This window comes from Quercus robur, chromosome 1 (genome assembly GCF_932294415.1).
Source record: "Quercus robur chromosome 1, dhQueRobu3.1, whole genome shotgun sequence".
In the NCBI taxonomy this organism is placed as follows: Eukaryota; Viridiplantae; Streptophyta; class Magnoliopsida; order Fagales; family Fagaceae; genus Quercus; species Quercus robur.
In genome coordinates, this window is record NC_065534.1 from 19,526,072 (window position 1) to 19,810,926 (window position 284,855).

Below are 284,855 nucleotides of genomic sequence, written 5' to 3' on the forward strand. Positions count from 1 at the left end.
AAGCTTTTGAGCTTCAGTGGACATTCTTGCGACTGTATCGCGACTGTCACGCTACTTCCTAACCTGCTAAAAATGCGTGTTTTCAATTTTATAAGGCAGATGTGATAGGTTTTCAAAACACTCTCATTTCCCTCGCTTAGACTCTCTCAAACCCCCTTCAACCCAAAACCATTTTTCACTCAAACCTCCTCATTTTCAAGCACAAATCTCTGCAAAATCACTTCAAGGTATGTTTTCCTAAACATTTTCTTCATGTTTTTTTGAGATTATGCAAAAATTTAAGTTAGGGTTCAAAAATTGGGGATTTTCGAAAATTGGGGATTTTCGAAAATTGGGTTGGGGTTCTTAGTTTTTGTAAAAAAATTTCGAAATCTTTGATTGGGCTGAGTCCCATTTGATGTTTGTGTATCTATGTTGGCTCCTTGAGGCATTCTAAGCTTGTATTAAGGCAAATTTCTCCATGTTCGTGCATTGTTCATAGTTAGAATTCACTGTTGCATGCTAGGTGTTTGACAGAATGTCCTTGTGACATTCTTGTGTTGAATTGGACTCGACTGAGTTCCAAGGCTTGGTTTTGATCTTAATTGATCATGTTTATCATGTTTTGGTCAGTGTTTGTGTGTTTTACACACTATGTCCATTTTGTGCCTCAATGCCATGCCATGCACACTCTAGGCACACCTCATGCATCCCATGTTGTATCCCTATGCATCACATGCTACACACACATGCACAGTGATTCACTTTATGCATTTTGCTTTTGTTTACGTGGTTAAACACTTATAGCATGTTGTTTTGTGTATGTTTGCTCTGTTTTGAGTTGTTTTTGCTCTGTTTTTAAGTTGTTTTACTTTTGTTTTGAACTAACTTGAATCTAATCAAGTTTTGTGTTTTGTCTTTGTGTTTGTGCACTTGTTTTTTGTTTCTTGTTCTCTATGATATTTGTTCAGATGTCTCCTACCAAACATTCTGCGACCAAGAAATCCACAAAACGTTCTCGCATTGATTCTGACAATTTCAAGTCTACTGAGGCTGATATGAAATACAATGACTGCTACAAAAGAGCAACCATTATTATGGAGAAGGTGGTCCAGCTAGAAACCCTTGAGGACACCTTCATCCCTGAGGTGTTCAAAGAAAAGACTTGGACCAAGCTGTTGAACCCGGTTGGGGTTGTCTATTCAGAGATCATAAGAGAATTTTTCTCAAATGCTACTGTGGAAGGAGACGATATAGACTGCTAGGTGAGGCACAAAGAATTTGTGATTACAAAGGATAGCATTCAAGAATTTTTGGAAATTCGTCCTCCTTCTCAACCAATCTCAGTCCAAGATGAAGACAGATTAGGATCAATTGAGGAGATGGTGGAAATACTTGGTGGTACATCAAAGAAGTCATCCATGAATACAATCCCATTTTCACCGGAGATAAGGGCTTTGGCATATGTGATGATCCATAACTTGTATCCGATCACCAACCTCACTACACTGTTAGCTCCAAGGACAAAGTTTTTGTACGATCTCTTTACTCACAAGGAGATTGATATATGTGGACACATCTTCCATCTATTGAAAAAAAGCATTGAGAAGCAAAATTCCAGAACAGTTTTGCCTTTTCCTTCACTGATTATGGGCCTAATTGCGAAAACAAGGCTCAAACTCCCGAGTGGTCTGATAGTAGTTCAGAGAGACTATCCCATTGGTGCACACATAGTGACTAGGAGCATAGCTCACATCAAGGGTTCCAAAACAGGTGTGCATACGATACCACAGGATCGTGTTAAAGGCGAGGGTGGAGATACAGAGGAGGAGATTGACAGATTCACTTCTGCTCCAAAGACTTTAGCACAACCATCCTCTTCTACACCAGCACGAGGACTCGACAGACTCAATCGCCTCTTGGATAGAGTGGACCAGATGTTTACAATACTTACCTCCCATGTACAGCACACCGCGGACCAGTTTGCATACTTTCAGGGACAGAGCACTGCATTGTCTTCACAGATCGATGACTTGTCCATGGCGCAGAGATCAAATTCAGAGTCTAATCAGTTCTAGCCTCTTTGGCCATTCCGATCAAAAAGGGGGACAAAATTTTGAGGGGGAGCTTCTATATTCTGTACATTTGAGGGGAAGCATAGCATAGACCATAGCCTAGGCATAGAATCTTTGGTTCATATAGGCAGTTTAGCTTTATATATGTTTTGGTTTAAACTATTTCAGTTTTTATAACTCTTGGATAGTTGTGTTTTCTGCTTTCATTTAAAGCTTTAGTACTCTGTTTTTAATTTTAGTTTATATTCAGTATGTTGTGTTTACATTATTGCTTTGTAGCATTTTTTTGTACTCTTAAGATATTGCCAATATGTCTTGAGTACCTCACTCTTGTGTCCTTAGTAGGATTTTGTATCCTAGATGCAAAAACTTCGTGTATTTTGCATTGGTTGAGTGTTAGACATGCAATTGATCCGTGGGATTGCTCTTAATTGCATTGCCAATTGCTCTTAATTGCATTGCATTGTAAAGTTGTAATTTACAACTATGTGTTTTATTGGCTTTAATTCCATGCCAAATTTGATTGTAATTTTATTCAATCTTTTGTACCCTATATTTATTGTGGGATTTGATTGTAAGGGTTGTGTGATAGAGAGAGAGTGTGTGAAGACTCAAGCAATTGAATATTGAAGAGTTTTCGCGGGTATCTCGTGACTAAGCATCCTGCGAAGTGACCCATGTGACTTACACATGCTGGAATGCGAAGAGTCAGGATAGGATGGAGACAGTTGTGTCTCGCGAATATCTCGCGAGTAAGGCCTTCCCGCGAGACACCCGCGAGACATTCTGTTTTGCCAGACTGTCAATTCTGATACACACTTTTCTGTGCCTACACTATTTATACCCACATTACCCACAAATGTTGAGGAGTGCTTCTGAGAGAAAGCCCTAGCCAAACACCTTGAGAGTTAGAAATTGTTATACCCACAATCCTCTACATAATTTCTTATGGATTTTCCTCAACTCCTACCTCTCAATTTCCATACTATTGAGAGGTTGATAGCCCAAACACTTACCACACCCTTTCAGAGTGTCAAGTGAGATTTTGGTGCTGCTGGGAAGTATTGGAAGAAGCCAAGGATGGCAGATGCAACATGGAGCTTGTTGCGGGATCCGGAGAGCTAGACAAGACACGGTTCCGAGAAGCCTTGTTGGAGTAGGAGCTTGGAGGGCTTAAGTACATCGGGTAGATTAGGCTTGGAGGGTCTCTTGCTAACCCATGTATCCCAACTGATTTTCTAGTGGATCGATTACCGCTGGGTGAGCAGCGGAAAGGTTTTTCGCCGGGTTCTTCGGTTTCCTTTTCGATAGCACATCAGCGTGTTATCTTGTGTTTGCATCTCTCTTCCCTACTCTTTTACATTCCTTTTTACTACTGTGTTTGTTTATCCGCTCGCATTTACACTATTCCGCACTTAGAATTAAGTTAGTGTAAAATCTATCAAGCCATAACTTTAATTTGTGGGTCTAAACAGCTCTTGTGTTTTTAACACATTTTCGATCTTTCAGTAACAATTTCAATCTAGTGTATTATCAATCAATTCATGCTTTCATACTCCATGACACATAAGAATTTAACAAACATTCGCCCAGAAGGCACAAGCCTCTTCTTTGACCTTTGATAGAATACATTTGTTGCTGGCTACGACTGTGAAAGTGTGAATGATGATATTGTTTTTTTATGCAAGTGCTCTGATTACGGAAGATTGAAGAATGCGCAGGTGGCTAGGGCTTGATCTCTTCAAAATTATATTTACGCTTTTTTTATAAGATGATTGTTGGCGAGAATTTTTTTTTTTTTTTTTTCCCTTCAATTAATGATGGGTTTTTAAATAAAAAAAGAAAGAGAAATTTTTCATAGGTTTTGTTGGAAGGTTATGGTCCTTATGGAGAATGGGAAAGTTTTTTAATGAGTAGTCAGACAAACGAATAAGAGAGAAAACAGATAGTGAATTTTCTAATTTGGAAAGGAAAAAAAAATAAAAATTTCTTGAGGCTTGGGGACTTCATTTTCAAGTATTAGACACTGAATTTATCCTTAAAAAAAATATTACGAAAAAAAATCCCTAAGAAAAATCGGACAAATGAGGGGGTGGGAAACACAATGCCAATAGGGAAATAAAAGTGCCAAATCGGCATTTTGAGAGTTATCAATTAAATAAAAATCTTTCTTAGGAAAATGAGATTTACAAGGAAAGTGTTAATATATATATATATATATATATATATATTTTTTTTTTTTTTTTCTTATAATGTGAGTAGGGATTGCAATGGGACAAGTGTCAGATTAGGGGTTTTCCATCCCATTTTCAGAGCGGGAAAAACGTAGGCAGCACAAGAGTGAGGTAAGCTGGGCTTAGAGTGGGTTGGAGATACTTTGTCATCCCTAATGACATAAAGATGAAAGAAAGAGAAGGCAGGTGGTTGCGAGAGTGTTAAAAGAGAGAAAAAACAAGTATTTTGGGAATAGTCATAGAATAGGTATAAAACAAAAAATAATTATAAATAGGATATATATATATACATATAATATTAAATTATATATATGGTGGTTTTGAGAGTGTTAAAAGAGCGAAAAAACAAATATTTTGGGAATAGTCATAGAATAGGTATAAAACAAAAAAATAATTATAAATAGGATACATATAAAAAATATTAAATTATATATATATATATATATATATATATGTTGGAGATACTTTGTCATCCCTAATGACATAGAGATGAAAGAAAGAGATGGCAAGTGGTCACAAGAGTGTTAAAAGAGAAAAAACAAGTATGTTGGGAATAGTCATAGAATAGGTATAAAACAAAAAATAATTATAAAAAGGATATATATAAAAAAGATTAAAATTATATATATATACACACACATATTCAAGGGGGTGAGTCGAGGTGAGAAAAACCAATTCCCACCCCCATCATCTCTTTGTGGAGAGAAAAATCTATGCAAGCATAATGAGGTAAATTTGGATAGGGAATTTTTGTCATTCCTATACAAGAAGTTGGAACTTTTAAGGCTTTTTAGTCATTGAAATAAAGAAAGAGAGCAGGACAGTTTTAACCATATTTTTTCATAAAATATGGAAACTGAATTTGGAGAGAGAGATAGAGAGATTTTCACAATTAAGGAATCTAATAAGCTGTAATATTTTACCACAAGTATCAACAATTTCAAGAAAATTTGTATAGAAAAAGTTTGGTTTTAAATAGGTTTAGAGATATTTTCTTTCAATCCATTATGTGGTGATTAAAGAGAATATTTATATGTAATCTTAGTCACATGACTTTTTTTATTAGTTATGTGACATGTTTAAGTAATACACATGAACTGATGAATAGCCTTACAAATTAGGATGTAGTGGGTTGGAATAAGTTCTTCTAAATTAGTTTGGAGCTAATCTTTGTCCAAGATGCGTAGTGTTATATTATGTATTGAATATGGTACATATCGGGTACTTAGGTTGCATTACATTGTAGATTATAGTCATTATACCCATTCAAACTCTGTTTGTGTCAGCCATGCATGTTCAACTTACCTTTAAAAAAGAAAAATTAGAAATTTCATTCATTAAGATAGAGTCAACATAGAATATCTGAGATAAATTCTCCCACAAAATATACTAACGGACAGTTTAGAAAAGTGATAGTTTTTAGACCCCTTAAAACACAATTGGATTAACCTAGTAACTTAGCCAAGTGATTACTTAGTCCAAATTCTAAATCTAGGTTATCACAATCAAACAATCATATCATGCAAAGCAGCGGAAAGATAAATAAGACAATGATATGATCACCCAGGAAACCAAACCGGTAAAAACCTGGGGAGGATTTAACCTAGCTATCCTCAAGGTAAACCTGAATTCACTATGAAAAAATCGAAGTTTTACAATAGGACTTAGACCACTAACATCCTATTGCTACCCACCAGTAGAAACTTACTAACACAAGCACATGCAAGCTCCGAGACCACAGACTCCTTCTTTCTTGGATTCTCCAGCAAGTACAAACACACCTGCTTGTGTTTCTTTAAGTTCTTATGGCAGCAACTGAATGATCATCAAGTTCTTGAACGAATCTCCTTCTTGATAATCCTAAGTTTGTGTAAATGAAAGCTCCTCACAGATCTCACAAGAGATTTACACAAACAGCAATATGAGCAACACTAAAACATGGCTAGGGTTTGCCTTGTATACCTAGGGCAAAAACCTAAAACCCTAAACGTTTTAAATGAACTAGGGCTGATTTGGAATTCGGCAGAAAAACGCATTCTGCCCGGATTTCGATTGATCAAGCCTAAGCTTCAATCGATCGAACCAGGCCGAAATGCTTTATTAAATCTGCATCAACTTAAATCCAACTTTACATAAATGACACAACTTTGAGCAAGTCTAAACAGGACTAAACATTTTGTTTTGATCATGGTTTGCCAACAATACACATTAGAGTTCTAAATACATAAGATCCTAAGTCTTTAGAACCTAACAAAGAGAATTCCACATGTCAAACCAAAAAATTTCCACAAGTAGCTATATTTTCACACTTATCAGTGACTGCCATATATACCTGTGAATCTGTGATAATCGTTTCATGAAGTAAACTGTCACCAGAACCATTTGCAACAATCCCCAAAAACGTGATGATGCGATTTGCCCTAATTAATAAGAAAGTATATATAATTTTTACCATGTTCCCTTGGTATGAATATGTTTGTTATTTAATCCTCTGTAAACTCAAATTGTTTAACCTAATTTATCAATCAAGTAGTTACTTAGGTGTATAATTAATATGTTAGTTATTAGCGCTATGAATATGTTAGTTATTTAAGCCCCTATAAACTCAAATTGCAACACGCGGGTCTACGACTAGTGTGTATAATATTTGTCACTTTTTGTGTGTCTACAATGTAAATTTACATTGTAAGTACAATATAAACATATAAAGGTCCACAATATTTAACCCCTTAAGTATTATATTTTTCTCCGTTGTATAATTTTTTCCATGTTACCTCAGTATGAATACATAGTGTTGTAGAAGCTCAATACTCTTACCATTTTAAGACCCAAAAATGTTGCTTCAATGGAATGTTTGACATAGAATAGGTGCTAGTTAATTGCTCTACCTTTCCTATGACATAGTGACTCGCACAAGAAAAAAAATCATAACAAATCATTTTATTTGATAATAATTATTTCCATGGCATTACATCAAGGGAAACAATGCAAACTTTATTCAAACTATATATTGGTTTATTATTTCTGTAGGGTTATTGGGCCTAGGAGCACATTACCTATGTATATATTGGGCCTAAGGCCCAATTCCGGGACGTGAAGTCATTCGAGGAGGAGTAACATTGCCAAGGGAGTCCATGTTGGTAAATGAAGAAGTTAGTTTTGGTCATAAAAACCCATAAGGGTGGTTCAAGGATGAATGCCTCCTCGACTAACCAAAGCCAAAGTTCAAAGTGGTGGTCTGCCGTCTAAGGGAACGTTCTAGGAAACTCTATTGATACAAATAAACATTATAGAAACATAGGACAAGGGGAAGTCTTAAAATATCTAAGGAGAAAGCTGCTACCACCACATTGAATGCTCTGCAGCTAACCTTCTGGCCACATTAATGTGGAGGTGATACCTAAACAGTGGTTTTATCCCTTGCAGCTACTACATATAGACTTCAGGAAGGTGCTAATGGGACAAGTATCAACACCAACCATCTGGCCTGCACGTGGAGGGTAGAGATGAAAGGGGAAGGGAGTATAAAAGGAGAGAGAGGCATTGAGAGAAGAGGATCGAGAAAAAATAGAGAAACACTATAGCAATCAGGAACCAAAGTTGTAATCAAACATTTGAGAAATATATAAGAATTGATCTCCTCGAACTGTGCCGAGGATGATTTTCTTTACTTTAAATCAATAAATCTTCTTGTTCTTGTCATTTGAGCCTACTTTATTTGTTGTCCAACTCATTTTAGCCCAGTTTTCCAACCTACTCTCTACAAATTCATTGTTTTCGACTTGTAGGGCTTGAGTCCATCCATCTTTTGGGCACATAACTTAATTCGGTCCATACAATTTCTATTACAAATATTTTTGCAAATTGCGGTTGACTTAGAATTGTTTTTTAACATAATCAACTACATTCTTGTCCAACTAGAAGGCCTTAGCAAGAACATCAGGATTGATTGGAGGATTAGATCCAAAGACCGTGTTTGCTATGGTGATCAACGTAAGATTTTGATTCCTGAGACTAGCAAAGGCAAAAGCGTTGGTCTGCCCTATGTTGGATTGGAAGTGAATGAGACCAATTGGGAATACAAAGAATTCTCCCTTGCTTAGAACTTTGGTGAAGATTTTTTTTGGGTTTGATGTGACAAATCCAACAAAGAGAGTTCCCTCCATGACTACCAAAAGCTCAGTGCCACGAGGGTGAGTGTGAGGAGGATTTAGGCCATGTGGTGCAAAGTCGAGACGAGCCAAAGATATACCTAGAGTGTAATTGAGACCTGGTAATTTATCGATGTTCACAAGATTGGCATGTCAAGTGTACACTTGATTCGAGTTTACTTGCAGCTGTGTTTCTAGGAACATTGAGTCTAGGAAAGAAAAAATCGTTGGCTGTGACAGTTGCTGGGTCCTTGGAAAATTTTCCATTCACAAATACTATGCAAAGAAAAGTTTGTTATTGTCACAAATAAGACAATTCTATAACAACGGACAATAGGATGTCATGTAGGGAAAAAAAAATCTAATGTAGATGGTATAAGATATAACCGTCGAATTTCACAAATAAAAGGTATTACTTCTTTCCCTAATTACCCGTAGGAATGTTCTTCAACATAGGTAAGTGCTACTAAGCCCTCAATTTGGCCATGTTGTAAAATTGAAATAAAATTTCTATCTTTAATACAATTTTTTGTCTGTTTAGTAATGCACTAATTGCTCTACATTGGCTTGGACACAATGGCACATAAAAAAAATCATAAGGTAATTTTATTTGATTATAATTATTTTTATGGCATTACATATAAAAAATCAAGGAAAACTTTCTTCAAACTCTGGTTTCTAATTGTTCATCATTCCTATTACATTTATATTTCCAAATTGTGGTTTGACTAGAATTGTTTCTGAAGATAATCAACTACATTCTTGTCAACTTGGAAGGCTTTGATGAGAACATCCGAATTGATGGGAGGATTAGATCCAAAGACCGCTTTTGCAATGGTGATCACCCCGGGATTTTGGCTATCAAGACCAGCATAAGCAATAGCATTGGTCTGCCCTATGTTGAATTGGAAGTGAACGAGACAAATTGGGAATGTAAAGACATCTCCCTTGTTTAAAACTTTGGTGAAGAGTTTGTTTGGGTTGGATGTGACAAATCCAAATAACAAAGTACCCTCTACAACTACTAGAATCTCAGAGGCAAGAGGGTGAGTGTGTGGAGGATCCAAGCCATATGGTGCAAAGTCAAGACGGGCCAAAGATATGTCTAGAGTGTTCAACCTGGTAGCATATCAACGTTCACAAGAGTGACATTGAATCCGACTTTATTTGCAATGTTTGTAGGAATATTGAGTCCGGAGAAGAAAAAATCATCGGCTGTGACAATTGCTAGATCCTTACTAAATTTTCCATTCACAAATACTACACAAAGAGAAGTTTTTCATTGTCAAAAAAAATAAGAGAGAGAGAAACTTCTGTAACAATGGACAATAACAAGTCAAAAAAAAAAAAAAAACAAACTGACATAGATGATGATACAACCATAAGGCATGTTTTCATTAATTTTTTTTTTTTTTTAATTGAAGGCATAATTTCATTAATGTGTAAAACTTCTAATGATTTCAAATGAACTTGATGAAAATTACTACTACTGCAAATAATAATGAGTATGTACATATATACCAGCAGAATTGGTGTTGTTGATTGCGACACAAAAGTCTTGCAAAGGACTAGGGTCATAGGCAAAAACAAGAGAGGATGCCAATACCAAAAGGGCCACAGTTATAAGGTAAGTAACACCTTTAATCATTGTTAGGTTCTAATGACTTAGGATCTTATGTATTTAAAACTCTAATGTGTATTATTGGCAAACCATGATCAAAACAAGATGTTTAATCGTGTTTAGACTTGCTCAAATTTGGTTCATGTATGTAAAGTTGGAATTAAGTTGATGCAGAGTTAATAGTGCATTTCGACCTGATTCGATCGATCGAAGCTTAGGCTCAATCAATCGAAAATCGGGAAGAATGCATTTTCTGCAGAATTCCAACTCAGCCCTAGTTTATTTAAAACGTTTAGGGTTTTATGTTTTTGCCCTAGGTATATAAGGCAAACCCTAGCCACGTTTTAGTGTTGCTCAGATTGCTATTTGTGTAAATCTCTTGTGAGATCTGTGAGAAGCTTTCCTTTACACAAGCTTAGGATTATCAAGAAGGAGATTTGTTCAAGAACTTGATGATCATTCAGTTGCTGCCATAAGAACTTAAAGAAACACAAGCGGGTGTGCTTGTACTTGCTGCAGAATCTAAGAAAGAAGGAGTTCGTGGTTTCGGAGTTTGCACATGGTCGTGTCAGTAAGTTTCTACTGGTGGGTAGCAATAGGATGTTAGTGGTCTAAGTCCTGTTGAACAACTCCGTTTCTTTCATAGTGGATTCAGGTTTACCTTGAGGATAGCTAGGTTAAATCTTCCCCAGGTTTTTACCGGTTTGGTTTCCTAGGTGATCATATCATTGTGTAATTTATTGTTCCGTTGCTTTGCATGATATGATTGTTTGATTATGATAACCTAGATTTGGAATTTGGACTAAGTGACAACTTGGCTAATTACCTAGGTTAATCCAATTATGTTTTTAAGGGGTCTAAAAACTATCAAGTGGTATCAGAGCAGGTAGATTTGGAATTTGGACTAAGTGACAACTTGGCTAATTACCTAGGTTAATCCAATTGTGTTTTTAAGGGGTCAAAAAACTATCAAGTGGTATCAGAGCAGGTAACTCTTCTGTTTTAGATCTTTTGATCTAAGACCTGATCCTTGACCCTTGTTGTCATGGATAATTTGAAGTGTCCTTTTGATCATGTTTCTACTCATGCTTCTGTTGATTTTATTGATGCCTATGAAACTCTTCGTAAGGAATTATTGAAATCTATGAAAATTGCTAAGAAATTCAAGAAAGAGTTAAAATTGGTTAATCTTGAAAAAGAGGAATTGGTTGTTAGATTAGATGAATCTAATAAAAAGAATGAATTTTTGAGAAATCAAATTTCCTCTCAAGATGAGAAGATGAAAAGTTTGGAACAAGAGTTAGTTGAATCTAAAGTTAAAATTGAAAATTTGACTAGTACCAAGCCTGCTGTTGATAACAAAAGTGTTTTTATTTCTCTTAAGCCTAAAACTGAGAAAGTTTATTCCCTCCTTTTAAGAGGAATAATAAAGAAAATGTTTATTTTACTAGATTAGACAAAGGTAAAAGTTCTGATGTAAACGCTGAAGTTTCTAAACCTATGTCTAAACCTACTGTTAGAGAGCATAATAAATCTATTTTTATGCCTATTTGTCACATTTGTGGTGTTGTTGGTCATATTAGACCAAATTGTTCTTTGTTGAGGCAAGAACCAAAGCCTGTGACCGGAAAACCCACTAGAAATACTGATGTTCCTAAATTTATTCCTGTTTGCCACATTTGTGGTGTCCATGGTCACATTCATCCTAATTGTCATAAATTGAAATTTAAGCATTCAGTGTTTCATTCTAGGATATGTGATGATATTTCTCCTGCCATAAGTCCATATAAATTATTTCATATTATTTTGAAAAATTTAAGCTTGTTGGCTTGTGAAATGAATTTGCAGGATTTCAGTCTTTCTCAGAAGATTGGTATAATCCCTCAAATACACTCTGTTTCACATAGATTTTCACCTACAAAGCCGAAGACTCGTGCTAGATGGGTGAGAAAAGATTCTCTAAGGTGAGTGTTGCTGACTTGTCCCTGATTTAATTCTTTCAATTATTTGTGGACATGTTTTGTTTTTGTTTTTGGTTGTTTTATTTTTCTTGAGGATCACATGAATTATGATATCTCTCTCTTGATTTAGAACATGCTTGACATTCTGGAGAAACTTGAATAGCATGTGTTATATATGTGCTAAGCTATTTTTGGTTTTGTATGAGTATGTACTAGTTTGTACATGTACTCATGGGTTAATTAAGAAATTGATATTTCTTGTTTGTGTATTTTCTATAGCTTATTTAAGCACTGTCATGCACTGTATTTGCATTGTTCATTTAGCATAATGTGTGCTTTTTGTTTTTGGTCATAAATTCTTTTAAAACCAAAAAGATTTTTGTGTTTTGTATTTCACATCTTGGATTTATAATCAAGGATTGGCCATATTATCTTTACATAACAAGTTTATGTACCTTGTTTAGCTTGAATGAGCTTATTTTATTGCACTTTACTAGTCTGAGCTTTGTAGTGCATGTTGTGTAGGAGATGTTTATAGTTTTTAATCACTTTGTATTGATCTTGAAATCACATGTCTTTGACTGTCGGACTTGAACCTTTTGAGAAATGAATATATAACTATCTCACCACTGTTTACTAGCCAATCATGAACATCTTAGTGCATATCATAAGATTTTGTGCTCGAGAAAGTGTAGCACATGCACAAAAAGAACATAAGGTGTAGCCTCGGTTTAAATGTTAAAATTGGTGTGTACATTATTGGATTTAATAAGTTTCTGATCAAATAAAAATTGGTGTGTACAATATGAGGCAAATCAAGAAACTTACATGATTGCAAGTTTGTTTTCTAGGAAATGTGGGAGTTATATGATGTAACTCTTTTGGTGATAATCTCTTTCAAATTCTATGTGATGAATTTTGTAGAAATTGTGATTGATTTCTATTTACATATCACCTCACATGTTTTTCAAGCTTTTGCTAGTTGCACACACTACACAAGTTACTCTTTGTTAAACTTGGTACATTATATTGTGTGTGATCTTGTTGTGGCCATCCAAGTTTACATGTTCCTGGATTTTGATGCAAAATGTATTTAATGTTTGAGTTTTGGAGACAAATTGGTTGAAAAACTTGTTTTTGGAAGATCTAAGTTGAATTTAAGTGTTTTTGAAAAACTTTTAATCTCATACTCATGCATTTCATTCATAAAATATTGTGCTTTGAGGAGTTTCTGCATTAAATTGCTCTATTTTTCAAAAAAATTGATTTTTCCAAATTTTCAATCGATCAAATCTGTCTCTCGACCGATTGAAATTGCGATAAAATTTTTGGTTTGAATTTGCCTGACTCGATTGGTATTCAATCGATCGAGCATCGATCGAAACTGAAAAATTTTCAGTTTTTAAGTATTTGACCAATCTATTTTTTCATGCATCATTTATGTTTAGGATTCACATGCATTGCATTGTTTTTTGTATCCATCTTGTAGTTTTACAGTCATACTCTCATTGTTTTCACACATAACATGCATACACTTTGCTAAATTGGGTACTCAACATGATTTAAAAATTGATTAATTAATTTTTGAGTCCTTTGTACATTTTAGTATATGCTATTTTTTATGTGTGCACTACAGAAAATATTTTTTTCTTAAGAGATATGATGGATAATCAATGTGCAAATATTTTCTCTACTCATACAACTGTTTATGGGTCACATAGTGTCAAGTTTGCATTTATTGAAAGAGAGAATATTTTTCTTCATGTGTATCCTCAACTTATTTTTTTAAGTTAGGTTTGTGTGTTTTTCTTTTCCCCACCTCCTAAATTTTCCCCAAACCTGTTTTTCCCAAAACTTGTTTTGTTTTTCCTATTTTTATAGGGTGAGAAGCTTGTTTTTAACCCTTGTTGTTCATAGGGGGAGTTGTTGCTCTTCATAGGGGGAGTTGCCTCTATTTTCTATAGAGTTGAATTGTTTTGCGTTCCCTTGATTTTTTTTTTTTTTTTTTCTTATCCTTTATTGTGTATGTTTACTCTTTATTGAGTTGTCTTTGTCAATACGTGACAAAAAGGGAGAGATTTTGATGAAATATGGGAATATGTGTGGAAAATACAAGAATGTTCTATTTAGGGGGAGTTAACATTGTTTTTGATGTATCTAACTTAGGGGGAGAGTTAGTTTGCATATTTGTTGATTTACTGTTTTTCTGTCACACATGCGGTTATGCATTTTGTTTTAGTGTTTCAGGAAATATACAGGTTGATTCAATTGAGCTACTGTCTACACTTGCAACTGATGGATAGTAGTTAGGATTGGATTTGTTTTATTGAGCATTTTTTTGTAAAGGGCTTTTCTTGTAAACTTTGAGCTTTTAAGTTGTGTTTTGTCACGGATTGTCAAATGGGGAGTTTGTTAGGTTCTAAAAACTTAGGATCTTATATATTTAGAACTCTAATGTGTATTGTTGACAAACCATGATCAAAACAAGATGTTTAGTTGTGTTTAGACTTGCTCAAAGTTGGTTCATATATGTAAAGTTGGAATTAAGTTGATGGAGAGTTAATAGTGCATTTCGGCCTGGTTCGATTGATCGAAGCTTAGGCTTGATCAATCGAAAATCAGGCAGAATGTGTTTTCTGTAGAATTCCAACTCAACCCTAGTTTATTTAAAACGTTTAGGGTTTTATGTTTTTGCCCTAGGTATATAAGGCAAACCCTAGCCACGTTTTAGTGTTACTAAGATTGCTGTTTGTGTAAATCTCTTATGAGATCTGTGAAGAGCTTTCCTTTACACAAGCTTAGAATTATCAAGAAGGAGATTTGTTCAAGAACTTGATGATCATTCAGTTGCTGCCATAAGAATTTAAAGAAACACAAGTGGGTGTGCTTGTGCTTGTACTTGCTAGAGAATCCTAGAAAGAAGAAGTCCGTGGTTTCGAAGCTTGCACATGGTCGTGTCAGTAAGTTTCTATCGGTGGGTAGCAATAGGATGTTAGTGGTCTAAGTCCTGTTAAACAACTTCGATTCTTTCATAGTGGATTCAGGTTTACCTTTAGGATAGCTAGGTTAAATCCTCCCTAGGTTTTTACCAATTTGGTTTCGTGGGTGATCATATCCTTGTGTTATTTATTTTTCTGCTGCTTTGCATGATATAATTGTTTGATTGTGATAACCTAGATTTGGAATTTGGACTAAGTGACAACTTGGCTCTAGGTTAATCCAATTGTGTTTTTAAGGGGTCTAAAAACTATCAATCATGTTTGAGGTTTTGTTATCTCTATCTTCCAAGTATTCTTTGCTTGGATGAGGGATGAGAATTTAGCATATGTGGAAATGTCTATTTATAGAGAGGAGTCAGTGAACCGGTCCATGTTTTTCACACAAAAAAAGAAGCATATAAATTATTTGAATTTATATCATTTTTTAGCTTATGGGGTGAACCATTCTTGCTTGGTACTTCCGAAACCTTTATCAATTTTTAATTTATGAAGTGAACCATTCTTTAACCATGTCTGCACGTATTTAAAAACCAATGAAACCTGACCACTTCAATGCTATTGTATAGTTTTCATACTGTTTTTTGGCCAACCAAATAATGCTCCTTATATATGTTGATGGTATATTTAAAAATGAAATGACTGAAGCTTCCATGCATGTTGACTGTGTCCTCATTGCAATGCGTGGCGTAAACTCTGTAAGTCGAATTTTTTAAACTTACTATCTTATTTTCTAATCTTGCATCATTTTATTGACTTTATCTTGATTGATGGGTACTAAATACTTCTTAATGGTTTAGTTAGATTTTTAATGTTTTTATATTGTTGTCGTTTACCTTTTTTGTTCTCTCTTTATGTTGACCCTATATTTTTGGTGCATTTCGTTTAAAATCGAAGATTTTTAGCAGAATATTACAGACGAATTCTCATTGCTTACATCTTACAAAATAATTTTTTGAAAGAGATAGAAAGTGAAATTTGTTGGACTAGAACAACATTTCAGGATTAATCTATTATCTATAGATGTAAAGTAAACAAGAAGTACTGAATGACACAACCATGTTTGATGCTACGTGTTAATGACACAAATTAAAAGATCAGAACAACCTTATTATGACTTCGGATTTCCGAACATTTATCTTTCTGTGAAAGGATCAGCCATTTTCAACTTCTGTGGCAAACACCGCAAGGAAGAGCTGGCATTTAAGAGTTGGGATCAACGTTAAATAGTTAGATTCGGAAAGTATCAAATATTCAGAAATTATCAAGTAATTTCTGTACGTTTTTAAACCCCTTGAAACACAAGTTGATTAACGTAGTTATTTAACCAAGTGATTACTTAAGTAAATTATTCAAATCTAGATTAATACAAATAAATCATATCATGTAAACAATGCGGAAAATAAAGAACACAATGATATGATAACTCAGGAAAACCAAACCGGTAAAAAACCCGGGGAGGATTAACCTAGCTATCCTCAATATAAAATAGATCCACTATGAATGAGTTTTACAATATCGACTTAGACCACTAACATCCTATTGTTACCTCAAATAGAAACTTACTACCACGACTACGTGACAGCTCCGAGTTCATGGACTACTTCTTTCTTTGATTCATAGCAACCTCAAGTACTCCCACTAGTGTTTTTCTTTAAACTCTTTGTGAAACAACTGAAGTGATCACCAAGATCTCAACATCAATCTTGATCTAGATAACCCTAAGTGTGTATGAAGGCAAACACCTCTAGATCTCACAAGAGATTCACACACACAGCATAAACAACAACCTGAGAACGTGGTTAGGGTTTTTCCTTTTATACTTAAGGCAAAACATAAAACCCTACATGTCATATGGGCTTGGGCTGGGTTTGAAAATTCTGCAGAAAAACATTCTGCATGAGCTTCAATCGATCGACTCTAATTTTCGATCAATCGAGCCTTGCAAAAAGTGAATAGTAATTTTCTGTAATTACTCGATTCCAACTTCACAAAACATACTTTGTGCAGCCTAAATCTAGACTCTAAGTTTTGATCATGGTTTGCCAACATTACATATTGAAGTTCTAAAACATTTAGATCCTAAATCCTTAGAACCTAAAAATTTCACATGTCAAAAAACAAATGCAGATCTTTCTTACAATAAATTAAATTAATAACGTACTTGATACACAAAGCTCTCACATTTACGGTGTTTAAGAGAAGTGTTTGGTAGATAGTATTTTTTGAGTCCCACATTGTTCTAAGGAGTTAGATCATTTTTTTTTTTTTATAAACAATTGTAAGTCACCATTGATATGCTAAAAAAGTGGGCTTAGTGAGGACTAAGGTTTTATCTATATCACATTCATGTGTGCCATCCAATAGCATCTCGTGCATGTGAGGTCCATGTGGTGATTAAAGAGATTATCTATGTGTAATTTTAATCACATGACTTTTTTTAATTAGTCATATGACATGTTTAAATAATACACATAAATAATCCAATAATTTGCAACGTAATGGGTTGAACTAAGGTCTAGTTGCTGTTGTGGCAAAATATAGGATAGAAGTGTCCACAAGTCGGGTTGGGCGTGCAGGTGGAGGACAATATTTTTAACCAACCCGCCAATAGCCTATCGGGAAAATTCTAATTCTCTACCAACCCATCAATCTATAAATTTGACAAGTCGGTTAAAAATCTTAATGGTTTCAACTCAACAAGTTGAGTGGGTTGGTAAATTTAGTTGACTAAATGAAATTATTTCAATAAAATTGGATAATTGTTTGCTCACTCAAATAAAATTCTTTAAAAAAAAAAAAATAAAGGAAACACTGCAAATTATTTTATTAAAAATAATAACAAATACTACATTGCTATGTTATAAGAATGACTTAAAATAAAAAGACACATGACAAAGTATATCTATATATGGGGGCAGGTAGGCGGGTCGTGGGTATTTTTTGCACAGGCCTAATATAGGATCCGGTGTCAACTATCAATATGTGATGTCATATGGTTTTTCGTTTTTTTCTTTTGTTTCTAAACAATTTGCTTGTATGAGACTTGACCTATCAATGGAGTCTTCGTTCACTTATGTGTAATGTGTGTGGCACTTTGTTTAACAACCCGTGCGTTTTGCAACCCCTATGATTCACATCAACTTGTTTACTTGACTAGCTGATCAATAACTATATATACAAAGGCACAGGGTTCAATTCCTGCAAGGAGAATGTCATGAGTGACACGTATTTGGGTATTCAAATATTCAGGTTCTACTTCAAATGCAGCAAAAGCTCTAGTGTTCTCATCTTGCTTTGTTTTGCTAGCACGTACAGCCAATAAAGCAGAATAGTTGTGCGATGTAGGTGTATGGCACATTATCGCTTGCTGAGGTGAACATGTCAGCCGGTGCCAAAGTTGTTGGCGGTGCCTGTAGTGATGAACTCGTTGGCTCGTTGGCTCGTTCAGACTCGGTTTCAATTCTCACAACAAAAACGAACATAACAAAGAGAAACAATCAAACAATCTTCTTCTCAAACATTCAAACACAACCCATTTCCAAAAACTCTTCTTCTCCAACAATCAAACACAACAACCAAAGAGAAACAACAAAATTAACAAACCCAAGACCCACCTGGGGTTTTGCTCAAATCAGATCGCACAGGTTTTGCTGGAGTTGTTGGGATTGGATCAGAGTTTCTGGAGTTGATTGGATCGGATCGGTGGTTGTCTCTCACTTTGTCTTGTTCCATATCTCTCGTTCAATGACAGCTCTAGGATTTTTTCTTGAGGGGTCAGTAATGACAGAGATAAGAATTTGTCATTTGTCATGAGGGGCAAGTAAAAAAATTAAATGATTAATCTTTTTTTCTATAGATATAACTTCCATATTGTATACAATAATCTAAAATAATATTCTAAATACAATTTAGTATACAATACAACTATATTATACAATAGTCTAAAACCATTATAAAATAGGAAAGACAACATCTATTGAATACATAAACTAATATAATTAAATTACTAATCATACATTTTTGTCAAATTAATAATAACTTATTATATTTATATGTAATATCAAATATATAAAAATATATGATAAAGAAGGAGAGGACTAGTAACACACTTAGGAGTAGGACTAGGAGTAAATGTGAAACTAAGAAAAAAATAGTAACTCATATAAGTTTTTGCTTTTGAAGTGGATGACTTCTTAACCATAAACATAGGCATAGTCACTCTCTTAGAATTAGAGATAAAAAGAAAAACTTAGAAAAAAATAGATGGGAGAAACAGAGATAGAAAGAATGAGGAAAAAATTATAGATATGGATACAGATTGTTGGTTATAACAGTGATGTAATTTTTTTGATAATGAATGAGAAAAGTGAAAGGAAAAACAACTTCATTTCATTGTCAACTGCAAAGTAAGCTAGAATCCTAGAAAGAATATATATATATATATATATATATATATATATATTTTAATGAATGAGCAAAATTTTTGGAACTGACACAATACTTTCAAAAAACTTCCACAACAAAATCTAGGTAACTAATTGTTAAATGTAGATAAAAAAAATCTTGTTAGTTGTGGGTCCAGATAAAAAGTAGTTACATCTTGCCACATATTATTGTAAAAATAATGTGAAATTAAAATTAAGATGATCATAATCTAACTTCAAGCTTATTTCAACTAGGATTAAACAAAATTTAGGATTAGGGTGTTTAAATTTTTATTTTACGGGGTCAAAATGAAAAAATTAACAAAAATTATATATAAAAATTTTGTTTGGGCCAGGCAGGGGGTTCATTTGAACCCCCTGGCCTTAATGTAACACCGCCCATGCTTTCGTTCCCCACTAAAGATCACCTAGGTTTTGCTTAGATCGAATCAGACCTGGGTTTTTTTGGAGTTGAGTTTTGCTGGAACAATGAAATCGAGTCCAATAGGCTCGAGCTCTATGTTGAAATCGACTTCAACGTGCTCAATTAATTAGAACACCGAAATCGAGTTTATTGCACTCAAGATGTTAGTTTCCTAAATAGTTTTGAAAACGTGCTAACTAACAAAATTGTTTGAAAATCAGTATTATTTAAAAAAAAAAATCCCTAATATCAGTTAAAAGTTGTTGAGTGCTTGAAGGAAAGGAAAGAGAAAAGAGAAAAGAAAGCGCAAAAGCAGGATCTTAAATTGATTCATATGTCCACTGCAGAAACTCTTTTGTTAGGGTTTTAGACCCTAGTTGAGTTAGACTCAATCAGATTTCTAATCAATTAATTAAAGTGATTAAACATGCAATTAGATTTGACTTAAAACAAACATCACACAATCACAAATCACAAGAATACCAAGAATGATGACTTAGGAAAACTTTTGAAACAGTGGTTTCAAAGTAAAAACCTAGGGAGAATTTAACCTAAACAATCCTCAAGGCAACATTTCACTAATAGAATGGAGGTTTATACAATAGACTTAACCCTAAATCTACTGCTACGTCACGTAATACTTACTCACATGACCACACACAGCTTCGAATCCACAGACTCTTCTATTGTGTAACTGTTGCACATAAACACTATTGTATGTGACTTTGAGACTCCACTCAAAGGTTAAGATCATCAACTGTGGTTGATTTGATTGCAACAACTTTACTCTATAGCCAGATCTGTTATTTGCACAAGGTTTCCAGTCGTAGCTTCAAAAGGGTTTGGAAGAACTCCAATTTTGTGCACTGCCCTTCTCTTGAATATGTAAAAACGTGCTCTAGGATTTGTATTTATATATCCTTAAGATCCATCAAAACCCTAGATCCAATGGCTGAGAAAGAAAGTGAGAATTCAAATCTGCACGAATCACAATCAGTCATGATGTGCATCTCGATCGGTCGAGATAAGTGAGACTATTTCTTCACTTATCTTTTCCTACTTTCTTGAGTCTTCAATTGTGCAGAACTTCATTTGTCTTGTTTCTGAATATTTCCAGAGTAAACACTTAGACAAAAACTAAGTTCTAAAGATTACAATTTGTTCATGGTTGCCAACCTAAAAATATGGACTTTACATCCTAACTATTAGACTCTTGTGTTTGCAATGAACAAAAGTATGGTTTATATATTAGAAAACTACTCTAAGTTAGCCCTAAACTAACTCATAATTTGTTTGTTTGTTCTACAAGCACATAGACCATATATCTTTAACAATATTTAAACCCTTAAGTATTCTGTTTTTCTTTCTCTTATAATTTTTTCATGTTACAACGGTATCAATACATAGTGTTGTAGAAGCTCAATACATTTGCTATTTCAACACCCAAAAAATGTTGCTTCAATCTTACATGCAGAAATGTTTGACATAGAGTAGATGCTACTAAGCCCTAATTAAATTTGACCTCCCATTGGCATAAACGAAAACAAATTCTCTGTCTATTTTAAATACAATTTGGATCTTTTTATATTTAATAGTTAGGTGCCAGTAATTTCAAACATTGTGGATCCAAGGTGTAATCAAGATTTATTCGTGAACTGATTGCTTTGCCTTTTCTATTACAAAATGACTTGCTTTTCATTTCCTAGTACACAATGACTTGCACTGAAAAAAAATAAATAATAACAAATCATTTAATTTGATAATAATTATCAATGGAATTACATCAAGGGAAACAATGTAAACTTTATTCAAACTATATAGTGGTTCATCATTCCTATTACAAATATTTTTCCAAATTGTAGTTGACTTAAAATTGTTTCTGAAGATAATCAACTACATTCTTGTCCAACTGGAAGGCCTTGGCAAGAACATCAGGATTGATTGGAGGATTAGATCCAAAGACCGCGTTTGCTATGGTGATCAACCCAGGATTTTGACTGCTAAGACCAGCAAAGGCAACAGCATTGGTTTGCCCTATGTTGAATTGGAAGTGAATGAGACCAATTGGAAAGACAAACACATCTCCCTTGTTTAGAACTTTGGTGAAGAGCTTGTTTGGGTTGGATGTGACAAATCCAACCAAGAGAGTACCCTCCATGACTACCAAAAGCTCAGTGCCGCGAGGGTGAATGTGAGGAGGATTCAGGCCATATGGGGCAAAGTCGAGACGAGCCAAAGATATGCCTAGAGTGTTGAGACCAGGTAATTTATTGACATTCACAAGATTGACACTTGATCCAAGTTTACTTGCAGCTGTGTTTCCAGGAATATTGAGTCCGGGAAAGAAAAAATCGTTGGCTGTGACAGTTGCTGGGTCCTTGCAAAATTTTCCATTCACAAATACTACACAAAGAAAAGTTTGTTATTGTCACAAATAAGAATGTTCTGTAACAATGGACAATAGCATGTCTTGTTGGGGGAAAAAAAATCCAATGTAGATGATATAACGTAGGTGATGACAATAATTTCATTAATGTGTTGAACTTCATGAAAATGATCTCGAAAGAACGTAGGTGATTATGACACTACTACGTTCTGCTAATAATGAGCAGGCATGTATATTTGCAGTTCGTCAAAAAAAAAAAAAAAAAAAAAAAAAAAAGGAGGGAGCATTTACATACCAGCAGAATCGGTGTTGTTAATTGCGACACAAAAGTCTTGCAAAGGACTAGGATCATAAGCTGAAACAAGGGCGGTTGCCAAAGCCAAAATGGCCACAGTAAAAAGGTAAGGAACACCTTTCATCATATTTGAGGTTATGCTATCTCTATCTTATGGTATAACTAGTACTCTAGGTATTCTTGCTTGGGTTAGGGATGGGAACAAAGCATATGGGGATATGTCTACTTATAGAGAGGAGTCAGTGAACATGTCATATTTTTTCACAAACGGTGCATATAAGACTTGGTAGTACTTCAACCGTTCTCAAATTCTTATTTTAATGCCTATCAAAAAAAAAAAAATATTTAATAATGGCTGAACCATTCTTTAACCACTACTACTATATACACATTTGAAAAGCAATCAAATTGGACCACTTCAATGCCATTGTGCAGTTTTCGTGTTGCTTTGGCCGAACCACAAATTAACCTTACATTCGTAGTATATTTAACATTGAAATAATTGAAGAACCCATGCATATATCCTGACTCTATGCTCATTAGGGAATGTTTAATTGTCAACGGTGTGACCCACATAATTAAGTATGCTTTTGTTGAACTAATATTATTGACCTCATCTTATCTGGCGGGTACTATTACTAAATATGTTTTAGTTGTTTTTTTAGATTTGATGGTTTTCTAGAACCAATAACTACCATGGCATTTGACTACCAAGGCATGAGATATATATACTCTTGTCGGTCCCTTTTTGTTGTTCTCATTTCATGCTATGGTGTTCTATGATGTAATTCTTATGAATGTTTGGTCAACACCATAGTTAAATCATATTTGTTACAATTCATGGCATGATCTCTTCCATCGAAACGCTTATTGAAGTTGTTGCATGAGAAGTAAAGTAAAAAACATTATTAAAAATAAAAAATAAAAATAAAAATAAAATAAAATAAAAAGTTAGACATAAACCACAATGAATTCAAAAAAATAATTATATGAAATTATTCCGTGCATAACACGGAACCGCGACTAGTTTAGATTTATAATATTCAAGCAAAAACTTGAAATGGATCCATTTTAAATGACGTCATATTATGTATCCTGTTGGGAAATTTAGACCCCGATTGATAGAATTAACAAGTTTTAAATCCAAGTTATTAATTAGATTTATTATGAATAAAACTTGTTAAAACAAACAAACATCAATATCATGTCAAAATCATGCACCGGAAAAATAAATATGACAAGATATGATGACCCAAGAAAACCAATGAAACAAACTAGTTTCACAATAAAAAAAAGCCTGGGGGGAAACCTTCCCGAAAAGCAATCCACTATAGTAAAGAGAAGTTTCAGATCTAGTACAAAACTTTTGTCCCTAAACTCTACAATCCCCGTAAATGAACTCACAGCAGAAACCTTCTACCGCTTCAAAACCTCTGAACTCTTCAATATATGAATGCCACCCTTTTGCACGGATCCCAATACGTGACTAACCAATGATGCACGACTCCTAGTACGTGATTAACACACCAACTAGAAGAAAATGTTGGCTGTAAAGTTCTTCACTTCATCAACAATGAAGATCAAGAAGCACTTGGTTACAAAACCCTAAGGCGCAAAGACATAGTAGCTTCTTTTAGAGAAAATAAGGCATCGGTCACCTTTTCCATATGTTCTCCTTGTATTCTCTTTTATGACAACCTCTAAAATAAGCCTTATATAGGTCTAGGGTTGTGAGAAAAGAAACCCTACACAAATACAAAAACTTGGGCCGAAAATCAGATCTGGAAATCTGAATTCCCATAACCTCAATTGATCAAGAGGTGTCAAGGAGGTGTCGAGCTTTAAACTTCAACAGATATAGCTATCGAGGAGCTGTCAAGGAAACAGGAGCTTTCTCGATCGATCCACCAACTGTCGAGGAGCTATCGAGATTGCGATAAGAAATAGCTTAAGAGCTCGACAGATATCCTAGCTATCGAGAGGTGTCGAGCAGCTATCGAGCTTTAAAAAATCAGCACTTCTTCACTTGTTTCTTGGACAGATTTGCATGGCTTCAGTACTAGACTTGAACTCTTGTTCCTTGAAGTATTAAATACATCCTAGATCTACCCAATTACAAGTAAAGTGTGTTTTCTCAAAGGATTAGCCAATTACACAAAATATGTCCTTAACATATCCCTTTAATTGAACCATGAAATTGTTCCAGTTAGGGTCACATTTTATGTAATTGGCATGTCTTTTGACAAAACGCATTTTACTTCTATTTGGATATTTGTTCTAGTGTGTTCAAGAACATCATAAACATGATGATGTACTTTTACAAGTGGTAACAAGTGATATTATTGAAGACATAAAAAATACTCAAGAAACAATACATGAAAAGATGGAACAAAAGATCTCAATACCTAGCTTAATACCTTCAATCTATTAAGATTAAATGAACCTCGATACATCTCGATCTATCGAGATTCTTGAATTTTAAAATTCTAGATCTGTTTTCGGTCCCATGATAACTAGGCTTTTCTCGGGTTTTCGGCTCTAGGTTTCTAGGGGATATAAAATCAATATTTTATAGCCTTTTTCAGAGACACAGAGACTCATATTGAGATACACACTTTATAAGATCTATTGCAACTTTTTGTGCCCATTAGGTTTATGTAACAAGCTGCTTCCAGATCAATAAGTTTGGATATTGAAGAACTCTGCATCAAACAACAACAATCAAGTTGTTGTTTTGTTAGTCACGTACTAGGATCCATGCAAAGGAAAGTCTCTACAAGAACAAGTCTAGTTGGGTTTGGAGCTAATACTGGTATAGGTCAATAGGTTCGACTATAGGTTGGTATTTTGGATAGACTAGTGGGGTAAGATTCGTTTTACTTGTAAGTTGTAACAGCTCATTTTTTTATTAGTGGATTTTTTGAGAGTGGTGACCTAAAATTCAATCGGTGAGGTTTTTTTTTTTTAAAGATTTTCCTCATCATGATCAAAACTATTTTCCATTGCATCTAATTTAGTTTGGTTGATTTGATTGTGCCTCCACATTATTTGCATGAAATTTAAATAACTAATCAACTTTGATAATTGAAATAATTAACCAAAGTCAATTTATAACCTAACAGGTCCATTTCAAATAAAGATAATTATTTTCTTATTTATTAGGAGCTCTTAGGAAAACATGAATTTTTTAGATTAGTCAACTCAACAATAAAAATCCTCTAAAAAATAAAATAAAAATAAAAAAACTCAACAATAAAAAATACAAGCTTATGTGAATAAATGCTAACAATTTATATATATATATATATATATATATACATATATAATATGCCATTTAAGCTGTCCATATTGTACCCAGGAGTTTTTGTAGATCAATTCACATTTCTTAGTGTTTCCAACGGAGATGTTTAGAGTTCAAATTCCCACTCCCCTATTGTAGCTATTGATTTTTTTATTTTTATTTTTTTCGAAAAAAGGTTGTCAATAGAAAAAAGGTTGTCAATGCGGTTAATGTTCCATATCTTTGTTTTCTCTAGATGGTTATATATTCTATTTCTATTTTGCATAAGTCCACTATAAATAACTCCACTGTCCACACAACAAATTGATATCAAATTTTCTATTATCTTAACAGGTAATTGTTAGATTTAGACCTCTGAACAAAAAGTGTTTAACCAATTTTAAGTCCAAGTTGTTAATTAGATTAATTATACGAGCCTTAGGTTAAAGAAATAATCAAATATATCATGCACAATGAAAAAATAAATAACAAAAGATATGATGACCCAAGAAACCTTATAAAATAACCTTTTCCAAAGGAAAAACCTGGGGGGACTAATCCCAAGAAGAACAATCCACTATTAGATAGAGATTTACAGTCAAAAAATCAATTCACAGTAAACCAAAATAAAGTTAACAAACTTAGCTTTGAATCCCACAAACTTCTCTGATATAGATCTGTTCCAACATGAACCTCCAATTCACGCTTTAGATCTCATGTACACTTGATTGCTGAAGCTTGGGTTGCTACTTGATTCCACCAGTACTAAGTGTGTGAGTGTGATCTCTAGTAGAAGCTTAAAATAATAGAAGGTACAGAACCCTTCAAATCTCAAAAGAGTAGCTCTCTAAGTCCTGAAAACATGTATTAGGGTTTCCCTTAAGTATTAATTGAAACTGGACTGAAAACCTAATCACAGCTTCGATTGGTCGAAACTGCCATATTTTGATTCCTTGAATCTGTAGTTTCATGTTCTTGAACACTATCTTGGCAATTTCTTGAGCATTGTCTAATCCATCTTATAGACATTATGATCTATACATAGAAAAGTTTGTGGTCACATGTTTACCAATTATCGTATACACATATAGAACCTAACAGTAATTTCATTTCATATGTGTGTCTTTGTGTTAGAAGTACTTTGAACCCTCTACCTTATGTGTGTTTGTTTGTTTCTCCAAAAAAAAAAAAAAAGTGTTTTTCCAGAGTAATCAACTATCAATAAAGCTTAAATTTAGGCGCAATTTCTTCTCCATTACTGTCACAAACTGATCATGCAAGGTAGAAATGTGAAGGATATAACGCTTTTTCGCAATGAATTGTTGAACTTTCAACTTTTTTTTTAAGCGAAAACACTATTTTGGTCCCTATATTTTGGGGTCATAATCAATTTAGTCCCAACATTTTTATAGCAATCAATTTGGTTTCTATTATTTTCAGTTTGCAGTCAATTTAGTCCTTGTCGTTATCTCACTAACAAAATATGCCTACATGGCAAAGGGATTGTAAAAATGAATTAATTAAATTTTAAAAATAATTTTAATTAATTAATTTTTCAATTTTAAAGAAAGAAAAAATTTTGTAAAAATGTTCCCAACTTTTCTGGCATTTTTGTAGCAACCAAACACACCAACACCAAAACACAAAAATCATATTCACCAATCACCAACTCTCCTAAACACAAAAATAACCCAGAAATCCAAGCGCAACATCATTTTTGTAAAAACATGTTCTGTGTTCTCTCTCTCTCTCTCTCTCTCTCTCTCTCTCTCTCTCTCTCTCTCTCTCTCTCTCTCTCTCTCTCTCTCTCTCTCTCTCTCTCTCTCTCTTTGGATTCACCCATACCCACTTAGAGCAAAACAAAACCTTTGCCTTGGAAGCCAACTCACCAAATTGAACCATACACTAGGAAGAAGAAAACCATTTGATGCAATGTTTTGAATCCCTCCATCCATCAGATTGATCAAACCTTACCTTTTTGTTGTTGTTAATTTATGAGATGGGAAAGCACAGGTCCACAAAGTTAAGCAAATAAACTCAATTATGTCAAAGATGCATCACTTTGCTACATGCTGTGGGTATTTTGTTCTGATTTGGGTTTTCTTGCTTTGGTTTTGCTTAAAATTTTACTTCTTTCATCGATTGCAAATATTTCTTTTTGAAAATCAACCATTTCCACTGAAATTTGTGGACCCACTTGAGCAATCTAACTTGTGCTCTCTTCGATTTTTACCGTTTCTTCAGATTTCCTTTTTGGATAATTTTGCTTTTTTCCTTCTTATTTTTTCAATCACAACAGTTAGCAAAGTCAATCCAAGAAGCTATGAGTTACCAGCAAACCCAATAAAGTTGGTACTTTCTGACCTCAAATCTTCAATTCTAATTTTAATTTTAATTTAAGAAATTAATTTTTCTAGGTTCATTGTTCTTTTGGGTTCAAGTTCTTCTGTTCTTTTTTTTTTTTTTTTTGTGATTTTTTTTATATGGAATATGATTTTTCTTTTTTGTTCAAATTTTCTTTTCTTTTCTCCTTTAAAATTAAGAAATTAATTTTTTTTTTAATTTAAATGGTGACATGGCATTATTTAAATGTGATATAAATTTGTTTAGTATTATTTTATTTGCCATGTAAACTTAAGTGTGTCAAGTGTACAATTCGTTTGCCATGTAGGCATATTTCGTTTGTGAGATAACGGTAAAGACAAAATTGACTACTACAAGTGTTGAAAATAATAAGGACCAAATCAATTGCTACAAAAATATAGGGACTAAATTGACTGTGACCCCAAAATATAAAGACCAAAATAGTGTTTTTGCCTCTTTTTTTTAAAGTAGCTATTAATACAATTTTTGTCAGTTTTAATAGGTGCTTGTGATTTTAATCATTGTGGATCCAATGTACATTCAAGATTTAGTAATCCACTAATTCCTCAGCATTTACGTGGACACCATGACACATAAAAAATAAAAATAAATAATAATAAAATAAAATAAAAAGAATCATAAGACAATTTTATTTGATACTAATTATTTTTATGAAATTACATATAAGGAATCAAGGTAAACTTTATTCAAACTCTGCTTTGTAATGGTCATCATTCCTGTTACAAATAATTTACCAATGGCTGTTTGACTAGAATTGTTTTTGAAGATAATCAACAACATTCTTGTCCAACTGGAAGGCCTTAGCAAGAACATCTATGTTGATTGGAGGATTAGATCCAAAGACCGCATTTGCTATGGTGATCAACCCAGGATTTTGACTGCTGAGACCGGCAATTGCAACGGCATTACTTTGCCCTATGTTGAATTGGAAGTGAATGAGACCAATTGGGAATACAAAGACATCTCCCTTGTTTAGAACTTTGGTAAAGAGTTTGTTTGGGTTGGATGTGACAAATCCAACCAAGAGAGTACCCTCCATGACTACCAAAAGCTCAGTGCCACGTGGGTGAATGTGAGGAGGATTTAGGCCATATGGGGCAAAGTCGAGACGAGCCAAAGATATGCCAAGAGTGTTGAGACCTGGTAATTTATCAACGTTCACAAGATTGACACTTGATCCAAGTTTATTTGCAGCTGTGTTTCCAGGAATATTGAGTCCGGGAAAGAAAAAATCGTTTGCTGTGACATATGCTGGGTCCTTGCAAAATTTTCCATTCACAAATACTACACAAAGAAAACTTTGTTATTGTCGCAAAGAATACAGTTCAATAACATGTCATGTAGGGAAAAAAATCTAATTTTGATATAATGTAGGTGATGATAATAATTTCATCAATGTGTAGAACTTCATTAAAATGATCTCAAAAAAAAGTAGGTGATAATAACACTACTACGTACAGCTAATAATGAGCGGCATGTAGATTTGCAGTTCATCAAAAAAAAAAAAACCGAAGAGAGCATGTACGTACCAGCAGAATCGGTGTTGTTAATTGCGACACAAAAGTCTTGCAAAGGACTAGGGTCATAAGCAGAAGCAAGAGAAAATGCCAAAGCCAAAATGGCCATAGTAACAAGGTAAGGAACACCTTTCATCATTTTTTGAGGTTATGTTATCTCTATCTTATGGTATAACTAGTACTCTGTGTATTCTTGCTTGGGTGAGGGATGGGAATATAGCATAGGGGGATATGTCTATTTATGGATAGGAGTCAGTGAACTGGTCTTTGTTTTTCACAAATGGAGCATATAAGACTTGGAAATTCTTCAGCCATTCTCAATTTCTTGCGTAATGGATGAACTATTCTACCACTACTAGTCTGTACACATTAGAAAAGCAATCAAATTGGACCATTTCAATACCATTGTGCAGTTTTCGTGTTGCACAAATTATCCTTACGTTGAAATAATTGGTTTCTCAATAATAATAAAAAAAAACATTGAAATAATTGAAGCACCCATTACCCATGCATATATCTTGACTTTGTCCTCATTAGGGAATGTTTAAGATATAGTCAATGGTGTGACCTATATAATTAAGTATATATACTTGGGTTGAAATAATCTTATTGGTTTTCTAGAACCAATAACTTCGAAGGCATCTGACTACCGAGGCATGTGGTACATTATTCTTGTCGGTCTCTTTTAGTTGTTCTCACTTCATGCTATGGTGTTCTATCTATGATGTAATTTTTTTTTTTTTTTTTTTTTTTGACTTATATGATATGTATTTCTTAAGAATGTTTGGTCAATACCATAGTTAACTCATATTTGTTACAATTCATGCATGGCAAGAATTCTTACATTGAAACGCTTGTTGAAATTGTTGTTTAGAATTGGTCAATAATACGCTAATTTTTAGCTAGTTCTACTTTACTTTCCTTTCCTTTCCTCCACCTCAGTCCAAACAGATCATTAGTATCACATTCTCATGTGTGATAGAAACATGAAGTATATAATGCTTTTTCATAATGATTTGTTCAACTTTCAACCTTTTTTTAAGTAGCTTTCGATTCAATTAAACCATTAGTGTAGTATATACAAAATAAAAAAGGGAAAATTAGATAAAAATTGATGAGGGTATTTAATCTAACAGAATTTACCATGTTTCATTTTAGATCTAAAGTTTTTAATTTAACCAATTAAAGACCAAAAGTTTTTAATTTATTCAATTAAAGACCAAAAGTTTTTAATTGTTTCAATTTAAGGGGCCAAATTCAATCTCCGTTATTCATTTTTGAAATTCTGAGCAATAACAGAACATATAAAAGCACAAAACTATTGATTAAAGTTAAACTCTATGTTTCACCTGAGGCATTGTTATAAATCGATTTTTTCTATCATTGAACAAAGAGAAAACGCTTTGTTTAGATTGAGAAAATTTCATTTAAAGGGAGAATATGATTGCTAGAATATCAAAATTGATTAAAATAAATAAATAAATTTCAACAATTTTCAATTTTTTACTACTCTATTACTATCTAGAATAACATAAATGAATAACAGGGATGGGCAGGGGGATTCAAATTGAAGAAAAAAAAATGCTCTATAAGTTTGGAACTTTAATTGACATAATTAGAAACTTAAATCTTGTTAGGATCAATAGATTGACTGTTGGCAAACTATGAACGAAGCTTTGAATCTTGAATAGTTATGATGTGTTTTTTTTTTTTTTTTTAATTCCAAGATAGAGACCCAAAATCAGTTGTAGGAAAAGAAATTTCTTGAATCTCGACACCAAGCTTGATAACTTTTTGATCAGTTGAAACAAGCTCAAATGAAAGACTTAGAGTAGTCAGTCGATCAAGAATTGCAAATTTAGTTTTTTTGTGATGTGTTGTTGCAATAGTGCATATCAAGTTTGAAGCCACAAAGCCTATATAGTCAACTTGTTCTGAAGAATTTTCAAGATGGTACTTGAAGTCGCCGACTGGATTGTTCATGTGAAGGAATTCAAAATAAGAGTCTAATCAAGTTCAAGCTACATGTGGTGACATGAGTAAATTACTAATGAAGGTAGCAATCAGGAACATGGGTTTGTTTCAATTAATTGTAAGTTTCTCAATTCTATTAGTGGATTTCTTCTTAGGGTTTCGCGATCTCACAGTGGTTTTTCCTTCAGAATAATTTTTCCATCAATTTTTCATTGCATCACCATATGATGTGCTATTTTTTTGTTTATTGTTTTCCAAATGGTCTATGTTACTACTATGGTAACTAACCTAGAAATCAAAATGGCTTCAAAACTAGTTAATTTAACAAGTTGATTAATTTTGCGGTAAAATGATCAATCAAGGGTCTAAATTTTCCAAACATACCTAATTTGAAATAGGAGATAAACTTTGGGACTTTTGTGAAATTTCACAAATAATCATATATAACCACTTAAGTATTACATTTCTCACCAAGAGCTTTATGGCTCAATTGGTTGTCACTTTCTAGTGTTTCCAGCGAAAACATCTAAGGTTCGAATCTCTCCACCCATAAAGTCAAATTATCCAAAATAAAAAGATAAAAAAGTATTATGTTTCTCAACTTCTTCCCCTAATTACCTATAGGACTTTTTTTTCAACATAGCTTAGTGTTATTGAGCCCACAATTTAATTTAGCCATCTTTTTCTTTTTTTCTTTTTTAATACAAGATAGAAATTCTATTCTAGCCTAATCTAAGTGTATATGTGTGTGAAACTCCCTCCTAAAGACTTGAACTCTAGCCCTTAGCCCCCACACCCTACAAGTACTTATACTTGTGAAGTGACCATCACACCCAGGGTGTACGGTGGTTAGTTATCTATTTTTAATATAACTTTTGTATTAGGTGCTTGTGATTTCAATCATTGTGGATCCAACATGTAATCAAGATTCAATAATCCACTAATTGCACTGCATTTACTTGGACACCATGACACATAAAAAAAAAATCATATGAAAATTTTATTTGATAATAATTATTTTTAAGGCATTACATATAAGGAATCATGGCATACTTTGTTCAAACTCTGCTTTGTAATGGTTCATCATTCCTGTTACAAATATTTTTACTAATTGTGGTTTGACTAGAATTGTTTCTGAAGATAATCAACTACATTCTTGTCCAACTGTAAGGCCTTGGCGAGAACATCAGGATTGATTGGAGGATTAGATCCAAAAACTGCATTTGCTATAGTGATCAACCCAGGAGTTTGACTGCTGAGACCGGCAAATGCAACCGCATTGGTTTGTCCTATGTTGAATTGGAAGTGAATGAGACCAATTGGGAATACAAAGACATCTCCCTTATTTAGAACTTTGGTAAAGAGTTTGTTTGGGTTGGATGTGACAAATCCAACCAATAGAGTACCCTCCATAACTACCAAAAGCTCAGTGCCACGTGGGTGAATGTGGGGAGGATTCAGGCCATATGGTGCAAAGTCAAGACGAGCCAAAGATATGCCTAGAGTGTTGAGACCTGGTAATTTATCGATGTTCACAAGATTGACACTTGACCCGAGTTTACTTGCAGCTGTGTTTCCAGGAATATTGAGTCCGGGAAAGAAAAAATCACTAGCTGTGATAGTTGCTGGGTCCTTGCAAAATTTTCCATTCACAAATACTACACAAAGAAAAGTTTGTTATTAATTGTCAAAAAGAAGACAGTTCTGTAATAATGGAAAATAATTTGTCATGTAGGAGAAAAAAAAAATCTATTGTGGATGATATAACGTAGGTGATGATAATAATTTCATTAATGTGTAGAACTTCATTATAATGATCTCGAAAGAACGTAAGTGATGATAACACTACTACGTACTGCTAATAATGACAGAGCATGTAGATTTGCAGTTTCATCAAAATTAAAATAAAGAAAGGAGAGAGCATGTACATACCAGCAGAATCGGTGTTGTTAATTGCAACACAGAAATCTTGCAAAGGACTAGGGTCATAGGCTGAAGCAAGGGTAAATGCCAAAGCCAAAATGGCAACTGTAACGAGGTAAGGAACACCTTTCATCGTGTTTGAGGTTATGTTATCTCTATCGTATGGTATAGTACTCTTCGTATTCTTGCTTGGGTGAGGGATGGGAACAAAGTATACGGTGATATGCCTATTTATAGAGCGGAGTCAGTGAACCTGTCTAAGTTTTTCGCAAACGGAGCATATAAGACTTGGTAATTCTTCCACAGTTCTGAATTTCTTGTTTAATGGCTGAAACATTCTTTAACCAGTACTTGTCTGTACACATTTGAAAAGCAATCAAATTGGACCACTTCAATGCCATTGTGCAGTTTTCGTGTTGGGCCGAACCACAAAATAACCTTACTTTCATAGTATATTTAACATTGAAATAATTGAAGAACCCATGCATATATCTTGACTCTGTCCTCATTAGGGAATGTTTAAGATATAGTCAACGGTGTGACCCATATAAGAATTCTTGGGCTGTACTAATCTTATGGACCCCATCTTATCTTGACTCTGTATTCTAGAACCAATAACTACGTAGGCAACTGACCACCAAGGCATGTGTTATATTATTCTTGTCGATCCCTTTTTGTTGTTCTCACTTCATGCTATGGTGTTCTATCTATGATGTAATTTTTATGAATGTTTTGTCAATACCATAGTTAACTCATATTTGTTACAATTCATGGCAAGATCTCTTACATCGAAACGATTATTGAAGTTGTTGTATGAGAACTAGAGAAGTAAAGTTAAAAACATTTTACAAAAATAAAAAATAAAAGAAACAAGTTAGATATTGACCATAGTGAATTCAAAAAAATAATTATATGAAATTCTTCCATGCTATGCATGGATCCACAACTAGTTTAGGTTTATAACTTTTAAACTGAAACATGAAATGCCTCCATTTTAAATAAAATCATATTATGTACCACTTTAATTGAACCGTGAAATTGGTCCATTTCAAAAGGAGAGAATTATTTTCTTAGTTATTAGGGGCTCCTAGGAAAACATGAGTTGTTTAGATTAGTCAACTAAACAATAGAAAAGAAAACTTTATTTAGAATAAATGCTAGGGAAGTGTAAAAACTATAAGTTTTTGTTTTATTTTATACATATATAATCATATTATGCCATTTAAGCTGTCCATATCATACTATACAAATTTTTTCGTTCAGTTGACATTTTTTAGTATTTCCAACCAAAACATTTGTAGTTCAAAGTTCAAACTCCTCTCCCATTGTAGCTAATGAATATATATATATATATATATATATATATATATATATATATAATTTTCCAAGTTGTAAATATACCATATATCTTTGTATTCTTTATATGATTAATTTATACACAAAACCAAAACAAATAAGTAGTAGTAGTAGTAATCTAATCCATGTACATAACAAACACAATTAATATTTAATACCCATTACTCTCTCCCATCCACCAGGAACAGCTTTAACTTATGGGATTCTCTCCTAGAGTGCAATTTGTTCCTCAGCATCTTTACCAAAAAAAGCCACTAATGGTGTCCAGGCAGAAAATAACAACTTGCTCTGCTTGACTAGCCATCACACCACACCACAACCCACGTCGCAACTCACTCTGCAACCCACAAGTCCAAACCCAAATTGCATTGAAAAAAACCCAAACCAACCGCCGATATAACAAACCAACAGCAAGTATCAACCATTCCATGAAAAGTTGGATGGAAAAAGTTTAGTTTTATATCGGTTTGGAGCTATCTTCCACCAATTTATGTGGTGATTGAAGAGATCATACAATTTTAATTTTAATCACTTGACTTTTAAATAATAACATAAATAGTCATATAAATTTTGACGTAGTGGGTTGGACAGACGTATGGCTGTTGATGTGGCAATATATAGGATCATGTGTCAACTATCAACGCATAGCATAGCTTGACATGGTAGATATGTGGTCGGGACTAACACGGTAGCACCTTGTGATGCCATATATATGGCATTTCGTTTTTTTTTTTTTTTAACAACCCGTGTGTTTCGCAACCCCCTATGGTTCAATTCCGGCAAGGAGAATGTCAAGGGTGACACGTATTTGGGTATTCAAATATTCAGGTTCTACTTCAGATGCAACACATGCTCGGGTGTTCTCACCTTGTTTTGTTTTGCTAGCACGTACAGGTAATGAAGCAGTATAGTAGACCGGTGTAGGTGTACGGCACATTATTGAGAGGTGCCACATGAAGAACAGCGTGCTTGCAGAGGTGAACAAAGTTGCTGGCGGTGGCTATAGGTGATGAACTTGGCGGCTGTGATCAGAGGCAATCTTGCAGCCTTGCATGCTGCCGGCTAGTGATGGCATCGCTAAGAAGGTTGTGAGATTTCAAAATTTTGGGTTGTGTATTTTGGTATATCACGGCTTGGTCAAGATCAAATTTGACTGAAAAACAACAATATAGAAAAAGGAAAGAGCAAAAGCAATATTTTAACCTGAGATCTTCACCATTAAACTCTTGTATTAATTTACAATTGATCAAAAGTAGGGTACGTTTATGTACTAGAGAACTACTCTAGGTTAGCCCTAGACTAACTCACAATTAGTTTGTTTGTTCTACAAACACATGAACTTACAATGGTTTGGACTTCTTGGACCATGCATCTTTAACAATATTTGAGAAATTCTTATTTTACATTGTCCGGTACAATATAAATTTACCTTGCACAGATACAAAAAGTAGCAAATATTGTACGCATTTGCAAAAAGTACACAATATTTACCACTTTTAGCAAATGTGTACAACATTTGCCACTTTTTGTGTGTCTACAATGTAAATTTACATAAGAAGTATAATATAAATATATAAAGGTCCACAATATTTAACCCTTTAAGTATTTTTTTTTTCTCAATTGTATAATTTTTTCCAAAAAAAAAAAAAAATCTGTTTATATATAATAGTTAGGTGCTAGTAATTTGAAACATTGTGGATCCAAGGAAGAATCAAGATTTATTCGTGCACTAATTGCTATGCCATTCCTACTATACAATGGCTTGCACTAAAAAAATTAAATAATCATAAATCATTTTATTTGAAAATAATTATTTCTATGGCATTACATCAAGGGAAACAATGTAAACTTTATTCAAACTATATAGCGGTAAATTATTCCTATTACAAATATTTTCTTAAATTGTAGTTGACTTAGAATTGTTTTTGAAGATAATCAACTACATTCTTGTCCAACTGGAAGGCTTTGGCGAGAACATCAGGATTGATTGGAGGACTAGACCCAAAGACTGCGTTTGCTATGGTGATCAACCCAGGATTTTGACTGCTGAGACCAGCAAAGGCAACAGCACTGGTCTGCCTAATGTTGAATTGGAAGTGAATAAGACCAATTGGGAATACAAAGACGTCTCCCTTGTTTAGAACTTTGGTGAAGAGTTTGTTTGGGTTGGATGTGACAAATCCAACTAAGAGAGTACCCTCCATGACTACCAAAAGCTCAGTGCCACGAGGGTGAGTGTGAGGAGGATTCAGGCCATATGGTGCAAAGTCGAGACGAGCCAAAGATATGCCTAGAGTGTTGAGACCTGGTAATTTATCGACATTCACAAGATTGACACTTGATCCGAGTTTACTTGCAGCTGTGTTTTTAGGAATATTGAGTCCAGGAAAGAAAAAATCGTTGGCTGTGACAGTCGCTGGGTCCTTACAAAATTTTCCATTCACAAATACTACACAAAGAAAAGTTTGTTATTGTCACAAAGTAGATAGTTCTGTAACAATGGACAATAACATGTCATGCAGGAGAAAAAAAATCTAATGTAGATGATATAACGTAGGTGATGATAATAATTTCATTAATGTGTAGAACTTCACTATAATGATCTCGAAAGAACGTAGGTGACGATAACATTACTATGTACTGCTAATAATGAGAGAGCATGTAGATTTGCAGTTCATCAAAATAAAAATTAAAAAGGAGAGAGCATGTGCATACCAGCGAAATCGGTGTTGTTAATTGCGACACAAAAGTCTTGCAATGGACTAGGGTCATAAGCTGAAACAAGGGTGGTTGCCAAAGCCAAAATGGCCACAATTACAACTTTCATCATATTTTTTTATGTTCTTTATCTTATTGTGTAGTATTTTTCTTGCTTAGGTGAGGGATGGGGATATAGCATATGGGGAATATATCTATTTATAGAGAGCAGTCAGTGAACCTGTCTAAGTTTTTCGCAAACAGAGCATATAAGACTTGGTCATTCTTCAACCGCTCTCAATTTCTTGTTTAATGGCTAAACCTTTCTTTAAACACTAATAGTCTGTACACAATTTCAAAAGCAATCAAATTGGACCACTTCAATGCCATTGTGCAGTTTTTGTGTTGCTTTTTCCAAGCCCCAAATTAACCTTACGTTCATAGTATGTATATTTAACATTGAAATGATTGAAGGACCCATGTATATATCTTGACTCTGTCCTCATTAGGGAATGTTTAATAGTCAACGGTGTGACCCATATAACTAAGTATGCTTGGGTTGAACTAATCTTTTGACCTCATCTTATCTAGTGGGTATTAATTACTAAATATTTTTTAGTTGTTTGTTAGATTTAATGGTTTTCTAGATTTTAGGTTCTAAGATTTTAGGAACTAAATGTATTTGCAATCGATCAAACCTCGTCCAGATTAATTTTCTACAAATTTTTCCAACTCAGCCCAAGCCCGGTTTGACATGTAAGGTTTTATATTTTACTCCAAGTATAAAAGGAAAAACCCTAGCCACGTTATAGATATTGTGGATATGCTATGTGTTGAATCTCTTGTGAGATCTAAAGGTGTTTACCTTCATACACAATTAGGGTTATCAAGATTCATGTCAAGAACTTGGTGATCGCGTCAATTGCTGCATAAAGAATTTAAAGGAGATCTGAAACCTTTGAGTGGAGTCTCAAAGTCCCAAGTAGGAGTACTTGTGGTTGCAATGGATCAAGGAAAGAAGTAGTCCGTGGACTCAGAGCTATCACATGGTTGTGGTAGTAAGTTTTCTACTCGAGGCAGCAATAGGATGTTAGTGGTCTAAGTCTTATTGTAAAAAACTTCAATTCTTTCATAATGGATCTCTTTTACCTTGTGGATAGCTAGGTTAAATCCTCCACAGGTTTTTTACCGGTTTAGTTTTCCTAGGTTATCATATTGTTGTGTTATTTACTTTTCCGCATTATTTACATGATATAATTTGAATGTGTTAACCTAGATCTGAATAATTTATCTAAGTAATCACTTGGCTAAATAACTAGATTAAACTACTTGTATTTTAAGGGGTCTAAAAACGTACAAGGGTCATAGGCAGAAGCAAAGGAAAATGCCAAAGCCAAAATGGCCACAGTAACAAGGTAAGGAACACCTTTCATCATATTTGAGGTTATGTTATCTCTATCATATCTTATACTCTGCGTATTCTTGCTTGGGTGAGAAATGGGAACAAAGTATATGGGAATATGTCTATTTATAAGGAGGAGTCAGTGAACCCGTCTAAGTTTTTCAAAAATGGAGCATATAAGACTCAGTAATTCTTCAACCGTTCTCAATTTCTTATTTAATGGCTGAACCTTTCTTTAAACGCTAATAGTCTATACACAATTTGAAAAGCAATCAAATTGGACCACTTCAATGCCATTGTGTAGTTTTTGTGTTGCTTTTTCCAAGCCACAAATTAACCTTACGTTCATAGTACATATATTTAACATTGAAATGATTGAAGGACCCATGTATATATCTTGACTCTGTCCTCATTAGGAAATTTTTAATAGTCAACGGTGTGACCCATATAATTAAGTATGCTTGGGTTGAACTAATGTTATTGACCTCATCTTATCTGGTCGGTACTAATTTCTAAATATTTTTTAGTTGTTTATTAGATCTAAGTGTTTTCTAGAGCCAATAACTACAAAGGCATCTGACTACTACTAAGGTATGTGGTATATTATTCTTGTCAGTCTCTTTTTGTTGTTCTCACTTCATCCTATGGGGTTGGGGTTCTATCTATGATTTGATTCTTATGAATGTTTTGTCAATACCATATTCAACTTATATTTGTTACAATTCATCGCTAGATCTCTTACATCGAAACGCTTATTGAAGTTGTTGTATGAGAAATTGAGAAGTAAAGTTTAAAACATTTTTCAGGAAAAAAAAAAAAAAAAAAAGAAACAAGCTAGATATAAACCACTGTGAATTCAAAAACATAATTATATGAAATTTGTTAGGTTCATATTTTTATGTAATTGGCATATCCTATGATAAAATGCATTTTACTTGTATTTGGGTAAATCTAAGTAGATTCAAGATGATTATTACAAGTAGTTACATTGAAGACATGAAAATTACTCAAGAACTGCTCAAGAAAAGCTTAATCTGCAGATCCGAATACCTCCTCAATACCTATCGATCTATCAAAATTTATTAAAACTCAATAACTGTCTCGATACCTCTCGATCTATCGAGCTTAAGTTATTTTTGATATAGCCTGCAACATTTTAATTCTAAAAGGCTAGTTGTTTATGAGTTTTTATAATCCTTATAGGACTAGGAAAGACCGTGGTTTGTGTAAACCTAATTGGAATAAGAGAGCCTATTTATAAGGCCCATTAAGCTCCTATTTAAATAAGGAGGTGGAGAAAGAAAACCCTAACCCTAGAAAGAGTTCTTGCTGCATTTCATGTACGCCTTTAGGTTCTACAACCAAGCAAATTTCTAGCACCAACATTGAAGATTTTATTGGTGTTTCTATGTAAAGCTATTGCATATCAACTACAACAATAAAAGGGTTGCTATGGAGTTAGTCATATATTGGGATCCGTGCAAAGGAGTTAGTCACAGATTGGAGATTTGTGCATCGAAGGAAAAAAGGCTACTACAAGATCAAGTCCAATTGGGTATTAGAGATAGTTCAACTATAGGTTGGTATTTTGGGATAGGCTAGGATAGTGGTAAGATTCCTCATACTTGTAACCGCTTGATTATTGATTAATAGATTCTTGGGAGTGGTGACCTTAAATTCACCCAGTAGGATTTTTGCCTTGTGAGAAGTTTTTCCCATTTGTCAACGAATCACCATGTCAATTTAATTTCCGCTACGTTAAGTTTAATTGGTGATTTGTTGGTGCCTCCACGTTTTGCATGTAATTTAACCTAATTAATCAACTTAGGTAATTGAATTAATTAATTGGGGTCAAGCTATCTTAACCCAACAAAATTCTTCTATGCTATGCATGGACCTGTAACTAGTTGTGGTTTATAATATTTAAATTGAAATATGAAATGCATCCATTTTAAATTAATGATGTCATATAATGATTAATTTATACACAAAACCAAAACAAATAATTAGTAATAGTTTATAGTTTTTAGACCCCTTAAAAACACAATTGGATTAACTTAGGTAATTAGCCAAGTTGTTTCTTAGTCAAAATTCCAAATCTAGGTTATCACAATCAAACAATCATATCATGCAAAGAAGTGGAAAGATAAATAATACAATGATATGATTACCCAAGAAAACCAAACCGGTAAAAAACCTGGGGAGGATTTAAACTAGCTATCCTTAAGGTAAATCTAAATCTACTATGAAAGAATCGAAGTTGTTCAACAAGACTTAGACCACTAACATCCTATTGCTACCCACCAGTAGAAACTTACTGACACGACCACGTGCAAACTCCGAAACCGCGGACTCCTTCTTTCTTGGATTCTCCAGCAAGTACCAGCACACCCGCTTGTGTTTCTTTAAGTTCTTATGGCACCAACTAAATGATCATCAAGCTCTTGAAGAAATCTCCTTCTTGATAATCCTAAGTTTGTGTAAAGGAAAGCTCCTCACAGATCTCCCAAGAGATTTACACAAACAGCAATATGAGCAACAATAAAACGTGGCTAAGGTTTTCCTTATATACCTAGGGCAAATTACAAAACCCTAAACGTTTTAAAAACAAACTAAGGTTGAGTTGGAATTCTGCAGAAAATGCATCTGACCCAATTTTCGATTGATTGAGCCTAAGCTTCGATCGATCGAACTAAGCCGAGAAGCAATAATAATTTCTGCATTAGCTTGTTCCAACTTTACATAAATGAACCAACTTTGAGCAAGTCTAAACACGACTAAACATCTTGTTTTGATCATGGTTTGCCAGCAATACACATTAGAGTTCTAAATACATAAAATCCTAAGTATTTAGAACCTAACAAACTCCCCCTTTGGCAATCCGTGACAAAACACAACTAAAAACTCAAAGTTTACAAAAAGTCCTTTACAAAAATAATGCTCATAAAAACAAATACAATCCTAACTACTATCCATTAGTTGCAAGTGTAGACAGCAGCTCAATTGAATCAACCTGTATATTTCCTAAAACACTCAAACAAAATGCATCATGTGTGACAAAAAAACAAAAACAGTAAATCAACAAATATGCAAACTAACTCTCCCCCTAAGTTAGATACATCAAAAACTATGCTAACTCCCCTAAACAAAACATTCTTGTATTTTCCACACATATGTATTTTCCACACATATTCCCACATTTCATCTAAATCTCCCCCTTTTTGTCACGAATTGACAAAGATAACTCAAATAAAGAGTAACAAAGGTCAAGAGAAAATAGAATATCAAGGGAACACAAAACAATTCAACTCTATAGAAAATAGAGACAACTCCCCCTACGAAGAGCAACAACTCCCCATGTGAACAACAAGGGTTAAAAACAAGCTTCTCTCCTTATAAAAATAGGAAAAACAAAACAAGATTTGGGAAAAACAGTTTTGGGGAAAAATTTAGGAGGTGGGGATAAATAAAAAGACACAAACCAAACTAAAAAAATGACAATTCACTTGAAGAAAAATATTCTCTCTTTCAATATATGCAAACTTGACACTATGTGACCCATAAACAGTTACATGAGTAGAGAAAATTTTTGCACATTGATCATCCATCAAATCTCTTAAAAAAAATATTTTCTACAATTCACACATAAAAATAGCATATACTAAAAAGTACATAACTCAAAAATTAATCAATGAATTTCTAAATCAAGTTGAGTACCCAATTTAGCAAAGTGTATGCATGTTATGTGTGAAAACAATGAGAGATATGACTGCAAAACTGCAAGATGGATACAAAAAAATCAATACAATGCATGTGAATCTTAAACATAAATGTTGCATGAAAAAATAGATTGGTCAAATACTTAAAAACTGAAAAAATTTCAGTTTCGATCGGTCGAGAAACAGGTTCGATCGATCAAAAATTTGGAAAAGTGAAATTTTGAAAAACAGTGCAAGTTAATACAGAAACTCCTCAAAGCACATTGTGTTATGAATAAAATGCATGAGTATGAGATGAAAAGTTTTTCAAAAACACTTAAATTCAACCCAGATCTTCCAAAAACAAGATTTTCAATCAATTTGACCTTAAATTCTCAAGCTTTAAACACATTTTGCATTAAAATCAAGGAACTTTTAATCTTGGATGGCCACAACAAGATCACACACAATATAATGTACCAAGTTTAGCAAAGAGTAAATTGTGTAGTGTGTGCAACTAGCAAAAACTTGAAAAACATGTGAGGTGATATGTAAATAGAAATCAATCACAATTTCTACAAAATTCATCACATAGAATTTGAAAGAGACTATCGCCTAAAGAGTTACATCATATAACTCCCACATCTCCTAGAAAACAAGCTTGCAATCATGTAAATTTCTTGATTTGCCTCATAATATACACACCAATTTTATTTGATCAGAAACTTATTAAAATAGCCGGGATAATGTACACACCAACTTTATTTGATTGATTTAACATTAAGTCCAATAATCTACACACCAATTTTAACATTTAAACCGAGGCTACACCTTATATTCTTTTTGTGCATGTGCTATACTTTCTCGAGCACAAAATCTTACGATATGCACTAAGGTGTTCATGATTGGCTAGTGAACAGTGGTAAGATGGTTATTTATGCCTTTCTCTAAAGGTTCAAGTCCGACAATCAAAGACATGTGACTTCAAGATCAAGACAAAGTGATCAAAACCATAAACATCTTTCCCACACAACATGCACTACAAAGCTTCAACTAGTAAAGTGCAATAAGTAAGCTCATCAAAGCTAAACAAGGTACATAAACTTGTCATGTAAAGATAATGTGGCCAATTCTTGATTATAAATCCAAGATGTGAAATACAAAACACAAAAATATTTTTGGTTTAAAAAAATTTATGGCCAAAAACAAAAATCATACATTATGCTAAATGAACAATGCAAAAGCAATGCATGACAGTGCATAACTAAGCTATAGAGGGTACACAAATAAGAAATATCAATTTCTTAATTAACCCTTGAGTACATGTACAAACTAGTACATACTCACACAAAATCAGAAATAGCTTAGCACTTATATAACACATATTATCCAAGTTTCTCCACAATGTCAAGCATGTTCTAAATCAAGAGAGAGATATCATAATTCATGTAATCCTCAAGAAAAATAAAACAAGACTCAAAATAAAATATTTTGTCTTTTTGAAAATTTTTCAATGTTTTTGGATTTTTTTTTTATTTAAAAAAACTATAAAAAAAAAAAATAAAAAAAAAAAAAAAAAAAAAACAACCAAAAACAAAAACAAAACATGTCCACAAACAATTGAAAGAATTAAATCAGGGACAAGTCAGCAACACTCACCTTAGAGAATCTTTTCTCACCCATCTAGCACGAGTCTTCAGCTTTGTAGGTGAAAAACCATGAGAAGCAGAGTATATTTGAGGAATTACACCAATCTTCTGAGAAAGACTGAAATCCTGCAAATTCCTTTCACAAGCCAACAAGCTCAAATTTTTAAAAGAACATGAAACAATTTATATGGACTTATGGCAGGAGAAATATCATCACAAATCTCATACTGAAATACAGAATGCTTAAATTTCAATTTATGACAATTAGGACGAATGTGACTGGAGACACCATAAAAGTGACAAACAGGAACAAATTTAGGAACATCAGTATTCCTAACAACAAATCTAGTCTCAGATTTTGGTTTTTGCCTCAACAAAAAACAATTTGGTCTAATATGACCAACAACACCACAAAGGTGATAAGTATGCACAAAAACAGATTTATTATGCTCTCTAACAGTAGGTTTAGACATAGGTTTAGAAACTTCAGCATCAACATCAGAACTTTTACCTTTGTCTAACCTAGCAAAATAAGTATTTTCTTTATTATTCATCTTGAAAGGAGGGATATAAACTTTTTCAGCTTTATGCTTAAAAGAAACAGAAACACTTCTGTTATCAACAGCATGCTTGGTACTAGTCAAATTTTCAATTTTAGCTTTAGATTCAACTAAATCTTGTTCCAAGCTTTTCATCTTCTCATCTTGAGAGGAAATTTGATTTCTCAAAAATTCATTCTTTTTATTAGATTCATCTAATCTAACAATCAATTCATCTTTTTCAAGATTAGCCAATTTTAACTCCTCCTTGAATTTCTTAGCAATTTTCATAGATTTCAATAATTCCTTACGAAGAGTTTCACAGGCATCAATAAAATCAACAGAAGCATGAGCAGAAACATGATCAGAAAGACACTTCAAATTATCCATGACAACAGGGGTCAAGGATCAGCTCTTAGATCAAAAGATCTAAAACAAAAGAGCTACCCACTCTGATACCACTTGATAGTTTTTAGACACCTTAAAAACACAATTGGATTAACTTAGGTAATTAGCCAAGTTGTTTCTTAGTCCAAATTCCAAATCTAGGTTATCACTATCAAACAATCATATCATGCAAAGCAGTAGAAAGATAAATAACACAATGATATGATCACCTAGGAAAACCAAACTGGTAAAAAACCTGGGAAGTTTTTAACCTAACTATCCTCAAGATAAACCTAAATCCACTATGAAAGAATCGAAGTTGTTCAACAGGATTTAGACCACTAACATCCTATTACTACCCACTAGTAGAAACTTACTGACACGACCACGTGCAAGCTCCAAAACTACGGACTCCTTCTTTCTTGGATTCTCCAACAAGTACAAGCACACCCGCTTGTGTTTCTTTAAGTTCTTATAGCAGCAACTGAATAATCATCAAGCTCTTGAAGAAATCTCCTTCTTGATAATCCTAAACTTGTGTAAAGGAAAGTTCCTCACAGATCTCACAAGAGATTTACACAAATAGCAATATGAGCAACAATAAAACGTGACTAGGATTTGCCTTATATACCTAGGAAAAATTACAAAACCCTAAACGTTTTAAAAACAAACTAGGGCTGAGTTGGAATTCTGCAGAAAATACATCTGACCTGATTTTCGATTGATCGAGCCTAAGCTTCGATCGATCGAACCAGGTCGAGAAGCAATAATAATTTCTGCATTAGCTTGTTCCAACTTTACATAAATGAACCAACTTTGAGCAAGTCTAAACACGACTAAACATCTTGTTTTGATCATGGTTTGCCAACAATACACATTAGAGTTCTAAATACATAAAATCCTAAGTCTTTAGAACCTAACAATAGTAATCTAATCCATCTACATAACAAACACAATTAACTAATACCCATAACTCTCTCCTATCCATCAGCAACAACTTTATCATATAGGGTTCTCTCCTAGAGTGCACTGTTCCTCAGCATCTTCAGCAAAAAAGCCACCAATGGTGCCCAATCAGAAAACAAAAACAACTTGCTTTGCTTGACTAGCCATCACACCACACCACAACCCACAAACGCTGCAACTCACACTGCAACCCATAAGTCCAAACCCAAATAGTATCGAAAAAAACCCAAACGAACCGCCAATATAACAAACCAACAAGTGTCAACCATTCCATGAAAAGTTGGATGGAAAAAGTTTAGATTTATATCACTTTGGAGTTATCTTCCACCAATTTATGTGGCAATTGAAGAGATCATTCAAGTGTAATTTTAGTCATGTGATTTTTTTTAATTAATCATATGACATGTTTAAATAATAACATAAATAGTCATATAAATTGCGACGTAGTAGGTTGGACTTACATATGGCTGCTGATGTGGCAATATAGGATCCTGTGTCAACTATCAACATGTAGCATAGCTTGACATGGTAGATGTGTGGCCGGGGCTAACATGGTACGTAGCACCTTGTGATGCCATTGGCTTTTCATTTGTTTTTGCTTTTTAAAAACCCGTGTGTTTTGCAACCCCCTATGGTTCACATCAACTTGATTACTTGACTACGGAAGGACTAGCTGATCAAGAACTATATATACTAAGGCACAAGGTTCAATTCCCACAAGGAGAATGTCAAGGGTGACACGTATTTGGGTATTCAAATATATTCAGGTTCTACTTCAAATGCAATACATGCTCTGGTGTTCTCACCTCACTTTGTTTTGCTAGCACATATATGTAATTGTTAGAGATATATTAGCCTATTAGCATAGGCCCAATGTTAAATATTAGCATTGATACACCATGTTGAATATGCTAGTATGGATGCGGAAGCGAAAGCATAAAGTATAGAACATAATAACACACGAGGGATACATGGTTCAGCCTAACGGCCTACATCCACGGAGGAAACCCTAAAGGGCTACATCAATAATATATTAGAGTGTAGTACAAATCCTGTGTTACGATGAATCATAACATGTGTATATATAATAGACTAAACCCTAGACTAATAGACTTCTAGTACAAGTAGGAGACTTGGCTTGCACACAAAGTAGAATTAGGCTTGGGCCTATTTAAATGGGCTAATATATCTCTAACACCCCCTCTCAAACTCAAGATGGAAGCTTGATGAAATCCTGAGATTTGATAAGGTTGAGAAGATCTCTTGAATGAAGTTTGGTTCTGTGACGGTAGTTTGAGAAAGGCAATGGTCTTGCAATGTTAATGAGACTTCTAACAGTGGCTTGACTATACCGGAGAGTTTTGACGGCAACAGTGGGAAGCCAAAGAAGATGAACGCAGCGAAAAAAAAAACACCGAGGAAGATAAAGATTGCTCTTAAATATACCGTAAGGACAAAAACCATGGCCACAGGAAAGTGGCTCTGATACTATGTTAAATATTAGCATTGATACACCATGTTGAATATGCTAGTATGGATGCGAAAGCGAAAGCATAAACTATAGAACATAATAACACACGAGGGATACGTAGTTCAGCCTAACGGCCTACATCCACGGAGAAAACCCTAAAGGGCTACATCAATAATATATTAGAGTGTAGTACAAATCCTGTATTACGATGAATCATAACATGTGTATATATATAATAGACTAAACCCTAGACTAATAGACTTCTAGTACAAGTAGGAGACTTGGCTTGCACACAAAGTAGAATTAGGCTTGGGCCTATGCTAGTGGGCTAATATATCTCTAACACCCCCTCTCAAACTCAAGATGGAAGCTTGATGAAATCCTAAGATTTGATAAGGTTGAGAAGATCTCTTGAATGAAGTTTGGTTCTGTGACGGTAGTTTGAGGAAGGCAATAGTCTTGCAGTGTTAATGCGACTTCTAACAGTGGCTTGACTATACCGGAGAGTTTTGACGGCAGCAGTGGGAAGCCAAAGAAGATGAACGCAGCGAAAAAAAAAACACCAAGGAAGATAAAGATTGCTCTTAAATATACCGTAAGGACAAAAACCATGGCCACAGGAAGGTGGCTCTGATACCATGTTAAATATTAGCATTGATACACCATGTTGAATATGCTAGTATGGATGCGAAAGCGAAAGCATAAAGTATAAAACATAATAACACACAAGGGATACATGGTTCAGCCTAACGGCCTACATCCACGGAGGAAACCCTAAAGGGCTACATCAATAATATATTAGAGTGTAGTACAAATCATGTGTTACAATGAATCATAACATGTGTATATATAATAGACTAAACCCTAGACTAATAGACTTCTAGTACAAGTAAGAGACTTGGCTTGCACACAAAGTAGAATTAGGCTTGGGCCTATGCTAATGGTCTAATATATCTCTAACAGTAATAAAGCAGTATAGTTGAGCGGTGTAGATGTATGGCACATTATTGAGAGGTTCCACATGAATAATAGCGCGCTTGCTGAGGTTAATGGGTCAGCCGATGCAGAGGAGAACAAAGTTGTTGATGGTGGCTGCAGGTGATGAACTTGGCAACAATGATCAAAGGCAATCTTGCCGCCTTGCATGTTGAGGGCTAGTTGATGGCAGTGGCTAAGAAGGCTGTGAGATTTTAAAATTTTGGGTTGTGGTATTTGGTATATCACGGCTTGGTCAAGATCAAATTTGATTGAAAAAGAACAGTATATGTTTGATTTTAGAACCCTATAAAACACAATATGTTTAGAGCAAGACTTAGGTACAGTACTTAGGTGTTGTTCTTTAGGTTCTCCTTTTAAAATTCTGTCATGTAGATTTTTTCTCATAGGATGAAAGTATATTTTTTAGTTAAGTAGCCACATGGCTTATTCTTAAGATGAAAACCTAAGGAACAGCACCTAAGGTACTATACCTAAGTTGTCCATATGTTTAACCTAATATATTAATAAAGTTGTTACTTAGGTTTATTAATCAGATCTTGGTTAACCATGTATCAATTATATCATAAACAACAGAAAAGTAAAGAATACAACGATATGATGACCCACAAAAACCAATGAAACAATCTAGTTTCAAGGTAAAAAACCTAGGGAGGATTTAACCTAAACAATCCACAAGGCAACAATTCACTAATAGAATGGAAGTTTTAAGTTAGACTTAACTCTAAATCTACAACTACCTCATGTATTACTTACTCACATGACCACTTGTAGCTCCGAATCCACGGACTCTTCAATTATGAATTTGTTGCGCACAAACACTCCAGTTTGTGCCTTTAAGACCACCTTTGAAGGTTTAGATCTCTAGCACCTTAAATGACTAGTAATGACAGCAACTTCTACAACACTAGATCTTGAGTTTCTTCAAAGAATATTACTGGTAGAAGATTTGAGAGAGCTTTGGGCACAAAAACCTTAAATCTACTATAGGAGGCACAAGAAGCACTCTTCTCTCTCTATTTAAAACATGCCTTAGGGTTTCCTTTAAATACTATGTGAATTAGATTTGAAACCCTAATCACTTAATGGATTTAATGGGCTGATGGGCTTAATTAAAATTCTGCAAATCTGTGTCTCGATCTGTTGAGCCTTCTTCTCGATCAACTGAACCTAGCATGTTTCGAATTCCTAAACTTACAACTTCCTTATTCTTTTATTCTAACTTGCAACACCTTGAGCATTGTCTAATCATACCTATAGACTTAGGAATCTATGTCTAGACAAGTTTATACTCATGATTTGCCAATCGTTCTAAACTTTTAGAACCTAACAGTATAGAAAAAGAAAAGAGCAAAAGCAAAATTTTAACCTAACATCTTTACTATTTGTTAAGTTAAGATAACTTGACACCGATTAATTAATTAAATTAACCAAGTTGATTAATTAGGTTAAATTACATGCAAATCATGGAAGCACCAACAAATCACCAAAAGTACTTAATGCAGTAGAAAATAAATTTAACACGGTGATTTGTTAACAAATGGAAAAACCCCTCGCAAGGCAAAAACCCTATCGAGTGATTTTAAGGTCACCACTCCCAAGAATCCACTAATTAACAATCAAGCGGTTACAAGTACAAGGAATCTTACCATTACCCTGACCTATCCCAAAATACTAACCTACAGTTCAACATTCACTTCAATACCCAATTGATAACTAACTCTAGCAACTCAAATGATGTTGTTGACTGCAAAGTTCTTCACTTCATCAACAATGAAGATCAGGAAGCACTTAGTTATAAAATTTTATGGAGTACAAACACAGTAGCTTCTCGTAGAGAAAATAAATCCCTTGGTCTTTGTATCCGTGTGAGACGGCTCTTAAAATAAGTCTTATATATGTCTAGGGTTGTGAGAAAAGAAACCCTAAACAAACACATAAGCTTAGGCCGAATTTCAGACCTGCAAATTCTGAAATCGTAATTCTTAATAGATCAAGCTGGTGTCGAGCTATCTATTGAGCATCATATTAAGTCTCAATAGCAAGCATCTGTCGAGCAATTTGTCGAAACTTAATGAACATCTTTTCTTTACTTGTTTCTTGGACCAATCTTCATGTCTTTTAATACGAACACTTGATATGCTTGAATAACATATTTCTTGATATATTAAACCCATGTTATATCTACCCAATTACAAGTAAAATGCATTTTGTCAAAGGATTAGCCAATTACATATAATATGACCCTAACACTATTAAACTCCTATATATACAAAGATCAATAGTAGGATTTATATACTAGAGAACTACTCTAGGTTAACCCTAAACTAAGTCACGATTAGTTTGTTTGTTCTACAAGCACATGAACGGACAATGGTTTGGGCTTCTTGGACCATGTATCTTTAACAATATTTTGAGAATTTCTTATTTTACATTGTCTGGTACAATATAAATTTACATTGTAGAGATAATAAAGGTGGTAAGCATTGTACATATTTGCAAAAAAATGTATAATATTTACCACTTTTAGCAAATGTGTACAACATTTGCCACTTTCTATTCGTCAACTATGTAAATTTATATTGTAAGTACAATATAAACATATAAAGGTTCACAATATTTAACCCCTTAAGTATCATGTTTTTCTCACTTGTATAATGTTTTCCTTGTTACCTCAGTAATAATGCATAGTGTTGTAGAAGCTCAATACTCTTACTATTTCAACACCCAAAAATGTTGCTTCAATGTTACCTTGACAAATGCTTGACATAGAAGAGATGCTACTAAGCCCTAAAATTGGCCTCCCACTTGTATAAATGAAAAAAAAAATATTGACTATATATAAAATTTAAAAAAATTAAATCTATTTATATTTAAGAGTTAGGTGCTACCACTGCACACCCTTGGTACAATGATCACTCTACAAGTATAAGTGCTTGTGAAGTGTGGAGGGCAATGATCAGGGTCAAGTCTCTAAGAGGGAGCTTCATATACATATACACTTAGATTAAGCTACAGCAGAATTTATATCGTGTATCAAAAAAAAAATAGTTAGGTGCTAGTAATTGCAAACATTGTGGATCCAAGGTGTGATCAAGATTTATTCGTGCACTAATTGTTTTGCCTTTAGTTGGATCCAAGGTTTAAAAAGGTTTTGTTGCACACTAGTAAGCAGCAATTGCTACATAATGGGTTATATGACAGCAAAAAGAAAGCAACATGTGTCCAAGGGCCTACCTAATCATGTGCTTTACACATAACCCATGGACAAAAATACAGTCAACCCACAAGGCCAAAACACCACCAACCCTCTTCAAACCCAAAAATAACCTTCTTACACATGAATCCATCAGACCCAAGCATTTTAACAAAACCCAGCACCCAAGCCCAAATTTGAGCCCTTGAAGACTCAAAAACCAATCCAGCACACCTCCATTCCATGATATACGTGTAAGTGTGTAACATGTTATATTAAGTTTGAATTATTATATATATATTTAGAATTGTAGCATTTTTTTTTTCTTTCCTACTATAAGTATAATCTGTATATTATTGAAACTTGAATTTTAATGTAATTTTGTGAATATTAAATTATTTATCATGTTTATTCCTTTCTTATGGTCCATTCCTCTAATTTCTAATGCCTATTTTGTTTGTATTTTTTAGCCCAAATTAAAGAGTTAGCCATAAAATCTCAAACTTTTCAACCCAAATATTTAGAAAAAATATGAATTATTGTGCCCAAAACTAAATAGGCAACCTACAAAAAGAATCAATTTAAGGCCCAATTATTCCAAAATGGACGGAAGTGGTCCTAATTAGACCGAATGGTCCAAAAGAGACTAAATGGACTGAATGTGTCACGCCCCAAACCTCGAAGGGTCCAAAGCATGAGAAATACATCTCAAGGTACCTGTAGATTTTTTTTTTTCTTCCTTTTTTGGCAAATCAAACTATAGGAAATCTTTATTTTCTTTTCTTTTCCACAGGATAAGAATATAAAACCATACTAAAATCTCCACATAACAAGTTAGAGCTCTATAACACACTTACAAACAATAACTAAAAATCATGTGCCTCCACATAATACATGAATATATTACAAAACTCTGATTAAATTACACAAAGTGACAATCTTATCAAGAATAAGGACCTTAACATCAAGTCTAGGCCTACCACGCCAAAGGCTAACAAACTTCAAGCGACCAACCTCCAATACAATTAATTAAGGCATCATTGAACTTAGCAAGATTAAGTCACCAACCATTTACAGCAAAAGTCTCCAAATTTAACATAGCACTCCAATCATCACCAATGATGTATGCTCCATACCCAAGGTATAGCTAATAAATCTGAAAAACTGTTAAAGGGTGGGATGAGCTAATGCCTAGTAAGTAGCATAATTAATGGGGGTGGGGCAAATGCAAGTTTCATCTTCAATAATAATAATATGATATGACAAGAATGATTGAATAATGAAACACAAAGTTTCTCAAAGTAAATACCTTGAAACTATATACTATAATCTGTGAGCACCAACAATATAATTTCCAAAGCCATAAAATCTAACTTACGGTAATTTATCACAAATATACCATACTACCACATAGACCAGTCAGGGAATCCACCCATTCACAACTGGCATGATATTGTCCTCTCTGGTATGCAGACTCTTGGTCCCATGGATAGCAACCTCACTCATACCCTCAAGGTTTTTCTCTCCCCCCATAGGCAACAGAGAGAGCGCGTCAAATAGGACCTCTCTTGCATGTGGTCTCTTGGCCCCATGGGCAATAGCCTCACCCACACACAATCAAGGAACCTCTTCCCCCCTATGGGCAGCAGGGAAGAACGCGTCATCCAAAGTGAAAGGGCACTGACCTACATTTGATTTCGTTATCACAAAGACTACGAAAACCAAATCGAGTAATCACCGGGAAATCACACATGGCATAGGGCTAAAACAACATAAAGCTCACAGGTTACATATATTTTGAAACACATAGTTTATATCCAGGTAGTTTCAAAAAACCTTAAATAATCTAACTACTACAAAGTTTGTAAGGTTTTCAACTTCATTCTTGTCAAGAGATTTTCTATCAATTTCCCACATAATAAGATAAGATAAGCATCTTTAAATTTTATAATATACCATAAATTCCAAGATTTCCTTATCAAAGATTAAATAAAATATGCTCATTTTTTAGTATCCACAATTCATGTATTTCCCCAAATGCAATACCAAATATGATGCATTTTCATATATATATATATATATATATATATATGTGTGTGTGTGTGTGTGTGTGTGTGTATGTATGTATATATATTAAGGTTACGACACAATAGTTTTTAGGAAAATATAGTTTCCATAAGTAGTTTCCAAAAGCGTGTCTAACCTAAAAACAACATTTATACAACATGGTTATTTTTCAAAATCCCATTAAAAAGCTACTTACCTTGCAACCCGCAAAAAGCCTAATTCTCCAAGCTCCAAAGGAGATTAGCTAGAACCTCAACAATATCAAGCAAACCTAACACTAAGTATAAAGCTTAAAATTGTATTTAGCTACAATTTAGGAATTGCCAAATATGCACTTAATTAGGCAAACCTAGTATTTAACCTCATCAATAATAATATATCTCACATCCAAAGTTTCTCAACAATTTGATTCACAAGGCATAAACTCCAATTTATAAAGTTAACCCATTTAATATCATCTCCAACATTATGACTAGCTTCCAAAAATTTACACTACATCATTAAGAGACCCATGAAAGCAAAATCAAAATATCCTCCAAGACAAAGAATTTAGAACTTCAACTAACTCCAAATAAATCCAATGGCAATGGAAAAATTAAATTTACCAACCACCACATGTTATAACTTAAAACTCCTAAACTTTCCACTATACATAAACCTTAAGTAGTCATCATAGCACAAATTATATACCCACTCATCAAATAATTCCACCAATACAAAACCCATACATAAAAACATATAAATATCAATTCCAATGCTCATAAATCACATGGGTATCATTATTAAAGCTTAGATAAAAATAAAAGATGAAGATGCTTACAGGTTCCTAAGGATTTTCCGGTGACATTGCCGGAAAAATGATGGTGGAGATGGTGGTATGGAGGTATCGGTGAGAGAGGATAAGAGAGTGAAGAGGAGTGCTAGGCAGAAAAATGAAAAAGAAAAAAATAAATAAAGGAGAGGTGAGGAGCTTGGCCGGTCAAAGAGATAGAGATGAGATGAGAGGAAATGAGTGGTGGGGAATGGGTGAGGTAGGTGGGGTAGTTGGGAGGCACGTGTGAACTCAAAAATCTTTTCTTTTTTTTCTTTTTTTTTTTGGGTTGACTGAGACGTTTTAGAATGGACCAAAGTTAATCAAAATGCTAAGCTGATGTGACATAATAGGAGCGTAACAATAAGAAATTCTAAGTTTCAGCTTTTAGATATTATATAGATTTCCTTTCTTTTAATAATTTTAATGACAATATGCTAATGCCCTCAAAATAATTGTTTCCATTTGAAATTGATCGAAATGCAAAAATGTTGCTTCAATATTACCTCTAGGAATGTTTGACATAGAATAAGTGCTACTGAACCCTAAATTTGTCCTCCCATTTGTGTAAATGAAACTAAAATTTCTATCTATTTTTAAATAAAATTTAAATTTGCTTATATTTAATAGTTAGATGCTTGTAATTTCAAACCTTCTGGATCCAAGGTGTAATCAAGATTTATTCAAGCACTAATTGCACTACCTTTGCCATGACACAATGACACGCACAAAAGAATAATAGTAATAATAAGAAACCATTTTATTTGAAATATATATATATATATATATATATATATATATATATATTTAAGGCATTACAGTAAGGGAAACCAGGCAAACTTTATTCAAACTATCTAGCGGTTTGCCATTGTTGTTACATATACTTTTTTCCAAATTGTAGAATGACTAGAATTGTTTTTGAAGATAATCTACTACACTCTTCTCCAACTGGAAGGCCTTGATGAGAACATCAGGATTGATGGGAGGATTTGATCCGAAGACTGCGTTTGCTATGGTGATTACCCCAGGATTTTGACTGCTAAGACCAGAAAAGGCCAAAGCATTGGTCTCCCCTATGTTGAATTGGAAGTGAATGAGACCAATTGGGAATACAAAGACGTCTCCCTTGTTTAGAACTTTGGTGAAGAGTTTGTTTGGGTTGGATGTGACAAATCCAACTAAGAGAGTACCCTCTATGACTACCAAAAGCTCAGTACCGCGAGGGTGAGTGTGAGGAGGATTCAGGCCATATGGTGCAAAGTCAATGCGAGCCAAAGATATGCCTAGAGTGTTGAGACCTGGAAATTTGTTCACGTCCACAAGATTGACACTTGATCCAAGTTTACTTGCAGCTGTGTTTCCAGGAATATTGAGTCCACAGAAGAAAAAATCATTGGCTGTGACAATTGCTGGGTCCTTGCAAAATTTTCCATTCACAAATACTACACAAAGAAAAGCTTGTTATTGTCACAAATAAGACGGTTCTGTAACAATGGACAATAGCATGTCATGTAGGGGAAAAAAAAAAAGAAATCAAATGCAGATGATATAGCCGTTAGGCATAATTTCATTAATGTGTAGAACTTCATTATAATGATCTCGAAAGAACTTGTAGATGGTGATAATACTACTACGTACTGCCAATAATAAGGAGAGTGCATGCATGTACATACCAGCAGAATCGGTGTTGTTAATTGCGACACAAAAGTCTTGCAGAGGACTAGGGTCATAAGCTGAAACAAGGGCGGTTGCCAAAGCCAAAATGGCCACAATTACAACTTTCATCATATTTGAAGTTCTTTCTTTTGCTGTAGTATTTTGCGTATTCTTGCTGTGGTGAGGGATGGGAAACATTGCATATGGGAATGTCTATTTATTGAGAGGAGTCACTGAAGCAGTCCATGTTTTTCCACTAACGAAGCATATAACTTGGTAATTCTTCAACTACTACCATATTTTTTTATTTAATGGATGAACCATTCTTTAACCACTAATTGTCGTGCACTACATAGTTTGAAAACCAATCAAATGGGACCTCTTCAATGCCATTGTGCAGTTTTAATGTTGCTTTGGTCTAATCCACAAATAAACCTGAATTAATGTTGACTCTGTCCGGATCATTGGTGAAATGTTCAGCAGTTGGGGATATGCAATTTACCGATGCTTGGCTTATCTTCTCTGAGTCGAATGGTTCGAAATCATATTGTTGACAATATCTTAATTGGTGGGTACTAAATACTTTTAATGGTTAATTATTAGATTTTATGGTTTTGTAGAACCAACAACTACCAAGGCATGTGGGATAATATTCTTGCCGTTTCCCCCGTTTTAATTTTTCTTCATGTATTGGTGTATTTGGTATGGAGTTAAAAAGGTTTTTCACTGTTTAGACATGAAGTCAATTAGCTTACAACTTACCAAATATTTTTTAGAAAACAAAATTATGTTGGAAAAGAACAATATTTCAGGATTAATTTATCTGTCAACCAAACAAGAAGCAGACAACCATTTTTACGACAAAATTAAAATTATCATACACCTTATTATGACTTCCGTTTTTATAACTTTTATCTTTACGTAGAAGAACTTACGTAACCATTTCCAAATTCTGTGGCAGACACCTTAAAGATGAGCTGCATTGAAGCATGTAACCAAAACTTGATTCTTCTTGAATTAGTTTTTTTTTTTTACACAAAACACATCGTTTTATCAATGCCTAGACCAAATTCAATTTAACTCATTTAGGGCCAGCCCTAGATATTTTAGGGCCTAAAATGAGAACTAAAAATGATGCCTTTTTTATATTTATATATTAATTAAATTAATTTTTATTTAATATTTTTATATTATAATATAATTCATTTAAAATCTATTTTTGTTGTCTTTTGAGATGCAAATTGACTAATTAAATTTTTCTTCTTTTTCTAAGTTTTTCATATCTAGATGCATATTTTCTAGTAGACATTTCTAATCAAACAATATATTTATAAAGACTTAAGTAAAAAATAACTTTCAAGTGTAGAGCAAATGAGAAATAGAACATAATTTATATAAAAAGTATTGTTGTAGTTTCATCAAACAATAATAAGTTTTTAGCAATCTCAACCTGCATAAATAAAGACTTATTCAATATACTACCACTAAAAAAAAAAAAACTGATACAGTGATGAGCCAGCCAAAAAACGCGGGCTTAAAAAAAATAAAAATAAAACAAAACAAAATACTTGAAGGCCAAAAGCAAACCAAACGTGAAATGTCCAGCCATGAGCCAACCACAACTAAATTCAATATAAACAAAACACAAAACAGGCCCAAAATAAGGATAACAAATAAAATGAAAAGAAAGCCTAGCGCCCAAGCCTTTATTCTTTATACCTGATACGGTGATACTTTGATACCCAAAACTCAAAACCTGCAGATGCAAAATCAATCAAAACGCAAATACAGGCCCAAAATACAGATGATTTAGATCAAAGGAAGCTTCAAGCATGAGCAATTGAGCCACTAAGCCAAGCAGCCAGCAACAGTGGAGAGAATCAGAGAAAGAATGAGAGAGGCGGAGAGCAAAGAGAAAGAAGCAAAGGGAAAGGTAAAAATTTTAAGGATTTGAGGTTTTTAATTTGTTTTGATTTGTGATTGTTTCGTGGTTAATCTCTTAGACCGGATTTGTAGTTTATCTTGTTGATTTTTGGTTTGTCTAGAGGATAATAATGTTATTTTTGGACAATTGATTTTGTTTAGAACCAATGTTTAACTAGATCTACCAAAATTTTTGTTTTTTGGTTAAAAGGATATGCCAGATATTTTTAATTCATCTGAAACTAAATTTTTTTTTTCCAATTTTGGGGCCCCTTCCACTTGGGGGCCTTAGGCAATTGCCTAATTGGCCTGGTAGAAGGGCCGGCTTGAAGTCATTCATAGAATACCCTTATGGAAAATTCAATATAATTAATTGTTAAAAATATAATGGAAAATTTTTAAGTTAAATAGTGCATGCATGTGTTATTTAAAAGTAATTTCTATTTTTATAAATTTTATGTAACTGGACATAAAATATATCTTGCATTCAACAACAATACATACATATATACATGTGTGTGTGTGTGAAAAATGTAATTAAATAAAAAGATTTAAATTACACAATTATAATATTGTTTCATATAAATTGAGAAAATGTTATTAAAATTACTTTTTTTAATATATCATAATTGGTTGATTAATTTGCACATACAAAATAATGTACACTCTCATTCCATGGAACATATTTGAATTTTAAGGTAATTTTGTGAATATTTATCATTTTTATTACTTTTTTAGGGTTCATATCTCCAATTTCTAATGCTTATTTTATTTGTATTTTTAGCCCAAAACTAAAGTGTTTGACCAAAATAAAATCAAATTTCATATTTTTTTTGACTCAAAAATTAGGAAAAAAAATGAATTTTTGCGCCAAAAACTGAAAAGACAACCTACAAAAGGAAACAATTTAAGGCCCATGATTAGTCGAAAATGGATCGAATGGACCAAACTGGACCAAATCGACTGAAGTGAACCAAATGAACTGAAATGGACTGAAGTGGGCCGAATAGACCGAATGGACCAAAGTGGACTGAAATTATAATTTTCATGACACTATACCTTCTAAATAATGGAGGGTGACTCACTGGAAGTGATACAAGCACTATTGGAAAGAATAGAGACATTAACACCTACGGGTTTACTGCTTGAGGATGTCAGAAGTTTGTCCCAAAATTTTGATTTATTGCTATATTCTCATACAAAAAGAGATGGCAATGCTGTAGCTCATAGTCTGGCCAAATATGCTCTACGCATACCAGATTTTTTAGCTTGGATGGAGGATGTTCCATCACACATTCAATCTATTGTACAAGCTGATTTGGCTCTTTTACATTAATAAAGTTTCAGCTATTTTCCCCCTCAAAAAAAAAAAAAAATAATGTCTCCATTTGAAATTGATCTATTTCATGGTTCATATTATATTTTAAAATTTTAAAGATGAATAAACCGACATGTCATTTAAAATTTTAAATAGTATGCAGTTTGTACACTGTTGGATACATAAAATAAAAGCTTAATCGTAGATTAGATGAATTAGAGAAGACTTAAAATAGAGAGAATCATGTTGCTTGAATAATGCTATGAGTAACCAAATCAATGGCTGTATTTGGAAGTTAAAGATTCACGACAGATTGAAAATGTACCTATGGAGAATTCCCTCTGACATTTTTCCCAAAAAAAAAAAAAAAAAAAAAAAGGTGCTATGTCCTGGTTTGTTTCAAATATTCATGTAAAATTCCCTTTGTGTGGTTGCGAACCTGAATCAACTATACATTTGTTTCAAAGGTGTCAAGTAGCACAAGTGTTGTGGTTTCGGAGCTGTAGGGGGCTAAAAGTCATGGAACTTCCTTTCTCTATTCCACATCAGTTAGTTAATATTTTTGTTAATCTTCCCAAAGACCTGATGGGAGACAAACAGCGGCAAGATATATGTTTATAATTTATGTCGCTCTTATATTAGAGTTTTTATGGCAATTGAGAAGCATAGTCCATGAAGGAATTAAGCCAACAGGTGAAGATCTGGAAAGAGCTTATCAAAAAAATTTCCATGAGCACTGGATGATTATGTCCAAGAATCATTGCAGACCACCTTCCTCTCCAGTTTCAGTCACTCATTGGAATAATCCAAAAGGGAGAGAACAAAGATAAATTCTGAAGCTGTTGTTGGAAAATTTGACTCAGTTATTGCCATGATTGCCCGGGATTGGAGAGGGAATTTGGTGTTTGCTTATTCCATCAAAGTGAACACCAACGTCCTTGTCCAAGCTAAGGCTGAGGCACTCAGATGGGCAATTTCTACTACCATGAAGCAAAATCTTATCAATGAAAGTTTTGAAAGTGATTGTCAAGTTTGCATCCAAGGTCTTACTTCCTCTACTAATTCTATTCCATGGAGAATTAATAATATTTTTCAAGAAACTAAGTATTTAGCAAGTTTAGTTCCATCCAGGAATAGATCCTAGCACATGACTAACTCCAGCAACTTGAATGATGTTGTTGACAACAAAGTTCTTCACTTCATCGAAAATGAAGATTAGGAAGCACTTAGTTACAAAATCCTATAGCGTACAAACGCAGTAGCTTCTCACAGAGAAAATAAATCTCTTGCACTTTGTATCCATGTGAGACGGCTCTTAAAATAAGCCTTATATATGTCTAGGGTTGTGAGAAAAGAAACCCTAAACAAATACATAAGCTTACGCCGAATTTCAAACTTGCAAATTCTGAAATTGTAATTCTCGATAGATTAAGCTAGTGTCGAGCTATCTATCGAGCTTCATATTAGGACTTGATATCAGGCATCTATCAAGCTATCTGTCGAAACTTAATGAACAACTTTTCTTTACTTGTTTCCTGGACCAATCTTCATGTCTTTTAATACGAACACTTGATGTGCTTGAAGAACATATTTCTTAATGTATTACACCCATCTTAGATCTACCCAATTACAAGTAAAGTGTATTTTGTCAAATGATTAGCCAATTATATATAATATGAATTGAACACTATTAAAATCTTGTAATTAGAATGATCAAAAGTAGGATTTATATACTAGAGTTGTGAGAAAAGAAACCCTAAACAAATACATAAGTTTATGCCGAATTTCAAACTTGCAAATTCTGAAATCGTAATTCTAAATAAATCAAGCTGGTGTCGAGCTATCTATCAAGCTTCATATTAGGACTCGATAGCAGGCATCTGTCGAGCTATCTGTCGAAACTTAATGAACAACTTTTCTTTACTTGTTTCTTGGACCAATCTTCATGTCTTTTAATACGAACACTTGATGTGCTTGAATAACATATTTCTTGATGTATTACACCCATCTTAGATCTACCTAATTACAAGAAAGTGCATTTTGTCAAAGGATTAGCCAATTACATATAATATTGTAAATAGAATGATCAAAAGTAGGATTTATATACTAGAGAACTACTCTAGGTTAGCCCTAAACTAAGTCACGATTAATTTGTTTGTTCTACAAGCACATGAACCTACAATGGTTTGGGCTTCTTGGACCGTGTAACTCTAACAATATTTGAGAATTTTTTTATATTACATTGTCTGGTACAATATAAATTTACATTGTTGAGATAATAAGGGTGGCAAACGTTGTTCATATTTGCAAAAAATGTACAATATTTACCACTTTTAGCAAATGTGTACAACATTTGCCACTTTTTGTTTGTCTACAATGTAAATTTATATTGTAAGTACAATATAAACATATAAAGGTTCACAATATTTAACCCCTTAAGTATCATGTTTTTCTCACTAGTATAATTTTTTCCCTGTTACCTTAGTTTAAATGCATAGTGTTATAGAAGCTCAATACTCTTACTATTTCAACACCCAAAAATGTTGCTTCAACGTTACCTCAAGGAATGTTTGACATAGAAGACGTGCTACAGAGCCCTAAATTTGGCCTCCCAATTTTATAAATAAGAAATAAATATATATATTGTCTATATTTTAAATAAAAAAAATTAGATCTGTTTATAAGGTGCTACTAGTGCACACCCTTGGTGCAATGGTTACTCTACAAGTATAAGTGCTTGTAGGATATGGAGGGCAAGGGTCAGAGTTTAAGTCCCCAGGAGGGAGCTTCACACAGGTATACACTTAGATTAGGCTAGAGTAGAATTTATATCTTGTATCAAAAAACCAAAAAAAAAAAAAAAATTTGTTAAGTGTTAGTAATTGCAAATATTGTGGATCCAAGGTGTGATCAAGATTTATTCGTGCGCTAATTGCTCTGCCTTTTGTTGGATCCGAGGTTTAAAATGGTTTTGTTGCACACTAGTATGCAGCAATTGCAACATAATGGGTTATGTGACAGCAAAAAGAAAGCAACATGTGTCCAAGGGCCCACCTGATCATGTGCTTTACACATAACCCTTGGACAAAAATACAGTCAACCCGCAAGGCCAAAACACCACCAACCCTCTTCAAACCCAAAAATAACCTTCTTACACGTGAAACCATCAGACCCAAGCATTTTAACAAAACCCAGCACGTAGGCCCAAATTTGAGCCCCTGAAGACTCAAAAATCAATCTAGCACACCTCCATTCCATGGTACACGTGTAAGTGTGTAACATTTTATATTGAGTTTGAATTATTATATAAACTAGTCGGAAACCCATGCAACGCACGGGAATTTACCTATTTATAATAGACTAAAATAATTTTATAAAATTTTAAATTAATTATGAAACTATACTATTGCGTGAATTGCTCCTATCTTTTTGAGTTACAATTTGATGAATAAGCCAAATTTAGACATTGAAAAAAAAAATATCTAAAAAGTTCTGATGTTAAAACGTTCGAAAGGGGAAAAAAAATAAGAAAATTTACTGGCACTGCCTAGAAATTATTGAAACAAAACAAAATATATATGACTACCAAATAGAGAAATATAAGAGAAAGATAGGTTACCTTCAAGAGAAAAATCCATAGTTATAACAGTTGAAATTTGCTAAACTGTTTCAAATATTGCAAAAAATTGAACCCAAAAATTTAGATGGTCAAACTTTCAAAAGACAATAAAATTAAAAATCAAAACATTCAGAACCTACAAATTATAAAAACAAAACAAAAAAAAAGTCATTATTGCGAGACAATTTCAGTAAGGATGGAAAGCTTCTCTAAGTTTTTTTAATCCAAGCCTTCCTAATTGATGAAAAATTTGGTTCAAACATTGTCGAACACTTTGAAGGTGCAAATAATATAGGCTTCCAACATAATCTTTAATTAATAAACAAAGAAGCATGACACCATAAGAGAAAACATAAGATAACATATAGTGCATATACCTTACTCCACAGCTGTGAGAAAATATCCACACAAAAGGAATTGAAAACTTGTACATACGTCTCCATAAGGTAAAGCTTAAGGTTATATAATCTAAAATAATATAGAATATAGCATCTTTGAATCACACAAAAAGTTAGCAAACTTACTACAATACTTGTAGTTATACTATATATTGTAAAGCACTACTCTATACAAAACAAAAGCAAAAAAAACTAATTCACAAAAAAGAGATAAAGCAATAGCAAGCGTACCAAAGAAATTGAAGCTTAGGGTTTTCTCTCTTAGTGGAGACGGATAGAGGAGATTGCTTTAGGATTTTCAAAAATTTTGTCTCTTATATATATATATATATATATAAAAGAGACTCATGTTAGGACTCTCTCACTATTTAGTTTTAAAAATTAAAATTTTTTTAAATTAAAATGATGATGTGGAAAATTGTGGGAGTTTCAAAAGCTTCGATTTTATATATATATATAGATTTGGAATTGTAGCATTTTTTTTTTCCAAATATAAGTATAATCTATATATTATTGAAACTTGAATTTTAATGTAATTTTGTGAATATTTAATTATTATCGTGTTTATTCCTTTCTTAAGGTCGATTTCTCTAATTTCTAATGCCTTTTTTTTGTATTTTTTAGTCCAAATTAAGGAGTTAGCCCAAGTAAAATAAAATTTCAAACTTTTCAACCCAAAAATTTAGAAAAAAATATGAATTATTGTGCCCAAAACTAAATCGGCAACCTACAAAAAGAATCAATTTGAGGCCCAATTATTCCAAAATGGATGAAAATGGTCCTAATTAGACCAAATGGTCCAAAATAGACTAAATGGACTGAATAGACCAAAGTGGACCAAATGAACTGAAACAGATCGAATGGACCAAAGTTAATCAAAATGCTAAGCTAATGTGACTTAACAGGAGCGTAACAACAAGAAATTTTAAGCTTCAACGTTTAGATATTATATGGATGTCCTTTCTTTTAATAATTTCAATGACAATATGCTAATGCCCTCTAAATAATTGTTTCCATTTGAAATTGATCGAAATGCAAAAATGTTTCTTCAATGTTACCACTAGGAATGTTTGACATAGAATAAGTGCTACTGAACCCTAAATTTGTCCTCCCATTTGTATAAATGAAACTAAAATTTCTATCTATTTTTAAATCAATTTTAAATTTGCTTATATTTAATAGTTAGATGCTTGTACTTTCAAACTTTATGGATCCAAGGTGTAATCAAGATTTATTCAAGCACTAATCGCACTACCTTTGCCATGACACAATGACACGCACAAAAGAATAATAGTAATAATAAGAAACCATTTTATTTGAAATATAAATATATATATATATATATATATATATATATATATATTTAAGGCATTACAGTAAGGGAAACCACGCAAACTTTATTCAAACTATCTAGCGGTTTGCCATCGTTGTTACATATACTTTTTTCCAAATTGTAGAATGACTAGAATTGTTTTTGAAGATAATCAACTACACTCTTCTCCAACTGGAAGGCCTTGATGAGAACATCAGGATTGATGGGAGGATTTGATCCGAAGACTGCGTTTGCTATGGTGATTACCCCAGGATTTTGACTGCTGAGACCAGAAAAGGCCAAAGCATTGGTCTCCCCTATGTTGAATTGGAAGTGAATGAGACCAATTGGGAATACAAAGACGTCTCCCTTGTTTAGAACTTTGGTGAAGAGTTTGTTTGGGTTGGATGTGACAAATCCAACTAAGAGAGTACCCTCTATGACTACCAAAAGCTCAGTACCGCGAGGGTGAGTGTGAGGAGGATTCAGGCCATATGGTGCAAAGTCAATGCGAGCCAAAGATATGCCTAGAGTGTTGAGACCTGGAAATTTGTTTACGTCCACAAGATTGACACTTGATCCAAGTTTACTTGCAGCTATGTTTCAGGAATATTGAGACCGCAGAAGAAAAAATCATTGGCTGTGACAGTTGCTGGGTCCTTGCAAAATTTTCCATTCACAAATACTACGCAAAGGAAAGCTTGTTATTGTCACAAATAAGACGGTTCTGTAACAATGGACAATAGCATGTCATGTAGGGGAAAAAAAAAAAAGAAATCTAATGCAGATGATATAGCCGTTAGGCATAATTTCATTAATGTGTAGAACTTCATTATAATGATCTCGAAAGAACTTGTAGATGGTGATAATACTACTACGTACTGCCAATAATAAGGAGAGTGCATGCATGTACATACCAGCAGAATCGGTGTTGTTAATTGCGACACAAAAGTCTTGCAGAGGACTAGGGTCATAAGCTGAAACAAGGGCGGTTGCCAAAATGGCCACAATTACAACTTTCATCATATTTGAAGTTCTTTCTTTCGCTGTGTAGTATTTTGCGTATTCTTGCTATGGTGAGGGATGGGAAACATTGCATATGGGAATGTCTATTTATTGAGAGGAGTCACTGAAGCAGTCCATGTTTTTCCACTAACGAAGCATATAACTTGGTAATTCTTCAACTACTACCATATTTTTTTATTTAATGGATGAACCATTCTTTAACCACTACTTGTCGTGCACTACATAGTTTGAAACCCAATCAAATGGGACCTCTTCAATGCCATTGTGCAGTTTTAATGTTGCTTTGGTCTAATCCACAAATAAACCTGAATTAATGTTGACTCTGTCCGGATCGTTGGTGAAATGTTCAGCAGTTGGGGATGTAAGGTTGAATTTAATCAACCATGTGTTGGCTTTATTCCATGACAAATTTGCTTGTAATATAGCACTTAGAAACCTTGTATTTAGGTGGGAATCATGTAAGGGTAGTATGCGAGAGAGTGTGAAGAAATGCTCAAGACAGTGCAGTGAAGCAGAGACTCGCGGCTAGGACTCGCGGGTGGCTCGCGGCTTGCAAGCCGCCAAAAGTTGCTCACGTGCAGAGCATGCAGGGGAGCTGAACAGTCACGCCACCTGGAGCACTACACAACAAAAATCCAGACTGGCCATTAAGTTAGCTCGCGACTTGAACTCGCGACTCAGTCAAGTCGCGAGGTCAAGTCGCCAGCCAGCCCTGTTTTTGGAAAAACTGACTCTTCGTATTCCATTCTCACACCAGTATAAATACCCCTCATTCCCACAAGATATGTGTGGCCATTCAGAAAGAAAAACCCTAAGAGAGGTTTCTTCAAAACACCCACCCAATTAGAGAGAGCTACTCATTCCTAGAGAAATCTTTGTAGTCTCTTCTCATTCCCTCTCTCATTGTCATACCTATTGAGAGGAGATTCCTATCCAAACACTACCCACACCCATTCAGAGTGTTGAGTGTTTTTGGAGCTTTGGGAAGCATTGGAAGATGCCAAGGATGGCGGATGCTACGGTCTAGTAGCGGAATCCGGTAAGCTAGAAAAGAAAAAGGTTCGGCGCAACCTCGTTGAAGCAAGAAGCTTAGAGGGCTTAGGTACATCGGGTAGATTAGGCTTGGAGGGTCTATTGCTGTTCATGTATCCCAACTACATTTTCTAGTGGATTATTGACCGCTTGGAGGGCGGCGGAGAGGTTTTACGCTGAGGGCTTCGGTTTCCTCTTCGATAACACATCGTGTGTTGTCCTTGTGTTTGCATCTCTCTTCCCTTTATCTTTGCCTTTTATTTTCTGCTGTGGATGTGATTTATAATTGGCTTAGATTGATTTCCAATTCTGTTTATAGCTTATGTTCATTTTCCGCACACTAGTTGTTTGTCATAAAGCTTGAATTGGTTATTTTGTATTTGGGGGTCTAAACGTTCAAGGGTGTTTATACACATATTTGAACTTTCATTTGGTATCAGAGCGGGTACACTTGTTGTGGTTTAAATACCTAAGTGTGATCCTTGACCCCTTGTGTTTATTTGCCATGGATTGTGCTTTGTATGCCTCTTTGCATGATTTGGTTGGTGATGAATGTAACATGCCACGTGTTTGTGAAAATGCCTCTATGAGTGTTAATCCTCATAAATGTGATGACATGTTATTTGAATCTATGGGTGTTGTTGACAAACTCTTGAAGAAAAATGCTAAGAAGTTTCAAAAGAATTTAAGCAAGTGATTTTGTGAAAAGGATGATTTGATTGCTAAGCTCAATGAATCCAACAAATTGGTTGTGAAATATAAAAAACTTGCTGAAAATTCTCTTGAAAAGCTAAAAGAGTTTGAATGTTTGAATATGGACTTGGATGCTAAACTTGTTTTGTCTAACAAACTTGTTGATGAGTTAAAATGTGAAAATGAATCTCTTAAGATGCATGCCAAGTGTTTGATTGCTGAACTCATTGATAAAATGGATGATAATATGTGTTGCAATCATGTTGTGGTACCCGATCTTGTGCCTAATGTGTATTCTACCTCTAAGGACAAATCGGTGTACGTTCCTCCACACAAAAGAAATCAAAATGTGGAGAGAAAAGCTGTTAAGTCAAAGCCTTCGTTTAGGTCTCAACCTAAGGTTTTGAATGGATCTAAGTTTGTTCCAACTTGCCACCATTGCGGTGTGATTGGTCATATAAGACCTCAATATCATAAGTTGAAGAGGGAACAAAACCATGTTGCTAGATCCCTTACCAAAAAGGCTAGTGGACCTAAACACATTGTTTGTCACCATTGTGGTGCCTTTGGTCATCTAAGACCTCAATGCTCTAAGTTTCAAGCTCTTAAGAGAATCAAAAGAAAAAAGAAACTTGAGCTTTTTGGAAGTTGTGCTAAAAAGAGTAAACCGGTTTTGAGTGAAAATAGCATGTTGTTAAAAAAAATGTTTAATGCTCTTAACTCCTTGACTATGTGCATCTCCGGTTCTCATTCTTCCAACCCTCGTCTCGCTTCTCTTAAGACACTCATTCCAAACAATCGTTCCGTTTGGATGAGGAAGGGTTCATATGGTTGAGCTTGTGCTCTTTTTGGTCCTTGATCTAATTCTTTCGATCTTTGCAGGACCCTTCATGCATTTAATGTCATATCATCATGCATTTTGTGCATCTTGCATTTATTTGTATGCATTGTTTTGTTCTTGATCTTACTTTTATGTTTCTGCTTTGTGTGAGTAAAAAATCCAAAACCACATAAAAAGTGAAAATTTCAAAAAGTTTGATCGTATATGTTTGAGCACATATCACATGTGAGTTTGGCCTTGTACCTTTGTACAAATGGCTTTGTGCATTTACGAGCTTAGCTTGTTATTTTTGCACTTATATCTTTGTGGGAAAAATCTTGACATCTTTGTGTGATTGTTGTAAATCGATCTTCAAGCTTGTCATGAATGATTAGTCAATAGTCATGTTGGTTTTGATACATGCGTAGACTTGTGCTTATATCTCTTCCCACTCTTTTATTTTTATTGCTTAAAGAGCTCAATAAATGTAAATCTCAAAATGAAAAGAGATAATGAGCTGCAAAAGCCGTCGCACATACTAGTATTTGACTAGGAAAAAGGGAAAGCGACTTAAATGAAATTGTATGATGCCCAAAAAGCCAAATGCTTGTTCATCAAATTGAAATATCACAAATTTCAGGCATCGATCTCAAAATGAGATGTTTTGATTCAAAATGATCAAATGTTATGAATTGTAAAGAAGCCAAATGAAAAGTTTCATCATATGTAATCATTTTCTTGTGGGAGGTTATATATGTTCATTTCTATAATTGAGATAGACCACTTGACTTAGCACTAGTTGTGTATGACTTGATTGAATTGATCATTGAAACTTCACTCTAGACTAAGGACTATTCCACATTTGATACACACACACAACACACATGCCTAATGTTCAATGAATGTCTTATTCATTTGTTAGATTGTACTTGTCTAAATGTGATGTGTGTGTGCTCAATCATATATGGTTCAATTTAAAAAGATTTTTGATCATTTTATATGTTTTTGGAAGTGATTTTTATCACTCTTTGTGTTCATGTTTAGTGTTTACTTTGTTTTTCATTGTTTAAACATGTTTTGTTTCGAAAAACAGGTGTCTGAGTTTTTTCGCGGCTCAGCTGGCGACTCGCCAGTCGCGAAACCCCAGTCGCGAGCTCATCCAGAAGCTTTTGGCGACTCACTCGCGGCTTGCTCGTGGCTCACTCGCGGCTCGCGAAAATTTTCGCGGCTGAAACTCGCGGCTCGCGGCTTGCTCGCGACTGAACCTCACGACTCGCCCAGTCGCGAATCGCCCAGAAATAGCTTTTTAATGGGCTTTTTGTGGGAAACTTGTTTTAAACCTCTCCCATCCTCTCTAAAACCCCTCTTTCAATATTTTTACATCAAAATCCAACCAATTTGAATGGTTTTTCATTCCATTAACATTTCTAAGGTAATTATAAATTCTTTTCATTATTTTTGATCCTTGGATTATGTTTTGGAGAGTTTTGTGCTCTTGGTTGGGATTTTTATCATTGGGGTTGGGAAAACTTAATTTTTGTCAAATTTCTTTATGGGATTGGTTTCTTTTGTTGATATGCATTGGATGTTGGCCCCTTGTGGCAGAAAGAACATGTATTAAGGGTGGATTTCATGATGTTCATGCATTGTTTCACATTATTGTTCATAGTGTGCATGCTAGGTGTTTGATAAAATGCTTCTTAGACATTTTCTCGCTTGTTTGGACTCCGATGAGTACCAAACTTTGGGGTTTCTCATGTTTCCTCATTAGGAACATGTTTGGTTCATTAGTTGTGTATTTTGCACACTTTGCCCCACATGTGCATTTTTCATGCATTGGTCATGCATTGCACTTAGCCACCTCTTGCACACACTTTTGTTACCCTTGTCATGCCTTGGTCTTTACCTTATTTCTTCATCCTAGCATGTCATGCTTACCTTATGCTTTGTAGCATGTTACTTTGTCTTAGGTTTGAGCTTCATTTTCTCATTCATCTTGCACCCTTCATGCATCATTAGCATTGTTCATACCTTCATCTCTTGCCCTCGTTTCTTCTTGACCCTTTGTCTATTCCTGACAAAAAGGGGGAGAGTATACTCTAGAGTATGTTTCGGAGTATTTTGTCATTTCTATATGACTCTTGTGCACATCCTTAGGGGGAGAAATTCTATTTCTCATGCACATTTGTAGGGGGAGAGATATTCCATAGGGGAGATGCATATACCAAGGGGGAGAAGACATTGTGTTAACTAGAAAACCTTGTTCTGTTTGTTTTCTTGTTGGCTTTATGGTGCTTTGTGTTATGCTTTGGTGTTCTCATTGCATCATGTTTGTGCTTTGGACATGCATATATCCCTATGCTATTGTGCTTCTTTGAATGCATGTTCAGATGATCTTTTGCTTTGCTATGAGATCATTGTAGTCATTTCTATATGACTATTTTGGTGTATGATCAAGTTGCTCACATGTTTCACATCATGTTTACTTGATCGCAATTTACTTGTTACATTATACTTGTCCTTTTATTACTTGCTTTACCTTGAGGGTCTAATGTGTTTTGTGCAAGTGTTTCAGGTTACAAAAATATATGTTCCAAGTGCATCACAGCTTCTCATCATTTTGAAGGGGAGAAACTTTAAGCACTTTTAGTTTATATTGTTTAAGTTTTTATTCAATATAATGTGTTTGTACCCATGTGCTTTTGTAAGCTTTTAGAGTTAATGTTTTATGCATAGTTTGTAGGCTTTATGGTATGTACCTTGCTTAATGCAGCCTTTATGCTATGTTGAAATCAATACTTTAATCTAAATGTTCTACATTTTGGTTTATGTACTGTCACTCTTGTGCCCTTGTAGGATTGTTCCTAGATGCATATACCTTGTGTGTTATGCATTGGTTGAGTGTTGAGCATACAAGTGTCTTGCCTTGTGCTTGTTAACTTGTATGTCCTTGTGTTCATTCCAAGTGTGAATGAGTACTGTGATCACTACCTTGTGGTGTTCACTTGGTTGATCAAGCCATGGTTTGTTTCTTAACTCCATCTTTGTTTGATCACATATTGCCTGTTTCATATGCATTTATAATTTTCTGCTTACAATGATCATGGTGTATTGTTGTGTTTCAGGAGACTCATGTTCATATGATTCAAGAGCTGCACAGTTTCTAAATTTAGGTGTGAGTGAGTTTTGCCATTGTTCCCAAACTCACGTTTAAGTCTAGAGTCTGTTTTAGGGTGTTTTGTCATGGAATAGCCAAAGGGGGAGATTGTAAGGTTGAATTTAATCAACCATGTGTTGGCTTTATTCCATGACAAATTTGCTTGTAATATAACACTTAGAAACCTTGTATTTAGGTGGGAATCATGTAAGGGTAGTGTGTGAGAGAGTGTGAAGAAATGCTCAAGACAGTGCAGTGAAGCAGAGACTCGCGGCTAGGACTCGCGGGTGACTCGCGGCTTGCAAGCCGCCAAAAGTTGCTCACGTGCAGAGCATGTAGGGGAGCTGAACAGTCACGCCACCTGGAGCACTACACGACAAAAATCCAGACTGGCCATTAAGTTAGCTCGCGACTTGAACTCGCGACTCAGTCAAGTCGCGAGGTCAAGTCGCCAGCCAGCCCTGTTTTTGGAAAAACTGACTCTTCGTATTCCATTCTCACACCAGTATAAATACCCCTCATTCCCACAAGATATGTGTGGCCATTCAGAAAGAAAAACCCTAAGAGAGGTTTCTTCAAAACACCCACCCAATTAGAGAGAGCTACTCATTCCTAGAGAAATCTTTGTAGTCTCTTCTCATTCCCTCTCTCATTGTCATACCTATTGAGAGGAGATTTCTATCCAAACACTACCCACACCCATTCAGAGTGTTGAGTGTTTTTGGAGCTTTGGGAAGCATTGGAAGATGCCAAGGATGGCGGATGCTACGGTCTAGTAGCGGAATCCGGTAAGCTAGAAAAGAAAAAGGTTCAGCGCAACCTCGTTGGAGCAAGAAGCTTGGAGGGCTTAGGTACATCGGGTAGATTAGGCTTGGAGGGTCTATTGCTGTTCATGTATCCCAACTACATTTTCTAGTGGATTATTGACCGCTTGGAGGGCGGCGGAGAGGTTTTACGCCGAGGGCTTCGGTTTCCTCTTCGATAACACATCGTGTGTTGTCCTTGTGTTTGCATCTCTCTTCCCTTTATCTTTGCCTTTTATTTTCTGCTGTGGATGTGATTTATAATTGGCTTAGATTGATTTCCAATTCTGTTTATAGCTTATGTTCATTTTCCGCACACTAGTTGTTTGTCATAAAGCTTGAATTGGTTATTTTGTATTTGGGGGTCTAAACGTTCAAGGGTGTTTATACACATATTTGAACTTTCAGGGGATATGCAATTTACCAATGCTTGGCTTATGTTCTCTGAGTCGAATGGTTCGAAATCATATTGTTGACATTATCTTAATTGGTGGGTACTAAATACTTTTAATGGTTAATTATTAGATTTTATGGTTTTGTAGAACCAACAACTACCGAGGCATGTGGGATAATATTCTTGCCGTTTCCCCCGTTTTAATTTTTCTTCATGTATTGGTGTGTTTGGTTTGGAGTTAAAAGGTTTTTCACCGTTTTTTTTTTTTTTTTTTTTTGAGAAACAAGTTTTTCACTGTTTAGACATGAAGTCAATTAGCTTACAACTTACCAAATATATTTTAGAAAACAAAATTATGTTGGAAAAGAACAATATTTCAGGATTAATCTATCTGTCAACCGAACAAGAAGGAGACAAACATTTTTACGACAAAATTAAAGATTAGCTGCATTGAAGCATGTAACCGAAACTTGATTCTTCTTGAATTTGTTTTTTATTTTTTTATTTTTTCACAAAACACATCGTTTTATCAGTGCCTGAAACAAATTCAGTTTAAGTCATTCATAGAATACCCTTATGGAAAATTCAATATAATTATTTGTAAAAAATATAAAGGAAAATTTTTAAGTTAAATAGTGCATGTGTTATTTAAAAGTAATTTATATTTTTATAAATTTTATGTAATGGAACATATAATATATCTTGCATTCAACAACAATACATACATACATACATATATGTGTTTGTGTGTGTGTGTGAAAAATGTATTTAAATAAAAAGATTTAAATTACACAATTATAATATTGTTTCATATAAATTGAGAAAATGTTATTAAAATTACTTTTTTTTAAATATATCATAATTGGTTGATTAATTTGCACATATACAATATAATGTACACTCTCATTCCATGGAACACATTTGAATTTTAAGGTGATTTTGTGAATATTTATCATTTTTATTACTTTTTAAGGGTTCATATCTCTAATTTCTAATGCTTATTTTGTTTGTATTTTTAGCCCAAAACTAAAGTATTTGACCCAAATAAAATCAAATTTTATATTTTTCTACTCAAAAATTAGGAAAAAAATGAATTTATGCACCAAAAAAAAAAAAAAAAGAAAAGAAAGAAAGATACAATTTAAGGCCCAATTAGTCGAAAAAGGATCGAATGGACCAAACTGGACCAAATTGACTAAAGTGAACCAAAATGGACTGAATGGACCGAATGGACCAAAGTAGACCAAAATTATAATTTTCATGACACCATGCTCTCTAAATATTGTCTCCATTTGAAATTGATCTATTTCATGGTTCATATTTTATTTTACAAATTTTAAGATGAATAAATCGACATGTCATTTAAAATTTTAAATAGTATGCAGTCTGTACACTATTGGATACATAAAATAAAAGCTTAATCATAAATTAGATGAATTACAGAAGACTCTCTACACTGTTGGTACATAAAATAAAAGCTTAATTGTAAATTAGATGAATTAGAGAAGACTGGAAATAGAGAGAATCATGTTCCTTGAATAATGCTATGAGTAACCAAATCTATGGGGGATTTGGAACTTAAAGATTCACGACAGATTGAAAATGCACCTTTGGAGTATTCTCACTAACATTTTTCCCCCAAAAAAAAAAGGGTGCCATGTCCTGGAACCAATCAATGCATGCTTCTCACTTTTGAGTATTATACCTTGTTTGTGTTGTGTTATGCATTTCATACTCATGGTAAAATGTCTCATAGACATTTCCTTTGTTACTATGGACTTCATGGTATACAATGTTTGTAGGGATGAGCTTGCTTCAATGATTATGAATTTTTGTTTGGTTATATGTTTTTCACTATGCCCTAGGTTGTACATGGTATTAATTGTTAACACAACACACACTGTGGTATGTTTGTGGACTTAATGCCAAGACTCTGTTGTGCTTTGATGATTTGTGCCCTCTCATGTCTTGTTGCTATTGAACTATGCTTTAGTTTAATCTTTGGCCTTATCCTTAGTCCATTTTATTGCTACTAACTTGTTACCAATCTTTGGTGTTTCCATATGTTGTGCCTTGTGTTGTGGTCTTTGCTACTATGTTTTTGCAGATGACTCCAAAGAAGAAGACTACGACACATCGTGCTAACAAAAGGAAGAAAATGGACAATACTCGATTCCACTCTATCCAACACTTTGAAAGATACAATCAGTTCTACGCGAAGGGTCCAATCTTTGGTGTTTCCATATGTTGTGCCTTGTGTTGTGGTCTTTGCTACTATGTTTTTGCAAATGACTCCAAAGAAGAAGACTACGACACATCGTGCTAACAAAAGGAAGAAAATGGATAATACTCGATTCCACTCTATCCAACACTTTGAAAGATACAATCAGTTCTACACGAAGGGTCCAATCATCCCAGAGCGTTTTGTGGACTTGACTGATTTGAAGGATTACTTTATCCCAAGTTGTTTTCAAGATAGAGGTTGGGACAAGCTCCTTGGTGATCTCCCTGGGGTGTGTGAATCCTTGATTCGTGAGTTTTATGCCAATGCCATTCTACGAGAGGATGAAATCAACTGTTGGATTAGAGGCCATGAGTTCACGATTGACTTGGAAGATATTGATGATGTTCTTGGTTTTAAGGATTTAAAGCATGATTTCACTCACTACAAGGACAGAATGCTATCCATTGAAATGGTTCAATCCCATATCAGTGGTGTTCGAGAAGGCAGATGTCTCAACACTACGGCTTTTCCACTAGATCTTCGATGTCTTACATACATTATGATGTTCAACCTGTACCTGATGAAGAAGATGACCACCATCAGTAATGCTAAAGCCATTTTTCTCATGGAGCTTCAGGAGAATACTTACATTGATATTAGTGCTCATGTCTACTCCATAATTGCTGATGAAACAAGGACAACTTCAAGGGCAAAGCTGATTTTTCCAAGTCTTCTTATGAGGTTCTTTCGAGCAAAAGGTGTGGAAATTCCTCAAGACATCAATCTCATGCCTACTCCTTCAGCTATCAATGCTCTAACAATTGCACGAATCAAAGTTCGTCTTCCGAGTGATGAAAAGGAGGATGATCAAGCACAAGGAGAACCTATTGACACTAAGACAAAAGCGGAAGGACAACCCTCAAGCTCACGAAGTCGTGCTAAAAGGAGCCGAGCTTTATCATCTTCTACAGTACCTCTAAATGCATTTTAGATCATCCTTGAAAGGATTGATGGACTGCGAGATGTCCAAAATGAGCAATCTAACAGGCTGACTGCTATCCAAGACCAAATTAACTTGCTTTCAGCAAAGTTTGACGGCTTCACTGCATAGCCCTAACCATTTGGTCATTCCGGTCAAAAAGGGGGAGATAGTAGCTCTTGAGGGGGAGCATCATTTTGAGGGGGAGAAATTTTAAGCACTTTTAGTTTATATGGTTTATGGTGTTTATGTTTGGATTTTGTGTCAATTAAGTACTTTGGTTTGAACTCTATAACTCTGGTACTTGGTTTTCTACTACTTGACTATGATGTGTTATGAATACTTGAATACTTAGCTATTTGAATTTTTTTTTTTTTTGTACCTTTGCTTTGTAGCTTAGTACTTTTAGTTAATGTTATGCATTTTCTTTAGTACATCACTCTTGTGCCCTTGTTGGATTTTATATCCTTGATGCAATTACTTTGTGTTTTTGTATCGGTTGAGTGTTAGACATACAAATGATACTTTGCATTAAGCTTATTAGCTTGCATGTCTGGATGTTCATTCCTTGTGTGAATGATCATAGTGATCACTATTTATAATGATTGTTCTTGTTTGGTCAAACCATACTTTATTGCTTTAATCTTTACTACTTGATCGCATTGTGCTTGCTCCATATGCATTTCAAGATTTCTGCTTACAATGATCGTCTTGTGTTTTTGTTTCCCGGAAATACTTGTTCGTATGGTTCAAGAGCTTCATAGTTTCTAGAATTAGGATGTGAGTGAGTTTTGGCAACTGTTCCCAACTCACATATTAAGTCTAAAGTCTGTTTTAGGGTTTTGTCACGGAATAGTCAAAGGGAGAGATTGTAAGGTTGAATTTATTTAATCATATGTTGGCTTTATTCTATGCCAAATTTGCTTGTAATTTAGCAATTAGATACCCTATATTTAGGTGGGAATTAAATAAGGGTAATGTGTATGAGAGTGTGAAAAAATCTCAAGAAATGTGCGATTCAAGGGAGTCTCGCAACTAGATCTTACGATTGGCAAGTCGCCAGAATGGCACATGTGTGAAGCATGTAGGGGGAGCTGAAGGGTCATGCCAACTGTAGCACTACAAGACAAAACTTCCAATCTGGCCAGGCAGTTAGCTCGCGACTTAAACTCGCGACTCATTCCAGTCGCAAGGTCGAGTCGTCAAAATGCCCTGTTTGGTTGTAAGTGACTCTTCGCATTCCTTATACACCCTACTATAAATACCCTTATACTCACAAAATGTAGAGAGCTTCCAGAGAGAATTTTGAGAGAGAAACCCTAGAGAAAAACATGATTGACTCATCCACAATCTCCATCTTTTGATTCTCCAAATTCCTCTACTCTCACCCTCTCCATTGACATATCCTTGAGAGGTATATTAGCCAAATCCTTATCTCACCATACCCATATCAGTGAGGAGGTATTTTAGTGCTTGGGAAGTAGTTCAGAAGGGACCAATTCATTTTGTTTGATGCAGTGGGCTATTGCAGGATCCGATAAGCTAAAGAAGACAAGGTTCGGCGTAACCTTGTTGGAGCAAGAAGCTTGGAGGGCTTAGGTGCACTGGGTAGATTAGGCTTGGAGGGTCTTCTGCTATTCATGTATCCCAACTTCATTCTCTAGTGGATAATTAATCGTTTAGAGGGCGGCGGAGAGGTTTTTCACCGAGTACTTTTATAACACATCGTCATGTTATCTTTGTGTTTGCATCTTTCTTCCCTTTCTCTTTACCTTTTAATTACTGTCGTGATTGTGATTAATTATGGTTTAGAGTGTGTTACCTATTTGGTTATAGCTCATATTTCATATTCCGCACATATATTGTTTGATTATAAGCTTGTGTTGGTAGTTTTGTTTTTGGGGGTCTAAACGTTCATAGGTGTTTTACACACTATTTGAACCTTCAGAGTAGCAAAGTAATCCATGAAGGAATTAAACCAATAGGTGAAGATCTGGAAAGAGCTTTTCAAAAAAAATTCCATGAGCACTGGATGACTATGTCCAAGAATCATTGCAGACCATCTTCCTCTCTAGTTTCGGTCACTCGTTGGAATAATCCAAAAGGGAGAGAACAAAGATAAATTATGAAGCTATTGTTGGAAAATTTGACTCAGTTATTTCCATGATTTCCTGGGATTAGAGAGGGAATTTGGTGTTTGCTTGTTCCATCAAAGTGAACACCAATGTCCCTGTCCAAGCTGAGGCTAAGGCACTCAGATGGATAATTTCTACTGCCATGAAGCAAAAACTTATCAATGTATGTTTTGAAAGTGACTGTCAAGTTTGCGTCCAAGGTCTAACTTTCTCTACCGATTCTATTCCATGGAGAAATAATAATATTTTTCAAGAAACTAAGTATTTTGCTAGTTTAGTTCCATCCAGGAACGGAGGCATACATTGACCATGGGGCCAATGCCTTGACAATTAAAAATCGTTGGCTGTGACAGTTGTTGGGTCCTTGCAAAATATTAATTCACAAATACTACACACAAAAAAGTTTGTTATTGTCAGAAATAAGACAGTTATGTAACAATGGACAATAGCATGTCATGTATGGAAAAAATCTAATGCAGATGATAATACTACTACGTACTGCTAATAATAATAAGCAGAGAGCATGCATGTACATACCAGCAGAATAGGTGTTGTTAATGGCGACACAAAAGTCTTGCAAAGGACTAGGGTCATAGGCTGAAGCAAAGGAAAATGCCAAAGCCAAAATGGCAAAAGTAACAAGGTAAAGAATAACTTTCACGATATTTTGGGGTTATGTTATAGTATAGTACTCTGCGTATTATTGCTTGGATGAGGGATGAGAATATAGCATACGGGGATATGTCTATTATAGAGAGGAGTCAGTGAACTGGTCTATTGTATTTCACAAACGGAGTAATATAAGAGACTTGGCAACCATTACTTCAAATTGGACCTCTTCAACGTCATTGTGAAGTTTTATCCTTGCATTGGCAAAACCCACAAAGAAACCCATAATATGTTGAAATGACTGAAGTTCCCATATATTGACTCTATCCTTATTAGTGAAATGTTCCACCGTATTAGGCAGCTGATGGGGAAATAGTAACGTCATACTACTTCCATCAATCATATACTACTTCCAAAGCACAAAAACTGCCAAAAATTGAAATTGTTTAGGCAGGTGAAACACAAAGTCTTGTCATCAATTTTCTATTTTTCTCTACTCTATTACCGCCTAGAAATAGAATATTGTAAATGAATAACGAATATGGGCATGTGCTTTAAATTGGAAAAAGGTTTCACAAGTCTAGGACTTTAACTAGCAAAGTTAAAAACTTGAGACATAATTTTAAACGGAATATAAACTTTGGCCATGTATGTAATTTCCCCAAATAATTATCTTTAATCGCTTAAGTATTACATTTTTTCCCGCTCAAAAAAAAAAAAAAAAAAAAAAAAAAAAAAAAAAGAAGAAAGAAAGAAGTGTTACATTATTTTCCCTTGTATTATGTTAAATATTGCCACAAATTCCTAATTAGTTTGGGTTTCTTTGGTGTGAAGATAAGGATTCTCTTTTGTTAAAGATCAGAAATGAAAAACAGAGTATCACAATCAAGCAAAATATCAAAGAAACTATGAGAATCTTCAACAACGAAGAGAGAAAATTTTTTGAATGAGAGAGAGATTTTATTGCTCTGAATTGTGATTACAAAGATTGAAATGAATTACAATGTATACCTTTACATTTATACTACAAATCACTACTGTACCAGAAGATGAAAAGAGTGGGAAATCTAATAACCTCCTCTAACTACCTATAACAACTTAGCAAATTATACTCCTCCAATAATCTTTAGCCATTTGTCCACTAACAACTCCACAAATACTCCCATGTGCATCTCTCGTGCTTAACTTACTCCTTTTAATACTGCAAGTAGCTTTCTCAGTAATATACTAATGCTACTGTCGTTTACTCCTTTATTCATCACTGCTTCAGGTTTATTCTTTTGGTTGATCTTCTTAACAGCCCCCCTCAAGACCAGAGCTGCTTCTACTGTGGAAATAGCTTCTAAGTCTTGCCATGGTTGTGGATAAGTAATATTGGGACTGAAAATGTTGAGTAATCCTAATCTACTAATCAAATCCAGGAATGCAGGTGCACCAAGTGCTTTAGTAAACACATCAGCTAGTTGTAAATTGGTCCTGACATGGAAAGTCTTAATCATACCTGCCTGTATTTTTTCCCTGACTAAATGACAATCTACTTCTATATGTTTTGTTCTCTCATGGAACACTGGGTTTGCAGCTATGTGCAAGGCTGCCTTGTTGTCACAGTAGAGTAGTGTAGCCTTGGAGTGCTCAATCTTGAAGTCTTCAAGTAGATATAGCAGCCAAGTGATTTCACAGTATGTTGAAGCCATTGATCTGTACTCAGCCTCTGCTGAGGATCTTGATACAGTGTTTTGTTTCTTGGACCTCCAAGATATCAAAGTCTCACCAAGGAAAATGCAATATCCTGTCAAAGATCTCCTAGTGTCAGGGCATCCTGCCCAGTCCGCATCACAAAATGCTTTCAATTGAAAATCTGAGTTGGCTGAGAAAAACAACCCCTGCCCTGGAGCACCCTTGATGTATTGTAAAACCCTTAGTGCTGCCATCATGTGAGGATGCCTAGGCTTGCTCAAAAATTGACTTAGCCTATTCACTGCATAACAAATGTCTGGTCTTGTCAAGATTAAATACATCAACCTGCCTATAAGCCTTCTATACTGTGAAGGATCATCAATTAACTCTCCTTCATCCTTTGACAATCTAAGGTGCTGCTCCATAGGAGTTTTCATAGGCTTGAAACCTATCATACCTGAATCTGTCAACACTTCTAAGGCATATTTTCTCTGATTAAGAGTAATGCCCTTGTCACTCCTTGCCACTTCTAACCCCAGAAAATACTTCAAGGTTCCTAAGTCTTTTATCCCAAACTTAGCATCCAAGAGTTCTTTTAAATCTGCTACACATTGAGCATCATTACCTGTGATCAATATGTCATCTACATAGAACAAAAGGGCAGTAAAATTAGAGCCTTTTGAATGTACAAATAGGGCATAATCAGATTTTGATTGAACAAAACCCATTTCAGTGATTGTTGTGGATAGTTTAGCATGCCACTGCCTGCTGGCCTGCTTCAATCCATAAAGTGACTTTCTCAACTTGCATACAAGAGGTCTAGCATCTGTTGAACAGCCCCCCTTGCTGTGATAGCCCTTTGGTAAGGACATGTACACTTCCTCCTCTAAATCACCATGGAGGAAGTCATCATTAACATCCAACTGATGTAAAGGCCAACCCTTGATAGCAGCAATACATAGCAACACCCTCACAGACACTGATTTGGCAACTGGTGAGAATGTCTCAGAGTAGCCCAGCCCCTCCTGCTGTGTATACCCTTTAGCTACTAATCTGGCTTTGTATCTCTCCACAGAGCCATCCGGATTATATTTAATCCTATAAACCCACTTGCAACCTATTGGAAACTTCCCATGAGGTAAAGGAACTACATCCCAAGTATGATTAAGTTCCAAAGCACCAATCTCCTTGTCCATTGCTCCCTGCCAAGCCTTTGAAAGCACAGCCTGATGGTAATACTCAGGTTCAACTTCAGCACTAGCAGCAAGAGCAAAAACTTGATAGGAAGAACTAAGGTTAGCATAAGAAAGATGATTATGGATATCATAGGGACTACCTGGTGAAGGTTTGGTGGTAAGCAAGGAACAAGAGTAATCTTGTAAATAGGTAGGTAGTCTATGAGTCCTAGTAGACTTCCTAATTTGAGGTGGAGAAGTATGAGGTAAGGCTGTAACAGTGACAATGTCAAATGCAAGAGATGAAAAGCTAGAAGTATCAATGGAACAATCCAATGGAACACATTCTGCAGTAACAGAAGTGCTTGCTGCATAATCTGGAAAGTCAGGCAGAATAGGTTCATTTGAGATAGTAGGCAAGGGAATAGGGTTTAAAGGAACAGGTGAGGACAAAGTGTTGGAATCAAAGGGATCAAGATATTGAGGAAGATCAGAAGATTGAAAAGGAAATAGTGACTCATAGAAGTGCACATCTCTTGAAATAAAAACTGAATGTGTGGTTAAATCCATCACTTTGTAACCTTTAACACCAAATGGGTAACCAAGAAACACACATTTAGTAGCTCTAGGTAAAAACTTATGCCTGTTATGTGCAAGTGTGGATGCATAACATAAACAACCAAACACTCTAAGATGTGAAAAAGTAGGCAACTTACCAAAAAGGACCTCATAGGGTGTTTTATTGTTAATAGCAGAATTAGGCAACCTATTGATGAGGTACACAGCTGTGAGCACACAATCTCCCCAAAAATTCAAAGGAACATTGGATTGGAACTTAAGTGCTCTAGCTTCATTTAGAATATGTTGATGTTTTCTTTCCACAATTGAGTTTTGTTGAGGGGTTTCAACACAACTCAATTGATGGATAATGCCTTTGGACTTGAAAAAATCTTTTAACAAAAATTCAGTGCCATTATCAGTTCTAATGCACTTGATTTTCTTGTTAAACTGAGTTTCAACATAAACATAGAACTGTGGCAAAAGAACTTGAGTTTCTGATTTAGCCTTTAACAAATAAATCCATGTACATCTAGAAAAATCATCAACAATTGTAAGGAAATACTTGTAACCATCAATAGTAGGAATGGAAAAGGGACCCCACAAATCACAATGTACCAAATCAAAAGGATGATCAGAAATATGAGTACTAGCTGAAAATGGCAATCTTTTTTGCTTTGCTATTAGACAAATGTCACAATGAGTGGTTTTATTACACTGTACAAAAGGCACGATCTTATTCACAAGTTCAAGTTTACCACTTGAAGGGTGCCCTAATCTAGCATGCCAGAAATCAAAATGAGAAGCAACATAATTACAATAGGTAGAGGCTGGAGTAGAAGACAAATCCTGGTATTTGTTATCCAGCAGATACAATCCATTTTGTTCTCTACCCAGACCAATCGTGCTCCAATGAGCAAGATCCTGAATAAAGCAAAATGATCCAAGAAATATAAGACAACAGCATTGTGATTTGTTCAATTTACTGACAGAAATGAGGTTGAAAGTAAAGGAAGGAACACACAACACATTAGTAAGAATTAAAGTGTCATTGATTTGCACAGTTCCTATGTGAGTCACTAAGACCTTTTCACCATTGGGTAAGTAGACATACGAATTAGAAACACAAGTAAAAGAATCTAAAACAGATTCAGAATGGACCATATGATCAGTAGCACCTGTATCAATGATCCAATCTATTTTAATGTAAGCTGATTTGTTTACTGTTTTAGCTGAAAAAACAGTTGAATGTGGAATAGGATTTGGAATGGTAAACGAGGAATGACCAAAAATTTTACCTGAGAAGTTGTTGATGTAATTGGAAGTAGATGCACTTAATGCCAAAGGCTGAGAAGTGCTAGTTCCTCCTGTGTTCAAGCAAGCTAACTGCTGTGAAGTTGAGGGCTGAGCTATTTCTCCAACTGACTGTGAATTCAGAAAGGCTAAAAGCTATTCACATTGAGATTTAGAGATTGGACACTGTGGAGTTGAAATCACAAACTACTCAACAGACTGATTAGGATTGGTAGTTCCAAAACCAGCTACTTGATTGGCCATGGACTTGTTCTTGAATTTGAACCCTGGAGGAAATCCATGTAACCTGTAGCATTTATTCACTGTATGCCCTGTCTTCCCACAATGAGTACAAATAGGTCCTTCCCTTTTGAAATTTCCTTTGTTATTGTGGTTGTGTTTGAAGCCAGAACCAGCATTTGAGTACAATGCTGTGGCTTCAATTGGATGTGTGGAACCAGTGAATTCACCATTCTTGAAACTCCTTTGCTTTTCTTCTTGCAATATCAAGGAAAGAACTCGATTGATATCAAGTAGAGGTTCATACAGCAAGATTTGACCTCTGATAGTTGAATATGAGTCATTCAGTCCCATCAGGAATCACATCACTTGATCACGATCATATAAGTCTGAAGTGGTTCTTTGAGCTCCACAATTACAGGGACATTTACACACAGGCACAGTTTGATAGTTAGCCAATTCATCAACCAAGGCTTTGAACTTCGTGTAATAATCTTCCACAAACAATTGCCCCTGAACAAGGTAAGCTGATTCCTTCTGAAGTTCAAAAATTCTAGGGCCACTTTTCTGAGAAAACCTATGGCGAAGATCCAGCCAAATTGTTCTAGCATTGTCAGTGTACATAATGCTAGAAGCAATGTTTGGTGATACTGAATTAATAATCCAACTGAGCACTGTCATATTACACCGAGTCCACAAAATGAATTGTGGTGAATCTGGACTTGGCTCTGCTATGGTGCCATCGACAAAGCCAGTCTTGTGCCTAGAATTGAGTGCGATGACCATTGATCTCGCCCATGGAAAGTAATTTCTACCTCCAATCAACTTCTGAGAAACGAGTTGAACAGTGTTGTTATCACTACTGCTGAGATAGAATGGATTTACAAAATCACCATTCGCAGCTGTGGTAGTTTGATTGTTGCTTGATGAATGATTGTTTGAAGTTTCTTCAGCGGTCGCCATTGTTGGAGCTTCGAACCTTGAAGAAGATTAGATGAATTCTCAGAGAATCCAAAAGAAAAATAACCAAAAACAACAAAAAGAAACGATCTGATCCTGATTATCGCCCTGATACCATGTTAAAGATCAGAAATGAAAAACAAAGTATCACAATCAAGCAAAATATCAAAGAAACTATGAGAATCTTCAACAACGAAGAGAGAAAATTTTCTGAATGAGAGAGAGATTTTATTGCTCTGAATTGTGATTACAAAGATTGAAATGAATTACAATGTATACCTTTACATTTATACTACAAATCACTACTGTACCAGAAGATGAAAAGAGTGGGAAATCTAATAACCTCCTCTAACTACCTATAACAACTTCCCAAATTATACTCCTCCAATAATCTTTAGCCATCTGTCCACTAACAGCTCCACAGATACTCCCATGTGCATCTCTCGTGCTTAACTTACTCCTTTTAATGCTACAAGTAGCTTTCTCAGTAATATACTAATGCTATTGTCGTTTAATCCCCTTTTCTTCTTTTGTTCTTTAGTCTTTCTTACACGAGTCAGTCTTCCTTTATTCATCACTGCTTCAGGTTTATTCTTTTGGTTGATCTTCTTAACATCTTTGATATAAAAGAAAAAAAAGAATTTGTGTTGAAAAAGTAATTAGGTATTCCTTGTAAATCAAGAAGTAGAATTGAAGCCTTATATATATAAGCATTGTTGCAATGGGTTTGGTGAGTTTTTCCCAAAGGTCCTTCCACGTGGGAAAAGAAGAAAGCTCTTAGAAGAACATGGGATGGGTTTATTCAAAGAGTAGTTTGATAGATTTCTTTGGGTTGAAAGGTATATATGGTTGTGTGTTGAGAGTGAGTTTGTTTTGAGAGTACGAAAGAGTCATTGGAGTGTATTGGGGCTTTGGGTTTGTGAAAATCATGCCCTGAACCCAACCGTTAAGATAGGCTCATTATAATCACCAACAAAAGCCTACAAGTGTGTACGTAAATACTCAATCATGGTGAATAAGCTTGGTGACTATCTTGGTGAAATGCCCAAAATCACCAAGACTGAGTATTTAATATTTATCGTATTATACTGATGATCACCAAGCTTATTCACCAAGATAATCACTAGCTTTATTTAGTCGATAATGATGAAAGAAGAGTCTATGTTCAATCAAAGAAAATATGTCCCCTGAGTACGGCCAGTTGGAAAGCAAAATAGCAAATCTAGAAAAGAAATCCGTTCATTCCAAGCGATTAGCTCCTACAAAAATGTGCAATTTGCTATCCTATCATAGGTCTCATATATTAAGGTTCCCTACAAGTTTAAAACCATCAAAGTTTGAGACATAATGGTAGGAAGATGTCACATGAATATGATCCAGGGAACTATCCAATTTGTTGGGTTATAGATTGACCTCAATTAATTAATTTAATAACCAAAGTTGATTAATTAGGTCAAATTACATGCAAAATCGTGGAGGCATAAACAAATCATCAAATAATCTAAAGTGTAGGTGGAAATTAAATTTGACACAATGATTTGTTGACTAATAGGGAAAAATCTCTCATAAGGCAAAAACTCCGTCGGTAACTTTTCAAATCATCGCTCCCAAGTCACTACTTAAAATCAAGATATTACAAGTATAAGAAATCTTACTTCAAACTTGGTTTATCCCAAAGTACTTACTTACAGTAAAATCATTACGCCAATCCCCACTTGGTCTGGATTTTGTAGAGACTTCCTCCCTTTGTATAGATTCCAATACATGACTAACTCCCAGCAACTTGAAGCTTGTTGTTGGATGCAAAATTTTTCAATACACCTGAAGAGAAATAAGCACTTGATCACAAAACTTTAAATGCATAAGAATGCAGTAACTTCACAATAAGTGCATAAATTCTCTAATTGAGTCTCTGTGTATGATGACGGCTACAAAATAATCATTTTATATCCCCTAAAAGTTTAATGAACGAAACCCTAAAAGTCCAAGACATCATGGGCCGAAAAACAAATCAAGAATTTCAGGATTTGCGAAGTTCATAGATCAAGAAGTATCAAGGTCTATTAAGTCTCGATAGAAGCTTGTATTGAGCTTGTGTCAAGGTCCACTTTTTTCAACTTTTCACACTTGTTTCTTTGTGCAGTACTCTTCAATAATATCACTTGTTTTGTTTGTAAGACATACTTCATGATATTCCAAAATCCACTTAGAACTGCCCAAATAAAAATAAAATATGTTTTGTCAAAGGATATATATGCCAACTAATGAAAAATATGACCCTGACACACTCCTCATCTAGTGGTAGTATGGTATCTCAAATTGGAAAGTCTCTCAATGGAAGGAATTGGTGGATGCATTCCTAGCACAATACCGATTTACTTCAAAAGTTACAAAGTAATGAAAAATATTTGGGAAGTACGCACAAAGATGGAGAGAAAAACTTAGGCCGAGTTACAAATGATTGAGAAAGAAATGGTTGGATATTTGTCGATAACTTGAAGCCACCAGACTATGAAAACAATATTGAGACCTAAGCACAATTTATCACTGACTTGATACCTACTAATGAACGCATAGAATATGGAATAAAGAGTAAGAATATCCTTGACATGTCTCCCATTCTCTCTCTGATGGAGTAATAGGCTTAAGAGGTACTGCCCAAAAGCAACAGGGAAGAAGAGGTTCAAATGATCACCATTAAGGGTGTCAAAGAACGTGTAAAAACCTGATCCAATTGGTTGATCAAGACCAACTCACAACCTCATGGTTGATTCCTTCAATTGACCTTGGGTTTCATGCTGTGAAACCCCGACCTTCATATATAGGTCAAATAGTAGTGGCAAACCAAATATCAACTGATTACTTGAATAAATTGATTCTTCGCCAAATATCCACTATCACCTATAAGTACCAAATCTGGTTGTGAAAGGCTGTAATCTTCACTGAAAAATTAGTTATGACCGTAACAAGACTAGATCTGTCCTTTGGAGGCTACAATCTTAGCCTCTCTCCCTCTCTTGCTATCATCCTTTTGTCTCTATTGTCAACACATCACACCATCAAAATCGATCGAATTTGATCGGGCATTACTCATTGGAGAGGTGCAAACCTGTTTGAATAATCAAAACTCAATGGTCAATAATAGGTTCTCACTTCTCCCACCCAAATGTAGTTTGTTGGGGGACAAGTGAGTAGAAACTTGTCCTATGGACACCTCTGAATCTCTGATCACCCTAATAAAATATAATTCATACATGCAAGCTCATTTTAAGATTGCTTCTTTGTATGACCTTTAATTAGAACATAGATTTCATCTCACAAAAAATGGGATTTTCATGATTATGAAATGGATTGGATTGTCTATAATAATAACATCTATTGGTTTGGGCTCATTACTTGTCAACAACCCAATTTTCGGAAAAATAAGTCTAGTAACACAATTTAATAAAATTGTCAATTATGAGTTGTAGAAAAGAAAAAGAAAAAAAGTGATGGATTTATAGAAAAATGATTGTTCATTACTCATAGAAGTTGTGTACATAAATTTTGGGTAATGGAAATTTACAGTAAAATTTCAAAGTGTGTGAGCAGCTTAGGAAATAAATCGATTATCAACCTTTGTATGGAATGGACAAAATTGCCCCAAGTTTTTTTTTTTTTTTTTTTTTTTTTGCATTCATAATAAAAATGCCCCAAAAAAATTTTAAAATTTTTGAAAGTGGGATTGCTGGGTCGGATCCAAATTCAACACTTTATTGTGCCGGAACAAACGGTTCGTTTTTCGGTCCATTTTGTTTTTTTAAAACGTTAGGCGGGTCGATTGAAGTGACTGCGCTGCGAATCGGACTGAAACAACTAAAAAAGTAAAGCAGAAGACAAGAGAAGAGCTTTGCTAGTACAATTTACAAAGCTGAAAAAACAAGGTATCAGATTTCGACAATCATCTAAAAATGGCGGTGGATGCGAATTTGGCTTCGTTGTTTGAGAACCTCAAGGTCGAAGATCCATGGCTTCCTCCCAGGTCTTGGGAATCCATCCCTTCCGAAAGCGGACGCCCTCCACCAATCTCCTCTTCCTCTCACCCTCCTCCTCTCTTCCACGCCTCCACCGTCTCCGTAAGCACATTTCTCTCTCATAGTGTTGTTACTTTAGGGTTTCTACTATCGTTTCCTTTTTCTTTTAAATTTCACTGATTTTTTTCAACTGGGATCTTAATTTTTTGTGTGAACTGATGGATGGATAGGAGGAAAGTTTGGTGAGGTTGGCAATGTATGCAATGCAAGGCGTAGAATCGGCACTTATTAGTATCGAAAAGCTTTCTGCTGCCTTTGTTTCTGAACCGGCTGATAGGACATTCCATCGAATTCCAAGCCTGTGGACTCGGGCTTCCAGCACTCACGCTCTTGGAAACATTCTGAGCTCCATAGGCTGCTCGGGTTCTCAGGTTTTTCTTCTCCTTAAATTTGTAGATTATTTTACCACTTTTAGATCGTGTGAAAACTCGGCTAGCAAAGATGACAGTGAATTGCAAGACGAAAAACGCCCTTCCTACAGCCTTGTTAATCAGGCATTTGCTGTTGCTGTTGGGAAGGTTTTGGAAGGGTACATGTGTGCTCTCGACACGTTGTATGCATCAGTAGGTTTCAGGCGAATATCAAGGAATGATGGCGCGCCATCTTCCTTGTTAGGGTGTTTGACAAGTGTAGTGCATTCTGAAATTACATTGTTGGAGCTGTACCTGCACACTAAGGACTTGAGGACTCAAATTGAAGCTGTTGCAAATATTTGCAACCTACATGATGTAAAACTTTCCCTCTCGGTATCTTCTGTTGAAGATTCAATCGCTAAAGCAGCATTAGAGTTTCGTAACTTCCATAGAGGAGGGGATCTTCTCACTTATTTATATAAACAACTGCAGGTCAGTTTAGATATAAAATTCCTTGTTTCCATATTTTTTCAGCTGAAAATGTTCATTTGAAGTAATTTCACTCGTTTTATTCACTGGCCTTAATACTATGAAATCCTTTTATATTGTTTTTTGTTGTCTACATACAAAAGCTTTTGTAAAAATATTAAATTTCTGACTAGGTTGAAAATTTGTATTGTTGTCTCTGTGAAGGGGCACACTATGGTATTGGCAATTGAGCTCCTGATTTTTTGTGGATGTCGCTTGTTCTTTTTCTAATTATTGAATGGTTCTTGCATCATTTTTATAGTTTTGCTAATGATTGTTTGGGGAATTTTGTATTTTCCTTTTAGGTTGCTGATAATTCCCACCGTGCTCTACTCAAGTTTCTCTTTCTTCGGTCATGTGAACCATATTGTGGGTTTATCAGGTCATGGATATTCAAAGCTGAGATTAGTGATCCTTATAAGGAGTTTATAGTAGAATATTCTAACAATCTACCACCTAATCAACATGGTAAAGTAGGCATATCTGTTGACTTCACGTTGCCAAGTATCAGGGTATTGTTCTCTATTGTAACTTTGAAACATTGGACTCAGAAGTTTTTTCTTATGTGCTCATGCTTTTAGCATTCCTTCCTAATGTTAATTATCATGGTTGGGAACTGTTAACCTCAGGAGCAAGATGGAGTTGCTGTTCCTTGTTTTCTAAAGAACTTCTTGGTTCCACTTGTCAGAGCTGGTCAGCAGCTTCAAGTGCTGACAAAATTGCTTGAAATGTATATTTATGTTGCCACTGGGGACCATACTCATGAGGATTTTCTTCCGTGCTGGAGTGGGTTTTCAAACAGTTCTCCGTCTTATGCATCTCCAGTGACTTTCAGAAAAGTAAATATAGAAGCCATGGTACTGGCAAGAGACAGTTACTACAAAATGATGGAGGAAAAACTTGAATATCTTTTGTCAAATTTGAAGTTTAGACATGAACAGGTAGGTAACCAAGCTATGGTGGTTCAGATTTTTTTAGTGATTTGTGTTTTTTCTGCTACATAGTATTAATGGATGGTAAAATATGCAGAAACAATTATGAATTATCTGATATAAATATATATATATATATATATATATATATATCCTTTATCTTGTTTTCATATGTTTTTTGTTTGCTGTCAAGAGCCTTGTAGCTCAACTGACACTTCATGGTGCTTCCAAAGGAGACATTTAGGGTTCAAATCCCCCACCCCCAACTATTGAATTATCAAAAATATGTTTTTTGTCTGCAACATGCTATGGTACAAAAACCTATTTGTTAGTTGTAACTATCAAAACTATGGTGTGTGCTGTCTTGGCTTTTCATGGTTCAAGCTTGCTTTAGATCGTAATCCTCCTGTTTACAATTGTATTCGCAAGTGATTATGATTCTTTAGTTTTTTCCTTGTCCAAAATATTTAAATCTTATGATCTTATTCATCACTCTTTGTTTACCATGATTACTATGATGCATGCTCTCTTTATTATTCCTAACTCCAAGCTGTCAGGAAAGTATAATTTTCCAGCCTGTTATATTCATAAAAAAATGTCCAGCCAATTTCCATGTTTTCCACTGAATATAATGCTTTACCTGATTTATGCAGTGCAAGCAATGAATCCTAAATATCCCCCTAGCAATAGACTATTATTCACCTTTTTTTTTTTTTTCAAGTGTCAATAATATGTTCAACATATACTTTTCCATTGCCAGTCTTTAGGCATTCTGATTCTGCTAAAATGCTATGGTGTGGTCTGCTGTAGTCTGTGAACAAACTATAGTTCTAGACTTCTAGTATTTTTTTCCTTCAATTCTTAATTTAATTTTCTCTTCATATATTTGTATGTAAATTTTCTTTTTAACTAAATAATAAGTGAAACAAGCTTCTGGTTAAGTCATTTAAGTTTTTGTCAATCCTGTTAGTAGATGCTCTATGTATTGTGAACCTAAAGGAAACTGTTAATCCGTCATTTTCAATACTATTCTCTTCATCATTGCTACTGATCTCTAGCTCAAATGGCACCACTATAAGAGCAAGGTGAAGGGTAAGGTTGTTGGTTGTGCATGTGTAATTACTAGTAAAAAAATTATTCTCTTCAGCATGAACCTGGTTGGCCATGTTCACTTATCAAAAAAAAAGAGCCTGGTTGGCCATGTAGAAAATAAACAATTGTTTCATCTCAATATGTGACTGACATGTCTACCCGCATGCTGATTTTGATTCACTGCTGCTTCTGATTACCTAGTTACATTCTTATATTGAATTTTTTTCATTTTGCAGGTAGCTCCCTGTTGCCCTGAAACAATGTACTTTGCCAATGGTGGAAGGAGTTCAAACAATTCAGTTTCATGCACATTGGATGACACTTCAATTGCTCCTTCAACAGCAGATAAAAGAAGCTCAAATGTGTAATCTCTCTCTCTCTCTCTCTCTCTCTCTCTTTGTGTGCACATGTAACAACATCAGGAGAGTCTGGGAATATACAAGTCATTATTATTTATGTTGACGATAATTTATGCGTGTGCACTGTATGTCAGCTGATGAATATATTTCTCTCCAGTTCATGAGCACTACTCTTTCATTCCATTTACAAACTTCTGTATTTGTCACTTTTCTTTCAAATTTTTTTAATGCTTTATTGATGGTTTGATTTCTATAATTCTCAGTGCTATTAATGTGGACTGTGATTCAATGGATGAGTTGTCTTTTGTGATGGATACAGACGATTCGTCTGAATGTTCGTCCTCGAACAGCTCTGAAGAGCAAATCGAGTCTGAGCAGCTAATTGAGCCTCCAAATCACACTAAGTATTTATCTGCTTTAAGCTTCTCCCTGAGTACGTCCATGGATATTTCTTTGCAAAAGCCTCATGAATTTAAAAATTCATGTCATATAGAAAATGATTCACGTGGAATTTGTGAAGTAACAGACAGCCTCGGTCATGATGTGCATTCTCATAATAACGGTATGTTTTTAAGTCACTTACCTGAGCTGCTCGAGCCAGAGGAGTCTAACCAGTCATGCACATCTGATATTCAACATACAGATTCTCTAGCTGATAAAGTCTTTTCACTAGGACACCCTCAGAAAGACTCTGACCTAAATCCGAGGAAAGCAAATGTGGGAGTAATAATGGAAGGTACATCATATTTTCACAAAATTCAGGCCGTGTTAGATGCTTCGATTGGGGAAGCCACTGGCAAGGGCCAACTTGAAAATTCCACACACACTCCGTATTTATATACGTTGCAAAGGTGTAAGTCTTACTACCAAAGCAATTTTATGAGTGTGAATCCAATGTTGACAAGTTATGCTTTCCTTCACTCAATAAGCAAGCCAGGAGAGAGATGCAATGCAGACTATGGCCGATCTTTACCTTACTTTGACTTTACCTCTGTAGAAGACCCTTGTAAGTTATGCGTGGAACAGTCAGCAACTGGTTCTGTGCATGAATTTGGAACTGAGCCTCGATTACTCATGCATTCTCATGCTTCTTCTACCAGAAGTAAAAGTGATCGTCATAGTAAACAAGGCTATGACGGAGACCATGTTTTAATTGATAATACTGAAGTGCCTTATGTTTGTTCACCATCATACTTGAAGGACCACAACCAAGAAGTTATAAAAAATGTTTCTGGTGGGAGTAGTTGGGAGAGTTTGCTTGGTGGTTCCAGTATCACCATTGATAATAGTGTTGGAGATACCTATCAAAAAAAAGATAATAGTGTTGGAGATCAGAGGCAGAGTTTGTCAGCCATGTTTGAGATACCACTTGATTTCATCATTGAAAAATGCTTACTGCAGGAAATCATTCTTCAGTATCCTTTTCTTTATGCTAGTTTTCAAACAAATATTAATCAAACTATGTTGTGTGGTTTGTTCATTTTTTCTTTATGTTTTTCTTTAGTAATTCTTGGTATTGGGCCCAACCAGAAATGTGATGTATACACTTTCTGATTTGTGTGCTTGCCTTTGATGAGTTTATCTTCGCTGTTGTTTTTTTTTTTTTTTTATGTTTTGTTTCTGCTGAGTATATTTTTTTTCTTTTAGTAAACAATTTCTGCCTAAACATTAGATTACTATATAATACTAAAGACAGAGAATGAATGTCATAACATATATATATTCATTGTTCACCAGGAAATCCTATTTGGAATCTAATTTTGGGTTTCCAATATATAAAATTCTAATGAATATTAGAAGTGGGCATTGATAGTAGTACCAACACTCTAACATGTGATGCAGATTAGGTATTCAATTTTGGTTGTTTGATGCTTAAGTTACTGGTAGTGAGGGACATTGAGCTACCAAGGTTGTAACAGAGGAAGGTAAGACTGAGATGATGTTGTCTATAGAATCTGGTCAGGGTGGATGAAATTTAGAATTGTTTTGTTCTTATAAACCCACTTCTAAAAATCATCTATGTCTTGCCTTGGGATGTTGGGGACTGATGAATGACAAAACTGGGAAAAAAATGTGAATTTAATGTATCCATATGAAGGTTAGATCAGTTGTGCTGCCACAATTGTAATGTTGGGTGGTGAGGCTGAAGATGCTGTTTGTAGAATTCACACTGGATAGGAGAAGTCTACAACTAATTTTGAGTGACCTTTTCTTTTGAATCTAATTTTTAGGAACACAACATCATAGTTTCATAGTATGGTTTTGTGGAGCATAAATTCCCACAAAATAATATGTGGTCTCTTGCAATGTTGGAGATTGATGAGTGAAAAGAGTGGAAAAGATGTGAATGTATTGCCCATTTTTAAGAGGGGTCAAATCATTATATTAGAAGATTGTATTGTGAACATTTCCTTATGTATTTAATAAATAATCAAAGAACTATGGAATTCTTCGGAAGCCATTTAAAAGCCTCACAGTTGAAGATCACATGAAAACATGCTTCAAGTATTTCATCTTTCACTTCATGTGAATAAAGTTGTCAATTAGACTCAAAGGGAAAAAGAACATTATCAGGTGCAGGTTGTGCAATAGAAGATTAATGTTTGAATTCTTTAATCTCCATTTTCTCTCATTGCAATATGTTTTAGAAGCATTATTATTAATATAAAAATCCATCAGTGATAGGAAAGAGAAGCACAGATGAAAAGATTACCTTAAATACTACTTCACTTTACCCAAATCAAGTTGCAAATGCTACTTATAACCCTTATGAAATAGGATGCTTGTATAAATTCTCTAATCTTTTTAAAGAGGAGCACATGATTCACTGTCAATTTTCTAATATTCCTCGATTGATCTATTTCTCATTTTCTTTTTTGTATCATAGTAAAATCTTCATTACTAAAATGAGTCATCATGTTCAAATTGTTTCTGTTGGAACAGAGATCACTTTATATTATGCTCTTCCTTAAGAATGCTAGATATAAGTATGTCAGCAAGTTAACTATCAAGTTGCTTGAGGAAGGATTTGATTTGCAAGAACATTTGCTGGCACTGCGGCGTTACCATTTCATGGAATTAGCAGATTGGACAGATTTGTTTATCAAGTCACTTTGGCAACATGTATTCTTGTCAACTGATCACTTTAATGCATACTATTTTATAATGATACGGTTTATATGACCAAAAACCTTCTGATTTTATTCCTTATTTCCCCCCCCCCCCCTGAAGCCGCATAAGTGGTGTGTTGCTGAGCCAGATCAGAGACTTTCAGAAATTCAAGGTTTCCTTGAGTTGTCAGTTCAGAGGTCTTCATGCGGGCGAGACCGTTATAAGGATAGGTTATTTGTGTACATGAAAGGACACAAGACTATGCCTCTTTCAACATCTATGAATGGTATTTTTACGCTTATTATTTGGGTACTTCTTTATTTTACTGTTTGTTTAATTATTCCCTTTCAAGTTTCAAATTAAATTAAAATTTTCATCTTAATGTACCTTGATTCTGTTTGTTTCTTTTTATTGCAGGAGTGCATTCCTTTGATTTTTTAGGACTGGGTTACCGCGTGGATTGGCCACTTAGTATTGTTTTGACTCCTGATGCTTTGCAAATATATGCTGAAATATTCAGTTTTTTGGTAAAAGTGAAGCTTGCCGTATTTGCATTGACTGATGTATGGCGTTCATTGAAGGTATGGATTCCTAGGCATTGGTTTACTACTTTACTTTCCTACATTTATCAAATTGCAATAGTAGGCTGCACACTTATTGTTTGATCATATGAAAATAGTTATGTAGTAGGCTCCGCCTGTCCCCCAGCCCCTTTCACAAAACCCTACCCTCCCCAATACTGACCTCACTTTTTTTAGATGGGATCGAGCCATAGAGGTACCACTTGGCTATAAAAGTTGGGTTCTGTGGCCATTATTGTTTTCTCTGTATAAATGATTTTGAGATTGTAATGTGTGATTTTCTGTATCATTTTCAAGAATATGTGGTAGATGCATTTACCTATCAAAAAAAAAAAACATGGTAGATGCATTGATGCATGCTGTTCTTTCTTCAAAAGTGGAATGTAGGAGCATTTGGCTATCAACAGCTCCAACTCCTGCAGCTTCTAGACTAGATATCTATGTTGATTAAACTCTCAGTTTATAACTAATTAATGGATTACATAGACATAAATCATGGTTTAATCTCACATGATGTTATACTACTTTACCTCCTTTTTTTATCACACCATTCTTAGAGATATAGATCTTCTTGTTTGCTAAAACATGAATTTTATATTTAGTGTCTGCAGAAATGGATTCAATTTCTAGTAAGTCTAAATTTGGACATCAACATTAGTTTTAACTTTTAAGTCATAATGCATTTCTTCAAATTTACATTTGATAAAACATCCTGCAAATTCAAGTGGCTTTTGATCATGCTAATGTATTGAACAAGATGTCGATTTTGGTAAACAGGAGTTGGTGCACTTGATTAAATTGAATCGTCATTCTGAAAATCATGAAAGTGAAGTAGGCCATTTTAATATATTGACAAAGCTAAGGTACGCTGAATAATTGATTGTTTTATTTGGATCCTTTTGTTATGCTTATTTTCTGTGGCTCATAAAGCTAGCATTTACATTTGCTTTGCTACTATGTTTATTGTTTTTTTTACATGGAAACACCACCCTATTGTACCAATGTTTACACAACATGGAATGTGTAAGAAATGGCTAATGGACACTTCAAAAATGTGAGAAATTTTTACAAAACTTACAAATCCGATTACATGTGGTACACTTTCTTTGGATTGAACAAAAGTTCTCTTTATAGTAGAGAGAGATGAAGATAAAAGAACGGTGAAGAATCAGTGTGTTAAACATTTTACGATGATGGGGGTGTGGGGTGAACTTTTTATTTGTCTTTTTAATTACACATACGCAAACTCACACTCCACCTCTTCTTATGGGGGGTGGGGGGGAGAAGAGGTGCTGTTTGAGCTAGAGCTCATTTGTTGAGGAGGGGGAGGGGGGGAGGAGGGTGGGTGTTGTGGGGTGGAGTTGAGGGGATACACTCTTTGTTTATGAAACTAGGACGTAATAAATCATTATTTATCTGGGTTTTCTTTTTTCATTTTAAAACACTGATATTGTATATCTGTTAAGCACTTGGCTTAGGTTCTTTAGGTGATTGTGATTAATATTTTATTGTTTTTCTTTTATGGCCATAGTATGCATTGATAAGTCTCACTGGTGGAAGATGATTGATGTCTTTGAGCCCAATCTGTTGGGATCAAGGCTTAGTTCAATTGAGCACTGGAAAAAAAAAAAAAAAACCCTTTTCCTAGATAAAAGCAAAGAACTAAAATGATGCCAATCAAGTAGAGTAAGTGGACAGCCTAATAATTTGTCTCTTTATTATGTATCACCTCATCAGATAACCCTTATTTTACGCTAATTGAAAAGGTGTCAATCAAGTAGAGTGTGGATTGCCTAATACAGTCTCTTTATTTGTATCTTCTCATCAGTTATGTGTGTTGCATGGCACAATGCACTTCTCTGAGAGACACACCTATAAGATATGCATCAAAAGGAATAAAAAGATAATTGTATTTTGCCTATTAAGTTTTCAACTACTATGCCATAGATGGATCAATTTTTGTGGTAAAATAGAAATACATGCAACCTGGGTTTAGGGTCAATTGAAGAACTTTAATACTGTCTTCATTGAGAAGGAAAGGATGGGTTGTTTAGGGATAAGCTATAGGGTTCGAGTATTCCTTATAAGGAGCGTACAATGACCCAAAAATGAAAGAACAAAATGTAAACATCTTGTGAAATCTATTCCTTAGACTACTAAATGTTATGGTTCCAGTAAAAATTACAAAACAAATGAGATTGGAGTGTACCTTTGAGAGGCTCTACTTAGCAATGTTTGGGCTTTGGTACTATGGATTGCTATTATTTTGATCAAGAAATTTTCCATTCAATGATTTGCAGTATCTATCCAATGCCCAAAAAGTAATCAGAAAGATCGTGTAGTGTCCATTTGGCATCAATTTATTTGGCTTTTTACTGAAAATGGACTAAAATATACTTCTACTTTGAAAAAGTGAGGTTTTAAAAAAGCTAAACATAAACAAAATAAGCTAAAAGCTAAACCAAAAAGCCGATGGCAAACAAACTTTTTGTAATTTTGGATTAGCTTTTTAGCTTATTTGGTTATGCACCTATCAAAAAAAAGCTTATTTGCTTATGTAGGCTTTTTGAAGTCTCACTTTTTCTTAGTGCAACTGTACTTTTGCCAACTTCTAGCAAATAAGTTTTCCACAATAAGCTAATCCAAATGCACACGTAATCTTAAAACCTTATGTTACTAGGTTATTAGTATTTTAATTTGGAAGAAAAGTTATTTTTGTAATAAGCCAATCAGGGTTTCCTAGCCAATTAGAACTAGGGTTTAGCGATCCTTTATAAGCAACTCCTTGAGGAGTTAGTTGATATTTTGATGAATAAAAAAAATGGCCGTTTGATCTCTTTGGTCTGGTGTTGACTCCAGGTCACCCTAGGTGCTAACTCCTAGTGATTTCGCAGCTTGATGCTAACTCCAAGCCAATCTTAGGTGCTAACTCTTAGGTCATATCCCTTTATTTTTCCGTTGTTTAGTTTTGTTTTGGTTGTCCTGCATCAATATATGTAGCTTAGAATAAAAACTTAGAAAGGGAAGTCAATGATCATCATCTCAATTAGTTCTAACTTTCATTGGAGTTTCCAATTTCAGCATGAAATTTTTTTTTTTTGTAAGTAATCATTCTCTCTCTATTTGTCCCATGTCAGGCATCAGGTCAATCATTTTGTATCTACATTACAACAATACGTGGAGTCACAATTATCTCATGTATCATGGTGCAGGTTTCTTAACTCCCTTCAGAATAAGGTTTGAAGAAAACTATTTTTATTTTTGATCATTTATTTTCTTCTGTCGATAGTATATTCCTTTACTAGTTTTCTTTGTATTTTTTCTTAGGTAAGTTGGGTCAAACGTTTTCTAACTTGGTATCATAAGTAGAACGTGTTATGAAACCTTGTCTTACCAACTTTAATACTCATATCACCAAGAACCACTTGAAACACCATATATCTGAAACCCTAAAGATCTCAAACACCCAAACCCTAGCATTTCTTACCCAAGGCCCTACTTGAACTATCTAAAACCTAACCCTAACCAAGATCCTTACATAACACTCCCCCTCAAACCGTGACATATATATTATATAATATTAGCTTGTTACATAGAAAATCCAATATTGTTTTGCAGAAAGGTTTAGTAAACATATCCGCAATTTGAGCTCTTGTAGAAACATATTGGGTAGCAATAACTCTACTCTCCACTTTTTCCTGAACAAGATGACAATCCACCTTTATCTACTTAGTCTACTTATGGAACACAAGATACAAAACAATAAGTACTCATAATACATAGTCAAAGGTAACTGCACATTGAGCCTTAATTCCTCAAGTAGATGCTTAATCCACATAAGCTCACATGACTTATTGAGTCATGGTATACTCAGCTTCTACACTAACCAGGAGATGACACTTTGCCTTTTACTTTGTCAAGTAATCTAGTTTCCCTTAGAAAGCTACAATATCCAGTTGTTGATCTTCTTTCCAAATGCATCTACTGTAAATGACCATTAGCCCTGTATTAAAGTCCACGACCAGGATGTGCTTTCAGATACTTCATAATCTGAAGAATTGATTCCTAATCTGGGTAACGAGGATCTGCTCTATACTGACTCAACAGTCACTGCAAAGGATATATTTGGACGAGTAGTGGTGAGATAGTTAACTTGCCAAGTAGGTAACAATATCTCCTAGGATTATATAACAACACCCCTTAATGCAGGTACAGCTTAAATTGGGATCCATAAGTCTGGAGGTTTAGAGTCTAACAGTCCAGTTTCTCCCAAAATATCCAACATGTCTCTCCTCTGTGACAAACTAATTCCCTCTTTTGACCAGGCTACCTCAATCCCCAAGAAATAATGCAGTTTTCCTAGATCCTTAGTTTGAAATGAACTTTGCAGGAACTCCTCAATCCCCTCATCACCAATGATAATTATAGCCTCAACATAGATTATTAATAAGATGTTCCCTCTCTCAGAAGTGGAAGAGACTGAATGATCAGGTTGTAGAGTGATCACCCTTCCGATGACATACTTGGGTTTGCCCCTTTGTTCTTTTATCAAGGACAATATGTGATGGAGTGGTCAAGAGGATGGACAAAATGCCAGCTAGTTGGAAAATCTCTACTTACATGAAGGGGGAAGGCTTAATTTCTAGTCTTCCAACTTTCTCTCTTTTTCACCTATGCATGTTGGTATGGTTAATAAGGTTGAGAGTTTCACATTGTTAATTGGAAGATACAAAGATAGCATGTTTCTCCTATTCAGTTTGGGGTGTTGGCTATCATAAAGCTTTTGGTTTTTAATCAAGTTGTGTTAGGTAAGTGGTCTTGGCATTTTAGATGAATAATATGGGTTGCATGAAGTCTGAGCTTATGAAAGAACATTAGGGGTGATAAGGGTGTATAAATCTATCAGATTTAATGTGGAAAGCGATAGACTTTTAGTGTGATATGTGGTGTGGCAGAGTGCATTGAAAGCCTTGGTTCCTGCCCTGGACTATTTCAAATTTTTGGTTATATAGATGTTACAATGGCAGATTATGTGGGCTGTTCACGCAGTGGTTATTGAAATCCAAGCTTCAACCACTAGGGTACAACAATAAGGGATTGAATCCTTTCTTTTCTCCTGAAGTTCCAATGGAATCAATGCTGTCTTCAAGTGTTTTAACTCAACCAGAATTGTCTCCACTGAAACCATGCCTTGTTGGTAGTTATTTTGTTCATTTTTCTTCTTCCTTGTCTTCTTCAATGGTTTCAGATCCACAATTTGTTGCTTTTCACTCCAAGAGTTGTCTAAAGACAGGCCAAAATCATCCCCTGTTATCTGGTAGAATGAGTACCATTTGCCTATGTTGCACTCTTTAGTAGCTCCACCGTTTGATCCTTCTTTTTTTGGGTCCTTTCTTCCATGGGCTCTTTATTTGTACTATAGTCACAATTACTGGGCTTATGTCATAACATTGTAAATTTGGGCTCAAGTCATAGCATGTGCATACTGCATAATCAAGTAAGTAATAGTGTTTGGGCTTTGGATATTTGGATTGAATCTTGACATTTGGGGTTATGTATTTTTTAATGATCTTTGGTCAAGGTGGCCGTATCCTCAAATAGAGCCAGACAGAATCAAAGGACTAACTTGGAGGGTGTAAAGTACACCCTCCAAGTACACTTTACCTTGATTTTAAAATACAAAAGCGTGTATTTAGAAGAAAAGCACCATTGATAGACATCTATCATCATAATATTTTCTTTTTCTTTTTTATAATGATTAATTGTCTATAATATGCCATTTCTTTTCTAATTTTTATAAGTAGATATCATTGTTTTTACTCAATTTTTGTGGTGTCCTTGATCTTGAATATGCACATACCCACCAAAAAAAAATCTTGAATTTGCTTGTGGTCTATGTAGGTCAAAGATATGTTGGATCTTGATTCGGTGCATATGGCTTATTTAATGGATTCGTTACACATGTAAGTTCTTTTTTTTTTTTTTTTTTTTTTTGGGGGTTGGGGGGGGGGGGGGGGGGGGGGGGGGGGGGGGGGGGGGGTTAGTCTTTTAAAACTTGAAATATCATTTACATGAACAATTATTGCTGCATAGAGTTGCAAAGCTGGCTGTTAATGAAACCAACCTGGATCTTACCTCACCCTTTACCTCCTCTGAGAACAAGGTTATGATATCTATACTTCTGTAGTATGCCATGTTTATCTTTTCAAAATGAAAATGACCTATTTAGGGGCCAGGATGCAGGATCTCTGGTAAATGATTAGATCATATAATTCAACTATGATTATACCAAGATAATATATATATAGTCTTAGCCATTCCATTTCCTATAGCAACATATCTTTCTTAGATTGTTTTGTTGAAATTGCTCGTGCTAGTTGCAAAGTTATTGTGGAGTTTTTGGGCTATGTGTTAGATGCAAGTCTTTGGAATAGTCAGTATGTGAAATGAGGTAGACAGTAATACTCCCCTCAAGCTTGTCATAGGTTTTAGGTCTCCTTCATGGAGTGTTGATTTACTTCAATGTCAATATGTAGTGTCTTTCTTATGACGAAAACTCACTAACTAATCGCATTCATTTTACCTGCCACTATCCTCAATGCTTTTAGCACATCTTATAGCTACCAAGGGATGCTCTTTAGTCATGGTGTCTAAATTCCTCACAGCACAGAGTATTTAAGTCTGTTTCCAAACCCAATTTGCATTAGTGCATGCCTTCACTGTTATGTTCCCATGATGTTGATTGTTACCTTCTTTTTAGCATATTTCAAATGTTCAAAGATTTGATGTAGAATCACAAGCTTTGCAGTCCTTTGGCAGATACAGATTGATGTTGCTCATAAAAAATTTAGCACTTGATTAGGAGAGGGTTAAAAAAATATGGGTTTCAATTAATTTTGATATTGATGTAAATCCTGTCCTCCACAAGTTGCCACCGTAAATGCTATTCTATCATTCACCTTGAACAATTAGCTTATATGCAGGATTAACTCTGTCCTGTCCGGTACTTCTAAAAAGATTCAGTCTTCTTCATCTACAAAAATAACTCTGGCCTTGGATTGGCCACCTCAATCCCCTAATGATATTTGGGTCCACCCAAGTTTTTAATATCAAGCTCCTGTAGAGAAATGCTTTCAGCATATAAATCATGATTGGATTATAACTTGTGAGATATGTCACCTGCCAAGAGCCTTATAGCTCAGCAGTAGTGACTGGTCTCCTTTATTAGAACCAAGATTGAAATCCCCCTTCCCCACTTGTTGTAACAATTTATCAAAACTTGTGATATCTATCACCCACAAACACAATGGGTGCTGCTATACTTTCTCTAGTATGCTTTAGGAATGAGTTGCAATATGCCCAACTCTACTTGTAAATGTCCAATTTTGAACCCACAACTGTTGAAACAATGCTTGAGTTACTACTTACTACACTCCTCTTAAGGTTACAACTGCTGTTACCTTTTGATGAAGTCATGGAAGATTAATATTGCCTATTCAATAATTATTTTATTGGGTCCTTGTGCTCCTATAAATTAGTCTAAAAATATGTATTATTCGCTCTTGTCTATTAAATTCCATATTCCAAAGGTAGTAGATTAAGAAAAAACCTTATGCAATTCATTTTGGAAGAGATTTAGAACTAAAACTTCATATTTCTCACTAAAATCTTATTAAATTACTCTTGCTGTGAACCTTTCATAATCTATTACACTTATGATTTGAAAGTTAATAAACGTGCTTAGCCTCTTATGACAGTTAAAGTAGCAGTGGTGATTTATAAAAAAATTATATGGGGGACAAATCCTTGTACGTAAGTGGGTCATAACTGGTCCAGACATGAAAGAAGCTGACCATGTTCTAGGAACACTGACTAGGGGATTCAGGATAATTTCTTGCTTATGTGTCACCCTAGGATGAAGGATTAAGTTCAACACTGAGGGCTGCTCTTAGTTTATTTGGGCATATTTCTGCGTCGGGCAGAGGTTGAGTTCCTAGGGATGGGCCTTAGGGATGCAAAATGCTTCAAATCTGGGGTCCCATCTATTTGTTATAGGGAAATCTTTATCAATGCTTTTTATAATTACGTTCTTTGACTTCAGTCTCATCTATTTGTTATGGTAACTTTAACCAGTTCCTATTAAGAACTTTCATGAGGAAATATAGCTGTTTGTTCTTTAGGGAACTCTTCATTGTTGCTTCTTATAAATATGCTCTTTGGCTTCGGTCTCATCTATTTGTTATAGTAATTTTAATCAGTTACTACTAAGCACTTTAATGGGGAAATACAACTTTTTATTCTTTTCTACTGCAATTAATATATATATTTGGGAAGAGGAGAGGGGGGGTTTATGTATTGAAGTTTCTTAAACTTGATATCACTAAACAGTGTACATAAATAACCTTTGCAGATGTTTCCTCTCTCATGAAACGCGGCATGTAGCAAGCATTGTTGAAAACATATTACAATGTGCACTAGACTTCCGGTCTTGCCTTACTGGAGGCATATGGAATGTTGGCATGGATCGAAGAGATTTGATGGGTAAATTTTCAAGAATCAATATATCCCAGGTGATCCTCGCATCTCTATTATTAATGATGCATGTACAACTCGAATTGTACTCTGTTTTGTTTTGTCTGGAAAGATGTACATGGAAATACTCTGATTGTTTGGGTTATTAAATACCCAGCTTGAGATCTCACAATGATTAAGAAAATATAAATTGAAATCATTAATAACAGGATATGTACATGAAGGGAAGCCATTTACTTCATGCCTGTGGATGGCAGGTTTTAATTTTATCTATTTTCATAATGCACTATTACATGGTACATCACCCAGCTCCCATGCTTGACAGGGAAACCCTTCTGGTCTTAAATCATTTTAGTGACATATCTATTCCCATTTCAATTTTGCAATATATGCATGTTTGTAGAAACCAAGTTTTGTAGGTCTACGTTTGATACATATCTGCCTAAACACATCTCAATCATTTCCATTTTGATATAATGCATCTGTGTGCAGTGGTCTTCATTATATTCGTTATGAATTTCAGAATACCTGCTTTAGTGTTTTGAAATCACAGCTTGGATGAGAAAACAGTAATTTGACCTTTCAATTGCATCTGTTTGCAGGTGCTTGCCATAAAGCGAACATTTGACAAAAATCTGAAAGAATTGCACCTTTGCTATCTGAAGTCACCTAAACATGGGGAGTACGGGCTTTCCCGTTTTTGGGCGTCTCTCAATTATAATGAGTATTACTCAGATGTTGGTAATGGCATGGACTATTATGCTTTCTCGGTGTAAGGCTATCTATAATGCCAATTAGGACAAGCTTTTTGGGTGTTTTTGTGTTTTGTTTGTGAAGAAAATGATGAGCGTGTTATTGTGAAAGGTAAAAAGTAATAATTACTAATAGTATAGTCGTTTTTCTTTTTCTTTTTCTTTCTCTTGGATAGGAAGTAGTATGGCAGTTTGTCTGTATGTATGGATGTGTGAGTTGTATAGTAGAAAAAGATTATTGTCACTAAATTTTTTTATGTATTAAAAAAAAAAATTTTGAGGGTGAGGTGTACGTGTCCCTAACAGTATATACTGACTAGTAAAGTTTTTATCCTTACCCAGCAGGAAAATTTGTAAGTTCTTATTTAATAATAATATAATAGAAAATCTGTGATTTCCGTACATTTGCCATATCAACGGAGGGTTGTATCTGTAATGCAGATGACAAATCCAAATCCAAATTAGTTCTTTCTTTATTTTTTTCATTTTAATTGAATGATACACTAACTAATGCTGCTGATTAGATTCTTTTTTTCTGCAACTTGAACCTAATTTAGAAAAATATATTTTATTGTACCCACTAGTCACTACTAAATTTGAACTTATTCATAAGGCAGTATCTACATATAATAATTATATTTATATTTATATTTATAATAGATAGATTATATTAACTAATGCTGTTGGTTAGATTCTTTTTACAGCAAGGTGAACCTAAATAAGAAAAATATATTTTATTATAATCACTAGTCACTACTAAATTTGAACTCATTCGATGTATTGTCTACATATAATATTTATAATAGATGGTGGTATACTAATGATGTTGGTTAGTTTTCTTTTTCGGCATGGTGAATCAAAATAAGAAAAATATATTTTATTGTAATCACTAGCAAGGGCCGAACTAGAATTTTACGAATGAGGTCAAAATAAAATATAAAATTGAACCAATTCAATAGTGTCATGCAAGAAATATGAAAATTTTGGGGTTTAACCATTTTTCTTTTATAATTTTTAGGTAAATTTAGGGGTAAAAGTCTAATATTTAAGAAGTTTGGGATCTACTATATATCTTTTGAAAATTTAAAAAAATAAATAAATAATTAAGGGTCTTTTTCTGATGTTTGAGAAGTCATCTCCCCCCAACCCCACTTCTCTAAGTGGTTCTGCCCTTTACTCACAAGTCATTATTAAATTTGAACTCATTCATAAGGCATCGTCTACATCCAATATTTATAATAGATAGATAAATGGTGATATATTAATATTTATTGGTTAGTTTCTTTTTTGGGCATGGTCAACTAAAATAAATAAATATATTTTATTGTACTCACTAGTCACTACCAAGTTTGAACTCATTCATAAGGTATTGTCTAGACATAAAACTTATAAAATTAAAATAGATAGATACTAGATAAATGGTTATGGTGATCTCAAAATAATTGATAATAATCGTTATCAAAAAATTTGTATTAGTAATCAACATAAAAGAAGTATTTATTATTTTGGTATTTTTTAAACAAAAATTAAAATTTGTAGCATCTTCTTCAACAATTTTCGCACAAATATTACCAAGAAAAGTTTCATTTGAAAAGCTCAACCACGACAAATCGTAGAATGGCCAAGGGAGTTTGAACAGTGTGATTAAAGTGCACTTATCTGTTGAGAAGTCAATGCCTAGGGAGTTTGAACAGTGTGAAACATCACAGGCATTAAGTCAGGTGGGTTTTAGCAGTAGGCTGAGCCCCATCAATATCTTAATAGCACCAACTCATGGGGAATCTTGAGTAATAAATCAGCATCAACCCCCCAAGGTTTGAATCAAAATGTAGTCCCCATTGTAATATGTGCATCATATCTTGAAGAGATCCATAAGAGCATATTTTTGTGTTTTCATCACATGACAATTTTTTCCATAGTAATTATACGAGTTAGAGAAAGAATGGATGAGAACCTTTGAACTCCCAACACCATCTAAAAAAGAGTCACAGACACCCACACTTCTTCATTCATTCTCTTTTTTTATTTTTTTTTTTTAATCTGTTTGGAATATATCAGTTGGATTTTAATTAAATTTTTTGGCCAATCACTTAGCGATATATATAATCTTTTCGAGAAAAAAATAAAATAAAACAAAACAAAACCAAAATAAATAATTGTATTGTGCACCATATGTCTTGCCAACGTATAAATACCAAGAATGCAAACTAAAGTATTGTCTAGCATGTTTCTCAAAAAATAAAAATAAAAAGTATTGTCTAGTGTATATTATCCCAAATTTCCAACTAATAATTTTATTCCATGCGTTATATGTCAAGTTTTGTAATAGCCTAAATTTTTGCCATGTGGTGCATTCCTTGAGAATGAAATAGAATACTTATCATTTAACCTTCCACCTCAACACAACTTGTAATCATTTGTTTAATTATTATTAGGATTAGTATTCTTTTCTATTTGGCAAAAAGCAATAGTGTTTGAAAAATGTTTGGATCCAAACATGTTTAGAGTAATCTTGCTTTAATCTACTATGTGACATTTGAAGAGATCATTTATAAGTAAAAAATAAGTCATGTGGCTTATTTAAATAATACACATGAATAATCTTATAATTTACTACATAATGCGTAGGAAAAGATAGCTCAAAACAAGTTTTGAGCCCAACTTTGTCCACAGTGATCTTTTACAAATATATATTAATTTATTATCATGTGTTTAATGGGAGTACATTTAATAAATGAATAAATGTCATTTAATATTCATAAATGAATAAAAATGTCATTTATTCATAAATTAATAAATGAATATTAAATTTTTTTTTATAAATGATTCACTATTTTCTTATATACAAAATAGAATTTCTACTCTATTCTAATCTAAGTATATAAAAGAGAATTTACTTTTTTATTTTCTCACAATAAGTTGGGAGGGAGGATTTAAAATTTTGGGTTTTTCTAGGCAATGCTACTAATAGGCAACTTATATGATTATTTTTCTAAAACTTACAATAAAAACAGCTGATTTGAAATGTGGCATTTTTGATCAAGTTGCTTTAGCAATAATTGAAACACAAACTAGCAAATCACAATATATATATATATATATATATATATATATGAAATAATTATGCAGTTATATTAATAAAAATAATTAAATATTTTTGAGTTCATACAAAAAAATATGTTCATATACTTAACTTAACTATATCAATTATAACGTTTTAAAAAAAAAACTATATCAATTATAATATTTATGTTTTTCTGTATTTTTAATAACATGTAATATAACCAATTCTCAATAATTTTACTTTTTTTTTTTTTTTTTATAAGGAATAATTTAGGTAAAATTATTGTCACTTATTATAACAATAATTTTACCTAATAAGTATCATACATCAACTATAAATACAATATTTTACAGAATATTTTTGTAAAATGAACTTATAAATTATAATGTATCGCAAGTTTCAATAAATCACTCTGCTCCCGTTAATAGAATCTGCATGTGAGTGTGATGCCCATGTGACAACTGACAAGGTCCCATTTTTGTAAGATCTATTTGCATGGATTTTGGGGTTAGCTATTTTAGTATTTCTAGCTTCAACTGTTGCACCGACCTAAATATTATTACTTTTTTTTTTTTTCCAACGGTTCCTCAAAACTTTCAACTAAAAACTAATCACTATTCGCGACAAGTGGACAAGACAGCCACTTTGAGACCAAGTGGCCAACCATTCGGCCAACCCCACTGGGTTTACATATTATTACTACTACCATTTGGCTAAATATGAAATATTAGTGTACACCAACTATTATTATCAATAGTAAATAAATAAGTTATGTTGGGTTTCCATTAACTTAATTGATAAAATCTCTGATAATTGAATAAAAGATTTAAAATTTAATTTTCGCCTAAATTAAAAATCAATTGATATCTTAGTCTAATGATAATTCTTAGACCTCGAACATTATATGTTAAAACTCTATAAAAATAATAACAATAAATTATGATTTCAATAAAAAAAAAAGTCACGATTTCAATTTAAAAAGAAATTATATATATATATATATATATATATATAGTTGTGTACAATAACTGGAGTGAAATATACATTGACGTTATTATTTTATTTTTGAGATACATGCAGTTACATGTTATTCATTTTATTTTTCTTGGCTAAAAATTATATATAAAATACTTTAATTTTGAGAGGGGTTTATCACTAAATTGACAATTTATTTGGCCTGTTTAAAAATGAAGCTAAAAACTCGGGTCATTTTGCATTTTATCAAAACAAAATTCTTTCCATGTGACATCATTGTCAGCAAGCTAGTGTGCAGTAGTTACTAGTTAGTACAAACCGAATCAAACTAATATTGCTTTTGCCTTTTGTTCTCTCTCTCCAAAAAAAAAAAAAAACATTATTGCTGTTGGACTTCTTTTAAGGAAATGAGTTGAGTTCAGCTGAGTTTGTCAGTTTGTCTTTCTCCAAGAAATGGCGGTGGAGAGAGAAACCAGAAACAATCTAGTTTTTGCTGTAAATGGAGAGAGGTTTGAGCTCTCCACTGTTGACCCTTCAACTACTTTGCTTGAGTTCTTGCGTTCCAGAACTCGCTTCAAGAGTGTCAAGCTCAGCTGTGGTGAAGGTTCGTGTGTGCGTGTGTCAATGTGTGTAGCAGCTATATTATTTTGTGTCATAGAGAATTCATGATTAAATTTCATTCAGGTATACATTCTCTTAGATGGGTAGTTGAGTTTTCTTCTTCTTGTTATGCTGTGAACAACATTGCTTGTTATGGACTGTATCTGCTGTGATAACTTTACTCTTTGTCAACAAAAAAAAAAAAAAAAAAAATTGCTCTTTGTTGTGTACTCTGTGCTTGATTTTGGCTAGGAAAATGCACTTTTGATGACATGGATTTTGTTGTATGTGTCTTTGTATAAGTATATAAGAAAATTCTGGATTGTTAGGTTCTGATTAATTTTCCTCTTAGGAAAATGAGTTGTTTAGGTGTTGATTAAACCTGTCGAGGGGAATCACAGCATGTGTGTGTGTGTGTTTGTAGAGATTAATAACCTCTCATTGCTTTAGCGTTGATTATGTGATTTGAGTATTGAACTAAGGTTAGTTTTTTTTTTTTGGCTAAAATGCAAAACTCACTCTCTGTTTCACCAAAAATTCATTTCAATTTTTTAACTCCTTAAATTTCAGATTTATTCAATTAATGACTTTCCATAACCTTTTGTTAAAATTTTTTGAAAAAAAAAAATCTGAAAAATATTCTTCCATCATTAATTGGATTTTTTTAATTTAAAAAACTTGAAGAAAAATTTTAAAAATTGAAAAATTAACCACAACATATAACAAAAGTTTATGGAAAAGCAAAGTTAAAGAACTGAAATAAACAAAAGCAAAGTTAGAGGACTGAAATGAATTTTGAGAAACTTAGAGGGTGGGTTTTGCATTTTAGCCTTGTTTTTTTCTTTGCTGCAAAGTCAAGCACCTTAAACCTGTAATCCAAAATGGGGCTCTCATATTTTTAGTCAACGAGCAAGAGTCTTTCTTTTATGCTGATGATTCTGAATTTTGAATTGTGGCAGTTCTTTGATCATCTTAATTTGACTGAAATTGGGTTTACCTAAGATATGAATAATTTCTAATTATCATTGAAATGATTTCTTGAAATGGTCTATAATTCATGGTTGCAGGTGGTTGTGGTGCTTGTGTTGTTTTACTGTCAAAGTATGATCCTGTGCTTGATCAGGTTGAGGATTTTACAGCAAGTTCATGTCTTACTCTACTTTGCAGCATAAATGGATATTCTATTACAACAACTGAAGGCCTTGGAAATAGCAAAGATGGGTTCCACCCAATTCATCAAAGGTTCGCTGGTTTCCATGCTTCTCAATGTGGGTTTTGTACTCCTGGAATGTGTGTTTCACTCTTTGCAGCTCTGGTCAATGCTGAAAAGGCCAATCAATCAGAGCCCTCTCCTGGATTCTCCAAGCTGACAGTTTCTGAAGCTGAAAAGGCTATTTCAGGAAACCTTTGTCGCTGTACTGGATATAGATCAATAGCTGATGCCTGCAAGAGTTTTGCGGCTGATGTTGATGTGGAGGATTTGGGGCTCAACACTTTTTGGAGAAAGGGAGAGAGTAAGGAAGTAAAGATGAGTAGATTACCTTTCTATAACCGTAACAAAGAGATTTGTACATTTCCTGAGTTCCTGAAGAAGGAAATCAGGTCTTCCATGCTTTTGGATTCTAAAGGATTTTATTGGTACAATCCTGTTAGAGTCAAGGAACTTCAAAGCTTCTTGGAATCTAATGAGACCGATGATGGGAGCTTGATTAAATTAGTTGCTGGCAACACTGGAATGGGTTATTACAAGGAACTAGAACACTATGACAGATATATTGATCTACGGTATATTCCTGAGCTCTCATCGATTCAAAGAGATCCAAAAGGGATTGAGATTGGAGCAACCATCACAATCTCTAAAGCTATTGAAGCTTTAAAGGAAGAAAACAAAGGTGAATTTCACCCAAAGAGTGAGATGGTGTTCAAAAAAATTGCCAACCATATGGAGAAAATTGCTTCAGGCTTCATCCGGAATACAGCTAGTATAGGGGGAAACTTGATGATGGCACAAAGGAAGAATTTTCCTTCTGATATTGCTACGATTCTTGTTGCTGTGGGTTCAATGGTATATATAATGACCGGTCCTACATGTGAAAGGATTATGTTGGAGGAGTTTCTAGAAAGGCCTCCTTTGAGTTCCAAAACTTTACTTCTCAATGTTAAAATCCCATCCTGGGAATCAATAAAAAATATTTCATCTGAAACTGACACTATGTTGCTCTTTGAAACCTATCGAGCTGCACCACGACCTCTTGGAAATGCATTGCCCTATTTAAATGCTGCATTCTTGGCTGAAGTTTCTCCATGTAAAACTTCTGATGGAATCATAGTAAATAACTGTCAGCTAGCTTTTGGTGCTTATGGGACTAAACATGCAATTAGAGCAAGACAGGTGGAGGAATTTTTAGCTGGAAAAATTTTAAGTTTAGATGTTCTATATGAAGCTACCAAATTAGTTAAAGCCATTGTGGTACCTGAAGATGGCACTTCCTATCCTGCCTATAGGTCAAGCTTGGCCATAGGTTATCTTTTTGATTTCTTTAGCCCCTTAATTGACAATGGTGGTAAAATTTCTAATGTTTTGTTAGAAGGATATATCAAGAATGTTAATGCTTACAAAATAAACCAGAATCATGTTCAGCTAGCTCATGATAACCTCCCAAGTTTGCTATCATCCGGTAAGCAGGTGATTGAATTAAGTGAAGAGTATCATCCAGTTGGTGAGCCAATTACAAAATCTGGAGCTGCCATCCAAGCTTCTGGTTCGTAATACTGCACATAGATATGTGCATAGTGAAAATGGTTTTTTTTATTTATTTTATTATTATTATTATTATTATTATTATTATTTTATATATATATATATATATATATTATATTCAATACAATCATTACTAGCATCCTTCTGCTGCTTGGTGGCCTCATGTTTCTTGTTTGAAACTTGACCTGCCACCTTAAAGGCTTAAATGAATTGAACAATTTGAATTTTTGAACCACAAAGTTCCTAAATTTACCCTTTCCCCATTTTTGTGCTCATGTATAACTAGTGTTAATCATATCTCCTTCTCTTTCTCTCTGGGAAATTACTGCAAGCATGCAAATTCCTCCTCGGAACCAGCAGTAACTATGCAACTGCTGTTACATAGGTTGTCAGCTTCATTATGATTGATTATAATTACCTAGCCTAGACAACAGTAGTCTGATGTGAGTTGATATATTTTTCTATTGCTTCTGCTGATGATTAGTGATATCAGATTAACACAATTATTTCCTTTTCTGTTACTTTTTGTTATATATCTTCAATTATGGCTGGAAGCTCCTTGAAGAACTAGATAACTAACTCATGCTGGTCAAGTAGGTGAGGCTTTCTATGTGGATGACATTCCTTCACCAGAAAATTGCCTACATGGAACATTCATTTATAGCACAAAGCCTTTGGCATGGGTAAAAGGTATACAATTCCAGCCTAAACCACTTCCAGATGGAGTGGCTTCAATTATTACTTTTAAAGACATCCCGAAAGGTGGAGAGAATATAGGATCAAAAAACATTTTTGGTGCTGAACCTTTATTTGCTGAGGAGCTTACTCAGTGTGCCGGTCAGCGTCTTGCATTTGTGGTAATTCGATGATTCCATTATTCTTCTCTAGAAATATATGGCCTTCATTTCCATTGATTACAAATGTATACCCTATGAGATAATACACAAATTCATTTAATTCTTTTTTCTTATTAAAAAATTAATTCCTTTTTGGAGTTTCTGCATGAGATACTCATTAAACTGACTTTGTAGGTTGCAGATACACAGAAACATGCAGATAAAGCTATAAAGTTCGCTGTGGTTGATTATGACTTGGAAAATTTAGAACCTCCAATTCTCTCTGTAGAAGAGGCTGTTAAGAGATCTAGCCTTTTTGAGGTTCCTCCTATGTTTTACCCAAAACAAGTTGGTGATATATCGAAAGGAATGGCTGAAGCTGATCATAAAATTCTTTCTGCTGAGGTACTTGTCATCTACATGCCATTGTTTTTCTTTCCTTTCCTTTCCCACACCCCCCCCCCCCCCAGAAAAAAAAAAAGGCTTATGTATGGATATTCAATTTTGCTTCATTTCAAATGTAAATATGGCAATTAAAAAGAAAAGATAAATCAGGATTGTTGACATGGTTATACTGATTCAGCATCTTTTTAGTCATCCACTAATAGAATGCATGATTGTTCTCAATTTTTTTTTTCTTTTTTGGGAATTGTGGCATTCAGGTTAAACTTGGGTCACAATACTATTTCTATATGGAGTCGCAAGCTGCCCTTGCTATACCAGATGAAGACAACTGCATGGTGGTTTATAGTTCAAGTCAGGTCCCTGAGTGGACACACGTTGTGATTGCAAGATGTCTCGGTGTTCCTGAACATAATGTCCGCGTAATTACGAGAAGGGTTGGGGGAGCATTTGGTGGAAAGGCCATCAAAGCCATGCCTGTGAGTATCTTGTATAAAAATCTCCTTATTTTAACTTTTTTTTTACAAAATTTATTTTCACTATTGACATTGATGTAGGCAATGAGAAGCTAGTTTTGTAATATGTTGAGCAATGTTATCAATTCCATTCTATTCCACCCAGAACAGCCGGAATATTCCATTCCAGTTAGTGAACTGGTACTAATTTTTTTTTTTTTTTTATAAGAGTTAGTGAACTGGTACTAATCACCCCTCCATTCTATCTGGTTCTGAATTCCAATGCATTTCAGCCAATTCCGCCCATTTCGGTCCATTCTACTAAATTTTGACTGGTATTGTGGTTTTGGCTGGTATGTAAAAAATTCATTATATGTTTCCTAAAGTCCTTTTTATTTCCTTTATTTTGCTCACATATGGAATTTTATTATTATTTTCATTGAGAATGTGTTCTTTTTTCATTTACTTTACTCACATATGATATTTTTTTTTAAGTTTAATTATTAAGAATATGTCTTTCGTCATTTACTCATAATTCTCCCATACCCTTTCATGCAAAATATATTGGATCTTAGCCTCTCTTTTTTTCTAGAAAATGTTCTCGTACCTTGCTTTCTTGCAATCTGAAATTGTTATTGAACTGGTTTAATCTGGTATTGTTATTAGGAACTAGGAAGTGGTGATAAATAGCAGGAGAGTTATTTCTTACTTACCTGATTCTTTTCTAATGCTGGTCCAAAGAGGAGCTAGCAAAACAATCAACACAAGAGAGTAGTTATATATATATATATATATATATATATATATATAAATCGAAATGGTCTCTGCAAAGGAATTGACAACTTTGATGTTGAGATTCCTGTCATGGGCTGTAGTTTTGGGCGTTAGGTCTTGTTTTTGGGTTTTATTAGGTTATTTTTGGTTTATATTGCGAGTTTTATTAGTTATTTAGTTTGAATTTGGTATGTCCAACTGCTATTACAGTTAGGTTTAGTTTTCTATAAAAAAGATATAATGCTTTCAATTCAATGGGGAACAAGTTATTGAACTTTTCGGCATTATGCTGTGGAGTTTTGTGTGATGCAATTTTTGTCTTAAGTGTGTTTTTGACGAAACCCTAGGTGTAATTTTTTCCCTTTAGTTTTTCAGTGATTTAAATTGATTCTAGCAAACCCATACCTGAATTGTGTTTCCATCTTTCCCTAAAAATCAAAGTCTTAAATTCCAAAAACATCATGTCCTTCAAATAGCTCCCCAAGAATCCCAAAATATCAAAATGCGGTTGAACTTGAGTTTTGTCTGTTTGACCTTCAAAGCAAATCTATTGCTTAGCATATTTGAAACTCTACCTCTAACATATATATCTATATATATATATATATATATATATATATATATATATATTTTTTACATCCTTTCCAGCACAAATGCCTAACCCAAACAATCCTAATTGCCTACCTCCTAGAATCTGCCCTTTGCTAAATTAATTAGTACCAGAGCTTTTGTCCTATGTCAGATACCCTCTCTACAGTTCTGGTCTAAATTTAACATTTGTAACCACTGTAAAATGAACCTGAACTTTCTATAGTTAAGAATGATTGAATCACTGTAAATGACTTATAGGTTTGTTCTCTCTTGATTGATGCCAACTACTAGGTTATCTTTCTTTATTTTTCTATTCTTCAATTTTATTGTTGCATCCATTTTAGGGGTGAAGCAACGTTTATACTAAGGGGGTCCATCCACCCTCTCCCCATTCCTTCCCCACCAAAAAAAAAAAGGAAAAAAAAAAAATTGTCCCATAAATTCAACAAATAAAATAGTTATCCCATCCATTGTCGCTCCAAATTTCTAAGTGTTACTAATATCAATTTGTTTGTCAACTTAACTTCTTTTATATGCACACACACACACACATTCAAATTAGTGTTTTGGAATTTTTTTGTTTTTGTTCCTTTTTTTTTTTTTTTCCAAATGACTGTGTTTTGTTACTCGCTTTATGTTGTTTGGGACACAACATTAAAAAAATTAAAATTAAAATTTGGGATTAGGATGTTCTCATGTTGTTGCTGACTAAACCTAAACAATTTGTTTAGGTGCTTTTTTTTCTTTTTCTTTTTTTAACATGGTAACACATTAAGTGATTGAGGCTGGGTAATTTTAAGAACATCTGTTTTTGTTTGAATTTTTTTAATTAAAATTTGGTAAAAACACTTTTTTGGTCCTTATATTTTGGCCCTATTTTCTAAATGGTCATAGTTCTCATAGCTTTCACTGTGGTCCTTTTTTATTTTTAAACTTGCTGTCATTTTGTCCCGCCATCATCTCACTTACGAAAAATGCCTATGTGGCTGATGGGCGTTACTACTAGTTTAAAAATAGCGTTTAGCTAGTTTAAAAATATAAGGACCAAAATGAAAACTGTTAAAACTTGAGGACCAAATTGAAGATAAGGCCAAAATATAGGGATAAAAAGATGTTTTTGCCTAAATTTTTTAACTTGGCAACACTAATTATTTTTTAGTTAGTCAATAGTGAATATATAATGAGATAATAAATATGTTTTTTACTTGATGTGTAGATGATAGGAAAACCAACTACAATATTCAAAATTTCCCACCATGAATATTGTCTTTTTTTTTTTTTTGAGAAACCAGACCCCAAGTGCGGGCTGGGCTTTATTGAAACAGAACTAAAACATCAAGGAACATCACCCAAAATCAGAGGGGTAATGTCTTCAGGACAATCTTCTAACCAAACTTGTAACTCAGGCCCTGTTTTAGCACGTTTAGCTAATGTATCAGCTACTGAATTACATGAACGAGGAACATAACAAAAATCAGAAAAATGTAAAAGAGAAGCTTGGCCAAGCACACCATCAACTATGTGACCATACAAAGATTGGTTAGCCGACCCTTTTGAAATGGCATTGATCACTACTGCTGCGTCACCTTCAAATATCACTTCATGTAACCCGATCTCAACAGCAAATTGGACAGCACGCCTGCAAGCTAAAGCTTCAACCAATGCCACGGACTGAGGGAGTGGTAATCGAGCTGAAAGCGCACCATGAATATTGTCAAAACTTGGATTCGCAATAAAATGGAGGATGAATTTTTAAAGTGGTCTTTGATTGTGTATATTGAAAGGGAAATTGTAGCAAAATTTATTACATAATCAATCATAGATAAATTTTGGGATTCCAAACAAAGGTCAAGTTCTATTTTAATAGGTGATTATTGAGTTGAAATGTATTAAGTACAATTCTTTTGTGTTTTTTATTTTATTTATATTTTGTCAATATTGAAATAGATTTTCATATATTAATTTAGTTTTGAATCTTAGTATATTTTTGGTTCTTGAAAGATGGATACTTTTTGTTTCATGCTTTCTAACCCCAAAGATGAAATCATGGTTCCATCTGTCCTTGATCCTTTTGGTTGTGTCTTATGCCATGCCCATATAAGAAGTTTTATTTAAATGGATGCCTATGGTCAGTTTATCTTTGGATGTTAGATTGGAAAGGATAACTTCATTGTGAACCTTTTTTATATTGTAATTCGCTCAGCCTTGGTTTGACATGAGAATAAACCACTTTAAACTGGAGTTTTATATGATTCTAAGATCCTTAATCTCTGTGTATATGATTTCCAGTTTTTGTTTTTAAATCTCTCTCTCTCTCGTTTTTTTTTATTTGGTTCTCTGTATCATTTGATAGAAACTATTAAATACTCCATTACTTCTGTTAAAAATAAAACCACTAGCACAAATACTTACACTGATGTTTTAGGTTGCTACAGCATGTGCACTTGCAGCACACAAATTGCGTCGCCCTGTCAGGATATATCTTGATCGCAAGACTGATATGATAATGGCAGGAGGAAGGCATCCCATGAAAATAACTTACAGCGTAGGATTCAAGTCTAATGGGAAGATTACAGCATTACAACTTGAAATATTAATTAATGCTGGGTTGTCTCCAGATATAAGTCCAATTATGCCGCATAACATACTAGGTCCACTTAAAAAGTATGACTGGGGTGCTTTATCCTTTGATATAAAGGTATGCAAAACAAATCATTCCAGTAAATCTGCTATGCGGGCACCTGGGGAAGTACAGGGATCATTTATTGCTGAAGCTGTTATTGAACACGTAGCATCTACCCTTTCAATGGATGCTGATTCTGTCAGAAGCATAAATCTCCACACATACAACAGCCTTAACTTATTCTATGAGAGTAATGCAGATGAACCTCTCGAGTATACTTTACCTTCTATATGGGATAAGTTGGCCATGTCATCAAGCTTACACCAGAGAACTGAAATGGTGAAAGAGTTTAATAGGGACAATAAATGGAGGAAAAGGGGCATTTCTCGTATACCTATTGTGCATGAATTTTCTGTAAGACCCACACCAGGAAAAGTAAGCATTTTAAGTGATGGGTCTATTGTTGTTGAAGTCGGTGGGATTGAGCTCGGCCAGGGGCTCTGGACAAAGGTAAAACAGATGGCTGCATTTGGTCTCAGTTCAATCCAATGTGATGGAGTTGGAGATCTGTCGGATAAAGTACGGGTCATTCAGTCTGATAGCTTGAGTTTAATTCAAGGGGGTTTTACTGCTGGGAGCACAACATCTGAGTCAAGCTGTGAAGCAGTGAGGCTTTGCTGCAATATTTTGGTTGAAAGACTCAGGCCACTCAGGGAAAGGTTGCAGGATCAAATGGGTTCCATTAAATGGGAGATGCTTATTGATCAGGTAGCTATGTGCTGTTTGGACAATTTTTTTTTCTTCCCCTTTTGAACATGGGATGTGATAATCAAGACCTTATTTCCAAGCCTTTGTTAATCAAGAACTTATCCTAATTCAACCCTTTGACCTGAAAGTAGGACCATAAACACAATTATCAAAAATCTTTGTTTGTAAGGTGGCCCTTGATTGGGATATTAAACTTTCCATGACGAGAGTATTTGGCTTTGAGCCTTTAGATTTTAAGGTTTGTTTATTAGAAGGCAATTTTAAAATTTATGGAGGGTTGCAAGAAAACTAAGAACCAAGCCGCTGTCCAGTGTGAACTGTACTCATGAACAGTAACTTTTTGAAGCTAATTTACAGTGGGCTGTCACATGGTTTATAAAATAGGAATTTTAGGACTAACTGAGGGTTGAAAAGGGTTTTCTAGGGGTCTGGTTGTGGCTCTAACTTGAAGATGAAGAAAGAAATAAATTGGAAGCTTTGAAATATCAACCTAGCCTTTTGTAATATCACCATTAAATGAGAGCATAATATGCTGAACAACTGATTATCAAAGTGCTTTAATTGTTTGCTACAAGACCAGGGGACTTGCTTATACAGAAGCAAAATCCTAAAAGAATTCGGAAAAGCTAAATACTCCTTAGGGTTAGTTAATTTATCCTAACACACATGTTTAATATCTGTACTATAACGTTAGTATATTATTACAAATTTACCCTTTAACATATAAATATTAAATACTACTCTCTTTTTTAATGAGAAAAAAAAGAAAAAAAAAAAAGAGTTGTAATTACATATAAATACTACTCATAATGCTTCCCCTCAAGCTGGGACATATATATCATAGAATCTCAAGCTTTAACATATTTCTGAGATTCTGAGCTGCAATGACTGATCTTGATTTAAATGACATTGATTATTTATTTTAAATGTAACTCAACAAATAAACAACCTTCACTGGTTTTGGATTGTGTCAAGGCATATATAAAACTCCCACAAATGAAAGGTGTAATTTTGTGAAGTAGTTGCTTGTTGTATGAAAAATTGCCCTAGGAGGCAGGATATTTACTTGCATTTTTTATTTAGGATGGAAAGTGTAGAAATAGAAAGAAGGGAAAAGAAGAGAAGGCAGGGAAAATTCTAAGCTTCACCACTTAGAATTTACCTAAAAACCGTAGGCTTCACCACCTAAGGGTGCTTGAAATCACCACCATGCTAGAGAGAAATATCTCTAATTAGAAAACTTTTATTCAAATTGCAATGCTAAAACCATTCTTAGAGCTTCTTTTAGTGTGCGTTTGGATACAGTTTATTTTGCTGAAAACTAAAAACAATAAAATAATTTTTTTAATTACTGTTCATTAGAGAGAAAACTGTGCATTTGCCTTGGTGCACTGTTTATGTCCCATGAACTGTGCAACAGGTGCTGGACTTTAAAAAAAAAAAAAAAAAAAAAAAAGCCCTGAAACACGGACACACAATACAAACAGACCTTAATAGGCTTCAAGGATTACATTAAGGCACAATTACATCCTAAAGGACATCTCAATCCTAATAAAAAAATCTAGTATCTCAAAAAAAAAAAATCTAAACTTATAAATTCTGAAATTTTGCTCCTAGCATGAATTTTCCTTTCGGAATTTCTTGATTTGATATATTGCATCTTTTCCACTGACTCAGATTTATGAAATTGTAGGCCTACATGCTCTCTGTGAACTTATCAGCAAGTTCTTTCTTTGTCCCTGACCTTACTTCCATGCAATATCGAACCTATGGTGCCGCAGTGAGTGAGGCAAGTTTACCTCTAATACCTTATTGCTTCCACATTTGCTTATTTTGGAACTAAAGAAGTGTTTCTTTAAATAAAGTTGCATGAGGGCACACTTCCAGGGTACCATATTGCATTACAAGTCACACTCAGTGAAAATACAAATATCGGCTAAAATTCAATAACAAAAGTTTGGTGTCACAGGTGGAGGTGAATATTTTGACAGGAGAAACCACAATTTTGCAAACTGATATTATCTATGATTGTGGACAGAGTCTCAACCCTGCTGTGGATTTAGGACAGGTTTGCCTAATTTTAATCCTATGAGATGAGCTATATATATTGTGTGTGTGCACGCGCGCATTGAGTTTAAGTTACACTTAGTGTAGATTGTCAAAAAAAAAAAAAAAAAGTTACACCTAGTGTAACTTTAGATAATGTTGCACAATTCAATATTTTTTATTGGATGCAAATTTTGACAAATCCACCAGTTGGATTACATTTTCTTCTTATATACATACAAAATTTCAACATGATTAGAGATCAATAACTATCTCATCTATCAAATATTTTGATTTCAAATTTTTGTATTATAAAATTGTGCATAAAATGGATCGAATATTAAGTAGCATTTGATTGGCACAAAATTTGGCATATGTTTTAAGAATATAGAGAACATGTAATCCAATAGTGGGATTTTCAAATATTAATTTAATAAAAAGTTATTACATGCTGTAATGTTACTTAGAGTTATACCAAATATAACATAATCTTCAATGTATACAAACAATCACACACACTTCACTAAGCAAATGAAGGCGTCTCTTATTTCATTTTGTCATGAGCTAAGGAAGTGCTAACCATATCTGCATTAAACCCCAAAAGGATTTGGCCTACTAACATTCCAATCCCTACTATGGGGTTAGATTAGATCTAGGGTCAAATCCCCTTAACTTTCATTTATGGTATAAAAAAAAAAGATGTTACCAAAAACAATCAAAATCAATGAGGATTTGTCAAATGAAGGGCAACCAATTCAAATTCTGGATAGAAAAGAGCATGGTTTACCTACCAAGAATATCCTCATGGTTAAAGTATTCTGGAGGAATCATGCCATTAAGGAAGCGAATTGGGAGAGTGAGGCTAAGATGAAGGAAATATTTCCACATTTTTTCAAGGTACATCGAATTCAGGGACTGAATTCTTATAGGGGAAGCAGGAATAAGTATTTTTTCCCACCAAGCCTAAGACTACATAAGATCTAGGAGTTCAAACAATTAAAACAAGACATTAGGTTTTAAATGAGGGAGATTAAAATCACTTAGATTGTGTGGATTTGGATTATGAAAGTCTTGGACAGGTGCTAAGTCCCACATTAGGCATGTACCAAGTTGATTTGGGCTATAAAAGTGATTAGAGAGATTCTAGTTGTTAATAGTCCTTATTGCAATACCTCAAATTGTTTGACTTATCAAAAAAGAAAAACTAATACCTCAATTTGTTTGGTTTTGCGTGTGAACTTAGATTGTGAAGGTGTTGTGTGGGCTTGTGTTGAGTCCCATCTTACATCGGGCGTGAAGTAGGTCAATCAAAGTTACATAAACAATTATGAGAAACCCAAATTTTTATATTCCTTTTGGGGTATAATACAAATGTGGTTAGCACTTTTCTCTGGTAGTGACATATTGTAGCATAACCAACCTAGTAATGCCCTATGTGCTAGGGAAACTACAACGCAACACGTGCCTTGATGAGGACATAATGATTAATGGTTGGAAAATGTAATATCTTGGATTGTTTGGATTTATGTGTGGATTTAGATTGTGAAAGTGACGTGTGGCATGTGTTGAGTACTATATCAGGCATGTGCTAAATCATTCTAGGTTATATTATGATTATGAGCAATCTCAATTATGACTATTCCTTTTAGGGAATAACGTAGATGTGCCTAGCTCTTTCCTCGGGTTATGACACATTTAGTCCATATAGTTTCTTTAGGTCCCATACTTCCCTAGCAAATGAAGGTCCTTATTTCTTTTAGTCTACATTGCACACATTGCACTGGAAAATCTCATTTTTCCCAGCCAAGGATTCTTTTCTGCCTTCTGGAAGGGGTGGGGGAGGGTGCTGTGCTGACTATGGTCCTGTGTGGAGTCATTTTTATCTCAAACAATTGTAGCTGTTTCACTGGCTAATGTAATCTACATGGACTTTGGCAAGAATGTAATTCCAAAAGTTTTGAGGGATGTGAACAGAATATCCTAGAAATTAAAGCCTTCTTTCTCCATACTTTGTTGAATTGGAGTGCTGCTTTTCTCTCTCCCTCTTGTTTTTCTCTCTTACAATTGCTTGATAACTGAATTTTGAATTGATTGTATTTCTCTCTTAGTACAGCGCTGGTGTACTAGGTTTGCTTTTTTCTTATAAAAATTTTCATTACTTATCAAAAAAACAAAAAAAAAAACTAAACTTAGTAGTGCTGCTATTTTGTTGGCCAAAACCCAACCAAACACTACTCATATAGATGTGAAGCCTTTTTTTTACTTCGTGTGAATTTCACCTCATACAGCTCACACAAAAACTCCTCAACCCGACCTTTTCTTCCACCTTTCCTCTCCAATCCACGATCAAAATTGAGCTGCTTCTTTGCTTTGTATGTATTGGCTTGGTTTTTTCCAGAAGAAATTCACCTTGCAGAACCCAACGCTTTTGTTGCATTCAAGTATTTATGTTAGAATGTTGATACATTACTAACTGGATGCTCAAAATATCTCCTTTCACTTATAAATTATGATATCTGAAGTTGCTTCTTGCAGATTGAAGGAGCTTTTGTCCAAGGAGTTGGGTTTTTCATGCTTGAGGAATACCTGACAAATTCAGATGGATTGGTGGTTGCGGAAGGTACATGGACATACAAGATTCCTACACTTGACACAATACCCAAACAATTCAATGTTGAAATACATAAAAGTGGACATCATCAAAAACGTGTTCTTTCTTCAAAAGGTATGTCCCTTTGAATTTTTGTTTTAAATGCAAATGGCTTTTACTGGAAAACCTTCCAGATGTCTCTAAGTAGTTGAAATTGAAACTAATTGATGAAGCAGATCATTGATGATCTTGATCTGTTGAAACTATGAGAACTTATGATTTATTGTAAAAATATTGCAAAACCACCCTTATTTTAATGAACTTAAAATAGTGAAATGTAAAATAAAAGGGAAAAGGATCCTCTCCATTTGAAATGGATTTGATTCATGATTCAAAGTAAATATTATAAATCTGAGGGTGTACAGACTGCCAAGTCATTGAAATTTGTGGTGGTATGTACACTGTTAGATTCAGAAAATGAAATCTTAACTGTGAACTGTGAAGTGGAGGGGATCTTGTTACAGAATATTGAAATCATACTAATCCTTTTCCAAAAACATCTTATACATTGTGTTGCTCATGGCATTAGAGTTTAGCCATAGACTGACGTAATGTCTACTTCCCTTTAAATTATGCAGTGTGCTATCCTGGCAGACACTGCAAAGGAACTAATTTGAGTTAGTTATCAAAACACACTTCTAAAATTAATATAGTTTGTAGGCGCAAATTGTCATTGGGTAGAGTGATGTTTGTAGTTTGATCAATTAGTAGTGTATAAAATCAAAAGCTGTTTTGTGCAGCTTCTGGGGAGCCACCTTTAATTTTAGCAGCTTCAGTTCACTGTGCTACTAGAGCAGCTATTAAAGAAGCCAGAAAACAGCTTCTCTCTTGGAGTGGCAAAGATGAGTGTAGTTCAACATTCCAGTTGGAGGTTCCTGCTACGATGCCTGTTGTGAAGGAGCACTGTGGACTGAAAAGTGTGGAGAGGTACTTGGAATGGAGAATGGGCAGAAAGTGAAGGAGCTCTATGTGCTGGAAGATGGATGGAATTCATCATTGCTGAAAATAAGCTCACTTTTATCATTTGGTTGTAGCTTTTTTTTTTTTTTTGTACATTTATTTAAAATAGAAAAATAAAGAGAGAGTAGTCCTTATAGAGACGAAAATATGGGGCAAATAGATAATAATCTCCATGTTATTACATGGGGTAGCTAATTTTTGTAATAAATCCTTGACCTTTTGTTATATTTTACCATTTTAGTTGTTTTTTGCATTCTCTATAGTCCATATTCTTCACATATTGGTGTATCCTTAAAGCTTATGTGAAAGTTGTAAATTTTTCAATGCAATAATTATATAAGAATTATACACTGCCTGATGTGATTGATTTTGGAAGTGGAGGAAGTGAATAGTGAAATCTTGGGTATTTTGGACATATTTATGTGAAAGAAACTGTAATTGCATTTTTGGATGATTTTGTACATGCTAAAAGAATGCCATGACTTGCTTGCGATTGAGTCGTTCAATCATACTTCAAGCTTGATTTTCATGTTGTCATGAGATGCCCAAGCCCCAAGAGGGGTGGCCTAGCGGTAAGGATCCTGCACGCATGCACAATGATCCTTCATTTGAACCCTAGCAAGTACTGGGGATAGGAGGTGGGAGCACTTATGCGTTGCGCCTTACTGCTAGTTCTCTTGGGATGCTAGGGTGAGATCTGTAGCACCCCCCCAATCACAGTAGTTATGGTTCAATCCAACATTCTCTAGCAAGGGAGTGCCCCTATGGTCACGCCCAAGAGGATGAGTCATACATGGTCGCCTCCCCCCCACCCCCCCCCTCCTCCCCCTCCCCCTCCCCCTCCCCCTCCCCCTTTTCAATTATCAAAAAATCTTTTCTAGTCCATTTGTATGCCACCACATGAACATCGAAACCTGAGAATTGAAATTCCAAGATTACAAGCCTTATGGCTGATTAAGTTGATAGGCTCCGACCATTTGCCTGTACGGTAGGGATGGTACCTCTCCAAGCCTTAGAGCAAGGGGGGTGGGGGAACGGGTTCAAGTACTACTGTAATAATGTAGGATTTCTAACTATTATAAATAATAGTTGACAGGCTCGGGTTTGATGAGAAAATAAATCAATTGAAGTTCCCATCTAAAAAAGTTAATTGAAGGGAGTGTTTAATAGTGGCAACTGTTTTCACTGAATCCATAGATACAACTGTTTTTATAATGTTCATTTGAGTAATTAGTAATGATCTACTTATGATCCTTATAGGACCCAAAAATAATAATAGACTCAATACCTAAAATAAAAATATTGTAATAGATTTTTTTTTCCTATGATAATTCAATAATTATAGGAAAAAGTTGACGGATGCCTTAAGTTAAGGGCATTGGTTTAAGATATATATTTAGAAATCTTTTATGAGAAAAGAAAAAAAAAACATTTAGTAATTTTTTTTTATGGCTTTTTATATTTTTTATAAAAATAATGTCAAAATTTTTCTAAAATGATTTATTAATAATTGCTCTAAAGATACCTGCTAACATGACCCTAGATTATAAACAACCAAGATCCCTTGGTTTATAAAGAACCAAGATTACACGGGTACATGTTTTCAGCTCCACAAAGGTGCCAATTTGGCACTAAACTAATGGGTATCCCATGTGGTAATTGGTTGAATAAGATGGGTAAATCTTACCATTCCAACTCTTCGTCGAACGAAATCTCAACACAAGGAGAAACAAGATCTCTAGCGAAAGCTCAACACAACAAGGTGAAACAATTTTGTTTGCCAAAACTGGGGAAAAGAGAGCTTTTCAAACATGAATGATTACTTAAATATAACATGATTTACGTCTCTCCTTTTTTCTTTTCTTTTTTTGAAGGACACGATTTAGGCTCTTTTTATAACTTGATATCGATGTAAAATCTAACTTTGGATGGTACATGTACATCCCCTCCATCTCTCTCTCCAAAACGAAGTAAAGGGAATTTAAAAAAAAAAAAAAAAAAAAAACAAAACAAACACAAAACCAGAAAAAAAAAAAAACAAAAAACAAAAAAAGAGAAAGAGGACCGACATAAAATGATTTATGGAATACTATTTAGGGCAACACGTGCAAGACACATGCTTGCTATGGAAAAAAAATTAGTGATTAAAGTCAATTCTAAATTTTATTTATATCACAAAACAAAGAAATAAATCATTTGATTTTTAAAGTACATAAACATTTACATTAATCAAAAGAAACATTAATTTTAAGAGTTTTGACAATTATGTCATAAAGTTAATCTCATTTGTATAAGAATTTTGATCACACACAAAGTTAAAGTAGCTATTTAAAATATAAATATCTATTTTACTATAATAGTTTTTTAGTACCTATTTACTAGGGGCAAAATATCCCCTTTCTAAACATTTCTAAGAATGATAACGAATATCATCATCTTCCAATAATAAGCAACTGATATATATATATATAACAAAAGGCATGTGTCATCAAATTTTTCCATTAAGTAAATTATAAGTTTCAAAAATTTAAACCTAGAAAATCAATATTCTTTAGATAACAAATAAAATACGTTATATCATCATTCCAACTTTCAAGAATTACTACCGCCTAAAACTCAAAATACATAAAGAAAATTTTTGAGAAGTTAAAACTTAGTGGGAGTATTTTTGACATTATACAATAAAATATTTTAAAAATCATAAGTTTTCATTAGAGTTTAACTGAGAGAATAACAATATGACATATTTGCTATTTTCCAAAATATTAAGGGAAAAATTGCTTAATTTTAAAGTCTAAGGAGGAATTGTAAACTACCCCAAACATAAAAGATGAAAAATGTTTTTATCCTAAGTTTTTGTTTTTTTTTTTTTTTTTTTTTTTTTTTTTGTAAAACTATGTTTTTACTTAAAATGGTGCATAAAGAAAAAAAATACAAAAAGTCAACCCAAAAAATCTATACGTGAAACAGTGAATTTTGGCTCAACAAAGTTGACTAAACCAACAAAAAATTTCTAAAAACACAACTGAATAGCACAACATTTTCATAATACTTATATAATTTTATTATATTTTATTTTGACTCGTAAAGAATTGACACCTCAACAGTTTTGAAAATATTGTGACGACAACTAGATGTCTTAACATTTTCACAAAAGAAATGTTATGTTCACGATATTTTTACAACAAATTACAAGTAATAGGTTGTTACAGGTGGTTGTGGATATAGCACTTCTTTGTTATGAAAGTGTTTTACACACATAGTTTTAGCACTTCTTGAGTGAGAAAATTAAGATAAAATTTCTATTTGAAGAAGTATGAAACTATATATAAAAAATGTATGTCATACAAAGTTAATCTTATTCGTATAAAAATTTTGATCACATACAAAGTTATGATAGCTATTTAATATATATATATATATATATATATATATATTTATTTTACTATAATAGTTTCTTAGTACTTATTTGCTAAATGTAATATCCACTTACTAAAAACTTATAAAAATGATAACGAATATCGTCATCTTTCAACAATAAGCAACTGATTTTTGCTAAGGCATTGTTACAATATTTAAATTTTCATAATAAAGGATATCATATGATACAACTGAATAACTTTATCAAATACCTTCAATCATACACAATGAAAATTTTGTCATTCATACTTTCTTCTTTATCATTCTACATGAGTCTAGGTGCAATCTTTAGCTTAATTAGTTTTTAATGAACACCCATTTTAGGCAAGGAAAAAAAAAAAGATAACAAAATGCATGTATTATCAAATTTTCCATTAGATAAATTATAAGTTTTTAAGATTTAAACCTAGAAAATTAATGTTCTCTAGGTAACAAATAAAACACCTTATACAACCATTTCAACTTTCTAAGCATTACTACCATCTAAAACTCAAAATATGGGAAGAAAATTTTTGAGATGTTAAAATTTAGTGAGAGTATTTTAGACATTACACAATGAAATATTTTAAAAATCATAAGTTTTCATTTGGGTTTAATTGAGAGAATAAGAATATGACATATTTTCTCTTTTCCAAAATATTAAGGGAGAAATTGCTTAATTTTTTAAAGTTTAAGAAGGAATTTTGAACTACCTCGAACATAAAAGATGAAAAGTGTTTTAATCCTAAGTTGTTATTTTTGTTTTGTGTGTGTGTGTGTGTGTGTAAAACTATATGTGTTTTACTTAAAATGGTGCATAAAGAAAAAAAAATACAAAATTTTAACCCAAGAAAACTGTACGTGAAACAGTGAATTTTCGCTCAATAAAAATTGACAAATAAAAAAAATTTCTAGAAACAATGGCACAACATTTTCATAATACCTTTATTACTTTGTTATATTTTACTTTGACTTGTAAATAATTGACACCTTACCAGTTATGAAAATATTGTGAGGATAACAAAATGTCTTAACATTTTCACAAGAAAAATGCAATGTTCACAACATTTTCATTGCAAATCATACATAGTAGGTTGTTACGGGTTGTTATTGGTGGGAAAAAAGTAATTTCATTGGTAAGTTTTAATTAAAGTAATAATTTACCATCTAAGATTTGTTATGAAAATATTATGGATGTAGCACTTTTTTTTTATCCACAATACCTTTATTTTTAGTTGTGGTTTGTTCCAATATGATATTTTATTATTTCATTTTGACATATAAAGAATTAACACCTCAAAATTTGTGAAAATATTGTGTCAATTTGTTGTATTTTATTATTTCATTTTGACATATAAAGAATTAACACCTCAAAATTTGTGAAAATATTGTATCAATTTGTTGTGTTAATATTTTATTTTTATTATTATATAAGCAAGTTACCGCGTGCACACACACACACACACACACACACACACACACACACACAAAAAAAAAAAAAAAAAAAAAGAAGGGAAAAGAAAAGATGAAGAAGAAGAAGAAGAAGGCGTAAGTAACAGTGTCCAATTGAATAAACCAGATGCATTGTAGCTATACTCATTGGCTCTTTTTATATATATACTAGTTAAGGCAACACGTGAAAGGCATGTGCTTACCATGGAAAAATTAAGAGTAAGGATTAAGATCAATTATAGATTTTATTTGTATCACAAAACAAATATATAAATCATTTTATTTTTAAAGTAAATTGAGATTTACATTAAACAAAAGAGACATTAATTTTAAGAATTTTGATAATTATGTTATAAAAAGTTAATCTTATTCGTATAAGAATTTTGATCAACCACAAAGTTAGGGTAGCTATTTAACATATCAATATTTATTTTACTATAATAGTTTTTTAGAATCTATTTGGTAAAGGCAACATATTCACTCACTAAAAACTTCTAAAAATGATAACGAATATTATCATTGTAGGGGTAAAAGGTCAGGGAGCCCATATCTATGTATATATTGGGCCAGGGGCCCAATCCAAAGACATTAAACAATCCAAGGAGGGGTAAACACTTCCAGAAGGGTCTGTGCTAATAAGGGAAGAAATGGAATCCGATTAGAGCCACCCTGGGGGGAAAACGAGGAAGAATCCCTCCTCGGCTGGGCAAGGCTGAGGACAGAGGGCATGGTCTGCCATCAAAAGCAACATTCCGGACCATTCCATGGAAAATGATAAGTACTAAGAAGAAACAGGACAAAGGAAAGTTATAAAATATCTAAGATAAAGCTACTACCATGGCATTGAATGCTCTGCAGTAGATTGAACCGTGTTTTTCAGCCTTACAGTTGCTCCCAAAGACTTTAGAGAGGGGCTGATGGGACAAGTATCAGAACTATCAATCTAAATCTACACGTGAAAGGATGTATAAAAGAGAGTGAAGATGGAGAGAAAAGGGAGGGGCAGTAACAAGGACCGGACTGGTAACCTAATCCGAAAGATATACAAGAACTGATCTCCTTGGACCGTGCCGAAGGCGATTCTCTTTAAGTATAACCTGCCTGTTCTTATTTTATTGTCATTTGAATCTATCATAATAATTATCTAACTCATTAGAGCCTAGATTTTCAACTCACTCTCTACAAATTTATTGTTTTGGGGCTTTTTGGGCCTAAGCCCATACATATTTTGGGTCGGGGAGCCAAATTGCGTCCTTACAATCATCTTCCAACAATAAACAACTGAGTTTTGCTAAAAAAAAAAAAATATATATATATATATATATATATATATAAAAGATAACAAAGGACGTGTGTCACCGAATTTTCCATTAGATAAATTATAAGTTTCAAAAATTTTAACTTAGAAAATCAATGTTCTTTAAATAACAAATAAAACACCTTATGTCATCATTCCAACTTTCCAAGAATTACTACCATTTAAAACTCAAAATACACGATGAAAATTTTTGGAATGTTAAAATTTAGTGGGAGTTTTTTAGACATTACACAATAAAATATTTTAAGGATCATAAGCTTTCATTAGGGCTTAATTGAGAAAATAACAATATAACATATTTGCTATTTTCCAAAATATTATGGGAAAAATTGCTTGATTTTAATGTTTAAGGAGGAATTGTAAACTACGCCAAACATTAAGGATGAAAAGTGTTTTTATCCTAAGTTTTTGTTTTTGTTTTTGTTTTTGTGTATAAAACTATGTGTTTTTACTTAAAATGGTGTAAAAAAAAATATACAAAAAGTCAATCCAAGAAAATTGTATGTGAAACAATGAATTTTGGCTCAACAAAGCTTACTGAACCAACAAAAAATTTCTAAAATCACAACAGTATGACACAACATTTTCATAATTCCTTTATAATTTTGTTATATTTTATTTTGACTTGTAAAGAATTGACAGTTCAACAGTTTAGAAAATATTGTGACGACAACAAGATATCTTAATATTTTCAAAAAAAAAAATTGTTATGTCCATGACATTTTCATAACAAATCATAAGCAATAGGTTGTTACTAGTTGTTATTGGTGGACCAAAAAGTAATTTCATTGGTAAGTTTAAGTTATAACCAATAACAATTTACCACAAATGATTTGTTATGAAAGTGTTGTGAAAAATATTATGAATGTAGTACTTCTTTTTTTCACAATATCTTTATTTTTAATTATAGTTGATTCTAATATGATAGTTTATTTTGACCTATAAGGAATTAATACCTCAACAATTGCAAAAATATTGTGAAAATTTTATTATTATTATTATTTGAACAATAAAATAAAAAGTTGACTCAGTGATATTACCAAAAAAAGAAGAAAAAGAAGAAGAAGGACAATGAGGCAATGAACGATACATATTAAACAAACCAAAAGGTACCGTAACTTTTGCACATTTTGGGTTTTTATATATAGATACATATATAGAAAACCAATCTAGGAGAAACAAAACTATTTTAAAAAAATATTAGGTGCACATGATGTTGTAATTAGAAAAATAAAATAAAAAAGTTGACCCGGGGATATTACTAGAAAAAAAAGAAAAGAAAAAAAAAGACAATGAAATGATGAACAACACATATTAAACAAACCAAAAGATACTGTAACTTTTATACATTCTCGCTTTTTATATATAGATATATATATATATATATATATATAATTTAAAAATAATAATAATAAAAACCAACCTCGGAGAATCAAAACTATTTAAAAAAAAAAAAAAAAAATTAGGTGCACATGGTGTTGTACCCATGGCAGGTAACCATATTTTACAAAGTAAAATAAAAAAGACACTAGATTTTCCCTTCCCGTTAGGCCTTAATCATGGTGGGTACACCCAAATTGGTCAGGAATTCTTTGGAAAAAGGAAGGGATGAATTTCTTATTATGCCTAAGTTTTTGTTAGTTCTATTGGTAAAAAATTTTATTGCAAAATAAGAGATTTAGGGTTTTTAACTCCCTTCTACACAATAAATCGATTGGAATCTTAGCATGATGATAAATGACAATCATCATGATAAAAAAAAAAAAAAAAAATGTTGCTTATGCTATAAACTTATCATAACTCATAACTCCTTCATACTCATTGTTTCGTACACTTAATTCCCTGTTTTACTCTTTTCCTTATCTTATTCTCCCTATATGCAACCAATTCACACTATAAACCAATTGGTGTTTAGGGCTCTAACCAGGGCAGAACTATATTGCCCATTGGGGGGCCATTGCCCCTCCAAAAATTTAAAATATATTTTCCTAGTATATATATTAGTGAAAATTTTTAAAGGATTCATTAAAAAAATCAGGATTTGCGCCCCCCCCCCCGCCCCCCAAAAAAAAAAAATTCAAGCTCTCAAACAATGCTCTAAAAAAAAAATTGACTAACAGACCCAATAATTATAGAGATAATGTATTATTTTCTCAATTTCAATTTTATAATTTCACTTGTTTCTCAAAAATACTTTTAAGGCTTTGGATCATTCACAATTTTGAAGACTTCGTTGGTTTCATTGGAGGTTTTTTATTCATTTTGATAGACAACTCAACAATTTATATTACAAATGAAAATTGTAAGAATTCACTATGAAAATGATAATGGTTGAATTTTATTTTATGAAATATCATCATCAAGTTTTTTCCTATAAATTTTAAAAATACCAAGTTTCTTTTTATGCGTGTGTGGAACATATCTAATATCAAAGTAGACGACATTATGATCACTAGATGATAACTTCAGTACTATAACTCGGCCCACCCAAGGTAAAATTTTTGGTGCCGCCCCTGGTTCTAACCCTGTCTACACTATAAACCAATTGGTTTTAACACTTTATATTTATTGTTTCATCCACAAAACAATTTATTTTGCTGTCAAATAAGAAATAAGGATTATAATCCGTCTACACCATAAACCTATCAGTGTCTTAACCTATTGATAAAGAGCAATTATCATTAAAAAAAAAAAAATTGTTACTTAAAATTAACATAACTGTTTTTTTTTTTTTTTTTTTTGATGAACTAAAATTAACATAACTTATAACACCCTCATACTCATTGTTTCGTATACTCAACTCTTTACCTTACTCTTTTCTTTATCATATTCTCACTATATACTCATTGCTTCGTACACTCAATTCTTTACCTCACTATTTTCCTTATCATATTCTCCCTATCTGCAACCAATACAAAGTGTGAAATAACGGACGCTTTTTTTTTTATTTTTTATGGGAAAAAAAAAACGGACGCTTTTGTTGCCTAAACTATCGCACATTTTATTATCTGGTCATGTGACTCATGTGCAATAACAAAGGGAATTTAATAAAATAAATAAACATAGATTAGTGCAAACAACAAGGCCATCACTATTTACTTAGCCAAAAAAGAAGAAAAAACATCATTATTAAGAATAAGAACATACCCCACCAAATTTTTAAATTTTCATTACAAAAACTGAAGTATCTGTTCCTGCTTTCCTAACGTTACAATTTTGACTTTTTTTCAAAAAAAATTGACCGTTTGAATCAGAAGTACAGGTTGGAGTTTAAAATACGCCTTTTTATTTCCGTCTTTACAGCATTGGTGTCTGTGCCATTTTTTTTTATTCTCAAGCATGAAAAATGAAAAACTGTCTACAAGCAATGAATAATTATTCCAATTATTTCTATGGTTATTTTTATAGACAAATTTCATCAAGTTGCACGACTCCGTAGTTGCAATCTCATGTTTTGGTGGGGACTGCCGTCACTGCCCACTAAAGAAAAGGAAAATGTTGTGATGGATATGGACGTAGTACAGAACAATGGGCCATCATAATTAAATTATGAGGACCACACTCTGTCTAATTTTATTTTTTTTTGGGATCAAACACTTTCAATATTCCTTGGCTGTAACTTGTAGTTCCTTCTTTTACCAAAAAAAAACTTGTAGTTCCTTCTTTCTTGTCTTTGTTTTCAAGCCTGTTATGATGGGGGAGCTGGGAAAAGGATTGACAAATTAGAAAACAAAATGTCTTCTCCCTACTTACACAACATATTATATATATATATATATATATATATATATATAAAACAAAATGTCTTCTCCCTACTTACACAACATATTATATATATATATATATATATATATATATATAAAAGGTTGAGTTCAAGTTACTTCTAGTGTAACTCAATAACTTGTTATAGAATTCATATTTTAAAAATCTTACTGTTAAATTACTTATTCTATATGTTCTTAACATGCATGTCAATTTTCATGACAATCGAATGTTATTGACTATTCGATTTATAAACTCATCTTTAATACATTATTTTAAACTACAAAAATTTGAATTTAATCAATTAATTGATAACATGACTATTAGTCTTTTATCACCTTGAAATTTTGCAAACATGAAGAATATACGAGATAGTGTAATCTAACGGTAGATTTATCAAAATTCGTATCCAATTAAAAAAAAGAGATGTTACGTCTATAATATTTTTACAACAAATCATAGGTGGTTAGTTGTTATTAGTTCAAATTTGAACCTAACACTAAAATTATTTTTTTACCCCAACAATAACAATCGGTAACAACCTGTCATTTATGATTTGTTGTAAAAATGTTATGGACATATAATTTCTCATTAAAAATTATTGGATTATGTAATATTACTTAGAGTTATATATATATATATATATATATAGAGAGAGAGAGAGAGAGAGAGAGAGAGAGAGAGAGAGAGAGGGTTAAGTTCAAGTTATACTTGGTGTAACTTTAAACAATGTTATACTACCCAATAATTTGTTAAAAAATTCTATTTTGAAAATCTCACCATTGAATTATACGTTTTATATGTTCTTAACATTCATGTCAATTGGAAGTTATTTACCACTCGATCCATAAATTCATCTTTCATGCATTATTTTAAATTATAAAAATTTGAATTAAACAGTTGATTAATGACATGAGTATTAATCTTTGATCACCTTGACATTTTGCAAGCATAGAAAATATATGAAGATAATATAATTTAACGGTGAATTTGTTAAAATTCATATCCAATTAAAAAATATTGAGTGGTGTAACATTACTTAAAGTTACGAGATATATATATATATATATATATATATATATATATAGATAGATTGTTTTACATTGAAAATGGTGCCAATAAGCCATATAAAAGTGATGCATCAATCCCAATTGTTATTGATTTTATCTATATTTATTATAATAATATGAAGTGTGAGCTTGGTAAAAATTATTTTTGCTAACTTATTTTACTATTCAGCTTAATTTTGCTACTATTTATAGATTCCACTGCACTTTTTGATATTATTTATGAGTCTCATTGTACTATTTCAGCTAACTTTTATCTTAATCTACAGTATTTTAGCAAAAAGTTTTCAGTTTCAGCAAAATAAGCGGATCCCAAATAGACATGAACGCTTTTAATTTTTGTTGGTTTTTTGACTTTTTCTAATCTTGTCACACAACGTTTGAAAACCTATATATTTGTGTGGGGACATAGTTTGGAGCCTAAACCCGCACCTCGTGAAGTCTTGGCCCAAAAAAGTCCAACACAATGAATTTTGTAGAGTATGGGTCAAAGAACTAGGTTTAGATAAGTTAAACATAGGCTTGCATGGGATTAAGGAACACACAGACAAGAACAAAAGCTATTATGATGAAATATTCTACGGTCTGAGGAGACTTAGAATTTAATTTATGAATACAGATCACTACATTATGGTTTTTTTGCATGCTACAGTATTCTCCCCTCTTTTTTCTCGTCTCCCCCCCCCCCCCCTCATGGGGGGCTTCTCTACATTATATAGACCCTTCCTCATCATCTGGGCTTTATGCTTGTTGATCATCTGAGCCCCCACTTGAGCACCCATCCCATCAGACACCCCTTTTAGTCCTTTGTGAGCTACAGCAGTCAGGATAACATTGTTCAGGGGTCTTCTCCACATTAATGCGGCCAGAAAAGTAGCTACAATATATTTAATGTGGTGGGGGCAACTTTTGCTTAGATTTTTTGGGTTTCCTTCTTTGTCACGTGTTTGGGGGGTGTGCTTCAGCGGTTTGAACATGCATTTACTTCGAATTCTCAGTGTCCGAGGAGGAATTCCTCCTCGGACCTTTTTTCTTTGTTTCCTGTGATAAGGTTTAACGTGGATCACCTAAGCCACGTTGCCTTCTCAAACAGGCTGGCGTCCTCGGACAGGCACAAGGCCCAACTCGTTACTTTGGGCCATAGCCCCCACAATTTGTATGTCATCATTTTAAAATTTTAACATGGGAAAGGTCTTGTTAACATAGTTTTTAGTAAGTTGATTTGCAAACTATGTTAGTTTAAACTAATTAGGAGCCACCATCTTTTTAGAAATCCTTCTCAAAAAAATCTCTTTAGAAATCAATCTAATATTAAATTAAATTATGTATGTTATTTTCTGCAAATTCTCTAATATGCTTTTTATTTATTAATAATTTTTAATTAAATATGTAGTAGATATTACTTTTGTATAACTTGCATCTGTTTTATGTGTTATCAACTAGTAATATATTGAAATGAAAGCTCAATAAAAGACCCAAATTTGATTCTAGTTTACATTCTAATAAATTTTCTAATAAATTTTAAATGGTAAGGGTCCGTTTGGTAATACGTGTGGGTGAAAAAATGTTATGAAAATATGTGTTGTAGTATTATTTAAACAATGAAAACTGTTATTTAAACAACACTAACAAACAAGCCCTTAGTTTTGTGTCAATGTCTCTCGACTCTCTCCAATTTAAAACCACATTAAAAAATTGTTCATTTTAAATATATTTTCAAAATAGTTCAATTTCATAACTGATCTGAAAAAATAAAAATAAAAATTTGGAGAGAATAAAATTGAAAAAACCTCTTCTTTGAGGGAGTAAAAATATAATTTACCCTGTAGTTTTTTATTATATATATATATATATATATTTTTTTTTTTTTTTTTGGGGTATTCCTAATTTTCTATATTTTAAATTATTTATCCTGCTTATAATAAATTATCCCAAATACACCTATGACATTACTAGAGACAGCTATACGCGTCTTTTGAGTTGCCCAGACTCACAGTCAAGGAGACAAAACCGACTCTTGAAGTCTTCAAGTTCAAATTCTAATATTGCAACCAAATCTCACGTTCATTTTTAAAATAATGTATTATAATTGATCCAATCAAAAAAGAAATTGATATCAGATCAAAAAAGAAGAAGAAAAGAAATTGATATAATTACGAGTAAGTGATGCAACTAATTTCACACTTATTTTTACAATATTTTAATGTAATTGATTGAATCAAAAAAGAAATTGATATAATTAATGGAAAGTGATTAAAAAAAGTGACGAGTCTACGTGAATCTAACAACTTTTGTTTTGTTTTGTCTAATAAAGCTAAAGAAATTAATATAATTGATGGTAAGTGATTGAAAAAATAAAATGTGATGAGTTCATTTCAATTGGACAAGTTTTGTTTTGTTTTGTCCAATAAAACTATTAAAAAAAATGATATAATTGATGGTAAGTGATTGAAAAATTAAAGTGACAATTCTAAAAATAGTGAAGAGAAAATAATGGAATAATGTGAAAATGAAGGTCTGTCTGGGATTCATTTATTTTGTTGAAAGTGAAAATTTTTTGTTGAAATTGAAATTTTTTTGCTTAAAATACTGTAGATAAATGTAAAAGTTAACTGAAATAGTCCAATCAGACTTATAAATAATACCAAGAAAAGTAGTGGATCCCATACATAGTTACAAAAATAAGTTTAAGCGGAACCATTGAATCACTCACATTTCCTCTAAAAAAACCATGGGAAGAAAAAAAAAAGATTTTAGATACTATTTATTTGTATGAATAGTATCATGAGACATATTTTTAATAAAAAATTTATTAAAAAAATAAGTTTATATGTTCGTAAACCATGCATGAAACCCACTAAAAAAAAAGCAGAATAATGGTTAAAACGCGCTTCTAAAAAAAAGACGCCGAACCAGATCATTAGTATACAAACGGGTACTATAGATAAATGTAAAAGTTAACTGAAATAATCCAATCAGACTTATAAATAATACCAAGAAAAGCAATGGATCCCATACATTGTTACAAAAATAAGTTTAAGCGGAACCATTGAATCACTCACATTTCCTCTAAAAAAACCATAGGAAGAAAAAAAAAAATTTTTGAATACTGTTTATTTATATGAATAGTATCATAAGACTCATTTTTAATAAAAAGTTTATTAAAAAAATAAGTTTATAGGTTCGTAAACCGTGCACGGAACCCACAGACAAAAACAGAATAAGGGTTGAAACGCGCTTCTAAAAAAGAGACGCCGGACCAGATCATCAGTATGGGTACTATAAAGTAACAACCCATTGTCAGTCATGTACTGTCAAATTTGAAAGCTTCCTGCATCCATACTGGAAGAGATAGTGGATAAAAAGGCAAAGGTAAGATATATCAATCTCTTATCTTATATCTCTCTCAATCAGTTTGGTTTCTAAGCTTGTGTGTGTCTCTGTTCAGCTAGTAAGTTCAGTTCAATGCTTTCTTTCACACTTCTTATTCCTCTGTTAATCTTCACATTTGAGCTTACTTCAGTATGACATCTTTGTATATGCTTAAAGCTCTGTGTTTGTGTGTTTGTGTCATTTTTCAATCATAGTTTGTGTATGATGCAGAGTCTCTGTTAATGTTGCTATCAGCTGTATATCATATTGAAGCTTATCTATTATCTGACTCAGTTTAAAATCTTCAGATTACAGGCCAAAAGATCTCGACTTGGGTGTGCTAAAATGGGGAGACTTTCAAAACCCATGATGGGTTTCATGCTATTATGCTGTTTAGCAGTGCTCACTGAAGCAGAATACATAAAATACAAGGACCCAAAACAGCCATTGGGTGCAAGAATCAAAGACCTCATGAAGCGAATGACCCTTGAAGAAAAGATCGGCCAAATGGTGCAGATCGAGCGCACTGTTGCCACCCCAGATGTCATGAAGCAATACTTCATTGGTAAACATCTTGGTTCATATATATAACTATATATACATGTTGTACTTGTACGTATGTTGTCAAGGTTTGGTTTTTAGTACACAAATCATGTTTCTGAGTAAAATGGTGTGTGTGGGTTTTGGCCAGGGAGTGTGTTGAGTGGTGGAGGGAGTGTACCGGCTCCAAAGGCCTCAGCTGAGACTTGGATCAATGCAGTGAATGAGATCCAAAAGGGATCTCTATCGACCCGTCTCGGGATTCCTATGATTTATGGGATTGATGCAGTTCATGGCCACAACAACGTGTACAATGCCACTATTTTCCCTCACAATGTTGGGCTTGGTGTCACCAGGTAAGTATTTAATATACACCTTGATGCAGATTGCAGGCATGATTTTTTGTTTTAGTCTTAAGTGATTGATGTACCAATTACTTGTTTGTTGATTTCCAAAAGGACACTAACTCATTGATGGAAGTTTGAAGAATATAGAATCAGATTGTCTCAATCAAATTCAAAAGTTCTGATGTTTTGAATAGTTAAATAGGTTCACTAAATTTTAGAAGAAATTTTTTTGGTATTACTGGATAATTTAATGGTTATATATATATAAGCTGGGATATTGTTACAATCTATCTAAAAGGAAAAGTTTTGATCTTGTCGAGGATAATGAATGAATGGGAAATACATCAAAATCCTATCTGTTTTAAAAAGTCTACAGTTTTTAAATATGTTGGATTTAATTTTATTTTTGTTCTTTCAGGGATCCTCAACTTGTCAAGAAGATTGGAGAGGCAACAGCTCTTGAAGTTAGAGCAACAGGAATTCCATACGTTTTTGCTCCGTGCATTGCGGTAATTGAACATTTGAAATAGTTTTATTGGTGACTTCCAATCCCCACCCTCAAAAGAATAAAACCTTGAACAGTTATATTGACATATTTTGTCCACTACCTTGGTTTCACAGGTTTGCAGGGACCCACGATGGGGTCGGTGCTATGAAAGTTATAGTGAGGACCCTAAGATTGTTCAAGCAATGACTGAGATTATACCTGGCTTGCAAGGAGAACTCCCTGCCAAATCTCGAAAGGGCATTCCCTTTGTTGCTGGAAAGTAAGAGCCCTTTTGACAAATTTCTAATTTTATCACATTGTACTATTTGTTTACACTGGGTGAATTATAATTAACCTTGACTAGATTCAGATAAATGCCTCCATTAGCATATGTGTTCAATTGTAATAATTGCACGAGCTTCTAAATAGAACTTACTTGAAAGTGGCTAACATTCACATGAAGTGAAGAACATCTGAAAAGTTGATTAACTCAAACTTGAAAAGAAATGACAGATGTTGTTCTTGTCTTGAAGTGATCTACTTTTAGAACCTGTTCAAGATTATAAGCTTAATGATCATTTGATCATTACTCTTTCACATATGTTTACCTTAATATTTGTATGAGCATTAAGGGAAAATGTATTTTGAGTTCTCCACACATTATTAACCAAAAAAATGCTTGCCTTATCCAATATAAGCCTGTCAAGGGTGAACATCCTATATGGATTTATTACTTAGTTTCACATATGCATGAATAGTTTCTTTAGGAAAATTTGAGATCTCAATCCAGTAGTGGGCGATGTAGTGCTCTACATGTCAAGCATTATTAAATGACAGAAAAATAGAAAAGCTAAGTGCGTGGGATCCCCATTTCCTTCCCATGGTCAATGTTCAAAGCAACAGCTCACATTATTTGAATTAAGTTGGTAAGGGTCAACATCCAATGGATATGATATTTTCAAGTCTTGCCTGATAAATATTACTTTTGGACCTCTTTTGGTTGTTCTAGACGAATGGTAAGTCTAAGTGGCGGAACATGTCTAGGCATATATAATTTATAATAACGACAAAGCGAGGTCCCCCAAGCCCTTCCTATGTTCACGCTCTATGTATTGATTTCATAGGTGGATTTCCTAATGTCCACCTATGAAATCAATACATACATTTTTCCAATTTAGTAGTTGTCCCATATTATTATTACGCCATTTTCAGGCAGTCAACTCCTCTCAAAATCTTGGTATTTTTGCAAAGCAAGGGGTTGCTTCACATTGTTTTCATAGAAGGATCAGTTCACCAATTCTATTTATGCAAACATCATTTGTGAAAATTTTTTCTTGTCCCTATATGGACTAACATATTACAATGTTATATGGTAATCAATTGAATTTCTGTAGCATATAAGATGAACAGAAATTCAAAACCTGGCAATAACAATTTCACCTAATTTATTGATCACTGTGGCTAGACAAAAGGTTGCAGCCTGTGCTAAGCACTTTGTGGGAGATGGTGGCACAACCAAGGGCATTGATGAGAATAACACTGAAATCAGTTTAAATGGATTGCTCAGCATCCACATGCCGGCTTACTATAACTCTATTAGCAAGGGTGTTGCAACAGTTATGGTATCTTACTCAAGCTGGAATGGGAAGAGGATGCATGCTAATGGTGATCTTGTTACTGGTTTCCTCAAGAACAAGCTAAAGTTCAAGGTGGAAAAAATCATTTGATTAAATTGTTTAATATAGTTTTGAAAGGAAACCCTGAAGGTGCAAAGTATAATGAGTTTCTTTGGGTGCATTTCAGGGTTTTGTCATATCAGATTGGCAGGGTATTGACAGGATTACCTCCCCTCCTCATCTTAACTATTCATACTCTGTTGAAGCTGGAGTTGGTGCTGGAATTGACATGGTCAGTCAACATTTAGAACATGTCTATTGTAAATTGTACATTCATCATTGTACCAAATAAATGACATTTTGATAAACTTAAAAATTCAGCATTAGATTCCTTCAGTATACACATGTAAGGCTTTTATTTTTATACTATTTTTCATTCTCTAATGTTTCTAATTGTGTGTTGCAGATCATGATTCCGTACAACTTTACAGAGTTCATTGATGATCTAACCTATCAGGTGAAGAACAATATTATCCCAATGAGTAGAATAGATGATGCTGTGAAGAGAATCTTGAGGGTTAAATTTGTCATGGGTATCTTTGAGAATCCTCTAGCTGATTTCAGCCTGGTCAACCAACTTGGTAGTAAGGTGTGTTCTCAAGTTTATTATTGTCTTAGGATGATTTCAATGCTCTTCATCTATCTTTGTCAATTGGCAGAATTTTGCTATGCAATAATCCTATGACTTGCCTGAGCAGGAACATAGAGAATTGGCAAGGGAGGCTGTGAGAAAATCACTTGTACTACTAAAGAATGGAAAATCTGCTGACAAGCCCTCGCTTCCCCTTCCCAAGAAAACAGCAAAGATACTAGTTGCAGGTAGTCATGCCGACAACTTAGGCAATCAATGCGGAGGCTGGACAATAACATGGCAGGGTCTTGGCGGCAATGATCTCACAATTGGTATGTTAACTTTTACCCATTTAATATGAGTGCTCATATATGAAACACTCTGGCAAGCCATTTTGCAAAATGTTAGTAAAAGATTTCACTTTAAAAGATACCCAGCCAAAACAATTGAGACTCAGTGGAAATCTCTTTACAGATTTATATACTACATGAAAACAGTCCACATGATGGTATGTATATACATATCTTATACTAAAGCATGTTTTGATGATTGTATAACCCATGTCTCAAGATAGTCATCTTTATAAAAAGGTCTCAATAAAACTTTAATTTGTACAATCAAACTTCTAGGAAAATAATCTATTAGTCAATTGCAATTTAATTCTTTATTATAAACAGTTGTTTGATGGTACAACATTTGCATGAACAGGTACTACAATCCTGAATGCTGTGAAAAATACAGTTGATCCTACCACCCAGGTTGTCTACAATGAGAATCCTGATGCAGAGTTTGTCAAGTCCAACAAATTCTCCTTCGCCATTGTTGTTGTGGGCGAGCCTACGTATGCAGAAATGTATGGTGATAGCTTCAATCTATCCATACCAGAACCTGGCCCAAGCACTATCAACAATGTTTGCGGTGCTGTCAAATGTGTTGTTGTTGTCATTTCTGGCCGTCCTGTTGTGATCCAGCCTTACCTCGCAAAATTAGATGCTCTTGTGGCTGCTTGGCTTCCAGGAACTGAAGGCCAAGGCGTTGCTGACCTATTGTTTGGTGACTTTGGATTCTCAGGCAAGCTTGCTCGTACATGGTTCAAGACAGTCGACCAGCTCCCAATGAATATTGGTGATCCCCATTATGACCCTCTATTTCCATTTGGGTTTGGCTTGACAACTAAACCTACCAAGAACTAGGACACCATTTAGGATGGATGGCTTCTTCTATCAGCATTTTTTCCTAGCTTGGGATACTCTGGACCTCCATGAGGTTTACCGAGTGTATTGTTTTCGAGAAATAATATTCAATGACCTTTTGACATTTTCTTTTCGCTTTTTCAATGAGAATATTAGATAACTTATCAAAAACAAAGAATGCTTGGTTAGTGCAATTACTCTATTTGACCGAGAATTTTTTTTTCTTACTGAAAATATGAGTGCACTGTGCAGCTGCAGAGTACAGACAAATATGTAATTGGATAGTATTTAGGAATTGGTGATAATAAGATATAGGTTAATTACACTTTACTCATTTCTGATTGGGGTCATTTTAACATTGTCTACTTGTTTGAAAAGTCACTTTACCACCCGCGGTTGGCTCTGTCATGTAGTTGTTACCAACTCATCACTTTCATTGTTAAGTACATTACAAAAGAGATAAGATCTAAAAGTAGGAAATTTTTTTGCATTTAACATTATTTTTAAAATATTTTAGTTAGTTGTCATGCTTGTAAAACTATGTAGCAAACTAGCATCTTGAGACTTTCAAACTTGATTTTAAAGGTGAAATTCGAGTTTTTAAAACTCAAGTTGTGCGTGATGGGAATCTGATGTGAAAAAATCCACGTGGAAATCGAGTAATTAAAACTTGATTTCCTGTGTTCACTTGGTCCTTTCTTTCTTCTTTGTTCAACTGGTCCTGTCTTCTTTCGTGGAATCCTTCATCGTGTTCTTTCTATTCCTGTGCAGACTATTCTTTTTCTTCCTCCAGGTTCTTCTCTTCTTCTTCAATTTCTTCAGAATCTCAAATCTTCATCGTGTTCTTCAGATTCTTCTTCTTTTATGGAAATCGAGTCTTTAAGACTCGATTTCCATGGGGCATAAATATTTCCATGTCAGCAATCAGAACTCAAGGATTTGAGTCTCAATTTCTTCACTAAACTCAAGCTTGAAAGGCTTGAGATGTTATTCTCCTAAGTTCTTCCCACTTCCTGCTAACTAACGATGTAGTGTGGCAAACTCATGCTACTCTGCAAATTACCTCCTAAAAGTAGTATTTATAAAAATTGTGGAAGTAAAAGCAAAACACTACCACATTAATGATCATCCACTTCAAGATCTTGGTCTCTCTCTCACACACTAACAAATTGGTAATACAGCCTTTCACAACGAGCCCCACACATTAGTTGGACCTATATATTGTGAGAGGCTAGATGCATACACTTGCGGCACGGCACAATATACCATCTCCAACTAAAATAGTATAAGATAATGCCATGTGGCACATCCCTTACAATTTTCTTCATTTAACTTTCAAGTTTACCAAACTTTGCATTTATGTGAAAAGATCTGACTTATCTCCAATGAAATTTTAATTGGACATCTCCTTTTGTTTCAAGGAAAAACAGTCACATCTTTCACTAACAAACCAACGTAGTGATTATAACTCAATGATGCATTATTTTATTTTAAGCAAAAACTAACAGAACAAACCTTTTGAGCTAACGACATATTAGCTCTTGAAGTTTAAACATCATTGTTTTTTTCACTGCATCACCATTTGAAGCCCAAGTGTAAGGCACAACTTTTCTGGGCAAAAATTTGAATGGGAGAAGAAATAGGAACTGACTAATGAGCAAAATATGTTTTTCTGCCCAAGGTTCTCCCTCTCTCTCTTTTATATATATATATATTTTTTCCAGACAGACAACCAAGGTTCTTCCTTATTCCATATATATATATATATATATATATATATATATTTATATATTTTTTCCAGACAGACAACCAAGGTTCTTCCTTATTCCAAAAAAACAAAATAAAAAATTGTCATCAAGATAGACTTCCAATATTAATGAGAAATTTTTATTGATCTAATCTTAAAGAAGATTTACAAGAAGGTAAATATATCTGAACTTTTGAAATAATTAATAGCTGCCTCAATTTGAAATTCTAAAGGGAACTTCTCTCAAACACTTGGCATGTCTTATTTTTAAACCCAAAATAAAAAACTGCCCTTTTACAGAGCACGCCAGCCCCATTACAAAACAACCAGCGTTCATCAAGGAAAATTACAAAATTACAAGACTATCCATGTTTTGATTCTCTGTTACATCACAGCATAATTTGAAGATTTAGAAACCACATTGTTGGCATTCTTCTGAGTTCTTTTTTGTCTGACTGTGTCTTTGTGTAAGGAGATCGCATAAAAAAATTTGAACAAAAAGAGCCAGATGCGAAACAATGGGGAACAGATTAAACTTTTGCCCAGTTGTGTGTTCACACCAGTACTGCAAATGAGATACTGCAGAAGAAAGAAAACGATGTTTAAACTTCAAGCGTTAACGGAGGGAATGTGCAAACTAGCATAGTAAGGATAAAGAATATCACAAGTTAAGATGCATTTGAAAGAATGTAGCAAAGTAACATCTCGAGTTTTATAGACTCGATTTCAATTTAAAACTTAAGAGTTAAAGACTCGATTCCCACTTGGTGAGTTGCTAGTATGATGCCACACAGATCTCGAGGCTTAGAGACTTGAGTTCCAAAAAGCAAAACCGAGTCTCTAAGACTCGATTTTTGTACTTCAAGAATTAGATCTGAAGAAGAACAGAGGAAGAACGATCTAAAAAAGAACAAATCAGAAGAGGCACGATCTGGAGCTCCGAAAAACAGAGGAAGAATGAAGAGACGATATGGTCGATTGGATGATTGAATGCTGGGTGAGCCGATCTGGTTGATTCAACGATTGAACGCTAGGTGAGCGATTGGACGATCTGGTCTTCAGATCTGCAATGTCGAAGAACGAAGAAGAAGGAAAAAATAAAAGACAAGGAAGAAGAACGCATAGGAAAAAATAAAACAGTGAAACTTGAGTCTTAAAAACTCAAGTTCCACATGGATATTTTTCCACCTCAGATGCCACCGCTTACAAATCGAGACTTAGGAACTCGAGTTTTAGACACTCAAGATACTAATTTCTCACATTGTTTTGAAACGTGACAACTAACGAAATTATTTGATATTTAAGGTTATTTGGAAGAAAAAAAAAATTCAGCGTTTACGCATCGTTAGCTCAAAAGGTTTGTTCTTAGTTTTTGCTTAAAATAAAATGACGTGGCACTAAGTTTTATTCATTACCGCTAGTTTATTAGGGGGTGATGTGGCTGTTTCTTCTTGAAATAAAAGGAGATTTTCTGTCAAAATTTCATTAGACGTAAGCTAGACCTTATGTGAAAATAGTACTAATTAATTGTCATGTTTTAATGGGACAATTGCATTTATTATTATGTATTAATTATCTTGCTACACTAATTACACACTTTTTTAAAGAATTTTAATATGCTGTTAACCCTACAACAACTTTTTCTCCCCTAAACCCCCTTCCAAACACTTTATACATAAGGAGGTGTCAATTCAACTACAAACCCTTAGCCTAATTACGCACACTTAAGTGTCCACTTTTCAATACTATTCAATGTATTCATCAATCCCAGAAAAGGAATTCAGAAGATATATTAGAATGACTTTTTTTTAATTGCATTGCTTTTACGAATCAAATTACATTGGCTCGTGTGGTTTTTGGGCTATCTCATAGATAAGGGGGGGATTAGTCTAGCAAACTTGGGATACTGATTCTCTAATATTAAAAATTTATATCATATCAAAAATCAAATTATATAATAACATATCATATAATTTATTTAAACTATAATAGTTGAATTTAACAATGGGCATTCGTTATGATGGTTGAATAAGAGATATGAGAGCCAATTCTTGCCTACACTAAATATCAATTGGTGACTTGGTCTGATAATAAAGAACTATCATCAGAAGCGTACGTCATAGGTTAAAACTCTCTAAAAAAAACTACATAAAAGGTTTTTCTCCAAAAAAAAAAAAAAAAAAAAAAAAGAGAAGCTAAGATCAAACAATGGGCATGTAATATATGTAACTTAAAAAAGAAAAATCATTTTAATTTTATTATTTGATATTATGATATATAATCAAAATATTATTAAATTCATTTTATAAATTACTTAAAACATTTTAGTAATAGAATTTTAGTTTAAGTAAAATGTTATATTTCTTGAAATTTAACAATAGGGTTTTATGTATAATAAACTAACTGTAATATAGTTTAATCTACATAAACTATCTTAATAACAAAAGTGATAAGTATAAAGTTTATTTTAAAGTACTCGAAACTTTTGATAATAGAAGTTTAAATTTCTTACAAGGCACATGCTTTAACTAGGAAAAATAGATTTTCTTATTTGCTTTTAGTATGAATGGAGTTTGTTTCTCCTGTCCTGACATTGATGATTTTGTAATGGCTGATTTATCTTGAATAATGTTTTGTCAAACTATTACTAAAAATAAAATAAAAAAAGTTTTATCATGTTGAGTAAGTAGAGTATTGGTAATAGTGTTTAATGCACAATTAACTATATTATAATATTAATAAGAGTGTAGACACTTGTCGCAAAACAAAAATAGCCACTTGGTGCATCAATGGCTTCTAGAACCAATATGATTTTAAGGACACTAGTTCCAATGCTCCAGTGTACATTGGAGCCGACATAATACATACATATAAGTGTCTAATTTTTGCCACATGTCCACATATATCATGCCTTCTCCTGTGTATTGAACGTAACCCTTACTCTGATTTTGTTATTCAATTTTAAATATACTATTAATTTTTTTTTTTAGTTTACATATAAATTTATCATTAAATTGCTGGATTATTAACAAACAAAAACATATTTCTATATAAAAAAATAAAAGCCCGAATTATTGGCTGTAAAATTAACTTTTAGAATCTACCACTAATTACTATATTTTTAATTTCATTCCCTTTTTCCAATGAAATTATATGATATATCAATTTTTTTTTTTATCTCACATCAGTAAGAAATATGGAATGTGATTTAACAATGCTATAATACAGTTTTTATTACTATTCGTGTATATATATACCAAATTTTTTTTTTTTTTGGTGATCTCACAGTAATAATAGGTGATAATATGGAATGCAATAAAGTATCCTAGAAGGGTTTTACAACTCATAGTTTGGAAAAGTATAATTTTGATCTTATCCAAATTAAGTTGTATATGTACACCTAGTCACCTACAACGTTATCCATTACTTATCCGGATTAACTAATAATTTGTGTCACCGTAATAGTCCAGATAATGCTTGATAATGCTTGATTAATTTTGTGTCATAAAAAAAAAAAAAAATCAAAAAATCAAAACAAATCCTCCCCGTTTTGTTTTCCTAAACCCTCTATAAATATTTACACATATAACACTGGTTTCTACCTATATATTAAAAAAAAAAAAACACTGGTTTCTTGGCGAGGTTCTGCTATTATTGGAGTTGGAGGTATGGGGTTTTACTCTTCTCCTCTCTAGATCTCTCCCACCACAACAGTTGAGACTTTTGTGTTTGTTTCTTTGTGCTACGTAATGCATGATTGCATGTAGATGTTATAGTATATGTTGCCTCTCAGGTTTTCCTCGTTAATTATTAGCATTGAGTATCCGTGATTTTTTTTCCCTTAAAATTAAAAGGTTGCAGTAGTATCTGTTTGTAACTTGTGAAAGTCACTCTGCAAATCTCGGTTTTCAATGCAGTTTGATTCATTCTCTGAATAACTCTTCATGTTCCAAGCTTTTATTACTATTTTTTTTTTTTTTTTTTCTGTTTTCTTCTTATTCTTTTATAAATATTTTCTTTGTTTGTTGTTCTCTCCTCTCTCACACACAGAAGAAATTAATTTTCCTTGTAACAAAGCTCTATACACATTAGGATTTAAACCTACATGAGACTAAGACACCATTTATCTCGAGTTTTCTATTGGACGACAAAAAGCTTAATCAGTTTAACTAATTGACCCCACTTCTTTGCTCTCTGCATTAAATATATAATTTGATATTTTGGTGTTTCTACTTTTGAACTTTTTTTTTTAATACAAGATACTATTCTAGCCTAATCTCAGTATATATGTGTGTGAAACTTATTCCTAGAGACTTGAACTTAAATATTTTATTTATTTTTCTTTTTTTATCTGTAAATTTTTCTATCCCTTATTTTTTCTATCTATTTTTTTTTAATGAGTATTGTCTTTGTTTATTGTTCTCTCTCCTCTCTCACTCACACAAAAACTTTTCCTTAGGTAATAAAGTTTTTTGTGTTTGTTAAAAATACTTAGTATTATAAATAAATAAATAAAAGTAAGAAAGCTTCCCATATTTTCTTTTATTGATATGTAATATAACTAAGCTTCCCATGCATTTTTTATGATTAAACTTATACATATAATAATTATATTGTTTTATTATATTTGCATTAATGATTAAACATATAATAATTATATTTGCATTAATGATTAATCATATAATAATTATATTTGCATTAATGATCAATCATATAATAATTATAATTTTATTTTTGCATGTTCCTATTTTGAATTTAAATCTTTGATTATTGGTAAAATTTTCTATTTTTTCTGTTTTAATCTATATACTAGAGGGTGCAACAACCATGCCAAGTTATCAAAAACTTCTTTCTTCTTTAAAAATACTTAGTATTCTTAAAAAAAATAAAAATAAAGTAACAAAGTTTCCCATATTTTCTTTTATTTATATATAAATATAACTAAGCTTCCCACATGTTTTTTAATCCTTTATTTGCATTAATGATTAAACCTATAATAATTATATTTGCATTAATGATTATACATATAATAATTATATTATTATATTTGCATTAATGATTAAACATATAATAACTATTTTTGCATTAATGATTAATCATATAATAATTATAATTTGATTTTTGCATGTACCTATTTTGAACTTAAATCTTTGATTATTTGTAAATTTTTCTATTCTTTTATTGATATATAAATATAACTAAGCTTCCCATGCTTTTTTTATTATCCTTTATTTGCCTATAATAATTATATTTGCATTAATGATTAATCATATAATAATCATTATTTGTAAACATATAATAACTATATTTGCATTAATGATTAATCATATAATAATTATAATTTGATTTTTGCATGTTCCTATTTTGAACTTAAATCTTTGATTAATTGTAAATTTTTCTATTCTTTCTGTTTTAATCTATATACTAGAGGGTGTAACAAACATGCCAAGTTATCAAAATCTTCTTCTTCTTTCTGATTTGCTTTCAAACTGATATTTCAATTTCCTTTCACAGATATTGAAAGAGCTATAGCTTTGAAGGATGGCGGAAAGGTTTTCAATAGCCCTCGTGGGGCTTCTGTTCCTATGTTGCAGTTGGACAGTGATGGTAAACGCTGAAGGAGAATACTTGAAATACAAGGACCCAAAACAACCCATTAATGCTAGAATAAGAGACCTAATGAAACGGATGACTCTAGCAGAAAAGATTGGTCAGATGGTGCAAGCAGACCGCTCGGTAGTCTCGCGTGAAATTATGAGGAACTACTCATTAGGCAGTGTACTGAGTGGTGGAGGAAGTGAGCCATTGCCTCATGCAACACCACAGGATTGGATTAACATGGTCAATGATTTTCAAGAGGGTGCTATCTCTAGCCGTCTTGGGATTCCTATGCTTTATGGCATTGATGCAGTTCATGGCCACAATAATGTGTATAAGGCCACCATTTTTCCCCATAATGTTGGTCTTGGAGCTACAAGGTAAGTATTGTATTATATTTCCCTTCCATAGTATAATATGCTTTCATTCAGTTAAAGAGAATGAACAAAAAAACATGGACTTACTTTTACTTTCCAATCATGGAAAAGTGTTGCAGGGATTCTCACCTTGTGAAGATGATTGGTGCAGCAACTGCACTTGAAGTTAGAGCTACTGGGATCAACTACGCTTTTTCTCCGTGCATTGCGGTATGGAACCAATTCCAAGAATCATTCTCTGGAAAACAAGTATAGGGACATTGTACAGCTATTGTTTTGACATAAAATTTTGTAATTGGTGTATAATAAAAGTAGTGTCCGTAAATCATGTTAGCATTCATAAAAAAAAAAATGTAAAAAGTGTTTAGTCTTCTTTAGCATTACTCTTCCATGAAATTGCATAATTTCTTTGTTAGTCCCCACCTAATTTGGTGATGAATTTGAGGAGCTAATTAACCTTAATGTTACTTTGCATATCCAACAGGTGTGTAGAGATCCCAGATGGGGTAGATGTTACGAGAGCTTTAGCGAGGATCCCGAAATTGTGAAAAAGATGACAGATATCATAATTGGGTTGCAAGGCGAGATTCCAGCTGATTCACGAAAGAGTGTCCCATATGTTGGTGGAAGGTAAGTTCAACGAATACTGTCGTAAATACATATTTTTAGTGCATGCCTTCTTGCTTTGATAGCTGATATGTAGTTAAAACCATTACACCATATGAAAATATGGTTACTCACCTCATACCTAGTCCAACAGAAAGTTATTTTGAAACATAAATTACATTGAAATTTGGTGTGGTATTATTATTCATGCCCCTCATGAAATTAATTACTTAGAAACTGTCTTCCTAGCTAATGCCTTGTGTTTTTTATATAGGGATAAGGTTCTGGCTTGTGCAAAACACTTTGTGGGTGATGGAGGCACCATTAGAGGCATCAATGAGAACAACACTGTAATTGATAGGCATGGATTACTGAGCATTCACATGCCTCCCTACTTGGATTCTGTTATCAAGGGTGTTGGCACAATTATGACTTCCTACTCCAGCTTGAATGGAGTAAAGATGCATGCTAACCATGAACTAGTCACCAATTTTCTCAAGGGCACCCTCAAGTTTAGGGTACAAACATTTTCATATACTATCTATACGAAGTTTTTATTTATTTATTTAGATGTTTGAATCTGAAAGAACCAATCCAGTCTAACTCGATCCCCATATTTTACTGTAAAAATTGCAGGGTTTTGTGATCTCTGATTGGCAGGGTATTGACAAGATTACATATCCACCCGGTTCAAACTACTCATACTCAGTTTTGGCTGGAGTTCAAGCTGGTATTGACATGGTTAGTGGCCATTCTATGCATTAATCACATTTCTCATCTTGAACTGTTTTGGACTTAATTAATAAAGAAGAAGTCATTTTGCCTGATGTTGATTGTTTAAAGTGAAATGCTCAACTATGAAGCTTGATATTTTGGGTGTTTTCAGGTCATGGTTCCCTACAACTTCACTGATTTCATTGGTGACTTGACTGACCATGTCAATAACAAACGTATCCCTATGAGTCGTATTGATGATGCTGTTCACAGGATTTTAAGAGTTAAGTTTATGATGGGTTTGTTTTAGAACCCCTTATCTGATGAGAGCTTTATTGACCAACTTAGAAGTCAGGTTAGTCACTTCTTTTTTTTTTTTTCTTTTTTGGATAATTCAATAGTGAAGTAGTGAAAATTTGAACTTTAGACTACAAAGCTCTTGACTATTCACCTATATACTTAATTAGGCAAAAACATAGTTACAATTCTTTAGGTGTTATATTTTTTGTTTCCTAATTGAAATCAATCACATGGTTGTATAGACTAATACAACAAAAAGAGTGTTATCTTTTTCAAAGACAATTAAATTCAACTATGTGATTCATTTCTCATTACAATCACATGATTAAATTAGATTGGGAAGCTAAAGTACGGAACCTAAGGAATTGTACTCGGAACCTAAGGAACTATACTAAGTTTTACCTGAGTAATTAATGCAGCTAGGAACTGTAAACATCTGTGTAATTGACTTAATCATAATATAATGTACTATTACAAATGAAATCGAGTGATATTTTCCTGGCAGGCACATAGAGATTTAGCACGAGAAGCTGTGAGAAAGTCACTAGTTCTCTTAAAGAATGGAGAAAATGCAGATAGTCCATTGCTACCTCTGTCGAAGAATGCATCAAAGATCCTAGTTGCTGGAAGCCACGCCAACAATTTGGGCTATCAATGCGGTGGTTGGACTATCGCTTGGCAAGGACTTAATGGAAACAACCTCACTGCAGGTACATGCTTTACCTACCATTTCACCTCGAATTCATATACGAACAAAGAACAATTATTCCATTACAGCTTCTTGTATTCATTGTAATAAGCAATAACGTACCACGTTTTTTTTTTGAAAAACAGGAACGACGATCTTAAGCGCTATTACAACTGCTGTTGACCCCAGCACGGAAGTTGTCTATAGCAAGAACCCTGATGCCGATTATGTGAAGTCCAACAACTTCTCCTATGCCATTGTTGTTGTAGGAGAGCACCCTTATGCAGAGACACTAGGAGACAGTTTGAACCTGACAATTGCTGAACCAGGTCCAAGCACAATCACAAACGTGTGTGCGAGCGTCAAGTGTGTTGTTGTGGTAGTCTCTGGCAGACCTCTTGTGATTGAACCATACATATCACAAATTGATGCACTTGTTGCTGCATGGCTACCGGGTTCTGAAGGCCATGGGGTTGCTGATGTTCTTTTTGGTGACTACAGATTCTCTGGGAAGCTTGCTCGTACCTGGTTCAAGACAGTAGATCAGCTACCAATGAATGTTGGTGATGCTCATTATGACCCACTATTTCCATTTGGGTTTGGACTTACTACTGAGCCAGTTAAGGCATAGAGTCTCTCTCTTTTGTGTCTTTTCTTTTTCTTTTTTACCCTCTTGGATTTGTTTAAATATTGGTTTAATTGATAATGTTTAACAGTCACAAAGGTATGAGGAAATTTTGCAGTCTGACTTTATTGGAACTATACTATGCTTCTTGTCGTTAATTGAGATGTTGTGAATCACTTGTTACCTTGCTTTTTCTCGCTTTGATATGTAATTTCAACCATTTTTTTGGGTAAAAACTAAAAAGTGAATCTTCTTTATAATGAACCAAGTACAAATAGATTCAACTAAAAGAAATAGTAAATGTCAAATTTATTAGTTTATTAATCATAAACATAATTAAAATAAATAAGACAGTAACACTCATTGAATGTTTTGTTTAGACTGCAGATAAAACTTTTTTTTTTCCTCTCAACATAAAAACTTCATTTTGCCAAAAATGTGTAACTATGTTATAGAGAAATGATGTATCTATAATATTTTTACAATAAATTATAATTAGTAAATTATTATTAATTTTAATTTGAATTCACAATTAAATTTTTTTTCCCACCCATAACCGTCATTAACAACCTGCTACTTAAAATTTATTGTGAAAATATTTATTTCTTTTTAGAAACTAAAAAAAATCTATTTAATATTATAATATCTATAACATTAAATAGATTGTTTTTAGTTTTTAAAAATAAATAAATATTATGTTCACAATATTTTCACAATAAATTAATTTATTCTAAATGGCAAACTTTTATTAGTAGGTAAAAAAATAATTTCAATAATAATTTCAAATTAAAACTAGAAACAACCTATGATTTGTAGCACTTCTTAAAAAGAAAATATCAAAATTTTTTTTTTTTGGCTAAGTAGTTGATGTTTTCAACACTTGCTGTAACAGTAAATTTTTCACTTTCAATTATCAAATTATATTCTTACATCATATTTCAATATTCCAAAAATTTGTCTTACATGCTATGTTTTCTTTAAATAAATTAAAACAAATACGATATGATACGCTTTTCTTTTACCATCATAACATTACCTAAAATAATTTTCTTTTTCTCAAAAAAAAAAAAATAATAATAATAATTTTCTTTTTTTAAACTCATTAATTATTAAATTATTAAGATAATTTTCTCTGGATATATCACTAACGTTTTTAATAAATTTCAAAATTAATCCAGTTCAAATTTTGTTATCAAAACTTGAAAAGCATTTAGATAATTCAAGTTTCTTTTCAACCTAACATTTCTGGGGCCGGGGCGGTGACAGAAGAAAACCGTACGTAATACCCATAGCATTTTTTCTTTTCTTTTTTTAATGAGAAATACAGGATTTTTATTAATAAGAAGATAAGGACAAAGCATCATGAAACACTTGTGATTCAATGAATGGTGGGCATTCCTCCATCCATGATACAAAGAAATCAATATCCTTGGCATATGCAGCTAAAGCATGTGCGGGAAAGTTGGCTTGTCTCTTGACGTGTGAAACTTCTGTAGCTTTGAGTGGGTCCCAGCGACAAGACTAGCAATCGTAATCTTAGCATTTGCTGGGTCCACAAGAGCATGAGAAACACTGATTGAGTCGGTTTCAAAAATTACGTCCATGACTCCTACATCCCATGCAAAGAGCGTAGCCTCATCCATGGCCTTCGCTTCTGCTTCTAGGGGGGCCGAGTGGGAGGGGGAGGCGCTTACTGAGTGCAGCAACCACAAAATCTTCATGGTCACGGATGATAACTCCAATACCAACCATGCCAAGTTGAGCGAAGACAGCGGCGTCCACATTCACCTTATACCACGGAAAAACAGGCGGGACCCAGCAATTGTCTGTGGCGTCCTTGAACAGCGTGAGCCGGAGGTGGGCATCCTGGTACTCCGTGAGCAAAAAACGGGCTTTGGTCATTATCTCATGAGGTGGTTGGCGGGTAGCTCCGAGTCGTGTCTTGTTTCTGCTAAACCATATACTCCTTGTTGTAGTAACAGTAAGCTCAAGGATGTCTGTACCAACAGGTTGAGTGAAAACCAAATGCCAAAGAAAATCCATGAAATCTCTGTAGCTGAGGCCATGTTTATCAAAAGGGATATCAGAGAGTTTCCATGTTTCTTTTGCAATATGGCAATCCCAAAAAATGTGTCCAGTAGTCTCCGGGGCTAGGCCACATGCTTCACAAATGGGGTTATCAAGGACGTGGCGATGGCATAGATTTGCTTTCGTAGGTAGGATATTTTGGCAGGCTCGCTAAGTGAAGAGCTTTATTTTGTTTGGTATATGGAGGTTCCAGATCATTCGCCAGAAGCTGCTCTGGCTTGTGCTGTGGGAGGTCTCGGTAGTATGTAGGCACTGTTGACTGTGAAACTCCCTTTTGGCGTGTAGGCCCGTAACAGTCTATCTCTCGGCTTGTGGCGGCTTAGAGGAATGCCGAGGATGGAGTTGACATCATCAGGTAGGAAGGTTTGTGTGATCAGTGTAACATCCCAATCACCAGAGTCCGGGTTGATAAGGGAGCTAATCTTCGAGTCCAACGGCAGTGAAGCTGGTGGTGATATCACTCGGAAGGTCGATGGTCGTGGTAGCCAACGGTCAGTCCAGATGCAAATGGATGTACCATTCCCCACTTGCCACCAGCAGCCCGCTTTCACTACCAGTAGGGCTGAGAAGATGCCGCGCCATGCGTGTGTGGGTTTGGAGCCTAGCTCTGCATGTAAGAAGTCTGTGCTTGGGTAATAACGGGCCTTCATTACCCGGTAGACCAGAGACTGAGAATTTTTCTGTAGCTGCCATCCTTGTTTAGCCAGTAGGGCTAGGTTGAATGTTTTTAGGTCTCGGAAGCCCAACCCACCCTTCTCCTTGGGGGCGCACGTTTTTTCCCAGCTAAGGCATGCCATTTTGTTTCTATCATCTTTATGGCCACCAAAACTTTCGAATCATCCCAATCAAGTCATCACAGAGAACATCAGGGAGCTTAAAGACACTCATAGTATATGTAGGGATAGTTTGTGCTACCACCTTGATAAGCACTACCTTACCAGCTTCAGATAATATCTTCTCCTTCCACCCTCTAAGTTTGTTGTCAAGCCTCTCCTTTAGAGCTCTATAAGTGTTTTGTTTTGATCTACCCACTAATGAAGGTAACCCCATATAAGTTTCATGTTGTCGAATAACCCTTGCCCCAAAGCGATTTTTAATGGCTTCCTAAGTGTCTTGCAGAGTATTCTAGCTAAAGAAGAGGGCGGTGTTTTCCCTGTTGAGCTGTTGGTCTGAAGCCTTTTCATAAATATCCAAAAGTTGCTCTAGATGACTACATTGTTCTATGGTTGCTTGGCAGAAAATGATGTTGTCATCAGCAAAGAACAAGTGGGAGATCCGTGGGCCATGTGCACTAGCAAAGACACCCTAAAGATGACCCTGTGCAAAAGATTGATGTAGAAGTGCTAACAGTCCCTTTGCACAAAAAAGAAACAGGAAAGGGGAAATGAGATTCCCTTGCCTCAAACCCCGTGTAAGGATAATGTGGTCTCGGGGTTTACCATTTATCCTGACAGAGTATTTAATAGAGGTAATACATTGCATCATAAGATTTACCCATCTCTCATTAAAACTCATTTTCCGCATGATTTGTTTTAAGCAACCCCATTCAACACGATCAAAAGCTATACTTATATCTAGTTTCAAAGTCATCTCACAAACTTTACCCCTAGTTTTTTGATTTAGGTGGTGCATAATTTCAAAAGCGACAAGAACATTATCAGTGATAAGGCGATCAAACATGAATGCACTCTAATTTTCACTAATGATAGATGGCAGGAAACGCTTTAGTCTATTAGCAATGACTTTGATTGTAAGCCTAGAGATGACATTACAAAGACTTATTGGCCTATACTGAGTTATTTTTGTAGGCTTTTTGACTTTTGGGATAAGGACAATGTGTGTTTCATTAAAATTTGGAGGTACATTGCCTAAGTTCAAAAAGTCTAGAACAGTTTTTGTGACACACTCACCCGTAAAAGACCAAAAGTGCTGAAAAAAGAAAGGAGGCATACTATTAGGTCCCATAGATTTTTTTGGGTACATCTGTTTGAGAGCGCTGTGAACCTCATTTGCTGTAAAAGGTTGAGTCAGAAACTTATTCATGTCTTCTGTTACCACTGGTTGAATAGCATCAACAAGCAATGAAGTATTAGTAGGGCCATTGGAGTGGAAAATATTGTCAAAGTATTCCAAAATAATGGTCTTTGTAGTGTGATCATCCACCTACCACCTCCCAGTTGAATCACAGATACCTTGAATGGAGTTTCTGCTCTTTCGGTTGGATGCTTTTTGATGGAAAAACGTAGTATTACAATCACCATCAATAATCCACAGGTTTCATGATCTTTGTGCCACATGGTGTTCTCAGCATCAAGCCAATGGTTCAAAGCAACTCGGACTTCATAAATTTTAGCGCTATTTCGGATGGAGTGCTGTTCAAGGAGTTGGAGCTTCTTATCAAGTCTTTCAATGATTGGAACACCATACGGTTTGTACAGCCCTTCATACCAAGCATCTTGGACCACGTCAGCACATCATGGGTCCTGAAGCCACATGGCTTCAAAGCAGAACAGAGGTCAAGTACCAAGCTTTCGGGGTCTAGGGCATTGAAAGTGGACAGAGATAAAAGAGTGGTCTGAGGTGGACATGGCGACATGGTGGACAGTGGAGCCTAGGAAGAGTGACCTCCACACATTGTTTGCAAGTGCTCTGTCAAGACAAATGCGAATGCGTCCTTCAATGGGGTGGTTTCGGGACCAAGTGAAAAGGGAGCCAATGTAGCCAAGATCAATGAAGTTACAGAGATGAATGGTTCTGTGGAAGCGATCCATCTGATGAGCTGGACGTAGGCAACCTCCAGCTTTCTCAGACTGGCTTATGATTTCATTAAAATCACCGACACAAAGCCAAGGAAGATGACTGGATCAGCTAAGGGACTCAAGGAGATTCCATGTTTCCTTACGTTTACTTGTTTCAGGATGGCCATAGAAGCCTGTTAGCCTCCAACAGAGTCCTGTGGTGGCACAAAACACATGAGCATCAATAAACCAATGTGAGAAGTTTTGTACCTGTACCTTAGTATTAGGTTTCCACAAAAGAGCTAAACCGCCACTCAAGCCATTACTAGAGACCACCAAGCCTTGATTATAATCCCAGTGCTACTTTTTAGTGTTCAACTGATCGTAGAAAGTTTTGTCTCCATCAAGAAGACATAGAAGGGAGCTTGTTTCTTTAATGCTCTCTTGATAGCGTTAACTATTCGGGAGTTCCCAAGCCCCGACACTTCCAGCTCAAGATATTCATTAGACCCGACGATGTTGCCAAGTAGCCACCACCGATCCTAGGTTGTCCACCATAATCTTTCCCAAGCTTCTTGCTTCCTTGTCTAACTTTAGTTTTTTGTCCAAAGAAGAATCATGCATAGTAGATATATCCTCAGTTTACGTTACGGCCTGGTACTTAGCAAGGTGGTGGGCTTTGTGTCAAACACTAGTTTGGGAGGCCCAATTCTTTTCTATGTTCCTTGGGCTGGGTCCAGGACATTTTTTGGCCCACTAGTGTGCAGTGTGCACGTGCTCCGGATTCAACATATGTTTGGTTTAGGTGTCAGTCAGGCAAGAGGTACTGACATGTACTGCAGGAATGACAGGGTGTACAAGGTTTGGAGAGCATGGCGCAAATGGGTCCTCAGAATCTGTACTTGGCTTAAGTGGAGTGGTTGACTATGAGGTGTTTGGAAATTTTTTTCAAATCATTGTCAATCTCCGTGATATGTGCGTTGAAAAGATTCGAATCCGACAAAATTTCCATATTAGTTGGAGAGTGTAGCATAACCGATTTCGGGTTTGTGGAGATAGCCATATCAGTGGGAGTAGACTTCGGAACCGGTATTTCAGTACACGTTGTCATCTCAGAAGCTCGTTCCGTGGTTGGAGATGGCATTGGAAGAGGAGGGCGGGGTGGGCCACGAGGAGCAGTGAAATTCGACTTGGTAGTGCAATTAACTACTTGTAGTTGTTGAAGATTGTTCGTGGAGGCTCACAGCCAAGCCCCATACTGTTGGTCATCAGTATTCAGCGTGCCGCCGTTATCAGTACATAGTGAGTAGTCCTTTTTGTCGTGGTTGAGGTGACTGCACCAGTAGCAGAAAATCGGTAGTCGTTCATATTGGAAAGACACCCATTAAGGTTCCATCTCACCAACATTCACCATCCTTCCTCTGCACAGGGGTTGGTTGATATCGAGATGGATTTGGACTCTGAGGTATTGGCCACGACACTTACCAATGGGCGATGCATCAACCTATTCAACGGTGCCCAACATTCTACCTATGGCTTCTGCGGTGGCTTTGTTCATTCACCGGAGGGGAAGGTTATGAATCTGGACCCAAAAGGATGTTCGCTCAAAGGTTGCATCGTCCACCGATTCCTCACCTTTGGGATTATATAGACCAATCAGTATTTATCGAAAGACCAAGGCCCGTGTGAAAGTATCTTTTGTGGATCAGCGTCATTGTTGAAGAGTATCAGAATAGTATTTGAACCTAGATCGCGAACCTTGAAGGTTTGGACAGAGCTCCACATGCTTCGTAGCATTCTAGTAAGTGCTGCCAGATTTACTCTACGTTTGGTGAAGAGTCTGGCGACGAGGACTCTATTGTTGCTCTCTACAACAGGGGGAAGGTCGACGGTATCGTGTTCCTTTGCCTTGAGGGACAGTCGTTCCCACTTGCTTGCAAGGTCATCCATTTGTAGAGCACGTAGCAAGGTTGGTGTATGGTGTGGAGTGGAGTTCTGAGGAAAAAAAAAAAACGCGTTTCCACCAAGGGAAAAGAAGCTCTATTCAAAGAACAGAGGCATGGGTTTCATCGAGTTAAACCTCTCTAGAGAGACCCACGTGAGAAAAATTTGTAGCTGGCACACATGTTTGTAATACCCATAGCTTTAGTCTATCTATCTCTATATCGGTACTACATATATCTAAAAGTTTTCTCCAAATAAAAAATAAAAAAAAGTTGAAATTTAGCATTTATTGTTGTTACGCTTTTGTTAAGCCACCTCATCTGTCACGTCATTGGTCACGTTATTATTATTGTGGATAAATTACATAATTAGTCCCTATCCTATACACTATATTTCAATTTGATCCATAATCTTTTTCAATGTATCAATTTGGTCCTCAACCTTTCAATACCATGTTAATTTAATCCATGCTGTTATCTTTTGGATGAAAATTGATGACATATTTAATGACCAAAATAAAAAATTAGTTTTCGTTGGTGTGACAATAAACTAAGATTTTATTTTGGCCGTTTGTCATATTAGCAATTTTTATCTAATATATAATGGTAGGGACTAAATTGACACAATACTGAAAAGTTAGAGACCAAATTGACATAATTGAAAAGTTAGATACAAAATTGAAATATGGTGTAAATGATAGAGAACAAATATGTAGTTTACCCTATTATTTTTCATATTTATTGTTTACCTTTAATGTTTTTGACAATATTAAATATATTGGCTTTACAAATTCATTTTAGGCGGTTTTAAGTTTATCTTTACATATTCATCTACTTTAATGTTAATATTATAACTAATTAATAAATCAACAAAAAATCAAAACAAAAATATTGCCTATACATATTCATTTCTAATGGTTTTAACTTTACATATAATTTTGCTCATTTATCTTCCTTTATTTTGGTTTTTCTTATTCTCATCTCCTTACTATAAATTTGCAATTCTCTCCCAGTCTGTGCATATTTTTCTCACAAAAAAATGTTCTCTCTCTCTCTCTCTCTCAATTTTTTTTCATTCTTTGTTGGATTTTTTATTTTTCTTACATCTCAACCTTAGATTGACAAATATTTGAATTCTTTAGAACTCTAATTTTGATTTTTTTTTTTTTTTTGAGTGAAAAATTGGTTGTCTATAACTAAAAAATGAAATCAATGAAGAATAAAAAAATACTTATAAAAATGCATTCACAGGTCTTGCTTAATCATTAATGGTAAAAAAAAAATACAACTTAACAACTGCCCCATAGGAGTTGTCCTACTAGATGTTTGTACCCCCATTTTCCTATTATTCTCACCCCCTTATTATAAATTTGCAATTGTCTCCCATTTCATGTATAATTTTCCCACAAAAAGATGTATTCACAGATCTTGCTTAATCATTGATGGTAGAATAAATACAACTTAACAGCTGCCCCATAGAAGGATCTCCTACTAGAGGTCAGTACCCCATTGTCCTATAATTGACTAATTCATATGTGTTTCTTGATGCAAGTATTTTTTTTTTAATGAATTTTTTACAACCCAAAATAATTTTAATGAATGATATTTGCTGTTGACCTGATTTGGGGAAAAATCATATTATAATATGTCATATTTTGTGTTGTCAGATTTTAATGTATTTAGAAAATAAGAAGATAGTCTGGATAACATAATAAAGAACAGCTAATATAATTGAAGAATATGGTTTTTGTGTAGTTTCCTTTCACTGTTTGTAAATATTTTGTTCAACAAATTAACAGCAAAATTGTTGTCTTTGTTATATGATGTTCTTAGATGCTTGAGTACTTGTTTTAAGCATTTATGAATATTTTATATTATTCTTCATCTTTCTTATCTTATTAGTGTATTCTTTGAGATTTTCAAGAAAATAAATTCAATTTTGTGTTTTAAAATTATTTATTTATCTATTCATTTTTCACATATTAGATTAGATGTTAAATTAGATTATGACAGTATTAACACAATGCTTCTTTTTTCAACAAAAACAATTCTCTACTTTTTCCCCCTTTGGAATTGTACTCTTGGTTTTTGTTTATTATTATTAAGGAAAAAGAATTACAAACATTATGTATAAAGCTATAACAAGAACTTTTACTTGAAAACAACATATTTCTATTGCATTTCTTCCAAGCTTTATTAAAAATTTTGTATTTTATTATACATTGAATATTTAGCTTGATCACATCATATTTGATATGCATTACATATTTGGAAAAATGAGTTTGACTTCGATGTGAGTTTTATTTTTTCATCCCTTTTTTATTTTGAATTATAGTTTTGTCATGTTTTATTAATTGTTTAGATATGTTTCTTCGTATTTTTTTATTGTGCGGTAGAAAAAATTGGATTTGAAAAACTTTGTTTAAAACTAAAAAAATAATTTCCAACTTTTATATACTTTTTAATGATACACAAAATGTTATAAATAACTTATATTAAAAAATTAATATTTTCACTAAATTACCTTTTGAATTCTTGAAAAAAATTGTATTGTACTCATTTTGGTTCGACAAATTATATATATAACATTAGTGATTGTCCCTATAATAAATAAAAATATGATTATGAAATACATTACTATTTATTAGATTAGTCGAAATTGCAAAAAATATATTTAATGAGACTACCCTAAAAATATTATTACGCGCGACACACAGGTCTGCGACTAATTAGTATAAAATCTTCAGCATTCCAATATGTTGCTCCCGCTTCTAAGTTAATTCCATAAAATCTACAACAATAATACTGGAAAAGATGGGTACAACATGATTTAGCTGAGTTGTTTGGCTTCTATACAGTCTTGTGGCTCCACAGGCAAACATATATCATACCAAGTTTAAGAGCTTCTATACAGTCTTGTGGCTCCACAAGCAAACATATATCATACCAAGTTGAACCGCCCAAAGCACTCACTCCAATCTGCCCAGCGTTTGTCCCCTACATGGCAGCAACAAAAAAGGTATTTTAAGCCAAACATGGATCAATAATGGTACTTTGTTTCAACTATGAACATGCAAATACTATATTATGAGCCACAAACAAACATAATTAATGATTGGATGATGGGGACACTGCCAGGCAGCTGGGGTATGCTACACTGAGCTCGAAAAATCACTATAGTAGTCATTGCCATGTCCGAAGGAAAGGTCAACACCACTAAACATAGCAGTGTAAATAATACTCTTAATGTAAAATTGTAATTTTTGGTCACAGTCATCCTCTCTTAAATCATTGATATGCAAAATATTTTAAGGCAAAACTTATGAAATGGTCCAGACCTTAGTTGTGAGATTGGTCCTGCTCAATAAATTCTAGTGCGTCTTCCTTGGAGACAACATTGACACGGCTCACTCTATTTTTATGTGTCACCCCATATATCTTGTCAGCAACTTTCACAAGCTCTGGCCGAAACGTTGTTGTTATAAATTGAGTATTTGCCATGTCTGCCAGGCGACGTATCATATCTACCAAACAGCTGATTTAAGGATCAAACACAATAGCTTCCAATGACTAAGTGATTAGCTAAAACCAAGCTGAAAACAGAAGGCCTAAAGAGTATGCAACAATTGGTATTGAGTTTCCCTAATATATGCAAGACAATGTCATTATGCAAATGGATTGACAAAAGCAATAAATAGTGACGAGCAACTTACTGGAATAAGCAAGCATATAGGGTTTATAGCCGTGTAACTAACCATTTTTCTTGTTTATAATGGTAGAAACTGGAAGTCAATTTTGCCCATAAAATACAAGGAATCAAAAGTGCTTTATTATTAAGGAAATTATGATCTCATCTTCACCATGTGAAGCCCATTTAGGCCCTCTTGAACAAAACAGCTCACCTAAAGTACACTACGTAGGGCAGGACTGTTTGGTTTCAAGCTACATCTGAATCAAATCCATTGTATTCCTACCATACCAAAACCAAGCAAAACTATATCAGACCTAGTCAACCATTTTGGGAAAAAAAAGTTACTTAAATGATTACAATGTATCCATTGATATCATTTCATTATTCACTAGATGTTGCTTCACAGTTTTGGACCAAGAATCAAGTTGCCAATGAGCTCCAGCTCAATTGGTTCTTCTCTTGTAAGAGAAAGGTGAAGAGTGAGATCATGACTTATGAGTTCAAAACCCACCAGGTGCATATGCAACTTACTAATAAGAAAAAATAATAATATAAATAATATGAGCAAGTTGGTGGTTACTCAAACCCAACTGTTATTATATAAAGCCCCAATGTAAGACATGCAGCCACCTGAATTGAGCAACTCGAACCCTTGTTAGCACTAGCCTACCCTAAACATTATGACTTTACATTCTGATTCATCGAGGAAAACTGCAGTAATTAAAAATATTATTGAACTTAATTAAATGCCACAACAGTTATTATTTATTTCCAATTTCATCTTCAATTTGTTAAGACTCTTAAATGAAGCTTCAGTTATCAACACTGGTTACCTCTTTTGCTGAAGTCATCCCAACAAGTTCTCTCCTTTTAAGTACATTGTAAAAAGACAATATAAAAAATGTCTAAAGTTTTGACACAGCTTGTGCATCAATCTGATTATATGGGCACTAACATATAAAGCTAAGCATCTGTGATAAGCCAACTGACACAGAGAAGCTTAAGCTAGTTGGTACTGAGGAGTATTCGAGACAAAGGAGGCTCTCAATTCCCCATGAAATGTTTATATGCTACCCCAGACCAACTACAAAAACAAATTGTACATGAAAAACCAAGGATTGAATGATTAAATCTGATAGGAGGCACATAGCTAACATAACAAAGGATACTTCCAACAGCAGTTCTGTACTGAGGATCCAATGCTGCATCTATCTCATCAAAAAGATAAAAGGGAGCAGGATCACATCGCTGTATGGCAAAAATAAGTGTCAGGGCAACAACAGTTTTCTGACCCCCAGACAACTGCTTCATGGATTGTGTCTCCCCTTGCCCAGTAAAAGAAACCTGCCACACCAGAAGCCAATTTGGACCATTGTTAAATTTAAAATGTAACGGCTAAAATGAAATGGAAGATGCTGCCAGCCAAGGTTCTAAAGCCTGGCAGCTGCAAAAAGCAATGGCGGAAAAGAGAGATCCCTTTTTCGATATTTAACAACCACACCCCCCCCCCCCTCCCCAAAACCCCCAACCTCCAAAAAAAATGGGTCTTTTCAATTATCCCCTCAATCCAACAAAGAAAACAGACTCCCCCCCATACAAGTCAACGACTCTTTGTTTCAGTAGAGTTAATTTCACTTTTTGTTTCAATGGTGTTAACTTCCAAAATCCAAACACTGCAAAAAATAATATATATGGGTGCATTTCAAATTTATAGAAAAAACAAAATTTAGCAGAAATCATTCTAGTTGTACTGTCACATTACTACCACCAAACACAAGTCAACGGCTTACTTCCTACAATCCTATTTCGATAATTTGATTTATTTCCTTTTTCATCAATCATTTTTTCTTTTTACATCCTTTCGATAGTATATTTATAATCTTATCTTATTGCTTTCCTTCATAGTTGGTCTTTAAGTAGTGATTTTTCTATTTTCTTGTGATCTAATTACTACTTTATGAACATGAAAAATAATTGGGGTAAATGAAGTATTAATAGGCTTAAAACATATTTTGTTCTTCACATTCACTAAAAAATTAAGTGTTTATGATAATTAATTAATTTTTATCCACTTTTTTTTTTAATTAATGTTCATAAAATTGGAGTTTGCACTAGTAGTTACTTCCACAACACTTTCCCCAGTGGGAACCACCCAAATTTTTTTTTTTTTTTTTTAAAGGATAATCCTGACTCAGCCATTCTACCCTTGCCCCTTCCAAGTCTCACATAAGAAGATACATGCCTTCACTTTCACACCAATGTATTTCTCCACCCTTCCCTCCAAATCTGCTTCACGAGGTCCATCGTCATCAAGATCATCATCGCCCTGATCACCATCCTGAAGAAATGAACCAAAACTTATTTATATATAAATTAATAAAAATAATAATAATTCAAGATATTGACAAGCTTTATGAAAAGCAAGACATGTTTTTAAAAAGGATATCCAAATTCTATAATTCCCAATGGATCTTCCCTGAAGGAAACATTGTTTAAAATCACCAAAATAAACCTAAAAGTAAAGCAAGGAAAAAAGGATAAGGAAGCACATTCAATAATAATAACTTAAGGAAGTCCCTCCTTTTATTTTATTTTATTTATAAAAAATAGAGGAAAATTGAGTAGACCATACAAAATGAGGTTCCCTTTACTCTTTCTCCGAAAGACGTCAAAGAACTAGTGATAAGTCTGCAACAAAATACTTTCTTATATTTCTAGCAGGACAAAGGGGAGTAAAAATCAGGGTGGAACATAATTCAAACAAGCTATAATTCTTGTGGCACAGTCAACTCCTAAAAGATATTTTCATGATTACTTCATACATTTTCAGGGTTTAACACTAAAAAATAAAAGACAGGAAATTTCAGACTCCTTTCTCAAACACACAATAACAAGATAATATAATGAAGACGTTTGAAAATAGTAACAATCAACTCGAGAAGATTCTTTTTATGATTTCTTCATATAATTTGAGGGTCAGTTTAGGCCAACTAGAGGACAGAATATTTCAGACTCCTTTCTGAAACATAATTTTTTTTTATTGGTACCTTTCTGAAACTCACACAAAATAATAAAATGGAGAAGTTTGAATGGTGGTAACAATTGAAACTTCAACAGGTCTGATTATATATATATATATATATATATGAGGTTAGGTACACCGGGTTTAACTCTATGAGATGTTACACTACTCCATACCTTTTCATTAAAAAGAGATTTTGACAAATCAATCGTTGGATTACATTATGTCCTTATACCCTCCATGCTTGTAGAATACCAAGATGATTGGAGACCAATTAACTATTTCATCATAAAATGTTTAAATTTCAAGTCTTCTTAACTTTAAAATTATATTCAAAACATGAGTTTGTGGATTATATAGTAAATAACACCCAATTAACACAAAATTCAGCATACATATTAAAAGCAACTAAAATATCAAATCTAAGGTCGGATTTATAAAATATTAATTCTATAAAAAGTTATGGACTGGCATAATATCGTAAAGAGTTACACTAGGTATAACTTAATCCCCGTAAAGAGTTACACTAGGTATAACTTAATCCCCCCCCCCCCCCCCCACACACACACACACACACACATTCACATTGCAGTCAGATACGCCATTTTATATAATAATACAATGACCTAGAAGTCAGTATCAAAAGAGAAGGATATTACAAAGTTAACCTTGTTAAGATACTGAATAAACTGTTTCAAGTGCAGACAGACAATGTTAAAAAAGTCATTGCCCACAAATCATTCTCAAACTAAACATCAAGACAGTGAATTACAGGTATAACCATATAAGCTTACTTACCTTCTAAAGTTATTGTTTAAGGTTGAATTAAGGTGAGCCAAAAGCACAGGCTCTTTTAAAACTACTTAGCAAAGGTTACGGATTTTTATTTATTATCTCCGATGGCCAATCAAGCTCAATCAAATAAACAATCCAGTTCAAGCTTGTGAGTCTGATAATCAGAAAGCAAGTGAGACCAAGAAATGATTTTTTTTTTTTTCCTCCAGAGATTCACTAGAATAGTGACAGGGTTAACACAAAAGCTGGAAGAGATGAAAGATACTAACAAACCTTTTTCTTCATCATAACCAGATGGCCATGGCCACCTTGCACAAGTTCAGAAAAGACTTCTCGGAAATGCCTAGCAACACCTTTAAAAGTACGTTCTATTGATTCATCCTTGCGCTGATCTAAAACAGATATAAGTTCTCTAATTTTCTGCAGAATTTCAGAAAAGCATATCTTAAGTTCATATTTTAAACAAAATGTTATATTTAAAGGTTTGTGTATAGAAATTCCAGAATAATACCTCATCACCTGCATCCAGTTCAGCTTGCCTTTTCTGGAGTTCTTCTCGTTGCTCTGTAAAATTTACGTACTGGTCAAGTGCTTTTTTGTTTACATGGCTGAACTGTTGAAGTTGTTCATTGCACCTCTGTAGCATCTTGTGCAATTCTTTGATGCTCCTCCGTTTATACCTGTCATTATCATTTTCAATATAAAGAGTTATTGAAAATTAAGAAAATACAAGTACAGTTAAGAAATATACTGTGATAAAATTTGAGACCTAAAGTATGAAAAAAATATAGACCCAGACATTGATAACATCTATCAGAAAACATTAAAGACAGGAAACTTCAAACTTATGGAAAGTAATAACATCTAGCTAGAAAAATGAAAAAATGAAAAAGAAAAAATACAGAAGTATACATTTCAAAAGCATCTGATGACAATAGACCAATTCCCTGATTTTTATCAAGTACTTCTCTAGTTTAGGAAGAAAAAATCGAAATAACTCTAGACATGAATATCATTCAGAAAACATTAGACACAAAGCAAACTTTGAATCTGAGACAAAATTGAAAAGATCCAGCCAGGAAAAAAAAAAAAAAAAAAAAAAGAGGTAATACGTTTCAAAAGCATCTGATGACAATGGACCCAATTCCCTGATTTTCTTTGAGTACTCTTCTTGTTTAGCAAGAAGCATATTTCTTTTACTTAATAGCTGTTCTAATTCTTTGGCTTCATCCTGAAGTGTCCTCTCATACTCATCCTCCAAACTCTGCATCAACAAGTGGTGATCTCAGTAGCAGAAAGAGAGAAATTATAACCTTGACCCCTTAACCAACAACAACCAGCATAAGTACCTTTAACTTATTCTTTTCATCTTTTTGCATCCTGAGTTGCTTTGTAAGGTCATCCATACGGTCAGAAACTCCTAAGGAGAAAATTGCAGTCAAAACATGGAACCATACATTAAACTGCAAAATACAAATGTGTTGAATGAAATTCGAAGCCCTCACTTTTAAGCTGCTCCGTGACATCGACAACCAATAATTTAGCATCACTCAATTCCTGCCTCTTCAATTCAGCTTCACCAGGCAAAGTTTCAGTCTCTGCAGACAATATTATGACCTCCAACTCTTGCTTTCGCCTCTTAAGGTTAGTCGTCAGATTGGTCTCAAGCTCCGCTTTTCTTGTTTCAGTCTAATAATTGAAAATCATATACATAAGTACTTAAATTCAAAATTAATAATATATTTCAACAACAATAAAGCTGCCCAGCAGTGGGGAAAAAGAAAAAGAAATTCAAAATGCATTTCTCAAACCTCAATACGGTCTGTCTTGCAAGCAATAAGCTTCTCTTTAAGATCTGCAATTTCAGGGTTCAATCGTGATAAAAGCTCTTTTTCCTCTGGTGTTAAGTGATCAATAAGGTCCGTGCCCATTTCAGCCCGCTTCATTGTCATACTGGCTCTAAGCTGATCAATCTGAGTCCGTACATCTGCAAGTGACTTCTCCTACAAACAATTGACAAGAATTTGAGTGGACAAAACAGAAACATATCAAAGAAAGGCCAAAACACGGTGTTGGTCCCTAAATTTTAGCTAATGAGCGATTTTAGTCCCTATAGTTTAAAGTGATCGCTTCTAGCCCTTAATAAACTTAAAAAAATCACTTTTGGTCCCTAAAAAACTTAAAGTGATCAATTTTAGTCCCAAACAAACTTAAATTGGTCGCTTTTCATCCCTAATATGTCTACTGGAGTGACGACGTGTCAATTTTTAGTTTGGCCACATCATCTAAAGAACTAAAAGTGATCACTTCAAACTCCAAGGACTAAAATCGCACATGGGCTATACTTTTTGAACCAAAAGTGTATTTAAGCCAAGAATAAAAAAACCACTAATAGAGAATGTTAGCCAAGGCAATATACAAAATAATCAAAAGTAAAATACCTTCTTTTCAAGAGCTTTAGAGATCAATTGTTTCTGCTTATTAGCATTTGTAATGTCCTGTTTAAGCTGTTCTAATTCTGACTTGTCATGAGTCCGCTTGGCGTCAATTTTCTGCTGCTCAGAAACAAGTTCTGTAATCTTCTGGTCGATCTGTAAGACTAGCTAAGCAAAAACAAAAGGCGTAGAACACAGGAAACCATTCATAATGAGGAAGAGCACCTACTTTGGAGACTGCCATCTGTTAATGGTCTATTTTTACCTACGGAAAAAGTTTACCTCAAAGCCATTACATGGCAGTTAAAGAGACCACCCACATGTACTTTTAGTCACATGAAATTTTGAATAAGTCGTGTGACTTGTTTAAACAATACACATGGTTAGTCTTATAAATCGCCACATAGTGGGTTGGATGAGTTTGGAGGAGGAAAACCTTGTCCTTTACTTATTTGAACCTTACAATTTGAGAGCTTTGATTTTTCTAGCAACATTTTCTGAATAAGCTGTCCCAATTAAAATATGCCACACAATAAGCTCCATCAATATTATTCTTGTAGAAACTTCTCGTGAAACATTACAGTTTTTCAGCCATCGTGATAAACAATGAGATCTCTATATAAAAACCAACATTATAAATAAATTATCACTTGTCTCAAAAGTTTAAATTGTTAGGAAATGGTGAATTTAAGCTTTTAACCATTATTCTAACACTCCCCCTCACACGTGGGCTAATACTTCCCCTTAATAAGTGGGACCGAAATTTTTTTTTTTTTTCAAAATAAGCTAGAGTGGTGACAAGGTTCAAACACAAGACCACCTCTCTGATACCATGATATATCACCACTTGTACCAAATGCCTAAGTTACTAAGAAATTATGAATTCAATTATTTAACCATTATTCTAACATCAATAATGCACTGGAATTCATCAAAACTTGTATGAAGTACATAGCTATGCAATAAGCTCTTTTTATGTGTATATGTGTTAGGAAAAGACACACGTACAAAAACAAGAATGGAACCAATGCAGCTAAAGATAAAAGCGTATGTCAAAAGGATATCTTGAAGCATATTTCTAACTTCTTCCAATTCTTTTTCCTTCATGTTGATAGATTTTGTATTCTGCACAACTATATTCATAAACTTCAATTTCGAGCGCCTGTAATCATAAAAGCCACCGGTCATACCCCCTTTCTTGCTTACTTGATCACCTGTTATAAGATAAAAATCAAATTGTGTGAAGCCATCAGTGGCTGACCAAAGTTTCTGAAACAATTAATACAGTGCACTTCTATGCCAACCTTCCAAAGTTATGCAGTCCAGACCATCATTGCGAGCAACCCTGGTGGCCACATCCAAATCTCTGCAAATCACTGTCCTAGCAAAAACCTAGGTACAAGGGAATATATAAGATTAAAAGCAACGTCAAAGGACATCCAACAGGAGTCGAGATAATAATATAAACAGTCACAACCCTACAGTGCAATATAATTTTAAATAGATCTTACAGTAAGCCATCTCACATTTGTACTCTTTTTGAAGCAATACAAGGCTAACCTACCAACAATTTTAATTTACTTGAAAGAAGTCTACCCCTTTAGCAAAATCTTTCAAAAGATGTAAAGCCAATAAAATTTCTTAATATCTTTTACCCTTACTATAAGTATAACAATAATATACCAAACAAAGACCACGGGCCACCATCATCTTTCACTGTACACTTGATCAAATCTCATAATTACTATCATAAATGATAAATCTCTCTCTCTCTCTCTCTCATACCTGCCAATTGAATACTTGTGTTTAGAGTAATAAAGTGGAATTTCACACACACACACATATTAACCTTTTTACATTTTCCATTTCAACAATAAACCATTAAGTTGCTTCTAAGCACTCAAAATTGTCCAGTTCACTGGCCTCCCAATATCCACTAAAGGTTTAAAACCACCTTTGAAGCTTCTTGTGTAAGTAACTGAGCTTGATTATGAATACTTGAAATTCAAGATGACAGTTATCAAAAAAAGGAACTACACAAACAAATAATCCCCTACAGTAAAATTAGCGCATTAATTACTAAATTATTGGTTCACCATATGGTAAAAACCAAAGTTAAAAAGTAACAATTTTAGGAATCCATCAGGGAAATTACTAATCTAGCATTGTAACCATGCAGGGATACAAAATGTGTTTCTAACAAGGAACAGAACCCATGGCAGATACAAACCTGTGCAAATGCTGCATGATAATCGGGAGAAAACTTTAGTCTCTTCAACAGGGGTACCACATCAGAACTCTGTGGATAAGACACATGGGGAGCCCTCACCCTGTTCAGAGGTATAAAAGTAACTCTTCCACCCATCGATGAATTAAGTTGTTTAATTATCCTGGTTGATATTTCATCATTTTGGACCACCACATGAAATAAGCTGTTCAGACAAAAACAGATGTCAAATACTTTTTTTTTTCATTATCGAACGCACAACATGGAAGGTCCAAAAACTACTAGATATTTTAACCGGTTACCAGGCAAAAACATTACAATAAGATGCAGCTCCAAGAATTAAGAGTCCCCAAAAAGAAATCATATTTACCTGTTTCCAGCAGTAACTTCAACAGCGGTAAAAAACTTTTCATCACAATCAAGCAACTCAATGACCGGACCAAACACCCCACGAATGTTATACTCTTTGCAGATGGACTTAACAGATTTCAGCCCTCTCCTCACATCCTGTGTATTACACAATGGAATAAAAAATTGAGAAGATAGATCTGTCATAACAAAACAACTATGTTATTGTCATAGAATCCATTGCAAAACCAACTATTAAGAGAGAGACAATTATAAGAGATAGAAAACATAACTATAAAAAATTAAAAAAAGAGGCTCATGATTAATCCATTGAGGAATATACAAGATGTAAGGCCTCTTAGCCACATTTATGATGAAATGTTGATACATACGGAAACACAACAAATTAATAGACAAATATGCTATTAGCATTTATATTTTTCTTTTAGTTATTAAAATTTAACAAAAAAAAATATTTTGAAAGCTTTTGTCACCAACTGCATCCAAAGTTCTGATGTCTCAAACAACAATAAGCTTAAGATAGAATTCTATTATCACCTTTGTGATTTTTTGTACATATCTGTGAAGGGAAAAACAAATTTATATTTCACAATATTTTAAGATAAAGGCTAAGATCACGTAAGTCAACCTTAATTCCAATTAAATTAGGGTCAATTTTATGGATCCTTTTTCAACTATGCAGAGTTGGCCATATATATCCTATTTCTCCATTCTATTCTATCCAAATATATATTGCATCCTTGTTCAATACATCTATTCATATTGTTTTAGGCCCTTCTCCACCTTTCTTCGCTACTTTGACTCAAATTAGATCAGCCTTTCTCACTAGAGCATTAAGCATTCTCTGCAACGCATAACCAAAACATCTTAAACTACTCTATCTCATCCCTTTCTCAATAGAGCCACTCCACCTTTAAACAGATGAGTTCATCTATTATTTTCACACCTATAATTTACCATTTTCATTTCCACTACACTTGTATTAGGAATGTCTTACTTCTTACCAACCAAACACTTTGTATCATTTTTCATTTCCACTACACGATGTTCATTTCTTTCAATAAAAGTCTTATTACCTATTAAAAATAAAAAATAAAGCATCATTGATCTAATGGCAATTCTATATAACTTTTCCTTTCACTTTAGAAACCCAGCCCTTATCTAATGGACCATATTTATTTCAATCTCCTGGTTGGAAATTAAATTGATTCCACACAAAAAAAAAAAAAAAAAAATTCTATTCATTGTGAAAATACTATTTGGTTTACTAGTTCAAAAATGTAGTATTTCTCATTCACCATGGAATAGAAGTTAGAGCCTATATATATATATATATATATATATTAGGAAATACTGTGAAGAGTTTGGTGGCTTTGGTCCAGGTGGTCCTCTCACATTGACAAAGGAGAAGACTCGTAGAGAAACAATTCTTTTGGGGTTATAAGATACCCACATGTTTGAAAAGAGTTTGGCTATTGTTTGAGTGAGAAAGCACCACTGGATGTGTTGGGACTATGAAATGTGCGCCTTATTTGTGAGTTTGTTAGTTGGTATTGAGAGTTTAATTTGGGTATAATTGGATTTGGGTTAGCTTTTATTTATACAAGGTTTTGAATATGTGTGTTTGTGAGTGTTGCAGCATTGTTAAAAGCGCACTTAAGCTCAAAGCTCGAAGCCCCAAGGTTCAAGTGCTTTTTGCCTCAAAAGCTAGGCTCATTCAAAGATGTGCGCTATAGGCGCACTTTTTTGCGCTTTTTCAAAAAGCTCAGAGCACGCTTTTTGGAGCTTTTTTATATTCTCAAAAAAATAAACCAAAACTGAATTAAAACTATAGGATCTTGACATTATTGATATAAACCAGTGATTTTGCATATTTTTAGTGTAACTTACTTATCAAAAAAAAAAAATTTTGAGTGTAACTTGTCTACAATAGTTTGAGTATAACTTATCACAAAACTCTTGTCATAAAACTCGTCTACAATATATGTTCTCACTAGATAAACTCCCATCCCGTTTTAAAATTGCGTACTGGGAATTGAATAAAATCCAATTTTCAAAGTGTACATACCTACCACAACATAACCATGAAACATAACTTTGTAAAATGCATGGTGAATCATATCATATTTATACCACTCAACAACATAATTGTAAGCACTTATCAAAAAAAAAAACATAATTGTGAGCAACTACCAACACAGATAAAATTTAAGCCTGATACATACACATTTGATTATGCCAATTTTTATAAATCACAAACTCAGTAGTACCAATGTGAAGGTTTCCCTACGCATTTTGACAACCATGTTCAGAAAATTGAGAAATTAAAACAAATTAAAATGAGATTACTCACTCCAGGAGTTGCATGATCAAGGCTCTTTTCTGCCTTCTCAACTTCTATTCTCAGCTTATTGATATCAGAAGAAAGTGCACTTTCTTTGCTCCATAAGTACCTACACAGTTAACCACACTTTAAGCATCTTGGAGTATTTCAATAACCTTGACCAAAAACAAAAGCACATAGATCATACTTTCGCTCATTTTGCAGCTTGTCTCTCTCAGTTTTATGATGACTGAACCCTTCACGTGACTGGGAGATATGGGATTCTAACGTAGCAATTTCAGTTCGGCGAGACTCAATGTAGGCATCCCATTCTGTCAACTCAGCATTAAGCCGGCGAATTTCTTCCTGAAGTTTTTCCTCCTGCTACCAAAAATAACAGATAAGACCCAAAAAAAAGAAGATAAAAGTGACCTATAAACTATACAGAATTTCATTTCAATAAAACTAATTAATGTTGAGAATAAAGGAACTGGAAAATTCAAACACAAGGCTATGCAATAGTTTATGAGTTGGAAGCAAGGTAGTACAGACAAGTCAACTTATGACCATGTATGTGTGGTTTTGATTTCTTCAACCAAACCAAGCATCATTCTCAAAGCAAATAAGCATATTAGTTTTCCAAAAGGAGAAAAGTCAGATGAATGAGACCGCCAACATCAGGGAAATGCAGGAATCAAAATTTTGAGGCATATATTAAAAAAAAAAGGGGGGGGGGGGGGGGGGGGGGGGGAGTCACAATGGAGGTGAGGGGGTGGTGGTGGTATTCCCATGATAGAGCCAATGAAATCAAATCTCCCAAGCACAAGGCCAACTTGGAGCCTCAGAAAATGAAGTGCAAGCTTCACACCACCTACATTCAACAACTTCATGGAAGTACAGACTCCACTTTATTTTAATGTAGGAGATATGATGACATGGCAATGGCCAAAAATAAAGGGAGCTCTTCTGTGACCAAATTCAGCATGTGCTAATTAGGGCAAGGCTTTGGCCCACATGTGGTAGTTACATGTGCATGTGCTAAAAATTAGGAACGTTGTTAGATATGCCATGTGATTCAATTAATTTCAGCATGTGTTAAATGCGTAGCTATAGTTAGCTTGTAAATGGAATTCCACGTGTTATAAATATGCTATTGCTAGCTAAATATTAGGAGTTTTAGTTGTAGGAGGGTGATGTCATCATGTAAGTCCTAGGCTTATAAATAGCCTTGTAAATCTCAAATTACAAATTCAATCATAAACTCTCTCTTGAATGCATGGATTATCAACCTCTTGTATCATTTTTATACCATGACAAAGGTGTTAATAGCTTCAATCAAGGCTTTCATCATCATTTAGTAGAGATTCTTGAACAAAATTAATCTCAATCATAAAGAACAAAAGTTAAAAACCTACTGATCCATGACATTCAAGAGCTCTGCCACCAAAAGATACAAAACAGAAACAATACAAACCCCATTAAAGGGTAAGAAATCAAGCTTCAAATGGCTTCATGGTCGGCAAGAAATACTTATCACAGAGAAAATGGAGTACATGAATCTCGCAGAAGATCCTTTAATGAAGCTTACAAAGACGAAAATAAAGAGAAGAAAGAGTAATACATGTTGAAAAGAATGTTATTGCAACTTCGAATGGTGGAGACAAATTATAACATGTTAAAAAAGGAATTCATCTGTTCATATTCTTGTGTCCCCAAATTGGAAAGAAAGTGACGTATATCATGGCAAACAGGTCTTCTCTTACTTTCAAGGACTTCACAGAAGCCCATATGCTGCCTTATGTAACTTACATTTTCATTTGCTTGATAATATGAACAATCTGTGGGGTTCTACAGCTATGTTGTTCCAACATCAACATACTCTATATGCTTTTGATGTAATTCATCATTGCCATTAAAAATGAAAAAGAACAAGTAATTGTTTTCGGATAACAGAATTCTCCGACAGGACCCTTAGATGACCAAAGTGTCAAAGATGGTGTAATTTTCCTTCAATAGTTCTTCACCAAGAAAGATAAATTAAAAGATCCTCATGTTCTATCCATATAAAATATTTAGAAAACACTATGATGTAGTATCCAAAATGGCACTCTAGTTTACTAAAGCAACACTTTACCTGCACCAAATTTGAAGAAAGCACTTTTTGAAGATCATCAATTTCTCTTTGAAGCCATTTGTCACGATTAGCTTTACTCGAAAACTGGGTAGCACGACCTTGTTTCTGATAAAGAATGCTAAGCTGCTTTTCACGCTCCATTATTCTAAGTACATGAGAAACAGTGATTAGGAAAAGATTTAGCAACCAACAGGAAATTTCTCCAAAGCACACAATAAGTTCAATCATTTTGGCTAGACGAGCACATTTGATAAAATATACAAGCATAGATACATCAGTATATACATTACTTCCACACCAGAGTTCAGAGGAATAAAAAGGAAGTACAGCATAGGAACAGAAAGAAGAATCACATAAAATAAAAGGGATGAAAGGGAAAAGTCAAATTTTTTACTGACTTTCAAGCACAACTAATCTAAGACCACTGTTTGCCTACTAAAATGCATTAACCAAGCCTATCCAAAAAAATTGCAGTTGGTTTAAACAAAAAAGTGCAACTAAACAGATTTATTTCAGCTATAAGGTATTAGCCAAGCCAAACAAACCAACCTTTGCAAACAGAAGGCACGTTGCGTTAATATATAAATATGTACCATAGATACATACATACATCTACTGAGATAAAATAACAGATAAAATTCTCAATGAAGAAGAAATATTAATAATTAGAAAGTTGGCATACATTATGAAGAGCATGTATATAGAAATCATTCCAGTATCAACTAACTGCCATAGACATACCCCTTTGTTATCTCCTTTTCCTTTATGACTTGATTCTCATAAAAAGGATGTATTTTGTCAAGCTCATCCATTGAGTCTTGAATTTCTTTCTGTAGAATCTCGAGCTGTCTTGTAGCATCCTCCTAAAGCATGCAACTTGCAAGTTTAGCACCAATATTTGCAAAATTGTTATCACACATACACACACACATAACTATTGATCTCTAATCATCTTTAAATTTTGCAAGCATTAAGAGTCTAAGGAAATATTGGTAATACAATGGTGGATTTGTCAAAAACTCATCAAATAAAAAGTTATTAAGTGCTATAACATTAACAAGGTGTAACTCTCGTCAATATATATATATATATATATATATATATTTATATGTATGAACTGATATATACTGTCATTATCCATAACAATACCTTGGCTCGGTTATTTCCATAGATCTTCTCTTGTAAGTCTTTGACATCAAGCTCCAGTTCTGTGTGCTTTGTTATTGCTTCTGTTCGTCGGTTTTCCAAAGCTTCTTTCTCCTTGACTAAACCTTGAACTTCTTTTGTGAGATCTTTCAATGTCTCCTCCAAGTCCTTGGCCTTTTCATGGGCATCCAGCACACTATTATACATCTTCGTTGATGTTTCAGAATATTTATTCCGTGCCTCTTCAACCTGCAATCAAGGTGAAAATTATATAACCTTCAGCTTCAAAGCCACAGCTATACAAGAATAAAACAAAAGTTATTTTGGCCACTATACATTTTCACTTCCTAGTAACCACAATACTATAAGTAAAATATGTTTTCTATTGATTCAAAAATACATGATACACAGTAGAGGATGCACAACACTATGACTTATCTCATTCATGTTGAGTATCAATTTTATAAGCTATGAGACTCAAAATCTAAATTTTTGTCTTATTGTAAAGAATTAGATATATTTTCTGAAAAACTTTCGCACCAAAATACATTAGAACATTGGTGTCCATGGCAAGGAAGTAACACATTCCCCTCCAACTTGCTGCATTGTTGATTCATTGCAGAATAAAATCTGTCACAGTCCACAGACTAATAGATCCTATAGTGATATTTATATTAAGGCTGCTGTAATTTTTTCCCGTTGAAAAGCTCTATTTCCATGTTGATACTCCTGTCCAGAAGGAAAGAGAATTCTAAGTAGACAATGTGCTTGCTTTGTGCTAGTCAGAAAAGGTGGACATTCCTGACCATTCTTTATTCTTCATTTTTATAAAGATACATTTTCTGATTACATTCTCATTAGGATATGCAGTTGAAGAATTAGCACATTACTAATTGAGATGAGGAGAATAAAGTATATTCCTTTCCAATTAAGAAAAAAGAAATGATGCAAACTTCATACATCCAAGCATCTAAATTATCTGACCTCTGCCAGTTTCTGCCGAGCATCATGAACTTCCTTGTCATAAATAGTATATTCTAGAGATTTTCGCAGCTTGTCAAGCTGCTGATATTTTTTAAGTTCCTCTTTCTCTTCATCCAGTTCCTTTAATCTCTCATCCAAGTACTGAACAACTTGAATTATTTGCTTTCTTTTATTTCCTGATTAACAGGTGAAAAAACAGTTATATATACTTGCATACATACATGCATACATAAAAGAAAAGGAGGGGGAAATAAAAAAGGACTTGCCCGTTTCTTGCATAATTTTCAAACTTTCACGTCTTCTCTCCTCATAAACTCGAGTGCCACCAATTTCTTTCAGTAAATCCAGTCGCTCAGCATCTTTCATCAATGTCAATGATGCTATCTATGTAACAGTCCAGAAATCCCAAAGAGGGATAATAAAAGAGAATAAGTGTGTGCCTGATGAATCATAAAGCAGAAAGAAATGGTAACAACAAAGTTCAATAATAGAAAAATCATGCTCCTACTTTTCCTTGCTGCACAACATAATAAGGATTTGAGCGAGAGAACCCAGCACTTTCCAATAAATTCATAACTTCTGTTTTACTGCAAATCATGTTACCCATGTTAGGCTCATCATTTAAAAGAAAGGGCGCTAGCGAACATAATCATATATGACATAGAATATAGTCTTTTTCAAACAAGATTCAAAACTTACGTGATGTGCTTTCCATCTAAGAAATACTCATCTTTTTTCAAACCAATTGTTCGACGCAAGCGCACTTCCTCCTTATCAACCTGAAAAGTGTTGGAGAAGCATACTAAAGCAGTGAAAAAAATGAGAAAACAACCCATACAATCAAGCATCCAACATCCCTCAGTTCTGGGTGTTCTAGCAAAAACAAAGAAAGAATAGGAGTAGCAGTGATTATAACTATACAAAGTAATATTAAATTGTACAAACAAATCTTTTTTCCTTTTTTTTTTTTTGATTGGCACATGATACAAACAACTATAGCTTAAGTTATCGTATTCGAAAGAGAAAAAATAGAAAGCTCTTGTATACAGGAGCTACTTTCACTGTTTTACATAGTCCACATTAATAACTAAAACTAAAGATAAGAGATAAAAGGAACTTATAAAACCGCAATTGTAATTGTTCCCCAAGACAACCTTATAATTTATCTCATCACTTAAGGGCCTTCAAGTGTACTCTGGTCTGGTGTGTTACATGGATTAGGGTAAATGTATCAGGAGATATAATGTGTCAAGGTATCTGACTCACCTTTTTTTGTTTTTTGATAGGTAAGGTATCTGACTCACATAATGTTCAAAACTTGGAATAAACAAGCAAAATTTTCGGGTACGGATACTGGACATGTCATCAAAATAATATAAAACAGTACTGGACAGTGAAAGATTCAATGCTGCTTTTTGGCATGGCATGGTAGGTAATTGAAATTTCAGATTATTAGTCAAGGGCCCCAGTTACTTGAATATTTAAAACTCGTCTTTTTGCCATCTATATCAGAGCTGTAGGTTATTTCTTCATTCATTGAAGCCACAACATAATTTAAGAAGATAAAGCACAGAAAAAGGGGGGAGTGGATTTTAGAAATGAGCTTACTGTATTTGATCATCCCAACTTCCATTAAAATGGGCTTATATAAAATCAAACAGAACAACCCTTTTTCTGTTAATATATTTGTTGATATTTTTTTCTTAACTATTAGTTTTTTCTTTGCATGCCCTTCAATGATGCAAAAATAAAATCACAAAAGAGAGATCAGCTTTCAGAAAATAGTTGGCAGTCCAGTCAACAAAGCAACACTATGCCTAACAAATGCACCAGTTTATTATGTACTAACAAGCAAAAGGTATGAAAAAGAAGGAAAAAAAAAATTAAGCTACCAAGGATTTAAAGAAAACATCAAGGTTTAACATTAACCCCCTCCCCTAAAAAAATATATATCTTTTTGCTACACTAATAAAATTGCTATGGTACAAAGTGTTATATCAATCAAAAAAAAGTTAGGTACAAAGCATTACCGGAATACGATTGTCAGAATTGTCAAACACAATCTCCACAAAAGCAGATAATACTTGGTGTCCAGCACCTTCCTGCATAATAATGATACATAGAATTCATTAAAACATAAACTCAACATGATTTCTAGACAATGAACAAAATATGTAGCGAAGCATACATGGAGCAGTGCATGCCTATCTTCACTGCGCAGGTTCTGGAAGAGATCACTTAATACAAATCGAATCGCTATAAAGATAGACATTTTAAGTACCAAAAAGTAAGTTTTACTATCAGTTTCTTTCCAACAAAAAATCATCAGTCAACAGATAAAAACAAAGTACCCAAAATCAGGTACTCACCATGAAAAAAGTTTGTTTTTCCAGATCCATTGGCACCAACTGCAGAGGACATAGTTCAAATAAACAAAAGCATTTATTGATATTCCAATCACACATAAAACAATGTAATACACACACTTTAATAGATAAGCATCTAGTACTATTAAAAGAAGAAATGCAAATGAATAAAGTACATTTCAAAAGGGAGGACAAAACAATTACTCTATGTTTTATAATGTCTTTCTAAGACTCCTTGCTTCGCATGAAAAACCATCTACTAACTAGATAATAAATCTGGTAAGAACTCAAAATGGTTCTAGAAAGATGCTTTCATTTGAGGAGTTTCTTCAATGGTAACACTGACTTTTGTCATCCAATGATAATTAATGCTAATAACTTGGCCTTTGAAGACTTTCTTTACCACTTAATTGTTTATATCCGACATCACACATATTCACAAGCAGTTTAATTCAGTGACTTAGACGCAGATAATAATCACTTTTAAAAAAGACTAAATTATTATGTTTCTCATATAAAACAAAAAATATAATTAAAAAAAAATGTAACAGTGATAAACACACAAACTTCAGAATAAAATCTCACTGAATCATCAATAACAATATTGAACAAGTACAGGGAAACCATTACCAACACAGTTAACTTTCGGACTGAAAGGCTCAGTAGCGACTTGTTCTCTGTAGCTCTTAAACCCCTCGATTATAACCTAAATTTAAAAACCTCGGACATTAAAAAAAAAACATATACATCTCAAAAATCAAATAAAATGGAAGATTCAAAAGATTCAGAAACAAATAAAAAATAGAGAACAAAATTTCATCTAATTTTCAGTCCTTTGCGCTGACCAGCCAAGAATAATTTACCTGCTTGATATACATGCTGAAATCAGCAGGTTATCCAGCCTCTGCACGAGAATGTGAAAGCATAACTATCAGCAGTTGTTAATACACAACTCAAAAACCTCGCCCAAGCCTCGTAGATCATAGTTAGTTTTTTTTTTTTTTTTTTTTTTTTTGATAAATAAAATAAGCATACCCAACACAAGATATGAGTTGAAAATTTTATTTTCCATTTTGGTGTTTACTTCACTCGCTACTCGAGATCAATTCACTCACTAAAAGTCTAAAAGCAACAAACACTGCCCAGGTAAGGACAGTTGAACTATTTTTAGGGCAGATAGTTCAGGTGCCATTCTACCAAACAATCCACAGTACAATCACTGTTCTATCAACATATAACAAACACGCTTTTTCTGGAAACAAAAATTCAAGGGAATTACGGTAATTAAATTCCACAAAAAACTTAAAGCAACACTTTATTTTCTAAAAACCCAAAACCTAGAGCACTTTCCGATTAGAAAGCGAGAAAAAGTGAAAAACACTTCCATAGTGAGAGTGCAAAGTAAACCCTAGCCTACCATGCTGGAAAGTAAAAACCAAAGTCTGTGCGCGAAAATCTGAATTTAAAATTTTAAATAAAAAAACAAACAAACAAAGGAAGTGAGAGCAGAGTAAAAATTCTAGGGTTTCAGCAAGTGAAAATGAAAAATCGAAAACTAAATTATGGCTTGTGAAGTAGAGAAGTAGGAAAAGAGAGAACTGAGTGGGAAAAAAAGGGGTTTACCTACTTTACCAGAAGAAGCAGTTGAATTGAAGCGAGAGAGAGAGAGAGAGAGAGAGATGGAGGGAGGAGAGTGAAAATCGAAGTGAGTTGACTTGAAATAGAACGATGTGTAGTTGTAAGGATGAGTGTTGAACTGTGCCGTGCTGTGCTGTGCACCAACGGCGAACTTTTAGCACTGTATTATGTCCTTTGATTTTTGAAGCACAGCGAGCGAAGTAGCAGAGTGGAAAAAAAAGGGCGGCAAAATAGGAGGTTTTTTCTTCGGCTCCAGATGAAAGAGCCTGAATCAAAATATCAAATTATGAAGAAGATGAAAATGAAACACGCAATGAAGCGAAGCAAAGGAATTGTTACAACAAAGATGAATGATTAATTGATGGGCCTGGGTTGGGTTAGGTTGGGTTCGTTGGGGGCGGACTGTGCAGTGTGCACTGCTCAGTACTCTGTGTTGTTGTGACCAGTTCTGGTGTTTGGTTGTTGGGCTATGCTATTCCACGTTCCGACCAAATTTATAAAAAAAAAATTAATTAAATTAAATAAATAAATTTACCCCGCCACATATAATTTGTTGCTTGTACTAATTTTCTTTTTGCTCTTTTTCTTTTCCTTCTTTTTGTAAGATTTCTCTCTCTCTCTCTCTTTTTTCTATGATATGTAATACAAGGTAAGTTTCTTGGATTCCTGTTTCTTGTTACACGCAAATTAGAATAACTTTATACAAATCCAATAGCTTAAAATAGGAGGGAATATTAAGTTTGTGTTGGATATTTTTATAAAAAATATTATATTTATTATAATACTCATTTATGTGGAGTCTTTTGGGTTAAAATTGCAAATTTTAAAGTTAATTTGCGTTATAGCTACTGTTCGAAGTTAATTGGGAAAGTGAGGAGAGAGACTGAATTTCGGCAATGGCGTTGCCGAAATTCAGCCAAAAAAGCAGGAGAGAGAATAAGGTTACCGAAATTCACCCAGAAAGCAGAAGAGAGGAGAGAGAATAACAAAAAAGTAGGAGAGAGGAGAGAGAATAACCAAAAAGCAGGAGAGAGGAGAGAGAATAACCAAAAAAAAAAAATTTTCCCCCACAATTTCGGTAATGCCATTGCCGAAATTGTTGGGGAAATTTTTTTTTTCCCCACAATTTCGGTAATGCCATTGCCGAAATTGTGGAGGAAAAAAAAAATTTTTTTCCACAATTTCAGTAATTCCATTGCTGTTTCCTCTTTTTTTTTTTTATTTATTTACATTTACGGCAACGCTATTGCCGAAATAAGGGGATTGCCGAAAATGTGAAAAAAAAAGAAAAAAAGGAGAAAAGGATTACGGCAACGGGATTGCCGAAATAGGAAAAAAAAATTTCCCCTGTTTCGGCAATACCATTGCCGTAAATGTAAATAAATAATAAAAAATAAAAAATAAAAAATAAAAAAAAGAAAAAGAGAAAAGGATTACAGCAATCCCATTGCCGTAATAGGAGGAAATATCTATTTCGGCAATAGCGTTGCCGTAAATGTAAATAAATGTAAATAAATAAATAAAAATTGGGGAAAATTTTGGAAAAATAATTTCCCCTATTTCGGCAATAGCGTTGCCGTAAATGTAAATAAATAAATAAAAAGAGAAAACAGCAATGGGATTGCCGAAATTGAGGAAAAATTAAATAATTTTCCCCTATTTCGGCAATAGCGTTGCCGTAAATGTAAATAAATTAATTAATTAATTAATTAATTAATTAAAAAAAAAAAAAAAGAGAAAACAGCAAGGATTGCCGAAAATGTGGGAAAAATTTTTTTAGGAAAAATTTTTTTTTTTTTTCCCCACAATTTCGGCAATGGCATTACCGAAATTGTGGGGAAAAAAAAAAAAAATTTTTTCCTCCACAATTTCGGCAATGGCATTACCGAAATCGTGGGGAAAAAAAAAAAATTTCCCCAACAATTTCGGCAATGGCATTACCGAAATTGTGGGGAAAAAAAAAAAATTTTTTTCCTAAAAAAATTTTTCCCACATTTTCGGCAATCCTTGCTGTTTTCTCCTTTTTTTTTTTTTAAATTAATTTATTTATTTATTTATTTACATTTACGGCAACGCTATTGCCGAAATAGGGGAAAATTATTTAATTTTTCCTCAATTTCGGCAATCCCATTGCTGTTTTCTCTTTTTATTTATTTATTTACATTTACGGCAATGCTATTGCCGAAATAGGGGAAATTATTTTTCCAAAATTTTCCCCAATTTTTATTTATTTATTTACATTTATTTACATTTACGGCAATGCTATTGCCGAAATAGATATTTCCTCCTATTACGGCAATGGGATTGCTGTAATCCTTTTCTCTTTTTCTTTTTTTTTTCTTTTTTATTTTTTATTTTTTATTTACATTTACGGCAATGGTATTGCCGAAACAGGGGAAATTTTTTTTTCCTATTTCGGCAATCCCGTTGCCGTAATCCTTTTCTCCTTTTTTTCTTTTTTTTTTCACATTTTCGGCAATCCCCTTATTTCGGCAATAGCATTGCCGTAAATGTAAATAAATAAATAAATAAAAAAGAGAAAACAGCAATGGAATTACCGAAATTGTGGGAAAAAAAAAAAAAAAAAATTTCCTCCACAATTTCGGCAATGGCATTACCGAAATTGTGGGGAAAAAAAAAAATTTCCCCAACAATTTCGGCAATGGCATTACCGAAATTGTGGGGGAAAAAAAAAATTTTTTGGTTATTCTCTCTCCTCTCTCCTGCTTTTTGGTTATTCTCTCTCCTCTCTCCTACTTTTTTGTTATTCTCTCTCCTCTCTCCTGCTTTCTGGGTGAATTTTGGTAACCTTATTCTCTCTCCTGCTTTTTTGGCTGAATTTCGGCAACGCCATTGCCGAAATTCAGTCTCTCTCCTCACTTTCCCAATTAACTTCGAACAGTAGTTATAACGCAAATTAACTTTAAAATTTGCAATTTTAACCCAAAAGACTCCATTTATGTGTATCAATTATCCCTTAATGTCAAATATTTGATTGCTAAATTTTGAAATTGAAATATAATTCAAAATTTGAATAGCTTTTGTCAATGGTTTTAATCATAAACTTATGAACATTAACGTGCTATTAATACCATAATTGCCAACATATTTGGTTTTATTACAAATATATATTTTCCATTCTAAATGTTTTGTATTCAAACGTTCTTATTTAAATATGACATAATAACGTCATATATGGAAGATTTTTTAGCACTTAAATGTACAACTACTGCTAAATTATTTTATATTATAATAAGTTACCATATATACACAAATGGTTACTATTTGGTTTAATGGAAAGCGGTCAAATAGCTAACAATTTTTTGTAACATATATTCATAAACTTTTGAAAAGATATTATAATAATGGGCCTTTAAATGCATGGCATTATGATCCTTTCCTTTTGTTCTCAATGTACAAAGTTTGGCTAAGAAAACTTTTGGTATCCGATTATATTATATTACATATATATAAATAAGGCTATTGATTATAAATGTATATATATATATATATATATATTTAATTTCAATAACTTTATGACTATTTAATTGATATCAAACGTTTTATTTTTTGGCTAAGGACAAGTAACATGTCTAGTTCTATATATATGGAAAGAAATAAAAGTTTCAGATACACATATTTTTATTTTTGAATTAAAAAGCTGTAGACTCTTCAAAAACAATTTTTTATTGTCTTAAACACTTACCATCTATTGTTTATTACTACTCACAAAAATATTATATCTTTTACAAAATTTTATGGGAAAAGAAAGTACTATAGAGAGCTTATATCCTACGAGCAATGTAGGCTTGCAAGGATAATCAGTAAAGATGGCCGGGCTGTTGTATCCTAGGGACAACATGTAGAAACTATTTGCCTAACTACATCGGATATACCGTAGACGACACGATTTGTCTCAACACAGTGACTTGGTCCACGTCTCATCTCTGCCACCTCTTTTGGTAAAATCAAATTGTGTAATTTCCAAGAAAAATTCAAGTATTATCTCTCCTTTATTTCCAACAGTTTGTAGAGTGCGCCTGAAGATCTTCTTCTTTTTTTTTTCTTTTTTTTTTTCCTCTTATACAAATCCAATAGCTTATAATAAAAGGGATCATTAGGGTATGTTTGGTTGGAAATGGAATAAGGAGGATGGAAAATAAATGAGTAAAAATAGGTTTTTGTGTTGTTTGTTAAGGAGAAAAATAATGAAAACTCTTGTTCCAGCGCAATGACAAAATCGCCTTCAAATTTTAGTGCTTCTCACGAAAGTCACCCACCTCCACCCACTTCACCAAACAATTAACACACCTTAATGTCTTCCTTGCTTTGTTTGTATCTCCTCTACGCGGTCCTCTACACAGTCTATGGTAATTCATCTCATCCTTCTCTTTTTTTGTCTTTTTTTTTTTTCCTTCTTGTCGTTAGTTTCCCTACTTTCCATGGTTGATCTTCCAGGTTTACAAAATGGTCTTTGAGCTGTAATATAGACCAGTGATCATGTCCAAATTTTTTTTATTGCCCCAATTTTTTTCCACCCAGCAACATGTCCAGATTTATATATATATATATATATATGAACAAAGTTTCTCTCCAAACTAATTTGGAGAAAAAGTCTTCAAACTTCTCATGCAACTCATTTTTTGGTGTGAAATATGAAAATATAACCATTAAATTTTATGTTCCATATGTTCTTAACATGCATATCAAATTTCGTTCAGATCAGATGTTATTTACTATTCAATCAATAAACTTATTTTTTATACACAATTTTAAATTACAAAAACTTGAAATTTTAACATTTTTTTGATAACATAGCAATTGGTCTTTGATCTTCTTGGAATTTTCCAAGCATGAATGATATAATAATAACATTCAGTCCAACGGTTAAATTTTCAAAATTTACACTCAATATAAAGATACATGAAAAGTTTGTAGTAGGGGTGTAATCAGTTCGAGTCAGTTGGTGTTGAACACAGTTTTTGCACCGAACCGGAAATTTCAGTTTTAATTTTTAAGCACCGAAACCAACTTGTAAGGAAGGGACGTCAAACCGACCCATTACATTCGGTTGGGTTTCGGTATTTTGAATGTGAGAAACAGAAGCAATTAAAAAAAAGAAAGAAGTTTTTTTGCATCAAACGGACAACAACTAACAAGAAAAGCAAGACCAGCACTGACCCTGTTTTCAACACAAAATACAGAGCAACATAGCAAAAAACATAAAACACAAACTAAGATTCGGCCACCATCTACAACAAAAGTAGCAGCTACAAAGTTTCTTTAAAACAAACATCATGGGATGAAACAAAACCCATGGATTCCCAGTACAAGCATGGGTGATTTGGGATGAGAGAAACAAAATCAAGAAGAAGACATACCATAGCAAGAAACGAAGAGAGAGAATTGGTGCTAAAAGAAATGAGAAAAATAAGATGTAGGGTATGTGGATATCAAAAAAAAGAAAAAGATGCAGGGTATGTGTTTGTGAGAGGGAGAGAAAATTGGGTGAGGGGCGGCTGGAAGATGCTAGGGTTATAAGTTTATATATAAGATGCTAGGGTTTAAAAAAAAAAATTAAAACTCAAAATGGATAGGTGAAGACTCAAACCTATAAACAAGTGGTTGACACACACACGTCATTCCACTAAGCTACTCACTTTATTATGTTTTAAACTTACATAAATATCTATATATCGGTCAGTTCGATCAATTTTAGGGTAAAAAAATCCATCACCAAACCGTACTGAAACCGAACCAAAAAATTGAACTCGGTTCAGTCGGTTTCAACTGGTTTTTTGGTTTACCGATTTTTTACACACCCCTAGTTTGAAGGGAAACTTTGTTCATATTAGATTAGAATATATATAATAACAAATAAAAATAATATAAGTTTATATGTATGATGTGTTAATTTTTATATTATAATTTAATGAGTACAAGTAAATTATTTCTTACATATTATGTAATAAGGGCATAAGAGTAAATTTATATAAATTACATTTTCTATTCTCCAATTTTTCTCCTTAACCAAACAAAAGAGTTTTTCATTTCTTTCACTTTTCCACTCCTCCACAAAAAAACACATGAAAGAAAACTAAATCTTTTCTATCCTCCCACCAATTTTCTATCCTCCCCCTTTGACACACCTCCAACCAAACGTACCATTGGCCCTCATTTGGGAGGAGGGAAAGAAATGGAATGAAAATAATATTTTTAAAATATTTTTTGTTTCCCTTATTTGGGAGTTTTAATAGAGGGAATGGAAATTCATTCCCTTATTTGAGAGTTTAAGGTGGCATTTGGATACGGATGAAAAGCCAGCATTTGCGTCTAGCGTTTCCTTCTTCTTCTTCTTTTTTTTTTTTTTTTTTGGATGCACACAGATTACACTGTTCAGGAGACATTATGCACTGTTCATGGGACCCATAACCACTTTATTCAGAAAAATATATTAAAAATTGGTCCCACGACATTATTCACATTTTTAAAAATTATTTTGCTACAGTGTTTTCAGTTTTCAGCAAAATAAGCGGTATCCAAACAAATCCTAAGTGAGAGGGAATGGAATGTGTAGGGGGAATACTCATTCCTCTATTTTCCCTTAAAATCTCAAATTTTCATTCTCCCAAAATTGGGAGGAATTTGAGATAATGAAATTAGATTTAATAATTTTTTTACTAAAACTCTCTAAATACTCCTATATATTTAGCCATTTATTTTTAAATAGGGATATAATAGTAATAATATCATAAAATTATTCCATTAATTTCCTTATATGTTACTCCCAAATAAGATTACTTACCTTCCATTCTTTTCCAGTCATTTATTTTAAAAAAATCCAAACAATGTTACTTAATTTCATTCCATTTATTTCCCTTACTTAAATAAATTCCATTTCATTCTCTGATGGAAGGTAAATGAAAGAAATTAGGTTTTGGTGTTTGGTAAGAAGCAAATAATGATAATTTTTTAGTGCGGTCCAGGCTTCCAGTCATTTTCTCTTCTAACCCAGCAAAAATTCATCTTTCTAAAATGAAGAGAAAACAAGCATGAAAACTCCTATTTCAACACAATGACGAAATTGCCCCCAAATTTTAATGTTTCTCACGAATGTCACCTATCCCCACCCACTCCACAAGCATTTATACTTGTGGAGTGTGAGGGGCAAAAGCCGGGGTTCAAGTCTCCAAGAAGGAGTTTCACACACATATACACTTAGATTATATTAGAGTAAAAATTCTATCTGTATTATAAAAAAAAAAGGGGGCAATCCTTAATTTATCTAATAGAAACACCATTATTTAAAATATTTAAATAATATTACTTTAGTTGACATCTTAATATAGTGTGCATATATATATATACACACCTATTGACATCACTAATTAATCCCGTAATGTTGATAATTTAGCTCTATCTTCTTATACGCATATAAGGTTTTATACAACACAGCTATACCCATTTTGAGCTAACAAGCTAGAGAGTAGAGAGGGAGACCATACATTAAGACTCCCTAGAAATTCTAAGAGACCAACCAACGAGCTCTGGCAGCAATATCTTTTGGGTCAGGTTTCTTTTCTGTGAGTAACCGTCCCTGTACGAAACCATGGAAGCCCACAAAGATTAAGACCAAGTATAAAACATTAAAATAGTGAAAAAATCCATTGATGCTCATTTTTTTTTTTTTCTAGTATATGTTTAGACTCTAGGCCTAGAGTGAATACCAAGGAGAAGATGAAGAAAGAGTGCAAAAAGCCTTAGTATTTATAGACAAAACAGGTTGGATCATGTACCCTTTTGTGCATTCTAGAATAGCATATATAAGAAATTAAGCCATTTTGTGGTTGCCAAAAGACACTAGTGTAGTGTTTGTGTTAGGGGTTTTAGTACAAAGAGTACGTAATGCTATATTTTGGAGGGTTTAATGCTGTTTCAAAATTTTGTAAGGTCAGCAAAAAAGTTGAGATAAAGTCTGTGTGGAAGCTTGGCAGTGACTAGGCAATAGCATTCAAGTCCAAAAAAGTTAAGTTGATTTTTATAAGCCCGTAGATTGTTGAAAAAAGGAGAAAAAAATAAGTATCCTTAGCCTGGACAAAGTATATTGAATAATTATTTACAAACTATAAATAAGTTCCTTTATTTATTTATTTTAAGGAGCAATTTGAAAGTCATTTGACTCTTATTATGGGTAGTTTTGTGAAATTAATGATTGTGGGATTATTTTTCAATTTTTTTTGTTAGATTGTGTTGAAGAAAATATTATATAGTGGAAAGCAATAAATAAGGAGAGAGAGAAAGAGAGAGTGAATACTAGTATTAATTAGGTAGTAAGGTGGAAAACAATAGCATTTAATGGTGTTTTTTTAACCGTTAGATCTCCTAGAAATCTACGATGTAAAAAATGTTTAAGTTTATAAGAGTTACATCAAGTGTAACTTGAACTCATCTCTCTCTCTCTCTCTCTCTCTATATATATATATATATATATATATCAAATTTCGTTCAAATCGGATATTATTTATTATTTGATCAATAAACTTATTTTTTATACACAATTTTATATTACAAAAACTTGAAATTTTAACAATTGTTTGATGGCATAGCAATTAATCTTTGATCTTCTTGAAATTTTGCAAGCATGAATGATATAATAAGAACATTCAATCTAACAGTTAGATTTTCAAAATTTATACTCAATATAAAGATATATGAGAAATTTGAGGAATTTCTCTACAAACTAGTTTGGAGATAAATTTTGTTCATATTAGAATATAATATCCATAATAAAAAATATATATAATTTTATATGTATGATATGTTAATTTTTATACTATTTAATGAGTATAAATAAATTATTTATTACATATTATATAACAAAGGCATAAGAGTAAATTTATTTAAACTACATTTTCTATCCTCCCATTTTTCTCTATAACCAAACAAAAGAGTTTTCCATCCCTTCTAATTTTTCACTCCTCCAAACAAACTCACACAAGGGAAAACTATATATTTTTTATCCTCCCACCAATTTACTATTCTCTCACTTTTCCACTCCTCCAATCAAACATACCCTTAGGCCTCATTTGGCAAGCGGGAAATGAATGGAATGGAAATGAATAAAAAATAATAATTTTAGAATACTCTTCCCTTCCATTGTTTGGGAGTTTTAATGAAGGAAATTGAAAATTCATTCTCTTATTTGGGATTTTAAGCGAGAGGAAATGGAATGAGTAGGGGGAATATTCATTCCTCTCTTTTTCCTCCAAACCCCAAATTTTCATTCCCCCTAAAATTAGGAGGAATTCGAGGGAATGAAATTAGATTTAATAATTTTTTTACTAAAACTCTAAAATATCCCTATATATTAATTTTAAAATAGGGGTCTAATAGTAATTGTGGGGCCCGACAACAGATGGGCCAGATCCACCTATTCACAGGAATACTTAAGGCCCAGGCCGAAGAGGATAGTAGTCCCAGCCCAATAAACGCAAAGCACCAATGGGCCATAGAAACCGCCGAGGAGGGTACAGCCCTCGGCTAGCCCAGAGCTACACTAAGGAAAGGGGTAAAAGCGGCATAGGGATAATCTTGTAAGAAATCTAAAATATCTAGGAAAGGCTGCCCAAACTACCTGCCCTAGACGGAGCTTTGCCTCTCACAGAGTCGTGTCTCTTTAGCCTACTCAACCACTCCCAACAACTCAGGTCTTAAACTGATGGGACAAGTGTCAGGCAAGGAAAGTTCGACCCTACACGTGGACGAAGGAAATTGAATGCATGCTAATATAAAAGGAAAATTTGCAACCTAAAAAGAGGACCTTCCAGAAATAAGAGGAAAAAAGGGGTGAACACCTCTAAATCATGGAGGAAAAACTTAACAAAACCACAGCCGAGTAAACATGACTTAGCCTTTCGACCCCACTCTCTACAAATGATATTGCACGGGTCCATTTACGTGCGAACCCAACCCTACCGTGGTCCAACGCAAATCGTGTCCCTACAATTGGCGCCGTCTGTGGGAAGGCTTGCATGTTAGCTCGAGCGGTGGCGAAGTTGAGCTTCTCTCGAACAAGGGGCTATGAAGGTGCCTATATCACCGGCGACATATTGCTGATACTCCAACATAAGCTCTTGCTAGGGGCTACGTTCCACGTTGTCAACGACATGGACAAGTCTAGGGGCTTCAAACACCAAGCCAGCTCCCCCCACCTTATTTGATGAGCTAAACCTTCAGAAAACAAGCAACTTAAAAGAATCATACAAGTTTTGGACAGAACCAAGGCCTTGCATGGTCCTCGGACCCAAGCCTCTGGGGGAAACCAACTACTTAAAAAGAATCATACAAGTTTTGGACAGAACCAAGGCCTTGCATGGTCCTCGGACCCAAGCCTCTGGGGAAACCAACTACTTAAAAAGAATCATACAAGTTTTGGACAGAACCAAGGCCTTGCATGGTCCTCGGACTCAGGCCTCTGGGGAAACCAACTACTTAAAAAGAATCATACAAGTTTTGGACAGAACCAAGGCCTTGCATGGTCCTCGGACCCAAGCCTCTGGGGAAACCAACTACTTAAAAAGAATCATACAAGTTTTGGACAGAACCAATGCCTTGCATGGTCCTCGGACCCAAGCCTCTGGGGAAACCAACTACTTAAAAAGAATCATACAAGTTTTGGACAGAACCAAGGCCTTGCATGGTCCTCGGACTCAAGCCTCTGGGGAAACCAACTACTTAAAAAGAAGAATACAAGTTTTGGACAGAACCAAGGCCTTGCATGGTCCTCGGACCCAAGCCTCTGGGGAAACCAACTACTTAAAAAGAATCATACAAGTTTTGGACAGAACCAAGGCCTTGCATGGTCCTCGGACCCAAGCCTCTGGGGAAACCAACTACTTAAAAAGAATCATACAAGTTTTGGACAGAACCAAGGCCTTGCATGGTCCTCGGACTCAAGCCTCTGGGGAAACCAATTACTTAAAAAGAAGAATACAAGTTTTGGACAGAACCAAGGCCTTGCATGGTCCTCGGACCCAAGCCTCTGGGGAAACCAGCTACTTAAAAAGAATCATACAAGTTTTGGACAGAACCAAGGCCTTGCATGGTCCTCGGACCCAAGCCTCTGGGGAAACCAACTACTTAAAAAGAATCATACAAGTTTTGGACAGAACCAAGGCCTTGCATGGTCCTCGGACCCAAGCCTCTGGGGGAAACCAACTACTTAAAAAGAATCATACAAGTTTTGGACAGAACCAAGGCCTTGCATGGTCCTCGGACCCAAGCCTCTGGGGAAACCAACTACTTAAAAAGAATCATACAAGTTTTGGACAGAACCAAGGCCTTGCATGGTCCTCGGACCCAAGCCTCTGGGGAAACCAACTACTTAAAAAGAATCATACAAGTTTTGGACAGAACCAAGGCCTTGCATGGTCCTCGGACCCAAGCCTCTGGGGAAACCAACTACTTAAAAAGAATCATACAAGTTTTGGACAGAACCAAGGCCTTGCATGGTTCTCGGACTCAAGCCTCTGGGGAAACCAACTACTTAAAAAGAATCATACAAGTTTTGGACAGAACCAAGGCCTTGCATGGTCCTCGGACCCAAGCCTCTGGGGAAATCAACTACTTAAAAAGAATCATACAAGTTTTGGACAGAACCAAGGCCTTGCATGGTCCTCGGACTCAAGCCTCTGGGGAAACCAACTACTTAAAAAGAAGAATACAAGTTTTGGACAGAACCAAGGCCTTGCATGGTCCTCGGACCCAAGCCTCTGGGGAAACCAACTACTTAAAAAGAATCATACAAGTTTTGGACAGAACCAAGGCCTTGCATGGTCCTCGGACTCAAGCCTCTGGGGAAACCAACTACTTAAAAAGAAGAATACAAGTTTTGGACAGAACCAAGGCCTTGCATGGTCCTCGGACTCAAGCCTCTGGGGAACTTAAAAAGAATCATACAAGTTTTGGACAAAACCAAGGCCTTGCATGGTCCTCGGACTCAAGCCTCTGGGGAAACCAACTACTTAAAAAGAATCATACAAGTTTTGGACAGAACCAAGGCCTTGCATGGTCCTCGGACTCAAGCCTCTGGGGAAACCAACTACTTAAAAAGAAGAATACAAGTTTTGGACAGAACCAAGGCCTTGCATGGTCCTCGGACCCAAGCCTCTGGGGAAACCAACTACTTAAAAGGAAGCATACAAGTCTCGGACCCTCAACACCAAAAGGGCCGATATGAAATGGAGTAACATGTTTCTAAAAACATAATCAAAGTCGCTCGATGCTCAGTCACCCCCTTCAATGAATTATTTGGAGTTCATCGTTTCTCGGACAGCATTCCCGCACATATCACGGGACGTTCAACCGATACCTAGGTTAGTTTCCTGAATTTAACTTATTGTCAATTATTATTATGCCTGGTAGTATAGGTAAGTTAGAACGAATTAGAACGAGTTGAATCGTGTTTCAAGGGGCTCCTGCCCTAAGTAGCGCTGAGAGAAAGCACATACGGGGAGTACACTCATTCACGAGGTGATGTGCCAAAAGAACCATACCCAAAAACAAGTATATAAACTGCTATTTTTATTACGATGAAGAAATAGTACATCGTACAATGAAAAGCTGGAATCAGCCTACGTCAAAACTTACTACATGAGTACTACATAAGCAAGAAAAAGAAAAATACAAGAAAGCTGTAGAAAGCCGAGGAGGTATGTCGGAGGAAAGGTTGGCTACAGCTCCGAGACCTTATTCTTCCCCCGCACCCTTACCTGCCCATAGCTCAGGCAGCCAAAAATACCCAACTTGAACCTGACACCGTTGAAGAAAAGGTGCAGGGAATTGAAGGTGATGGGGCTTTCTCTAAATATACACCTGCCGCAAAGCAGAGGCGCTGATGGAGGAAAACCCTTCTTCTGCCATACCAAAGTGTTGGCATGAACAGAGACTGCTTCGGATTTTGGCTAAAAGAGGGAGAGACGCCGTTCTCCCTCGGTGGAGATGGAAAACTCTCCTGAACTTGTGCTTCCTGTGTCCATACCTTACTGTTATAAGCCTCATGAAGACACGGCGCTTTTGTGGCGGAGACATTTCTTTCTTCCCAACCCTCACTTTCAACATGTAATGCCAAGAGGGGAGAACTCCGAACATGGAAGCTGTGATGTGGGAGAAAATCTGAAGGATTTGTGCGTATATAAAGCAACTTTCTCTCCTTCCCATTTATTGGAAAAGACAAGGTGATGGCAGTCAACTCATGTGGCTTCCCAAGAAACGCTACAGACAAAACAGTCTTGGCTCAACTTCCAACATCAACTGCAACCACAAGATTAAAGAGCCTCGTAAAGGTGCACCTCGGTCCCCGTGACATCAGAGAGTACCACGTGGCCAGAAGTTGCAGACATATCTCTTAAATCAGGGGATAGGTGGATTCGTGGCCCCAGGCCCGCTTTGGGTAAGGGCCCAGGTACTTTGGCCGACGCCGAGCAATGACCATGGCCGAGAACAACCACTGTTAAGCACCTCGGGAAATGCTCAAAGGAAGGGAAAATTTGAACTCAAGGTCTCGGGCAGAACCTAAGGCTTGCATGATCCTCGGACTCAAGCTAAAAGGGAAAACCAAGTACTGATGCGGACATTGGTCTCGGACAGAACCTAAGGCTTGCATGGTCTCCGTACTCAAGCTAAAAGGGAAAACCAAGTGCTAATGCGGACATTGGTCTCGGACAGAACCTAAGGTTTGCATGGTTCTCGGACTCAAGCTAAAAGGGAAAACCAAATGCTAATGCGGACATTGGTCTCGGACAGAACCTAAGGCTTGCATGGTCCTCGGACTCAAGCTAAAAGGGAAAACCAAGTACTAATGCGGATATTGGTCTCGGACAAAACCCAGGTTTTGCAAAGTCCTCGGACTCAGGCTGCCCGGGAAATCAACTGCCCAAATCAAGAAACTTCTCGGCTTAAATACTGGAAAAGGTTAAGGCTCGCGTATCATCGAGATGGCAGAACAACCTAATGATCGTCAACTTAAAGAGGCCATTCATCCGGTGGGTAACACGTCCTCGGATAGCTACTTCTTATATCTAATCGGAGCATTTAATACCCATCACGGCTAATTTTAAGATAAGTCTCATTCCACACTGGTCGGATTGCTACGTTGAATAATTATTTTATTAAAGCCATCGTGGCATCTTTTTATCAACGATTACTTTGGCCTTATTTATTATTAATTGAAATGCTATACTATTATGCCGAGCAGCGCATTCACATTTGTTAAAGTATATAAACAAGACATACGAAATAGAGTAACAATCACTTTTATTAATATGAAAAATTGTTACAACCTACAAGGAAGGGCTTAAATGAGCCAATACAAAAAATGAACTGCTAAAACAGTAACAACATCCGTAACACAAATAAGTAAACCATCAGGTGTCTTCTGAATTCGCCTTCAAAGTCTTTCTGAAATCTATGCCTCAGTACTGTTCACATCAGGAGAAGACCCTTATACAAAAATAATGAAGGACAAGGAAGAAGAATTGGAACACATGGAAGCACTTCAGCAAGCTCTTGTTACTGAAAAAAGTAAGGGAAAAAGAAGATGGAAGACATGAGCGGGAAGGAGGAGAAGAAGAGGGAAGCAATGAAAAGAAAGTAAAAGGAGCAAAAGAGGGAAAAGGGGAGCCATATTAGGTATGCTCATGAGAGAGCAGATGGAGATGACAAGGGAGGTTTTTGACTCGGCCACATCGGAAATAGGATGTGACGAGCCCCTGCTTCGGATTTTGGCTAAAAGAATGGGGAGACAAACCTTGAGTCTCCACCACCCTTGCCCCGACCGAGCCATCTCAAGTTTCGTTAAGGTATGGTGTTTCTGGGAAAGGAGGGATTCATTCATGGTTGATCACTATGGGGGACGTGTTATCGACTGAGGAATAACCAGAGGGAAGAAGTGGATTCTGAGAAGGGTCTAAGGGATTCGCATATGAGAGAATCACCTTCTTATCTTCTCTCTTTATATAGGGAAAAAGACGAGGGTACGTGACACGCTCCGATCCTCTAAGAAGTCTGCTAGTAAATGCAAAACCGTTTCGTTTCTCCAAGCTATCCATAACCGCTAGATTTAAGAGGCCTCGTAAAAGGAAGACATTAAAAGCGCACTATGGCTAACCAAACGGAATAAACGCATCACGCGTAAGTCAAGGGAAATACCTCGTAGACCGGCGCATTCCTTGGGGAGGTGAAAAGTCGCAGACGTTGATTAAGGGCCGAACTTAATGAGCCGCAATAGAGTCTCGGTATCATCAAAACCCACCTTTCCAACCGAGGAGTTGGATAGCAGGGTTTTGAGGGGCTATTGTGGGGCCCGACAACAGATGGGCCAGATCCACCTATTCACAGGAATACTTAAGGCCCAGGCCGAAGAGGATAGTAGTCCCAGCCCAATAAACGCAAAGCACCAATGGGCCATAGAAACCGCCGAGGAGGGTACAGCCCTCGGCTAGCCCAGAGCTACACTAAGGAAAGGGGTAAAAGCGGCATAGGGATAATCTTGTAAGAAATCTAAAATATCTAGGAAAGGCTGCCCAAACTACCTGCCCTAGACGGAGCTTTGCCTCTCACAGAGTCGTGTCTCTTTAGCCTACTCAACCACTCCCAACAACTCAGGTCTTAAACTGATGGGACAAGTGTCAGGCAAGGAAAGTTCGACCCTACACGTGGACGAAGGAAATTGAATGCATGCTAATATAAAAGGAAAATTTGCAACCTAAAAAGGGGACCTTCCAGAAAGAAGAGGAAAAAAGGGGTGAACACCTCTAAATCATGGAGGAAAAACTTAACAAAACCACAGCCGAGTAAACATGACTTAGCCTTTCGACCCCACTCTCTACAAATGATATTGCACGGGTCCATTTACGTGCGAACCCAACCCTACCGTGGTCCAACGCAAATCGTGTCCCTACAGTAATAATGTCATAAAATTATTCCATTCATTTTCTTCTATATTACTTCCAAACAAGATTATTTACTTTCCATTTCTTTCCATTCATTTATTTTAAAACATCTAAATAAGGTTACTTAATTCCATTTCATTCATTTATTTTTTATTCTTTTCTCTTACTTAATTCTGTTCCATTCCTTTATAATCATTCCATTTCAATCTTTTATGAACTCTCAAACGAAACCTTAGCCCTTATTTGGGAGGAGAGAATACAATGGAAGAGAATGAAAATAATATTTTTAGAATATTTTTCATTTCCCTTGTTTGAGAGTTTTAATGGAGGAAATGGAAAGTTTATTCCCTCATTTAGGAGTTTAAGTGGGAGAGAATGAAATAGGTAGGAAGGAACACTTATTCATCTCTATTCCCTTCAAACCTCAAATTTTCATTTCCCTCAAAATATGGAAGAATTGGAGGGAATGAAATTATATTCAATGAATTTTTTACTAAAACTCTCAAAATACCCCTATATATTCAACTATTTATTTTAAAATAGAGGTCTAATAGTAATATTGTCATAAAATGATTCAATTCATTCCCCCTGTTTGTTACTCCCAAACAAAGTTACATACATTCCATCCATTTTCATTTCATTCCATTCTTTTATTTTTAAACATTCAAACAAAGTTACTTAATTTTATTCCATTCCATTCATTTCCCTTATTTAAATACATTTCATTCCTTTATGATTATTCATTTCCATTTCATTATATTCCCTTATGAACTCCTAAATGAAGGCTTAGAGCTTATCTAAGAGGAATAAAATGAATGGAATGGAAGAGAATGAAAAGAATAATTTTAGAATATTCATTTCTTCCCTTGTTTGGGAGTTTTAATGAGGGAACAGAATGTCTGTTCCCTTGTTTGGAAGTTCAGGTGGGACGAAATGGAATGGGTAAGAGGGAACACTCATTCCTCTCTATTCTCTCAAAACCTCAAATTTTAATTTCTCCTAAAATTGGGAGGTATTGAAGGATATTGGATTAGAGTTTAATGAATTTTTTACTGAAATTCCTAAAGTACCCATATATTTAACCCTAATTCTAAAATAGAGGTATAGTAGTAAGGTCAAAATGGCCAAATACCATCTTTGACTGAAATATTTAGCAATCTATCATTATCTGTGAAATATTTAACAATTTACCACTATTTTGAAACTCGAGTTCATAAAGCTTGAGTTCTACATAGAAATCAAGTCTATGAAAATCGAGTTCCAAAAAAATGTGACATGGATTGGTGGCAGAAGCTGATATGGCATTTTATAATTTAAAAGTCCACATAGAACTTGAGTTTTAAAAATTCTAATTCCCTATAATATGAAACTTGAGCTCTTGAAGCTCAAGTTCCTTTAAAAATTGATGTCGCGTTATGCGTGTGGAGCACGCTAAAGTAAAGAAGAAAAGTTGAAGGAAAAGAAGGAAATAAATAGACTAAAGAAAGCACAAGTCAGGTGTGTGCACATGTAGTGAAGGACAGGTGAAGTGTAGTAAAGAAAGCAAGGATGATGCCATGTTGCGTGACTTGTGAAGTGAAGGACTGGTGAAGTGTAGTGTGTAAAAAGCACAAGTCTAAAAGTCATAGTGTGTAGGTGTCTAGAAGTAAGGTGTCACGTGTGTGCAAGTGTATTTGGTGAGTAAGTGCATTAAATAAAAAGCTAGTGTGTACTAATGTAATAGTGGTGCTTGTAAAGTGTTGTAAAATTTATTTATTTAGTGCAGTTTTATGGTACTCGAGAGTAACACATTATAAGAAATTCGAGTTCCACGTGACCTTTTTTAATTAAAGTAATATAGATCACTGAGTGCCACCGTGACAGTTTTTATGGAACTCAAGTTACATGTCGAACTCGAGTTTCACGAACTCGAGTTTTAAAAAGGTGGTAGATTGCTAAATATTTCATGAACAGGGGTAGATCACTAAATTTTTCAGCCAAATATGGTATTCGGCCATTTTGGCCCTAGTAGTAATATTGTCATAAAATGATTTTATTCATTTCCCTCTATATTACTACCAAACAAGATTGCTTACTTTCCATTCCACTCCATTTATTTCCATTCCAATATTTTATAACATCCAAACAATGTTACTTAATTCTATTTCATTCATTTATTTTCCATTTGTTTCCCTTAATTAAATATATTTCATTATAATCTATTAATTTCATTTATATTCCTTTATAATTTTACCATTCATTCCATTCCCTTTTGAACTTTCAAACGAAGCCCTAGGGGAGTGTAGTAAGGTCCACCCTATATGGGGGGGAAGGGTGGACTCCACCCAAATTCATGAATTAGTTTCTTTGCAATATTTGATCATCACAAATAAAATTTATTTATGACAAGTTTGGAATACATACATACATAAATAAAGGCTATAAATATATGTATGTATTTATATATGTATGAGTGAAATTCAAATAATGTTAAGTATAACCTTTAACAATGTCACACAATTTAATAAATTTTTATTAGATGTATATTTTGACAAGTTCACCATTGATTCAATTTTTCTTGTCATACTCTATACACTGGGACAATGGGAGATGGGGCTAGGGGGTGGGTCATGGCGCCTTCACTTTTTCTTAATTATCTCCTCCCTCTAATAGCATTTATAATACAAATAAGAATGTATAGATAAATTTAAACCAGGACAAAGTTTAGCTATAAAATAGGTTATAACCTTAGGCTATAACCTTACTCAATAAATAAATATTACTGCATATTTTGAAAATCTAACCGTTGAATTGCATATTTTTTACGCTCATAATACACATGTCAAATTTCGTGTCAATCAGATATTATTTACTATATGATCTATAAGTTTATATTTTATGCATAATTTTAAAGTACAAAAACTTGCAATTTAAACAATATATTAATGACATAGTTATTGATCTTTAATTTTCTTGAAATTTTGCAAGCATGAAGGATATAAGAAAAATATATAAATTAACAATTGATTTGTCAAAATTTACCTCTAATAAAAAGATATTGAATAAGATTGTAACCTAATGCTACAACCAATTTTATAGCTAAACTTTATCTTTTAAACTATTGGTCCCCTAGTTTTATTTTTTATTATTTTTTTAAATGTACCACATTTATCTAAATGAATAATACATTTTTTTTATTACTCTTATATCATTTATAGCACATTAAATCAATATATATTAAATATATATTTTCCTATATATAATATAAAACTAGTCGCTAACCCGTGCAATGCACGGGATAAAATCTTATGAAAGTATAGTTTATACATATATTAGTTAAAAATGAATATTTATTATATAAAATAAAGATACACATATTTTGAAAAAAAAATAACCAAATTGTGTGTGTATAGATGAAACAAAGGTGCACTATTTATATTTCTATCATATTTAAACTTTTATAAAATATTGAACAACAAAATACAACAACAATATTGACAAAAAGAAATTTTTAAGTGTCACCAAGGCTTTTAGGGGAAAAAAACACAAATAAAGTAATATAAAAATAACATTCTATAACACAAAGTATTTATCCAACAAAACAAAGATGTACATTAGAATAAAAAAATCAAGATATTTTAGTGACATCCACTACCTCTTAGCTTCTTTTTAACATTTACTCCATCTGTAAAAACTCTAGTGTCTTCATAAGAAGAAGGGTTTGTAAAAACAAAAGGATATAAATGGTAGAGAGAGTAAGCCGCATAGAAGGTTTTAGTTTAGTGCTGTGTATATATATAGTAGTAGGTTAGTTTAGTTTAAAACTCTGCACGTTGTTGTGTAATAGTTGATTTAAAACTCTTCAGTTTGCTGAGTAGTAGTCAATTTAAAACTCCCATTTTGACATAATTAATAAATTAATATAAAAATGATGAGTAAAATTGTGGGACAACCAAAACTTACGTGACAAATTATTAGAAGGTCATCTAATAGTCAAACTTCTTTAGTTTGGTTTAAAATTCTCTATGTTGTTGAGCAATAGTTGGTTTAAAACTTTCCATGTTACTAAGTAGTAGTCAATTTGAAACTCTTTGTCATTGAGTAATAGTTGGTTTAAAACTCTTCAGTTTGAATAATAGTAATCGATTTAATAAAAAAAAAATGATGTGTAACATTATGGGACTACCAAAACTTATGTTTTTTTAAACCTAATCCCAACGTGAGTATCTCTAGATTCTACTATTGCAGTCTAATAAAAGAAATTAAAAAATAAAATAAATTACTGTTTACTAAAATTAAATAATAAAAAAAACTATTTGTTCTCAATTCTTCAATGTATCTTATGCTCTATTATTATTCTATTTTGTAAAAGAAGATTGGAGATATACTACCTATTTGCCCTAACTTCAATAGGTGTTTTTTTTTTTTTTTTTTTTTTTTTGAGAAACCAGACCCCAGGCCTAGGAATTTATTCAAAACTAAAATCAATGAACATCACGAAACACAAGAGAAGCAATGTTAGCAGGAAGATCACACAACCAAACTTGCAGCCCCACAACAGAACTAGCTTTCTTTGCTAAAGCATCAGCAACAGAATTACACAGACGACTAACTAAATTAAAAGCAAAAAACTGGAAAGCAAAAGCTTGAACTCAAATATCATGCAGAACATTCCCATAGCTAGTGAGCTCACCCGTCCCATGTTGAAGAGCATCAATAACAACAGCTGAATCCCCTTCAAAAACCACTTGGGTAAGACCAATCTCTAGAGCAAACTGGACAGCCCTATAGCATGCTAACGCTTCCAACTCAACCACCCAACAACCAAGAGAAATGGGAACAGAGAGCACTCTAACAGTTGCACCACGATTGTCACGCACAATCACACCTAAACCAGCCAAGTTTGAAGACCGAAAGATCGCTACATCGAAATTAACCTTATAAATGTCAGGCGCCAGATTGTTTCTATATCACAACTAGATTGTAATCTCACATAGAGAAGACAAACATCGACATTATCTAAGTGTTTTATTTGTCGTGGGATTTCAATGTTAGTCTAGGACTTGGGAAGTCATCTGATATGAGATTTTAAAATTGTATCGAGTACAAATATAAAATAATAATAATAATAATAATAATAAAGATAGAATTTCACTCTCTGTTAAGTTTGGATTAAACAAAAATAATTTTGTTTAAAAAAAAATGATGAATTTGAGTTTAAGTTGAACTTATTAGAGAGATAGAGTTTCATTCATTGTTAAGTTTGGACTAAACAAAAATAATTTTATTTAAATAAAATGATAATTTTATTTAAATATTGTGCCGATGTGGAAAATTGTGAGAGCTTAAGAGGATTTAGTTATATATATATAGATTATAAATTTATTATTTTTTCCTCTTATTTTTTCTAATAAGAAACGAAATTCATTAAATTAAAGCATATTTTGCATATCCAGAACATATCTAACCTATACTTAAAAGAGAAATTTGATTCTATAAAAAATTAAATAAATAAACAAACAAGCAAAAACAAAGAGGGAATGTAGTCTGTTTTTTTTCTTTTTTTTAGTGCCAACATCTAATTAAATCCCATGTAAAAAAAAAATGAAAAATGAAAATCAACATCTCATGTCTTCATAATCCAACAATACATAGAAATCACACATTCTTTATCTCATATCACATTGTAATGCATAAAACCAGATCTCAACACTAATTAACATAGCTGTGTATACAACTACGAGCGATATTGCACATATTGGCTTATCTTAAATTGTTATTACAACTACAAGAACAATAAAATCTTGATCCCAAAATTTTGGGGTTGGCTAACACATTTTTGAAATCAATACCCATCACTACAAATTCAGAGTCCGATTTTTTGCTTCGCATGCTTTGTAGACTTTCTTCCTTCAGCATTACTCTCCCTTTTGGTTTCTTCCTTATCTTTTTTTTAGCTATCATCAGTTGCAATTAAAAAATCAAAAGCCCAGCATTTAATTCCTAATGAGGGTACCTGTAAACACCAAGTAAGAGAGAATGTTAAAATGCCATAACAGTCAAAAGACCAATAATATGTTATATCAATGCATTTGTACACAAAATGAGGTCGATAGACAACTTGTCCTATGAAGAAAGGAGGGAATTCTAAGAGAATGCTAATGGGGTATGAAAGGGCAATGAGAATGAAAGATTGGAAGAGACATGGTTGAGACCCAATGCAATGTAGTTACTGCATATAACTATCCATCCATGCGCTAAGAGCTGAAAGTAATGGATATAAGATTCCTGTGTTTTCTGCCATGGCCCCAAGATTCCTTAAATCACCAGGAATCAGCTAATGATTTTGCTGGTCATTACCATTCAGAACCAAATCATTGCTCGTTGGGGCTGCTTATAGTTACGTCTAAATAAGCTTTGAAATATAAGAACAAAAAGCCATATTGCATCATCATGGATTGGAATTGGTTAGGATTTAAAATCAAGGAAATTGAAGAACAATTGTTAGTATAAATTGTTTGATCATTTCATATCCTCATATTTATAGAGCTCAAATCCATCCAAAGTATTTTCCATTTTATATTTTATTCAAGTCATTTAAACTAAAAACAAAAATGTGAATGCTTCTTTCCAAATACACCATTAATCAATTCCTTCAATACTGATAGTTTGAAATAAGTGAAAAATGTACATGGTGATTAAGCTACTAATTGATATTCATGGTTATTATACAAGTGCAATAGAAGAAATGAGCCCTAGTGTCCAACATAGATACAGGATGCTCGTGGCAGCTTGCAAGGACATTAGAATGCCACTATAATCTTATTGTCAAGTAGCTCCAAATTGATATAAAGCACAATCTATGTCTCACCAATAAGTTTGAAATCTGTGTTCTCTACCAACCATTCAGCACTATCTTTCGTGAGTCCTACAGAGCTTGTATCAAACTCCTTTTCACGCATTAGTCGCCCGAAAATAAAATTAGTTTTAGTTTACAAAAAAAAAAAAAAAAAAAATTAAGTACGGTTTGTTAAGGTTCTCTGCATTATCTTTTCCCTTACACAAAATAAGATGTCCAAACAAAAGGAGAACTACAAACATGAACAGGAGATGCACGGGAGGTGGGTGGAGGGATCTCGGGGCCAAGACATGCATGTGGGGTGGGTGGAGGGAACTCAGGGCCAATGACAACCTGAGGGATTGCAGCACGCCGACCATGGCTATGTCTTGCAAGAGTTGTGCTCTTGCTTGGCCTTGCAGTATCTTCTTATTTAGTTTGAAGCCCAATGTTGGCCTAATCATTATTTGCACGTATACGTTCAATCTCATTCAAAGCCATCAAGGCAACCAAAATGTCATTGTGTTCTGGACTGCCTACAGGGAATCGCTGCAACATCTCTAATTGTTTTTCAATCTGCAAGTAAAGAACTACCGTTAGGACATCAAACACAACCATGGAAACACACAACTCAAATTAAAAGGTAACTAACTACTACACATTACCAGATAATCGAATAAAGCGCTCTTGCGGTCGATGTACTTCCGAGTTATCCTACGGTACCAACGGAAATATCTATGATCACGAGGAATATCACCAATTAGTGCCGGTGCATGACATACTAGTTGGTATCGATTACCCCATCGATGGATATGCACTGCATGCACCACCCTCCAGTTTCTATCTACCTTTCCCCTTAGGTCTATTCCATGAAGTCGTTCATTAGTATCAACATCAGCGGGAATGTCTTGCATCAACCCAAACTGACGAAGGACACGATCCGGTTGGTGTTTCTCTACTATGTAGAAACACACAAGCGGCACAACTGCCCTCCACATATCCTTCCCCGCAACACAGAAGGCAGGAAGGTGGCTTAATTCCGATTCATATGGCTGCCACATAACCTACAATAGCCAAAAAAAATAGGCAAACATATTAGGGATTTTTCCAAGTACTGCAATATATATTTATTATTTCACCAAGAGTACATATTGTTCAAAACATTGTGAAAGAAATCTCGTGTTACCTGGTCCGATTGCATTCTAACTAACCGCTCACGATAATGAACCAAAAAGACGTATGATGGCCTATTTTTTGTACATGACACCCACACCCACCTACAATTATGAGGGAATCAAAATCTACCACTTAATTACTAATAGGGTTATGCAATGACGACACAATGAATTTCATGCAAAGACTTACTTCATGGAGAGTGGATAATCTGGTTGTGGTGGGCCATTAGCGCCCTCAGGTGGGGGCACTATCTTCGGGCACAAATGTGGGAACCTAGCCCATGCCCAATACTGAACCAGGAGCATCGCCCCACCAATCTGTCTACTGTCTTTATGGCTTGCTCGACATAACTCTCTATACAACCATGCAAGGCAAGCACTACCCCAACTATACTGTGGCGGATTACGAAGATTCCGCAATAACTCCAAGAACATCAAATGCACCCTATCTCCTGACTTGTCCATGAAAATTGTATCCCCTAGTAGCGCTAGAATATAGCACCGGGCATACTGATGCACCTCAACTTCCTGCGCATTAGGAGACAATGGGAGTGCAATGTGTTCAAGAAGCCGTTTGATGAGAATTCTTTGCCCCATCAGCACAGTTGTATTGCTAAGCGGAATAGTAAATCCAAGCAAATCAGTACACTCCTGGCGCCAATCCAACAAAGTTGGCCCTACCAAGACCTCACCATCGATAGGAATCCCCAAAATAACCTCCACATCTTGTAAGGTGATCGTCATCTCACCATGTGGCAGGTGGAATGTATGGGTCTCCGGCCGCCATCGCTCAACTAAGGCCGATATCAAACCATGATCTATCTCTCTGGATGGGGTCCTATAGAGTCCCTCTAAACCTAGTAACTTGATAATACCAATAACCCGATCATCCACCATCGGGTCTCTTTTTGCCATCTCCTCAGGACGACCACGGCATTCAAGTGCCCCAGGATCCTGCATAAGATAAAACCAAGGCTTCATATATTTACATCAACCACTACATAGAATGGTTACATCATTAGGACCAATAACAACACAAATTCATAAGTACTTTTTATAAGTCAAAGTGAAGATATAAATTTAGCTGGTGTTCAAACTAGATATTTTACGGTTTTTACCTCACCCTCCCAAATATCATTTGATCGATGTTGTCGTTGTTGTGTCAACACTGAACGATCTATGGGACCAGGACTCACAAGCTCAACATCCTCAACATCCGCAGCATCCATCTGCTCAAAGTTTATGTGTGATATCATACTAACACACTGCAATATTCTAGTGGAACTAAAAATTTAAAATCAAAGCAAAATAACCATAAAGAAACAACAATACATTAAGAAATCAAAAAATAGCAGATTTGTGGAAAGAACTTACCTTTTGTAAATTCTAGAATACACATGGAAGTAAGATATTTCTCGTATAAGGAAGAACTTTGATTCAAAAACCTTGGAAAATAAGAACTAATACTCAAGAAACACCCATAGCTATAAAATGAATATTAAAACCTGGAAGTGACATTTAGTTTGAAAGATGGTTAATCCCTTGGTGTCCATTAGCTATAGGATCTCCAAGTTGCTTGTAATGCTACTTTTGAAGCAATATAAAGATCTTAAGGGAAAAAAGAGCATTACATAAGAAACACATGATTTATGTGTTTCAACTTTTGGGCTACACTCATGAGTCAAAGATGGCAAGAATTATTTGACAATGATAAGAGAATGATAATACAATTTCAGTCCTCTCCCCCTCTTAATCTGTCACCCCTGATATACTCAAAATTGGATTCTCACAGATGTAATACTAGTTCTGAGAAACAATACCCTTTTCCATACTACGTCGGTTACAAAAGGCCTGGACAAACATTCAGGCTTTTACAAAAAAGTCAAGCTGAATTCCATGCAGCCTGGCAGTGGTTTCCAGCTGGGCTGCCCAAGCCTCAGCTTTTTTTGTAAATCACATAGGGCACGGTGTTTGAACTCTTTTCCTATTGTGGTATAAAATAAATAAATAAGGGTACGCTTGGTACACTGAATGGGAATTATGACAAGAATTGTAATCTTTATTACTAGGAATAAAATGTGTTGTAATGTAATAACTAAACATATTCATTAGTTTGGTTGTAAGTTATAACATTATAATGAAACTTAACATTTATTTTAGGAAATTTCTTACTCATACAATTATATTTCCTTAAAAATTGTTGTTTTTAAATTTAAGAGAGATATGTGTTATTTTTTATGATTTTTTTATTTTTATAATTGTTAGATGTATATGGAAAGTTTGTTTACTTGTAAATATATTAAGTATTGAAATTATTGCACTTACTAAGGAATAACTAATACAACAATTTAAAGAGAAATAGTTATTCCTCATTTTGAAGAATAGCTATTAATGAGGAATGATTATTCCTTGTAATAAAAACATAACCAAACTAAAGAATAACTAAATCATAAGAAAAACTATTACATTACTGCGCCTATTACAGTCTACCAAACATGCCCTAAAGCTTTGTGTATCCCCAAAAAAAAAATTCTGAGTTTCATGCTTCAGCCTACTCTCAGAACCCTACCTTGCTCTCCTCAATAGTTGCTGCCTTGTCATGCAGAAAACTTGACAAGAATTAAAAAACAAATACCTGTGAATATTTTTCTTTTTACAGTCAGATGATAGCTTCATCAATTGAACTAGTTATATAATGCTCTACCCAGGATTTCAGGGATACACCATGAGCAAGAGCCTAGAGTCCCAAGTAACTAAGAGGAATCCATTAGACAAACACATACATTAAGTGCAAGGACATTAACACTATAAGCAGGCTTGTTTGTGTCTCTGATTCTGAAAGAAATGCAGCATAATTCATAATCTTATTACATGACATAAGAAGTAAATATCTTCTTAAATGATAAACTCAGCGAGCAAATTGCATAAATTTAATCATGAAGGTCTGCCCCCCCCCCCCCCCCTTTTTTTTTTTTTCGTGAAGGCCTGACGTAATAATTTCACAAAGAATATCCCACTCAGTTGTGGTATTTCTAAAGAATGGTAGTAGAATCAATGATATTTAAGATTTAACAAAAGGCGTCAAAATTTGAAATAAATAAGCAAGCTCCAGCTCTCATAATATCAATCACTTGTAATAGTAACGCCACTACAATTTATATGTAGAAACATATTGATTTTTTGTCTCTCTCTCTCTCTATTTTTTTTTTCTTTTTCAGTTTGTGTAGGTGTCCTGAAAATAAAAAATCATTTAACTCAAAAGAACAGTATATAGTTATCACCAAAAATGAAACAACAGAACAATGAAGTAATGAAGAACCAGGCAACCAAATCAATAAATTTTTCCATTTGAAATTTGATTCCTAAGGCTTATCCATAGTCATTGATCAGTTTTGAAGTATATACAATGTACAGTGTGAATTTGAAGTAAGAAAGAAAGTAAAATTAACTAACTAAAAATTATATTTTAGAACCAATGTTCTGTCAAAACCCTTTATAAAAAAAGAAAATAATAATAATAAAAGCAAAGAACTTAGTGATAGAATCAATTACCTGACAGTGAGAGAGAGATGGTGAATGACCCAACAAGGCTCGAAAAGATGCTGGGCTCGGAGAGATGGTGGGTCAGAGAGATGATCAATATAAAGGGAGAGTCCAATGAGGAGAGGAGCCACCGACGACAGAATGAGCCACCGAAGAGATGAGAGGAGAATGACAGACAGAGAGAGAGAGGACAGGTCTTGTGTTTGAGTGTTTTGTGTTTGGGTATTATGTACTGGGGTGGTCTTTACTTTTTTTCAATCCTCGCATTCACTTGTCCCAACACTGGAACTCAAGGGACACACTGGAACTGAAGTCTTTTAAATGCTTGAGTTTTGTCACCCAACTCGAGTCTCAGGCGTGTTTAGTACCTGCGTTTGAAAAATACGTGTTTTGTTGATTGAAAATAATATGAAAACATATGTGAATAAAAAAATATATGAAAATATGTATAATATTATTTAAAAACTGAAAATGTATGTTTGAGTAGATGTACCAAACACCCCTAAAGAGATTCAAAATCCTAGTTTACCAAATAGTTTTAGAAACTTAGCAGCTAATGAAATGGTTAGAAAATTAATGCTAAAAGGCCAACAACAAAAAAAAAAAAATACCATAACAATTCATACCATGATAGTACACTTGTATGTATGCTTCAATTCTTTTTTCATGAACATCTCCGTGTAAACCACAACGGTTGCACACTTAGCGAGCTAACTATGAATCATGTAATATATTAAATGTAGGGGTAAGGGCCCAAGATCATATATTGGGTTTTGGGTTTCACCCGCGACAATTGACAAGTCTGAGAAGAGGCAAATAGTTGTTAAGGGATCCCCAGCTAAAGTCTCATAAGCAGGGAATAAATCGAAGATGATCCGAGGAGGAATACCTCCTCAAACGTGACGAATGTAGCTCAAGTGTGTATTCCCGCAATTAAAGGGACCCTCCAAAAGATAGGAACGTGCCTCATAAACATACGAGGAAGAAGAAAACACAAAATATCTAAGGAAAAACTACTACCACCGCATTAAATGCATTGCAGTTACTTTTCTGGCCGCATTTATATGGAGAAGACCTCTGAACAGTGCTGCCTTGGCTACTACAACTCACAGAAGGCTGAAATGGGTGTCTGATGGGATGGGCATTCAAGTAGGGACTCAGATGATCAACAAGTGTAGGATCAAGATGGCCCAAAAGGGGCTATATAATGTGAGAGACCCTCCATGAGAAGGGGATCGGAAAAGAGAGAAAAAAAATAGTATAACAATCTAAATCATTCTGATATTTTAGAGTGATCATTATATACAGATTTAACCTCCTCGGACTTAAAGTTTATTGATACTAACATCCTTTATTTGTGTTTGATTGCCATGCAATTCAATACTAGCAGTTGTCCAACTCATTAGTTCCTAGTTTTTTGACCAATTCTCTACAAATTCATTGTATTAGGCTCATTAGACCAAGATTCCATACATTTTGGGCTTGGGCCCCAAATTGTGACCCTACATAAAGTATCAACACTAAATTCACTATTAGTTTACCCACGAATATGTGGTAAAATATATCAAACATTGCATATGAAAAGTACTCAAGAAACAAAAGTTTATATTGTATTCAATAATACAAAACAACTTATGTTCTTAAAATTTTAATTTAATAATAATAACATGTGCTAATGGCATTCACCATACCACTAAAACAATGCATCTAAACAGCTCTTTGGAAGCACCTCAAAAAACAACTCTTTGGAATTTTATTTTATTTTATTTTTTAAATATATGCCATAATAACATACTAATCCTATAATTATTATGTGGTTAGAGTTAGATTGAAGTTATATTTGATGTAACTTAATGCATCATTATACCACTCAATATTTTTTGAGTTATGTAAAGATAATTCATAGTTTACAAATTAATTGGATAAAAAAATTATTTTGAGTTATGTAAAGACTAACTTGGAAGAAGCCTTTGACTAGTTGGATGAAGCTTAATACTGATGGTGCTGTTTTTGGTAACCCGATCTAGGTGGGGGAGGAGGTGTAATAAGGGACAACAATGGTGAATGGGTGGTTGGTTTTGTGAGGAAGCTTGAGAGTATGTCCAGCGTTTTGGCTGAGCTTTAGGCCCTTAAAGATGGTCTCTTACTTGCTCGGCAACTTGATATTCTCAATGTTAATATAGAACTTGACGCTGATTTGATTGTACACTTACTTAATAACCCCTCCTCTCATAATCTCATGTTAGAACCCCTTTTGAATGACTGCAGGAACCTAATCAAAACCTTCCCTAGTTGCACAGTGGCTCACATCTTTAGGGAAGCCAATAGATGTGTTGACAAGCTTGCTAACATAGAAACAACTCAAGCTGTTAATTTCCTTTTGTTGTATGAATCACTGCTTGTGGTGGTTGATTTGCTAGCTTTTGACAAAACTGAGCTCTTTTGTAACAGAATGGTTGTTGATTAGTTTTATGTTATTAGCTTGGTTAACCAAAAAAAAAAAAAAAAAAGAGACTAACTTGGTGTGGATAAATTTTATATATGTGTGTGTGTTAACTTTATGCTTACAATGTTCATAAATAAATATTAAATAATATCCCACTAAAACAAATTGCATAGAATATAATTTTTTTAAAATATTAATCAGATTAGAAGTTTATTTATTTATTTTTTACAAATGACAACAAGAAGTTATTGAGTTGTATAATATTAACAAAAATGAAAATCTTTATTAACATAAATTTAATAAAACATGATCCAAAAATATTGACAGAGATGATTCTGTTGTACATTATAATCATACAACTTAATGTAATATAGTATAGAAAACACTGGATATGGAAATTTTATTATTATTATCATAAGACATGCATTTCTCATTTTATTTGATTTTCATAAAATAAACCAACTTGTTCTGAAGAAAAAAAAATGCTAACATGCGATGTTTTACAGCATAGTAACATATTTTACAACCATGCACCGAGCTAAACCCACATTTCTCATTTTGGGGATATCCGTTTTCTTTTTCTATATTCCAAAAGGAAAACGTCCGTCCAATTAGCAAGATATAAAAGCAACCGAAAAAGAGAAGAGTATTTAAGAAAAGAGCAGGAAAATTACAACAAATGAAATGTCATAACCCTGTACCCTAATCAAATCAAATCACAATTCACAGGGTCAAGACCACAAAAACCCCAGACACCACACCTATAGGAGCAGGGGAGAGAACCCATCAGCTACAAAGCCAGTATCTGGTAATGACTAAACCTATATAAGCTATACAAAATTCCATACAGGTATTGCTCTGTTCAACGTTGAACAAAGGAGGAGGCATTGTAACTTCCTGCTCTTCGGCCCCTTTATCTGTGACTATACAGTATTACTTCTTTGAGTATGTGAGATACGGATCTTGCGCAATAGCTAAAACATCTGGCCTGTCAGCTTGGTTATATGTTAGACATCGACGAATTAATTCCTGTGAAAAAAAGATATACAAAAATCCATCATTAAGGGGGTGTTTGGTTCATCAATTTCCATAACTCATATCTCTATTTCCATAACTCATAACTCAAAAATGGTGGGACTCATGACATAAAAGGTTGTTTGGCTTTCAATAACTCTGTTTCCATCACTCAATTCTCTGGTTTTTGAGTTATGAGTTATGGAAACTGAAAACACATTTTAACTGTTTTCAGTTTCCATAACTCATAACTCAATGACATTTTTGTAATTAAACACACATGAAGGACCCACTAGTCATAACTCAACTGCAACTTTTGACCAATCTTCCTTCTTTTTTTTTTCTTTCTTCTCCTGGGTTCGGTGATCTCAGTGTCTTCCTTTTTTTGTTTTTTCTTTCTTCTCCTGGGTTCGGTGATCTCAGTGTCTTCCTTCCTCTTTTTTTTTTTTTTTCTTGGGTTCGGTGATCTCAAGTGTCTTCGGGTGTTCTTGCTTCTTTTTTTTCTTTTTTTTTTTTCCTTCTTCTTTCACTGGGTTCGGGTGATCTGGGTTCCCTTTTTTTTTTTTTTTTTTTTTTTTTTTTTTTTTTTTTTTTCTCTCTCTGGTTCAGGTTTCTGGGTACTGAAAAAAGAAAATGAAAATTGCACCGAGTGACAGGTATGGGGCCCACAAATAATGTGAAAAATATTAAGTGATGGTAACTAAGTGATGGAAATTGAGTGATGAAAAATATCAAACCAAACATGGCCTAAGCTACTCAAATTCTCCCTACATTCTCGTCTGCCATGGTAAAGTCAAGGAACTGAATCTCCCAACTATTTAGAGTAACAAAAGTTTCAACATGTAAGTTCCAGCTGAACCAACACTAAATAATTATTTCACTAATAGATTGAGCAAAAAGATTGTTTCTTTTCTTTCCCCAGCACTGAGTAAATGATTCATCAAAGGGCATAACTCACCTTTGCCTCATTTGAAACAGCAGGTCTAGAAGGGAATTCAACTTTCCTTGCTTTGATAATTGTGTCTTCACGTAGTATCCGTTCTTGTGTCTGGTCATGCCCAAAAGGACGTCTGCCAAAAAGCATTTGGTAAAACAGAATTCCAGCAGACCAAACATCAACCTGATTTCCAAGAGATGTCATGTTAAAAAAGCTCAAAACCAAAGTGAGAAAGAAACAAGGTGAAGGAGAAAAAGTTTTAATTGTGTTTAGAAACCAAATGCATTAATAAGCTACCCTGTCAAGTAAAAACACTTCAGGTGAACTAACCAACTAATAAAGAGCTTCTATGAAAGCACTTGTACATAAGAGTGTACGCGGGTCGGATTGGATGGGTAAAGACCAATATTTCTATCCAATTTGTCACTAGTGAGTTGGGAAAATTTCAATCCACCACTAACCCAACAAAGTCTAAATCCGGAGGATTGGTACAAATTTTGGTGGTTTCAATTCAGCGGATTAGGCAGGTTGGGCGGGTGGACATTATTCTTTTGATAAATTACAGAGTATATATACTTATATATAAGGATAACAAACATCGGTGCCTAAACTAACTATTTTTTTTTTTTTTTTTGATAAGTAAGAATGATATATATACGAAAGTCTACTCTATGCATGAAGAACATAGAGCAAACCCAGAAAAAAACAAGAAGAAAACAGAGAAAAAACATTTTAAAAAAACCAAATAATAGAATAATTACAAAAGAGAAAGGGAGCTAAGAAAAGAGGGGAGAGAATCACTAGACGTGAGTCCCCAAGCCCCAGACCAATCAAAAAGAGTTCCACTAAAAGAAGCAAGCATCTGATCATCGGAGCTATCTAAGTCCTCAAAAGTCCTCCAATTCCGTTCCTTCCAAATACACAATAGGATGCACAACGGAACTAAGAGTATTACACGTGCATAATAGTATAACTAACTCTATTATTAGAAACTAAATGACCTTTAGCTTTTCATTCCAATGTTACATGTCGTTTTGTATTTGTTTGCATATTCAGTGGATTGATTTGAGTTTGTAGGTATAGCTAGCTTTACATGTAATACCATAACATTTTTTATAATATATAAAATGGATCAAAAGACAAAAATATTTTGTAGATTTACAAGAATATATGGGACCCAAATTAAAAAGACAAACAAAATACTCAATAAAAATATAGATACAAACATTAAACAATAAAAGACATAAAAACAATTACATTTGTGGCTGTCTAGGAGAGTACTGATGGAAGGTGAAGAATTGAAGGGATAAAAATATAAAAAATATAAAAAAAGGCTTCAATGTTGGCTGATGGTGAAGGCTAAATGCAGAGTGTATGTAGTATACGGTTAAAGTGAGTTTAGGGTTTCAATGTTGATTTTTTATATTTTGTTTAAGGAATTGATTACTGATTAGCTATAAAAATTGATTAGGTGAATTTATTAACTTTAAATACAAAATATAAGGTTAAAAATTTTGAACTAATATATATTTCTCTATCTATGTATAATTAAGCGGGCGGATCGGATTATAGTGGGTTGGCAATGTTTCAATCCGTTACCCAACCCAATCTACCATTTTGGGGGTTTAACCCACCCAACCCAAACTGCCTAACTTAATGACCCGCATGGGGTGGGCAAGTCGGCTGCAGATCAGGCGGGTTTGCGGGTCAAGCGGATATTCTGCACACCCCTGCTTGTCCAGATTAGACTAACAATTAGTCAATTAAGAGACCAAAATACTCATTGACCAAAAAGAAATTCAAGATTATTAAAAAAAAAAGTAGAACTCAGAGGCTAGGAAAGGCATTTGGTCTCCACTGTATGAATCATAAGGAAATATGCAATTCAGAAAATCCCTCACCTTCGACGATATGAGAGGTGTCTTGCTGAGCTCAAAGCACTCGGGAGGCAAATACCTGCAGGTAACAAAAAGAATAATTGGTAAGCATTACTGATTACACCCTTATCCAAATAGCCAAAAAACGATGTCATGGAGTAAATGAAATATGTAAACCAATTCACAACACACAACAAGCTTAAAATAATCTAAAAATGATTTCTGTTCAAACCTTTCCCCCAAACTAATCAAAATGATTACTAACAAACATTTGTTAATGACATTCATCTTCTAGTCAACAACAACAAAAACAAAACAAACAAACAAAAAAAACACAACAACAACAAACAAACAAACAAACAAACCGATGCAGGAGACGCAAGAATATTATTTAGTATTATTTATGTTTGCAAGTCAATTGTATTTTTATGTTTTAAATCCTATTAGTTTATTAGGCTATTAGTATTTTAATTTGGAAGCAAGGTTATTTTTGTAATAAGGCAATTAGGGTTTCCTAGACAATTAGAACTAAGGTTTAGCAATCCTTTATAAACAACCTATTGTACTTCTTAAGGAGATAGCTGACATTTTGATGAATGAAAAAAATGGCCGTTTGGTCTCTTTTGGTCTGGTGTTGACTCCAGGTCTACCCTAGGTGTTGACTCCTAGTGGTTTCCCCACTTGGTGCTAACTCCTAGATCATATCCATTTATTTTATCGTTATTTCAGTTTTGTTCTGGTTGTCTTGCGTCAATTTTGGTATCAGAGCAAACACCGATTTGTTTGAAGTATCATCGCAGTTAATCCAGAACCAAAAAAAAATCTATTGGACCACCGTCACAACCCATTAGAAATCCCAATCACCGTTGCTTCTTACCACCACTAGAAGACCCCACAAAAAAAAATCCTGCCAGCACCACCACCATATCACCACCATTTACAATTTGACACAAACATCCCAATCACTCCAAGCCCCCAACCCCACGGCCACAGATCCTAAGCCCATACTCAAATCACCAAACCAGTTGCAACCACGAAGACAGAGAAGTTCTATCACCACTGACCCTGGTTCATCAATTTTTGGTCTTCCTCGCGCTAGAGATCCACCTCCATCGGTTCTCGCTTGCCGCTGTGACTACCGCTATACACACTCACAAGCCAAAGTTGCAGCAGCTCACCGCCAGCAGCTTCGATCCCTTCCATCCTTGTCTCGCGCTGCCATGACCATCACTTGCTCGCCGCCGTGCTGTAGCAAGTCCACCAGCAACCCCTCAACCCCATCTAAAAGGTAATTTGTCACCTAGATTTTTGTTTTAACCTTTAAGACTCCAGCACACTTGTTTCTAAAACGCTATCCGGCAGTTTTTGTTTCCTTTGAGAACTGCATTAATCCACTATTTCCTGACACGATACCCCCCCCCTCAAAAAAAAGAAAAAGAAGGGATATCAGAAGCTCAAACTTGTCATCTAGCCCAGCCTATTCAGTCCAATTAAAACCATTGGTCCCACTACCACTTCAACCCAGCATTTACCTGACCCAACTACCCCATTAAAAAAAAAAACAAAACAGAACAAAACACCCACAATATGATCAGCCCAATAAACATCACTCAATAAGATTCTTGTTCATTGGGTTATTATGGCAATATCTGAAGCACCTTATTTTGATGGTTGTAAAACTAATCCACGGGATTTTGTCTATTGGATGAATGGGATGGAGCAATTCTTTGACCAAGCAAATTTTGCAGATGACAAAAAGGTTAGGTATGCAAAGTTGAAGTTAAAAGGTGGAGCACAAAGGTTTTGGGAGAATCTTGAATATTTCCGCTATCTATAGTATGAACCTGCCATTAGTGTGTGGGAAGATATGAAAGAAAAGCTTTGTGATGAGTATTTGTCACCATACTTTTGAGCTAAGTATCTACCCCAATCTTAGTGTGGTACTTTTCAAGTTGAAGCAAATACGATGAATCCTCATCCCATTTCATATCCTCAGCGCACTTTTGAACAATCTATCAAGGAATTATCTACCAAGGAATTAAAGGAATTGTTTGTAAAGCTCATGAAAGATGTTCAAGACAGGATTGCTCAGATGAAGCAAGAGAAGTCTCAAACCAATTCAATTGGGAAACCAAGGATACTTGATCACAATGAACTTATTGTTGCCCCAATAGAAGACAACATTGATGATGATATCTTGGTCGTGGAGAATCCTCTAGCAACACCAAAGCCTAATGTTGACACAGACATACATGCCTCGACAAGTGTTGCTTTAACATGCATGCAAGGAAATGAATCTATTGAAGAGCAGCAAGGTGAAGAGATGGTGTCTAAAGAGAGTATTATGTTAGAGGGGGCACATGATGTGATATTAGAAGCTACTGAATCTGCTTTTGATCAACCTTCCATGGTGCATGAAGACAAACAGTTTGCTAAAGTGGAGAAAGTGGATAACATAATGCTTCCAATGGTTCAAGATAAGATTATGTTGATTTCACACATTGATTTTGTTATTCCAGAAGAGTTTGACATGGTGGAATTCAAGATTTTTCTTTTCTCTATGCTTCCTAGAGTGATTCCAAACTTGAAGCAAGTGTTACTTGTCAACATCCTAATCCTTCAACGCTTTAGAACTCGAGGTTGAGTTTTCTCCAACCAGAGGAGAATGATGCAGGAGACGCAAGAAGATTATTATTTATGTTTGCAAGTCAATTGTATTTTTATGTTTTAGGTCCTATTAGTTTATTAGGCTATTAGTATTTTAATTTGGAAGCAAGGTTATTTTTATAATAAGGCAATTAGAGTTTCCTAGCCAATTAGAACTAAGGTTTAGAAATCTTTTATAAGTAACCTATTGTACTCCTTGAGGAGATAGCTAATATTTTGATGAATGAAAAAAATGGCCGTTTGGTTTCTTTTGGTCTGGTGCTAACTCCAAGTCTACCCTAGGTGCTGACTCCTAGTGGTTTCCCCGCACTCCTAGGTCATATCCATTTATTTTATCGTTGTTTCAGTTTTGTTTTGGTTGTCCTGCATCACACACCCACAGCTCAACCACAGTCAGACAGTAAAGAAGGTAGTTCTTAAACCTGGCTAATGCAAGTGAAGAAGTTGCATCAGAAGCAGGAGAGTTTGTCAGTTATTGATGTGCATTAATTCAAACAGAAGAGTAACACAATTCAAATAATAAAAGCAAGCATAGATGCAGATCTGCATCACTCACCAATATGTTCCAGCTCCCTGTGATGTAAGTTCCATACCCTGGGATCCAACATTTTCTTCCACAATCTTGCTGAGACCAAAATCAGTCACTTTTGCAACACCAAGCTCATCAAATAGAACATTTCCAGGCTTCAAATCATAATGGATAATTTTCTGTGTTCTTTTGTTCAAGTATACAAGGCCTTGAAATATCTGTACAATAATTATCCTAGCTTCCCTCTCAGGTAAAACAGGTGTTGCTTTAAGAACAGCATCAAGATCTTTCCCTGAGAAAAATAAGTAAAAATAAAAGAGAAAAGGGGGTTAGGTGAGGCAAATTCAAATTCATGCCCATGACCAAAGCTAGGACCACCAGATAGATAAAATAGCGAGGACCTCTACGTACCACTACAGTACTCTAAGATGGTGCAGAATGTATTCTGATCAATCTCAAAAATGTCCCAAAGCCTAACAATATGATGATGCACCAGCGTCTTGTGAATATTGTACTCCCGTATTGCATGTCGTATGTAACTTTGCTTCTTCTCTTCACTCCACTGAGCATTCAAACCATGAAGCTTACATGCAACGTATCTATGCTCTACCAAGTCATAAGCCTGCTGGAAATTTCTTACTTCAAATCACTGCAAAAAGGTTTATCTTTACGATTGCCACTACAGGCAAAGGAATGATCTAGACTTTTGTTTGAGTAACCAGAAGGCTGGTACAATTTTTGGTGGAAAATATTTAAATTTTATCAAATATCATAATGATTCAGCAAAGTTCTGACCTTGTACACCTCGCTGAATCCTCCCTTCCCAAGAAGGTTTAGAAGGGCATATCTATGGTTAAGAATCTGAAAGTTATTAAAACGAGAACCATCCTCATCTCTTATGCGTTTCATTTCACGTATGAGCCTTCCCTTCTCCAGTTCATAACGATCCCTCTCACGAACTATAACTTCCTCCTCCTACAGAAAATCCAATCTCAATGACAATGGATGTACATGTATATTAAACAAAATCTTTGCAATCATTAATCATAACAGAGGTGAAATGGAATAACCAAATCAGTTGTACTTTAACAATTGATCTTACACGTTTGATGCTGGCTATACGGGATTTATAGATCTCATCTTGGATGAGAAAATCTTCTTCTTGTATTCCAGTTTCAGTATCAACCGTGTCTCCCTTATCTTCAAGAACCACAAACTTGCATTAGCACTCCGAAAGTCGACAAATGACAAAGCCGTATGAAGATAATGACTATTGTATATGTGGGTGTGGGTGTGGGTGATGGGTGTGTAAAAATATGTATCAAGAGGTAATTTAATTTAAAGTATGAACCAACAACTCCCTTTAAGGAGTTAGAGGATTGATCAGAATAGGAAGGGGAGACAAAAAAGGGTTTGACATACACAGCTATATGTAGGACCAAGAATGTGGACAAGCAAACCAATTCAAATGGTGAAAGAGCCAATCATCTGTCCGTATATACACCAGGACAGAATTGTCACTCAAATCAATACAACATGATCAATACTATTGTTTTTATATTGGTAAATTACACTCACACCTAATGGTGTCTTGAACCCATGACTTCACCTTCACCTTGCTCTTTCAAGGGGAGGGAGGTGCCATTTGAGCTACAACAGGATCAATGCTTACAGGACAGAAAAGACCATCAACAAAGGGAGAGAAGAGGAAAAACTTTAGAAGTACCAATTCTAAGAACACGAGCAACTACAAAAGTAATTGTTTCTACCTAGATGGTAGGTGGTACAGGCATGCACAAGCCAGCTTGGTGCAGATACTAACTATGTGAGAGAAGGGACGAGGGGAATTACCAAGGTAGCTTAAATGAATAAGCACATGTCCAAATGATAAAATAGACCCAAGAGACTGTTAAAATAGTACTGGATCATAGACTCGCCACAAGTAGTACCAGAACAATGGGGAAGTAGGAATTGTAAAATTTCAAAACGACAAAATTTTACCAGACTGTCTTTTCTTCAATGATTTCCGCTGCCGCTCAATAGCCTCCTTAGCTTCAAGTAAGTGTCTCTAGTAAAAGGCATAACCATGTTATTATAATGTCTTCTACAAATTATTAGCTTGGATTCATATTTTTAATGAAACTGAAAATAAATGGAATTTTGGGCAGCAATTCTGTGACAATGAAGCTTTCAATAACGGCAGATAATAACAAATTACTGAAAAGCACTCATGTAAAACGTGTCATAGTGTTCTGCAGGCTGAGAACCATATCAACAGTTTCCTAATAAGAGAATTCCCCCCTCAGATATTCCTAGTAATCTAAGTTATACAAGTGAACTTCCAATTCCTTCAATTTCTCCACGATTAGCAAAAAATGACCTTTTAGATGTTAATCTTCTTGCTTTCTTTGTTCCCTTTTTTTTTCTTCACTAGTCTTTAGTATAAACCCCCATGTAATAGGATAGTGCTTTATTTTTGGATTTTTTAATGGAATTCTAATACTCATATAAATTATAGATATAAATCAAAGACAAAATGACAGATTCTGGTTTATATATTAAAAACAAACATAAAACATAATCTAACAAGAATTTGGCAGTTAAAAGGGTTGATGACATTCTTATAGAAACGCAATGAAGTAGGAATTTCATTAGGGAATTATATATTTTTTTAGTAAGTAAATAATTCAATTTGAAAAAAAGGGTTAAACCAGAATTACATATAAGACCATATTTGTTATAGGGAAGAAAGAAGGAGAAAGAGAAATATACAAAAGGAACTTATGGTGTATAATGTATGCTGGATGTACACCCAAAGGATCCTTGGCAAAATACGAATACAATTAATCAATGATATCACAAATTGTTGAAGATCAACTCACATCCAAAGATCTCCAATAAAATAAAGATCCCACAAATTGAGATTGGAGTCCCTCTATGGATAAATACACATCTTTGGACATCCTCCTTTTTTTTTGATAGTTAATCTTTGGACATCCTCTATGGAGTCCCTCTATGGATAAATACACATCTTTGGACATCCTCCTATTTCTCCCCCTCCATACATTCCACGTTATGCAAAGAAGAACAACCTTCCTTCCAAGCTCTACACCAGAAGGTCTTAGAGCTCCATCACTAACACAGAAACACTCTTATCACCTGATCACCACCTTAGAAATTCACCCCCAGTCAGCAATCCACACAAAAGACACCATCTATGTAGGAATTTTTACCCTCCATACCGGCTTCCAAAGAAACCTACGGATGCAACACCTCTCAAAGCCTCACAAAACTATTGGAAACTAAAGCACCATTCTTATCCAGTTGCCAGTGCATCTTATCCTCCATACCCACATAAGTCCTGGCTGAGTTCAGCAATTCAAATAAATTGGAAAACATTTCCAGCTCCCATTCTTAAGCTAGTCAGCTGGTCTCACAATTATAGGAATCCAGTATACAACACCATTCCATATCTCCACGTAATCCAATACCATTGCATCTTTTATTAGCAGCTAACTAGCATCTTGATACTCTGATTAATGCTTTCTTTAATTAATTATGGAAAACATCCACACATACTATTGTATGCTATGTCATAAATACTCCAACATATGGCTTATGATTATAACTAAAGCAAAAGCAAATTCAATCGATGTCACTAGCACTTTCTCAGTAATATGTTTAGAACTTTGAAAAAGAGTAAATATAACAACTAGGCATCTGGAGTCTTCACCTACATAATTTTCCTGGACCGGATGACTTTTTTAATACCAAATCTATAACATTTTAACTATTACTTCTTATGCAAATAAAAATAAATAAATAAAGAAGAAGAAGGTTCAGTGGCCCTCATAAATGTAAAAAAATTAATAATAATAATTAATTGATCTAATTACGGAAATGAAAAAGACATAGCAAAAAGGTTTAAAAAATTGCTTTATTTTTTTTTTTTTTGATAAGTAAGAAGAGAATATTATTAATAAAAGAGAAACAAGAGAAGCACAAATAGTTCACGGTAGTGAACAAAGGAAAAACAAAAAAACAGAAAAACAAAATCAGCCCCTAATCTATTCCAATAGATGAAAGAAAATCCAAAAGAGTAGAGCAATCCGAAAAACCCCAACAACGAGACCAATTAAAGAGGGTCCGTTGGCAATACTCTAATAACTGAACCACAGTTTTCCCCTCATCCTCAAAAGACTGCCGATTCCGTTCAGTCCAAATAGTCTACATTAAACAACTTGGAACCAAATCCCAAATATCAAAGCTATGCTTCCCCAGCCAATGATACCAGCAAAATAATAAGTCCACAATTGAACCTGGCATGACCCATTTGATCCCAAACAACCAAAGCATATACATCCAAAAAGAATGAGCTATCGGACAAAAAGAATGAGCTATCGGACAAAACAGTAACAGGTGATCCACATATTCCGCATTGCAACAGCACAAACAACAACAATTTGCCAAAAGGCGACCACGAAGCATAAGATTATCCAAAGTTAGAATCTGATCATTTTCTTACCTATCAAAAAAAAAAAGTTAGATCTGATCATGGGCTGCTATCCACATAAAAAAAGCCACCCTTTTAGGGACCTTAACTTTCCAAATTCCTTTCCAAAGGAAAGTGGAAGGAGCTGCATTCCGAATCTTATGATAAAAGGACCGAGTATCAAACTTCCCATTGCCATTAAAATCCCAACAAAGTCTGTCACACCCTCCATCCCTAGGAAGACGGATTTGGATGAAATTAAGAAAGGAGTAGGAAGCCGCCAACTCCCAATCATTAAAGTCCCTGTGAAAACTTAAGCTCCACACTCTGTCATTATCACCCACTAGAGGGCTTAACACCTCAGAAATACAAGCCTCCTTATTAGCTGAACACAAAAATAACTGAGGATAAAGAATTTTGAGAGGAACATCACCAGTCCACTTATAATGCCAAAAAAGAATACGAGAACCATCCCCCACCACAAAAGAGACATGCTTAGCAAAAGTTTCCCACCCTTCACTAATACACCATAACCCACAACCATGAGCCCTACTACAAGCTCCAGTGCACCAACTCCCTATTTCTTCCCCATATTTCATGGCAATGACCCTACGCCACAGATGCGAGGTTTCATGGCCATACCTCCAAAGCCATTTCCCTAATAGGGCCTGATTAAAAGAAACCAACTTCCGAATACCTAAACCACCCAATTCACGCAGTAAGCAAACCTTTTCCCAAGCCACCAATGGATATTTGAAACACTCAACTGATGAACCTCACAAAAAGTTCCTTTGAATGCTTTACAAAAATTGCTATTGGCCATCACACGGGATTAAAACACTATCAATTATTCAATATGATCACAAAAGATGATCATAACATGAGTTCAATCATATGGGATTGAAATCATAACATGAGTTCAACCTAACCCTCCAACTCTTATTCTTAAGATCCTGAGATGAATGGATGACAGCCACAGAACAGTATTCTTTTTCAAATTTAATTGAGCTGATTGATCTTTATAATTTTCATTGATAGTTGCTGGTTTATCTCTTATATACTTTCCATGTACAAGGTTCCCTATTGCCCTTTCTTAATGAATTATTTACTTACTAAAAAAGCAAACTCTTATGGGGTGGAGATGTCATTGGATTCAAACAAAATTGGCACATGAAGAAAATTCAGAAGTAACCAAATTTATTGAAGTAAAAATAAAGACTAGAAACAACATACAAGATGAGAGTTGAGATCTTTTAACACTTGCCCTTCTTCCCATGTCTCCGATATGACAGTTCCAGCTCTGCAATCCACAAGAGAACATGATCAATCCGATATAAAGAAAAAGTTGGAAATATGTGCAAAGATTAGGAAAGTTCCAATTTATTTGGAAAAATGACTTTCTTCAGCATTGAAGGCTGCAAGAAATTTCCTCCGACACCCCCCCCCCCCCCACCCCTCCCCAAAAAAAGAAAAAAGCCTACATGAACATTTTCTAAGATGGTAACAATATGAAAATATATATATATACACACACTCACTATTATTGAAGCAAGAAGGTGCTAGTTTATATATCAAAATATTTCAAGAATATGGTCTAATTTTAAACTGCTTAGCCATCAGGGGTGAATGCCCCTAGATTACTCAGCAACTGGTTTTGGCAGGTGGGGTCAGTGCCCAAAGGTTTCACTAGCTAGAAGTCCAAACGGCTCTTTTCTAAAAAAGTTCCCTACGTTATCAAATTTTTTTTTAAAAAAGTTTAATTTTATTATTTTAGAGGTAATCTGGTAATTGCTGGAATGGACTACACCAAAAGCCCATGAGTTATTTTATGTTTTGGATCTTCTTCCTTCTTCTTCTTTTTTTTTTTTTTTTTTTTTTTTTCTATTTTATTTTGGTAGTTTTCAACTTGGTTTCAGAGTTTCCAAATTACTTTTATGTTTAGTCAGGAATCCTGCTACCTGTTTGGAAACATTTAACAATAGCCTATGCAAAAAAGCATCTATGTCACGTGATCTCCTTCTCCTTCCTAGGGGTCGTCAATTAAGAAATCTAGGTTTGATTGCCTAGGCTTTATCTTTTCTTTTTCTCTTTCGATTCACTGTTCAGCTAAAATTACAAATATATGTAGTTACAAGCTACAATATCACCACAAATTTTGTTGGTAAACTTCACCCCAATTCGTAACTGACATAGGTCTCCTCTAGGGAACAAAGATTAACTAGAAAGATTGGAAGGAAAATAAGTGGAGGGGCAGCAACAAAGCATATAATATATAGCATGTACTACTCATTAATTTTTTTTCCCAAAATAAGAATATTAAATTCAAATCTCTACAAAATGATGGCTAATAATTTTACATGATTGCTTTTGTTTTTCTTTGATTTCTTTCTGCAATCATATATAATTAATACCAAGTTTCCACTTTCCATTTTGACAATATTCTCTTGTACTCTCTCGCTCATCATTATCACCAAACAAGGCATTCCAAATTTATTCCATGTACGGTTATTAGAAGCATAAATCAATTAACGTAGTACCTGATTACACCCACATTGCCAAGTCTCAAAGAGTCCTGCCGTACCTTCATCCTAGCTTCTTGTCTCTCAGCTTTTGAAACAGATATCAGTAGATCAGATATTATTTTGATTCTCTGCATAAGAGTGGACAACAAAAATACAAGGAGAAAACCGAAATCAGTTACGGTCACAAGAACGTGCCAACCAAATAACTAGTGGACATTACTATTTTCTTGTTGATATGTAACTAGTGGACATTACACTTATCCCCAAAAAAAAAGCAACTAGTGGACATTACTTTACACGGTGCATCTTGTCTCAAAGCCATGGAAGATATAGAAACCTTGTTCTAAGATGTTTTAGAAAGCCTTTTTTTAAAAAAAAAAATGAAGGAAGCAATGCCCAGGATAGAATTTAATGATTTTGTCCCACCAAACTAGCTTTACCGCTGTTCCTTCAAAAATCCCTCAAGTGTGAAAAGAAACAATCATAAAAGACACGGTAAAATACATCAGCCAATATTAGTTGCAATAAGTGTTAAAAGAATCAATATAAACAACAATTTTTTACAAGCCAAATACATTTCATAATACAGCGATGAGGGAAAAATCAATAAAGGCATCTAATTTAAATATGTAACAAATCAATCATAATCTTAAGTTTTATGGAAAACACTAAGATTATCATTGCATGCTTGCCTAAAGTTTCTTGCATGGCTGGAAATGAAAAGGATGAGCTTAACTCTATGCTCGACTCTGCCCCTTATGCTCAACTCTTGCATGGATGTTTTCATTTCCATCTCAGGCTTATTTCCTTTTTACAGGAAAAGTTCCCATCCTTCTAACCTTTCTCTAGAGTTGATGACAATTCATAGATATTAGCTTGACACCATAATAAAAAAAAAAAAATATATATATATATATATATATATTAAAAAATCAACACAGAGCTTCATTTCTTCTATAGTTTATCCCAATTGAATTAGAAATAGATATACTTTTCCCCAATAATTGAATTTCACATCATCATCAACTACAGATGAATAGTAAATAAGATTACTAGACTCTTTATGAATAGGATTCAAAGTCATTTACTCTTTCTATGTACTCATTGATGGAGTTACTCTTTACAGTTTTGCGCTAATATCACGTCTAGTATCTCTTTTCATTCTCTTTTTCTCCATTTTCACTTTGCTGTTTTCTTTTTAGTTTTGTATACTTCCTGTTTACGCTTTCAATTTCTAATGAATTGCATTTATACTTATCCAAAAAAATTACTTAGAAATTAAACAATCACAAACCAGCGTCTTATGCATAAAAGGTTTTTTTTTTTTTTTAAGAAAAAAAATGGTAACTTTCTATGCATTCTATAAGCCCAATTAAAAATCAACACATTACGTTCTTGGTGTAAGATAATCTAGGTCAAAGCATAGAAGCAGAAAGCTTGTTTCATCTTGGTACACTAAATCTAAAAAAAAAAAAAATTTTGGGTTAAGTACTGAATCTTTTTTGATAAGTAACTGGAAAATATTATTCAAAAGAGAAGAAAAACAGCGCAACCACTGTACACTAGTTACATGGATTGTCAAAGAGTCAATGAAAAGTACTTAAGTCCAAAAAATCCAGCATAGTAGAGAATGAATGACTACTTAAAGCAGCCATCCAATCATACAGATTGGAAATAATAACGGTCTCATTTCTGAGGGTAAGCACTCTATTCCTTCAAATGTGCAATTATTGCATTTTCTCCAAAGAAGCCACATATCACATAGAGATATCCACATTGCGATGCCCACCAAAACCCCTTTTCCAACACTCCAAAGAATTGCAAGCCAAAAATGTGTAGAATGAATATATCAACAACTGAAGGCATGTTCACAAGAAAAAAGGGAATAAGAACTCAGGAAAATTAAAGTGAGTGAAATCTATCCAAAATAAATAATAAAGCAAATGACACCATTGTGGTGCAACCATTGTGTGGATAGATTAAGTTGGGGGAGGGGGGTCAAACTTGGGAGTCTAGGCTACCTCTCCATTGGAGAGACCAAGAGGTGCCAACTGACCTAAGCGTCCTTGTAATTAAGGGAAAACTCAAGAATAAGAGTCCATTGTAATTAATTACATTATTAGTTTTTTTATTTTTTTACTCTATTGGGTTTTTTATTTTTTTTTTCAATTAGAGGGTCTTTCGTAGTTATATAATTGTCAGATGTGAGTTATAGTCGTGGGCTTCAATTTTTTTTTTTTTTTTTTTTTTATAAGTAACGAAAAATGTATTAAAAAAAAAAAAAAGGCGGAGAGAAAAACAAGGCAGAGAGAGTAAAGCAGCACTTCAACCCAACAAAGTACAGAGGAAGAAGGCTTTAATTTCTAGGATATTTCAATTCAATTAGGATTCTGTTTATTAGTCAATGTAGAAGTTCTAATTCTATTAGGAAAATTTAAGATTTAGAATCTATGTAAGCGTATTATTATAATACGCAAATATATGGAGTTGATTATTAAAAATATTTTGTTTTGAGCATTATGACACATTACTCTTATTATGTTTTTTTTTCTCCTTTTATGTTCTCTCTCTCTTTTTTTTTTATATTCAGTCTCAATACTAACGACACTGTTCACATGCATTGTTCACAAATTGAGGGCAAATTCGATTTTAGTTTCTTCTCACCTCTTTTGCAACCCTAAATCAAATCTATTCTCTTACCTACCAAAATCCTACTCATTCTTGAACCGTAACTCTTCTTTCTAGTGTTCTAAAACCTAAATCCACTAAACAGAAACCCACACAACACACAAGCATATATAGATAGATTTCCTAAATCTGCCATGTGTCAACCATTGTGGTTTATATAAAATATGCATATGTTCATATCTTCTCAGTTTCCTTGTGCAACTGTTGTCATACCTAATCCAGTATGGCTCTTCTGTAAGAGTTTAGCAAAATTTTGGTGTCACTGCACTCTTCATCTTGTGCACATCTTTTAGTTTTTTTTGGAAATCAAATGAACCACATTGTTTGACTATATGTAAAACACTATTTTTTAATTGAGAAAGGTCATAAAATAAGAGAATCCTATATAAAATTAGAAGTTGAAAATTCACAATCAAGGCCCTTAATAAACAAACCTTGGGCTTCATTTGCTGTTCGTGATCTTTGAGGTCCTTCAATTCCTGCCAGAAATCACAATTAAATAAGAAACTTCATTAAACAAAAAGAAGGTGCTGCATCACAGTCTCACAAAAGAACAAAGTCATTCTAAAAGACTAATGTCAAAAAATTGGTACCAGTTTAAAATATAAATTGTATTGCCCTATAACATGTATAGTAAGTTTTTCACAACTATTGACTGCCATTATACTACCTTTTCTAACTGGCGACAAAGATTTTGATAATCAGTGGCCTCTTGATGTGATTTACGCAATTCCTCCTCTAGTGCTGCAACTTTTGCTCTTAAAGATGCAACCTCCTCCTAATTTAATTTGACAAAAAATTAATTGAAAAGTGAGATAAAAATCTTCTTCTTCTTCTTCTTCTTTTTTGCATCTGAGATATACTTAATAAATGACAGCTCTTCCTTTTTTTGATAATTCGATAGTTGGGTAAGGGGAAATTTGACCCCTAGACGTCTCCATTTAAAACACTAAAAGGTGCCCGTTAAGCAACAAAGTTCTTGGCATAAATGACAGCTTTTCCTTTTAAAATAATTAAAAAAACAAATCAAGTAGTACGCATACAAAATTTCCGCCTTTTTGGTTTATTTAATATTATTTGGCAAAACAGCAGCAGAACATATTCTTAAAACATAATTCCAAAACAATTACAATACACCAAAAACCCTTCATCTAACCTCTAATGGAGAGCGATTCTCACTCCAAAACTGCTCTTTCGGCTTGCCATCCTGCTAAAATAAGAGGGGAACGGAATGCCAATTAAATGAACAGCCAAAATTTAATGTTCTTTTTTTATTATTATTAGTAAGTGATACTTATCAAAAAAAATTATTATTAGTAAGTGACACACGCTTAGTGGTTTTGGAACCCACAATCTCACCCTCTACAATTCTTGTGGTTGGAGGAAATACCATTTAAACTAGAGGTAATTGGTAAAAACTTAGTGTCCATTTGGTTTGCATTTGCGTCAAATGCGTCTGCATTTTTGGCCTTTTTTTTTTTTTTAAGGGACCAGTGCCTCTTGCACTATTCATGAGACATGAATAGTACAAGTAGGCAAATGAACAGTAACCCGCGCGTGAATAGTAACTATTTTATTATTGTTTTCAATTTTTAGTTTTCAGCAAAATAAGCAGTATCCAAACGCATACTTAATGTTAATTTCTACCAAGCATCCCTAAAAATAAGAACACAGTACAAGCAACATCTAACACATTCCATGTCCTTTCTGATAAGCATATACACAATTTTCATCTCCTTGCACATATCGAGGCTCCAAAATGATCACAAAGACATATGGCAAACACCAACCCCCATACTTGTCATTTTCAGTACCTAACTGCTGCTTTCTATGTTAATCCACTTTCTTTTATTTTACTCAAACACAACATCAATCATGAGAGCTGTGGAAAAAGTTCCCATAATATTCAAAAGTTAAAGAAAAACGTCCCTTACTATTCTACCTAGAGGAGGCCAGTTTAAAAACTTTCCTAAGCATTTTCCACCCACCTAAGAGTTTCTAAATTGCAAGAGCAAGACATATCAATCCTGTTAATTTCAGCATCCATATTAACAGTATATATTTCACTGCTTTCTCACTTATCTGGTAACATAAATTTGATTTCAAACAAACTCTAAAGCCAAAAATTGTCTCATTACTAGTAATTACCGGCCAATGAAGTAAGTATCATCTGGTTGAACAAGATATTGCAAATTGCTGCTCCAATAATAATCCTTTTTTATAGGTTTAATCATAATCAATGTCCGGTCATAACAAAATCATAAATGTTCAAATTGCCATTCAAATTATACAGATAATTTGTAATTTTCTCTTACAAATTAATTAATACAAAATCAAGATAATGAAATCAATGACAATAAGATGAAGCTGAGGGTGACAAAAATTTCAAAAGAGATAAGGAATTAATATAAAAACAGTTCAGACCAATGAGCATACCTTATGATATGAGTTCTCAAGCTGACCATTTGAAGGTGAACAAGTTGAAGAAGAAATCTGTGATTTTGTCTGATCATTAGCTCTAGAACCACGCCCCCGACCTGAAACAGAGTGCCCCCTTCCACGACCTTGTTTTTTTCTATTTAAATCAGAATTGGCCTTGGACTCCACATTTTCAACAACCATTTGCCTCCCATCACCCATTGCCTGAAAGGTTTTTTCCCCACCCATTACCCATTAGTATGCAATCCATTTTCTTTCAAAAAACTTAGTGGAAGCTTGTGTGTGTGTGTGTGTGTGTGTGCCCGCATGCATGCGAGCTTGTATAATTGCAAAAACTCATCCTGCAGGTCGCCTAAGCTTTTGCCATGGCCTGCTCCTTGAAAAGAGAATCAGAATACTCTTCCTTCAACAATCCACATTAGCATTCCATAAAAACAAACAACCAAGCCTCAGTCCCAAAATTAGCATTCCATAAATGTATTTCTTATTTGGGTGCATTTGACACTTTATTTATATTGATAAGTAGGATTTGTTTTATTGCAAAAAGACAACTCCATGTAGAAAGGACATAGAGTAACCTAAAAAATACACAAGAATAGAATTATGTAAGAAAGGAAAAACAACTCTATAACCTCAGGGAGAGAACTAGTACTAGTGAATCCCCATGCTCTAGACCAATCAAATAAAGAACCACAAAACAGAGCTACCAACGGAGCATTTGACTCTTTAATTTTGAAGGCATTAATTTTACATTTAATGCATCCACTATCAATTTACCATTTAAATTGAGTTTTACCCAACATTGACTTCAATCTTTATAACATGCGATGTTTCAAGTGACCTTTCTATTTTTGAAACTACACCTCTGTGTATCTGTGCGTGCACGTGTGCGCACATATGCATGTGAGTGCATGCACGCACATATGTGTGAGTGAGTGTGTTTAAGAACTTTGGGGTAATGTTGATACACTCAGACACACACATACATGGAGAGAGAGGCTACAAAACAAGCAACTACAAGCAGTAAGCCACATTACTCAACCAAAAAAAAAAAGCAGCTATACAAAAGTTTCCACCAAATTAACTCATCAAATAAGAGCCTACCTCAACATTTTCAAAAACAGTTGAGTTATCATCTTCTTGAAGTTTACGGTGCTTTTGAGCGTTCGCTTGTAGTAGAAACTTTCCTCCATTCTGACAGGTCAATTTTATCAGTCAGAAAACTGAAATTTACAGTCACGTATTTGTTAATATGTGGCCCACAAATTATAAAATTTAACCAAAAAATAATATCTTTCAGCAGACCAAATGTGACAAACGCTTTCTTTTTTATCATAAAGTTACGTGTATCTAAAAGGGTTTGAACTCACAATTTCACCCTCCACCTTTTTCTCATGGGAGGAGAAAGTACCTTTTTATCTAAAGTTCATTGGCAACTTTTTTTTTTTTCATAAGTAAGAAAAAAGTTTATTAAACAAAGCCACTTCATGCAAGGAATGAAGTAGCAAAATACAAAATATATACAGAAAAACAAACCATGTACAAATCATTGGCAACTAATTATGACCACACGAATAAAATAATTAACATTGCAGCAGTTATTGCTGTGAAAATACATATAAAATTCTAGCATAAAAAGGAAAACTAATTAGTAATGCTTTAAAAACAAGATATGCAAAACACATGGGCACACAGCCCATATGTGGGCACATCCCTAAGGAAGTAAGGAAACCACCGCATAAACAAAAATTCCCATAAATGCAAATGATCGTGCATGTTTATATCACGGGCAGTGATCCACAATCAATCATCACAAAATTCCCACCATATTAACTCATCAAAACAAGAACCTACCTCAACACGTTCAAAAACATTTGAATCATCGTCCTCTTTGAGTTTTTGGCGCTTTTGTGTGTTGGCTAGTATTAGAAACTCCCCTCCATTCTGGCATAGAACAATGTCATCAAAAGTCAGAAAAAAAACATAATAATAGTAATATACTCATTCAAGTGTATTTATGAATATATACACATGTTTATACCTATGAATATATGTATATCCATGTGTATGGTGAATCAAGTCACAAACATGACAAACATTAATAACATGACAAAATATGCAACATTGATTGCCAAGAAATTACATATTAATTTTAACTTAAAAAGGGAAAACAAATTATTAAAGTTTCTAAAACTACAAGATTACAAACATATCATAGGTCACTACGGCATACTCCTAAGCAAGCATAGAACCATCCCATAACCTAAAATTTCAATTTTTTTATTTTTATATTACATATGGAACCTTTCTAAAGAAGAGCCTTTGGACTCGCCTCTAGCTAGCAAAACCTATGGGACAACTGACCCCACCCACCAGAACCAGTTCGCAATAAATGCAAATGGCCGTGCACATGATGTCAAGAAATTACAAGTTAATTCCACAATCAATATCATCCATATCACCCTTAAATAAACCATAGCACATTCAGTAAATTAATAATTGAAAGCTTAGTTACTACAAATAATTTTTATCGGTATAATTCAAATACTCATGCAAAGTTTGTTACTTTGAACCTTTAGCAAGATGCTTTTTCAAGATATAAACACCCTGGGAATGGTGTCGAAAGGGTTAACTAGTTTTTGCATCCTAAGATGCCAAAACTCCAATCCTACAATCCCCTCAATCCAAAACCTTGATATACATATAATTTCATCGATTGGTGCAATATCTACACACATGCTTCGCAACAGCAACAGGGTCCTAGATCATACTTAGCAGAGATAAAATAGTCACTAGATCCATCATTGTGAATGACAAAACACCCTAGTTCAATTTTATCGATTCACAACACTAAATTATGCAATTGTAATACGAAAACTAAGACTGTAGTCTAAACTCTAAATCCAACACTATAGGTACCAACTTGTCTAACATTGTAATAAAAAAAAATGATTGAATATATAACAATACATAACTAGTACATATAATATATCCCTAAAAAATTCAAATTCCAATCAATTAATCAACTGCAGGTTCAATTCAAATTCAATGTATTCGCTAAATCACCAACCAGAACTACAGACATTGCTCTAGAACTGGACTATAGAGTCAAGAATCTCACATCGTCGTCGTCGGAGTCACTCGAACTCAACGAGGCGGCCAAGCCGTCAATTCCTCCTCCGAATTTCGCAGTTGCTGCAGAAGAAACAGACTGCCAAGCGGGCTGCTGCTGCTGTTGCTGTGGCGGCAGAACCGGTTGTTGCTGCTGCTGAGGCTGCGGGGCAGAGGAAGCTTTGCCGATCATTCGAGCCTCGAGTTTGGCCATTTTAGTGGGCAAGGACTGGTCGGACTGGTTGGAAGAGTTGGAAGAGAAATGTAGAAGCATGTCCTCTGACATTGCTACTGTTTGTGTGCGGAGAGAGAGAGAGAGAGAAGAACAAACAGTGATTCTTCAGAGCATTTGAAGTAAACCCTAGAATTTCTACAATGTTTGGTTTGGGGATTCAGACTTTCAGTACATAAACACAAAAACAAAACAAAAAAAACAAAAAACTAAAAAACTAAAAAAAAAAAAAAAAAAAACCAAAAGCAGTTTTAGTCCTTTTGGAAGTAAACTCAACAAAACTAAAACACTTCTGAGAGAGAATTAGGGTTTGGGATTTTGGTAAAGGAAGGGAGAAGTGAATGAATCAAAGGGAATGAGGAGTGGAGAAGGGATTTGGAATTGGAATTTGGAGAGGAGGGAAGTGAAAACTGAATGAGGCCTTTTTTTGTGTTTTTGTTTTTTTTGTGCGTGTGAAGTTGTGTTTGGTTTGGTGACGACGTATTTGGTTGCGAGTGTTTTTGCTTTTTTTTTTTTGGCAAGAAATTGGTTTCTACGGATTTGAAGAGAAAATAAGGTAAGGAAAGACAAAGAAATGGAAATGTGGGGTGTGAGTAGGGCTAAGAGAAAAAAAAAAGGTAAGTTGGATTCAAAGGGAAGATGTGAAATTGGCGTGCCCTAAATCTAGGGATTGCAATTTGGGAATTTGGGTTTGGGACAATTGGTTTTGGTGATTAAGCGCCCGTTTGGTTATAGAGTTCAAAAATTATTGTTTAAAAAGATGTGAAAATTGTAGTTTAAAAAGTGTTATTGAAATATATGTTTTTAGTGTTTATAAAACAAAAAAATGTGTTTGGTATCATGGTTTAAATAACATGTTTCAGTGTTCAAAAACATAAAATATGTGTTTGGTATGTGTGTGTTAGATGGTAAAAAAAAGCTGAATAAAGTACAAAATAAATATTTTTTAAATCAGCAAAGTACAAAAAAAATATAAAATATTGTTTAAAAGCTGACCGATACTGTTCACTGTGTGTGAAAAAGCTGACCGGTACTGTTCACCTTAATTACGAAAATGCCACTCAACAATGTTTTTTGTTGTTCAAAATCACTCCCAAGCTGATTTCAAAAACTATTGTTTGAAACATATGTTTTGAGCAATATTTTTTAAACAATACTTTTTGAAATCAATGACCAAACATATTTTTTTTGTTTTTGAACAATATTGTTTAGTGTTTAAACACTAAACAATATGTTTTGAAATCAATAACCAAACACCCTCTAATATGCCTTAGTTATGGGCATTATTGTTTTGTTAAACCCGTATGGGGAATCCTATGTTTATGTGTGATTTTTTTAAGTTTTTGCTTGTGGAAATAGAAAACATGATGAGTGAAAATAAAAAATTGTAAAGAATTTGACAAAATTTTTGTGGGTTAGAAAAGTCAACAGTTGCATCACTGACCGTTTATTTTTCACTCCATGAATTAAATGGTGAGCTTGTATGATGAGATGGCAGGGGCCCCCTTTATCTTCTTTTTTATGGTGTCTCCACAAACTTACACGTGCAAGTTAGATGTTATTCCACATGCATGCGCCACACGCACAACGATACTTTGCTAATTTCTCGCACAAAATGGATTTTATCTATTCTATTCTATTCATCTATTGTATAAAATTAAAATTTATATACTATTAAAAAAAAGTTTTATCTTTTACTTTAAAATAATAATAAAAATAAAAGCAAAAGGCAAAATACACATCAAATTTGTTAAATCTTAGTTGTAAGAAAATGAGAAAGCTTGTGAGGAGGGTTTGCTTCTTTTTTTATAATAAAAATCTAAGTAGTTTATAAGAAAGTTATTCACTTTTTTTTTTCAAAATAATATGATAAAAAAAGAAAATGAGATAGAGAGATTTAATCTTAAGGGGAGAAAATCCAAGAGAATATGGAAATAAGCTCATTCCTATTACAAAGTGCAATCAATGGGGCAAATTATGAAACAAAAAATTATATACCTGTAATCATAAAAAGAAACTCTAATGATAAAAAAGAGCTAAGAGCAACTTTCAACTCATAGAGAAAAGGGATAAGGAACCAAGGAGGGAAGGACAAAAGATCCTGCAGGGCTTTAATAACATCAGTAGAGTCCCCTTCAAAAAATAAAGGATAAATTGTGAAAAATAGCCAATTTGATAGCCTTAAATGTTGATTGTGCTTCACCAAGGATCGGATGAGATGGTGAGAAAATATTTTTTTTGTTGTTGTAATTTGATAGTCAAAACATGATATGAGTGACTTAAACCTTGAATACTATAGACACACTAAAAGAAGTCAGCCAATTGAGCGCCCTTGACAAGATGGAGAAAAAAGACTTAAATGAGCAAACAGCCCTCACCAACCGCATTTTTTGAGACCAAGTCAGGCGATCGGGCAGACCAAAGACAATGATATGTTCTATATATGCTCTATCAAAATCATCTAATGTATAGATTTTATTTTTACAAATATATATATAGATTGTCATAAAAAATATTGACCCTAAACATCTTTGTTAGAAATATTTCATACATAAGCACCATTATAATTAACACCTATTAATAATTACCATGATTATCAAATTTCATATTTCATATTTAAACAACAAATAAAAGTTAGGGTATACACGGTACATTACATTCCCCAATTGAATTCAAACACTTGGCTATCTTGAATTTAATTTACCTCAGAAAATATAACACTATTTGTGTTTATTGGTCAATGCAGCCAACCAAGTGTTTAAATTTAATTGAAAACCTAATGTACTACAACTAAGGCATTGTTCCTAACTTTTACCCTTTAATGCCAATGCATCAAAGAAGGCAGAGAGGAGGGGCGGGGGGGCAAAAAGTTAAAACTCCAGCATCAACTAAAACTTGGAAAAAAATACCAGAACTTATAAGACATGTAGCATGAGAATCAACTAAAAATGCAATCATTCCTATAAGAAACAATAGCACGAACATTATATAATAAGCACCTCCAAATCAGAAAGGATAAATCTTCATTTCCTCTAAAAAAAAATAATAATAATCCTCGATCACATTTTGATGTTAGATGAAACCAAAAAATATTTGCAATTGGTTGTCAAAACTCAAAAGTACAATAAGTTGTGTGTGAAAATTTGCTTTAATATTCAGGGGTGTGGCTGTGACAAATTTAGAGAACATGATATTTCATGGTAAAAGGCTCAGGCCTCAACACGACAATCCCTTAAAAGAGAGCTTCCAAAAGCAAGATAATAAATATAATAAATAAAAATGAAAAGAGAATAAAGCTCAACAAAGCAAAGGGATCATGCAGCTCTCAATTAATGGATGTTTTACTAGCAATGAACAGCCAAAAGAACTCTGATGAGGTCGATGTAGCTATTTTTTGCTAACAGTCAGACGTAAGTAAGATACAACAGAGGTGAAGCATGATGCTCCATAAGCATTGAAACAACCAATTTGTAGAGCCAGTTCAAATCTCTGCACAAGAACATAATTAAACACCAGTGTCAGACAATTTTATTCGATAATCATATTAAAAATATCATGTAACATAATGTGATGTAGGATCTTCTACAAACAAGATTCAACATTACAAAAGATCAATTAATATTTATATAGAGCCTAAGAAGGAGAAAGCACAAGAACAAAAATGTTTTCCATCTGATAAATCTTCTAGTAAAGATAAAAAGAATACAAGCACTTGGAAATATGACTGCAAGAATGATTTCAATCAAAAGAATGATCATCAAGAATTCTTCATACAAATCGATGAAAACACACTATATATATCCAATTACCTAAATTTATAAACTATCCCTCCTTCCTAAGCCAACCCCAATCCAAAAGGTAACAAAGTCCAGTAGTATAAAACAAAACAAGTTTTCATGATATAAGGCTTAGATGATAGCAACTACATCTTGCTTATAAAACATCCTACGTCTTCACTTTTATGTAAAAGCTTTGCTAATGCTATGATTATTCATACAAAAAGGCTACAGCTCTATATGTCAACCAAGTTGAAGCTGTTAAGAATTTACTTCTGTACTTTCCAAATGCACTGCAACAGATATTGTTGGAGTCACACAATAAAACAACCAAAATAATCAATACAAAGCAGAAAGACAAACCACGAAGTGAATTACTTAATCTTCCAAAGATGGTTTCAGAGGTGAAAAAAGTAACCATTAAGCAAAAGCAACAGAAATAATACTACTTATGAACATGCCCATGCATCATATGGTTAATTAGTAGAATGGAAATTATACACACACATGCTCCTTTTGACAAGAAGCAGAATGAAAGGTGCTTGTTTTCATGTACACAAATAACCACTGATATGAATCACATTCGGAATATTTTGCACAAAAAATATATATATATTTACAATTCTATTAGAATAAAGGAAAAGGGAACCTGAGTCTCAATTACGTTTGATTTTATCTCCTTCCTGTAGCTTCTGTTTATATATCAACTTGTGTTCCTACCACCAATTATAACTTCTTTGCATCCCAGCACCGCCAGAGTTGTCAAACCTTGATGCTGAAAATCTGTGCTGAAAAGCCATTGGTGATCCTTGTGACATTGAAGTTCCCGAGTGAAAATTACTTGATTTTTTAGATGCTCGAGAGCTTGAAATGTGACCACCAGCAGTTAAAGTAGATATTGTATGACCCTTATTTGATGGTGTTGCTGGAGACCTCCAGCTGTTCTTTTTGGCTTTTCTATGGGAGAAGTCACCAGGATCCTCCGTTATCCAGCCACCTCTATGTTTTGACTTTTGTGGTGTAGAAATGTCTCCAGGATCCTCCATTATCTGGCCACCTCTTCGTTTTGATTTTCGTGGTGTAGTATTGCCTTGTTCTTCATTTCTTTTTGTCTTTTTTTTACGAACCTTACCAAGATCTTTAGGCAAAGACTTGAATTCTGAGTAGTCTCTCTCTTCTCTGTGAAATCTCAAAGTTGGGGTTGATAATTCACGACTCCTCTTGCTAGCCTGCAGAAAGTCCAAAATTACACACCAGGATTGATATTAGAGAAACGTAGAACTTTTAAAGGTAAATGGAAATTGAAGAGAGGGCTACAAAATTACAAATTAACACCTTCTGGATTTAGAGAACCATGCTTTACATAAAAATTTTAAGAACCTGAACAAATATTTGCTGAAACTCACCCTAGCAGAACTCGTGCATTCACGGGCAAAATGTCCTTCTTCACCACACTTGTAGCACGAACTAGATGACACCATACCATTGGCTTCCCCACGTACCTTTGTGCATGCCTATAAAAACAAGTTAAATGATCAAGTGTTAAAAAAATTTGCTTATGAGAAACTAGAAAGAATAAAACAAAAGGGCAAGACTAAGGTACAGTACTTAGGTATTACTCCTTAGGTTCCTCCTCTTAAGATTCTGCCATGTGGCTTTTTTCTTATGGGATGAAAGTGTATTTTTTAGTTAAGTAACCATATCGCTGAGTCTTAAGAGGAGAACCTAAGGTACTACTAAGTTTTGTCCAATACAAAATTATATTACAGACTAAGGTATCTGGTGCCCATGTAAATAAACAAGCAAAGATTCTATGATTTTTTTTTACATATAGATATGAATATTTTTATTTTAAAAAAATACTGCTTTGTAAGCACATGAAGAAACCCATAGAATTACAAAGAAAAAAAAAATTTTGAAAAAATCAAAGATTCTATGATGCAAACATATAATAGGCATGAAATGTTCTAGAGAGGAAAATGAGTAAACTCCTAGAATTTTTTTTTTTTAAAGGAAAGTTTCAGTCTTTCAGAGTAACGAGCAATTACATGTCACAAATAAGTTGATATAATATAACTACCTGACATGAAAACAAGAATATTACTAATAAATGGTGAAATTCCTCAACAGTAAGAAACAATATGCATCAAGCATAGCACCATTCATGTCTTGCTTCTAGAATCAACTTACAGTTAAATACAGAGCAACATACAGTCTAATCAATGTTATAGACAAATTGCTTAAACTCTAGAGTTTAATAAAACTGGTAAAAAAAATGTTAAGTTACTTGCACTACAGCTCCAAACCAGACAACATCGAGAAAAAATTAAATTGACACTATGAATCAGAAATTCTCATTGAAATGTTCGACATAGGCCTTGCATGTCCAATTTCAACAAGGTAAAATATTTTCCCCCACTTTCTGGTGAGTCAAGAGGGTATATAAAGAGTAGTTTGGACTTGAGATATGATACTTTTTCAGTACATATAAAACCAAAATCATCACATAAAAACAACAATGGCAAGTACATCATTTCCATGCCAATAAATTCAAAAATGCCAGCATCTAATAGATACTTTGATCAGTCAATATATGTTTTACAATTTTACAAATCAACTTCAATATTCAACCATTTCGCCTAAGATTAGGCACAAGCACACACTCGCACACATCATACTTGCACAACCCAAAAATGGTAAGGTCATTGAAAACATTAAATAGAACTTACCAAACCAGTATGGCCCAATTGACCACACTTATAACAAGAAATTACTCCAGGGCTAGTACTAACATAATCAACACAACATATATGCCCAAGTCTCTTGCAGATATAACATTGTATTCCCTGATAAGGCAAAGGAGAGAAACATTAATTATCAGAAAAGAGTTTCAAAATTCAACCATCTTTATTTAAATAGATATTTTTTATTAAAAATAAATACTCTAGGACGATATGAAAGAAGGGAAGGGGAAAAAAACCTTGAGATCATCAGGTGAATAATCATTCCAGCATGAAAACATATCATGTCCTGAATCTCCACATTTTAAACAAATTTTCAAACTTAAAGAGCCACCCTTGTACTTTTCAGGACAGTCTTTTGCTCGGTGGCCACTTTTTTTGCAGATAAAGCAATCTTGTCCCTGAAAAAGAACCAAGCAGTAAATCAAACACCCAGATATGGATGATGATCAGAATCAAAGGCCCATCATAAATAGATAAATGCACAGATGCACGTGAGCACCCACAAACACATATGCACGAGCTAGTGTGCACATTACATGTATGTATGTGCAGAACATATATACAACTTAGGGTAAATATAACAACAATTAGTAGCGCAGGAAATAAGTCCTACAATAAATAATAATAAAAATCCAATATTCATTCAACGAACCTTTGAGCATTGCTTTGCATTGTGCTCCAAACTCCCACAAACAAAGCAAGGTTTCTTCCGCTTAGCTGCTGTACAGTTTGCCACTGTATGACCTTCTTCACCACAATTAAAGCATGCTCCCCAACCGCTATCTGGGGGATCAAAATACCTTGGCCCCCGCTGAGAGAATGGAAATCATAGAGATACCAAACTAAGCCTTTCAATAGGAATTGTATTTTCAAAATTGGCATTTGAGAGCAAATATTTGAACTCACAAGAAGCTTCCGAAACACAATGTTGTCAGTTATTTCAACAGCATTTGGATCAACAGGCTCAACCATATTTGAGGCTTCCACTGTCTCCTCCTCCTCTTTATCGTTCACAACAACGACCTAAGGCAATATAAGTTTCCAAAACAATCATATACAAAAATTCTCATGACCCACCAAGTAAGCCAAAATTCCATTTTTACTCAATTGTCAAAATGGGAAAACTTATATCCGCATATCCAATATAGAAATATCAAAATTTTAATATACAAATAAAAAGGCAAAACTTGGGCACAATTCCTTAAATGCTATACATTAAGTTCTCAATTACATTCAAATCCAATGAAGCACAAATATTGTTATCTTGTCCAAAGACAATTACATTCAAGAGTAATGCTACAGCAACAAACTATTTTACTATATTTTTACCATACAGCAAGGTATTCTCAAAGGGCTTTGCCTTAAGACGCGGGGTTTTCATTCAATAAACAAGGAAGGGGATTTAAACACCCGGCTATTCTTACTGGTTCTCATCTCAGCCCACCATTATCATCACTTTTTTGCTTACCAATAACCACCATCCACCACATCAGCAGTTTGTAAAAAAATTTGTAAAATAGTATGTGGTTTTAGCATTTTTCTAAATTCAATGCAGCTATGTGTTTGAATTTAATTGGGAACATAATGTAGTGAACCTAAAAAACTATACCTAAGCTTTAGGCACAAAATATAAATATATAAAGCATAATTACAATCAATTTCAGTTCAACATGTTTCTTCTTCACCTAAAGTTGGCAAAAATTAACAGCTAGGGTTAAAGTTAAATTGGGCGAAACAAACAGAGCCTAAGATATTAAAAAAAAAAAAAAAAAAAAAACTCACGGATTGGTCTTGAACTTCCATCTTCTTAATCCTCTTAACAATTTTCTTCTTAACAATTTTCTTAACAATCTTCTTAACAATTTTCTTCTTAACAATTCTGCCACTGCCACTGGGAGATTCAACCACCTCCCCTTCCAATACAGACGAAGAAGATCCATTGCCACCGCCATCAATTGCTCCCTGAGTTCCATTCAAAACGCCGGCGTCGCCGTGGTCGTCGGCGGCGGCGTCGGGAACCAACTTGGCGGCGCGCATCAACAGCGCCTTCTCGACGATCTTCAGGCTCAAATCTTCGTTCGCCGCTTCGTCGTCGTCGTTGTCGTCGCTGGTCAGTCCCAAGAAGGAATTCGATGGCTTGGCAGAGCCGCTGGGTTCTGCTTCGTCTTCTTCTTCGAGATCGAGCTTCGCTTTCCGCTTCTCTCTCTTCCCCATGCTCGATGATAATCGGTACCAGCTGTTCGGACGGCAGCAATTGTAGAAAGAATGAACGAATTTTTAGACTGAGTTTAGGGTTTGAGTTCGCGAAACGTTTTAATTTATTATTATTATTATTATTATTAATGAATATTTGAGATTAACGGCTCTGATTTGATTTCACTGTGTTGCTTGCTTTGTTCGCTTCACACTCCTTGCGATTTCTCTATTTTTTTTTTAACAATTGGAAGCACAGAAGTCGGTGAGTTTGAGATGACCATGGGCTCATCAACCCAACAATAACGGGCCGGGCCAAAATTTTATATGGGCGCACCAAGATCTGCAACCCAATATTAACGACGGGTATTCTCTCTTGGATACACGATGCAAAGCCTGCAGCTGATGTCAATACTTGGAGAAATTATAAGGCGTGGTAACATCTATCATTTCACTAAAAATCTCCTATTTGTTTAAAATCACTGAGTCGATTTATGATAATAATAAAAATTAACAGAAATTGACTTCCGTGTTAAACTGAATTAACAATAGTGAGAATATTTTAGTGGATAGATAAATGACATAAGGACTGTATAATTTTTCTAATGCTTGGCGCATGCAACTATGCAACAAAAAATCAAAGTTTGGTGTCAATAATTGGAAAGTATATAAAACTAGTACGTAACCCGTGCAGCCATGTTTATGCAAGGGAATTTGTCAATTATAGTAGACTATGTAAATTTCCTTAAGTCATAGTGTAAGGGTCAGATTTGAGTCCCAAGCCCAAATGGTTTTGGATTGGGGCCCAAAGAGTCTAATCTATATATATATATATATATATATAAAACCGAAATCTCTGCTGGCACCACAATTTTCCACGTCAGCACAATATTTAAAAAAAAATAAAAATATTATAACACCTCAAAACCCTAGCAACCTTACCCCTCTCTTAAGTTAAGAAATAAAACCCTAGCAACCTTACCCCTCTCTCAAGTTAAGAAATATAAAGCCATAGTTTCTGCAAACTCTCTCTCTCCAAACATAAATATCAAATTCAACCCCTTTAATTTCTCTTTATAATTTTTAGGCTTCTATAGAGTTATAGTGAGTTATGCTGATTTTGTTTTTTGTGTATGTGTGTATAGATGGTTATAATACTCCGGTATTCCAAGAGAAGTTTGTGTTTTCGTTAATTGAAGGCCTTAGAGAGATAAGTGCTGCAGTTTGGAAAAGCAATACAAAAGACGATTTCATTGGCAGCGGAAAGTAATTACTTTGTCTCATATTTTTGTTTTTTGAATTGATTTTGTGTGCTTTTTAGACCCTTTTGGATCAATTTTGTTAATTGGGTGTTTTTTTTTTTTTTTTTTTGATAGGGTCCAATTGGGGAAGGTTCTTTCAAAGGGCTACGACGACCGTACTTGGTCTCTGTATACTAATAGTAGGGGGTAAGTACTATAAATTACTAAACCTTTTAAGTGTATTAGTTAGAATTATTTTCAAATGATTGTACCAATAAAAGTGAATGTGTATAAATTTTGTTTAACTATCCCGTGCATCGCACGGGTTAGTGACTAGTACAAAGAATTTGTAGAGAGTATGCTGGAAACTAAGCTTTAATGAAGTGGGCAACGCTCATTTTGGACTAAAGATGGTAAGAAAGTAAGGAAAAACAATGAAAAAACAAATGTTGGGCAAAGCAGTTCTTCCTTGGTAATGTCCAAGGAGAGTAGTTCTTCCGAATCTATTTCTCTTAAACTGGGTTACAATTATAGTTCTCAATGCTATAGTGTTTTTCCACAGATTCTTCGATCCCCCCTGTAATGGGATCCCTCTCCTTTATATTACCCTCATTTATTCTATCTCAACCCTACAAGTGTAGATCAAATGGCCGGCTCTTATCCTTGTCCCATCAGCACCTTCCTGAAATTTTTAGTGAAAGCTGTATGGCTGAACATCATTGTTCAAGTATCACTTCCACATTAATGCGGTCAGAGAGTTAGCTACAGAGTATTTAATATGGTGGTAGCACATTTTCTTTAGATATTTCTTACCTTCCCCTTCATCTTATTCCTTTCTGATGCTCGTCCTTTCCATTAGAATTGCCTAGAATGTTGCCGTTAATGGCATGTTGGCCCTTCTGACCTCTGCTCTGTTAAGCCAATGATGCATTTGTCCATGGACCACCTTCGTGAACCCTTATGACCAACCACCATCCTCCATTCACTAGCCCGTACCTCTATATCAATGTTCATTTATTCTCGAACTACTAAGTGTCCTCGGACAGGGCCCAATATACATTTCTAGGCCTATCCTTCCTTCAATAGCCCCTCGAAATTCTCCTCTTTTGCTCCTAGGAAGAAAAAAGATGGATTTTGATATTATTGCAATTACCCTAATCTGACCATACGTCATCTCTATTCGTGCAGGCGTCTTTTCAACTATTCGAAGCACGCTCCTGACCTTTCAGCATCCAGGACACACTTGCATTTAATTTATGGGACTCCATGCTCCCCACGTTCTACGGCGCGATGGAGATCGAATAGCTAAAGATTTTATGGAGATTGGAGCTGGAGTTTTCCCACTTACTTTTCCTACTCATATATATAACACCTAAAAGCTTCGACTGCTTCACTTTTTGCACTCTTAAAACTCAAGAGCTAGTCTAAGGAGCTTTTCTTCCTTTTTATAAGTCATCTCTAGTATTTTCTGCTTTTCTTCCGTCTCTTTTCATTTTAGAGCCCTTCCTTCCTTGGCTCCTTTAATTCCACCTCGTCTTTCTGTTACCTCTCACCTTCATCTCACATGGATAGATTTGCTTAACTAGTAGACACCCTGGAAGGTATAGATAGCTTTAAGGCTCAATACTGAATTTCCCAAGGGCCTCTCATTAGGTATTGTAAATAAGGGGAGGGGCACATTAAGAGGTAGGAGAGAGAAGTAGTAATCCCAATGATTACCTTCATAGAGGGAGGGATGAGAATCCCCATGGGCAGAGTCACTAGGGATTATCTAATAGCCCATAAATTAGCCCCTACCCAATGTGCCCCTAATATGTTTAGGATCCAAGGTAGTGTCGATGCCCTCAACAAGAAGATGGGTGTGAACCTCACCCATCACGATGTTAACTAGGTGTACAATCGCCATAAACTAACAGAGCAGAGATACTACTTAAAAACTAGATAACCCACAATCAAGCTCATATCATGCCTCCCCGAGTCCAACGAGGGAATGGACAAGGATTACTTAATCGTCTCAGAGGAGTGACATGATGGACTCCACTGCCCGACACGAGAGGGTACACTAGGTGGGGTACTTAGGTTTAGGTCCATTACTCTAACAATACCCCTTCCTTTCATACTAACATTTTATTTGCTCAATCTTTCCATTGGTACCCGTAATTCACATTTCCTTTTGTATGTGCTGTTTTCTAACAATACTTTTGGTTTTTGATGAATTTGCAGGTAAGCACACTGCTACCTCGAACATAAATTTAGTTAACCAACCAGATTTAAACAAAGTACTAAAGACCGAAGTCTTTATCCACAGTGACTGGCAGTTAAGGGTAGCCCACCTCATCCTTGGTGACAACCCGATCTCATCCAGCTTCCAAGAACCTAAATGTGTGATCAAAGCGAGGGACCCACATTTGCATCAAATCAACGTAGCAATCCCCTGCTTCCTCATCACCGGTCTCATTCCAGAGGGTGTACTACAAGTGGAGCTACCCCTCTGATCCTCAGCCAAGGTGGAAGCAACTTCCTCCCAACCAATAATCAAAGAAGAAGAAGAATTAGTTGAAGTTTTGGACTCCAAGGACAACTTCAAGGTATTCAATCGACCTTAATCCCCCGAGGCTCCCATCGGTGACTTCAGCCATCTCCCTTCAGCACAAGTAAGCCAAACACAAGAAGACCCTTCCATTCCAGAAGCTATGAGGCTACAACGCAAGACAAGAACGAGCCTCCTCGGCTCACTGGAGTCCCACGCTGGGGGCAACATCCTTGAAAAGGTAGTCTAACCAAAGCTTCCCACACTTCCCCCTACTCAAGTCTCCCAACTTGACCCTGTTGATAAAAAGAGAAAGCGAGATCAAAAGGAAAAGGAAGTGATGGAGGAGAGGAGGAACCTTCCACCCAAGGAAGCCGAGGTCCAGAGAGGGGGCAAACAAGTCAGGGTCATGCAGACAAGGTCCTCTAGTGAGGGTGCTATCATAGACAAGAGGGGTGACCAACAAACTAAAGTCCCAGCCTGGACCCCCTCCCTAGTGTTGGACGGAGCTCCTCTCCCCAATGATGCCTCAATTAAGGACTTCCGGCAGAGCAAGGCTGGATATGTGGCCAACGCAGTGGAGCAGGCTCAGCTGCTGCCCACTAATATGGCCAACCTAAGGTCCATGAGGAAGCATGAAGTGTTCCTCAGCTTAAAGAGGGACCTTGCCATGGTAAGTCCCTAAGCCTCTATCTCTCCTTTCTCCTCTCCCTTTTTTTTTACAAGTGTATTTCCTTCTTTGATAGGCTATTCAAGCTACCTTTAAGGCTGAGGAGATGGTAAACAACTCCCATCAGCAAATGAAGGAAGAGAAGGGAGGCACATTTCGGCTATGGAGGCCTTCAACATGGCTGAAAAAAAAGACACAAAAGCTAACCATCAAGCTAAACGAGTTTGATCGAGATAATAAAAGTACTGAGGCTGCACTACAAGGAGCTGAGAGGCAGGTGGAGATCTAGCGTAAGCAGCTCCGCCAAACCAAGGACCAACTATCTACAGTCAAATAGCAAATTACGAGCTTGAAGAAAAAGCTGGAAGAGGCCGAAAAGGCTAAGGACCAGGCTGAACAAGATGGCTGCGATGTAGGAGTAGCAAAGACCGAAGAAGTACTCAGAGCTGAGGTATTAGGGGTATGTAGAACATACTGCCTCCAAGTGTGGACAGAGGCCCTCAACTAGGCAGGGGTAAAGGCCTCCTCTGCCCTTAGTAGAGCAGAGAATGTATATTACCCCCCAGCCATTCGCACCTTAGGCCCTTCTAGCACTTCAAGTCCCAAGGCTGATATAGTCTCCAAAAAGGATGCAGATAACGAGGCCAGCCCTACCAAAATCCTCCCTTCCTCCAACAGCCCCTCAAAGGACACTGAACAAGCTAAGGCCCCTTAGAAGGTTAAAGATACTACTAAGGGAGTGGTTCCTGAGACTACCAAGCCCCAAGCTAGACCTAAGGACCCTCCCAAGGGCAAAGAAACCTCTCAGAGCCTTGAGGTTGTTTTAGCCACACTTCCTATACTCGCTAAGGAGGATCCTAAAGGCAAAGGTCCAACCTTCACTGCTGCTGAAGCTGCCAAGCCCACTAAGGGTACAGGGAAGGAAAAACCTCTACTGAAGATTAACTAGTGCTTAGGCTAGAATCAGTAGTACTTTGTTGTTGTTGTTGTTTTTTTTTTTTTTTTTTTGTAATTCAGGTTTCTACAACTTGTAATCATTCTGCCCTTTTTCAAGGCTTAGTTTAATGAAAGTTATGACATTTCTATAAAACATTTGGCATTTATGCAAGTTCCATTATAACCCATACTTTTATTTTATACTTAATTGACTTAAGAATGTGGGACAATTGTATTTGAATTAACGTGTATCTCCATCCAGTTTTCAACAATCATTAGTACAAGTGAGAATATCATTGCCTCACTTCAAGTAATCAATCACAGAATAAGCCACGCTTTCCAGGTCTATTCTCTTCAACAAGAAATAATTTCAATTTTAGAAGATATACCTTACATACTTGAAACAAGTCATTAACCTAACAATAGGTTCTTTAGGCCTTCCTTTTTTATCTGAGATAATGGTAAACCATACATTGGCTTACAAATTTTTTTTTATCCACTTATTAGAATATTATAATAGTGATGGGTGTTAGTTTACCCAAGGCATGTGGTATGAGGAGCCGAGCATGACCAAGATTCTGTTTGATACTTAGAAAAATGATAAGGAGTATTAATTTATTCAAAGTATGTGGTCCGAGTAGATAGGGATGACCAAGGTTTTGTTTAATACTTAGGCAGATAATAAGAAATATTAATTTACCCAAGGTATGTAATCCGAGAAGCCAAACATGACTAATATTCTGTTTAATACTTGAACACATAATAAGAAGTATTAATTTACCCAAGGTATGTGATCTGAGGAGTCAGGCATGACCAATGTTATGTTTAACACTTAAACAAATAGTAAGAGGTATTAATTTATCCAAGGTATATGGTCCGATGAGCAAAGTATGACCAAGATTCTGTTTAACACTTAGACAAATAATAAGAAGTATTAATTTACCCAAGGTATGTGGTCCGAGGAGCCAGACATGACCAAGATTCTGTTTAACACTTAAACCCATAATAAGAAGTATTAATTTACCCAAGGTATGTGGTCTGAGGAGTCAAGCATGACCTAGGTTATGTTTAACACTTAGACAAATAGTAAGAGGTATTAATTTACCCAAGGTATATGGTCCGAAGAGCCAAGCATGACCAAGATTCTGCTTAACACTTAGACAAATAATAGGAAGTATTAATTTACCCAAGGTATGTGGTCTGAGTAGCCAGACATGACCAAAATTCTGTTTAACACTTAAACTCATAATAATAAGTATTAATTTACCCAAGGTATGTGGTCCGATGAGTCAAGTATGACCAAAATTCCGTTTAACACTTAGACAAATAGTAAAAAGTATTAATTTACCCAAGGTATGTGATCCGAGAAGGCATACATGACTAAGGTTCTGTTTAACACTTAGACAAATAGTAAGAAGTATTAATTTACCCAAGGTATGTGGTCCAAGGAGTCAGGCATGACCAAGATTCTGTTTAATACTTAGGCAGATAATAAGAAGTATTAATTTACCCAAGATATGTGTTCCGATGAGCCAGACATGACCAAGATTCTGTTTAACACTTAGACAAATAGTAAGAAGTATTAATTTACCCAAGGTATGTGGTCTGAGGAGCCAGGCATGATCAAGGTTCTGTTTAATACTTAAACAAATAAAAGATGTGACGCATAATGTCATACACGAAAATATAGCATAAAGGACTTTCATTAATAATAATACTTTTGCAGGTTATTTATATTTCAGGGGTATGGTACAACATTTTCATATAGATCTTCCAGGTAATATGCACCTATTCCAGCCACCAAGGTGATACAATATAGCCCTTCCTAGTTGGGCCCTAGCGTTCCCCATGTTGGGTTATTTGCAGTACCTAAAACCTTTCTTAATACCCACTCTCCAGGTGCTAGTGGCCTTAGCCTCACATTTGAGTCGTACCCCTGCTTGAGCTTCTGTTGATAATACGTCAATTGAATCATGACGTTTCTCTCCGCTCTTCAATCAAATCTAAACTCTTCTCTAATAACCCGTCATTGTCGTTCGAAGTGGAAGATCTCGTCTTCAGTGTCGGGAATCTGGTCTCCAAAGGAATTACAGCATCGGCCCCATAAGTCATTGAAAAAGGGATTTCTTTTATTGACCTACGAGGGGTACTGCGATATGTCCAAAGAACATGTGCCAGCTCTTTTACCCATTTACCCTTGGCATCATCCAACCTCTTTTCGAGTACTTTATTGACAGCCTTGGCCTATCCATTTCCTTGTAGGTAAGCTGGAGTTGAATATCTATTCTTAATATCCAGGTTACAACAGTATTTCCTGAGAGCTTTGCTATCAAACTGAAGATCGTTATCCGAGATGAGGGTATAGGGAATCCCAAACCAAATGAAAATATTTTTCCACACAAATCTCTTGGCATCCACATCCCTGATATTTGCTAGTGGTTCAGCTTCAACCTACTTGGTGAAGTAATCCGTGCCAACCAACAACCATCTTTTATTCCCTATTGCCTTAAGGAATGGTCCTACGATATCCAAACCCTGTTAAGCAAAAGGCTAAGGGCTAGACAGAGGGTTGAGAACATCCACTGGTTGATGAATATTTGGAGTAAATCTCTAATATTTGTTACACTTCTTCATGTACTTTTGTGCTTCCTTCTGTATGTTCAGCTACCAATATCCCTGTATGAGGGCTCTGTGAGATAAGGGTCTGCCTCTCGTATGACTACCACAAATCCCTTCGTGTAACTCTTTTAGGGGTGGCTTTGCTGCTTCAGGATGCATGCATAGTAAATATGACCCAGAAAAAGAGCATTTGTATAATTTTTTATTCTCGGACAGCCAAAATCGAGGAGTCTTTCTTCGCACTTTATCCGCCTTGACTGTAACACCCCAACCTAATTGCACAATTAATTTTATGGGTTTATATGCTTGTTATTATCTTAATTATTTTAAGTGCATAAAACTTTGATATTGTGATATTATAGAAGATATATGCTCTTTTAATGTTATAGAAAAAAGTTTTATAAAGGTAAGGGTTTATATGTGAAATTATATTGTTCTTTGGGCCTTTCTAGAATATATAAGTTTATAGGGGGTGGTGGGTAAATTTTGAAAAACTAAAAGTTGTAAGGTGAGTCATCAACTCACTATTTCCTTTAGCTTACACGTGCCCCACCCCAAAGTCCATTTCTCTTGTTCTCTTTGCTACACCAGAAGCTTCTTGGTTCATCTTTATTTGTTTCTTTGTTTTCTTTCTCTCTTTGCTCTTACACGATAACACCTCTCTCTCTCACTATCTCATCAAAACAATAAATCTCACTCTAAAGAAGAAATTAAACGATTAGCCCTAAAGTTTCAGCTTCAAAGTTTGTGGGAAAGTAAATAAAACCTCATATGATTTTGGGTATTTTGATAGTGTGATTGTTTTGTTTATTTTCCCTTCTTTATTCTCTAATCTGATTGTAGAAGCTGAAATTGAGATTCTGTTTTAGTAATTTGAAAGATTTATGATATTATGGTTTATTAGATGCTTAATAACGTATTTTAATATGTACAACATTGGTATAAAAATACGCAAATGAAATGAAGACCAATTGCATGTATTTGATGATTTTGTAAGAACATATGCTGAAACTGTCACTGTGACAGATTTGATGTTTACAACAAGAAAAGTCCGTATTAAATCATATTCTGTGAATTAGGATGCTAGGAGTAGTTTTATGAATTCTAAGACACACATGGTTGTAATGAAAGTGGTCTCACAGCATTTGGATTGATATAAAAATAATAGTTTAATTTCTAAATTGCATGAAATTCTGTCATGACAGATTTGAGCATGTTGTCTTGTATGATTTTTAGTAAACATGATTTTATATTTTGACTCTGAAATTGATATGGTATTTACTAGACATCTAGAGGAGTGGCTTTGTAAAATTGCATGAATATTTGATGTGTTTAGATAGTCCATTTGTGTTTTACAAATGAGGCATGTGCTGCTAAAATAAGCAGTAAACAGTAAATGATAACTCTGACTTTGTGGATTTAATTTTAAAGTTAGGGTGAATGTTTTGAGTTATAATTTAATATGCTTATGTTTTGGTATGTCTAGATCATAAATGAAATTTTATGCTTTAGTTTCTCTATGTTTGGTACATAATGTGTTTGATGAATGCATCTTGTCTTTGGGGAAAACTTTATATGATAGGAATTAAGATTTTATTGAGTTTGGGATTTAGGTTGTGTTTGGGGTATAAGTTTATATATTTAGGAAGAGTTGTTAGTAATCAGTTTTGGTCTTTCATTTAGGCGACGAGAACGAGAATGTGGACACTTGAGCTCCTCTTATACAAATCTCTTACATCTTCTATTTTCAAGTAAGGAATGTGTGACATGCGCGTTTGATAATTATAAGGACTATTTAGAAAATTATTATGCATTAAAACTTTTTAATTAGTGATATTACATATAAGCATGATTTAAGTAAAGATTTATGTTCGTGATTTATTGAATCCTATATATATGATAATTTTAGCATATTGATGCTATTAGTTATATCACGAACGTAATATTTAAAGAATTAAATGGATATGCTACTGTTATGAAATATTTGTGTAAAAGCATAACTATCAGAAAATATAGTTTTTGGTTATTCCATTGTTATGATCTGAACTCAGCCAATAGGAGTTATAGTATTGGTATTTTAATGGAGATTTTGATTGGCCATTTTAAGTAGTGAGAACTCTGCTGTACCCGCTCTTATTGGTAACAGCCAACTTGTGGAGGATGCCAACCGACCCCATGGTTGATGATATGATCACACCGAAAATGGTGATACTTTCTGATCTGATCTTGGGATTCCTTAGTATTGTGGAGAATGCTGGATGTCTGTCACTTTGTACTGAAAGCCTCCAAAAATTGTGATAGACTTACAATTTGATTAACTAATATTTACTATAAATGAGCTATTAAACTATTTAGAAGTTATAAGAAAAGTATGTTGATTGTGTTATAAGTCTGATGGAAAGTTTATGATATAGTAATTTATAGTTGTTGAGGGCCATTTGTGAGAAAGAAAGCCCAATAACAAGGGCAACGAAGAATTGACAAAGTAGGCAGCAAAACCATTAGGCCCAAGCGGCAGAAATAATGGATTACATGCCCAAGAAATAAACAAGTGGGTCTTGAAGAGGCAAGTGGGTTCAAAGAAGTCCAGAAAGAAAGAAATAGCATCCCATGGGCAATGTATGAGGTAGAAAAGCGAGAAAGGGCTGCCGCAGGCCCAATGTAATGTAAACTATGAAAGTAAGGGGTTTATGGGCGGGTTTATGGCAGGCCCATAAACCCCAAGGATGAGAATAAGGTTATTGGGTCAAGGAAGCCCAATGAAGTTAGTAAAAAGCCCATGGGAGTGTGGAATTAGCAAATGGGCCGAGGAAACCCAAAGAAAGCAAACGGGCCGTGGATGCCCAAAGGAAAGCCCAAAGGGACATAGAAGCCCATAAGTAAAAGCAAAACAGTGGTCATGTCAAGCCACTGAAAGAAGGAATAAACGACTGGCCCAAAAGAGGCCCAGCAGGATTAAGTTATTACGGCAGGTATAACAATACAACATTGTAAGAAATAAAGAAAACCAATGAGTGGGCCAAAGAAATGTAAGGCCCATCATCAGACAAAGTCCAGCTCTTGAATGGAGCGGGAAAACAAAGAAAAGCCCACATAAGAGGTCAAAAAACACGGACGACGAGCCTCCAGATCACGGCAAACGCATGAGCAGCAGACAAATTTTTGGACATATCTGAAAGGAAAGCACGCGTAAGGTCCAGGCACCACCAGCCTGTACCCAGCCAATATGGGACATGGTGGGGTCATGGGCTAGAGGTAAGAGGTAAAAGGGGTATGGTTTGGTGGTGGGGAGAGGGGAAAATACCTACTTTGTGGCTCCTGCCCAAACCCTTTTGGAAGGTACGTCCTACTGGGATGACAGACCACCCAAAAGAGACAAGGTTGAGGGGGGAACCGTTAGGTGCATGCCTTGAGGGAAAGAGAGAGAAAGCATTTACGCCGTGGCAGGTAAAAGTACTACGGTGGACTGACGAATGAAACAAACCTGCCTTTGTCTAGCAAGGGTGGGTGACACACAGATGAACCCTTTGGTAGTAGGCAAGTACGCCCAGACCAGACAAAGGCGGTTAAGGGGCAAAGTGGTAAAATCTAGTCACGGCAGGCACTATAAAAGGACCCTTGCCGTGCCCTGAATGAGGGATCGAAAAACAGAGGGTATTCACGGAGTAAAAGAAAACAGAATAAAAGAAAATAAGGGAAAGAAAAGAAAAAGATAAGAGAGAAAACAGAGGAAAAAAGAAAGATAATACAATGGGTATGCACCAGTAGGTTGATTTCCCTCTCTCCCCCTTCGAATCATGCTCTCTTCCAAAACATAATAAGGATTCCTTTTGGGCATTAACCATTCAGGTCCGACTTCCTCAAAGCCATTGATCCCCACGGCAGGATCTTTTTCCGAGAGATTATTTGCATTGAGAGGAGGCGTTTTCCCTTCTTTGATTTTGCTTCTGCGGACCAAACTTAAACTTGACTTTATACCCATTCTTGATTAGTTCATATTATTTTCTTTCTCCTTTACTTTCTTTGTAAATGACATTGTTACGACTGTAATTATGTTTAATAAGTAGGGATTACTTGGCCATTTTTCATTAAATAGTCAGAGTACTCTGTTTTGTTATTATTATTATTATATCTGTCTGCCGTAACTTATTTGAAACAGTTCTGCTTGCCATAAGCATACTCCCGGTAGACGAGGCATAGTTTGTGCACAAACAGGCTCAAGTTGAGTTACAGTTGGACCTGTCTCAACTCCCTTACTCATAAACATTCGGGCCCATTACCGCAGGAGGCAGCCCAGCCCAACGCAATACACAAAAAAAGACCCCTACAATAGTCTATTTAAAGATAATGTTATTGAATTATGTTTAAGTTCCTTATTATATTCTTTTATTATTATATGGAAGGAAAATGAAGTATTTTCATCAAAAAGTTCATAAGTATATTAAGAATAGTATGAATAGTATGAAGACTATTTATCAAAGCTGACATATCCATAAAATATTTGATTTATATGCATTCTTATTAAATGCTCATGGAACTTAAAACCTTACTGGGCTTTCCAGCTCATCCTATTATATTTCAGTGCACAAGTTCTTCCCTGGAAGTAGCGAGAGTATTCGAGGTGGCAAGGATTCTATGATTCTCGTTTGTTAGAATTTGTAATTTTTGTTGTATAATAGTCTAGCTCTTTTGTTGTATAGTAGTATAGCTTTTTTATTGTATAGGAGGAATCAAGATATACTTGATCCTTTTGAGCATTGATGTAATTCAGAACCTTAATTTGTTTCGAATCCCAGTTTTATGTCTTGGGGTTAGGTTTGTAAATTATAGTTTTACTAAAAGTTTAGTTATGTAATAATTACTGAATACTTTAAGTTTCAGCCAAGTTTTAATATTGTAAGTTCGAAATGAAATGAAGCTTCAAAGTTTTGACAGTTGTGGTATATATTGGCTTTAATTCAAGAAAATAAATAGGAATACAGGAACGATTTTTGATAAGCACCTTAAACTTAAGTTGGTTCATATTAGTATTAATGTAAATTTGATATTAATATGCTAGTCATGCTTTAAATTCTGAAGTATAGGTTTGGGTCGTGACATCAGCCCTCTCCTCGGGCAAGATACCATTCTTAAGGAATAGCATGATAGAATCCATCTAGCTAGGTCCCACCCTAGTTTGATGAATTTGGATTTTCTCCCCCTTTATCTTAGTAGGTTTACATAATTTCTCAACAAGAATAACCCGAGGTAAACTCTGCGCCAAGGAGGTTGCGAGGGTGGCAAGAGAATCAGCATGCGTATTTTTGCTCCTAGGGATTTGCAGTAAGATAAAAGACTCAAACCCTGATTGCAAGCGCCTAACCTGATTCAAATATTCTTGCATTATGACATCCCTAGCCTCCAAATATCTCTTTAGCTAGCCTACAACCAACCTCGAATTTGAAAATATCTCCACTGTTTTTCCTTCCATTTTCTAAACCATAGTCATTCCCACCAACAGAGTTTCATACTCAGCCTCATTATTGGTAGTCGAGAAGTCCAACTTTAAGGATTTTTCAATAATGATCTTCTCAGGAGATATTACCACTAGCCCCACTTCGGATCCTTTTTGATTTGCTACACCATCAACGAATACCTTCAAGGATAAAGGTTCTTGCAAAGAGACTACGCCAATTGACTTTTCATCCATGTTCTACTTTTCCCCTTCCTCTTCTAATGGGGATTTAGCAAACTCGGCCACTAAATTTATGAGGACCTAGCCCTTGATAGAGGTGTAAGGCATATACCTAATATCAAAAGCCCTTAGGATCGTACCCCACTTGGCAATCCTTCCTGTGTAATCAGCTCTCCGAAGTAGCGATTGAAGCAAAAGTTAGGTTAAAACAACAACTGTATGAGCTTGGAAGTAGTGAGGGAGCTTACGCATAGCATGCAACACTGCTAAAATGGTTTTTTCCAGTGGTAGGTAACGCACCTCGGCCTCATGCAGTGACTTGCTTGCATAATAAACTGGTCTCTATACTCCATTGTCATCTCGTATCAATACTAAGCTTACCGCATGGGAGGCTATAACAACATAAGCAAACACGACTTCCTTTTTCTTGGGTCGGGACATAATAGGTGGCTGAGAAATGTATTCCTTCAACTGTTGGAAGGCTAGGGCACACTCCTCGGTCCATTCAAACCCCTTCCATTTATGCAACAATCGAAAGAAAGACCTACACCTATCTGCTGACTGAGAGATGAATCAGTTTAAGCAGCAGTCATCCCTGTTAACTTCTGGACCTCTTTGGGGTTTCGAGGAGGTTGCAAATTGTTAATTGCCTTAATCTGATCAGGGTTGACTTCAATCCCACGATGAGTGACCATGTAACCCAGAAATTTACTCAAGCTAATGCCAAAAGAACACTTGGAAGCATTGAGGCGCAGTTTGTGCCTCTTTAGTATTTCAAAAATATTCTCGAGGTCTTCCATGTGCTCAGACACCACCTTACTCTTCACCACCATATCATCTATATAAATCTCAATATTATTGCCTAGTTGTGGCTTGAACATTCTAGTCATCATCCTCTGATAGATAGACCCTGCATTCTTCAATCCAAAGGGCATCACCTTGTAGTAGTAATTACCAATAGGAGTAACAAAAACTCTCTTCTCCTAATCACCCAAAGCTAATAGTATTTGATGGTATCTTTAAAAGACATCCAAAAAGCTCATCTAATGATGGCCTACAGTTGCATTCACTAACTGATCTATCTGAGGCATAGGAAAGAGGTCTTTTGGGCAAGCCTTGTTCAAATTTGTGAAGTCCACACATACTCTCTACTTTCCACTCTTCTTCTTCACCACCACAGTATTGGCCAACCAATCAGGGTAAAATACCTTTTTAATAGCCCCAGCTCGTTTAAGCCTGATCACCTTCTCCTTAACGACATTAGAATGGTCCCTAGATGAGCACCGAGGTTGTTGCTTTTTGGGGATCCCAGATGGATTGACATTCAAATGATGGAAAATGAAATTTGGGTCCACCCTAGGAGCTTTATAAGCATTCCACGCAAATACATCAATATTTTTCCTAAAAAAGACTATCAACTCTTCCTTCTCTAGAGGAGGCAGCTGGACTTCGACCCGAAAAAATTTCTCCTCATCATTGGAAACAATAACTCTTTCTTATCCCTCACACTCTGCCCCTTCCATCACCATACCCATGGGTAGCATTGGCATTGTTAATTGCTATAAGTCCTGTCCAACAGGCGTCGAGGACTTACCTCCAGCCTGATGTCTAATTGCAGCTGCCAAGCATTGCCTAGCCATAGACTGGCTCCCAACTAGCTCCTCGACCCCATCCCCTGATGGATACTTCACATTTAAGTGTAGGGTGGAAGAAATGGCTCCTAGGGCATGAAGCCAAGGTCTTGCTGCAATGGCAGTGTAGGGAGAATATGCATTCATCACAATGAAGTCCACCTCCACCACATCTGAACCTGCTTGCATAGGTAGTCTAATCTGGCCCCTTGGAATAACATCTTTCCCATCGAAGTCCACCAAGGGTGAATCATAACATGCTAAATCTTTAGGTTTCAATCTTAGTCCTTCATACAAATCAGGGTACATGATTTCTACATCGCTGCCCTGATCTACCAACACCTTTGTCACATCATACCTTCATATCCTAAGGGTGACCACTAAGGCATCATCATGTGGCTGCAAGGTTCCCACTTTATCTTCATAAAAAAAAAAAACTCAAAACTAGTCGAACCTCCATCCTACCCCTCTTCGGCTCAGGGTTGGAGTCCTCGGCGGGAGGCTGAGTCACAGACATCACCCTAGAGGGATGAGAACCGGTCATTCCTAAAGTAATGAGGATAACATTAATTGTGCCTAAAGGTAGCCTTGAAGAAGTATCTCTTTGAGATCCTGATCCTGTTTGTCCCCCTTGCCCATTGGGCTGATATAGAAATTGCTTCAACTTTCCATCTCCAACCAGCTGTTCCAGATGATTCCACAAAGTTCTAAAATCTTCTGTGGTGTGTCCTCACCCCTGGTGGTATTGGCAATGAAGGTTTTGGTTGCGCTTCATAGGGTCTCTTCCCATCTTATTTGACCATTTAAAATATGGCTCATTGTAGGGGTCAGACGGTGCCAATTGTAGGGGTCATATTTAAGTCCCAAGCCACAAATGGTTTTGGATTGGGGTCCAAAGAGTCTAATACAATGAATTTGTAGATAGTGAACTGGAAACTAGGCTTTAATGATGTAGGTAATGTTAATTTTGGACTAAAGATGGTAAGAAAGTAAGGAAAAATAATGGAAAAACAAGTGTTGGGCAAAACAGTTCTTCCTCGGCAATGTCCGAGGAAAGTAGTTCTTCCGAATCTACAGTATTTTTCCACAGATTCTCCAATCCCCTCTGTAATGGGATCTCTCTCATTTATATTACCCTCAATTATTCTATCTCAACCCTCCATGTGTAGATCAAATGACAGGCTCTTATCCTTGCCCCATTAGCACATTCCTGAAACTTTTAGTGGCAGCTGTAAGGGTGAACATCACTGTTCAGGTATCATTTCCACATTAATGCGGCCAGAGAATTAGTTACAAAGCATTTAATGCAGTGGTAGCAACTTTTCCTGATATTTCTCACCTTCCCTTTTGTTTTATTCCTTCTTGATGCTCGTCCTTTCCATTAGAACTGCCCAGAATGTTGCCGCTGACGGCACATCAGCCCTTCTGACCTCTGCTCTGTTAAGCTAAGGATGTATTTGTCCTCGGACCACCTTCCTGGACCCTTATGACCAACCACCTTCCTCCATTCACTAGCCCATACCTCTATATCAATGTTCATTTGTCCTCGGACTACTAAGTGTCCTCGAACAGGGCCCAAGGCCCAATATATATTTCTGGGCCTATTCTTCCTACACATAGAATTAGCTAAAAATCATGATAAAATTCTATTAGTAAGGTGTAACAATAATTGATTTTTTTTTTTGTGTTAATTACAATACTTGATTTTTTTTTGTGTTAGTTCTTTGGCATTTTTTTTTTCAATTATGGCCGTGCCTGAACTTTTTTGCATTTTTATAAGAGAATTAAAATTTTTAAAGAAGTCTTTTAGTTATAGGGTAATGAAATTCCTTCTAGGGAAGTAAATTTTTTTAAAAAAAAAAGTTGTAGGGACTCAATTTGTAACGACCCAAAATGATACTGGGTTCGCACGTAAAAAGGGCCCAAACAATATCATTTGTAAAGCGTGGCTTTGAAAGGCTAGGCCTTGGTCACCGGACAGTGATTAGTCGTAGTGTTCATACAAAATTAAACCGTGTTCGCTCGAGGAGTCTTTCTCCTTGAGGCGGTCTGGGAGGCTCTCGTTCTTGGCCTTTTTTCCCAGCCCCTTTTTTGGCGCATCAACCTTCACATTATATAGCCCTTCTTGGTTGATCCTAGCCCTCCACTTGTTGATCAGGCAGGTGCCTACTTAAGTACTCGTCCCATCAGCCGCCTCCCCTTACTTTTTGTTAGTTGCGATGACCGAAGTCACCCTGTTCAGGCGTCTTTTTTCATTAATATGATTAGGACGTTTACGGGTGCATTTAATGCGGAGGGGACGTATTTACCTTGAACTAGTTCCGCACCGTACCCCCACGTGGGTCCCATTTTACTCGCCTCTTCTTCAGGGGGCTTTTTGGGGGCAGCCTTCAACGAGATGTTGCTCTTCCCTTTGAAGTCTTGGAATGCCGAGGACAGGGTCATCCTCGGCTGTGCCCCCGGCATTTCGGCCTTTCCCTATTCGTCCTCGGCAAATACCTTCCTCGGCACGGGCCCTGGGCCCTAGTAGAGCGTGGGCCGGATCATAAGTTCTCTGGCCCCACAATAGTATTTTAGTAGTGTAAGGATGCCTTTTTCTTTATCACACGGGCCCAAGGATCCTGGATCAAATAGTTGTGGTTTGGTGGACTGGGCTTGGTTCACCGCAGCTAAGAGGGGCTGTTTAAGAACCAAGTGGTGCACATGGCAAGCTTCCTACAATACATATAAACTAGCAAGCGAGAATATTTGCATTGAATAATAATGAAAACAGCAAAAGGAATGCAAAGTAATTAGGAAATACACAAAACAATTGTTAGGGATCCTCAAATTAATAAGAAATATTTCATTAGTTTTTCTTAATTATGGTTACAATGCGCTCACTAAGACATGATACAAGGTTCAAATAAGCTCAAAAATTACAGACTTAGATGGCTATCTAAGCCTCTAAGACTTGTAAAGTTTGAATCCTTTTGAATCCAAGTATGTGCTATAGTGGTTGTTTCTGGGATACCGAGAGATATTTCACTACTTTTTGAATATTTTTACAGAATTTTCTCAAGGATTCTGTTGTGATTTTCTATTGTTTTTTTCATAGAAATTTTCTTACCCTTTTGCCAGCTACTTTCCCCCCTTTTTATAGTGTTATTCTTAGAGTCCCGGGGAACTATTGATTCCTCTGTTTTGCTCCCAGGGTATCAAAGCTTGTTTTGTACCCGTCACTAAGAAAGTTGAGCCTTTCCCTCTTTCTCATATTTTCCTTCTTTTTATGTTGTTTCTTTGAAAGCTCATGGCTGACTTTCTGTTCCGGGGTGCGCACATTCCTCAAAACCTCTTATGATTCAGTTTTTTTTTTGGTTGTCCTTCTTCTTTGTCATTTTTCCCAAGAGAGCGGAATTTGTCTCTGCTGGTTTAAAGGTCTTTGCTATGACTTCCCTTTTTATATCTTCTCATATTGGTTTCCCGAGGTACCGCTCACTTGCATCGTGAATGGTTACTTTTAAGCTCCTTGCTTTTCTTAATGCCTCTGATGCCCGAGAAGGATATTTCCCCCTTTCGTTTCTTGTGTTTCTTTTGGCGTTTTCCTGTGAGCTGTCTTAATCCTATTTTTTAACTGGATTATACGTCTCGGGGATCCTGAACTTTATCAATCCCTGGGGATCCCAACTCAGCTCCGTACGCCGGTCATTCAATCTTGACAAACTGAATCTTTCTTTTCTTTTTCTTTTCTTCCTTCTTTCCTCATAGGCTTTAAGGCTTGTCCCTTTAAGGCTTTCGGGCTTCAACCCTCTTGGGCTTTGCTCAGGTTCACTTTTCTATAGCCTTTTGTAATTTCTTTGGGCCTGGATGTTGTGATTTTTTTAAGACCTCAACAAGTAGTATGACAATGACTTTTACAAAGTTGGCCATGCCACTTGCTAAACGTATACCAAATTTGTTGTGCCACTTGTTATTATGTGAGGCAATTTAAGCTTTTAAAATTCATTGAAACCGACCATAGTAAGAAGAACATAAGTCTTTTAATTATAGGACTTCAAATCCTATGAGACGGCGCAAAATTAGATATTATATTATTTTTGTAATTCATCTTTTATTCATAGCATTTTGGGAGTATTTGGATTTATTTTTATTTTTTAAGAATTATTTTTGTTATTAGACTTATTTTAACTTTTTTTATAAATATTTTTTTTAATAATTCTTTAGTAGTACTTGGGAAAATTTATAAAATATTAGCGATACCATGGGACAATGATATTTATAAAGTTAGCTATGCTGCTTAACAAAATTTATACAAATACTAGCTATACCACTTGTCAATTCATGAGGTAATATAGAGTTTTTAGGCTTCTCTTTGAAATGGAATTGGACCTCAAAAATTAATACTTTTGTTGAATCTTAGAAAAGCATAAAAATTGGAAATAAAACACAATATTTTTTTTAAAAATGAAAACATAAAATCCAAAACACCTCTACATTTTATTATAATTTTTTTAAGGCCGAATCATTATTCAATTAAAGAGAAAGAAAATGAATAAAGAAAAACCTAACTTTTGTCGCAACTAATTTGGATTTAAAAATTAGCATTTGATTAAATCTTAGAAAAACAAAACAAACAGATATTTGTGAAAAAAAAAAAAAAAACACACACACACACACACAAACTTGAAAATACATATCATTAACATTAATCCTGCAAAAGACATTGAAATTTTTGGCCTATTAAGAGATCTCATCAATGTTTCAAAAAGCCCAACTGTACGAGGTAGGACCTATGCCCATTGGGCCCTAGCCTTGTGGTACGGTCCATAACCCCGACCCCATTGGACTCGTGGCCTTGATTCGGACATGCTCTAAAGCCCAATCTAAGCCCAAAAACCATGATGAGTCCACCCTATCTCGAACATGCCAAAGTAAACCTCTGCCAACCAGCTTTAACTTGGTTGGGAGTACGTTTGCTAGGGGGTACCCAAGTTCTCGACAGCCCGGTATTGCCTTGGGAGATATCGCTACCGAGCAGACTTTTGGAAGCTGGAGTCAGTTCCAATACCATTTCCACTGTTTCGATCAAAGCGTATTTTCATCAAGAATAATTAAGTTGGACCTCATCCACATGAGTGAACTGAGGGACTAATTATAACGCTTCCACCAACATGAGGCTATAAAAAGGAGAAGAGAATAAGAAATGAGGGGTTGGCAATTCTGGTGAGAAAAATAAGAAAGAGTGAGTGAGAGCAAACAAGCGAGACCCGGGAATGAGTAACCCAAAGAGGAGAGTTAGGGTGTGCATTGAGACTTAAGGAAACTACAGAGGAATTTGAGGTGGAACTGCCCATAGTAGGAAATACCAAGCCCACTATACAAGTAGATTGTGAGCCCAAATTCCAAGCCCGACCCACATAGTAGAATTTGGGTATGCACAATTGGCATCGTTTGTGGAAATCTCCTACGTAGCTGTGGTTTTGCCGAGACTCACGCAGGGGAAATGTCTGAAGGTTGGTCAGGAAGTTATGCTGAAAGTGTTTCCAGGAGATCTTCTTGGGGATCTATTTGGTGGGAAATGAGGCAGAAGGGGCGCGAAGATCGGGAATATGAGTAGGAGGAAGAGCAATCCGGCCTTGAAGAGGGGTCGTTTCAAACACACTGAACAATGTCGGGCGCTTTGCGGCATCATCGTTTTGACGAAAGGGATGAGGAACTTAAACGTTTGCACACCGTTCTCGGGGGACAATGAACGGGCCCCTACGCCGAGTAGATTTACACAGCCTACATTCAATTCTTATGACACGAATACAGACTCAGTAGAGCACGTAAGCCATTTTATCCAGATGATGTTTTTGCATACTCATAACGACGCACTAATGTATAAGGTATTTCCTTCGAGTCTCGGGCCCACCGTTTTAAGATGGTTCAATGGGTTAAGGAAAGGCTCAATTCACAACTTTGGCGAGATAATTCAAGAGTTTGGTGTCCGGTTTATGAATTGTAACCGGGTGTCGCAACCAGTGGGTGCACTGCTATAAATGAAAATGGGAGCCAGGGAAACCCTTCGCAGTTACACTAGCTAGTATTAGGAGCTTTACAACGAGATCGGCGAGGGCAACGAAAAAATCGCAACAAGTACCTTTCAACTAGGATTGCCCAAGGATTCCAAACTGCGAGATTCACTGACAAGGAGGCCTCTCGAGGATATGAGGCAGTTGATGAGGCATATTGAAGAATATAAACGGTTAGAGGATGACCGGCAGCAAAACAAAGGTAAGGCTTCGATCATAAGCCATCCTTGGCAAGGGGGTTTCCAGTCAAGGCCCTGGAAGGATTTGAGGATTCAAGAACTGAGCGCTCAGGTAGGGGAAGTGAACATGACATTTAAGGAGCCGGTGCACAGGATCGTGGATTGAATCAAGAATGAGCCATATTTTCGGTGGCCAAACAAGATGGGGGGTGTTCCGTTAAAGAGAAATCAGAATCTGTACTGTTCTTACCATAGGATAAGGGGCATACCATTGAACAATGCAGGGTGTTAAAAGATCATTTAGAGTAGTTGGTAAAAGCGGGGTATTTGAAAGAGTTTGTGGTGGACCCGAGGAATCTAGAGGCTGGGCAGGGAGCTCGACCTCGGGGGAATCCACTCCCACCTCCATTGGGTGTGATAGAGGTTATCCATGCAGTTTCAAAGGGTACCCTGGTGTCCAAAAGGAGAGGGGTACTAGCCGTGGTGCCGGCAAAAGGTTGCCCGGGAAAGCAACCCTCCGAGAAGAAGTTCAAGTTCACTCGAGAGCCCATTGCTTTCAATGACGATGATCTAGAAGGAACGATTTAGCCGCACAACAATACTTTGATGGTTATAGCCCAGATAAATAGTTTTATAGTGAAGAGGGTTTTGATAGATCAGGGGAGTGACGCCAAAGTGATGTACCCCGACCTGTTTAGTGGGCTCGGTTTAAAGAATGAAGATCTCTCCAAGTACGATACGCCCCTAGTCGGGTTTGACGACCGGATGGTGATCCGGGAAGGGCAGATTTCGCTTCCTATGAATATAGAAGGTAAGGAAGTAATAGTGACATTTATAGTGGTTGCTTCGTTTTCTTCATATATGGCAATCCTAGGAATGGCGCGGATTCACACAATGGAGGTAGTTCCGTCCACCTTACATGTGAAGGTTAAATTCTGCACCAAGCATAGTATTGCTATAGTGAGGGAGGGGAAACCAGCAAGTGACCAGGCAGTGCTTGGTGGCCTCAATTAACCAAGAGATCAAACAGAAGGAACCTACCGAGGAGGTTCCTTTATGGCAATTACAGGAACCCCAGAAGGAAATGGGGGCTAGCTGTGCTGAGGACTTCGTAAAGATTAGGATACTGTCGGATGATGATAGGAGTTTTTAGATAGGACCAAGTATGAAGTACGAGGATAGGGTGGAGATGCTACTGTTTCTTGTATAGAATGTGGACGTATTTGCGTGGAGCCTGTATGAGGTGCCCGGGGTAGACCCCGAGTTCATAGTTCACAAGCTTCACGTGGACCCACTGTTCCTTCCCAAGAAGCAGAAATCGAGGAGATCAACTAAGGTGTACATCAAAGCTGTCAAGCAAGAGGTCAAGAGGTTGAAGAAGGCTGGGCAATAAATGAGGTATTTTTTTTTGGAGTGGCTTGCGAATACCGTGGTGGTAAAAAAGAAGAATGGCAAATGGAGGGTTTGTGTTGACTTTACTGACTTGAACCGAGCATGTCCAAAGGACTCATTCCCCATGCCGAAGATTGATCAACTGATAGATACCACGTATGGGCACCCGAGGATGAGCTTTCTTGACACTTTTTAGAGTTATCATCAAATTGCCCTAGCCACTGAGGATCAGGAGAAGACGGCGTTCATTTCCCCTGATGCCAATTACCACTATACCGTGATGCCCTTTGGGCTAAAAAATACTGGAGCCACTTATCAATGGATGATAATGAGAATGTTCAGAGATAAGATTGGGCGTACGGTTGAGGTGTACATTGACGATATGGTGGTTAAAAGCAAACAGGAGGCGCAACATATTGATGATCTTAACAAGGTGTTCGAAGTGCTCCGGCAACACAAGCTGCCCCTCAATATTGACAAGTGTGCTTTCGAAGTGGGGGCTGGCAAGTTCTTGGGGTATTTGATCACTAACCGAGGAATAGAAGTCAACCCTGATCAAATTGAAGCTGTGAAGCACCTCAAGTTGCCGAGTAATCCAAAGGAAGTCCAAGTACTGACCAACATATTAGCTGCCCTTAATCGGTTTATTTCCAAGTTTGCTAATTGGTGCCGTCCGTTTTACCAACTTTTGAAAAAGTGGAAGGGATTCCAGTAGAATGAGGAGTGTGAGAAAGCTTTCCAAGACCTGAAGGAATATTTAGTACGGACACTTATGTTGACAGCCCCAAAACCTAGTGAAGACTTATTTATGTATCTCTCGATGTCTAAGCATGTCGTGAGTGACGTGCTACTAAGGGATCAAGGTATACAATAGCCAATATACTATGTCAGCAAAACCTTGGTCGATGCCGAAACGAGATATTTGCCTCTGGAGAAGTTGGTATTAGAACTAGTTCATGCTACTAGGAAACTGCCCCATTATTTTCAAGCTCATACTGTTTATGTATTGACCGAGTATCCTCTGCAATCGTTGTTGAAGAGATCTGATTTCACGGGCAAAACATCTAAGTGGGGAACTCGGCTAGGCTCTCTTGACATCAGGTATAGACCTATAATCTCGGTGAAAGGTCAGATTCTCACTGATTTTGTAGCAAAGTTTTCCCCGATAGGAGAGATGGAGATAGTTTGCCATGTAAAAGTCCTCCCGTGAAAGGTATTTGTGGACGGAGCGTCCAGTACATTGAAGCCGAGGCTGAAATTGAAATAATCACTCCGGAAGGAATAAAACTGGAGCATTCTTTTAGGCTAGGCTTTAGGACTTCTAACAACGAAGCCGAGTATGAAGCCCTACTTACCGGATTAAGAGTCACTTCGGACCTAGGTGCAAAGGAGGTAGAGGTCTACTCAGATTCTTGATTGGTGGTTAATCAAGTGCAAGGAAACTTTGAGGCCAAGGATCCTCGGATGGTGGAGTACTTATGGTTGGTAAAGCAAACTATGGACCGCTTTCTGAGTGTAAGAGTGGTTCAAGTGGCTAGGGGACAGAACCGGCACGCTGACTCTTTGGCCACGTTGGCGTCATCATTGACCGAGGAGGTACCTCGACTAATCAAAGTGGAGTTAGTAGCCGAATCGAGTATTAATGCAGGGGTAGGTGTTTCACTGATAGTAACAGCCAAACCATGTTGGATGGATTTGATCATTGACTTTTTAACCGAGGATCGAGTGCTGGCTGATGAAAAGGAAGCAGAAAAGGTATGCCGGGTAGCTACTCAGTATTGGTTGTCAGTTGGTCGTAAGCTGTATCGAAGGTCTTTTTAGGGGCCTTACCTACAATGTTTGCACCCCAGAAAGATTGAAGAACTCCTGACTGAACTTCATGAGGGGTTGTGCGGCAGTCACGTGAGGGGGACATTTATTAGCTCACCGAGCAATGACTTAGGAATTTTGGTGGCCGCAGATGCAAAAAGATATTATTGAGTATGCACGGAAGTGTAAGCAATGCCAAAAGCACGCCCTGATGATCCACCAATCGACAAGGAGCCTAAATCCTATTAGTAGTCCGTGGCTCTTTGCGCAATGGGAGCTAGATATTGTTGGTCCATTCCCTTGGACTACAAGAAATCGAAGGTTTATTTTAGTAGCCGTGGATTATTTCACCAAGTGGGCAGAGGTAGAGGTGTTGGCAAACATCTGAAATATGGATGTTAAGAAGTTTGTATGGAGAAAAATAGTAATGAGAATCAGGGTACCACAGTCTCTAGTGTCAGATAATGGGTTGCAGTTTGATAGTAAAACTTTCTGCGAGTTTTGTAGCAGCCTCGGCATTAAGAACAGTTACTCTACCTCGGCATATCCGCAGAGTAACGGCCAAGCTGAGGCCACTAACAAAGCCAATGTGAACGGGTTGAAGAAAAAATTAGAGGGTGCTAAAGGTAGGTGGGCCGAGGAGTTGCCAGATGTTCTGTGGGCATATCGGACAACTCAGAGGAGATCCACGGGAGAGACTCCGTTTTCTCTAACATATGGAGCAGAAGTAGTCATACCAACCGAGATAAATTTGTGCAGTGGCCAAGTTTCAAGATTCACCCCTACCAAGAATTCGGAGTTAATGGTGAGACATTTGAACTTACTGGAGGAATGCCGGGAATCAGTGACCATACGGCTGGTAGAATATCAGCAAAAACTTGCCTGGAGATACAACAGGAATGTAAGGAGAAGGGAGTTTAGTGCTGGTGATTTGGTACTTCGAAAGGTAGTAGGGAACACATGGGATGTCAATGCAAGAAAGTTAGCATTGACCTGGGAAGGACCTTATAGAGTTATCGCCATTGCTGGCGTGGGAGTGTACTATTTGGAAGACTTGGAGGAAAGACTACTTCCCTAGCCATGGAATGCCCACAATTTGAAGAAGTTTTACCATTGATTATCAGTGCACAGAAGTATAGGATGAGTATGACATTATATGTGTATAATATTAATACGAAGGCAATGTTTATTTATGCAAGTGTATTTCTACTTATGCTTCTATCATTGTTAATTTATTAAACCTAGTCAGCTAACGCGAAGAGAACTAAGTCTATTTAATTTAAGGACAGAAACCTGTTTCTTGATTCGATCCAAATCACTGAGTAGGTGGAAACCTTACACCTAATTACTTTAAAGATAAAAACCTGCTTCCCAGTCCGATCCAAATCACTGAGTAGGTGGAAACCTTACACCTAATTACTTTGACAGACACCTGCTTCTCAGTTCGATCCAAATCACCAAGCAAGTGGAAACCTTGCATCAAATTACTCTAAGGACAGAAACCTGCTTCCCGGTTCGATCCGAATCACAAAGCAGGTGGAAACCTTACATTGAGTTATTCTGAGGATTGAAACCTGTCTCCCGGTTCAATCCTAATCACCGGGAATGTAGAAACCTTACAATAAATTTTCTTAACGACAAAAGCCTGTCCTAGCCCAGGCTTAATCCCCCAGCAGACAGGGGCTTGGCATTCATTTTCATTAAGTACACCAGCATACACCCAATTCAATTGTAATCACCGAGTAAGCGCAAGCTCAATGTTAATTTTTTCTAAATACAAAAAACCTTTCCCAACCTAGCCCTAGTCACCAAATAGGTAAAGATATAGCCCATTAAAAAAAAAAAAAAAACAACAAACAAACAAATGAAGGGCAAGGCACGACAGAAAAATAATAGTGACAATGCGATAATTATTCGTAAAACATAACTAAGATAAATGCTTGGTCACTATATATGGATGACTAATCAAATAAAATGAACGGAAATAAAAGTTTAACCACTTTTTAGTCACCACAACTTGGTGACTATAGGCAAACCAAGCAAATAAAAGTAAATAAATAAATAAACAAAGGAAAATTTAAAGGGCATAGGTTGAATCCAAATTTCAAGCTTAAGGGTCTGCGGGCGGGAGCGGGGCTGCGTCCTCGGCTGGCCGTTCTGTTACATCCTCGGCTGGTTGAGTTGTTGGGGCTGGCTAGGTTTATACGTCCCCAACAGACTAGGCGGTAGCACGAGGGTTGCTAGTGACTTCAAGATCAACTAACTCCACGTGGGAGTCAATTGCTTGCACCAATTCCCTCATGCTAGGAGTCTCCTCTTCATCGGCTGTGACAGGGGGATTCTGGATGATGGGAAGGGGGTCCGGGAAGGAACCTAATCAGGATTCCTTAAAGGAGAGTCAACAGGGACCCCTATAGCTTGTAGGGTTGCCATCCACCCCTCCCCAAACCCATGTCGCTGGGCTTGATAGATAATAGACTCCACAAAGTTTTCAGCATCCGCGAAACCCTCATTATACCATTTTTCTTTGCAAGCCTCAAGAGCCGCCTTGAGGTAGGCAATTTCATCGGCTTGTGCAAGATTCAGACTCTCTGCCTCGACCAGCTTGAGTTCCGTTCCTCCCAGTTTCATGTCCATCTCCACTAGCCTTTTCTTTGCCAAATGCCCGAGCCTTCTTGGACATTTAAGCTTTCTTCTCGACGACCTCAGCAACTTTCCCCTTCTCCTTAGCAATGGCGATGGCCACATCGTTTAAGGCCTTCTTCTTTTCGGCATCCTCGGCAGCCTCCTTCAGCCGCTCGTCCATAATGTATGCCAGTTGCACAGCCTGATAATGCAATAATAACAAACATGAAAATAAAGAAGGCATGAATGCATTTACACAACAAAAAAAAGGGAAGATGATGTGTTACCGCTATGGTATGCCATTGCAACTGGTTAGCCAACGATTCATCATCCTCACCCGATAAGAAATGCTTATCCTCGAGCAGGAGGAGACCTTGCGCCAAGCTTCACATGACTCTCACTCTTTCAGCCCTCGCCCAAGTGCGAACACTGGCCGTCACGGGACGAGGCTCGTTGTTGAGTCTAAAGATAGTCTACCAACCCACCTCTAACTGTAAGGAGGATGCCACATTGGACTCGACCAAGGCAATCGGCCGAGCACTAGCTGCGAGCTCTCGAATGGTAATCCCACCAGACACTCGAGGAGGTGGGGTTCTCGAGGGAGCATCATCTGTTGCCCTTGGCTGTTGTTCGGCAGTACGCTACCTCTTTTAGGAGCGACTGGGAGGTGGAGGAGGGGGAGTTGGACTTCTAACTTGTTGCTGCAGTTGTTGTTGTTGAGTGGCAGGTCGGGCGCCGAGCAGGAAACGGTTGAGGGTCAGCACTCGCTTTGATACCATTTCTTCTTTGCCTCGATTTGCTTTTGTCTCAGATGAATTTACAGATTCGGCTGCTACTTGCTCACTCGGCTAAATGGGGGCCTCAGGCTCACCAATGGGTCTATGTACGATACGGTTTTGGGAAGCAAGATCTGCTGAGTCGTCTGTCACAGGCACTAAGGACTTCGCTCTCACTATCTATGGACCGAAATCCCAGGCTTCACCTACGGTAAGATTGGGGGGAAGGAAATTGGGATGCCACACGTTAATGTACAACAAAATGGAGTTGTCTACTAGCAAGGCTTGCCCAAAAGGCTGCCATGACAAATAGACTGGGTTGTAGCCAAGTATAAGGTGAGATACACGGAGCTGCCCGTCAGTGTTCACAAAAATTTATGATTGTAGCACAAAGTTTAGGTCTCTCACGTGCATGACTTTGATGTTCGGCTTGAACTTCTTACCTTCTGCATCAAAACAAGATTAAGTGGGTTAATACTTGTTCCAACGAAAAAAAGAAAAAGGGAAAGACGAAAAAGAAAAAGGGCGGGGTATTAAAAGGACATAATTATATATGTAGGGTACTGACCAATATCTCGTGGCGAAGTGGGGCAAGTAAGCTGACCGGCAAGCTAGTTGCCGCTTACTAGGACGTACTCTCCTGCCGAGTTTCTGTTGGAGTCAGGAAGGCACGATATGAGCTATACCCGTATGTCCCTAACTTTCAGGTAGTAATCTGCCCTAACATTACCACATAAGCTATACATGAAGTTGATGTCATAATGGTCTAATTGCAATCTGTATATCTGGTTTAAGCGGCCAACGCAACTCACTACTCGGTAAAAGTTAGGAGGGAGTTGGTAGGGGCACAAACCATAAAACCTAAGTGTACTGAGAATAAGGGGATCTACGGGGAACCTAACCCTACCTTCCAAAATGGCCATTAAAGGGAAAAACACTACACGAGGGTGTCGTTAGAGAGCGATATCATCCTCGTGGCAATAAGCTATATCTACATCCTCGGGAATATTATATGTTGCTCTAAAACTGGGTAAAGTAGTCTCAGTGTTAAGAAGATGCGAGAAACCCATCCTAAATACTAGAGTGTGGAAAAGAAATTGAAGGAAAGGAAGAGGAAAAAATGAGAACTTACTGGGGCTCTAAAAGAAGGTGCTCTTGTTTGGAGGATCTGTACGCAAGAGAAGTATGCTCGGTAGAGAGAAATTTTAAGGAGTAGGGAAGCAAGAAGTGATCTGAATAAGGAACATGAACTATTTATAGGATAGGGGCATTTAATGGAGTGGAAAGGCGGGAAAACCTTTCCAAATTCTTTTTATAACCCCCACACATGCCGCCTCGATTAGCGAACCGTCAGGGTATGATGGTGGTTAGACCTGATAGCCTGGCATAACGCCCTTTTTGAGAGCGCATTAATGACCATCCTATCCATTCAGTAACTGAAGACTGAGCTTCTCGAGAGATCTTCGGCGCTTGTCATCCTTGATTTGTTCCCGGGAGCCGAACACAAATCAAGGGGGGTTATTGTACGGGGTAGGGCCCTAGGCCCTAGCCTTGTGGTATGGTCCATGACCCCGACCTCGTTGGACCCATGGCCTTGATTCGAACACGTTCTAAGACCCAATCTGAGCCCAAAAACCATGATGAGTCTACCCTATCTCGAACATGCCAAAAGCAAACCTCTGCCGACCAACTTTAACTTGGTTAGGAGTACGTTTGCTCAAGGGTACCCAAGTTCTCGGCAACCCGGTATTGCCTTGGCTCGCTACTGAGCAAACTTTTGGAGGCTGGAGTCAGTTCCAATGCCATTTCCACTGTTTCGATCAGAGCGTATTTTTATCAGGAATAATTAAGTTAGACCTTACCCACACGAGTGAACTAAGGGACTAATCATGACTCCTCCACCAACATGAGGCTATAAAAAGGAGAAGAGAATGAGAAATGGGGGGTTGGCAGTTCTGGTGAGGAAAATAAGAAAGAGTGAGTGAGAGCAAACAGGCGAGACCCGGGAGTGAATAACCCAAAGAGGAGAGTTAGGGTGTGCATTAAGACTTAAGAAACTACAGAGGAATTTGAGGCAAAACTACCCATAGTAGGAAATACCAAGCCCACTATACAAGTAGATTGTGAACCCAAATTCCAAGCCTGGTCCACATAGTAGAATTTGGGTACGCACACCAACAATATGATTTGATAGAGAAAGCAAACATGACCAATTTGTCTAAAATGTACAATGGCTAACCCACACATGCACGATTTGATCGTATACAATAAAATAAATTTATTAGAAGGAACAATATTTTAGTCATACGATGCATTGTCAAAGTATGAGCCCCTAACAAAGTATCCATCAATTCCACAACGTTGCCTCCTTTCTAGTCTCCATGTCTAAAAATATTGAAACATATTTGTCTTTGGTTGGTCTAACATATCCTGAAAATATGTAACTATTAAAGACATGCGTATCCTATGAGGCTAAGGCTGAAAATTAAAGATGAAACAAGAGAGATATAGTTTGGTGCACTACCTCCCTTGGTTTATTTTATGAATTTGAGAGAGAGATTAAAGCACACAAAGGTTTAAGAGAGAGAAATTGAGTTTGTTAATGTGTACCTAGGTGAATGAATGTAATTATTGTGGTCTCCTCGATTTTTTAGTTGCTTGTTGTCAGTGAGTCATTTCTCATTTGCCACTAAATTTAAAAAAATTAAATTACACATATGGTACAAAATTGGATTCAAATTGTAAAATATAATTGGATTTTATCTGATTTCTAGCTTTATATATATAAATAGACTACGTGTGTATCAAAAGATGATCCTATTAAAAAATAAAATTTGACCGGAAAATTTTAAAATATTCTAATTAGAAGTTATTAGGTGGTGTAAAATTAAGATACAACTACATAATTTGTAGATTGATATTGACCCATTTATGTATATGTAGCAATGCCATATTAGTTAAAGGGTGTTGTGTGATTGTATGAATCAGTAATCCACTTCACATGTCCGCCATGTAAGAAAGAAATTAACGAAGATTACTCGTAATAACAAAATTGTTTAGTTTTAAATTTTAGAGGATTGGATTGAAATTTCCCAAAATTGAAAGACTAAACAAACCGACCTTAACTGGATATACAACAAATACAATTTACCAATGCTAACATCACCTAATTAAATTTTTTTATTAGTAGTCTATTTAATAGGTCGTGTGCCATGCAGATAAATTGAAAAAAAATGCGTACGAAATTATTCATTTTTTTTAGAAATTTAAACGAGTTTAATTATTCTTTAAAAAAAAATTATAACTTTTAAGATGTCTTGTATTTTAGGACAAAAATGCAATTTATAGCACTCACATTTAGTTTTGCATTATTTCTTCAATTTTTGTTAGGAACAACTCAGGATCTGTTTGAATACCGCTTATTGCTGAAACTGAAAATTGAAAACACTGTAGCAAAATAATTTGTAAATGTGTGAATAGTGTCGTGTGATCTATTTTTAATGAAAGTTTTGCTGAAAAAAGAGGTTTGTGGGTCCCGTGAACAGTGCATGGGACTCACGCACAAAACACTGGACCTTTGCTGCTATCCAAACGTTCACTCACTCTTATATATTTATTAATTGCACACTTTTCAAAAACATATACACCTCGAATCCTTTTCTTATATAGCCTAAAACATCTTTGATAACAATTTGTATCCTTCTCATCACTCCCTCGAGCTAGATTAGCCACCATCGTTTAATAGATGTTTAGACCAATCACTTATGCTTAGCAACCACTAAATGCTTAACGATGAAGACCTAGGATTGTAAATGAATTAAGTCGATCATAAATAGCTTAGGCTTGGTTATGTAAAAAACTTGTTAATGAGTCTTAGTTTTAGACTTGCTTAACAAACAAGTTGTACTCAAGCCAAAAAATTAAAAACAAATGTTCACAAATATGCTTGTGGAAAATAAAGCTCAATATAAATCAAGTCATGGTTATGCTCATTTATAAGTTTGGTAATAAGCTTGACATGAGTTGACAAATAAACTCTTATCTTATTGAGTCTTTACTTAATTGGGAACTTAGAGCTGTGACAACCTGTCAAATCCAATACTAAAGGCTTTAAGCTTAATATAGTAATAAGCTTGACGAGATCAGTATGTTGCTTTTGCTTACATGATTTTTTGAAATCTAAGCATTTAATGATGCACCTCTGTTGGATTGTGAGCTAAAGAGTCTGATATCGAGCTCGACTTGACTAATGATTCAAGTTTAGCAAAGTTGAACTCAAGCTTTTTAGTTTGACCAAAATGATTAACGATTGAGCTCAGCTTGGCTAAACTTAAAGTTTGGGTATGTTTTCATTTTGGTCATTTACATTTCAAAATTTTAATTTTGGCCATTTAAATTTGATTACGCCTTTGTATTAATTATGTCATGGCTTAACTCATCATTGGCATGATATTGTCTACTCTAGGTTTACCCCTCATAGTTTTAAAACGTGTCACACCAATTGGAGTCTAAAGCCTTCCATACAGGGCGTAGAACCTCCCCCTATTAAGGCGATGCGGGACTTAATTATCCCTCACCTTAGTTAGGTCCCACAGCTTATGCCATCTACCTTTGGCAATAATCTAACCATTAAGTGCCTTTTCATGCTTAGCTATTATTAGCTTTGAAATATTACGAAATACACTAATTTCATTGTTACAAAATTAAAAACATATTATGGATGGGCATATTATTAATGGAATTATAAATACCAAATTGAAAATAATCCCAAAAACCTTAAGGCCTCATTCGGAAATTCATAAGGGAATGAAATGGAATAAAATAGAATGATCATAAGGGAATGGAAAAAAAAAAAAAGAATGTATTCACGCAAGGAAAATAAATGGAATGAAATTAAGTAATTTTGTTTAGATATTTTAAAATAAAGGAATGGAAAGAAATGAAAATGAATGGAATGTAAGTAATATTGTTTGAGAGTAACATAGAGGGAAGTTGTGGGGCCCGAAATTTGAGGTCCCAGCCCACTTTGTATTCAGGGCCCAAAGCCCAGGCCGAGGAGCCCTACTGCCGAGGACGTATGATGAAAGCCCCTCAAAGGCCCAAGGATGTGGCCGAGGACGATCTCACGCTCTACACCTCACAAAACGCCAGAAGAAAAGGACAAACTCAGTACAAGAGCAGTACAAGGGAGAAAGCTGCCAACACCGTAATGTGGAGCCCTGCGTTTGACAAGCCCATACCCCAGACCATGCTATTTAACTTTTCCCAACCACCCCTAACCATTCTGACGTATGAATTGATAGGATGAGTCATACCCCAGAAAGGCAAAACTGACACGTAAACGAAAAACGGGAAGTAAACACTGGTATAAAAGGGGAGGAGAGCCATTGGAGAAGGGGGGAAAAAAGATCCCACAAAAAGAAGAATGGGAAGAATGTAATGCTCCTCAGACTAAATCCGAGGACTCAAACCCTCCGAGCTACACCGATGTAGAGCCTAGCTATTCTGGCCAAGCGTACCTTTGTATGAGCTTCCATGAAAATCACGACTAAACCGCCGTCCAACGACCAAGGTCCAGCCTTTCTAGCCCACTCTCTATGAATTATATTGTTCGGGCCTTTTACATACGAGCCCAATGTCATTCTTGGGCCGTTAAATAATTGTGTCTCTACAATTAGCGCCGTCTGTGGGAAGGCTTGCGCGTTGGCGCAGGTGGCGGCGGAGTCGAGCCTCTATCAAGCAGAGGTCTGCAAAGGTTCCTCCATTTCCAGCGACATGCAGTTGTTGCTCCGACATAAATTTCCACTAGGGGCTACGACTCGCAGTGCTAATGGCACGAACAGCTCTAGAGGCTTCCAACATCAAACTAACTCTCCCTACCTTGGTCGAGGGGCTAATCTTCGAAAAATAAATAAATAAGCAAATAAATAAATATATGAATACAAGTTTTGGACAGAACCAAGGCCTTGTATGGTCCTCGGACTCAAGCCTCTGGGGAAACCAACTACTTAGAAGAAAAACTACAAGTTTTGGACAGAACCAAAGCCTTGTATGGTCCTTGGACTCAAGCCTCTGGGAAAACCAACTACTTAAGAGAAAAATACAAGTTTTGGACAGAACTAAGGCCTTGTATAGTCCTCGGACTCAAGCCTCTGGGGAAACCAACTACTTAAGAGAAAAAATACAAGTTTTGGACAGAACCAAGGCCTTGCATGGTCCTCGGACTCAAGCCTATGGGGAAACCAACTACTTAAAAGAAAAAATACAAGTTTTGGATAGAACCAAGGCCTTGTATGGTCCTCGGACTCAAGCCTCTAGGGAAACCAACTACTTAGAAGAAAAACTACAAGTTTTGGACAGAACCAAGGCCTTGTATGGTCCTCGGACTCAAGCCTCTTGGGAAACCAACTACTTAAGAGAAAAAATACAAGTTTTGGACAGAACCAAGGCCTTGTATAGTCCTCAGACTCAAGCCTCTGGGGAAACCAACTATTTAAGAGAAAAAATACAAGTTTTGGACAGAACCAAGGCCTTGCATGGTCCTCGGACTCAAGCCTATGGGGAAACCAACTACTTAAAAGAAAAAATACAAGTTTTGGAGAGAACCAAGGCCTTGTATGGTTCTCGGACTCAAACCTCTGGGAAAACCAACTACTTAGAAGAAAAACTACAAGTTTTGGACATAACCAAGGCCTTGTATGATCCTCGGACTCAAGCCTCTGAGGAAACCAACTACTTAAGAGAAAAAATACAAGTTTTGGACAGAACCAAGGCCTTGTATGGTCCTCGGACTCAAGCCTCTAGGGAAACCAACTACTTAAGAGAAAAAATACAAGTTTTGGACAGAACCAAGGCCTTGCATGGTCCTCGGACTCAAGCCTATGGGGAAACCAACTACTTAAAAGAAAAAATATAAGTTTTGGACAGAACCAAGGCCTTGTATGGTCCTCGGACTCAAGCCTCTGGGGAAACCAACTACTTAGAAGAAAAACTACAAGTTTTGGACAGAATCATGGCCTTGTATGGTTCTCGGACTCAAGCCTCTGGGGAAACCAACTACTTAAGAGAAAAATACAAGTTTTGGACAGAACCAAGATCTTGCATGGTCCTCGGACTCAAGCCTATGGGGAAACCAGCTACTTAGAAGAAAAAATACAAGTTTTGGACAAAACCAAGGCCTTGTATGGTCCTCGGACTCAAGCCTCTGGGGAAACCAACTACTTAGAAGAAAAACTACAAGTTTTGGACAAAACCAAGGCCTTGTATGGTCCTCGGACTCAAGCCTCTGGGGAAACCAACTACTTAAGAAAAAAAATACAAGTTTTAGACAGAACCAAGGCCTTGTATGGCCCTCGGATTCAAGCCTCTGGGGAAATCAACTACTTAAAAGAAAAACTACAAGTTTTGGACAGAACCAAGGCCTTGTATGGTCCTCGGACTCAAACCTCTGGGGAAACCAACTACTTAAGAGAAAAAATACAAGTTTTGGACAAAACCAAGGCCTTGCATGGTCCTCGGACTCAAGTCTCTGGGGAAACCAACTACTTAAAAGAAAAAATACAAGTTTTGGACAGAACCAACGCCTTGTATGGTTCTCGGACTCAAGCCTCTAGGGAAACCAACTACTTAGAAGAAAAACTACAAGTTTTAGACAGAACCAAGGTCTTGTATGGTCCTCGGACTCAAGCCTCTGGGGAAACCAACTACTTAAGAGAAAAAATACAAGTTTTGGACATAACCAAGATCTTGTATGGTCCTCGGACTCAAGCCTTTGGGGAAACCAACTACTTAAGAGAAAAAATACAAGTTTTGGACAGAACCAAGGCCTTGCATGGTCCTCGGACTCTAGCCTACGGGGAAACCAACTACTTAAAAGAGAAAATACAAGTTTTGGGTAGAACCAAGGCCTTGCATGGTCCTCGGACTCAAGCCTATGGGGAAACCAACTACTTAAAAGAAAAAAATACAAGTTTTGGACAGAACCAAGGCCTTGCATGGTCCTCGGACTCAAGCCTATGGGGAAACCAACTACTTAAAAGAAAAAATACAAGTTTTGGACAGAACCAAGGCCTTGCATAGTCCTCGGACTCAAGCCTACGGGGAAACCAACTACTTAAAAGAAAAAATACAAGTTTTGGACAGAACCAAGGCCTTGCATGGTCCTCGGACTCAAGCCTATGGGGAAACCAACTACTTAAAAGAAAAAATACAAGTTTTGGACAGAACCAAGGCCTTGTATGGTCCTTGGACTCAAACCTCTGGGGAAACCAACTACTTAAGAGAAAAAATACAAGTTTTGGACAGAACCAAGGCCTTGCATGGTCCTCGGACTCTAGTCTACTGGGAAACCAACTACTTAAAAGAGAAAATACAAGTTTTGGGCAGAACCAAGGCCTTGCATGGTCCTCGGACTCAAGTCTATGGGGAAACCAACTACTTAAAAGAAAAAAATACAAGTTTTGGATAGAATCAAGGCCTTGCATGGTCCTCGGACTCAAGCCTATGGGGAAACCAACTACTTAAAAGAAAAAATTACAAGTTTTGGACAGAACCAAGGCCTTGCATGGTCCTCGGACTCAAGCCTACGGGGAAACCAACTACTTAAAAGAAAAAATACAAGTTTTGGATAGAACCAAGGCCTTGCATGGTCCTCGGACTCAAGTCTATGGGGAAACTAACTATTTAAAAGAAAAAATACAAGTTTTTGACAGAACCAAGACCTTGCATGGTCCTTGGACTTAAGCCTATGGGGAAACCAAATACTTAAAAAAAAAAAATATATATATATATATATATATACAAGTTTTGGACACAATCCGGTACAGTCATACCTCGGTCCTCGGATCAGAGGCCAGGTGTTATCGAAAATACAACCAAAATTCCACACTACTCGGGCAACTGCCTCACACGCGTCACGGTGCACTCAGCTGTTACCTCGGTTAGTCTCATAAGTTTAATCTGCTATTGATTGATATTATATTTGATAGTTTCAATAGGTTCAAATTAATGGCTTTTTATTACAAGGCTTCCTGTCCTAAGTATTATTAAAGGAAAACACACATGTAGCATATCCATTCACAAAGTAATTACCGCATAAAAGAAAAGTATTTTGAGGGAAACAAATTCATCTTTTATTAGCACAAAAAAATAGTACAACGTACAATGAAAAAGCTTGAATAAGCTTATATTAAAAGCTAACTACATAAGCGGAAAGAAAAGATACAAAAGAGTGAAGAAAAAGCCGAAGAAGAGGTGTAGAGGAAGGGGATGCTGCCGCTCCAAAATGTTGTCTAAGGAGACCATTCCTCAATACTTTTACATGCCTATAACTCAGACAGCAAAAGAACCCAACTAGGGGCTAGCATTGTTGAAGAAAAAGGTGCAGAAAGCCCAACTTAAGGCTGACACCATTGAAGAAAAGGTGCAGGGAGCCGAAAGTTGATGAGCCTCCATGTTAGCCACGCCTGCGATAAAGCAGACGGCGCTGATGATGGAAAACCTTACTTCTGACGCACCAAGAATCTGATGCGACCAGTGCCTGCTTCGGATTTTGACTGAAAGAGGCAGAGATACCATCCCCACCTTATCAGAGCGAAAGATCATTTTGAGTCTATGTCTTCCCTGTCCAGACCGCAACACCTTGAGTCTTGGAAGGATTCGGTGCCTCTGAAGCGGGTATAGATCCTTCATCCCCACCCATACCTCAAACATATTGCTCTAAGGGTGGATGGCACTGGAGATGGAGATTGTGAGTATGGCGGAAGGATTATGAATTGGGATGGGGCCGAAGGGTTTATATGTTGGAGGAGTAACCCCCTATCCTACTTATATAGAGGGTAAACCGGTAGCATTTAATCTACGCATGTTCCCAAGAAATGCTACGAATGAGATAGTCTTTGCTCAGCTTCCAGCGCCGCCTGCAACCATAAAGTTTGGATAGCCTCGTGAAGGAGACATATTAACGGCATGCCTCGAACACTGAAACGTCAAAGGCGTCGCGTGAGAAAATCTAGAGGGATGTCTCACAATTTGGCGCCGCCCCCCATTCAAATGAAGAAACCCCGGCATTAAGGAAATGTTGAGCTGGGCAAGCCATGGTTTGGGCCTAACATTACCAAAGCCCTCCTCCCCAACAACAAGGCTTGGCAGTAGGATTTTGAGGGGCTATTGTGGGGCCCGAAATCTGAGGTCCCACCCCACTTTGTATTCAGGGCCCAAAGCCCAAGCCGAGAAGCCTTACTGCTGAGGACGTATGATGAAAGCCCCTCAAAGGCCCAAGGATGTGGCCGAGGACGATCTCACGCTCTACACCTCACAAACGCTTGAAGAAAATGACAAACTCAGTACAAGAGCAGTACAAGGGAGAAAGCTGCCAACACCGTAATGTGGAGCCCTGCGTCTGACAAGCCCATATCCCAGACCATGCTATTTAACTTTTCCCATTCACCCCCAACTACTCTGACGTATGAATTGATAGGACGAGTCAATACCCCAGAAAGGCAAAACTGACACGTAGACGAAAAACGGGAAGTAAACACTGGTATAAAAAGGGAGGAGAGCCAGGGGAGAAGTGGGGGGAAAAAAGATCCCACAAAAAGAAGAATGAGAAGAATGTAATGCTCCTCGGACTAAGTCCGATGACTCAAACCCTCCGAGCTACACCGATGTGAAGCCTAGCTATTCTGGCCAAGCGTACCTTTATATGAGCTTCCATGAAAATCACGACTAAACCGCTGTCCAACGACCAAGGTCCAGCGTTTCTAGCCCACTCTCTATGAATTATATTGTTCGGGCCTTTTACATACGAGCTCAATGTCATTCTTGGGCCGTTAAATAATCGTGTCCCTACAGAAGTGAATGAAATCATTTTATAACAATATTACTATTAGACCTCTATTTTAAAATAAATGGTTGAATATATAAATGTATTTTAGGATTTTTAGTAAAAAATTCATTAAATCAAATTTCATACCCTTCGATTCCTCCTAATTTCTTAGGGAATGAAAATTTGAGGTTTTAAGGGAACAAAAAGGAATGAGTGTTATTTCCTACTCATTTCATTCCCTCACACTTAAACTTCCAAACAAGAGAATAGATTTTCCATTCCCTCCACTTGAATTCCCAAAATAAGGGAAGGAAATAATATTA

General features: G+C 35.1%; 15 protein-coding genes, 1 long non-coding RNA gene and 3 pseudogenes across 24 annotated transcripts; 4 read left to right on the forward strand and 15 right to left on the reverse strand.

Annotated features, from left to right (window-relative positions):
- Positions 1 to 8,205: 8,205 nt before the first annotated feature.
- On the reverse strand, positions 8,206 to 8,893 carry LOC126728858 (germin-like protein subfamily 1 member 16). Its single transcript, XM_050434641.1, has 3 exons — positions 8,872 to 8,893; positions 8,620 to 8,715; positions 8,206 to 8,558 (listed from the first exon to the last, which is right to left on the reverse strand). Exons 1-3 carry the CDS (start codon positions 8,891 to 8,893, stop codon positions 8,206 to 8,208), a joined length of 471 nt encoding a protein of 156 aa, XP_050290598.1.
- Positions 8,894 to 9,075: 182 nt separating this feature from the next.
- Positions 9,076 to 10,087, reverse strand: LOC126728940 (germin-like protein subfamily 1 member 7; annotated as a pseudogene).
- Positions 10,088 to 21,601: 11,514 nt separating this feature from the next.
- LOC126724323 (germin-like protein subfamily 1 member 7) lies at positions 21,602 to 22,757 on the reverse strand. The gene is made up of 2 exons (XM_050428917.1): positions 22,550 to 22,757; positions 21,602 to 22,271 (listed from the first exon to the last, which is right to left on the reverse strand). The coding sequence occupies exons 1-2, from the start codon at positions 22,674 to 22,676 to the stop codon at positions 21,736 to 21,738; spliced, it is 663 nt and encodes a 220-aa protein (XP_050284874.1). The 5' UTR covers positions 22,677 to 22,757; the 3' UTR covers positions 21,602 to 21,735.
- A 6,053-nt stretch (positions 22,758 to 28,810) lies between these two features.
- Positions 28,811 to 29,954, reverse strand: LOC126724336 (germin-like protein subfamily 1 member 7). The gene is made up of 2 exons (XM_050428922.1): positions 29,744 to 29,954; positions 28,811 to 29,498 (listed from the first exon to the last, which is right to left on the reverse strand). The coding sequence occupies exons 1-2, from the start codon at positions 29,868 to 29,870 to the stop codon at positions 28,963 to 28,965; spliced, it is 663 nt and encodes a 220-aa protein (XP_050284879.1). The 5' UTR covers positions 29,871 to 29,954; the 3' UTR covers positions 28,811 to 28,962.
- Positions 29,955 to 32,681: 2,727 nt separating this feature from the next.
- Positions 32,682 to 33,850, reverse strand: LOC126724348 (germin-like protein subfamily 1 member 7). Its single transcript, XM_050428928.1, has 2 exons — positions 33,638 to 33,850; positions 32,682 to 33,363 (listed from the first exon to the last, which is right to left on the reverse strand). Exons 1-2 carry the CDS (start codon positions 33,759 to 33,761, stop codon positions 32,828 to 32,830), a joined length of 660 nt encoding a protein of 219 aa, XP_050284885.1. The 5' UTR covers positions 33,762 to 33,850; the 3' UTR covers positions 32,682 to 32,827.
- A 2,915-nt stretch (positions 33,851 to 36,765) lies between these two features.
- LOC126724362 (germin-like protein subfamily 1 member 7) lies at positions 36,766 to 38,535 on the reverse strand. The gene is made up of 2 exons (XM_050428935.1): positions 37,700 to 38,535; positions 36,766 to 37,433 (listed from the first exon to the last, which is right to left on the reverse strand). The coding sequence occupies exons 1-2, from the start codon at positions 37,812 to 37,814 to the stop codon at positions 36,898 to 36,900; spliced, it is 651 nt and encodes a 216-aa protein (XP_050284892.1). The 5' UTR covers positions 37,815 to 38,535; the 3' UTR covers positions 36,766 to 36,897.
- A 14,311-nt stretch (positions 38,536 to 52,846) lies between these two features.
- On the reverse strand, positions 52,847 to 55,023 carry LOC126724382 (uncharacterized). Its single transcript, XR_007654958.1, has 2 exons — positions 54,873 to 55,023; positions 52,847 to 53,149 (listed from the first exon to the last, which is right to left on the reverse strand). It is a non-coding gene; the product is annotated as an uncharacterized LOC126724382 (long non-coding RNA).
- Positions 55,024 to 55,677: 654 nt separating this feature from the next.
- On the reverse strand, positions 55,678 to 56,716 carry LOC126724311 (germin-like protein subfamily 1 member 7). Its single transcript, XM_050428916.1, has 2 exons — positions 56,537 to 56,716; positions 55,678 to 56,305 (listed from the first exon to the last, which is right to left on the reverse strand). Exons 1-2 carry the CDS (start codon positions 56,649 to 56,651, stop codon positions 55,770 to 55,772), a joined length of 651 nt encoding a protein of 216 aa, XP_050284873.1. The 5' UTR covers positions 56,652 to 56,716; the 3' UTR covers positions 55,678 to 55,769.
- An 8,434-nt stretch (positions 56,717 to 65,150) lies between these two features.
- On the reverse strand, positions 65,151 to 66,112 carry LOC126724373 (germin-like protein subfamily 1 member 7; annotated as a pseudogene).
- Positions 66,113 to 84,264: 18,152 nt separating this feature from the next.
- On the reverse strand, positions 84,265 to 84,867 carry LOC126729140 (uncharacterized). Its single transcript, XM_050434866.1, has one exon. The coding sequence runs from the start codon at positions 84,865 to 84,867 to the stop codon at positions 84,265 to 84,267; it is 603 nt and encodes a 200-aa protein (XP_050290823.1).
- A 3,776-nt stretch (positions 84,868 to 88,643) lies between these two features.
- Positions 88,644 to 105,581, forward strand: LOC126724389 (uncharacterized). 2 transcript variants are annotated; one of them, XM_050428946.1, is made up of 14 exons: positions 88,653 to 88,979; positions 89,108 to 89,782; positions 90,124 to 90,330; positions 90,448 to 90,759; positions 92,079 to 92,206; positions 92,465 to 93,616; positions 95,183 to 95,324; positions 95,433 to 95,598; positions 95,730 to 95,893; positions 96,671 to 96,756; positions 99,031 to 99,130; positions 101,795 to 101,856; positions 104,304 to 104,463; positions 105,028 to 105,581. In XM_050428946.1, the coding sequence occupies exons 1-14, from the start codon at positions 88,815 to 88,817 to the stop codon at positions 105,199 to 105,201; spliced, it is 3,693 nt and encodes a 1,230-aa protein (XP_050284903.1). In that variant the 5' UTR covers positions 88,653 to 88,814; the 3' UTR covers positions 105,202 to 105,581. The 2 variants fall into 2 exon arrangements, with proteins under 2 accessions (XP_050284910.1, XP_050284903.1); XM_050428953.1 differs by lacking the exons at positions 101,795 to 101,856; positions 105,028 to 105,581 and having other exon boundaries at positions 88,644 to 88,979; positions 104,304 to 104,449.
- A 3,977-nt stretch (positions 105,582 to 109,558) lies between these two features.
- Positions 109,559 to 124,935, forward strand: LOC126724408 (abscisic-aldehyde oxidase-like). 2 transcript variants are annotated; one of them, XM_050428960.1, is made up of 10 exons: positions 109,559 to 109,820; positions 110,884 to 112,578; positions 113,175 to 113,434; positions 113,609 to 113,818; positions 114,076 to 114,294; positions 118,061 to 119,026; positions 120,720 to 120,815; positions 120,996 to 121,094; positions 123,608 to 123,797; positions 124,463 to 124,935. In XM_050428960.1, the coding sequence occupies exons 1-10, from the start codon at positions 109,670 to 109,672 to the stop codon at positions 124,678 to 124,680; spliced, it is 4,104 nt and encodes a 1,367-aa protein (XP_050284917.1). In that variant the 5' UTR covers positions 109,559 to 109,669; the 3' UTR covers positions 124,681 to 124,935. The 2 variants fall into 2 exon arrangements, with proteins under 2 accessions (XP_050284917.1, XP_050284920.1); XM_050428963.1 differs by having other exon boundaries at positions 109,672 to 109,820; positions 110,984 to 112,578.
- Positions 124,936 to 138,887: 13,952 nt separating this feature from the next.
- Positions 138,888 to 143,990, forward strand: LOC126724430 (uncharacterized). 2 transcript variants are annotated; one of them, XM_050428967.1, is made up of 10 exons: positions 138,888 to 139,052; positions 139,361 to 139,617; positions 139,744 to 139,948; positions 140,358 to 140,448; positions 140,561 to 140,706; positions 141,892 to 142,135; positions 142,230 to 142,334; positions 142,509 to 142,691; positions 142,801 to 143,005; positions 143,382 to 143,990. In XM_050428967.1, exons 2-10 carry the CDS (start codon positions 139,398 to 139,400, stop codon positions 143,864 to 143,866), a joined length of 1,884 nt encoding a protein of 627 aa, XP_050284924.1. In that variant the 5' UTR covers positions 138,888 to 139,052; positions 139,361 to 139,397; the 3' UTR covers positions 143,867 to 143,990. The 2 variants fall into 2 exon arrangements, with proteins under 2 accessions (XP_050284924.1, XP_050284931.1); XM_050428974.1 differs by having other exon boundaries at positions 138,985 to 139,131.
- A 7,145-nt stretch (positions 143,991 to 151,135) lies between these two features.
- LOC126724445 (uncharacterized) lies at positions 151,136 to 154,707 on the forward strand (annotated as a pseudogene).
- Positions 154,708 to 163,961: 9,254 nt separating this feature from the next.
- LOC126724455 (structural maintenance of chromosomes protein 3) lies at positions 163,962 to 184,757 on the reverse strand. The gene is made up of 30 exons (XM_050428986.1): positions 184,406 to 184,757; positions 183,646 to 183,686; positions 183,413 to 183,488; positions 182,786 to 182,824; positions 182,605 to 182,672; positions 182,447 to 182,518; positions 181,116 to 181,195; positions 180,925 to 181,003; positions 180,683 to 180,800; positions 180,417 to 180,592; positions 179,436 to 179,681; positions 179,028 to 179,149; positions 178,287 to 178,431; positions 176,361 to 176,533; positions 176,183 to 176,282; positions 173,831 to 173,967; positions 173,464 to 173,665; positions 172,538 to 172,625; positions 172,297 to 172,447; positions 171,240 to 171,390; positions 170,610 to 170,801; positions 170,304 to 170,487; positions 170,148 to 170,218; positions 169,911 to 170,062; positions 169,310 to 169,478; positions 169,072 to 169,218; positions 167,224 to 167,319; positions 166,151 to 166,325; positions 164,629 to 164,814; positions 163,962 to 164,287 (listed from the first exon to the last, which is right to left on the reverse strand). The coding sequence occupies exons 2-29, from the start codon at positions 183,658 to 183,660 to the stop codon at positions 164,630 to 164,632; spliced, it is 3,609 nt and encodes a 1,202-aa protein (XP_050284943.1). The 5' UTR covers positions 183,661 to 183,686; positions 184,406 to 184,757; the 3' UTR covers positions 163,962 to 164,287; position 164,629.
- Positions 184,758 to 207,131: 22,374 nt separating this feature from the next.
- On the reverse strand, positions 207,132 to 212,244 carry LOC126724464 (serine/threonine-protein phosphatase 7 long form homolog). Of its 2 annotated transcripts, XM_050428995.1 has the most exons (6): positions 211,915 to 212,244; positions 209,481 to 209,591; positions 208,553 to 209,316; positions 208,374 to 208,464; positions 207,853 to 208,251; positions 207,132 to 207,763 (listed from the first exon to the last, which is right to left on the reverse strand). In XM_050428995.1, the coding sequence occupies exons 2-6, from the start codon at positions 209,589 to 209,591 to the stop codon at positions 207,644 to 207,646; spliced, it is 1,485 nt and encodes a 494-aa protein (XP_050284952.1). In that variant the 5' UTR covers positions 211,915 to 212,244; the 3' UTR covers positions 207,132 to 207,643. The 2 variants fall into 2 exon arrangements, with proteins under 2 accessions (XP_050284952.1, XP_050284949.1); XM_050428992.1 differs by lacking the exon at positions 211,915 to 212,244 and having other exon boundaries at positions 209,481 to 209,627.
- A 2,729-nt stretch (positions 212,245 to 214,973) lies between these two features.
- On the reverse strand, positions 214,974 to 237,565 carry LOC126724480 (serine/threonine-protein kinase TOUSLED). Of its 4 annotated transcripts, none has more exons than XM_050429009.1 (17): positions 236,638 to 237,565; positions 235,371 to 235,460; positions 234,621 to 234,710; positions 233,514 to 233,720; positions 232,234 to 232,284; positions 231,748 to 231,855; positions 231,512 to 231,556; positions 228,405 to 228,517; positions 227,101 to 227,167; positions 223,377 to 223,443; positions 222,478 to 222,575; positions 222,171 to 222,350; positions 221,787 to 222,000; positions 221,403 to 221,667; positions 218,204 to 218,258; positions 216,324 to 216,485; positions 214,974 to 215,380 (listed from the first exon to the last, which is right to left on the reverse strand). In XM_050429009.1, the coding sequence occupies exons 1-17, from the start codon at positions 236,911 to 236,913 to the stop codon at positions 215,285 to 215,287; spliced, it is 2,184 nt and encodes a 727-aa protein (XP_050284966.1). In that variant the 5' UTR covers positions 236,914 to 237,565; the 3' UTR covers positions 214,974 to 215,284. The 4 variants fall into 4 exon arrangements, with proteins under 4 accessions (XP_050284966.1, XP_050284956.1, XP_050284972.1 ...); XM_050428999.1 differs by having other exon boundaries at positions 232,234 to 232,287; XM_050429015.1 differs by having other exon boundaries at positions 221,787 to 221,997; positions 236,638 to 237,564.
- A 2,298-nt stretch (positions 237,566 to 239,863) lies between these two features.
- Positions 239,864 to 245,725, reverse strand: LOC126724510 (uncharacterized). 2 transcript variants are annotated; one of them, XM_050429023.1, is made up of 8 exons: positions 245,162 to 245,725; positions 244,286 to 244,402; positions 244,032 to 244,190; positions 243,616 to 243,777; positions 243,365 to 243,481; positions 242,042 to 242,149; positions 241,300 to 241,864; positions 239,864 to 240,348 (listed from the first exon to the last, which is right to left on the reverse strand). In XM_050429023.1, the coding sequence occupies exons 1-7, from the start codon at positions 245,591 to 245,593 to the stop codon at positions 241,352 to 241,354; spliced, it is 1,608 nt and encodes a 535-aa protein (XP_050284980.1). In that variant the 5' UTR covers positions 245,594 to 245,725; the 3' UTR covers positions 239,864 to 240,348; positions 241,300 to 241,351. The 2 variants fall into 2 exon arrangements, with proteins under 2 accessions (XP_050284980.1, XP_050284984.1); XM_050429027.1 differs by having other exon boundaries at positions 241,285 to 241,864.
- Positions 245,726 to 260,390: 14,665 nt separating this feature from the next.
- Positions 260,391 to 261,182, reverse strand: LOC126729273 (uncharacterized). The gene is made up of 2 exons (XM_050434896.1): positions 260,837 to 261,182; positions 260,391 to 260,689 (listed from the first exon to the last, which is right to left on the reverse strand). Exons 1-2 carry the CDS (start codon positions 261,180 to 261,182, stop codon positions 260,391 to 260,393), a joined length of 645 nt encoding a protein of 214 aa, XP_050290853.1.
- Between the last annotated feature and the right edge of the window lie 23,673 nt (positions 261,183 to 284,855).

Coding starts and splice junctions, on each gene's coding strand:
- LOC126728858 (XM_050434641.1), bottom strand. CDS start 8,893: ATGTTGAAGAACATTCCTACGG. Junction 8,716..8,871: donor GTTGAAGAACATTCCTACGG/GTAATTAGGGAA, acceptor TTCTTTGCATAG/TATTTGTGAATGGAAAATTT. Junction 8,559..8,619: donor TCCTAGAAACACAGCTGCAA/GTAAACTCGAAT, acceptor ATAAATTACCAG/GTCTCAATTACACTCTAGGT.
- LOC126724323 (XM_050428917.1), bottom strand. CDS start 22,676: ATGATGAAAGGTGTTCCTTACCTTTTTACTGTGGCCATTTTGGCTTTG. Junction 22,272..22,549: donor TAACAACACCGATTCTGCTG/GTATGTAAATGC, acceptor TTCTTTGTGTAG/TATTTGTGAATGGAAAATTT.
- LOC126724336 (XM_050428922.1), bottom strand. CDS start 29,870: ATGATGAAAGGTGTTCCTTACCTTGTTACTATGGCCATTTTGGCTTTG. Junction 29,499..29,743: donor TAACAACACCGATTCTGCTG/GTACGTACATGC, acceptor TTCTTTGTGTAG/TATTTGTGAATGGAAAATTT.
- LOC126724348 (XM_050428928.1), bottom strand. CDS start 33,761: ATGAAAGGTGTTCCTTACCTCGTTACAGTTGCCATTTTGGCTTTGGCA. Junction 33,364..33,637: donor TAACAACACCGATTCTGCTG/GTATGTACATGC, acceptor TTCTTTGTGTAG/TATTTGTGAATGGAAAATTT.
- LOC126724362 (XM_050428935.1), bottom strand. CDS start 37,814: ATGATGAAAGTTGTAATTGTGGCCATTTTGGCTTTGGCAACCACCCTT. Junction 37,434..37,699: donor TAACAACACCGATTTCGCTG/GTATGCACATGC, acceptor TTCTTTGTGTAG/TATTTGTGAATGGAAAATTT.
- LOC126724311 (XM_050428916.1), bottom strand. CDS start 56,651: ATGATGAAAGTTGTAATTGTGGCCATTTTGGCTTTGGCAACCGCCCTT. Junction 56,306..56,536: donor TAACAACACCGATTCTGCTG/GTATGTACATGC, acceptor TTCTTTGTGTAG/TATTTGTGAATGGAAAATTT.
- LOC126729140 (XM_050434866.1), bottom strand. CDS start 84,867: ATGGCGACCGCTGAAGAAACTTCAAACAATCATTCATCAAGCAACAAT.
- LOC126724389 (XM_050428946.1), top strand. CDS start 88,815: ATGGCGGTGGATGCGAATTTGGCTTCGTTGTTTGAGAACCTCAAGGTC. Junction 89,783..90,123: donor ATTTATATAAACAACTGCAG/GTCAGTTTAGAT, acceptor TTTTCCTTTTAG/GTTGCTGATAATTCCCACCG. Junction 92,207..92,464: donor GATAAAAGAAGCTCAAATGT/GTAATCTCTCTC, acceptor TATAATTCTCAG/TGCTATTAATGTGGACTGTG.
- LOC126724408 (XM_050428960.1), top strand. CDS start 109,670: ATGGCGGTGGAGAGAGAAACCAGAAACAATCTAGTTTTTGCTGTAAAT. Junction 112,579..113,174: donor AGCTGCCATCCAAGCTTCTG/GTTCGTAATACT, acceptor CTGGTCAAGTAG/GTGAGGCTTTCTATGTGGAT. Junction 114,295..118,060: donor AGGCCATCAAAGCCATGCCT/GTGAGTATCTTG, acceptor CTGATGTTTTAG/GTTGCTACAGCATGTGCACT.
- LOC126724430 (XM_050428967.1), top strand. CDS start 139,398: ATGGGGAGACTTTCAAAACCCATGATGGGTTTCATGCTATTATGCTGT. Junction 139,618..139,743: donor CATGAAGCAATACTTCATTG/GTAAACATCTTG, acceptor GGTTTTGGCCAG/GGAGTGTGTTGAGTGGTGGA. Junction 142,335..142,508: donor TTGGTGCTGGAATTGACATG/GTCAGTCAACAT, acceptor TGTGTGTTGCAG/ATCATGATTCCGTACAACTT.
- LOC126724455 (XM_050428986.1), bottom strand. Junction 182,519..182,604: donor ATAGGCATGCACTGCTCCAT/GTATGCTTCGCT, acceptor ATTATTATGCAG/GAAGGTGCTGGACACCAAGT. Junction 176,283..176,360: donor AAGCTGCAAAATGAGCGAAA/GTATGATCTATG, acceptor TTAACTGTGTAG/GTACTTATGGAGCAAAGAAA.
- LOC126724464 (XM_050428992.1), bottom strand. CDS start 209,618: ATGATATCACACATAAACTTTGAGCAGATGGATGCTGCGGATGTTGAG. Junction 209,317..209,480: donor ATGATATTTGGGAGGGTGAG/GTAAAAACCGTA, acceptor TATCTTATGCAG/GATCCTGGGGCACTTGAATG. Junction 208,252..208,373: donor TTAGAATGCAATCGGACCAG/GTAACACGAGAT, acceptor TGGCTATTGTAG/GTTATGTGGCAGCCATATGA.
- LOC126724480 (XM_050428999.1), bottom strand. CDS start 236,913: ATGTCAGAGGACATGCTTCTACATTTCTCTTCCAACTCTTCCAACCAG. Junction 234,711..235,370: donor ATGTTTTTGAACGTGTTGAG/GTAGGTTCTTGT, acceptor TTGACCTGTCAG/AATGGAGGAAAGTTTCTACT. Junction 222,351..222,477: donor GTATAGCCAGCATCAAACGT/GTAAGATCAATT, acceptor GATTTTCTGTAG/GAGGAGGAAGTTATAGTTCG.
- LOC126724510 (XM_050429023.1), bottom strand. CDS start 245,593: ATGGGGAAGAGAGAGAAGCGGAAAGCGAAGCTCGATCTCGAAGAAGAA. Junction 244,403..245,161: donor TGGAAGTTCAAGACCAATCC/GTGAGTTTTTTT, acceptor ATATTGCCTTAG/GTCGTTGTTGTGAACGATAA. Junction 243,482..243,615: donor ATTCACCTGATGATCTCAAG/GTTTTTTTCCCC, acceptor TTGCCTTATCAG/GGAATACAATGTTATATCTG.
- LOC126729273 (XM_050434896.1), bottom strand. CDS start 261,182: ATGTACCCTGATTTGTATGAAGGACTAAGATTGAAACCTAAAGATTTA. Junction 260,690..260,836: donor AATTAGACATCAGGCTGGAG/GTAAGTCCTCGA, acceptor TTCGGGTCGAAG/TCCAGCTGCCTCCTCTAGAG.